At 37.3% G+C, this 288,358-nt stretch overlaps 1 protein-coding gene across 2 annotated transcripts; it reads right to left on the bottom strand.

Moving 5' to 3' along the window:
* Positions 1-93,408: 93,408 nt before the first annotated feature.
* CDH18 (cadherin 18) lies at positions 93,409-250,572 on the bottom strand. Of its 2 annotated transcripts, none has more exons than XM_075052261.1 (11): positions 250,345-250,572; positions 217,353-217,647; positions 209,919-210,038; positions 153,341-153,508; positions 141,386-141,573; positions 136,178-136,431; positions 123,978-124,114; positions 111,965-112,086; positions 105,412-105,529; positions 95,545-95,796; positions 93,409-93,996 (listed from the first exon to the last, which is right to left on the bottom strand). In XM_075052261.1, the coding sequence occupies exons 1-11, from the start codon at positions 250,570-250,572 to the stop codon at positions 93,494-93,496; spliced, it is 2,385 nt and encodes a 794-aa protein (XP_074908362.1). In that variant the 3' UTR covers positions 93,409-93,493. The 2 variants fall into 2 exon arrangements, with proteins under 2 accessions (XP_074908362.1, XP_074908361.1); XM_075052260.1 differs by having other exon boundaries at positions 93,409-93,984.
* Between the last annotated feature and the right edge of the window lie 37,786 nt (positions 250,573-288,358).

The raw sequence follows: 288,358 nt of genomic DNA, 5'->3' as shown, positions 1-288,358 counted from the left end.
CTTTTCCTTTCACCTTTGTAAGATGGCCTTTCTCTGAATGTTCGTACATCTGCTAACTGTGGCGTTCCTAAGAGGCAAAAGGGTGACATCTGATTTATGTCAGATAGCGTTTCAGCTGAACAGAAGTAAATCTTGCAGAATCATTCTGTCTTCTTCTCATTGCTTGCTTAGAAATTCAGGTGTCTTCTGTAGAAGAATATGCATTCACTATAATACAGGATAAATCCTCATCAGTTGCTTGTCGTTAATTAAAGGTTTGGGTTTTTTTAATTAAGCCTGAGTGACATATCTATTTTTTTAAGATGTGCTGAACATCCCAGAACATCCCATCTTACATTTAATTTACCTTCTATTTTAAGTGGACCTAGAAAGTTAGAAGAACTTCATGCATTTGACTCGCATTTTGGGCCAGGTAAGAGACATCTTGCCACCCAGAAGATATGCATATGCATTAAGCTTCACGTGATGAAAATATCCAAAGCATCCTGGAACATTCAGCAGGGACTTCTCCTAAGGACTCTGCTTCCTTGGAGTGGATCCTTCACCTGAAGATATGTTGCTCCTCACGACCATGTCAGAGAGGCTGAAAAACAGTACGTAAAAAGCCTATCAAATGTTAATTGTTTGGGGCTACATGTCTAACAGGTTGACTTTTTTGCAAAATTTTAGTTAAAACAGTTCAGTCATTTCAGACAACAATAATAAGGGAAATCAGAAGAGATTATTTTGTTTTACCTAAGTTTATAATTTTTTTGAAAATTTTTGGGGGAAAAGTCTATTGATATCTGTTCAAGTTAAAAATCACAACCTCAGTAAACATAAAAAAGGGCTCTTGAAGCTAGAAATATAAATTTTCCTCTCAGTCTTGGGCCTACTTCAACTCAGAGCCCAGGTTTGGTTTTGTTTTGATTTTTTTTAATGTCATTGCAAGCTGGTGCTGCAGTTTACAGTGGTTCCAGGATGCTGATCTGAGAGTAAGCATCCATCTTTTCTGTATTGCTCAGGACAACTTTGGGGGCTAAAGCAGAACAAACACAGTATTAGAGAGGAAGGAAGCAGTGAAATAAAAAGGAGGTTTGGATGTGGGTATGGGTTTGAAGGGCATGGAAGGGGAGGAGTGTTTCATGGGGACTTTACCTAGCAAAATCTGTAAAACATGCTTTCTCTAGCTCAGGAAATCCCTGAAGAGCTGACTGCCAGAAATGCAGAAAATAAGAAAGATCACTTTAATAAGCTCCCTCGTTGCACCCTTTCTAAACATCCAATACCGGCTATTCTTAAACAACTGCAGGAGTGAGGTTAGGACTGGTTGGGCAGGGCTTTGTTAGGGTTTTCCTGATCTGGCCCATGGCTGTCCCCAGGTCCTGGCTTTGGCCCCAGCCCTGCTTGGCTGGTCGGAGCATGGTGAGACTGCACCCCACCAGGGAAGGGAAGGACACGTTCCCACCACCCGTGGCCACCCTTGCCTAGTCCTTAGGACAAAATGGGATCACACTTGAAGAGATAAGGCAGAGCATTTGTGTCCAGCAGAGCATAATTCTGTCCAGAAGATGTCCTGCTCTAAATCCTGCTCTTCTTCTCATCAAATTCTGGGAAACCTACCAGGAAAGCATTGCTTTTGGTCCTGCTCTTGTTCTGGTCTCCATAAAAGCTAACCACTTACTTCTGTTATCAGGTACCTTATTAGGCCAAGTAGCAACATTCTGCATGAGGCAAAAGGTTGTAGCATTGCTAATAACCTGTTAAGTATCAATGCAATATTACTAAATGAAAACTGCTTTCTCAGTGTGAGTTTTTAGAAAAAGCTTAGGAAGTTGCACACAAATTGTTAATACTGTAACATTAAGTGCTCAGAAGTTAAGAAATGCAAGATTTAATCTCCTGTGTAATCTTAATTCAGATGCTTAGTACATATGCATCTTGATTCAGTCTTAATTATATGATTGCAATAGTCTGTTCCCCTGTGTTTAATTCTGTGCACTGGCAGGATGATGTTTAGTTAGCGAACAGCTGTTCAATATTTTGTTTTGGCCTTGTGCAGTGTGTTGTTCTATACTGTATTTGCTGCACACTTTTCAATCCCTCTATGAATTTAGAATTATTTATTTACTTCCAGGGTTTTGTATAGCAGTCATCATTACACAGTATTAAAGTGCTTCACATTTATTAAGAATTTTTACAACATCCCCGAGATGAAGGGATAGTATTTATTATCTCATTGTTGCAGGTGGGGACAGATAATTTAAGATAAAAACATCTACTTGTTCCTGGAGACCTGTCTGAGCCTTTGCATATGATCGCCCAAAGTACTTTTCCTTTTTAGAGCACTTTACACATACAAAGCATAGTCCACTGACCTTACTTGGGAGTTCTAGGCTTTTTTATGAAATTCAGGTCAGGCATTTAGAAATGAGGAATCTTTTGCTGTGATATAAACTATTTTAAGTAAATTGCTCAGCAATGCAAAGGAACCCTATGACAGTGTTAGGAAAACAATCTAGTTTCTTAGTGCAAGATACCTCAACAAACTTATCTTGCAGTAAGCTGCTTCTCACTCATTACACACACTCACCTTCTGAAAATGTCCTTTCATTAACCACACTCACCTTCTGAAAATGTCCTTTCATTACACAGATCCACAATTGTCTCCAGAGAATTTGGTTCTGTACAGTGAGTAAAACACTTTCCGTCATCATCTCACCATGGGGTGGGGGGGGTGGGGGGGAATGAGGTTAAATTGTAGCTGTAGGAACAATTTTAATTCCTGAATTTCAGGATTTGGGTGCTCATTGAGGTCCTTAGAATCCTGCATTTCATTATTTTATTTCAGTTTGTGTATGTGGTATCTGCTCATATTTTATATATATCTATATCTAGAAAGATGCATATAGATATTTTAGGTAGACACAAAAAGGACCAGTTTCAAACTGGAGAAACTGACTTGTTTCATTATAGATGAGTTCATGTAATCCAATCTATGAAAGTCTTGAAGGTTAAAAGGCAAATTCCCCTCCTTAGAAACAACTCGCAAGGGATATTGCTACATGAGTTCACTACATGAATTTCAAATTATGGATTTTTCCAGTGAGCACACCTGCCTGCATGGAGATAGAAGATTGGAGACAGGGTTGCAATCACCTGTGAAAGAAGCAAGGGGATCACCATTGCTCCCAAATGCTTAAGAAAACTTTACTGACGAAGGGCAACCTTGTAGAGGCACTCTGGCTTTCTTGTATTTGGAGCATACCTCCCAGATCTGTCCACTCGTCAAACACACTTCACTAGATTAACTCCTACAGGACTTCTACCCCCAGTTGCTTGCCATCCCTAGCTCGCAGGCCCCTCAGATAAGGAATCCATCCACAGTGTTCTCCTTGCCAACTCCTGCCTTACTCTAGTCTGACAACAAGAAATACCATCTTGGGAAAGGTTATTCAAGCAACGTTATTCCACTCTTGTGAGGTATACATAAATACATTCTTCTTGCTTAGGGCAACACTTACTCTCCACTGAGTTAACCTGGGACAGGAAAGGAGGACAGCCAAGGTCACAAAGGTGCCAAGGGATAATAAAAAACCCCCAGACACAAGTTTTGGAGGGAGGAGACAGAGATGTCAGAGAGTAAAGTGAAAAAATAGCAAGGAGAGAATCTTTGACAGTCCTTTAAAAGTACTTTAACAGTATTTAATAGTTTCCTGATGTGATTTAAGAACACACAGAAGAGAAACAGAGAACAGAAAAGTGGTGGTGTGAGGATTTCAAGTTCTTATGCAGGTGATAGGCCAAATTTATGCAGCCTGTGTAGAAATTTCCTGCTGCTGCTTTTGCAATTCTTTCCATATGCTGATAAAGTAAGCACTTTGTGTCTCCAGTTGTTGTCAGGAATGAATGCTCTTCTCCAGAAACAGAGACATAAGTTGCAGTGAAAACCATCTTTATTTTGTTGGTGACAGCTTGGAAGTTTGTGTTTTTGCGACTGATCTCACATCCTTGCTCCACTAGGAGGTAGGAAAGGTGACAACTTATAAGAATTACAATTAAGCATGCCACTGAATCAATCACGATGCTAAAATATGGAAGATGTTACAGTAGATCAGAATGGTGAAGATGCCATTCATGTCTACACGAGCATGTTTCCCCTAAATGCCACCCCTTGTGCCAATAAAAAATTCTTGTTGTTTTCAATAAATTCTTAGTATAGGAATAATTTGTGGTAAAGTATGATCAACGCTATGCGATCTCATTGGAAGATTAAAAAGGATGCTTCATTTTCTCCACTGATTATTATTAAAAATCATAAAAGCATATCATTTTCTGCCTGATCCAATGCCTGATTAAACTATTTGGTGTTATCAGTCTACGCAGCATGAAGACTTTCACCTTACATCACCAAGCACTACCTGAAAGCATTTGAATTCTGTTCCAGATTTTTTCCTCATTTAGTTAGTCAGGACAGAGAGGATTACAGGCCTTTCAAACAAGGTGTCTTGCCCCTCGATTTCATCCAGTCGAGACTTAAAGGATAGCTGAGCAAACAAAAGAAATATCAGGGAACATAAAATGCCACCTAATTTAAGAAATACATGATAAGAAACCAGGAGACAGGCTTATATTTGGAAAAGAAAACAAACTGATAATTAGCAGTTCAATGAAAAAATAAAAAGTGGACAGCCAAAACCTACCCAGATAAAGAGGTTAAATGGAATTACTCAATAGAAAAACAGATTTACAAGTGTAACCAGCAGTACATTGTAGCAAAGATTAAATGAGAGCATAACGATCAAAATGTAAGAAAACCTCAGTGCTGTTTTTATTCCTTCTCAGTCTCATGTATAGATAGGTAGTTGCTACACATGTATGGCAGCAGATGACTATACTATGATGTTAATCTATCAGAATCACTTTATTAGGAGCTCATATCTAATATGTATATAAAAATATATATATATGGATAATGCCTAACCTCAGAATATATTCTGAGTTATAGTTGTGTACTTTGTAGAATTATGCAGTCCATTTCATGAAAAATAAAGTTAACATAGAACTACTCCTGCAGTTTCAAGCAGAAAACTGCACTGAGAGCTGACTTTATCCACAGGAAGAAAAGTATTGGAGAATAAATGGAGCTATCATCAGCCTTGCTCCTACCATAGCCCTTGTGTTACCCAGCAAATTAGGTGACAGCAACTTTCATGTACTACAGCTTGATACAATACCAGGGCTGCAATCCCTACAAGGATTGATAGCATTGTTTCTTTCCCATCATCAAACTGTAATGCTGTCTTCACATTCAGGATATCTATCAGAGTCCTCTTGATTTGATTTGATTTGTTTCGTTTTGTTAATATGTTCAGATCTCATTTAGTCATATATCCAACCCTCCCACCTTTGTGTCATTTTTGTTACACTTCTCCTTCATTTCTGCATTAGCATTCTTGAGGTAGGGGACTCTAAAAATCATCTGGTATTACCCACACTTACACTTATGAGGAAGTGTAATTCATTTCATGCCTTAAACCTTTCATTAGATATAGAGTAGTAGACAGCTTTGTTTCTCTAAACAATGTATCATCTGAGTAAATGTGTATTTAGCCCACCATCTTTTGTCACCTCAGATTTTCCTTCTGATACTTTCTAGACCACTTCTTATTCAATTTCTTTTATTTGTTGCATATATTTCCATCCCCACCAAAGTGCAATGTAAATTGAATGGTATCTGTTGCATTGTGTTGCATACTCAATACCTTTGTCAGCTCACCGTAGTCTCTGAAAATATAAAACTATTTAATTGATCAAGTAAGGCAACCAGCCCTGAAAAAAAGTCACAAAGTTGGATATACATTTGTCCCTTGCATGAGAGAAAACAACAGCAACTGAATTTTGAAGGTATACAAACCATTTTAAAATATGTATTTTACTTTGTTACATAACATCATCAAACTTCAGACAGATAAACATTCATAGCTAGATGCATACTCTTGTTAAATGCTGGCAATATGGCCAGTACCTGAGTTGAGCCCTTAAAGTGACTGAATGTTAGACTAACATTGTGACTGTAATAATGAAATTAGTAGAATATTGCTGGTAATTCAAGTTTTGCATGTGATTAAGTGTGTTTAGATCTACTCCATTTCTTGAAGGATCAGTCCCATAAATAACCATCCTGTCTCAAGAAAAAATCCAAACAAATTTCGCTGTCATAATTGTTGTGCAAGTTTGCAAAGATGAAATTGTTCTAGATAGAGAAAGGATAAGATGCCAGCACATTCAGAAATAATCTGGTTCTGTTCATGGGTTTTATAGGATGTATAAAACTGGTTCTGTTGCATTCCAGGTAGTTTTTTTCCTCTAGTTCTTTACAGACCAGAAAAGGTTTTAAATTCAGATGTTCTAGTCTCCATAGGTTTACTTCTGTGTGTGTCACTTACTTACACTTGTGCTGGTTGCAAAAGCCTGCCAAAAGAGAGTGCTGGTCTTTTATTCACCCTTTTCACAAGTGTATATGACTACAGAAAGTGTATTCCATGATGAAACGGTCCTAGCGTATTTGATGTGACAGTATGGTCCAATATCCTTTCTCCTCATATACCCTGTAGTCACATAGCTCTGTTTTTCACATGTCAAGAGAAGACGCTTATTTCAGTGGAATTGTATGCATACCAAATATGAAGCTCACATTGCAACATCTGAGTCTCAGCGCACTCCTGGCACTAGCAAACTAAAGAAGCGTAACATTTCTTGATGCAAGGCAGGCATTGCATTTTCAGAGAACTGTCATCATCACATTTTTGAAAATACATTAACTTTCAAAAATTACTTAATATTCTCTGAATATTTTGCTACCCTTAGTTAATGTAAAATTGATCACTTTGAACCCAGTCGCATTAAAGATGTTAAGAATTTCAGAAAACAGGATACTGTCTGCAACTGAGAGAACATAAAAAATAACTGTCAGGTAGTAAGAGTCTAGTTTAAAATGGAAATAAAAATAATAACGAATTTAAAAGTGGTCAATTTTATTGAATATTCTTGAAATATCTCTTCCCTGTGAGAACAAGTAGTTTTATGACATCTCAGCAAATAAGTCTCTTGCCCCCCTTTATAAGAAATACATATATGCATATACTTAGATATATATATGGATCTTTTCTTTAGTAGATCTGTATTTTACCAGAGGTAGACATCTTTATCCATAATTTACAGATGGATAAAGTGAGACATGATGACTTGCCTTCTCCAAGACCCATGTCCCAGTCTTTAAATGTATCTGTGAGATAAATTGTTCAACTTGCAAAATTTTTATAAAAACATATTCACTATGCAAATTGCCACAGAAGTAGATACCTGACTTCCAAATCTGTCTGCCTCCAGTCTAGGTTTCTGTAAGAGCATCTATATTAATGGCAGCATCAGATCATTATAGTAAGTACTGAAGGCAAATATATACTTCTAACCTTTTAAGAATACTTTAAATTCCACATCACAAAGACTATAGTTGACATGTTAATTACCTAGATGTATGAAAACTGGGTTATCTTTCAGCCTCTGGCATTTTGTAAGTGCATTAATTTTCTTACCTTGCCTTTCTCTTATGTCTTCTTTTTATTGAGAAACTCTAAATATAGTAAGATCATAAAAAAACTCAGCCCAACAAAGAGCTGAATAAGGAGGAGCATTTACTGAAATGGGATAGAACATTTGATTTTGCATACATATGTTCATTGTTTAGCCATTCGATTCTTTTCCTTTTTTGCAGCTACCTATAGCCAGTCTGAGAATGGCAGACACTACTGTGACTTGATACTTCTCAACAGATAAAAGGCAGGGATTGTAGCAATAAATTATTAAATACACATTTAATAGTCATTAAAGAAAAATAATCATACTTTGAAATATGACCGTATTAGATTTAGATAAGCTAACATCCAACAATTCAGTCAACCAGCAAAGCTATACAACAAAGCCTTTTTCACCACTGCTTTGCCCTTTTTAACAGCCTGCGCTGCTGACCAAGTTGAGAGTGAATCAGAATTAACCAGTTTTCATGAGCATCTTACAAACATTCCACGTTCAAGTCAGTTATTGCATAAAGCATAGCACAAAAGAGCATCCACTCTTAAATATTTTCATTCTCTAGAAATTTCTGAATTAGAGAGTTGTGTAACTCCCTTCTACACTCCTCAGCTCAAATTCCCTTTTACCAGTAGTAAGAAAACACTTATGGGATAATTTGACTTGCTGAGAAGCTATGAAGACTTCAACAGTGAGGAGTTTATACACTGATAAAATTGTGACTGGAGTCTCCTACCTGGTATCTGTGATCCATCTGCACAGCTACATATGAAAAGTATGTGTACTCCTGGTCACAATATAGAAGGGTATTTTTAGAGTAAGTGAACCCATTGGAGGTGCTTCTGCATATGATGTCCTGCGTGACCTTTAACATTTATCTAGGCTGTACCTAGGGCTGTGCTTACAGTCTCAAAGCTTGGATAGCTGCAAGTCTGATCATCTGGGCAGCCTCAGGACACAAACATACTAGCAGAAGCGAGGGTATGCACTTGAACAGAGACATGGCTTGTTCTTCGCCTCCTGACAGAAAGGAAGGCAGCTGTGAGATGAAAGTGCGATGAAACATGTTCAGCAGCTGGCATGGAACTAAAGCCTGCTTGGTGCCAAAAATATTTCTGTTATTAATAATGCATGTCAGTGATGTGTGCATTTACCAATGCCCTGGGAAGTTCTACTACCTGTGTTGACAAATAGAAAGCGTACTCAACAATTTCAGAAATGATATTTTAAGCCATTTTAAAGTTTGCATATTAATCATGTGTAGGAAATGCCAAGTAAGTGTTGCTTTAACCTATGATTTGGTTCAGCTTTTTTAACACTTGGATATAGCTGAGTTTAGGTCTGACCACACATATTGATAAGAGTTGGTTTTCCAGTTGCAGACTCAGCAGCAGGAATATAAACCCTACACATAATATATGCTTTCAAAAGAAGGTTTCAGAGTTAATAAATTAGCAAGCAGGTGAGTACAAACATGAGATTGCCAAAAGACATAATGTGCACTTTTATGCCCCTAGACGGCCTACCAAGTAGTAACATGTCCCACATTAGACTGCCATTATCGGTTTTCAGTATTATTAGGTTAAAATCTGTTCCCTGAAAGATCTCTCAGTTAAATGGCTTTCATGCATCCTGATTAAGTGGAGTCTATATCTGAATTTCTGTCTCTTTTATGATCCTATCATTATAACAGTTCAGCTGCAGCTCAGGGTTAAGATAGGGCATCACACCTGATACTCTCTTATTTCTCTCTCTGTTCATAATAGAACTGACTTGTTTCACTCAAAGGTTTAATTATTTTTATATGTTTATTCATGTGCATAACCTGGTGCTGCACAGACAACTTGCTATAAAATTTAAAGCAATAGCAGATAGATCACAGGAAAACACTGTCCAAGTTATAGCTGTTCTATATACTATACTCAAATATTTACATTAAAATGTTTGATATTGCTTTAACCATTTGTAAAAAGTAACAGTAACTGTACCATAGAGGTGGAGAGAAGAAAAGAACCTGCTTTAACATTCCATAATCTTATCATGCCTTTTGTTGCTACTATAAGACTTAAAACAGATGAGGTCAAATAGTTTCTACAGCTGAGCACATGCAACACTGGGAGGAAGAATCCTTACAAGTTGTGGTTTAATCATACACTAATTAGAAGGACTATTCATTGGTGAGATTTCACAAGGGCTGGAAAGATTAGGAACCCCAGATGCAACAAAGGGTTTTACTGATTCAAGTGGGCCTGAATTGGTATATTAAATTTAAAAAAAATAAATTTAAAAAAAAAAAAAATCCCCTAACACAGTCAAAACACAATTGTATAGTGGTTAAAGTGCCACATGTTGCAAGACTTTTCCGCATGCCTCCTAGGTTGCACTAAGCAAGTCATCTAGTCTATCTGTAAAAAAAAAATACTGTGAACTTATAGAGATGATAACTCCAAAAGGTAGGAAGATTGATTTACATAGAACAGCTGTTTAGTAGCAGAAATTGCTACTGCTGAATCAAGGAACCTTAGGATGTGCCATTTTAGTCCAAAAAGATATTGCCTCTCAATCTATTTGCTCAATAAACTTCTAAATTAAACAAAATTAAGAATGCTAAAACTGCTACTAGAGATAAAATTAAGTTTCTGCATATTTTCTTGTTTTCTGTTCAGACCATGACATTACTGGTGAAGAAGCTAAGTTGGTATTCTGTTTAAATGGACTCTGAGTGTTTAATTTTTGAGCAAATATGCCTTGTTATTAATTATTCATATACACAGATACTTTATATTTCAGTAATTAAAATAATCATTTTAATGGTTATTATTCACATAAAGGTGATGTGACTTTGATGTTGATTGAAGTTCTCTTTTATTTATGTTAAAAATTAATTTATTTTTGAGACAACCTGGAATAGTTTCTGTGGTTTCCCCATTTTTAGCATTTAATGGAAGATTTTTTGTTGACACTTTTAGAGATATATGGCATGGTTTACTGGTAACAGTATTGCTGATGTTTCCAATATGTGAATGTTACATTGATGATTATGAAAAAAGCTACCTGATATTTGTCTGACAGCATGTGTCCACCTTCAGTGACACTTTTTGACAAAATAACCTTTCTTAAGCCTTTTATTTTGGAAATATCATTGGAGTGTATCCAATATCATTGAAATAGCATAACCCGGACCATTGTTATATGCATTCCCCAAGCCAATGAGAAATCTGCTGACAAAGTAAGACTGGCATTAACTAAGTTAGACAATTCACTACATTGTCCTCAGGGAGTAGTATTGATCCAAGCATACACAAGTAGATCATGAAAGAAACTAGTTACAGCAGTAGGCAGAGACCTCCTGAGTCTCAAAACTGAATCAATGTTTTTGCAGTAATGTTTGCCTGCCATAAAGGTCTTCACTTCTGCTCACATTTCACACAAGAACTGTCCACTTAGAGCCATTATTGTAGGGAACGTAGGCAAAATTAAATAGGAATATGCTTGGCATAGGGCCATTTCCTCACAGAGTGATCTGCAGCCAGTAGAAGACAGAGAGAGAGGGAAAAAGCAGTCAGAAGAATAATGATAAAGGCTTTTCTGGAGGTATTATAGCGACCTAATCATTCAAAACCAAGCATATGTGTAGTTGCGTGTGTGCATACATATGTATACATCATCTATATTATCTTAAGAAAAAGGTTGTTTGGGACAGAGATAAACTTGACCATATTTGCCAAACAGTTTGACTCTACCCCAAGTCACCTCCTTCTTAAGATAAGACTAAATTAATGTGACAGTTCTTTTTCAGTTCTTTCTTTTTTTTAGATGAACGTGACCATATGTCCAAGTGTTTCACAGGAATCACTTGATGGAGAAAAAAGGTGGGTTTTTTAACTCCTGCTTCTGTCCAATAGCTCTGAAGTCCTCTCTTCTTGGAGGCTTTTTTCTCCCCCATCGGGAGCAGCAAGGGCAGCCTGCTCGATGGGGAAAAGGGAACCGGGAGCTGAGCTGCAACGCAAGGCTGGTGAGACAGGGCCAGTCTCACGGTCCCTAAGCAGGCTGAGCAGAACCAGTCTGCTCATAGTAGTCAGGTTCACCCAAGAGTCTCGATCACCAGACACGTCCACCACGATGAGGCAGCTTTGAGGTCAGGCCAGGAATGTGAGTCAGCAAGCCAGGGTCAGGATGTGCAGGTCTAGAGGAGCACAACTTTTCACATGGGCGGTGGTGAAGCGCTACTGCTGCCGCTCTGTCTTTGTTTGCCTGTTCTGAACAACAAGATCATGACTCGCAGCTGAAAATAGAAGAAGGTGCCAGGGGAAATGAAACAAAAGAATTAATCTTGGGTCTGCATCTATATTACTTTTTGAGAGCCTCCTCTGGAGTGCACTTACCAAGTCTTCTGCCCAGGTACTATCTCTTTATTTTCAAGCCCCTGAGCAGCAATCTAAGAACCCTGCACTCGAAAGGTAGAGAAAAAGTCTTGTGGATACCCATCTGTTGAGATACTCTCCAGTTTACTGTCTTCACAGTATCTGTTTATGCAGTAGTCTTTGTGTTATCCTGCTCTTAAGCCCCCAGGACGGCAGAATCACATTCTAGCCGTGCAGTGAGTGCACAGGCAGGACTCTGTATCTCCCACTAACAACAGAAGAGCTCTGTCCTGGCAAGTATCAGCTGACAGCAGGAATCCTGTCTTCAGCTTCTGTTATTAGGGAAACCTGCAACATGAACCATCTACTGTCTTGCCACCATAAACACATGAATGAGCTGGCAGACGTCACTTACATTCCCCAGACTGCATGAACTCATTTTTGTTACTAGCATTCAAACAAACAGCATCAAATGCCAACAAGATGATGGCTGGAAGCTTTAACGTATACCTGAACCTTAAGTTTTACAATGTGAGGGAAAGGTAACCTGTTCTGTTTTCCATTTAGGCAGGTCAAGTCTTTGGATCCCAGTGATACCAGCTCCAACCTTTGGAAACCAATAGGCCCTAGAGTAAAGTGGTCTCAGAACTCACTATTGGAAGCTTTTTTGAAGTTCCTCCCCAGTCAAAATTGCCTCCTTTTCCCTGCCTTTTGCTGCCACGTTCTGGGAGATAACAGGGTGAGCCGTACAGTGTCCTGCATACAGTACAGCATCTGACATCCACAGGGCTGGGCTGAGCGGCAGGCAGGCATCGCGGCAAGAGAGAAAATATGGCGAAGGTCTACTTTGGAAAAGGTGTCATGATGCTCCAGGGCACCTCAACCTGAAAGAGTCTGGAGCATGCCAAAGACTCAAAAGCATTCAGTGGGCAGGCCAAGTTCGGATTTGTCCTTTAAAATATTTTCCTCTGGCCAGGGCCACTTCACTACGGGCAGGTTCAGTTACCAGATACACAAATTTACAATCTGAAAGCAATTTATTCTAAATGTGCAGAAGCTGGTTAGATAAAACATGCACTGCTCTTGGATGGTTCACCTTTAGCAATGAACTCACTGTGAACCGGTCAGCCTAGTTTTGCAGCCTTCTGTGATTGGAATAATTGAATAATACACTAGCTGCTTATCTGTGGAATACCAAATCCTTAGAAGTTCACCAAGGTCTGATTCATGATTTAATCCTTGATTACAATTACACTTTAGCAAATCATAGAATATTATTGCATTCTAGCTTAAAGGACTTAGGACTCAGCACTTTACAGTCTGTGATTAGTATACAAGTTTCATTGCTACTATTGAGAAGGAAAAACTATGATTTAAAATACAACAGTACAAAAACTAGAGAAAATGAAAGCATTTTTTCCAAAGGTGTATGATTACAAGATAAATGTACTTTGAGGTTGAAATCATGCAGAGTTTTCTAAAACTTAATTATGTGAAAGTCCAAGTGGTAGAAGAAAACCTGAGTGGATAAATGATCTTTATTTTGCACCCTGCAGTGTTAGCCTACAGTTTCTTAAACATTAGCATTCAGTGTTGGTTTTTGTGCTAAAGAGGTGAAAATGAAGAAACTTCAACAAATCTGCCTTCACTTGTGCAAGTTAACTATATAAAAATTCCATAAAATCAGCTGATTATTCTGTGCAACCACTACTTTTCTGCCATGATTTATTTTCTTAATAAAACATAGCTACTATTCTATATTCTCTATGTGGTGGATTTAAATAACACAAACCGTGCAAAAGAGGTGGGGAAAAAAATGTATTAAAAAGAAGGAAAATGACTTTTCCCTTTAAGTTCTAGGGGTCCATAAGGTTTGCATTTCAATCTCCAATAGGGAAAATTGACTTCCTATCCCTAAGGGAAACAAGAAAATCCATTATTTTGCTAGAAAATAGGAATTGTTTAATCTTTTTCCATTTTAGCCAAGTGGTTCATTCTGATTGCTAAGCAGCACATTGTACAACCCATTGCTCTCTCTTGAAGTTTTCTATCAAGTCTCCAGTTTTGATATTTCATACTGTCAGACTTATGCTAGTGACAGAGCATATGTTTTCTCATTTTCATCTCAAAATGTGCAAATACTAGATAACAGGGTAGTAGCCACAGTTCTGATGGTAAGTCTGGCTGATTAGTTGGTTTGGGCATTGCTAATTTTAAAATCCTTATAATTATACTGTCATCTCCATCTACGTTATCTTGCTATGAATTTGTTTCTCTCTGTAGCCTTTTCTTCTGTTCCCCTTTTTCATTTATTTAATACCAGCCACTGCATCATCCTGTGTTCTTATTATATATTGAATATAACCTAATTTTAAAAGCCTTTTAAAAATACAGACACTGGTCCATTGTGGTTGCTTTTGTTCCTTCTGTACAATTTGTGATATTGAACAAGTGACACATGTAGTTCGAACATATACTCCAATGTACGCCAGATCGTGTTGCATGTCATCAGCAGTCACCAAAAGACATTTCTACTTTGCCTGATCCTCTTGGTGCTGCCTGTGCCCCCAGCTGATGCAGCTAAAATGGAGAGCTCTTCTGCTACCTTTTGGAGGTTCAGGAATGTGCAGAAAAGAACTTGGGGCATTTCATGGGGTGTTCCAGTATAGGGTCAGCACTCGTGAGTGGAGAGGACAGCGGTGTTTTCCAGTTCTCTTCATTTAACACAAGTTAAGATAAATATGCGAATGCAAAATTTTATTAATGGCATCCAAAATAGGCAATACAGTTCTAAATGTTTGGAAAGACATAGGTATAATGACTGAAAAGCTTAACCTAATCTACTTACCATAGGGTCATATATTTAAAGTCTTCCCTTGTCCGTGGAATATGACGGATTTAACAGTTAATTTCTCCTTCCGCATCATTAGTTTATTCTTCCAAACTCTAACTCATTTCATTCTTTCTGTACCTAAGAAGCACCCTGATCACACACCTGACTAGTTTGAAGTCGTTGCCCTTCAACAGCTACATGAAGTCTTTTTGTTACATTAGAAGTCACCTCCTGCTCTTCAATAGCTTGCAAACAATTAATTGTTTCAATGAAGTTTAAAACTCTTGTTGTCTCTTTGGTGCCTGGTTAGCATGTTTTAGTCAGACAAGCATCTTTTGCTGATCATTTTATGTTAATCTGTATATTAAAGTGAGAGCTAATACAAACAACACTACTTTCTAATTGTATGTACGTTACTACAAATCTTGACTGAGATGAGACTTGACAGCAATCAACCACTGGGGTGATAACAGATTTCAGGTGTCAGCTCCCAATCTCTTTCTCTTACACATGTATGACAACAAAACTCACTAGAAAGTTTCCTGTTACGCACATTATAATTATACTTAAAGCCACAGCATCTAGCCAGAGAAACATTTTACTCATTTACCTAAAGAAGTGGAATGTGCCTCAGAATAAAGATCCTAGGCTATAAATCCAAGAATGACATCTACATTCAGAGCACCTGCAGAGAGGTAAGAGGAGGGCAGCAGTGCTGGCCTGTGGTAAACCTCCTGCTCCAGTTCCTTGCTGGCAAAGGACTAAAATGAGGACCTTACTGCTAGTCTGCTCATTTATCACAAGGACCTGGTGATACTCTAGAACAAGTGTATTTTTCCCACCTGTCTTGTTGGGTACAGAGATGTAGCAAATCAAGATCTTCATCCGCTCTTTGTAAAGGAAAAACCACCACGTAAAGCCACCCATCCATGTGTTAGGGAGGACCATCGATGGAATACCCTCCAATGCCCGGTACATACAAATGTATATGAGCAATGTGAAAAAATATGAACAAATACAGCCGAGCATTTTAAGTGAAGTTGTGGGAAGAAGGAACTTGACTGTAGGCCTGCAGTGTTACTGGTTACAACTGTAATATCATGCTTTGACCTTCCAGACAACTCTTCTTATTTGCAATGCAGTAATAACATTATTGAATATAAAGGCTGTACTTCTAGGATGAGGCTATATTCCATCTAGGAAGCAGATGTTCTCTTCCATGCACATACATACAGTACCCATACAGACAAGAAATAACACTATCAGTCATTTGTCAGGTCTGGTAGCTTCTAAATGAAGGAAATTAAAGAATTTATTGAGGTGGAAAAAGAACTCCAAGAAAATCCAGGTCAACAACAGGCCAAGAATAACAGCAGCAGTAACAGGCACTGTTATAAAAGGTTTCCACCAGCAAAGTTAAAAGCATAGGAGAATGTTAAATACAGGATTCTTTTCTCTGATATTCTTATTTCAAATAATTCTTTTACACTGATTTTAGGCATGAGAAGGAAAAATTTCCCTGTGTCTCTGGTATGTCTTTCATGTGGAAATCCACACCACTCCTCTACATTTATGCAGTACTTTTCTTATTACAGTGGATGCATCATATTAGCTAGATTTGTGAGGACTAGAGGAAGAGCATGTCATTATTAATGCAACACTAATGAAATAAACACTTGCCTTAGAACTCACTGAGACCACATTCTTCATTTTCTTTTCTTAAAAGTTAAAAATCCTTCTTATTTTTTCACTGCTGTTCAGTGCCTTAACTTCCTAACAAATCTCACCATTTTCTGTAGTTTATCTTTTCTTCTTCATCTTTTTGTTCTCTGCTTTATATCTATCATCTAATGCTGACCTTCATTTAAAGTCTGTACTGCGTTAGGTCTTTCCCTTACAAATAGCGCTGAGAAGTGGATTTTAGCAAAGTAAAGGATTTCCTTTGCAGCAATCCATTAACTTTTCACAAAGGACACGAAAAGCTGCATACACTAATGAATGTCACTGAAGAGATATAAGGGAAAAGTCCTTTTTTCTTCTGGTTCAGAACATATGTGTAGCTTTGTCATCTCAAGGCCACTAATCAAGTTTCTGTCAGAGATACAAAAAAGGTAGTTGTTCCAACATGAAAATTGACAGGAAAACCTTTCAGAAAGGTGGCCTCTCTAAGGATTTGTATTGGGATACCTGCATGACAATGACTGTGCTAATGAGGTGGTATCATTTAGTATCAAAGGAATTTTATGTGTGTCAAAACTTTCAATCATAGAATCATAGAATCATTTAGGTTGTAAAAGACCTTTAAGAGCATCGTGTCCAATCATAAACCTAACACTGCCAAGCCCACCACTAAACCATGTCCCTAAACACCACATCTACACATCTTTTAAACACCTCCAGGGATGGTGACTCCACCACTTCCCTGGGCAGACTGTTCCAATGCCTGACAACCCTTTCAGTGAAGTCATTTTTCCTAATAGCGCACCAAAACCTCCTCTGGTGCAACTTGAGACCTTTTCCTCTTGTCCTATCGCTTGTTACTTGGGAGAAGAGACCGACCCCCACCTTGCTACAACCTCCTTTCAGGTAGTTGTAGAGAGCGATAAGGTCTTCTTCCAAGTATGAGGAAAATACATGAAATTGTGCTCTTTTGTCTGTCCAACCTGATAAGAGGAAGATTATTAGAAGCTACACACTCAAAATATATAGAAATCCAGTTTAGATTTTCACTTTGCTTATAGATAATAGATAACTGTCAATATAAATATTGGTACAGTGAGGTATATGTGATACACATTATGGAAGGAATTATAAGGACTATTTATTTTTCAGATATGCAAACAGAAATTGCTCTGCAGGAAAAAAAATTCATAAATGTAACGAGTTTGGAGAACAAACACTTATTCATTCTAGAGCTGAAATTTAGTCCTCCAATTTTAGATCTTAATGACCTACCACAAAATGTGTATGAGTATATTAAGATAATAATCGTAAGACAAGAGTAAATAACTCAGGAATACTTAACAGAAACTTTTCTTCAAGTAAATCATTATGTCCTAAGTCACTGAGAACATTTTGTTTTAAGGTGGTCTGGTGTGTCAGTTGTCAGACAAACCTGTGTTATCTTCCAGGTCCTTCATTTCTGAGAGGACTGAAAACAAGGAATGACTTTTTGGGTATGGAGGACATAGAAAAGTATTGATGACCACAGAGGTCACATCATAAGAGAACACAGGGGGTGTTTTTTCCAAAAGCAAAAATCTACATCTGTATCAAGCAGTTCCTAGAGTTCTTACCATCATGAAAAAACTGAGCACAACATACTGTATGCTGCAATTCTTTTTAATGCACTGAGCTCCTAAAACTGCCTTAGGAAAGCCTGCATTGATGCATACTCCAGGGTTCTCAACTTAATACCATCAATTCTGCCATTCATCTATGCTTAAATGTTCAAAACAATTGCCTGAATGGGATAATGAGGACTCTATTTTGATAACAAAATGCTCTATAGAAGTGAAATATTTTCCCAAGGGTGACTGGATAAAGTTAATGAGAAATTATTTGCACTCAAAATATCCACCCAAAAGATAAACCAGGTCACTGTTTGATGAGTGTCTAGCACAGAAAGGCAGATAGCAGCTGGATTTTCTTCTCCCTGAAGATAGATTCTCCCTCTGTTGTCTCCAATGGTATGAAGGCTGCTTTTTTAAAAACAGCTTGGATTTCTCAGGTTAGCTGTTTCTGGATTACTGACAGTTAAGTTGGCAAGTGCCGCGGGACTGATCAATCTTCTAGGTACAGAACACACGCCCAGGACCACCCTTTTCTTGTTCTAGAAGCTGCCCTTTTTCAACAGAGAAAAAACCTTGGCGTTTCTTACAACCCATTGTCCTAGGATATTGCTTAACCATTAAAAATTAAGAGCAATAGTCATTTTACTTTGTGGCTTAGTCATCTAGGTTGTTTTGTTCATCCCAGACATGAGATCCTTGACCTTTGCAGCCACAAAATATGGAGAAACTCAGTCACAGAAAACTTTCCAAGCAAAACATATAATTGTCTTTTCTTTATGAGCTCACTTTCTCTGATGGTGTATGTAGGATTAATTTCTATCATTAAAATTAACTTCTAATCTAAGTCTTTCTGTTCCTTGAATTTACTTTCAATTATGCTGATTTATTTACTAGCTTCAGCAGCAAATGGAATGGGAAATCGTAAGAAGTGCTACATGATGTGTTAATGTAGTCCATTAGCATTATTACTAGAATTTTACCTAAACACCCAGTCTTACTAGAGACATCCTCCTAATCTCACAAATTCAATCTTACTTTATATCCCATGCAGTCTTTTACAAGGAAGCATCTCCCTGATTTCCACAAGATTTCAGATTCATAGACAAGTAGATCTAGGTAAATAATGGAGAAAATATGTAATGTGTTATGGTTTTCATGAAATTAAATAAATTCTTTTTTTATTTTCTTCACCATTGTATCAAAACCTTCCCAGACCTTGAATTTACAAATGTCCCCAATTCAGCAAAGTAAACAAACTAATTCTTAACTTCAGGAAGATCAGTGTACCAACTGGGACAAAACTTGGAAAGCTGTAAAAAAGGCTGTGAAAATTCCATATTTAAAAAAGAAAGATAGATTCAAAATGCAATTTTTCAAGTTTCCAGCTGGAAAATTCTGTCAAAGACTCTGTATTCACTGACCAGAAAAATCTTACTGAAAAATTGATAAATACAGATAAAACTTAGCTGAAGTTGCTTGCTCTATTAGACCTGGTAGTGTCACCTCCCCTATCAGTACTGCAAGAAATTCCTATTGCATTATTAGGATATTTTTAAAAGTCTGAGGGAATTCTATAAGTCACAGAACTTGAAACATACAGGTGATGAAACTGAAGTTACATAACTTTTGACATATGGATTTTGTTAAGAAAACTAATGGCATGTTTCATGAGCTCTAGAAAGAATGGTCTGGTTTTCAATGAAATTATGAAATTGTTAGCTATATTAGCTAGTGCGCCATATGAACTCCAGATGAAAAATCTTTTTTGAGCTCCTGCCTTTCAGATCCTGCTAATATGTCTTAACTCTTTCTGTGTCTCCTAACTGTGCGGGGGAAAAGAGATGGTGAGTATCACAGCTAGTTTTGAGTGGTACAGAAATCATAATTTGATTAGACAGCTACTACACCCATCTTGACTAGACACTTGGCAGGAAAAGCTGAACAGGTAGCTGTTTAAGCCTTAAATTGGATCTTTCCTTTATACCAATCTGTTATTTTCAAAAGAGGTACAGGAACTTCAGATCTTTACGATTTCTAACTATTTGTCAAATCTGTGTTAAATTGATGAGTGGGCTTATAAGTACCAAGAAGTAACTACCAAACACAGAAGGATGAATGGTGGAAATCATATGCACATTAGATGCTTCCTGATGGGAAGTTAGACTGAGACACAGTGCAATGACTTAGACACTTCTTTCTTTTTTTTTTTTAAGAATTATAAGAACTTCTTTATGGATTCTTGTTATAAATTTAAAATATTATAACTCCAAATAACCAGTATTATCTTGAAGAGTAACCTAAAAGCACAGAGCCAATCCATATTCCTTTTCTGCTTAAAAAAGGGAAACAACTGAATTTTTAACAGAATAAAAAAAAAAGTCTGACAGCACTTGTTTTTACCAAATTCTTAGCCTGTGTCTATATTACAGACTGTTCTCTCTCATAGGATGTGCCATGCACTTATCCCTTACTCTAATTTCTTCCAAGGTCTTAGCTGCTGTTACAAACATGTGGGGGTGGGCAAAAATTTTATAGAGACATCCTCAGTTATTACACACTGTACTCTGTGTGTTCTTGACAATGACGCTCATACCACTGAGTTATCCACATGAAGTTTGTATAGAAAGAGGTTACAGATGGAGAATCATCACCATTCTTCGGTTCTGTTGCTCAATTGTCCTATACATGGTACACTAAGAAATGCAGAGGGGACTATGCTAGACCTGCACCGTTACACTAACACAGTGTATAGTTAAAATCCTTAGCTAAACATTTACGATGTTTACTGGCAGGTGCACAGAAAGGCTCTAGTAATAAGACTTTCAGCATCTTTTACTGAGTATAAAGGCACAACTGCATGTATACCACTTACAGTGTAAATCTTTACTAGCAGAAGCGTAGGACAGGGCTGCCTGTGGAAGTGGCACTCAGCTTTACAAGAAAACCGCATCCAACATTTCTCACTAACACTTTAGTTCTGGCCTTTTCCGAATGTCTTTTTGAATACTGAACCAGACAGTGAGAGATAACTTGATTCTCAGAGAACAGAGGAGCAGCAGGGTGTATAATAAAAACTGTGAATCTAGATAAAGTACCTCACTACCTAAGGATGATGTTCAAAAAATGGGTTGAAAAAAGCAGCATGATCCGTACTGAGATGAGACGTTAGCAGGAAGGGAGGCTGTGACTCTTGCTGATGCTGAGACCTGATTGCTTGGTTGTATTGTAGTGCCAGCACCTCTTCTCCACATTTTGTTCTTTCAGGACATGTCCCAGCCTTTCTGTGTCCAAAGTTGGCAGAAGAAGAAGCAGATGCTCTACCAACCCCGTCAGCTACACAAGTGGTCCCTGTTGCTATCATAACTGGATGCAAGCTAAAAATGTTGGAACTTAGTGTGGAACACATTCCTTCTCTACAAGATCCTAAATTTGTTTTGTAGGTACCCATAATAAACCGTATGATAACATATGACCGGTGACCTTCATGCAGACACTGTCTGCTAAGTCCAGCGGCTTTTCTGAAGGTGCTCAGAAAGGATTGGAATGTATTTCCCAATCATTTCCTAAGGATGAAATTACCTCTGTTTTGATGGGACAGGGAAAAGGCTTCCGGATGTTATTCAAATCATCCAGCTAAAGTTGTATTTTGGTTGGGATCGAAGTAAAATGTATTTGATCTCTTGAAGCTATAAATAGACCCCAAATGAGGAAGTAAAGGAGGAAGGGCCTGTGGAACTCCCTAAAGCATCTGTTCTACCATTCGGCTGCAGTTCAGAGGGAGAACACCACCGAAACTCACAGTGGGGGTAGTAATTCCCTACTCTTCTCCTCTATGCCTTCATCTTAAAACTCAGAGGAGAAGGGGAGCTCCAGTACAGCTGAGAGCAAGCCAGAAGTGAATGATTTAGTCACTGGTTTCCACGGGTCCCTACAATCTCTAAACTATTCACAGTCAGCGTCTGGAAAGAATGAGACGGAGAGCAGGTGAAAATATAGAGTGAGCGAGACAGAATAAGCAGCACCTTTGTATTCCTCCCTTACACAGAAGTGAAGACTGAAATTCTTCCTGAGATCCTGACTCTGAGGATTAACAATCAAATCTCACACTTCAGAGCTCCAAGTACTTTTCTGAAAAGGTTGAAAAAAGAATGTTTTTATCCACAGAATCTTAACTGAGCAAGTAAAAGAGGAGAAGCTTTTCACTTTCTCTGGAAATATCAGATGGAGATCTACAGGTAGAAGCAGGACACAGAGGAAGGCAGAACTGTTGTTCTGGTGATGTTCATTAAGTGCTGTTGCTTCATGAGCCAAAATGTTGGAAAACGGATTCAAAGAATACCAATGCATCAAGAACCAGAACTAACATGTTTCCTCTAGGAAATAATTTTTTTTTTTTGAGGGCACTAATAAAGAAAGTAATTTGCAAAAAGGTAGGTTTAAATGGAGTCATGCTTTCAAAATCCCTATACAGTGAAACATCATTGTTGCATCTTTAACGAATTGTGGAAAAAGGTATCAAAGGCATCAGATTCATGTCCATGTTCTGAGAGCTCCTCAGGGATAAGGATAAGTGAGATGGTTTGTGGAGACCAGCTGATGTGTGCTGAACACCATGACATACTCCTAAGGAAGTTTCCACCAAAACTTTAGGGATCAGGCATGCTATATTCAAGGTTGTGAGAAGCAATTCTATCACCAGATGTTTGCCGAGTTCCTATAAATCCCCAAATGTCAACAAATTCTGAAAGATATTAAATAAATAATCTGCATCATGCTAGGCATCTTAGACAAAATAATGAATAAGTACTGGCATCAGTGTTCATGTGTGTCATTTGCACATGCAGTTCTTGCACAGTTAGGGCTTCTCTATTTCAAAATCCTAAGCAGTCTGATAGAAACTACTTTTTTCTGATAATTTTTTATTCCTTCTGCAGGAACAAATTTCCCAAGATACTCAAAGAATGATCCATATAGATGATTTATTTCCATGGAGAGAGAAAGAGAGAGAGAGAGAGAACCTTAATGATTTTCATTTTCCTGGAAATGTTTTTTATTCAATTGGTTTTGTTTTGCTGCCTGATTATATTCTCCTTGTTAATACAACAAAATGGCATGAGTCATTCTCTTTCCAGTGGTAAATTTTTTATTTGGCTAAAGTATGGATCGTTTTCTTATTTTCTTCATTAGAACCTATTTTTTTCCAAGGCAGAACATCAGTCTTTTTTCTTTGTCTCTCTAATAACCACTCCTAGAGCTAATGAGTTTATTTTGTAAGAGGAGCCCAAACTATTCATACCCAAAGGAAATTGAATTTCCTGTGCATTTACAGAAATATATATGTACACAATTCTGGCATTTATTAAAGGTCTAGGGGGATTTTTCCTTGCTGAACATCCACCTGTCTCCTACATTTCCCTCATCTTTTTTTCTAAATTGTCGTGTACTAACTCAAATAAGAATACCAGGAGAATGTAGCGATTATCCTATTTTCATCAAATGACAGATGTTCCAAATGCTCAGCCCTCTCCTGCAGGGGTTGGATCTGGGAAAATGCATCTGTTGCAGTGCAACTGCAGTTAGGCAGCAAAGACGCAGTATAACTTCAGTAGGAAACAAAAAATCTTGCTTCAATTTCTATACTTTCATTTTAATACAACTTCTCTTTGCAGGACTTCTTTTATCACTTTAAACAGGTATTCAGTCGGAACTGTAAGGTCTTACTCATACTTGCTCTTGAGATAGGATACTTAAAAAAATAATTTTGTCCATCTCTCCAGGATTATCTTTTGACGATGTTCAAGGTAAACAACAGTAGTGCCTATAATTCTTGAAAGAAGAGGTATTTGTTTGTCTTGTCAGGAGTAGAACTGTATTGTTAGCTTCTTAAATTTTATATTCTGTGGCTCCACACTGGTAGGGTCGTGTCATTATTGAAATTCCAACTCCAGGCACAGAAAGCATACAGGGAGTTATTCTAGCTCAAAGATACAGTCTGCCACCTTTTTCACGGACGTGAGCTTCCCGCTTCACGCCCTCAGGGAAGAGGCAGATTCCCCCACAGATCTGATGGCTCCTGGGTGGTCTTTCCCAGTAGGACAAAACCACTCATTTATACTGACCACCTGCTAATTTTGTCACAGGAACACAGGCCAATCACCACGAGTCTCATAGTCCTGCAGCAATTTCTCACAGTTCTTTGTGACGCTAGAAGAAATTTCTCACACTTGGATTGGAAAAGGCACCACATAAAGTGGTTCAGCTTACTCCAGGGCAAAGTACCATAGGATATATGCACACAATTGCAGCAGCAGATATATCCCACAGCTCAGCAAAACCATGGATTTCCATATGACTACTTGTATCCAGCCTAGACAAACTTAGTTACCAGAACTGTATGTAAATCACCATGTTTAGGCGCCTTTCGTGTACTCATTGCATTCACAGAGCAATCTAACATAAAACAGATTCATGCATTACAGGCCATTTGTATGAGAATGAACTGGCTGGTAGTTTCGATATTACCTTTACTAGAGTAGTGTGACACAACCAGCTAATTTTTAGAACAAATTTTTAGTCCAGTTCCAGTAACCTGTTTGGGGAACTCCTGTTTTATCAGTATGAAATTTTAATTTATGGCATAAGCAAACATATTAAGCTGTCAAAAAAAAAAAGATATAAAAACTTGGTACCTTCACTTTGGCATTTGTCTCACAAATTCAGCATAGGTTTTTTAAAGATTCTGCAAAGTAATGGTACGTGGGGCCAGCCGGTAAGTTAGAGGTGTCTAACTCATAAATACAGGAAAATTCCTCTGTTAGACTCTACTAGTGGACCAAACAATTATAATGCAAACACTGCTTCTTGTCCTTTACTTTTACTGTACTATTGATGGACATAATTGACTTTCAGTATAATCATCTGTCCTGGTTTTGGTGGGGTAGAGTTAATTGTCTTCCTAGTATCTAGTATAGTGTTATGTTTTGGATTTAGTGTGAGAAGAATGTTGATAACACACTGATGTTTTCAGTTGTTGCTAAGTAGTGTTTAGACTAAGTCAAGAATTTTTAATCTTCTCCTGCCCAGCCAGCAAGAAGGCTGGAGGGGCACAAGGAGTTGGGAGGGGACACAGCCAGGGCAGCTGACCCCAACTGGCCAAAGGGGTATTCCAGACCATGGGATGTCATGCCCAGTATATAAACTGGGGGGAGTTGGGCGGGGGGGATCGCTGTTTGGGAACTAACTGGGCATCGGTCTGCGAGTGGTGAGCAGTTGCAATGTGCATCACTTGTTTTGTATATGCCAATCCTTTTATTATTATTGTCATTTTATTACTGTTATTATTACCATTATTAGTTTCTTCCTTTCTGTTCTATTAAACTGTTCTTATCTCAACCCATGAGTTTTACTTTTTTTTCTGATTCTCTCCCCCATCCCACTGGGTGTGGGGAGTGAGTGAGTGGCTGTGTGGTGCTTAGTTGCTGGCTGGGGTTAAACCAGGACATCATCTTTCAGGGAATAGTACACGGCTAAGTAGGTTTACATATGTTGTTGCCCAGAGAGATTTTCACTCAATGTACTTAGTCTTCTGTGGCATATTTTTCCAATGGATTGTTCTTAAAGGGATAAGATCAGTGTTGGAATTCAGTAAAAATATTTAAGTACCTGATTGTTTTACACAATTAATCCCATGATTTAGCACCTCAGTATCTGCTGGAGGGGCAATGGGACATGGCACAAGCAATCCAGGAGTTTTCTGGAGACTGTCAAAGACAACTGATGATGATTAATGAGCCATGAATTGTTGATTTCTGGGTCAACTAGGAGAGATGCCCCTAGTTGGACTGGTTATTCATAAATGAAGAAGAATGAATGGATGTTGTAAAGGTCAATGGCAGCCTTGACAGCAATAATTATGAGATAGTAGAGTTTAATATTCTGAGAGAAGTGAGCAAGACAAATGGTAAAGTCACAGTCTTGGACTTCAGGAGACCAGATTTGGGCTTGTTCAGGGATCTGCTTGGGGAAACCGATGGGAGAGGTCCTGGAGGGCAACGGGGCCAGGAAAGCTGACCTCCTCAGAGCACAGGAACAGACCATAATTTGGAATCAGACTTTCTGGTATTGATTCTGTTCCTGCATCAGTCCTCTACACAGTTTTCATCACAAGCCCGCACTCTAATCCCATTCTACTTCAGCATTTCTTTTGCCTCCTAAAAAAATTCACTCTTATACATATGTTCACCTTTTTCATTTGAAAGACCTGATGTGAAAAAAAATTATTTAATTTTCAGCCTTTATCTATCTTTCAGTCTTTTCTGTCCTCCACAGTGAGTTTTGCTACTTATCGCACTGAAAGATGCCTTATTTACCTTATGTACTTTTTCCATTTCTTTATTTTCCATCTATGCCTTACAATATTTTCTACACATTCCTACTCTCATTTGGTCACATGCTCAGTCATCCTCTATCACTTATCCTTTCTTCTTTATATGCCTATTTACTAAACTTACTTATAGAATAGAATAGATCAGAACAGAACAGTTCGGTTGGAAGGGACCTACAATGATCATCTAGTCCAACTGCCTGACCACTTCAGGGCTGACCAAATGTTATACCGATACATGAAAGAAGGCTGAGGTCCTCAGTGCTTTTTCTTTGTCTTGCTTTTTACTACCAAGGTCTATTTTTAGTCGTCCCATGTCCCTGAGCCTACTAGCAGATTCTAGGGGTATCAGGCATCTCCCACCACAGGAGAAGACAGAGTTAGATAATATTTAAGTCAGCAGAACACACCTAGGTCCATGAGACCAGGCAGGCTGTAGCTGAGGGTGTTGAAGTTGGCCATTGTCCTGTGAAGCTGTTCTATCTTGTCTTTGAAAGATCCTAGTGGCTGCAGGAGGTTCGTGATGACAGAAAAAGAGCCAAGTTTCACACCTGTCTTCAAGGAGGGAAAGATAGAGTATCTGGGGAACTATGGATGGGTCAGCCTTATCTTGGTGCCCTGGAAAATCGTGGTGCAAATTCTCCTGGAAGCCATTTCCAAGCACACAACTGACAAGAAAGTGGCTGGAAACAGCCAGCAGAGACATGCCAAGGATCATGCCTGATCAAGCTGAGTGTCTTCTAAGATGAGATGACTGATTGTGTGGGTAAGGGGAGAGCAGTGGATGTTGGTCACCTTAACTTTAAGAAGGTTTTTGACACAATCTCTTATATTATCTTTACCACCAGATTGGTAAGATACTGGCTGGAGAGTTGAGCTATGTGGAAAATTGGCTGGACCCCTGGGCTCAAAAAGTTATGACTAGCAGCTGGCAGATGGTTAGTCGTGGCATTCATCAGGGGTTGATACTGGGACTGATACTGTTTAACATCTGTATTAATGGCCTGATGGAAAAGAATGCAACCTCAGTAAATATGAAGGTGAATCCTAGTTGGGGACAGTGGATGATATGCTGGAAAGTAGGGCTGTTATTCAGAAAGACCCTAGAAGCTGAGGGTTGAATGTTAGTGACACAAGCTAACAAACCTTCCAGAGGACAAGAGAATGTTTCACTCATGATGATCTTTTTAGTTTCAATAATTACCAATTTGATTTTTCTTCAACGCCTGGCCAAAACAAAATTCTGAGAGTTATTAATGTCCTCATAATAGTTGTCCTCATAAAGAACTCATTTTACTTCTGTGAGATACAGATTATGTGGTCTGCTTGTGCTTTCTCTGGTAACTTTGAAGCAACTGTCCAATTTCTACCACATTTAGCACAGAAGTAGGGGTCTCACAGCTATTAAGTTCCAACAAGTTTCATGAAAACAGGCATGGGAGTATAAAGGTGATTGCCCCTACTACATGAAAAAAGTCCAGTTTCAGCTCAGCAGTGTTGCCAGGGACATGGAGGATAAAAGCTTGCCTGGAGGAAGAAAAAAGGTAAGGATGAAAGCTAAGCCGCTAGCAGGCAAGGTTGGAGATGAAGTAATGACGGTTTGGGAGATGGCTAGAAAGGATGTGGAATAAATCCACATAAAACTGGCCTTAACAAGTTCTGCTCCTCATAAAATATCTTGGAGTTTGGAGTTTGAAGTTTGAAAATTTAGAGCACAAAGTGAAGATAAGAACCAACACAGCCTAAGCTTATAGGACATGTAAGTAACTGGCAAAACAGAAGCAAAGTATTCTCTCCTGTCCAGAAAGGAAAAATACAAAAACTTTGTCATGTGTCTGGGTATGCCTCCTGACACTTTCCCAGTGGAGTAAAACAGAACAAACTTGAAATATGTGATGACTGAAGGATCCCAACACTGGAAAACTTGTTGGAAGAAGAAATCATTGACATAAGTATGGGGTCTCAATATAATAAAATTGTTTAAAATGAAAGTGGCAAGAGTTATGAAATTAAAATGGCAGTAGCTCTGGGAAATTATTAATGTCCTTTGACTGAGCCAGTATCATCTCTGCCAACTTCTTCTAATGGAAATCTTTGGAGTGAAGGATATTTGATTTAACCATCTTATTTCTCCCCTTAAGAGAGTGAAATTATGATTTATGAAAGAAGAGGGCAGGCAATGTAAAGCTGATGTGTGGGATTACACCTTTTAAGAGATGTTTCTCTTAGAAATAAAAGCCTTCAAAAAAAAAAAAAAAAAGTCAGAGTTCTGAAACCACTTATTATTTTTCCAGCACACACTTCTTTTCATCCTTGACGTGCATCATTTTCCTTTACATGTTCAAATTCTTTACTCCAAAGACAGCAAACTTTCCTGGTTATGGTCTACTAGATATGACCTAGCAGCTATGAAAATTAATTGTAAATATCAGACACTTTTTCTGATGAAATGAAAGGACAGCTTGATTCAAGAAAATCACAGAAGTCTTTAAGCTCTGCCAATTCCAGTATCCTTAGTCCCTGCTAATTTAATTATTGTTCATGAGGAGATTCATCCAGTTTTTTTGAACTAACAGTCTTGGTTCAGTGGGCAATTGCAGGGTTAAAGCTGCATCTACAGCTTCGTTCTGGCAACTGCCTACCCTTGCCGTGCACCCGTAATGAAGCATGTTTATTATTCCACGTTAGAAACACTGCAGCTATCAAGATGAGAGTAGCAGATGTTTTCAGAAGGGCCTGGGGACAAGTAAAATGAGCAAGATAGAATTAGGGACTTTGAAGGAGGAAAGCAGAAGGGAGATCCTGTATTCCTTAAGGTTTTGTTTCAAAATAAATGCCAAGGCCAGTTCTTAACTAAATACTGCAGGGCTTGCCCCTGTCCTCGTGTCCCAAGATATTTAGTATCATCGTACCTGATGAGGTCACCACTACTTGTGATAACAAAATATTTGCAGTGGAGCAGCAGATAAGAATATGATCTGAGACAACAGAATACTTGATTGCCTTTCCTTAAAATGTTCCCAGCTTCCTCCATCTCAGAACTTTTACTGGTTTGAATTTGTTCTCAAAACTGATGTTCGAAGCAGCCTATGTGAAAGGGTAGGAGATGATATATTCAGATGACATAATGAACCACGAGATTCCATTTAAAGCTCCTCTTCATTAGACCAGTGCAGGATTATCAATGTGTAAAATGTCAGGGGAAATTTCCTAATATGAGGCAATCTTAGAAGCATACCTGTCATATTCTCAAACAAGCCTTAGCAAGTCTATCAGGAATACTTCTGTGCTGAATTCAAGCCCTGTCTGCATTAGGAAATTCACACTGGTGCAGTTTACTTGTTATTGCCACCCAGTGAACCTACACTGATATATTTTAAGCTTGCTTACCTAAGGCTTTCAGTCTTTTTTTACTCCCTCAGAAGAGTATCAGAGCAGATTTCCTTAAAGATAATAACAATAAAGGCCATCCTAAGCAGAATAAAATAACAATCAGAAAAAAAAAAGCCAACCACGAAAAAAACCCAAAGAAAACCAGATGTTTACTGAATAAGATACTAAAGCATGCTCATAATTCTGCCTTTTTTCTTCATTGGTCCATTTCCAATGGACCACGGCAACCTTAGTATCCTGCAGAGGGATGTGTTGTCACTCTACAGTAAATGCTCTAATTTTACATGTCCTGAATACTACTCTCTTAGCAATGTACATATGGTCAAGTGCCAGAGAAGAGTCAAGGATGAATGTGGACAGCTCACATAATCTGTTCTATAATGAGGCATCGTAGTCACGCACTTGGGACAGGTCCTATACAGGGTACTGTGAAAACAACTGGCTCTAGAAGAGAGTGAGCTCTGAACTGTGTGGACGCAAATTTCTCCAATTCATTTGGCTTGCAGGCAACAGAAGCACTCAGATAAGTATCTTTTCTAGCACAGACATAATTTATGTCTTTGCTGCATTTGTAGAAGTCTTTGGGGACTGAGATAGCTAACTCAATATCACACTTCATGAAATATTCTTGAAGGCATGGGTTTTTTTATCTTGATGTGGCTAGATGAAGAAAACACCAGATGAGATGAAAACACTGAAGGAAAAACAATTAACTATCTCCAGGGAGATAAAACCAGATATGTTTCCAATAGTGAGTCACAACAAGGTAATTATAGCAACAAATAAATCATATTTGTATTTCCAGTGAATATAATTTTTTTTTTAATTAAAGTTTAGATTCTGAGGAACAAAAGAATAGAAACTCTCTAGAAAAAGATATCAGAAATGGAAGCTGTGGTGAAGCAGTACAATTCAATACCTACTTGAAATCTTATGAATAAGAGGCCCATTAGGGAATGTCAGACAAGCACGCCCTCACTGGCAGATGAGATGTATGACCTCTGGGCAATTTTAGTGGCAATCCTGAGCTCTAAATATTCCCTTCCAACTTAATTGTAAAGATAAATGAATTAGTAGAACAAAACTGTAACATCTTCACCATGTATGCCAAGAGTGAATGGCAAAAAGATTAATTAGTAACTACAGTAATACTGAAAAATGAAAAGTAAATGGCTTTCAATGATGTGTATGACTTTCTGCCCCTCCATTAAGTTGCAAATTATAATCATGTTTTAATATGGTTAAGATATACTAAGAAGTATGATTTTGCAAGGTTTCTAAGTAAAGCATAAGTCAAGGATTTTTCAGTTTCTCATGCCCAGCCAATGAGAAAGCTGGAGGGGCACAAGGAGTTGGCACAGGACACAGCCAGGGCAGCTGACCCAAACTGGCCAAAGGGGTATTCCAGACCATGGGACGTCCCATCTAGTTTAGGAACTGGGAAGTGGGGGCAGGGGGAATCGCCGCTGGGGGGACTGGCTGGGTGTCAGTCGGCGGGTGGTGAGCAATTGCCCTGCGCATCATTTGTACATTCCAATCCTTTTATTACTACTGTTGTCATTTTATTAGTGTTATCATTATCATTATTAGTTTCTTCTTTTCTGGTCTATTAAACTGTTCTTATCTCAACCCATGAGTTTTACTTCTTTTTTCCAATTTTCTCCCCCATCCCACTGGGTTGGGGGGGGAGTGAGTGAGCGGCTGCGTGGTGCTTAGTTGCTGGCTGGGGTTAAACCACTACAAGGACATAGAGTAAACAGGCTAAGGAAACAGGCTTCTAACTTTTAATAGCAAGTTTTTAAATTTAATAGTATGCAATTATCCCCCAGGAAATCCCACCACAGGTTGAAAATTTGGAAGCAGAGCTGGTACTGTTAGGCTGTCTTTTCTACTCAAGAAAAAAAGTAGTGTTTCTTAAACCATTTTAAAAAGCCCCTTCTGATTTTCACACGCTTCTTTCATTTGCTCTGAATGGTCTTGTGCTTGACTTGCAAGAGTCAGTTTACCCCAGGCTTAGTTTCCACACATTGAAATGACTTGCACTGATATTCCCTGACAAGATGACGCAGGTTCTGGAGTCCCTTTTCAGTAAGTAGTGTGCTAGTGCTGGTTTGGCAACAGATGGAAGGACACTTCTTGGCCAGTTGCCTAGCTGCCATCCTATGTTTCTTTGCACACTACACATATTTAAAGAAGCATTTAACCAGGCCTTTTGTCTAAGTGCTCTTTAGTGATGTGAACTCATGTTGCCTAGATATCACCTCCTCATTCAGATGCTGGTCTCAGTCAAATCTGGTCGGTTGACTGTTGGACTCATCCATGGTCCGTATCTATATGACACACTGTGATGCTATACCAGACCAAATACACTCTGTTGAAGCCGTTGAGGGATTGTGAATCTCCTGGTCAGTCTAGGACATTACTGGGAAAAAAAAAAAAAAAAAAAAAAGAGAAAAGCAATACACAAACAAAAAAATCCCAGTCTTCACAACACAGGGTTTTGAAGCATTTGCAAAAGGGAGAAAAATGTGAGAAAATGGAACAGAAAAAGTATCTCTTTCATTGTCACTGGTGTTAATTATCATGAGGGCCCAGTTAAGCACCAGTAACCATAAATAATTGGAAATACCTACTCATTTCATTTCATTAGGTACACTGTAGAGGCATAAATGGAATCTTAGGTACTTAATGTGATCATCACTTTTTGAAGTTACAGGCAGAAAATTGTCATGCAACTCATTCCACAACAGGTAGTTTTGCTTTTGCTTCTAAGAAACTATGCTGTTCCTCCTAAAAAGTATCGTTTGGGTCTTTTTTTGCTTTCTGGTACATGGGAGGTACCCTCAGAGTAAGGGCTTCCAACTGAATATGATCTGAAATTGTATGTTTCAGTTGTTGCATATTTGTGTACCTTAGTTTTGAATTTTAGTTTAATATTTATATATTTTCCATTAAAGCAATATTTATATCCATTTACACTTGGATTTGGGGGGGGGGGAGAAACTAAGAAATAGGCTTATTCATCTATCACAAAAAATGTATAAAAATATAAAATCCAGTATATTAAAAAGCATTTCCAAAGAAGTACAGTCCCAATGAATTATAGCCATTTTAAAATAGGTAAGCTTAGAATTAAATTGTATATACTTACACCATACCAACAGAAGGACTCTAGGACATAAGTACCATACTTTTGAATTGTATATCAATAGTCTTGATATATTTCTTGAAGTTCTCATACAATTGTATGAAACATAACCATATATTCCATGTCACGTGAGTTAAGAAAAGTAGTAAGGGCTGTTATCTTTGGTGCAGGAACACAAGGCATTCAATGATGTTCATTACTATGGGCATTGCCATTTCAAGCAGAATGTCTTTTTGTCCTGCTCATAGCATTGTGAAAACATCTGAAACACTATCATCTCATAAGCACTGATTAAGTTATTTTTCTGGTTTGCAGTTACTGTAAAAAACCCAAAGCACTAAATATTAGCATATAGAGATGCCAGCATATCTAGAAATGCTGCCGCATACTAGCAGAGTTGTTTCCAAAGCAGGTGGTATGCATTATCCTCCTGTCATGACAACTACAGGCAGGGTATCTGTCAATACTGATTTCAAAACTGGTGCAAATACTGCTCAGGAGGGTGAAGGACCAGCAAGGCTGGCACTGAGAAGTTTTTTTTGCATGTACCTCTGCAAAGCACTGCATATTTGACGTTACCTACTCCATAGCACAGAACAACGTTTTGTCCATTCTGGCTGGTAATAGTTATAAATGGAGGCACTTGGCCAAAACAAGAGGAACAACAGGATATTTGGAAAAGAGAAACTTGATGCTTGACCTCTGGTGCCAGAGCAGCTATTGCTTCCAGCTGGCTCCCATTTTTTATCACAAAATCTGCTGCGACAAAAATCCCGCAGCGCATAGAACCAGCGTTAAGGCAAGGAAGATAAAATAACTGCCTGTGAGCCTCATCAAGAGAAAACTTGCTGTGATTTTGAGAGCAGTGTGAGCTGGCTGTCCAAGTGGGCACATTTATGACTCATTTACCAAGTAATGAACCATCACATGATGTGATGAAGCTCCTTCTTCCCATCAATTGTCCACGAAATGAAGAAGCCCTATAAAAGGTTTTGTTTCCTGATTTTTTTTCTTTTCTAAACTTTCTTTACTTTGAAACATTGCCTAGTAAGCAGCACAAGCATCTCCTATGTTAAACATGATTATACTATTCATATAATGAACCTTCCACAGGCTGCTGCCATAGAAGTCATGTATTTGTATTCAAAATTACTGCAATCAGATTGTACTGTGATATTAAATCTGACTGAAGATAGATACATTTTGTTCCTACTTCTCAAAAAGAGAATTCACCACAGAAAAAAAGCTATCATCTCAGTGAATCACCACAATGCTAAATGCACAGGATGAGTAAGATTTTGGAACTAACACACTTAATTTCCCTTCAAAAGCCAATTGCAAATGTTGCTTTCTGTAATGGATATCTGTTTTGCTAGCAGTTAATCTTTCCTGTTAAAGAGCATGGCTGGGCAGAAGAGCACTCCTGTTTTTCTTGTTCTGCCTGCTAACCTCTGCAGCCAGCAGGAACCCTCTAGGGAGCTGGGGGGCGAAATGTCTCTGCAGAGCATGCCTGAGACCGCTCAGATGGGCGACTTTCCTGACATACAGGGGAACGGGCAGCGACTGAAAAAAGGGCAAGAGAAAGTGCGAGAGCATAAGAAAGATTCAGGAGAACAGTGGAACAAATAAATAGACAAATGTCAGAAGTGACAGAATGAAAAAAAACCTGTTAGACATCTGGAAAAAGTGTGTGGCACTTGCTGAAACTCAGAAAAATTGCTGAACTGAATGTAGGACTAGTAAAAAGGACCTTCCTATCAAGAATGCAATTAGTAGACTGAATAGTTATTCTTAACTCATTTTACTGTTAGTCTTCCCACCAACTGATCTAAGTCTCTCTGTTTAGAAAAGTGAAATTCTTCTAGTTTGTTTATCTTTAGCTCTGGAGATGCAGAGTCTTTGTGGTACATTAAATTGCTGGAAAGGTGTATGAAAATTTTCTTCAAAATTCTGGCACACTTCTACAACCATGAACTTCAAAGACACCTATCCCTGACATGTTTAGAAGATTAAGTGATGAGATTATCAAAATCACTTCTTCCTCAAAGGAAAGAGTGGCTGTAAATGCTAATTTTGTTGCTATCGATTAAGTGTACCAGGAATAACTAATTGTTAGTTAACTATTCCATTGTTGCACTGGAATAGTCTCCCTGCCTGCTAGAGAAGACGAGTATCCAATTCATTGCTCACAATTCATTCTCAAAACAAGTAAGGTCTCTGACAGTAATCTGTAGCAGGTGAGTTTAATACTGTGGCTTGCTATTCAGCTCAAAGGTCATAACATTTAACACGCATCAAAATGTAAGAAAAAGTGGTTTATGTAGTCAGCTACAGTCCTAGCCAGGAGAATTTCTTATGATAGCATCTTATAGGTTACCAACACAACTCTCCAATTCAACCTGAGGAAAATGAATGGTAGGATGCTTGTGTACGGTATTGTTTGCCAGACTTTCAGTGCTAGCAAGAACAGAAGGCCAGGCAGTGACACAACATATAGAAAGGTATTTCTGTGTAATTCTTTCCATATTATTTAGTATTCAGGATGTGAAATGCAGAAGTCTCACTCAGGATTGAAAAAAACAAACAAATTTCAGTGCTATTTTAGTTCCAATTATGTTCAATATTTTGAAGCTACTTTTCAGTTCATGGAGTGAATTACAGCAAATACACGCTGGGAAAGTGAATTGAAAATACAGAAGTTTTATTTCATACCATTGCAGCTCACGATATGAGCTCTGAAGGCCTGTCTTTCCACCCCCTGTGCTTCAGCTAAGGTAATGACTGTGGGATCAGCATTGTATAAATACAAACTGAGAAAGTGTTTGAAGGAGGCAGGTGAAAGGTGGGTGACAGATGTCAGAGATTAAATTGGTGGCACAAGTGATTCTGAAATCCTCTGAAATCTCTACTTTTCATTTCCATGCCTTATTCACTAGACCAGACCTCTAAGTCCCCTCTTAATAGTAACCTTTAATAGAAAGTAGCCAAGAAGAATTGTGGGTTTCTGAGGAGCTAAAAAAATATGTATTTTCATCTAATTTGGCTTTCCAGAGAACTGGGAGTCTTCAGCAGCTTCTAGCACCTGGAAAAAAAAAAAAATTAAAAAAAGAAATATACAAATACCAACTAGGGATCATAAATGGGATTAATAGTCCGTGCATCTTGAATTTCAGGTGTTATGTCTGGATACACCACTCAAAACTCAGAGGAAAAACATTTTAAAATTACATATAGACTATACCTTTTTAAAAATAACCAGTAGAAAGTATGCTAAGACAACTAGTTACTTCATCTCTGCAAAGCTGAAGACAAGCTTCTCAAACACTGAAAACTTTCTGTGAAAGTGACTTACATATAGTTAAATAGAGATGATTTTCAATTGAATGACATTACAAGAGCTTTAATGCTTTTAATTATTAAGGCGTAAAGACTATCTTCACAGGTCTTGGACATCATGCTGGTAAAATTCAATGCTGTGTAAAATATGGGTTCCAGTATAACATATAATGAAACATAATGGAATAATAAAAAGTAAATATTACATGCAGGTAAATGGGTTTATAAATAAGATCTGAACTGCTCTAAAAGGTGACACATATTTAAAATGAAACATTTTCCTTTCGTACCTTGTACAACCATTTATGTATAGTACAAAGCAGGTAGCACAGAACCCAAGACATCAGAAGGAGAACTCTGATTATCATCTCAATTCTTTCTGTATCACTGTACTTGAAGACGCAGTTCAATGAGACTCTGAGTTTGGCGGCACATTCACCTGAAGACCTTCCCTTTCTTCCTCAGCTTGCTTATGCTTACCCTTAAAGTGCCCCTCATTTTATCAAAACAACTGTTACAAGGGCTCATCTTCAATCCAGACCACCGAACTGATCTTGGTTAAAAAACAAACTCTGAACAAAGGGTTGGGAAGGGTTAATATTACCATGGGATGCTCACCATAATCTTACTGTTCCCTGGGTATCTGTTTGGCCTCTGCCAAGAGAGGGTAGAGGGGAGGCAAACTGCAACACAGAGACAGGATCGAGACGTGGGAGAGTTTCTTTAGTGGCTGTTACTGCCCAGGCCCACGGCTCATTGAACTGCACCTGGAGACGACAGTCCCGGGATGTTTGTGCTGCGCTTTGTGAAGTCTTGAACCAGGACATCGCTGCTGAAATTCAGTATAATTCACAGTATGGTCGTGTAACACATCTGTTCATCCTGCCCCGCAGTAACTGGTGGCACGAATCAGAGAGAATGGGGGATTATACACCAAAACGTTTAGACTAATTTGAATTTTGTAGGAGGAGAGAATGCTTCATTTCCCTCATTCCATCTTAAACAACCCTCAGCTAAAAAGCTTGATAGTTTTAAGAAGAGCTACTTCAGTCTGATCCGTGATTTCTTCTCAGCCAAACATCTGCACTAATAAAACCCCATATGTATACAGTAATGCTGTGTAACCATGATTAACAGAGTGATTGCTGTCTTTGTTTCTGTACAGAATAAAAATACCAGCACGGGTTTTTTTATATCGCCATACCCATGCAAGGGAAAGGAAGACTATATCACTTGTTTGTATCACAACTCTGTTCAGCTTTCTGACAGCAAACCCAAAGGCCTCAGGATCTCACACCACCTTGTTACATGAGGGAAGTTCTTTTAACTTGCTCTCAACTACTTTTTCTGCCCTCTTGATTAGCAAAGATCTACTTCAGAGTAGCTTGCTTTGCCCCTCTGTTCTTTTCAAAGAGGGTTTGGTGTGACTGGTCTTGGCTACTTGCCTTCAATCCTTTGTCCTGCTGCAGGCAAGTCAGGCTCCAAGCAGACTCCACCAGCTGTTCCACATAGGAAGGTGAATAAATTGGCATTTTACCTGCCTTGAAAGTGGTTATGAGCAGTTAATTGTTCAAGATCCCAAGCATGGAAGGCTCAGGACACGTGTAAATTATTAGTCTAATTGCAGCAACAGAATGGTAAACGGCAATCAGCAATGAGGAAGCTGCTGCATAGATGTCTAATTGCTTGTACGCAACAGCTGTTGTAATTGAAACTGTGACAAGACCCTGGCATTAATGTAATGATTCTAATAACTGGACACACAAATGAAACATAAATGAGGAGTTCCCCCTGGCAGGACAAAATGGAACAAAACCTGCAATTAAAGAACAGACCGAACAGAAGTACCATATGCATGGCACCATAAAAAAGCAAGTTTGTGCTAGCAGCACCCTAAAAGATTAGACTTCTCTTCCTCCTGTCTTTGGAGATTCAGAGCTCCCTCCCATCCTTTTGAATGAGAAGCTATATTCCTCAGTGTTACATCTCTGGCAAAAAATGAAAATCCTAAGTAGAACTCTAGCTTCTTGGACTGTTCTCAGAAGAGGCTGAGTCAAGTGCTAGTTATGTGGGTGCACCTAACCTCACCCCTCTGAATGGAGAGGCGATCAATAGCTCCTTGCTACAAAATGTACTTTCTAGCTAACTTTCAGAACACTCTTACTTTCACTATTTTTTTTTTCTTGTTAGCATTGCTATAATGAGACTTTAGGTTGTTTTGAATAAAAATTCTGGAAGTAATAACTGAATTATAAGTAAAATTAACTGTCTATGCTGCTAATAAATATATATTATCTGAGTTCTCAGATTGTGCTTCTAAATGAATACATGTCTATGGCCATCATATTTGGCACTGTATTTTTTTTAACACAAAAGAAAAGAGGGATTCAATGAAATGCAAATACAGTACCAGTGGAAGTGAATGAGCTGGAGCTTCTTTCCACAGATAACACCTTAATTGCAGTTAATTCATAAAAATGTGAAGTATTATTTGCAATGGATTTCATTAAAAATGTTTGTGATATTCAGTTGCAATTTACTTTGGTGCTTGATTTGCTTCATTGTAACATTTTGCTCTATTTTCAGACAGTGTCAATGCCACAAACTGTATCTTATATGCTTAAAAGAAAACAACAAACCATAATCTCTCAAAAAAAAAAATTCTATGAATACGTAGTTTAACGGTAGCTTCAATATAATATTTTATTTCTAATTTTCTAGGAATTAATATCTATTATGTCACCATTTCCTGTGCAAATGTTTTATGAATACTTATATAATAAAGCTAGCTTTGCCACTGCCTCTGGTAGGAGGGTATGTAGGCACTACCTTGGTGCAGCCTAAGCTGGGCACTCGGTGATGGTGTGGTAATGAAATCAAGCTACCAGCTGGCAGTCCTGCTGCTGCGCCTAGATAGTCAGGAGTCCTGGTTTGTCCAGATCCCCTCTCCAAAGTGCTCTGTCTGCCATCTATTTTCTCATGACAATACAAATCTCACTGCAGCAAATACATTTTTGATTACCTAGCCCGTTTGCCTGCCAGTGAGTAATTAATACTGTTATCACCTAATCAACTGTTGTTTAAATGCAGGATGTAAACTATGTCCTTGGCTTTGTTCTTTTCACTCTGAACACTGGTAACACAATAGGCTCTTCAATAAAGTTTCCCATAGCTCAGGCTCTTGAAATGTCAGTACACAGAGATTAAAAAGAAGAAGCTGTATTGCAAGAATTTACATCCTGCTGTACCTAGAGAATTAAACACTCTAGTAGTCTATATTTTAGACATTTCCAAACTCGTTTTTTTAACACCTGTGTGAGAACATTTTTGTTTCCATAAATATTTTAATTGTTGTTTAAGACTCTTAAAAGAGCCAAAAATATTTCCATAGACAACTCAGGGACCATTCAGCTCTTGCCAGGGGCTGAATTTCCTCTGACATCGCACAGTTAACTTGTAGTTTATGCTACAGTCAGTGGGGTCTTCTCACTTATTTCACAGGACTTCAGTGAGGTCCTAACTGACAGATGAGCCATTCCTGTGCCTTTTCTAGAGCAAAGCTCGGTGCCACACAAAGCCACAGTCACGAGGTCGGGAATAACCGACAGCAGCAGCAGCGCCGGGGAAGCACAGCCCAGACTCCCCACTGGGCTCCAGCAATACCCTCAAAATATCTCATCTGTAGGCTTAAACAGCAGCTATAAGCTGTCCACTCAGCTTGCAGCAACACCAGACTGGTTTTTCACTGTGGATCATTCTCTAAGAAGTTTTTTCCACAGTCCTGACAAAAAAAAATAATTGATAGACAACATAAAGGTGTTCTAACTTTTTTTCTCTTTTTCCCCCTAGAGGTAGAAAGACAATATCCCTACAAGGACTTCTAGGTGGGATGTGGAAGACCCCCAGGGAAGATCATATTCTGAAGTTCTCCCACATTTCAGCTGAGTCTCTTATCTACTGGTCAATGAGAAGCAGGCCATTCTCAATGTCTGATGCTAGAAAAACTAAATAATGAAAGTAACCTCTGTCATCTGATAAATTCTGCAGCAGAACTTATGTCTTCAACAACCACACTGACCAGCAAATCTTTATGCCTAACAGATATTCCGTGTCTCTCTCTCACCTCCATCAATTTCATTCTGCACATTGGAACAAATCTATTCTTATATAGATTGTTTTTTCTTTCTTTTTTTTTTCTTTTCTTTTTTCTCTTTTTTTTTTTTTAACAGAAATCTTGACTATTTCCAACCAAGACTTTTCCAGAGGTATCAAGCCAGGGGTCTTTTAATCATCAAGCATCCAGACGGCTACTGCTGGGAGCCTCAGATCAGATCTCTGTCAGGATTCCTGTGCTGCAGAGGTCTTTGACAGCTTTTCAGAGTAAGATGCACTTTACCTCATGTTCAAAACCCTACCATGTGCTTCAGAACTGGTATCTCAGAAGGTCAGCCACTAGCAACAGGGTAAATTTTATTATGCCTGAACATAGGAGATGACAGTAAGAGCTATACGTGAATGGCACCAAAGCCCAGATTTAGCTGCTTAACTTTATGTAATTAAAATAGTTAAGTTGTTAGATTTTTAGACACCACAGACTTCTTCAGAAAATAGACAGGAGCACATTTCTGTTCTCCTCCATTACTTAAGAGTTTATAGTGAAAAGAGTTTTAATTTAGGTATCCCAGTTAAGTATCTAAAATCAGAAATATAATCCCCATATCTCACTGCTCCTCTGCACAATGCTGTGAGGCAAAAGATACTTTTACTTCCCTATCTTTATAGAAGTAACAAGTAGCCTTCAAAATATTAGAAAAATCAGAACAATTCAAGCACTGCAGACTCCCACCGCTTAAAGCTGTTAGAACAGTATTGACCAAAAGGTCAGTCTTTGAATCTTTCCAGAACCCTAGCTGATATAATTTTCAGTTAATTCACTATTTTTATTGTCAGTTACACGATTAAGAGACTTCTTGGTGTTTTACTATTTTGGGTCCTGAAAGAAACAAAAAATTTTAAAAGACTCATTTCTCTATGCATTTATAAAAGTGTATCAAGTTAAGTTTGAATGAATACATTACAACACAAACATATACATATATCTTGATATTTCTGACACTTTCTGCTTTTCTTAAAGGGTTGGTACATGTTTAGATTCATGTTTCTAGCCCTACAACACTGGAAATTGAAAGTTATTCTTGGTGTTTTATTTGTCTTTATGAAGCAGATTGGAATGACCATTTCTAATACTATGCATTACAAAGATGAAAAAACATTATAGTTAGTAAGTAAGTAAGCTGATGTTATGTGGTATTTGGTAAAATGTAAGTTCTGAAAACCATCCCGGTATCTGTTTTAAAAAAGCATGAATCTCTATAATGACAAATGAAATGAGGCACTAGAATGATGTCATGTAAAACATTTCTTTAAAATGCAGTCTACTCTCCACTAGCTCTTCCCAACATTAGCCTTGCTTTCCTGAAAGAGCTCATCCACAAATAAAGTTATTAATAATGTTTTGCTAATGACAATCCATGACAGCTTAAGATGATCACAGGAACATTGGGGATTTACCCAATTCAGCAGTCTAAGTCAAAACTGCTCCAGGGAAGAAGTGCTATATGCCAGACTCTCACCAGGCTTGACTCTTCCCTTGGTTAGCGTGCTGGGCTGGTTTTGCTGGTGTGTTCGCCAGTGGTTATAGAAACAAGCAGTTCTATGAGTAGCAGGACAGATGAAGCCTGACTTCATTTAGATTTATGGTTCAAAGGATTCTCCTGCACTTACAACATCTCTGGCAGTGCAGGCAGTTTTTGTGGGGACTACCAAAGTCCCCAGGCAGGCCACGGCTTTGCTTGAAACTACCGAAACCACCTGTGTTCTATGTGAGCGTGTTACCTGAGAACAGGGCACACACGTGACGCTGAGTGAACATCTAACTGGAAATTGCTTTCTCAGTGGAAAACAAACCATCGTGGTTCTGAAGAGTCTTCCAAAGCATCTCAGTTTTATTATTCACTCTGGTAAGTCCAGCTTCTTCTCTGTCTAACATAATTGTTCACTGTTACATTACTGAATCTGTAGTGATGTTTCTCAGAATCAGGAAAAAGCTCATCAAAACATCCCTCTGTTTTGATTAACGTTCATTATCTTGTTCTTTAATTTAAAAAACAAACAAACAAACAAAAACCAAACCCAAACCTTTATTGCTTCTTACACCGTGTTTCTTTTTTCTTATTTTCTCTTCCCTCCCCTCCCCCCACCTCTGTTTTTAATATCCTCATTCAGCCTAAAATTTTGAGGGTTTTCCATCTTGCTTCACCAGAATGAGATTGTGGCTTTCACTGCCCAGCAGTGACAAAGCACCTAATGGGATGCACAAATATTACCTTTCTAGAATAATCTTCAAACCTTTCCTTATGATTATATTCAATTTTTAAAAATATATACTGCTTTACCTTGTATATTTTCTTTTGAGGTCTTCTCCAAAGCTTTCAGGGATCTGAAGAAAGGAATAATGAATCCTCCAACTCTCTAAGTCAAAGATTTTTGCACTCTTAAATGGATCAAGTAATATTCTAGTAATTCATTAAGGCAAATTAATACTAAATGTCAGATCTAATAATCTAAGATCTAACTTCCTTATTGTGGCATTCAGAAAGAAAAGCAATTATATTGATTCTCCTGAAGCTGCTTTCTATACCTATTATTATATTGCAAAATAGTGGTTTTCAGCTGAATAATAAAATAGAACACATAGACACTTTTGTCAAGTCTCTCTAACTTAATTACAAATTTAACTAGAAACTTTACAGTGCATACACCCTTAACATTTCATCTGCAAGACACTCTCAGAGACAGAAAAATGAAGGAAACGTTCTTATCAATTTTTCAGGCAAACGTTCAGAGCTAGCTGTTGCTAGCTGTTTAGCCTGTTCTTCATTGTTAGTATGCCAGACTTCAGCTGTCATTTTTTGTCCAAGCTATCCAGATATCTTACTATGCAAAACACAGATTCTGATAGCTTTATGTAGAACATTGACTTACACTGTAAGTCCCATCCATTTCACCAGAATTTATAAGTGAGGTACTATTTGATAGAAATGAATCAAACTCAAGTCCTTTATCCTGAACTTCTCATCTTCTCTAAGAAATAAAAATTGCAATCAAAAATGTTGCCTCAACCATTCTAAAAAATATATATCTGGCTAGGCAGTACGGATTGCTCTGACAGCTTCTGGCACTAAATTACAAACAAAACAAAACAGAACAAAACAACCCCAACTGATTTTAAAACAAAAGTTTCTAAGTAGAACTGGAAATTCCAATTCTGATTCCAATACAGGACTATTTCCAATACTCCCATGACTAACTTGCTTCTAACGTTGTTATTACTCAAGAGTTTTCTGCAGAAGGGACAATCCATTTATATCCCTCTTTCTCTGATTTTTTTTCTTTATATGCTGGTTTTGGGTTCTGCATTTTTTTCCCCTATAAACAGTTCTCTGGGTGAATGTCAGCAATTATCCTCAGTTCTTTAAATGACTTCTTTTACAACAGAATACAAGATAATTTCACATCCTTAGCTTACTTTCATTTCAAAAGCTTCTCAGTCTTTCCTTAGCGGAGAGTATGCAGACAGCTTTGCTGAAGAACTGGAACTTAAAGTTTTATGAAAAATACTACATCCCAAAAGAAATGTTGTAAAACACAATCTTAAGTTTTATTGTGGCAGAGCATAATAAAAACATTAGATTGGGGAATAAGAGATTCACACCACAGTACCTCTTCCAGAGGCAGAATAAGAAAACTGGGTTTTGAAACACTAAGCTATTTGACCAATTAATATTTTTGGCAATATTCCTCTGCATGTGCATACAAGCTCTGCTTTCCATTCCATCCAGTAAGCAGTCAAGAGCAAGAATATATAGCTCATTTAAATTTAAAATGCAGGCACTATTTCTCAATGTCCCTTAACCATTTTTGCCTCATAACAAAGGATGTTGTGAAGTTCAGGAATATAAATGTATCCTAAAATGGACTAGCCACACTCGTGAGGAAAATGGGTAAACTGCCATCTCTTAACAGGGGGGAATTTTTATGTGGGGAGAAGGTGAGACAGAAAAAAATGAGGGGAGAAACAAAGGTTGGGTGGCTTTTCCTACATCTTCTGTTTCCCCTTCCACATGATCCCCTAATAAAGCTAGCTTAGTGTTTCAGACCTATTGTTCTAATTGGTATCATTATTCTTATAAATCCCAATGCAGAATTTTTTAGAATGCTAGAATTTATTTTTAATCATTTGCTTATAAAGTATTATGAAATTTGCACTTCACTTCCTAGAAACATCTGACCTAAGGCTTAAGAGTTATTTGATTTTTGATATATTACGTCTGTTCTAATCTGTATTTCCTCAAGAAAGCTTACGAAGCCAAATTTAACAAGAGTTTAAGTTACTTTATTTCAAGTAATAATTGCAAACTGTTGAGTAAATATTACTCTCTGCTATACAGTCACTCACTTAGCAAAATGTACTCTTACAAAATGTAAAATACTCGAGTTTCATTCCAACAGAAAATTTGGGGGTATTTTACCAAAGCTTTCCAATTTGTGAAAATAGCTTGTTAGTTGTATCTGAAATAACTTCTCTGCTTGTTTAACTACAACCTTTTGCTGTCAGTGACACTGTAAATTTAGAATGAAAGTGCTAAAATAAAAAGAGAAGAAAACAAGTATCTTTTCCCATCTTTTTTTTAACTTTATGCTTACTGAGTACGTATCATGCAAGAGAAGGTATTTGGTCTCACATGTATAGAGAGTATGTGGCAGATGAAAAGCTGTCTGTGATCAGACCAAAAGTGGCATCCAGCCCAATTTTATATCTGTGAAAGTGGACGGTTACAGTTCGTTAAGGAAAGAGATTTCTCCTGCTTTACCCTCCTGACTTCTAGTTTAGGATTTTCTAGAACTTTGCATTTCACCTAGATTTTTATTTGTAATAGTCACTGCTCGATCTCTCCTCCATGTATGTGTTCAGTACCTTTTCAAACTTATTCAGACTAAGCCCCTTAATGTGGAAATAAACTTTACAGGTTGGGTTTGGTGTTTTTTTCTGATGTACTAATAAAGTGTTCCTTACTGATCTCTATGACATTGCATTTTTTTATTAATATCTCACAAATACTCTACATCTACCTTTTCATGCTGAAGAGTCCTAGCCAGTGTAGGCTTTCCTCAAAGAAAAGTTGCTACACATTTTATTAATTTTGTTACTACTTGTTTTTCCGTGCAGAATTACAATGAATACAGGTGAGCGGGGAATTCACATGCAAGTCATCAGCAACACCTTGATTCTCCAGCTGAATCCACTCTGAAGCCAGCAATATTATGAACGGATTCTTGGTTGTTTCTTGCTCTGTCACACCACAACATGCTGCTGTACTGCAGCTCTAGAGGACTTTGTAGGGGCCTACTATTTCACTGTTGTTTTCATTTAATATTGGTACAGTAGTAGCACCAGAAATGTGACAAGAGCTGTCCCTGGAAGACTGTCCTTTCCCCAAAAAGTTTACAAAAATATGAAAGGCAACAGCAGAAATAAATTAGCTAGGAGAAAATGATAGTTGTGATCAGTATAAAGAAATGTTAGAAGTCACAGTTACTTCTTAAATGCTTTTTGTGTTGTGTGGGCATCTTGTCAACAGAAAGACATACTCGTGAGCAAATGGAAGAAGAAAGAAGCTGGCTCACAGACATTTGTATCTGCCAACGTGGGTTTCCTCTTGTCTGCTGGGTGGTATGTAGGAAACTGTAACAGTGCTGTAGAAAAAAAAAAAAACCTTTAAAAATGTTATGGATTGTCTCAAAGATACTGTTAACCCAACATAGCTGGTGATTATTGTGTCTGGTCTCCAGGGTCAGAATAAGCTACGGTCATTTGTCTTGTTTAGCTGTTTGTATGGCATCTGTTTCTTAACTTGTGGAATGATATCCTATGATATTGATTTGATAAATAGAAACACTTCATAAGAACATACACTAAGGGATGTATTGTTTGCTCACTAGGAAGTTTTTAAGTGGTTGTTAAATGGTTGATCAACTTTAAAGCTGTTCTTGCTTTGAATGGGGATTTGGAATGGAGATGTCACTTCCAGGCTAAATTGTTTTGTGAGACTACAGGAGAAGACAACTGTTCTGCCAAACCTGCTTTTGCAAGAATATTTTGCCAGCATTTCCCAAATAAGTCAGGAAGTTGCTAGTTTAGTTAAACATTTCCCCGAACTCTGCTCTGAATGAGTAGGAGTGCATAAATCTGGGAGACTACATCTGCATAGCTGTACGTGAGACAGAAGAGGACTATCATATGTTCTCTCTCCACCAAAATAGTTTTCTCTTAAAACTTGGCTGCTTTCACAGATAAATAACCTAGCAGTTATAGGGTACACGATCCCTGCACAGGTGGACTAGGAATATATCTACACAAATCAAATAAATATTGAAAAGAAGATCTTTCAGATCTGGTCTTGGTATAAACAGGTGAAAACATGGTTTTCTTTCATTTCAGTTTACAACTGTGTTTTTGGATTATAACTTTTACACTCAGCTGTCCAAAAAAGGCTAAAATGCCAGACACCCTTGAAGTCGTTCAGCACATTCTAGCTGCTGCTTCAACCTGTGACAAAACCAACCTTTAAGGGACATAGAGGATATCAGCAGATCAACATTATGTGTAAAAACACAGAAAACTAAGACTGTAAAATACTGTATGCAGACAGATAGTATGGCATGGTGAGAATAACAACTATCTCAAAGGACAAAAGTTGCTAGAGGCTTCTGATGAGACAAAACAATGATAAAAAAAAAAATCAAGAGAAACTGCCAATGCAGATTGGGAATGGGAGTGTTGATAAATGTAATGTTATCAGCAACAACTACATCTTTCAGGGTGCTACAGTGAAAATATATCAATGCAATATACTGCAGGCAACTTGAACTCTTTCTGCTCACATTCACAATGATGGGGGACAAACTCATTCAGATTCTGAATATGATAAGGCACTCATGCTAACATACCTTGCCTCTCAGCAAGATTGCCTTAGATTTAATGCCACTCTACCTGGCTTTTGAAACTCACATGAAGTTTGTTCAGATGTTTTCATAATACAATATTTGGAAATAGTCTTAATATCCTTCTCCTAAGTAAGCTGGAAAGCAAAGAGAAGACCAGTGTTAGCAAGGAGGAGGCTATGGTAAAACAATCAAAGGGAAGAAAAAGCTAAGGAACTTAACATTCTTGATAAGTGATGATGAAATACCAGACATAACACAGAAAAGCCTCTAATGGGATTACACTGGGATTCCATTTCCAGTAGAGGACAGCAGCAGCTGGCGCAGAGGAAAGGGTACAGGTAGGCACTGTAGGTAGGCAGCTAGAGGACAATTTGCCCAAAGAGAGCTTCCCTCAATTGCTAATGGTGAAGTCTCAGCTTACAAGGCCTGTGTGGTTCTTTTTGTTAACATTTGAAAATTTCTTAAAAATGTTATTATATCTGGTGAAGATGTACACCCCTGGAAGCGATTCCTGTCAAACAGTCAGACAAAGGATCTTCACCTGGGATGTAAAACCTTGCTCTTGTCCCTGGAACCTGGCACAGCCCTGTGTCGAGATGAGCAGTGGGCATCTCTTCTGTGTGCTTGCTCCTGCATAAGCCTTCTCCCCTTCCCCTCACTCTCTCCGTTGTACGGTGTTTCTGTTGTACATAGGGTAGGCCAACCGTGGTCTGGGAAGAGGGCTAGTAGTGGTACTTTGGGAGAAAAGAGATTTTGTTGCTTGTGGTGAAGAGGTGAGCTGCAGCCAGGTGGAAAAATTACACAAAAAGGATGGCAAAAAAAAATTGGAGAATGTGGTGTTACTGGAATGACTGCTTAATGCCAGTATTAGTATGAAAAGCCATTGAATTCCACTTGTCCTGGTTGCAGTTCATGGGTACCAAAAGTGCACCAGAACATCACAGTTTGTTGTGCTGAATTGCAAAGTACCATTTTTGGTGACCCAATGTTCTTTGCCTCATGCACAGAGGATCTTCAGAGATCATGCGTGCATCATTGCCCAGCAAGTCCATTCTTCTTCAGAGGATGTAGTCACTGTAATGAGTTAAATAGTCACGATCCGTGGTACTGGCAGGTGGCACTCTGATCTGCAACATTACTGGTAGCAACGTGGGCACATCTTTAGTTTCTCTGCTGTAGAAAGAGTGGAGTATGCCTAGAAGGAGGAACGGTGTTCCTGTCACAATGCCTGTTGAGCATCTTGTACAGGGATCTAGTGATACGTAGCTCCTTCCTTCCCAAGCGTGACCCCATAGCCCTCTCTTCTGTCTTGAACCAAGGCCCCCTTGACACATATTTTGCCAAAGCAGAGACCTGTTGCACCCAAAGCAAGTGGTAATCAATATTTGCTCACCTCAAACCCAGATGAGCGCACTAAAATAGTGTAACTGGCAATAGTATATTAGCTTTTTGTAGCACTGTAGAACCACTAATAGCATTTTGTAAAAATGCTAAGCTTAAATATCGAAATAACAGCCATTGCTGCAAAGGAGCAAATGAAAATTTCTGGTATAGTTGCACAAACAAGGTAAGAGGAAATATGGGCAAAGAGGAAAATCTGTAAGATAAGACCTGAGGGTGTAGAACAGGCCTGCGAAATGTCTCTTTACACCAAAATAAGCCTGTAGAGCAGGCAGAAAAGGAGTCTGATGGAACCAGAATAAACTTTCAGTATAAGTAAGAGACATGCTCGGTGAAAGCAGAGCAAGTCCTCATCCTGAAAGTATGGCAGAAGCAGATAAGATCACCCCCTTTTCTTTTAAGGAGGGTGAGGAACATAAAATACCAACAATGAATGAAAGAAAAAATGAGGAAGATATTTCCAGCTTCCCTCATCAAAGATCTCTTGGTACTTGCCACCTTGGGACCTTGGTGCCTAAAACCATTAAGGACAACAGACATCAGTGATAACTAAACTGCATCTCTTCCTCTCTTTTGTGTGCTTACTCAGATTGAATTTGTTTCTCTCTCTGGCCACGTGAAGGCTATAGGACTTCATATTGGACCCTGTAATATAAAAACTGTTCAGTTTGTGGTTTTTATATTTATCATATCATTTAGTGAGCTCAGACTTAAAAGAAAGAGAGTGTGGAAAATAGCATTCCTGAGTGATTTTGTAAGTCTGTAAATAAGTCTAAACGTAACTAGGTATGGTTGTTCTTTTTCCTGCTAAGCAGGAAGCATGACCAGTATATGTGTATGAATGCTGTGACTATGACTTTTCTGCCGTGTGAAAGATTGGAAGCATTCATAATTTATATTGTGTTATGTTTTAAGCTGTTCTATGAAGCCTTGATGAACTTAAATCAGAAAATGCCACCTAATAATTATCTTCTTCTGATCCCAACACCAATTTCATAAATTGGAGCCATTAGTCAAACTAAAATACTTCCATCTGTAATAAGGTCTTATTTCATTGTAAAAGAGAATCACCATGTTTCTTTCAGAAATATGACAATAATTTCTTTTGAAAGAAGTACCTACAGTTTGCAAGAGGTGATCATGACTTACATAAGTAAGGAGAAGAAGCTATTCCTCCAGCACCTGCTAACAGTCATCACCATGTCACTTTACCATCTCTGGAAAAGAATTTCAGTTCTATTTCATTTTTCAGTTTTGCTTTTGGAATACTGTCAAAGGTTTGGCTTCATCCCAACTGCCAGAGCAGAAACCAAAGACTTTTAAGGAGTTTCCAGGGAAAGAGCTCAACTAGTCCTTCAGGATGTAGTGTGATGAGTAAAACTTAACCTGAAAGTGGTTCTTTGCTATTATGCTGCAATAGAAGGACCCTAAGATTAAGAAGGCATTCCATGTTTAACTTTTTTATGTTATTCTTTCAAATAAATATAATATAGCATAGTAAATGTGAAATTTCAGCATCTTCCCTGCTTTTCTCAGTTTAAAAAGTCTGAGAGAGTTTTCTCACTCTTGCCTTCTTACCTGTTCTATGCTATACACTATATACCACAAGGGCATTCTCCTATTCTATCTTATAATTTTTATTAACATCATTGCATCCAAGTCCCTTCTTAAAATTCAAATTATAAAAAAATGTATAGATTTATACATGAAAACAGCACAGAAGGAGCCTAATTGCATCTTAGCTTTTCCTACAGAGTTAGAAATAGCTTCACTACACTAGCCAAAATACAATATCATGCAGCTGGAAGTTGCACTATAAGGCTTTTTAGAAAGATTGTGAGGAAAAATATTGATAAAACAGGAAAGATAGAGAGCAACAGAATCACTCAGAACATCTCGGGACTCTTGGTTCCTCATCTGGAGTGAAGAAAATGAGTTTGGCCTAAGTTTCCAGCTTATGAGGAAACATAGAGGTATTTGGAAGACATTACCTTCAGACAAATGAACCACGACCTACTGAGAAAAGAATAGGCAAGCTTTCATTTGTGGTGTCAATACTGGTGCCTTATTTACTGTGTTGCCTGCCCATGTGTTAAACTAAGCATAGCTAATCCATGCTCTAGAGGTTTTCTTCTCTACCAGATAAATATAGAGTATCAGTGAAGCCATATTTACTCTGTTGTTGCTGAATCTGTTGCGCAGAACTAGGGGCTTGAATGAGACTTCTTTTTCTTGTTCAAATTACATCATAAGAGTGAGCCTTCATCTACTGTTTCCTATGTTGTATAGCTTTGAGTGTACCATCAATATTTATCAAAGCCCTCCAAAAAGAGTGTTTCAACAGCATATTGCACTTTTATCACTTGGTTTGAAATGTTTGGTGTAAAATTCTTCATTCTTTAGTGCATCTATCTTTTCTGCCCTTACTAGTGTTATCCCTGGGCCTCTAAGCACTGCAAGACAAGGGAATTAAGGAAATAATGATAGTAATGATAATAGACTTTTTTCTTCTTTTTTTGCCCCGATCTTAACATTATGACCAGACAGATCAAATTTGCCTGTTTCTAGCTGATGGCATCTTCTGTGTGAACTTTCTTCACTGATACTCATCCTTATAAAGAAACAGAATCATCATAGGAGAGAAGCAACCTTTCTGCTTTCATTAATTACAGCTAAGCATTCCTCTTTGAAATCCCATGAGGAAAAACATCAGTGTTACAAGGCATACAAAGCATCATATTATTCAGAGAAGCCTTTCTTTCAGCTACTGACTGTTTTTGTTCTAGATTAGCATGAAGAATAAATGAATGAGTACAGAATCTCAAAAGTCTGGAAAAAATTCTAGACTTGTATATATTTATATATATAGTGGAACAGTACAAGGTTCTTCACGTTAATATATTTCATATACTGCTTAATATTTTACTGATAAAAAATTACCAAAAAGCATATTATTCCTATGCACCAAGATATTTCCCATTAGTAAGACACAATATTAAGATTTTCTGCAGTTATTTAGGATTGCATTGAGTGATGCATGACAGTATTTCAGTTTTCTGTGCTAACCTCATTGTAGGTCAAAATAACTGTTTGACCTTCCTGGTAGATTAATAGATAAAATATGATTCTATACATCAGTAGTGTCTCCTGTGAAAAATCCCCTCTCTTCCGACTTTCCTCTGTAACTTTTCTCTCACAATACCCTCAGACTTCTGTCCTTAGCAGTAGGAGGATACAGATTTCCCTTTTTTTGACAAAGCTGCATCCTCTTTCTATCTTGCAATGGCCATATGAGTTACAAGAGTAAGGAAAAAAAAAAACCACAAGAGAATAGCACCTTTTTTACATTACATGCATAGTGCTAATAGTATAGGTACATTCATTAATAGCAATTGCCTTTGTGATTCCACAGTTCAGATATATTTGCTAGTAGTACAAAGTCACAGGATGCTTAGTTTCAACAACTCTGTGGAATTTCTGGTTGTTCTTTTAGGTTGTTAACTTTAAAACAGCAACAGGTTTGATACACACATATTATTTCCTTCAACTCCAGAGATGCAATCCTTAGCTTCCCTGAGTTCAGGTTTGAAAGCATTAAATGGAAGAGTAAAATATGATTTTCAGTGATTGTTATGTCACTGATTTCAGGTTTCAACAATCATCCCTTAAGCAATGGCTAGTTCAGACAGAAGGCAGCTTTAATGTGTTCCCAGTAGAGCACTGACTGCTGATTACTCTGTGATCCATCTACAGCTAAAGCAGACATACTTACTCTTTTCCTTTTCACTCCACAAATCAGCTACCAAAACTGTATGTGTTGCTTTTCATGACACGCATTTAGTGAAGACATCACTTTTCAGAACTTACAAAAAGTATTACAGTTGGATTCCTTGCCTCCTTGCACCATATTTAGGAATTTTACCATTAGTCAGCCTATCTTGGATTCAGTAGGATAATGCTGACATAAAACAGAGACACAAAATTGAGAATCCAGACCATTGCTTGTCAGAATTATTTGTAGCAGAAGGACAGATCTTGATTGCATAGTTTCATTTCAAAAGATTAATTGAGTTATCTGATGTTTCCCCTAGTGGCTTTTTGGAGGAAATGTTTTACAAGCGAGATCATGTAGCAAAACAAAGCTAAAACAGGAATTGCAGATGAAGAACTGATTTGTCAGATAAAGTCATGGTCCCAGGAGGTTAATTTAGATCTGCATAAGTAAGAAGAATCTAGCATGAGAAAGCACTTTCTAATGAAGCAGCCCTTTTTTTTTTTTTAATAGTCCCCTGAACTATGCGCTTATTTTTCTAATGAGAGATGACAGATAGAAAATGCATCACCTACTCATAGCTACTTTTTTATAGCAGAGCCACTGGAGAGAGTCTACCTGGGGCTTCCAGCTTCCAGTGGGAAGTGTAAAATAGTAAGCTGTCTGTGCTAGACAAGTTGGGAAATTAAGATTTAGACCCAACACAGAAATCTAAGTGGGTGGTCTATATACTCATTGACTGCAGAAAGTATTCTGGTTTTCCCCTCTGGAAGACTGTATTTTCTGCAGCTGACAAGAATGAGATGCAGCCACCCAAGAAAACATTGCTGCATATTTTAGCATCAGTTGCAAAAATAATAAGAAAAAATCATACCCTCTTAATACTTTTATTTGCCATGAATTAAACTCATGCCTTATCGCCACTTTCTCTTCCGCCCTTCCAAGTAGTAGAGCCCCAATCATGCAAGCAGCTTCAACTTGGAGACTTTGTCAGCTCCAGGGTGTAACCAGCTGGCATCCTGTGTGAGCCACACAGAAAAGCAACACATCTGCTGATGGGCTACCTCTACTCCTTACAGACTGTGCAGAATAGCATTTGACAGGAACATTCTGAAAGATCAATGAAGTGAAATCCCAGAAGAGCAAAGAGCCACATTCACATTAAACTAAAGATTTTTCTCTGTAGTCTGAACCTTTAGCATCTTTGAATATCTTCTAAATATATAATAATTCACCTTTCTTGGAGAAAGAAATCTCCTTTTATAATAGAGCTACATGACATTTTCTGTGCAGACTAAGAAATCTGCTGCATGAAGGGTAGAATTTCAAGATCCAGGGGCTGGATAAAATAATGTACCGTGAAGAATAATATCTCACACCAAAACCAATGAGACTATTTCATCAAGCTGTTTTTTTAAGTTTGCTTATTTTCAAGATAACTAGTTCCTCTCTTATGCCCTTGCCAGCCTTTCCTTCTGACTATTTAGGACAGCACAGACGATGATCAAGAAAAAAGGAACAAATGTGAATTCTGATTGTAGGAAAAGGTTAATGGTAGCAATAGGGTTGCTTAAATGAATATTATTTGCTTTAACCTATCTTCCCAACTATAATGCAGCTGCTGCTGGAAGTTTCCCACTGAGCTAGCTATACTGAATAAAATAATTCTAGAGACTTTTAAATCACAGAGGAAAGATTTCTTCATTTATATACCTCCAAATGGTGTGGCAAAGCCCTGTATCTTCCTCTACGTCCAGTTATTGTAAAAAGTAAGTGGTATGTTTTTGCTGCTTTCTCATTTGAGATATCATATGTCCCAAGGCAGTCATACATACAGTTCTAAAAATCTACAGATTGCAATTCTATTTGACTGCTATTCACAGGCTTATCTTGATCCTTTTTGCCGGATCATGATACCTGCAGAGTAGCAACCAGAACCTGGGCTGTAATTACTTAGTCACCTGGAGCTGCATAGACAAAACCAAGAAAACCAACACTACTATGCAGCATAGAGTACAGCTGCCTTTGAGTCAAGAAGAATTCACTATGTGGAATCTGGTATACAAAAGGTCAAGTTCAGGAAACTTTACTTATGTACAGCTGGGTCATATGAGTTGGCTTGAGGGTCAGCTATCTTCAAGATGTCATGTTTAACAATACCTGCACTCTTATGTCTATGACCTATCAATAGATCAAAGATAATACATTAACAGCGCTATAAAAATTGTTTATACTTCCATTAAAAACACTAGCAATATTAAGAAGGTCTACTGATTTTTTTGTTTGAATTTTTTCTGTGTTCCTTCTCTGGTGCAGTGAACCTGTTCCCTTTTTCTTTGTATTAACAGATTTTCTGCTTGCTTTGTAACAGTAGTTCATCCTACTGCATAAATTAAGGCATCAGGGAAGCATAACAACCCAACCAATTAATATGCCTAGTGGCTAGTCTGTCTAGGACCTACATATAAACAAGAGAAAGAGAATCACCTAGTGAATTATTTGGGACACATAACTTTGGCTCCTATCTGAAATTAGTCCATGGAGGACCCTCTATGCCTTTCGGCAGTATGTGTGCACACTAGCCTCCAATCTCAAAGTGCTTAAAGCTAGGTGGTATGAAACTCCTCCGTGTTCTAAAGCGATGCAGTCTTAACTCTGCATTTCAATTCCAAAACTTTATTTTCTGATTTTTGATTAGGGACTTCCTAGGTTTAAGAAAGGGACGGGGAATTGTTTTGGGGAATTTTGTACAGCAACTGCTATAGTATGGCCTGGTGGTTAAGTAATGCTGCTAGGCCCAATGGTAACCAAATGCTATCAATCAGCAGTATTACCTCCATGTTAAATTTTGCACAAAACCTCTAGTAGCAAACCCTACATTTCTGTTGACAATATCAAAAGAATTAATTCTGAAGCAGAACTGCACTTAAACTGTTTCTGTGAAGTCTCCACTCACCCACAGACATTTAACCTATGATTACCGGAGCTACTTCTAATGCTCTAAATGCTTGATGAGCTTCAGGTCATGGCTATTTAATTATTGAAGAACTGCTTTGAGCAGTGACAGAGAAATGCTGCCTTCTTCCTTGATGTACTATGGTCATACTATGGCCTCATACAGAAAATGAGAAGGTCCATAGAAGTATTTACATAAGCCAGAGAAAATCATTATGCAATCACAATGCCAATTATTTTTTTTACCCATCTCCTTTTCTTGTTATTGTTGCTGTCATTGTTTTCTGTCTATGCTTTTAGCCCGATCCCTTGATTCTTCTGAATAATTGATTTTATAGTATCATATCATTCCAAGGCCATCCCTATTTCCTGCTTCTCTGATTATATGCATTCTTATTTTTGTTGTTTTCTTTCTAAAAGTCTTTTGCTTACTTGCTTTTTCCTACTGCCTTTAGTACTAACTAAAGAGTATCACCTGTACTGCTCAGGGATGCTGGGGGTAGGAAGAAGAGGGGGAAAAAAAGGTGGGGAGAAAGAGGGGAAAAGTGCATCTTAATTCTCTGGCTCCTGCAAAGTTTTGCTTCTACTGCTCAGATTTAATGCTCCAGAGCCAAATGTGTTCTATTACCAAAATCTCTACAAGTCTTTCCACACACACTGAAGCTTCTGTCAATCACTCCCTAGTGCCTGGCCCTTCCAAACCAGTATGTAAACAACACTTTCATAAATTAAGGTCCTTCTCAGCTTCTTGGACATGTTTTGCAGAGAATGGAAGAATGTATTATTCCATCTTTGCCCCCAGTTGTGGACTTGGTTTATTTTGGACGTGAGTGTTTTGCTGTTACGAAAAATAGGTAAAGAAAACTAAGATAGTGCTGTGCATTTGCGGGTCAGAGCAATTACTTCTACATGTAGTCTTATCATGCAACAATTGTTTTAATGCCTGAGTGCCTCCAGCAGCGCATTAAGCAATGCAAAAACGTCTGCCACATGTTTGCCCCTCAGCTTCAAGAGTCTATCAATTGTAATGTTGCATATTGGGGGAAAGCATAGATTTGATTTTTGTATAGGCGGGATTGATTTGGGGGTTTTGTCTGTTTGTTTGCATTTTTAAGAAAAATTGAAGTGTCTTAAAAATTAAGATATACAGTATTTTACGCTGACTGGATCAGTCAGCCTAAATTTTGTCTACTGCTTGTTTTCTTTATCCTTGCAGGAGTTCATTGAGTTAGTCAAGCAAAACTGTTGGACCTATTTCTCATCTAGGTTTTCTAACTAACATCAGGCCAGGCTAAAGAGAATTTAGATATAACTTGCATATAAAAGTAATTTCCAAGGGAAGTCCACTCAGAGAATATTCAGATTGTATTGTTCATCTTTAAGAAAGGAAATGACACTCGTCTTTTCACCGATTTCTGACGTATACATTGTCATGCGTGCATGTGTTTTGCCCATAGGAGTTCAGAACTTAGCTAATGCTGCCCTAAGCCAGAAAGCTCACAGAAAATATATTGTATATTATTTCATTTTAGAAAATATGTTGTATATTAAATTTTCCTATTTGTAAAGTGGGATGATATCTCTTCAGGAACATGTCATGCAGCTCAAGTGACTCTCTTACGCTCTGCATAACTAATGGAGAATAGTCCAAGTGATTAATTAGTAAACATGTCACAGGCCAATATTTGCAATTCCAGTTAGGCCCCATCTGCATATTTAGGTGCTCTCAGCTACTTAGGCATTTCAAAGTGAGACTTAGACTTCTGTGTCAATTACATGTTTTTTTATAATTTGCCCTAAATATGTTAAAATCCTTTGCCTAGAAACAGTTGTGGAAGTGCAGAGCTGTTATAAAATATATAATTTTTTTACCTTCTGCCTTTATTATTTGAATATATTTGTACAGACATACAAAAAAGAATACTTAATTTCTTTAAAATGTAAATAGTTTATAAGAATTCTCTGTATTCATTACTTAGAAGGAATGTGTAGTCTTATCAGTAATTGCTGACATTTTCCATAATTCATATCCAGCACTGTGGTAAAATAGATTTTATATCATTATTTTTTGTCACGTCTGCTAATTAGGATGAGCATGAATGCTGTTTACTCATTAAAATTAAGAAGAAGTAATATAGTCATGTATCTTCCCTGATCATGATTTCAGTCTATACACTGAGGTTTTAGGTACTCTTCTAAATGAAAGAGTTGTATGGTGTTACAAAATGAACACAGTTTTTTCCATTCAACAGATCAGGTTTTCCTGCTTTGGGAAGAGCAATGGGATACACAGGTATGACACAGGCAGGCTTTTATATTAATTGCAGGATCCCATAAGGTTACTGACAGAAACATGTAGACAGAAACTACATTAATTTATCCAAGGGGAAAAATAGTCTCTGAATTATAAGAAATGTTCATCTGTGATACCTTACTGCTGATTTTGAAAGTGGAAGATGCATATTCACCAAAAGACCCATTCAAGTCTGTAACTAATGAACTTTTTAATGTCTTAAAATAAAATCGTCATTTTTCATCCGTGATAGAATAAGACTGTATCTCTTGCTCTGTCCCACTAAATTCTTTACCTTCACAAGAACAGATTGATAAAAAACAATTACTAGTATTACATAGATTAATACTTAATAACCCTCTAAAGAATTATAACTTTTTTAAAGAAGGATGAAACTTAAAATGAAGGATAAATATTTGAAGTATATATAAAAAAAGAACACAATCTTTCTGAGTTAAAATTTGTAAAGTAAGAAAAAAATGTATTGTTTTACTCATGGTAAATAATCTAGTTGAATCCGGAAAGAAAAAAAAATCACAGAAAATAATTATTATATTTGTTACAAATGCCTACCAAAATAAAGGACTTATAGTCTACAATAGATGAAACTGCCAGAAAGAAAAGAAGAAATTATAGTGGAGCTTTTCCATTTGGAAATCTTCTCAAGAATCTATATAATGCATCAAGTTTCTGAGATGTGAGTTGCATGGTAAAAGGTACGACTGAATTCTGGGACATAGAAACACAGGTATTTGTAGCTACAGCTCTAGAGAGATTTTTTTTGGAGGTTTATACAGTGGTATTGATCTTTCTGGAGCTTCTTCGCCACACGATAGTATTGAAGCACAACATTTTGTGTGAATTTAGATGTAGTATGACACCACAGAAATTTAGTTTCCCAAATCTAGTACTTTCACAGGAAGCCGTATCTCTTTATAAAGAAAAGAAAGGTTCAATTTCCATAGTCAGTACTCATGACAAAATTGAAACACTAAAGGATTTTAGGGTCACCTTAAGCATATTTTTTCTTTGATCCTGTTTGATCTGTCCTATTAGTGCATTAATTTACAGGTGATTATATGATGCAGATGTATCTGTTATGTATCTCATAATAAGAACTTCATGTTTATTTCTATCTTTGGACCTGTGCATGTAACTGACTGAAAACAAGGCAAGTTAGTTCATTTTATCACTTTATCTTCTTTCTTAGAACCAGGACTTGCAAGGCCATGAGAGGTACCCACTAGGTACATACGAATAGCGATGAGAATGTCATTGCTGTCACTTCCAATACTCCTGCAAGGCAAGGACCGCACTTCTGAACAGAGGCTGTGGTCTAGCAGAAAGCCAGGCCAGAAGGAAAGGCAAAATAAAACCCCCACTGCCAGCCAGCACAAAGGTTTTGTTCACATGCTCAGTGTGAGTCAAACCTATTAAATGATAGTACAGTAAATGCAGAAACATTTGGCTAGAACATCGTTATTGTTCTGGATGATACGGTCACCTCTCAGCTGAAGTTCCTCTGGTCAAGTAAGTCTGATAAAGCTGTGACAACCAAGTGAGGCTAAATTCTGAGCCACATCAGTGTTCATCATTAGCAAATCTGTCCATTTTTTCATTACCAGCCACAGCTTATCAGTTTGTATATATTTGGATGTCCTCTGTCTAGAAGTATATGTGACTCTTTGCATATATGTATGTATGTGTATATGTATATAGAATGTGGTATGTATGTACATAGTAAAACAATCTGAAAAAAGACAAAGTTGTTAGTAAAAGCTTAGAAGTACAATGTAGGCAGCAATACCTGGAACCTTTTTTAATAATTAGAGAAAGCACGAGAGACAAGTGTTTCATTTTTTCAGAGCAGCCCTAATAAGATAAAGAATAGAAAATTTTTAAGCAGAGGAATATAGCAAAAGAGAAGAAAAAATAAACTAGAGAAAGAGAAAGGGTAAAGAAGACAATGAGCAAGCATCCTCCGGCACTTTTTAGATACACTTAGAACCAGTGCACAAAGCTTGGAACAGATGGCTTTTAGGATAAAAGCTAAACAAAAATGAAAATTGTAGTCTCAAGTAGGCTATAACCCTAATACCATTTTTGACAGAAATCCTAAGCATCCTAGATACTGCATGTTTCTTTATGTGGAAAACGTCACTTTTGCAAATATCTTGGGTTGTGGGAAGTGTCAAGCTTTGGATCTTTCTCTCAGCAACATAAGAACAGTAAAGACCAGAATGAGAATGCTGCATATTAGACTACATAGGTAAAAATAGGGACTGAGATACTCATGTCTGATTTCTGATAGTTCAGAAAATTAAGGGGGCTAAGGTCAGTTCTGCTAGGCAACTTGGAGGAAGCATTTCACCTCCTCATCCTAGTCCTTTGAGGTTTTCTGGATCTTCAAAACACTAGGTGTAACCTGCATTCTCCTTGGTGTTATGTTCAGAAGTTTGTTATGACCAAAAAGGAAACATATCTCATATACAGAACTATGAATTCACTAGTGATACTGGTGGTGTTATTATGGCTCATATTGATATATGGCAGAAGTCATTACTATTCCAGGTAAAATTCTACCCACACAATACACCAATAATCAAAATTGCTCAACCAAAATAAAAGGGACAGGGAAAGCAATCACGCAATTAAATCATTAATATTCTGCCTTACAGCTGCCACTCTTATCTGAACTTCTTTCTCACTGTTCTGGTCACACATGGTTTCCTGGTCCCTGCCCGTCTCCCTTAGGCAAGTGCAAGGGAATGGTAGCTATAGCTGTCTGTTAACTCAGTGTTTACGGTGGTACCTTCTTCTTCAGGTCCTCCTCAAATTTTTTAAAATTTTTGTAAATTTTTGCGTTTGCCTGGGTCTCTTTTTACGTTATTGTTTGTCTCTATGCTTCTTTTCCATTTGGTCTGCGATTCTATACTTTAAAAAGAGTTTTCTTATCATCGTTTGCTAGACCCTTGATATAAATGATACAGGGAAGTATTACTGTATATGGGCAAGCATTAGCTCAAACAGTTAAGCATTAGATGAAACAATTTAGTAAAACAAGTTTGAACAAGTGCAGAGCTTAATAGCAGTGAACAAGGCCTGTAGTTTAGCAACAACCACCATTTGATTTTGCTAGTAGACTTTAGCCACCTGACTGTTTTACAGCTAGTGCAATAAGCAATTTAAGACAAATCAAGACCAGACCTTGGGCTATATTGAGATCCTGCTGGGCTACAAGGGCTACAACAGAGTGGAGGAACGAAATGAAAGAAAAAAGGTTTCTCAGTGTGTTCATGACAAAGGGAAAGTACAATGGCTGGGGTCTTCCTTCCATGCCAATACTGCTACAAATTCACTCAGTGGAGCAAGAGCAGCAGCTTAGATGAACTTAAAACACAGCCTTCATTTTTACTTGAATGTTTGCCACTTTCCCCTGAGAGTGCAGAGTTACAGGGAAAGGGTTCAGTTTCAGTTCACTTGGACTTTTGTTCCCCTAGTAATACTTGATATTCTGTCCTCAAAATTAAAAACAACTGGATGAAACTGTGTAAACAAATCAACTCCCCCATTGTCTTTGGTGGGAATTAGCATTATAAAGGAACCATTAGTGTTCTGGAAAGTCTCTGCAAATATTTCACTTGGCTGTGATGTATTTTATCCTGGTCTGGACTTTACTAATAATACTATCAAATGAACATTTTTTTAAAAAGGCCACCACCATTTGGTGATTAAGATCGGTTAACAACATAGTGATATGTCTTGTCAAGTGAGCCTTTTCTAAATCAATATCATTTTAGAAGTCCCATCTATTATAAATAACAACCTTTTACTTATTCAGTGTTTTCATTCCCTTGAGTTTGTTGCAACTTTACTTACCATTTCAGCAAACCTGGTCTGACTTTCCTAACATCCTAGCTAGTGCATGCATAATTAACAGTAAACAAACAGTGTCAGTAAAATTAATAGTGACATTCAAAGCACCAAGACCATTTACTCATCTCTTGTCCATACACATCCAGAAATCTTTCTTACAGTCTAACAAACATAGATATAGCATAGTATCTGAGAATCTCATAAAAAGAGAAGTATTTCCAAAAGAAGAAAAATATTGAAAGGACTTAATGGAAAATTTGTCTATGCCTTGGATTTTTCTATACATATTGCAGCTCTGGAATAATTTAAATTTGAACTTGCTAAATATGTTCTTTCTCTGTCTTTCTGGCTCTTAGATGGAAAGTAGCCATTGTCAAGATATGCATTTCTTAATTTGTCTCCAGAAAATCTGAAAATGTATGGAATTTCCACAATTTTTTAAATCTTTTTAAAATATCTTAAGTATCTTTAGTTCAAAAAGCAGTGAAAAGATGGAAGACCAAATAAGGACAAGAAACATTCCCAAAAATCTTAAGCTGCTGCCTAACTGCTTTGAGCTTTGTTATGGAGGTTATAACCCAAACAAGCTTGGTAACAATAGTTCATGTGACAAAATGTATCTGGGTTTTTGGAAAACCGTTCTGTGAAATCCAAGATGACAGACAGCTGATAAGCCATGAAGCACCAGGCATCTAGGGCAGATCAGTAAGCAAGCACACTGGAGGCAGGGAATTTGTAAAGGGACAAGTAATGAAGAAGCAGAAGTGAGAGTGAGAAGTACAAAAGGGTAAAAATACTGTTCTGTTGATGAGCTACCACCTGAGCCTTTTCATTTCTTTTTACATTGAAATGAGCTCCTAAGGAAGGAATGGTGTCAGCAATGTCTGCAGTCCTGTCTCTAGATTCTTATTGCCCACAGGTTCAGGTCATACTTCAGTTAATAATAGCAACATGGGCATGGTCTCATAGGTTAGAACACTAATTTCTACTGAATATATGTAAATTGGTGGTTTTATTTGTATTTTATTATAATTACTGAGCTACAGCAAAGTATTTAAGTTAATGTATTTCACTCACCAGTGCAGTCCTAGGGAAGAAGAGATTCGGAACTTCAACATTTCAGAAGTTTGCTGCATTGTGTGTAAAATTACAATGTTTGTATTCACAAGCAGTTCTTGAAAGTGAAAAGAATGGCATGCCACTATATCCTGTATGCATATATGTGCATATATTTTACATGTGATATTTGTAGCTTTAGAGAACAGTCTGCAAAGGTCTTTTCTATCATGAAGCAGAACAGACAGCAAAGCATTCACAAATACAAACTCTTAAGAGAATTCCTGGGGTAACACCTTTGCATTGAAACCTCCATCTATTCAGGTGGTTTGTTTGTTTATCACTTTTGAAAGATGCAACAAATTTCAGACTTGATTTGGATAGCCAAGTGAACATTTTGAGAATTTCCAGGAAAAATTACTTCTTCCTTCTATATTGCTTTGGAAACTATTACAAGTAGTGTGCATTTATTTTCTAACAACTCTTCTACATAATACATAATTTATAGTATAGATATAACATCTACATCATCTATAAACCCTGTGAGGCATGCTTTACACTTCCATCATTAATTTGACTACATGCTAGGAAAACATCTCTGCTCAATGCAGTATATCAGCCACACGCACAGCCTCCCTTGAGCCAACGACGTTAAAAAAAATGCACTTAGCATAATACAGGAAACTTATTACATGGTCTGCATGTTGCAGGATAACTTATTCATTAGAAATTAGTGCAAATCTCTTGAGTTTAGAAAGAAAGGCATGTATAATATTGAACTGCAACTGAGTACAACTGCTCAGCTCCCAGCTCTGATACAGACTTCAAGTTTGATCAGATGCAAACCCTGCAGAGGTATGTCACAGTGCCCCTGCCTGGCTCCCTGGGGAACAGATGCAGTTTGTAATGTTAAATAAGAAACAGGAAAAAATGGCAGCTCTTGCAGGTGCAACAGGTCTTACTATATAACTGCACTTACTATTTAACATTAATTTTGAGGAAATAGAGGACAGCAAACCAATCCATGGCCAGTGACAGCTGAAGCAGCAGAAGCGTCCGCCAAACAGAGAGAAGTCATGTGGGGAAGGTTAAGGACTGCAAAAGGGTCAGTCAACAAAGTGCCATCAGTCTGCTTGTGGCAATCCAGGAGCAGAAGAGGGAAGATAGCTGGTAGACCACAATGCAGGGTGAGAAGTAGGAGGGGAGGATGCCTTGTCCTGGGGAAAATTGCTTTATCTTTCCTGTGGAGCTCATCAGGTCCCCTTTCTTCTTACTAAAATCTTTTAAGATGTCTTGATCATTCTTGTCTAACAGAGAAACTGTTTCAGCTACACCTCTCTCTTGATACTGTTTTATCCTCTCCATCTCTACCCCCCACACACACCATTTAAATCATGTCTCCGTTGACTGAGTCTGAGATTTAATAACTGTTCACATTATAAAAGAAGCCTTTCAAATTATTTTTTTTTACCTCCTTTTGTTCAAGTGGCTGTGCTGGAAGCTGCACTAAAGGAATGGTTCAATTGATCCATTTTTTTTAAAAGTATCTTTTGTTCTGGTCTGGTCCTGAATGGCAAATCACTATAGCAGAGATGGTTTCTATCATATTGGTAAATAGTCCTAAATCAAGTTTTTAGATAATTGGAGCAAAACTTATTAATGACAATTTAGAAACTGAAGCTTACCAAAATGTAGGCTTGTTAGAGGGACAAGAGTATATATCCTATTTATGAAGATAATGTGTTGATCTCTTTGTGAACTTGGATTTGATTTAGGTTTAAAATATGTGGAGCTTCTTCAAAGAAATATGCTATAAATTTCGTTGTACTCTCTCAGGTGTTAAAGGCCAATGACCCCCAGCAGGGCCACACTGAAGAAAATGAATGAAGTTTTGAATAAATATGGTGTTGTGGATGACATTATCTCTGTCTGGGAATGCTCTCTGTATTTCTCTCATGACTATATAAGATACTGTGTGAAAGGTGAAAAAAAGTATTGAAATGGACTTCAGAAAGAGCTCTGTTGACAAAGGGCTTTGACTGACTCCTAAACTGTCTCTGCAGTCTGACTCACAATTACAATCGATATTTTCCTTTAAAAGAATTACAACTATTGCAAATATCACATGTGTCCTTTGCAATTGCTACTGCTTTCTGGTGAAGGTGTATAATATGAGAAGATCAACTTACCATATAAAGTGATTACAGTGACTGAGTCCTGCTATCAAAGAGGTTCTGTAGCTCCGTTGCCTATTTCAGCTGAAATTACTGAAGTGCCTTACCTGGGTCTAACTAGGTGAGTGAAGATAATTCAGTGGAAAAAGCCACAAAAATTGACTTTAATTCCATCATCATTTCACTAGTGTATGATTTTGTTATGTAAAAAATGCAATGTATTCTTGTAGATATCATTCGTAAATAATGTGCTTTACATTACAGCTTGGGAAACTGCTTGATTTTGGATGTTAGTTTTCATTATTTTGGGTATTCTTAATAGTGCTCTTCCATATTTAAAAAATGTGAATTAGATAAAATATGCAAATTTGCCTGATAATATTTTAGAAGCTTATAAAGAACTTCCAGGACAAAACCAGCTGATATTATTTGAGAAAAGCAGCCTGTTTTGCACCACTTAAAATAATTTGGAAGTCTTTGTCATGCTGGTAATAAAACAAGAGGGGTTATGTAAATTCTATTACTAAATAATCACATTCTCATCATTCAGATTCTGGGAGCACCTGCTCTGCAGTGTGCAGGTTGCTTATTCACAAGGAACAGTATTTGAGACCATCCTCTGCTGATACTCTGTACTATTTCATCCAGATAAGTTTTGACCCCAACCACAAAACTCCATATATTTGGTTTGGTGGCCAGGAGACTGGAAGTTAGGACATAAGCAAGCTAGGGTTTGGGGGTTTTTTTCAGTTTATACAGTTACAGTTATGGATGACATCGTACACAATGTTTTGGTTATTCTTCTAAAGATAAGGCCAAAGGCATAATTAAAGTACTACTTAATGTCTCTGTGTCTCTTTTCCAGTCCTACTTCTTTTAAAATGAAATAAAATTAAACACACAAACAGTGGATGTTTTAAGCATTACCTTTGCATTTTAAGTGTTTGATTACAGGATCACAGATTTTGACACTACATTTATTTATCTGCAAAATGTGTGCTTTTTATGTATTAGTTATAGAGCTCTTCACTTCTGAGAAGAGACATGATCATGATCAATATTTCTATTGACTTCTTTAATTTAACACAAATGCCAAACCTTATATTCTCTCTGTTCAGACCATTTTATGGAAGATGTTTCTGATGCATTTTGCTTTACCTTCACAAAGATATTATGAGTCTTTTATACCCTACAGCAGTACAGAATAAAAAAAGTCTGTGATCATAAGCCAATACAGTTTCAAAATGTAAAAGAACAGGGTGAAGTCCTCATTTTGAGAGCAGCTGTAGATACATTAAGAAATATCTGGAATAGGCAAGATTATCTCTCCATCCATTACCCACAACTTTATTCAGTACTCCATGAATGTTACTCCTGAGCTTTTTATGAATTTGGATGGAAATGTTTCTTATTATCATGTAGCAGTCAGTCAAACTGGTTGTTACAGAAAATTTTGTTAACTAAATATTCTCCTTCCTTTCATTGAAATAATATTTTCCCCCAAGTTTCTAAACAATTATTGTGTGCCTCCATGTTCAAGATTATTTTCTGTTCTGGAAATTTCACTGTATTTATGATATCCCTTCTATAGCCCATTGAAGAAGAATTTGCATCAGGCAGATATCAAACACTTCAACCAATCTCATAACTGGTTTTTAGTAGCATTCTTAAATGACTCTAGAATAATTTTCATCATGATGTCACCAGTTGCTCTCTTTTTACCTGCAGCTCCAGTTTTTCATCACAAATCTCTGGGGAGGAAATAAAAGGAGAAGCAGAATCATATTAAAAAATCATAGAAGCTGCAAGGTCTTGATGGAAAATAAGTAAAGGATGAGAGTTGTCATTATTTTTTTCCACATGTCAAGCAAATGTTCATTATTCAACAAACCTTTCAAGATCAGCCAGCCACCTGGGAAGTTGAGTGAATTAATTGTCCCGCTGTGAGGGAAATGCAAGAGAACTACCTATGCCTGTTTCCCCATGCTCTCCCTCTCCACTGGAGGGTCTGCTTTAAGGAAGAGCTAGCAGGGGTTTTGTTGGGTGTTTGCTCACCGGTTGGGGCTTTCGTTTGAGTTACTAATGCTTGTTTTGCATAACATTGTGCAAAATATCACTTATACATCATTTTGCTCCCCTTTAGCTGATGGTTAAAATAAATAGAAATTAATAGGATAAATAGTATTTATAGAGCACTAATATGGAATCTTGCTTCTTCAGCTCATTTTGCTTTAATAAGATTACCACTAACCAGCAGAGACATGAAATCACTAAAGTTGAAAAGAAGAACGGCATAAGTTTTGATTTTTTTCTGTAACATAAAATGAACAGTCAACTATCAATACCAGCAGCAAAAAAAGGCATTGGCAATGAATTTTGTAAAACAAAAGAGATGAAAGGATGAATGAGATACTACAATGATGTCAGTCACAAGCATTCCTTTGGTTGCACTACAATTATGTAAGTAAGTTTCAAATTAACTAGGACCTGCTACATAAAATATTTCAAGAGATAAATGCAGTACATATTGGTCCTTCAAGACATTTGGTTAACCATGCACTATAGCTTACTAAATATAAAAACTAAGTTTCTCTAAAATATCTAAATCGCTTGTAAAAACCATACTATTCATTCATCCATGCTTAACTGCACCAACACCTAATTTTAGCATCTATAAAAAAATGTGAACTATTAGTTTTTCAGCATTAAAGTTGAAATGAGAATTCTCTGCCTACCTGCATGCAAGATTAAGTATTCAGATAATAATCTGATTTTCAGAAGTGTGACTGCTTTTATGGAAGAGATCTGACCCATCTAATTTGGTAATGTGTTTTTATATAGCTGTTTTTTTGTTCTTTTGGATGCAAACAGAAGTGCCAACAACACAGTGACTGTGGGACTGGATCACTCAAAAGTTTGCTTATGTTCAATCAAGAAGTTCATAGTTTCCTGAACTCTCTATATCTCATCCTGAGCTATAGAATAGCATTAGTATTTTGGATAGATTTATGACTGTAAAATGCATTTACACAGATGTTAATCTGATTCAGGTAGGCACCCTGTAGTAGCATAGGCACCTTCATGGTTTTTTAACAGAAAAGAATAGAAAATAGCTAAAAAAAACCAGTCATACACCAGGAATAAACCTGGCAATCAGCAAAGACTTCAGAAATAATTCTTGATTTTATAACTCACAGAATTACAGCATTAATAATTAAAAATTTAAATATTTGAGTTATGAGATGCCAGCTAGTCTGCTAACTGTCTTGACCTTATCAAGTAAACACCAGTTTTTAATTTTAATCAATTTTTGAAGTTTAAAGAAACTTTTATAAATTGTCTTGGAATCAACCATGGTTAAGATTTTCAGTAATGATTGCCTAGATTTAGTCTCCTATATTCAGTCTCTGAGGAAGCACTGACTTTATAGCATTCTGAACATCCTCTCTATCTGTGTAAAAGAAGCTGGTACTTCAGATATAAAGTTGTCTGTCTCTTCTGGAAGTAAGGGTGGAAATTGGTGTAGATTTTTGAAAAATACAGAAAAAAAAAAAAGGAATAGATAGCAGGGTTACCACTGAAATCATTAAAAAAGTGAGCACTGCTGGAGCAGATGCCTCATCCCCTTTCAATCATGTTTCTTTCCAGGACACCTTAAATTTTAATCTGTATCTTAATAAAATTAAAGTATGAATCCCTGGTCCACTAAGTCAATAGGAAAAATTCAACTGATATAGATTTTTTCATATTAAAATCAGGGATCACATTCTGTTAAAGTGTTCTAAATATATTACAATTTTATATTGTGAATTCAGTTTAATAAAAATGCTATAGGCCTATAAATCTTTAAAAAGCAGTACTCGGCCTTTCATTGCAATGGTCTATAGCAATAAATAGTAGGTCTGCAGCTGTACAATGGGATCTAATGCCATGCTCAAGATACTGGCATGCAAATGGCATAACATAACAGAAAATGACATATCATAAGTTATTACTGGCTCACTGGTTCAAAGAAAGGAAGAGAAGATATTAATTAAAACCAGTGATGGTTTAGAGAGGAGAGCTGCGGGGGAGGGGGGAAGAATACAGATAGATAATGTCCGGAAGAGATCTAACGTTGAAATGATTCCCTTCTGCCTCTAAAGAGAAAATTCGGTCTGTGACAAGGACAGTACATTAACTGATGTGACCTGATTAAGCTTATTAATGCTGCTGGCTGTTTTATTAAGACAAATGAGAGGCAGAGAAGCCAGGACTGTATATGCACCCACCTGGGTGGGTGCTCCAGCTTAATTCTTTTTACACTGCATGAGTAAACCAAATGTCAAAGTTCAAGAGAGCCAGTCAAGCAAATGATGGGATTATAGTTCACTATGAAAAGATGGGGGAGGGTGGGAAGGAATGATGAATGCTCTTTCACCAGAGGAATTATAAACAAATGTAATCTTTCTTGATAAAGTATTTAATTCTTTTCCCTGTCTCAGGTCATTTAACACATACTTACATGGTGAAAAGAAGAAATATTTATCAAAATTACAGTTCTCACCTCATAATTTAAAGTATGTGTCAAAACAATTACTGAGTTTATTACATTTCCCCCAATACATGGAAAAGAATTTTTGTTTTGAAATGAGTTACAGAAATGAGTGGAGGAAAATACAATCTATATTTTTCCATGATAGGAAAGGAAAACAGAATTAGAATGTAGAAAAGCTGTAACTGCTAATTTTTTTTTAATTAATGATGCCCAAACTAAAAACAAATATTCAAAACATAACACAAATATTACATGAATTCTCATAACAATCAAATGAGACTATTGCTTTCTGGCATTTAGAGACAGAAACTTATAAAACAGAAAAAAAAAAAATCACAGAGACCATTGTTGTTAGCTTATTCATCAAAAGCAACAGAGAAGAAACAGTGTATTGGGTTTCTGTTGTAAAGTTTTGATAGCCGGGGGGGCTGCAGGGGTGGTGGCTTCTGTGAGAAGAGACCAGGAGCTGCTGCCATGTCAGACAGAGCCAGTCCCAGCTGCCTCCAAAACAGACCCTCCACTGGCCAAAGGTGAGCCCAATGCTGGCGGCACCTCTTTGATAAATGTGAGAAAGGGTAAAAAAACACTGCACAGCAGCTTTGAGAGAGAGGAGTGAGAACATGTGAGAGAAAGAGCCCTGCAGGCCCCCAGGTCAGTGCAGAAGGAAGAGGAGATGCTCCAGGCACCGGAGCAGAGATTCCCCTGCAGCCCGTGGGGAAGACCCTGGTGAGGCAGGCTGTCCCCCTGCAGCCCAGGGAGGTCCACGGGGGAGCAGATCTCCACCTGCAGCCCGGGGAGTACTCCACACTGGAGCAGGAGGATGCCCGAAGTAGGCTGTGACCCCGTGGGAAGCCCACGCTGGAGCAGGCTCCTGGCAGGACCTGTAGCCCCGCGAGGGACCCACGCTGGAGCAGTCTGTGCCTGAAGGACTGCAGCCCATGGAATGGACCCACATAGGAACAGTTCATGAAGGACTGTACCTTTTGGGAGGGACCCCACACTGGAACAGAGGAAGAGCATGAGGAGGAAGGAGGAGCAGAGAGGACCTGTTCTGAACTGACGGTAACCCCCATTCCCCATCCCCCTGTGCCACTAAGGGGCAGGGAAGGTAGAAGAGTTGGGAATGAAGGAGTGAAGTTGAGCCTTGGAAGAAGGAGGTTGGGGGGAAGATGTTTTTAGTTTTGTTTTTGTTTCTTACTATCCTACTCTATTTTTTAATTGTCAATAAATCAATTCAATTTTCCCCTTCGAGTCTATTTTGCCTGGGTGGTAACTGGTGAGTGATCTCCCTGTCCTTATCTTGACCCACAGGCTTTTCTGTCTTATTTTCTCCCCGTCTTGCCAAGGAGGGAGTGAGAGAGCAGCTTGGTGGACACCCGGCAGCCGGCCAAGGTCAACCCACCACAGTCAGACATAGTGGATACAGACTATAACCTCATCCTATGGAGACTGGTTTACTTAATTGTTTAGGGGTTTCTGTCAAAAAACTTCTGCTTTTTTGCAAATAGATAATCATGGACTAGGACTTATACTTAGTACAGAACCTATTTAGTAAACATTTTAAAGTAAAATGCAGCTGAAAATTTTGAAGGCCATCTCCTGCAGATGTCCAGACTAGAAAGACAGGTGGACATGAAATTACAATGGAAATGAAATGGTTAAATAAATGGTTTTTTTTGGGGGGTGGTGATTATTTTTTTTTGTCATCCCCCTTTTCAAATGCAGCTGCTCCTAAGGCCAGCCCCTAAATCAGTATCTGTACAGATACAGCATTGTAAGCATGTTAAAGAGAGTAACTGCACGTGAAAACAAACCACACAATAACTAAGTTAATTAGAAAAGAGAGAAGATCCTATCATTCCCAAAGATTTTAAAGGTAGCTCTAGGCACAAAAAAGTACTTGCTAAGATCAGGACTCAAGAAGTATACTTTTGCCAAGGACACAATGCAGAAATTGCTATTATGTGTATAAGTATGCACCAGATTTGATGACAAGCATATTCTGAATGAGGACTACTATATGGCTTCTTCACATATAAAAGTGATTGCTTTCTAGTCATATGGATGGCATGCATGAACTCAAGCATCTGGAGGTAGAAATGGCTGTGATTCTGCAGAAATGTGTTTTCCCTGTCCAGCTGAAGTATAGTAGATATATTTCTCATCTAGGTCTAAGTGGACCATTACATCTGCATGATAAAACAGTTGGTAGAAACACGAATTTGGTTAGAGCTGCCTTTGTATATTGCCAGAGTTGTGCTTCTCAGAACTAATTGGCTATGTCCTATCACTGTTATTCTGCTTTTGATTCTAGTATAGCTTCATTGGTATTATTTTGTGGGGTCTTACCACATATTTCTTTCCCTGAGCAGCTTTAAACTTGCCATTTTGTAAGGAAAGGCTCTAAAGGGAACTTTATTTGGGCAAAACAACATGAAAAGGAGTAAATAAATATGGACAAAACCAAAAATATGGGCTAGTACGGACAGGCAGAAAAGGAAAAGAGAATAGATAAATAATGTGAGAATAATCAATATCAGCAAAGTTAAAAACCTAACAGGTAGAGAAAGTGCCTGGAAATGTGTAAGAAATCTAATCATTTGTAGCTCTTGGACCATGATGGACTGTGTCTTGCAGACCATTGCATGTTGCCTTGGAGACTGAGAAGGAAGAACCGTAAACTTGGCTTACTGCTACAAGATTGCAAAGCACAGAGAAATGTGTGTACAAGGAGGTAATGGTGGCCTGGACAAGGACTATCTGCAATGAAGGGTAACAAGAAGAAAGGTAGTAAAGTGGTCCACTCAACTTCTTAGACATGAGCAAACATAAATGTATTGTGAAATAAAAAAGAGGACCTGTACACCTTAATACATAGCCAAAATTATGACCTAAATGGTTCAGCCTCAGACTGGTGGCATAAATCACATGACTGGATTATTTTTTTTAAGAACATCAATTTCTCAGGTTCTTAGGATAGGCAAATGAGACAAAGGGGGTTGTATTTCAGGGGTACATTCTTTTGCATGAAGGTCCAGAATACACAGGCAAATAGACTTCCTGAAAGGTTCTGCGTCATGGTAGATCACATTCCTTCCTCAGAAGGAATGCATCTAGGCTAGAGTGAAAAAATATCAGAAACAACCAACAATTTCTTAAAGAAACTATATTAAAAGCACAGATTCAAAATACCCATTTTGGAAGAAAGATGGGAGTATTCATGAGAGACCAAGATGGCTGTACCATCAGTTTTTTCAGAAACCTCAGATGAATACAGACAACAGAAAAAGTGGATAATGGCATCTACTAGGAATAAATACTGAAGTATAGCATGCGCATCAGGACCAAAAATCAAAGTAACACCTTCATTCCCTTCATTCACCAGAAAATTCACCGACTACTTTTATGCGAAAGGGTCAAAGCTCTCCACAACTAAGTTTTACCCACTAATTTCCATTCGGAAAATTAATGAAAGATATGTAACATCCCAGAAAACTAGAAATATTTTGCCTGTCTGAAACAAACAAACAAAAGACTCAAAATACTATTCCAATTCTCAGCAGAACTTTGAAGCAAATAATCCCACAACCTATTTGTACATATCTTAAAAAGAAGGTGAGTATGAGCCAATGCTTAGCTGGTGAAGATATGTGTCTAATCACATTTCCACCCTCTGCAATGCATTGCCTCTAATGAACAAAGAATAGGTTTCATATACCTATGACACTTAGTAGACACTAAGTAAAGCCTGAGATACTATTATTTCATGTGACATTCCAGGGCAAGTTAGGGAACATAACCTGGATGAAACCTCAATCAAATGGATGCAGAACTGGTCAGGAAACTGTGCAGTGAATAGGAGTTGAAGGTCACAGTCAAAACTGAAAAAAAAATGTTGAGTGCTTTTCTGTGGGAATTTGACCACAAACTTTCACTATTTAGTATTTTCAAGCTCATAATGACGGAATAGCAGGTATATGTACCAAGTATAACTGCACCAAACAAGGAGGTATTGCAAGCTGTGTTGGACAGTATCCATTTTATCTGGTTGTTTACACAGTTGTTGGATGCTTCTAGTGCCATCAATCAGTGCTTTATACACAGCCCTGCTATGGCCAGCAATCTGCAGACCATAACCCCTCTTTTTCCTCTGTGCTTTATTCATCGAATGTTCTTTCCTTGTAAGCACCATACAGATAACCTGTCATTCCGGTTCTGTCTTCAGGAGTGAGCGATATGGCACACTGCAAATCACTGTATGAGCTTTTATTTCAGTAGATACCTTGTTCAGCTTTTTTGCTGGTTCTAAAACTAGCACATAAGCATGTAAAATATATTAAAGTACTAGTATATACATGAGAATTCTGTAGTCATACAAAGGAAAAAGGAACACTGAAACCTTTTAAAAGAGACCAGCATTAATTCTGATTGGGTTTAGTATTTAGTTATTCAAGAACTTGGGTAATTGCCAACAACACAGCAAAAAAAAAATACCCTGGTGACCCTCTAATAAACTCTAAATCCTGAAATCAATGCCAGGCGAAGGGCCACTATCTAATCAAGCCAGCTAAAGGATTTTAAAGCTTTCAGCTACTTTCAAAAGCACAAGAGGCCAGCAAGTGCACGGAAACACAGAGTTTCAACTCTATTGGCATAATGAGCAAAACCACTGTGCCTGTCCTTAGTAAACACATTAGTGAAAAAACAAGGAAATCAAGTGTTGTTTCAGCACAGAAACATGATTTAAGCAGCTGTAACTTTCCATGAGTGTTCTGTCTATCTGACATATAATCAGTTCACAGAACCAAAGATGAATATAGCACGACAGCCATTTTTTCTCAAATTGAGCTGTGCAAATCTGTACAACTAATTATTTTATCAGCTGAATTTGACCTGGTTTTATTCCTTTAAATCAGTGGATTTATGAAAGTGGCTCTGTTTTACAGAATCTGAGATATGACTTTTGTTAGGAAAACTGTCTAAGGAATCAAGCAAGTTGTGAACTTCTGTAGCAGGTTAATTCATTTTTTTTCAACAGGACTAGATGTATAATCAAGGCAATTCTTTCTAATATACTTTTGTCTTTAAACCTGTAGTGGTCTTTTGAACAGAGACGGACAAAGTAGCAAAAAAGAGCAATTAAATTCACACAAAACTAATTACATTCTAAAAGCACAAGTTTTAAATAAACTTGCTCTCATTCAAACCGTAGGTGCACCCTTAACACTTTTAAATTTTGAGTATTACATTGGTATGGTACTTGAACACTTGAGCAGTAAAGAATTTCAGTTTTCCCAGCTGGATACACATAGTTATCCTAATGTCTTGCTATTGAACAGGGCTAGATACCTATTTACCCAGAGACTGTTCACGCACAAAGAATGAGAAAGAACAGAGTATGGGCACCTTCCTTAAAATGCCTAACTGATATGAACTGAACATGTACAATTGCCAGTGTTTTTTCGAGAGCTAACAGAACTACCAGTGCCAACTTGGAAAGACCATCCATAATCTGAACAATTTCATCCCTTTGACAGCTGCAGGAATAGACCTGATTTGATGGCATTCAATAGTTCATTTTAATGAGATCCCAATGATTGGTATTAGTCTTAATTTCCTTATCATTGACAGTCAGCTAAGTGTACGAGGATGAAGTAGGATAAGATTCTGCTGAATTAACTTTAGAGTTAGGGGGAGGAAAAGTGTGCGCATGATAAATGGATGCATCTAGATGTCACATTGCCGTGTCTCAGATATAATGTTCTGAAAGTGGTCTCCTCTAGGGCAGGAGGACAACCGTTTGAGTGATGATTTAAGGTACAGAAAAGCAGCCTACATGTTTGGCTTTTTTATTCAGCACACCTGCATACTAAAATTGAACTGATCCTGACTGAAATACTTATGAATCTAAGTAAACTGGTGCTTTTTTTTTTTTAAAACAAAAGTCAGAGAACTTAACTTGAAATCTGAATTTCATCACTTGTGGAGCCATTTTACTATGCATCGTTGAGCCTTGACAGTGTTAACATATAAAGCCTTCTCCCTTCAGTGCAATACCTGAATTTTATTCAGAGATGATATTTTTTATTTATGAATCTTGTTCAGGGGGAAAAAATGGACTTTTAATTCAAGCTTCAAATGTGCTGCATGACTACTTAGCTAACACAACACATGGGAATAGTAATCTCCATCAAGTGAAGCAAAAATGAGTGAAACTATCTGAAAAGTGTTATAAGAGCTTTTTTGAGAGGCTTGATCACTGCTGTGGAAAATGAGAGGTAAAGGAGGCAATGTTTAAAATAAAGTAAAGAAAAAATTTCTACTTACCTCTAAAAACTGTTTCTTGTTGTCTTGTTCTCTGCACAAAACTATCTGACTTTTACAGATCATTCTAAGCAATTAGATTTAAAGGCACAAGAAAATAGATCCTTTGCCATGCCTGAAATAAAAAGTACATTGTCTTAAGGCAGACACCATTACGAATGGTGATGTCCAGTACCGACTTAGGAAGTAGATCATGTACTATGCCCTGAATATATATTATGTAGTATTCAGCATTTTTTCATCCCCATTACTGCTGCAGTACTGGCCAAACCTTAGGGGGGCATTGTTTCAATACAAAGGTATGCATTTTTTTGTGTGCGTTGTAGCTTTTGTCACGTTAAGTTACATTTTAGAGGCTTCTCTGTTCATTCACACTGAGAAATGGATCACACTTCTGTTGGTGCTTCTTCAGATTCAGTCTGAAGTTTATAGCAGTGGCAAAATCTAGTGCTATGGAGGGAATGCCAAAGATTGTTCAGCTCTGCAGTCCTGTTTGGTAACCAGGCTTTGTTACCGAGCAGAAAACCAGTGAATATATTCTCTGAGCTAGATGTATTAAATCACATCAGCTGCCCTCAAGCTCTATCCAAAGCAACAAAATAAGAATAATTAGGTAAACATTGCATTATCAGAGAGTGCTTGTTGTCTGACCACTAAACATGAGGTGATGATAGTCTTATGTTTACAGAATACAGGTTGGAGGCAGTTTATGCAAAGCCCAGTCCAAAGGGAGGTATCACTCCCATTGGCTTTTACAGAGGTTAGATTGGACAAGCTAGGGCTGAGATTAGGGGCAAAGGAAAACAAACAAACAAAAAAGACTTTTGGAACTCATGCAGGATCCAGTGTAAAAGAAAAATCAGTGAGATGTATTAAAATGATGGCAGAATCACGGCCGTAATGGGTCCAGCTGTCCAGGTTTTGACAGCAAGGCTGGGCTGCAGGGGCGGCGGCCGCTGTGAGGAGAGACTGGGGGCTGCCCCGGGCCAGACCGGCCCCAGCCGGTTCCTGCCGGTTCCCGCCGGCTCCAGCGGCCCCACCGCCGGGCACAGCTGAGCCCCTCAGCCTCGGGGAAAGCCTGGGGAAGAAAGGGCAAAAGGGCTGAGGGAAACGGGGTGAGAAACAGCCCTGCCAGCCCCGAGGGGAGAGCGGGAGGAGGGCAGGAGGTGCTCCAGGCCCCCCTCCCCGGCAGAGATGGCCCTGCGGCCCCGGCAGAGACCCCCCCCCTGCCCCCGCCGCCGGTGGGGCAGGGGAAAAGTGTGAGGAGAAGGGATTGGCAGAGAGGAGCCGCGACGGGCTGACTGGAGCCCTGGTTTTGTCTTTGTTTCTCACCATTCTTTTCCGTTTTTAATTGGCAATACATTAATTTTCCCCAAGCTGAGTCAGTTTTGCCTGTGACAGCAACCGGTCAGCGATCTCCCTGCCCTCACCTTGCCCCACGAGCTCTTCCCTCTCATTTTCTCCCCCTGTCCTGTCGAGGAGGGGGACTGAGAGAGTGGCTGAGCGGGCGTCTGGCAGCCGACCAAGGTCAACCCACCAGAGCAGCCTACCAAGAAGGAAGGACAGACCGGGCAGGCAAACGAACGAATTTAAAGAAGGAACTGGGTAAGTCTGTGAAGAGGAAGACATGATAGAAGTTGATATAACTAGTAATTGACTCACTGATCTAAGAGGGCTCTTCTCTTTCTTAGGATGTTGAGGGCTCCCCGGGTGGGTGATGGCGGGGCCCAGCACCCAGGGCCCGTCCCAGCCCCATATCCACGAGCGGGGCAGCCGGGGGCACCGGGGCAGCCCCAGCCCCGGGTGTCGGGCACCTCCCTGGGGACGGGGTCTGGCAGAGGACAGGACAGGGCCCAGCTCAGCGGGGCCCACGGCCAGGCCGGGCCGGGCTGTGGGGAGGCGGAGAGCGGCCCTGCCGCGGCGTCGCTGGGGCAGGGGCGACCCCGGTGCGTGGTTCTCAAGTTAAATGCACAAGAACGCGTTAACATAAATCATTATCTAATTGTCTGCCCAAACTTGATAGCAGAAATGAATCAAGAGATTTTTTGAGAGCATTTGAGTTGCTAGTGATATTTTCCACTAACTGAAGAACATAAGAAAACCAGAGAAGTTCAGGAAATGTTTTTCTGCTCTAGGTTTCCTATTGTATTTCTGCCATGTCTGAGAGTCAACTCATAGAAAATGCAATAAGTTCAAATGAAATTTATTTACAAATAAAAATCAAATAATAAAACTAGCCATATCGCATAAGGGGAGCCTGGACTTTGTCCCCTGAGTCTTGAGGCCAACAGATGAAATCAAGTCTCCTACTAGACAGAGATCTAAGTGCCAGACAACCTAAATGAGTACTTCAGCTCCCAGAAGTAATGACAGGGAGAAGGCTGCTGAAAGCAGAGCTCCCGATTCCCTCATGCCTAGGTTCCTGCCCTGAAACACGATGAGAAGTTAACAGCCATGACTCCCAAGTGCTGCACTGGGTGACTTCTTTGTAGTCATCATACAAAAAACCCTTTTCTTGTTGTTGCGTGTCTGGCAACAGTGTGACCGCACTGCGGTTGGATGTGTGACTTACAGCAAAAATTCATTTAGAAAGCCCTGCTGGGAAGTAGTTGCTCTCCATCCAGCAATATACGTAAGATAGCTCATCATGCCTAGTAGCACAAAATTTAGCCTTCAGGAGCCGCAATATCCTGATGTAGGTCAGTCTGCCACTGTGTTTCTGCAGGACAGAGGGATAAAATCCATCATTATCTCTTCTAATACCATAGCCTTGATTTATAGGCAGTTACCTGCATTTTGGCTTATATGGAGTGGTTATAATAGGAAATTTTTGAATAAAAGACATTGAATCTCACACATCAGTCATATTTTTCCTATACATAATATTCCATAATGCTCTGTAAGGCCCTTAGGTAATGTAGAGGCATCAGTCATGGCTAAAACATAGATCAGAACTGTGTCTGCCCCAGGCTTTTTGAAACAGAAAAATAAATGCCTCTAGCACATACCACCCACTGTCCTTTCTCTCCTAATATGCCCCCGACATCTTGGAATGCAAAGCAATCTTCCCCCAGGAAGACTATCATGGTAGCATCTTTGAACTGAGAGACAACCTGAGCCTATTTCAAATAGAAGCAGCAGAGCAGGCGGGCCACCCCAGAATGAAGTGGTCCCTTCAGTCCTGCGGTTCGTGCAACAATGCTAAACAACAGACACAGACATGTAAATATAAATACATCATACAGAGATAATCTAGCTCCAGTGCTACCCCAAATGACTAAGAATGAATCCCAGTCGGTAAGTATAGATCACCAAATAGAAAGCTTTTTTTTTTTTTTTTTCAGTTTGATGCAACAAAACCCCTTGGTTCTATCAAATAAACACAATAGCAAAGACGATGTATTGAAGCTTTTCAGTACAAGGATAAAAACTATCTAGTTTTAAAACAAGTGTATGGAATTTGTTGTTTTGCTGTGACTTGCTACTTCTCTCTTTAAAATACTGTTTCTCATCAGTTAAAACTCTTTATTCAAACCAAGTTATTAATTTCACCGTATATCTAAAATGTTTAAAATAAAACAGTATATCAAGGGTGTGTATGTGTGGTGTGAATCTGTGGAAGGTGTGGATCTGCTTTTCTGAGTAAAAGGGGATCTATAAGCAGAACTTTGTAATATAGGAATTATTTTTTTTTCTGGTGTTCCTAGAACACTCTAAATAAAACAGGCAGAGTTGTTTATTATATGAGCAAGATTTTTCTCTTGCATCTTGTGCAGAAGCATGTTAAATGCCCATACCTAACTGGGTTGTATGACTATTATGGCCAGTATATTGGTTTGAGTTCAGCATAAATAATTGAGCTGTTAACCATGGGTGGTAGCTGTCACATTCGCAAATGACATTGACAGAACTAATAAAATGCTCTAAGTTAGATATAAGCTTGTGTATCCTGATGAATTTTAAATACAAGAAACAAATGTTCTGCCTATCAACTAGGAAGGAATACATAGCTCACTGCAATACAATCAGTCCCCCCCCAAATCTTAGCGTGTTATCAATAAACTCTAAGTATGCGTAGAATGCACTCTTCATTCTGCAACAGGAAGGTACGAATTATAAGCTACAATGTATTTACTTTATATGTATGTATTGTTGCACATATGTACACACACAGAAAGACCCTCATAGAGCCATTTATAATCCAAGTCCCATACATATATTTTATTATAATTTATATGATTATACCATGTTCTGTTAAATCACATGTATGACTTTTTTCTTAGTAAGCAGCATTTGGACTTTTTTTATGAAAAGCAGTCTATCTTTACATAGACAGTATAAAAAATTATCAGGTAATATACTTAAGAGTAGTTCCTATACAAAGTTTAGGAACTGGAAAAAAAAGGAGTAATTCTAATAAAGCCACTCACTAATTTACAGGTAAGAAGTAAATGTGTTTTGGTGACATATGCCTTTTCTTATGCATAATATGAATAATTTATTTGCTTATTACATGGGTAATGTAAAATTTATAAGTTTGTATGCTTAAAATATTAATTCCCTTTCTTTCAAATTGTCGCCTTTGTAACAGAAGACGTGATAGTTCAGTGCATTATTCTCAATTACCACTTCCAACAATAGATGCATTTAAGCAGTTGGTTGGGTTTGCTTTGAATTTCTTAAGTTTTAACATATATAGTTGGAATCTTTAATATCAAAGTTTTCTTTGACCTACCCAGATACTGAATAAAGCACATAGCTAAGTTAGTTTCTTACCAGGTATTTTCTCAGCATAATATGAAAGAACCCCATGAATGTAAGAGGTGATGTGATTAATAGTTGAGAAATATAATGGTTCACATTTCTACTTCTCTTTAAAAATGATACTCTGAATATTTTATGTGGTTGCTCCATAATCTCAGCTCTCAGTAATTTAATTAATGACTCACTTCAGAGCATTCTGAATGGGATAATAGATGCCTGTGGACAATATAGGATGAGTAGAGGCCAGCAGTTCTTTGACTTCAGTTTCATAATTCATTGGACTTTAAATGGACATGTGGGTTCATTTTCCTGACTGGCATTATCTAGAGACGAACCAAGTCAGCTTAAGAAGGTTCATGAACTACATCTGTAATGGGGTGACAGACAAATTTGAAAGACACAGGAGGGGATGGAGGTAAGTATTACAGGGCTGGAAATTATTTGATGGTTTCTTTGTATTCCAAACCACTAGGCATGAAACACTGGAACCAGTTTTAACCCTATAGTCATTTGGTCTCATTTTTAGTATCTCTTCCCTTTGCCAGAAGCCAGATTTTTTTTTCCATTGTCTCTAGGCAAAATTTCTTTGAGTTGAAATAGTTTTTAAAAACAACCCCAGGAGGATGGTGCAGGCCAGCAACCCTGTACCTAACAACAAATAGCAGCTGTGTGACTTCCAAAGCTACACCTGGTGTGGAAAAAAGGCTCTATCAGCTCTGTATCCACAACATGACTTTTACCACTCAGTTGCACACCATGTGAAAAAGTATCTACTTTTGTTTATTTTAAATCTGTTAACTAAAAACTCATTTTATGGCTCCTACTTCTATTGTGAAAAACAGTAATTTTCTGTTTATTTCCTGCATGACAGTTCTAATTTTATAATTTATTTTTATAATTTATTAAATATTATTAACATCTGTCATTTCTTTTCCATATTAAAGAGTCCTAATTTTTAAGATCTCCTGAGATGGGTGCTATTCCATATCTTTGAATATTGTTCTTGATTTCTGTGTGACCAGACTGTTTTAGTACGTAGCTGAAATGTGGAATCATTCTGGGTTTTTGAGGTAGCATAATGACATTTTCTAATTGGTTTTCTATAATTGCCTAAGAATTCTTAACACCAGATTTATTTATGTTGGTTTTGATGACTGCTTAGCAGATATTTAGGTAGAAACAGTAACTCAAAATATCCTCTCCGAGTAGTAATAATTTATTCTGAGCTCATGGTGCAGTTGCATTTTGGCTTGGTTTTGCCTTTGTTCATTACCTTGCATTTATTTCAGTTTCATCCACAACTTCAGTACATGCACTAAGTAGCCATTGATTGCTTTGCCAGTCTTCACAGTTTGCTTTTCTAGATTATGTTTGACTCCATCAGACAATGCCAGTCCTAGTATAATGTCTAACAGTACTCTTTATACTGAGAAACCTTACAAAGTAAGTATTCCTGTACTTGGTTTCCTAGTCTTAAATCAGTTTTTAGGATCATGTCATTCCATAATAGGTTTGATGAAGGACCTTGTCAAAAGCTTATTGGAAATCCAAGTGTACTATATCAGTCAGATTATCCTTATTCAAAGGCTTGTCGACACCTTCAAGAAATTCCAGTAGATTAGCCTTCTAAATAAACTAGGTTTACTTTTCCCTCGCATATCCTATGAATTGCTGTGTCCGCTTGATTTTGTTTGTTACAGTTTCTAGAGACTTTTTAAGAATACTTTAAGAATAGAACAGGCAGGTTTTGAATTTTTCTAGCACTTCCAACCCAGGTTTTAAAGCATTTAACAAAAAGGGATTTTCAAAGCTGGATGTTAAAGTTGAGCTCCTAAATCACCTAGCTTTAAGGTTCCAGATTATTAGTAGAAATGATCACCAGGAAGCTTCAACACCTTTCATTTTAGCATCTTCTGTTTAGTGTATATCGATATATGGAGAGAACTGATTTCAGGCAAGCATATTTGAACAGTTGGGACTAAATAGTTACACACTGGAAGAAATATGAGTAAGTTACTTGGTAGTAGGCATATATTTGGGTATTTGCTTAAGGACAGATAGGGAATCAATGGCAGAGAGAGGAAAAGATTATTTGTTTATGGATGCATCAACATTTCTTTTTCATGGAACAGAATTTCACTTTTATTATACTAAGCTCAAGGAATGAGTTTTCTTCTACTATTACTCTTCTTACTAGCAAAATATTTGGCCTTGATTCTACATCATTATACATACAAAGTATTTTCTTATCACTAAGTGAACTAGTTTCGTGTCCATTATTACTGGATCCCATATGGCTATTCCTCTTTCCTGTGTGTATTGCAAAGTTATTTTTTATTGTGTTTCAAAAAAACTGTATCAAGGACTTTTGCTCACCTGTAAATTTTCCATTGTAAATAGCTAGAAATATTAAATCACCCAGAAGCAACAAGTTATTTATCCTATTTCTCTCAGAAATGATTCAATCTTATCTTCCCCTTAGGCTGTCTCTTGGACTTCAATTATAAAAACATCCTTGATTATCCTTTATTTCTATTCATATTGTTTCTGTCATCAGCTGGATGACAGCTTTCCTCAGCCTCCTGTAGACACTAAGGTCCCTGAGGTAGCAAATCTCAGCTGGTGTTTAATCGGTACCCAGAAGTTCAGGTCCTGATCATCCAGAAATTCTTTAGGTGATACTGCAGTACAAATAAATAATTTTCTGGGAATTTCCCATTTAACAAAGCCATTCTTATTTCTGGCCTTTAGAGTACATAAAAGTCCTGTATGCTGAGGGTCCACTAGTATGATTTGTTCAGTTTTTCTACAACAGATCTATAATCATTCTGTAATATCAGTGGCCATTCAGGTGTCACTGAATGGTCCTCTGCTTAGAAAACATTTCTACCATTTGCTCCTTATCCCTTACATGGCTGATATTTTTGTCATCATATCTTTATATTATTTGGCCATTTTCTTTGATTTTTAATTGTGAAATGCCTTGGCTCAGGTTTCACTTTAGAAAAGTGGAAGCAACATTGCTAAACTTTAATTGCATGATGAGAGGAGGTGAGAATTTAAGCTGTATTTTACATAAATCAAACCAGAAAAAAATAGCCATTCTATACCTAGACAGAACAAGTTTACTTTGATGAGTTCTGTAGGAAGATTTATTCAGATTTTGAGAGCTGCCGAGGCATGATGGTGTCCCATTCCAATCTGGAAACACTACTGGTGATGCAGCAAGGATGGAAGCTGGAGATGGAATGCTGTCCTGAATACATCCACAGTGCTATTATTTGAAAATTGGATAGGTCTCTACAGGAATACTTGTCAGATCCTCAAAGTCAAACAAGAAACTTGGAATATAATTAGAAGCAGACAGGAATATAGTGATCACACTGGGTGACTACCTCTTTGGCACTGCCATCATGCAGGTTTTCTGTACTAACACTGAAGTAAGACTACAAGCAAATTTCATGTAAAGAAGCAGTCATTTGGTGCTAATCATGTTTGCAATTCTCATTTTCATTTCAAATATGAACTAGTGACCTTGAACTGAAATGCTCCATATTTCATATTAATTTTTTTAACCAAATAAATTTACCATCATACTTTTATTAAAAAGTCTGTCAAGAATGGGATGCTCCTTAGCAATACCAAGGACCATAGAGACTGCTCCATCAGCAGCAACTGTACAAGATGCAAAGAGACAGACCGCCCATCACAACCTCTCGCATTCAGGATGAATCCTTTCAAGTTGTGATAATGTCTGACATAGAACACCTTGCAAACAAGGAAAAGCTTTTCACTTTCTAAGGGCAAAAGTTTTCCTCAGGAACAAATCATACCAGTGTCTTCTTGGCTGTCAGAATCATGTAAAACTCTACAAGACACCAAGCACCCCTTCTGCACACTTAAATTCGGATGTTTCTATCATCTGACCCATTTTCTCACAAGGCATTCTTTCCTTCTAAAATATAACTTGGCAAGAGGCAGCCTGAATGCAAGTCTAAACTGCTGTCCAAAGTCACTCACTTTTCAATTGACACACTGCAACTGTGTATGTACACATTAAAATTATAATTTCATTGACATGACAGTTGAGAATCCAGTGTAGAAGTTGAAGGTCCAAGCTAGCCAAAGAGTTTGCCCCTTTTCACTTTCTTTGGTAGAGATAGCTTAGACAGTAAATCAGGCAAAAAGTAATAGATTCCTGTAGGTAGACACATGACCATTTTCACCCACAGTCCTCTGTGTAGCTATTGTCACTGTTCTTGCAAAGTGTAATCAGAAAAAAATAAAATTCTGCTTCAGAAGTGAGGAAATTGTAGCAGTTTTTCACTACAAAAGTACAGTCCAAAACCTGCAGAACAAACTAAATATTTTCAAAATCCATATGTAAAACCAGCAAGCCAAAAACCTAAGCATATCAGTGGGAATCTGCATGTACATGACTGACCCAGCACTGTGGGGTATTTACAGTATCAGCAATAGAAATTAGCATTAGCTGAGTAGTGTAAAGAAACACAAATAAATAAATAACTTTTTAATACGCTTTTTCCACTGTAATTTTTTTCTGAATTTCATAGTCTATCCCCATTATATATCACATATAACTTATGTTTTTATTACCTGTAATTGGGACAGTCATAAAATATTGCAGTATTAATTCATAAAACTTTACAATAATAATGTAATACATGACTCAAAAATCTGTCCTGTATCACTAGGTATTTTATTGATTGTATGACTTACCTCTGATCATTTCACCAGTAATTGTATCTGCCTTGTGACATTTGCTGTCTACTACCCTTTCATTGCTCTTCACGCTTCCTACAATCCATTTCCCTCCCTTACAAGTCTTTGCTTTGTAACATTGGATTCAGAAATCTTGCCTTTCAAGCCAGAAATTCCTTAGGCAAATAATGTCATTGTCTATGTGACCTAGGACACTAGGGTCTTGGCCAATATAAATGCTTAATAAAACCAAGATTTTTTAAGCTATCATAGAAGGTGATTTGAATTTCCTATTATTATGCATGGGAAAAAGATAAGAAATTCAGCTGTGATAAAGTCCCATTAAAATGTTCGACCCAGAGTAAAAAACAATTAGTACACTTGGCATCAGATACCACTGATAAGTATTTCCATTTTTCAGAGAGATGTAGATTCCCCTGACATTCTTAAGATAAATTATTGTACTACAGGGCTTCAAGCATCCAGCACAAAAAGAGGGCCAGTGGGGGTAGAAAACAAAGAAAACAACATGAAACAATAAAGGAGGACATAAAGTGAACAATACATAACTCATGTTTTCAGGATCACTCAGCCCCACAGAGCTTGACAGAAAATAAGAATGCTATTTTACCCCCAAGTACTCATTAAGCAATCAGTAAAAATTCGTTGAAATTTGTGATGTGGGATTATAAAAAAGGAATAGTTGAAGTGAGAGATCCCCATCTAATGTCCTGCTCTGAAGCTAATCTTTCACATCCATGATAAAGTGCTTTGACCAGTCAGTTATTGATTAGTCCTTGCAGGTTTTGATGAGAAGTTCTATCCTGGACTTGGTCAAAGAACAGTCCTTCTGATAGACTTTCCATCAAATTCAACAGAATTGACTTCTTAATGTTCTGAGAAAATGAGAAGATTTGTCAAAAAGATTTTAGTGAGTCTTACTGAAACAGTAAAATATTATTGAAAAAGCATGATAAAGATACATGAAATGCTCATTTGGAAAATAAGGACACAACATGAAGTGATTGCTGGAGGGCTTTTTGTTTTCATTTTTAAATAACACTACATAGGATAGAATATGCTTATGAGGTGTTTTTTTCAGATCTGCTTAAAAAGACTAAGCTTGTGTTCCACGTACAAGATTTGAGAGTTTACTTTGCCTTTCATTTCCTTCTCTCTCTCAGAAAACTGGATGATATATTTGCAGTTACAGAACTCAATTAGTTAACAGTTAAAGCATACTTTGGCATCCCTACATCAAAAAAATTCTCTGTATGAAACTATTAAAAAAAAAATCTCAGTCTGGGGATAGACAAAACAGAATTAACAGACCCCTCCATTCACAGGGATGTTCCCTTTATATTTCAGGTTTGAAACATTTTAGAAACATAGAAGAGAACAAATAGCACCACAATTTCTGATTCAATGCTTTATGATAAAAATAAGTAAGAAAGAACAAGAACATTATCATTATTACCAACATCATATACAAGTGACTTGCTTTTCAGAGCTGATAAACCAATTTGTTTCATAAAGTTGTTTTCAATTTTAGGGTTTTTTTTAATAGTTATAGCAGCTAGAGATTAAAAAGATTTTAATCTCTGAATCATTCTCCTCCACACTACCATTTCCCAGTTGAAAACTGGTGTAGTACAAAGCATAGAAACTAACTGGAAAATACAAGTTTGATCAAAAAGAGTAAGTTCAAAGAGGCTGCAAATAGAACAGACTGTGAGCTGGTTTTACTTCTTTTTGAGAAATCCAAATGTGGTCTTCATGACATAATCAGGATGTGTATATTTTCATATACATTTACCCTTCAAGCATAGTTTTAAATCAATAGACCTAAACTGACAAAAAATTAATTTGCTTAGTAAGAGTGAACTTTACTTTTTGTACACAACCAGTATTTGATTTTTGCCCAACCCAAATCCTATCATGAAACTGATTGTTAGATATGTTGTGCTTGAGACTTCAACACAGAGCTCAATTTTACTTATAGGTCCTTTGTCCCCAGATCAATTCCAGAAGATACAGGGAAGAATTACTTTTAAACATGGATCATGGATATTAATTCAGATTTTAAGTAAACAATGTACAATCTTCAGAATAAAGTCAAAAGCAATCTAATTTGTTTCAGAACAGGTAATGTGTCAGGTAGAGGTGTGTGTTAGAACTGCAGCATGCCTCAGCATTTTTTTCATACTGTATGCCTGGGAAATGCATTAAGACTGATCCATTCCTACCCAGGACTCTAGCAGATGTGGCACTTCAGGTATTTGAACAGTTCACTTTCTTACGTGTACCTCTATTGGGCTTTCCATTGAGCTCACCAGCTATCTGGACACTGAACACACATGATGACGAGGTCCAGTATGAAGGTCCCACGGACCCTGAACTGGTTCAGGCTTAGCTAGGTAACTAACACCTTTCAAGCTCTTTGTGCCCTATGATCCTCTAGGAGTCCGAATCCCAATGTCCCTTGTCCCTTTGAAGGTTGCTTGGCTGGATGAGGATGTTTCTGCAGGTACTGACTGCCCACCAGCTATAATATGCTCTATTGCATGTACTTCCAGAACAAACCAAATTTAGAGGCAGCTAGCGTGGAAAGAGTTTGTTGGATCTTCAGGAGTTTCTTATTAATTAAAGGCTGAGGTGTGTCGATGGATTTGTGAGGAGTTACACAACACAAAAATGCTAGACGGAATCATGAAACCCACAGAAAAAGTCTACTAAACTCACAAGCTAAGATTTCTAGCTTTTGAAGACTCTGTAAATAAATATAGCTAACACATTTGCCACTTATAGAAGGAGTAGTATGGACTTCAAGCAACCTAAAATTTAATGTAACAATAATGTAAGAGGATAGTAAGCTTTGCTAAAACAAAAAAAGGTCCAATGAATCTTAGATATGAAAGATGATCTAAAATATTTATAAACATTCTTTAGAAAGTTTAAACACCTCAAATGAAGACCAAACCAAAAACCACAGAACCACTAGTTCCTCTCCTGAACTTGCACTTAGATTCAGCCTGACAATATTTGTCTTGCAAATATTATCTTACCATAATCATTTTTTTTCTGGGGCTGTGCTGAGGCACATGTGGGAATTGCATAGTATGGTGGCAGACAATCTAAATTGGCTTGTAGGCAATAAAGTAGAGCAAGTAGGGTACTATAACAAAATTGTATTTTCACTTCCTGTCAACCTTAGCTTTATTTTTGAATTTTATGTCAGTCTGGGAAAGAAGGTCTTGTATGCAACAAGTTCCTTGTGAGCCATGGGACTGATATTTTCTAAGATGTAATTTGCTGGTAAAGCCCGTTAATTCCTTTGAGAAAGAATGAGTGATTCCCGTGCACTTGCATTGCCTGTGCCTGAGCTTGATCATTGTGAATGTCCTTGCTTGTTTTTTCTCTTCTATTCTGTGTCAGCTTAGGATAATAACCCCGGCTGCTACCACCAATCTGGATTCATAGATGTGCAATTCCCTAACTCATTCATGTGGATAATGTATTCATCCTGTAATGCTGTATTTCAGTTTCAGGACAGTGATGGTTGGAGTGGAATAGTTGCCACAAGTAAAAGCAATGAACCATTTAGCAGCCACACTGCAGTCTGCTGCAAAGTATCTCTTGGTGTGTCTCTCTCTCCCTACCCATCTGTAGCAATAATCATGTACGACAGTCTTTGAAAAACACAACTGAGTGACTATACCAGGCATTAAAATCTAGTTAAAGTTACCATACCGTTTCTGACATTGACCTCATTAATACTGCTGTATCACATCTGAATCTTAAAGACAGAGTGTGTTTAGACAGTTGTATTTCTTTGGTGAGTATAAAATACAGGAGTGAAAAGAAAATAACCCGTTGTAGTTGTGATGAGGAATACAATAACCCATCACCATAGCAAAGAGCATATTTTATTTGAAAAATACGAATAAAAGATTTTGTCCCTTTTGTTTATTAAAAGAAAATGTAACAATTTCTATCAGTAACACTTGCATAAGGAGGTATACTTTACATTACTCTTTTGTTAAAAAAAATATATATATTTTTGGAGACTTTGGAAAAATAAGGATGGCCCAATACTTGCAACACGCTCCTAATGTTCCTTAGAATGCGCTGTGCCATTTACATGTACTGCAAGTACAAGGTCTTAGCACTTTATAATCCACAAAGTAACCCTAGGCAGCATAATTTCATATTCTTCTCTGCATTTAGAATATTTCCTTTGTTACCCTTTGTGTAAGACTAGGAGTTTGGTTAATTCCAGACTGGTCCAATACTTAGATTTTTCTAAAGGATGATTTTACAAAGCCTTAGACCACAGAAATTTTGTAATTCCTTTTAAATACCAGTGAGAGTATTTTCACATAGACATTTTCTTGCAGTATTCACAACTGAAACAACTGCATCAATTAGAATTCAAAACCAAAAATGTTTACAGTTATTTTGGTTTTCTAAGAAGAATGCAAAAAATAAAGTGCATAAGAGAGTGAAATTACTTTCAACTTTTACAGTCTTCTATGCGTATGTGATAAATGGTGACACTGATAAACTAATTTGTTTTCAATGCAGGAATCTTAATCTAATGCTAGTTGAATTCAAGCTCTTCCTTGTCTTTAAAGGGTATTAAATTACATTTTTGACTGGTTTTAGGTTGACAATGTATTTTCACATTTTAAAATACTTAAACAGACCATTTTCTCAGATGACATGTCAAGATTACAGCATACTGAGTGTCCTCACCATTACAAGAAAGAGGGTTTGTTTGAAGGAATGCAACTGATTAATTTGGTGTAAATGTACTATTAGTTGAATAGCTGTTGCAGAAATAAAATTGTAAATCGGAAAGCCCTTAAGCACCGCTTTGTATGTGCCATTTAACTTTACTCAGTATCTTCCAGTTTAAGTAAAACTGGCAGTTTTCAGTGTTTAGCTGTTAAGCGGCAACAGGATTACTATTTAAGCTAATAGGAAAATATCTGAGAATATGAGTACACAAAACATCCATGAAAGCTTTAAGCAAAGTCTATACAATCAGACTTAACCATAAACTAGGAAAGTGTTTCCCACAATACTTTCACTGAATGTATACTTTAAATCAGCAATGCTACAAAATGATCGTGCCCTCCATAGCATACAGTGTTAATTTTCTTGCAGTTTAATCAACGTTAACATAGACATTCTCAAATATAGTTTAAATTCATTTCTAGGACACAAAGGACCAAAGGAAAAATTTGTGGGATCAGGAAAAGAAATCTGTAAACCTGTTCTTTCTGCACCGTGAGGCCTTCTTCTGTGGCCCTGAAGATTTAATATTCTGCTATTTGTCATGCAAACAACACGGCACTGTGATGTGTATTTGAGTAAAAAACAGTAAGCATAGCAAGCATGCAGACGTATCGTGATAGAAAAGCACATTTGGCGATCACTGTGGATAGGACATACCAAACAGGACACACCGCATCACTGAAGCAGCGTCTGAATAACCCTGTAGAGTTTTAAAGGATTCAGAATTCCAGGGGCTGTGGGTATGATGCACGTGCTGTACAGCAGCAAAGAGAGCACCAGGAATGGTGAAAAGGGGATTCTTATTTCTCTGAGATATGACCTCCTTCTCTCATTACCTCAATCAGAACATGAGCATAAGGAGTGATTATTTGCTTATGTCACTGCACTTCTGTTGCTTTAAGCCTGAATGTTCTATGAAGCAAATAAAAAGAAAACAATGGCAGGAACACTGCTTAAAGCACAAAATACAATTGATTTTCCCTGCTTCAGTGTAGGGCCAGAGGGAACAGACATAAAGATAACTAATACCTGGCTCTCAAAACGATAATACAACAATGAATGCAGTTTTCATGCAGATGTGGTACAAAGTATTATGGCCCCTGGTACTACTAATGCTGAAAGATTTTCTTCTTAGCACTCTACTCATACAATATAAAAATTGAGATGTTGGCATAAAGCAAGTGCGATTTAATTCAAAAGAAAATTTCTCCTCATAAAATCCTGCACTCCTAGTTGCTTCATTTGGGATGAAACTGAAACATCCTAACTCTACCCCCAAAAAAGACAATACATGAACCATTCTCAGCTTGAGTGTAAGTCTTACCATATTAAAGCATCTGTTTAACTTTACTCTACAATGAGCATGTCTCCTTAAATGCATTTCTAGAAGACTCTGTATTTGGTAAAAATTAAAAAAACCCAACCAACCAAACCCAAACCCAAAACATTGACAGAAAGGGAAACATTACAATTTTAAAGTTGCAAACAAAACAGTGTAGTAAAAACCAATTCTGGAACTACAGTGCAACTAATACTTTTTAGAGTTTAAAAATTTTCTTACAAAGCTACTTGCCAATTTGCAGTCAACTACATCTCAGGAAGGAGTTAATTTAAAAAAAAAAAAATCCTCGAAGTAGAACTGATCGAAGTTTCAGTCATGTCTCGGACCTACCCAACCATACAGTAAAGAAGGGAAGGCTGAATAGTCTGGTTCACCTGCGTGGCCCACAGTAGGTCAGCAATAAATACAGACCCTTCTCTACTAAGCTGAAGGTAAGTGGCACCTAAAATGTATAGGGAGGAATCTAGTGGAGTGTACAGATCTGTATCGCTCTCCACACCAGCCCAGAGAGTAAAAAACCAGTACACAGCTTCTGCTCTGGGCAGTTTCCCTATCAAATGCATATTGCAAGAAGTCTACTTCCCTAAGTGGAGCTACAGTTTTCTTAGAAGAAGACTAATAGATGGTGAGCCTTATAGGCCATAATCTTTCACGAGATATTATGAGCTCCTGGTACTCTCACAGTATTATCACAAGAAAGACAAACAAAAGGTTAAAGTTTCAAACAAAACAAAGGAAAACATAAGAATCTGCTGAATTAGGTGTTAAGCAGTCTGCAGTGTTAGGCAGAACTGTTTAGCTAAAAAGTTACTAACATAAGAAATCAATTTATTTAATCCATAGGAACAACAATAATGGTACATTGTAACATTTTCTTCCTCCACTGACTTAAAATGTTCCTGTTCCCATGATGCTTGAAATAGGGAGAAACAAAGCTTTCTCTGCTTAGATTGAAATTACTCTAAGAGAAATTAAGTATCAGTAGGTTGAACTAAAAAGAAAAAATCATCATCATCTTATTCTCTTTGTTTCAATTTTCACTATTCCAATATCTTACCAGCAGCTCTATTTTGCTTTTAGTCGAACACAGAAATAGAGAGACATTACGATTAAGAACTCTGTGTTTTACACTGACTGTTGTAGCTCCTGGACTCAGATCAGCAAAAGACTTGAAAAGCTTCATCTATTGACAGAAGTGAAGCACAGTGAACCAAACAACTGCGTAGTTTAATGGTGCTGCCATTGTTGTTTTTATTGAAAGAGCCTATGCTTCATCTGCTTTGCTGCATAAAGAGTACTTTGGACCCGTTCCATTTAAATGAATGATGCTCCTGTGAAAAGACAAAAAGAAAAAGCACGACACTGGAAACAACAGGTCCTCTAGCACATAGTAGCAGAGCAGGTCTGGGGTTATGGGTTAGAGCCGCGTTTGAGCTAACAGCTAACGATGCCCTCCTTCTGTTAGCTGGTTATGGATGAAAAGATTATGAAGGACATAATGAAATGACATCATCTCAATGCAACCTGCTAATTCAGTAAGATTAAATCATCAAAGGACCATTTATTTAAGAGGACAGGTGTGGCTTATCCCTTCTGTAAAGGAAACAGACTGTTAGCACTTCTCACACTGATAGTAAACCCCATTGGCTACCTCACATTGGGATCACAACGCCTAGAGCACAGCTAGAAATGCAACATCACAACCACCTGCAAGAGATTTGCTCCTCCATTAGCTATCTTCCTAAACAGGCATGACCATAAACTTACTGTAGCTTGGAGATGTTAAGCATATTGCAATAAAAATGTCATTGCTTGGCTTTACTTTAGGTATTGTTACAGATACGGTACCACGGACTTTATTGAGCAATTAAAAAATATACACAAGGGACAATAGCTTCTGTTTTCTGTATTTTTCAAAATTTGACTTTCTTCCAATTGGAGAACCCAGTTTCAAATATGAAAAGGGCACTTGTTCTACAGTAACTGCATACAACTTGCTCAGTTCCAAGTACTGTTTTCATTTTTTGTTACCGTTGCTGTCATTGTATCTCCAGCTGTTTAGGAACTTCTCTGTTCTGGGAATTACCACTAGGTTGTTCTTTCTGATTCTACTTCCCCATAGAGTTCAGCTAGCTTCTTGAACTCAGGTCCCCAGTCTCCAAGGTAATTATAATCCTGGTCAGAGTGTGTTGTGGCTGAATCCAGAGAGCTGATAGATCCAGCTTCTGATCTATGACCCTCATAGGCATATGTCTGTAGGGAGTCATACGGGGGCACGCTGGGGTCCAGATCAGCCTCTGCCAGTCTTTGTTTAATGAACTCCTGAACGTCTATACTGTCAAGGCTTGAGGAGGGATGATGTCTGGGCAAAGGCTTCACTTCAGGACGAACATCCCTCCGGTATTTTAGCTCCTCAGCAGCTGATGGATTCCGGAGTGCTGTGATGTCAAATGCTTCTGTGTCTTCTTCTCCACCACCTTCATCATCATACGTCACAACATTTTCCCGGACGTCTTCTTCTGAAATGATCAAGGGCTCCTTCTTGCTACGTCTTAGGGTGATGAAAAGGACCACAATTGCTAGAGAGAAAACTGCAGATATTAGAGTAGGTTTAAAGTTTACATCTGAAGTAAGTAGATATATGCTAAAGAAACAGCAGATACTAAGTCATGAATACAGAGGTGTAATATTTTCAGGCTAATACTGTATTTGGGATCATTACGTCAGGCACATGTCCGTAACAAAGGGTCACCAAACCTGCCCAATCTGAAGAAGAACATACTTATATTTCTCAGTGAGCAATGCCTTTGCTGTGTAAGGTGTTACCTCAAGATAGATTACCATATGCCTGGAAAGCACCCATGAAATCCATACAGCTGTGTTTTGACACAGCAACATGCCAAAATGCAACAGGCTGAGACCACACAATTAAGGGGAAAATTAACAATGATGTACTGAAACTACAAACTTCCAATACAGCCTGGTCTTCCAAAGGGTCAGTAAAGAGCACTCGCACTCTTCTACTGTGTATTTTCTTTGTGGGGATTGCTGGGGTTTCTTGAGCCAATAATGAAATCCGCTAGTCAGATTATTATGGATCTCATGAAGGACATAAAAGGGGATAACATTCTTTCACTTAAATGAGAAATGAGTAACTAAGGCTGACATTTTTCAGAAGCATTATTAAGGGCTTTCAGTGCTTCATTAAACCCAATATTTAGCATATATATTGAATTAAAATGTAAAAGGTTTATTTTTTCTCTTATGAATATTCAATCTTGTATGATAAAATACAAGATTATAAACTACATGTACTACTATACATTTTAAAACAGCTTTCTGACAAGGAAGTTCTAAAGTAAGCTGTGAGGAAAGTAGTCTTTAGAAAATGTAGAGCCTTTGGAAAAAAAGCCTCAAAATCTCCTATGTGCGTCACACTGCAATTCCCATTATTTCTTGCCGACTCTAAAAGACTGCAGAAAGGCACAGAAGTAATACAGAGGTATGCACCCAGCAGGTTATGCCTCTGCCAGAAAAAAAAAAAAAGAATATTAACTAATGGGTAACATTCAAATTGGCCTGGGGGGGAAAAAAAAAAAAAAAAGTCAGGAGAAAATGCACTTGCGATGGCATTTATCTAATGGAGTCATCTTATAGTCTCATATGTCCCTTGCCCCTGTGGATTATGTTGTGCATTGCTACCAGCTTATCCCACAAAGGTAATTAAGAAATGGCTTTTGTACAGTGCTAATGGTGCTTCTTACAGTGTAATGCATTTCAAAAAGCTTTCCTCATCTCTTTTCTATCATTTTTCACACTGTTCTAGTCATGGAATTAGAGTCAGTGGCTTTTTGAAATCTTTCCAATTTACAGAAAAAAGATCTGCAGTGCTAATTACTTGATAACCTCTGAAAAATAATTCTAGTGGATTCTAGATATTCATGAATGTACTTTAAAGGCATTTTTCCCTATTAATTTTAGCTAAACCTTTCCCCTCTAATCACAGCTATGTGTTTCTAATTACCTCCTACTACCAGGCAGCCTCTGGTTCAAAAACATATCATATTAAAAATTTCTGCCCTGTCACATTCAGAGAGCCAGTGGAAGGACAGCATTACTTAATAGCGAAAATGGCTTACCAAGAAGAATGACAACACAGAGCAGGATTGCGATTAAAGCTCCAGTGCTCAAGCCAGCGGAGGAGAGGAAAGCTTCAGCATGGCAGGTTCTCACTCGTCCATCTCTCTCACACGCACAAACCCGTATTGTGAGAGTACTGCTGCTGCTGAGAGGGGGCACTCCACCATCAGAAATCAAAACGGGGAGGTAATAGATATCTTGAGTGGTTCGACTGTACCGCCTTCGTCTTGTGAGGATACTGGCTGTATTATCTACAATATCAAAATCAAAATATCATTTTAATGAAGCAAAAAATGAAAAATGTTATTGACTCTCTGTTTCCTGTCGAGTAGAAAGCATGGGGCATCTTAAAACTAGACAGTCCTTATCTGTGAAAATGCCCAATCTAGAATTAAAATTTGTCAGGAAGCATCTGTGGCCAACGGAGGAAAAAAAGGAGGCAGGGGAAAGTAATTAGCATTACATAAATACAATTAGTGAAGCTCATGTACTTTTCTTGGAGTCTAAATGGACTTTGACAAACATTTTGGGCCCAGTTTGCAAGTGTTTTAATCCCATGTCATGCTGTTGGTGCTACATGGACATCTGTAAATGTGAATACTTGGAATTCTGAGAATATCTGTTGTGGAATTCATCCACAACATAAATTCCTCTTAATTCTCAGAAGAATGTTAAAAGGTCTTCAGTGAAAGTTAAAATAAGACTTTCATTTTCTACTGTTTGTGACAGGTTTTATAGATCAAGTGAGCTTTCAGAAAACATCTGAAAGGACAGTGGCCAAAGACTCATGCTGTGGAGAGGTCAGGAGGAAGAAGGGAAAGGAAGAGGGATGGAGGAATGGAAGGGAAAATAAGGGGAAAAGAACAGATATTACATGTTCTAAATTGGTATAGGATAAAGGCAGAGTAAGCACAGGGGAGATAGTGATGTAAGATTTTGTCACTATTACGTTACCTACAGGTCCATCTGGCATGTATTACAGTCAATGAGAATACTAATGCTTATTACACACACATTGCAAGAGCTTTTATAGGCACTAATGAAGATAGTAAGCTGCCACCCATACCCCTTTAAGTCCAAGAAATTAAGGGGCATAAAGAAAGTGCAGGGGAAGAAATGCTAGGATAATATATAGTTATATCTTATTTTTGTATGTGTAAAATTTAAATAATTTTTTCCCTCAGCACCAATACTGCCACAATAAACTAAAGTCTGAGTGGTCACCTAGAAATCCCACTGAAGTCACTAGAGAAGTGCAACACTCCCATTTGCACTTTTTAGCACATGTACTTATCAACAGAAAGGAATTTCAAAGATGTGACAGTTCGAAGGACAATTATATTTCAAGTTACAACAAATGAGACGATGATAATGACACAACAAAGTTATCCAGAGATAATACCTTAAAAACCTAAGGATATGTTCAAGGACTCAGCTTGAAATGTAGTTCCTTATTGGGTAAGTGACACTATATCCATGAGCTAAGCATTAAGAACTGTCATGTCTCTCATCCCAAAAGAAAAAATTTTCAGATTTTATACTGCTAAATCCAAAAGGTGACAGCACATGTTATTACCAATAGTAAGAACAGTCTTTCATTTCTGCTTAATGTGCTACTTTATTTCTGTTATGGTGTCTACAAGCCCCAGATGCTTCAGTTCAGCTACGTTGTACATATAAGTAAAAAAATCCTACAAAATTTTGTCCATGTGAATCTTCCTGGGCCTATACCCAAAGAAGGCCCAGTGTTCAAATCTGAGCAGGAAAGCAAAACCGCCTCCTTCCATCTTCTGGCATAAATCTAGAAAGAGTGAACGATCCAGTATCACCATACAGCTACAGAAGCAGCAATGAAAATGCAGGCTAAAAAGAAAAAGCATCAGAGACCAAATATAATGAAGAAAAACTGAAGATTCCTGAGCAGGAATCTAGCAGTAATGGCAGGATTTAAGCACAGAGACTATTGGCAAAGATGTTCAGGAAAGAGCATTGAGATGTAAGCATGTATGCTGTAAAGATAACTGTGGACAGATGGGAGAAAAATCATGAGGACAATTAATAAAAAATACGAAAAAAATAAAAAGACCAAAATGACAAAATGGACAAACTAGACAATTCAAATGTTACAGAGAAAAAAATCTGAGAAGAGCTGTAATTAAACCATGCTTCTCTGGGGTGGAAGGTCTTGCCAAACAAGGAACTGACATTTTTAATACCACACAAAATAAACACAAATCAAAAAACAGACATTTTTTCTTTTAATGTTGTATTTGTTCTTTCAACATTAAGTTGTTTTTCTTGTATCATTAATATCATAGAATTAAATATAAGACCAATTTTAGGCAAGGAAGGAGCCAGAATCAAATTTTTAATTTCAAATATTTGCCATCGTGAATTTATGTTTTTTGTATTCTCTTGAGTAATGACTAGAAACAAATGTTACTTGACATATACCCAGGAGAGTCTGTAACATCATACACAATTATGAGTATTCTCAAAGAAACAAGGCAAAGCTTTTCCTTCAATGCAATTTCACAAATTTGTACAGAAATAAAAAGTATGATCACAATCTTTTGGGCACTGGCATGGAAATTTTCTCTTCTCAATATCGTCGGAGGTGTTAATATCATTACTCTCACTATTACAGAGGTATATATAGTAACTCTTAGTGCATGCCTGTGTGTACATATAAATTAAATACTGGAAAGCAACTCAGCTCTCATGTACTATTCTTTCTAATTAAATCTTTTAGAACATTTTACAAATGAGATCTCTAACATTTTTACAGAGAAGGAAACTGTGTCTAAGAACTGATTTTCTGAAAGTCACTGAGAATCAAGGGTAGTAGAAAATGATCAAAGCTAATGATTTTGGCATAATACTGCAGTACCAACTGCAGCATCCTGATCACTATTCTGATGTTCTGAGTTTCCATGCTTTGTTTACATTCCTTATCAAAAACTATTGGAGGACCTGTTGAGAGAAGAGCTAGAAAGACAGCAACTTTTAAGAGAAGGATCTTAGCATGAAAGGAAAAAATCCCACAAACTGTAAAAGCTACAGGCAGCCAAGTATGAAGACAGACGCTGATGACCTAGGAAAGCATTTACTGAGGGGAATAAAATAAAAAGTTATATCAACAAAGCTAGTTTGCAAGGGAGGAGAGAGGTCATCGACTGAGAAATTCCTCTGATACCTGAAAACAGATACAGCAGATAGACAGGGAAGACAAGTGTATGGGATAGCAGCAATAGCACTAGGATGATGAGAACTACAAATCTGATTCTTCTAGGCCTGGAAGGAAAGACCTTTTTATCTCAATAGATTTAAACTGTGAACTTCACCCCTGAGAAGTATGATAAGCACCACGACTTGCTGGAGATGAAAGGGCTGATTGCTAAGGGCTGGGCTAACAACTGCAACACAGGGAAAGAAAGATTTATCTGATTCCTTGTGGTGCACACTGCCCCATTTCATGATCTAAACATTCTCATATTTGGGCTGTGCTTTGCAGACATGGCAATCAGAACTTAAGATTCATCTCAAGTGGGCTTGAGGCTACACATGGGAAATTCTCCATGGTTCTAAGGCAGCAGCTCTTCACACTCTGAAGATGTGGTAGTTTATTAAGCCAGACTGCACACTGTATACAAGGCTGTTATCACATTCCTCTTTCTATCATCTCCGTCCTTTTACACTGAGTTTCTGAACTCAGAAAAGAAAGGAGGGCACAGGAAAATCAAGGAAGCTGAGATACAATGATAACACCATGGAAGGTGACTACTGCAGCACTTTGGAGGATACTCATTTATTATTCACAATTTGAGAATTCCTTTGACACGTTATACATTACAGGCAGACACCAGAGAAATGGAAATAAAAAAATAGAGTAAAAACCTGTTTCTAGCTTAAGGCGTGTTTTAATTTTCAGCTCTGCTGATATCAGCAGTTCAACTTCTATAAATTTTCTGACAAGTCATAACTAATTAAAACTAAAGAAAATATATTAGAATGATTTGCATTTCTTATATTTCTGAAGTTAGAGCAATTAATTTGTTTAGGTGGGACTATATTGATAGCCATTTCTGTTTCATTTCTTTACTGGTAACTCTTGTAAATATTTTTTTCTTTTTGTGCTGGTTTCAAGCTATTGCCAATGGGCAAAAAGCTATTACCAATTTCTAATTCAGTGGGTAGCAAAAATGAAAAGCAACATAGTAGACTTTTGGGGCCTGAAACATAGTTATTTGCTTATGGGTTGGTTTGTGAAACACCAACAGGTAGCAGCACTGAAAAGAAATGTATGAAGAACCTAACCTATACACTATGCACTGTTACCTATCTGAACGATCTTAGATCTAACTTTTTAAAATCAAAATATTATTGAAGATGTTCAGAGGCCTGAGGAAGAAAAGCATCTCGCTCTATGGTAGCTAGTCCTGGCTTTCTGTCCTTTGTACTCGTGTAAGAATTCCTTTTTTACTTTCATATGTTGATTCAGTGATAATACCTGCTCAGGCATTCAACTCATTTACAGTAACAGCACTTCTATGGACTGCACTTATAGTCACCATGTACAATGCTAACTTTGCACCTTCTCAGATATCATTTCTCTCAAGTTACAACTTGTCTTCTTTACAGGATGATATTTCATGGAAGGGCAGTAGTAGTAACTTGCAATACTATATAACCAGAGCAAGCACGCCACTTCAGTGTAAATAGAGGCAGGAACTATGTAGCTGTTTCCCACTGATGTTGGGTTGCAAAGCGGGGGTTTCAGCCTGACCTTTTTTAATGCCACTTCAGACGCACTAGAGGAACTCAGACAAGGTCTGGTATCTGGCATGCTTATTTGCAACGTTAAAGCCGTAAAGTCAGTTTACTGGCCTGCTACAGACATCTTGTGCAATATGGTTTGAGATAAGAGTTTTGCACATAACAGGGAAGAGAGATAAACAGAAACTTCTGCAAGGGAATTCACACTGGGTCGGGATGAATTACATTCTGGAGGTTGCTCTCTTCTGAAGTAACAGCAATGCCAAGAAAAACTGATCTTCTTTTTACTCATTTTTGATCTGTGACACAGGAAAAATGTTAATTTTGCATCATAGGCATGGGTGAATGAACACATTACAATTTTCATTTTATACAGATGCCATTGAACTCATTGTGTTCCAGATCTATAGATAACCAGGTCTCTGCTTCTGTGGGTATTAAAATATCTTGTGGCATGAGACTAAGAAAAAGGAATCTCCAAAGGGGTACTATGAGAAAAATGTCCTTTGTTCCAACTCCAGAATATTCTCCATCACTGGGCAATTTTCAAAAGGCCAGATCTTTGAGAAAACTGGGCAGAGGGGAAAAATAAAACTGCAAATATTTTTGTGAAATGAAACCTTTGTCCTGAAGAAATAAAAGGAGAACAAATGCTAAGCATTCTCTTAGGGAGTTGTACTTCCTTGAAAGTAAAGTAAACTTTGTCTACTTTCAGAAGTCAGCAGTCTCAATTTATTAAAGTAAGAGAATGTACAAATCTTACTGGCAGTGTTGGGTGAGCATGCAGAGTCTCTGCACAAACCCTTACCGTCCAGGAAATTTACAATACCCGCTGGAGCATCCATGGTAGACTGTATATCTTGTGACAAAAAATATCACCAGCAAAACAGTGCTTTACAGTGCATAAAATTCATAAAATGTTCTCTTGCACCTACGTGAACTGTTCTCTGAGGGTTCAATCATTTGCCAGCTCCCTGAAAAGTGCTGTGTAACTTCTGAAAGAGGTCTCTAACAGATAACAAAATAGGCAGAAAGAGGGAATGTATTTTGTAACCTCAGAGAGAGAGGGACAAACTATGCAAATGTGTACATCTATATATTAACAGTTGGGGATATCATAAAAATGACATATGCTCTCATGCATTTTCCATCAAACTAACAAATTTTGACAAATATATCAACCATTCTTTAAGCATCTGGATTAATATTATGATTCTTTCAGGATAAAAAAAGGACTTTTTTAAAATTCAGTACTTAGAAACAGCTCTGTTGTGAGGAATTTCTTTCATCTTTCCTCTGATTCCCCAACAGAAGGTGGTTTTAGTTTCATATTGCCCTGGCAAATTTTTAATGGGACATCCAAAAGCAGGTATTTCTGATTAGGCAAAAAGTGTAAATTTGAGGTATTACATACAAGTGAAAAAAACATTAAAAATTATCTTTGATAGCATCCTAAAAAACCAAAGTGAGAAGAACACAGACAACAATGAACTGAGTTATGTAGCATCTGAACTGCAACATAAAAGCACCTCCTATTTGGCTGCTCAGGTTTTCATAGAAACTGCAACATTATTCTAGACAGAATAAACTGTAAACAGCCCCACTTTCATTAAAAAGTCTTCATAAGTACAATTCCCAAACAAACAAAAAGGCATCTTCCCTAGGTTTGCTTTCTAAAATTGCAGGAAATTATTACAACATAATGTGTTTTCTTTGTATAGCAAAGAAATTCTATTGCAGCTCTTGTTCTGTCTTGCTTACATGTGTACAGATACTGCATCATTTTGTTGGCTGTCCGCTTGTTCATACTCTTAAGCCTTTTTTCTCTCTGATTAGTACTTTGTCAGTATATAAAAAAAGTCACATAGCAACAAAGAAACTACTGTAGCTTCAGAATCCAGTCAGTAGGGAAAAAGGTGTAATATTCTGTCTTTCCCGTGTTTTTCTTTAAAATGAAAACTGTAAACACCAAGAGAATCCAGAAGGTGATCCAAGCAACTCTTAGGTTCTGCTGGACTGCATATGTGCTATAGCCCTGTGGCTGTCTCCTGACCTACATATCCCTGAGGGTTTTAAGCTCTGCCTTATGAGGGTGCATATTCAAAGGCTGCAGCTTTAACACTGTGGATTGTTACTGAGTAAAGGCACAAGTTCAGGCCCAAGAAATAAAAGTTTAACTGGTCATATGATTAATTATCTGGACTGACACTTGAATATCTATTTCCTCTTCTGAAGCCATAGAATATTATTGACCTGAATCACTCACATGCTGAGACTGTATATTGCTGCAGTCTATACAGGTAGGTAGGGACAAACTATGAAATCTTATGCTTGCGCAGGTCCTCTAGATTTCAGTCAAAGTGAATAGATGTAAGTGTTAATATTTAAAGGTCCAATTCACTGCTGTAGTCTTTTGATCTTGTAGCTCTGCTGATGATAATGGAGTAGGGGAACATTCATGCAATAGTGTATTTAGGCTCAAAGAGCAGAATTCTGTTGTTCTGTGTTATGAAAACAAGGGAAGAAAACATCTACTGAGATTTTTGTGAAATGAAACCTCTGTCACGAAGAAATATAAGGAGAGGATGACTGGATCCAAAGATGCCTGCAAGAGAAATATAGCTTTGCAGTGACAGATACAGCTACCACTGACTACTCCTTTCAATGTGACATTGAGATTTGGGGTTATATCATTCCGCAAAACATTACTGAAAACTCTCTTAAGGCAACTGCTGTAGTTTTTTTCTTTAAAAAACATAACAAACAAACAAATAAAACCCTCCAAGAATGCCAGCCTTTATAGAATTATTAAATCCAGAGGTAAAAATAGCAGCTATCTTGTGTTGAGCATTGATTCTTTTTAACAGCTGATGCTCGAAAACATGAGTTTTCAAAAGTGCAAACTTGTCACAGACATAAGAAAAGCCTCTTCTGCCTACCATCACTCAGCTATTTCCTGGAACAGAAAGCAACAGAAATTCTATTTCTGAATAGGAATAGGTGATAAATAGGAAAGTTGTAATCTAGATAACTGGATATTGTGAATGCACTTTATACATGTTTCACTGATATTTTACATACAGATTGTATCACAAAGAAAAGGTCCCAATAAAGGGCAGTATTTATAGTGACAATGCTTTTGTCTTTAAGGTAAATTTCTTGTGATGATTTTAGTTAAGCTGTCATTGTTTGAATTATATGGGCAAATTGGAAATTGCATTTCTGGAGTCTCTATGTATAGAAGTTTTATGCGAGACGCTACAGGAAGTATATTACTTTTTGTATCTCCTTAGGTAAAATAAAAACATAATGCACAACAGGCCTTTACCTTAAAGGACACCTTTTCCAGTTCCTTCCCCTACTTTCCCCTGCCAAATCCAACTTAGAGTAGTCCAAACGCTGCCTTCTGCTGTTGGTGAAGTTACTGCTCACTGCTCTTGGGGAGGTAATAAGAAAGCAGCAAGTACTTACTGCTGCATACTTATATCCAAAGCGTGACACTGCCCCATTAGAGATTGATGAGAAGTTCTCACCGTCTTATAAATCTGTGTAGGTAAATAACTTACGCTGACATGCAGTCCTTAAAGTATAACACAGTATTTTCCTCTGGTAATAAACACATGTAATACTGATTCCGATTAAAATATGTTCAAAACCATAAAACATCTACTTCATCATGAACCACAATTTTAATAGAGTTATTCAAAAGCATGTCTTGATGTATCTTGCACTGAAATGAACATGGCCACGGTCTCCCACATGAGATCACAGTCCAATACTCAATGAGTTTATTTGAATCTTAGACTCAAATACAGAAATACACAACAGTACACTTCCTTTATTTCAGGAACAACCCTCTGGCTTTTGCTATAATGCTCCATCACGATCCGAGTGGAATTGATATACTAATCTGTGAAAGGCTGGAGTCATTACTTAAGGAATATTTTTAATTTATGAATTAGTCCTTCAAATATTATTATTTTTTTAATATTGATAGATGTTGTATTGATCTCTTTTGGAACCAGAATATGAGGGCCATGAATCTAGCTTGAACAAATTGCATGACTTCATTTTTTTTTTTTTTTGCTGTAATTATAGTTAAACATTGGAACAGATTCTTTAGGAAGATTATGCAGTCTCCTTCCCTGAAAGGTTTTACAAGCAGATAAAAAAATATCTGTAAAGAATAGTTTAAACATCACTGTATGTACCGTATGTACCAATGATGGAGTTAATGCTTCTCAGTCATTACAGATGAGTAGTGATCTGTAAGATCTCAGAAGGTGTTCCATGGCACTACTGCAAAAATATAACTGTAAAATAAAGCCACTCCCCCCCCTCAAACAAAACCACATCATACACACATACACAAAAGCTCAAGAGCAAAGCTACAGACAAGCATTTAAAGTTTACTTTCATTTTCATCAGGTTGTAAAACGGAAACCATGAGGCAATACTCAACCAATATTAAGGCTGATTTGGGGTCTTTTTGGAAAGGCTGTATGGTTCTTTGATTCATGAAGTGTTCAGAAACACCTGGCTGGGTGACTCTGAAGGCCCTTTTCCTTCTGGGCCTATTCTGCTATGAATTTCTGATTGTACTTTTTAGGCACACTTTGTTAGGAAGGGCATGAAGCAACACATTATCATCAAGGAAGCACTGAAGGACCTGCTCTTGGTATCATACATGTAAAAGTAAGCATGAATTCAACTTTCTAGGCCCCTTAAATTCTTATTTTCTCCTTTATGCAATTAACCGGCAATAACCTTGACAGTACCCACTCAGTGCTATTCACCTAGAAATAGACTAAATTGCCAACATCTTTTTCATTAATCCGCTTTTTAAAAACATTCCCGAATGTATGAAGTATAAATGCTAAAATAAAATGGAATATAAAAATAAAATGCAGTATCTGATTATTCATAGTTTGCAATACATTGTATACACCATGTCCTTGATATCAGCCAGTTCAGTGATGACAGATTACAGATTTTTCCCTGTCAAGAAACACATCGAAATTGTTCTGTCCAATGAGACATCCCAGACCAAAGAGAGACCCATTTCTTTGAGATTTATGTGTTTGATTTACCTTCATTGTCCCTTAGAGTAAAGTTGGGATTCAAAGAAAGCCCTTCATCAAGGGAAAAATGGAATCTTGCCCCATTTGCAGAGTTATCTTTGTCCGTTGCAGTGATAGTCTGAATTACCTGAAATAAAAATCAACAGTGAATGTGTTGAAATTTTAACTTGGCCCAAAGAGCACCTGACCTCAGTACGATGCTCAAACTTAGCCTATTTTAATTTTCTACTTGACTGCTGCTAAAGTCAACCGATGAAATGACTGGGCCATTAGCTTGATTCCTCTAGCATGAAATATTTTAGGAACCACACTTCAGAGCTAGATAAAAGCATCTAAAGCATCTATACTTTCTGACACTCTGATATGGTGAGGACCTGGTACAAAGATTTTCAGCATCTGCATTGCATCCTAGTGAGTTTCAGAATTATCGTTTACTTAAACATCTGTTTTTATGGAGACAAAATTCAGGCTGAACGAGGATGGTCTATGTGGAGCATCATCTGCTTGCCATCCCAGTAATTAGATGCACTTCAATATTGGCTAGGAAAAAAATGGCAGGTATATCATAATACCAGCTCTCTGTTTAAAATTCCTTTTAAGAATCAGTTTTAAATTGCCGGAGAACAGAACAGGAAGAACAACAGCCACTCCTGGTTTTAGTTTGGTTCACTTGAAAGGAACAGAATTGGACATAGCAACCATGTACGCAGGAAGTATTTTTGAAAGGTAGGACATTTGCCTTCGAAAGCTCTGGTGGTTTTTAAAATTTGCTTTCAACTAAAACTGAGCTAAGCTTTTGGAATGTGTGACCAAGCAATATTTCTACCTCTGCTTTCATTTTCATGCTGGGTCTGGAAGCTCAAGTGCTAAAGTAGAATTTAATAAAAGTTGTTCTTGTGATATAGGCAGTGAAGCCCACACAGACTGCTGCACAGAGCTGATAGATATCCTGAGGGAAACGTAAAAGGAGGAGGGAAAGTGCTCTTTTCATGAGGATTTTTCTGTTCCATGTTCAGCTATAGTCTGTCTGGACTGAACCTGAAGCATAAACAGCGCGGGCTCAAGTGGTTTGGTCTGTTTTAAAACTGAAAGACAGCACACAGTTCTCTACCTCCATTCACATAAGAGAAGCAAAACAAATACATTTTAAAGCCAATAGAGTACAATGCTTATTCCATTGACTATATGCAATATAGTACATTATATTGAGTATACACACCTGAGACAATTAACAATACTGATGAAAATTGCTAAGAATGTTTTAAAAGTCTGCTGAACTGTAGCAGAATAATATCAATCTGAAACATCTATAATCATGCAGTTTATCAAAGTCATGGCAATATCGGTGAAAAAGTTTGGCAAAAGCTAATTGTTCACTATTGAATTTTGCAAAGGTGGTGTATCTGTTATTGAAACAACTACCATGTAAAAACTGAAATATAAGATTACCTTAGCTAGATATATTTAGTTAATAATGTTGAAATGTTATGAGGCGAAGCAAGACAAAAAAACCAGTTGATGGAAGAATATTTTCAAGAGAATCAGTTTCTGTTATTACTCAAATACTAAAACCAGTGTTAAATACCATACATAGCTGTAAACAATTCAGGTAAGACCTTAAAAAAAAGATATGTCCTTGTTTGTAAATCCTCAGTGCTGTTTATCAGTGATATACAAGTCATTTTGCCATGCACCTTCAGCTTTTATTTGACAGCCTAGTAGATAAACTTTTGTCCTGTTGCCCTCTCTTACATAAAATGTTCAGTGACATTTTACAGAATCTTGCTTCAAGAACATGCCATTTTGCAACAAAAATACCTTTGATCAAGGCCTCAGTGCCTCAAGCCTAGTATAAAATTTATTTGTTTTTAAGACTAATTCAACAAAATATACTGTCTACATTCCCTGCTTTCACACATGGAAGATCAAGTATCCCCTGAATTCACCAATGTATGTAAAAAGTATAGCAGCAAATGGTATAGAAATCATGCTTTTCCATGTGGAAAATAGACATTGTATGTGTAATAGGACAGGTCAAAATATTTTTGACAGAACTGTTTTTAAACAGAAAGCTCACACTCTTTCAGAAAAGGCTCCTGCTTTAAAAGGAAAAGATTCCTAGGACATTCATTCAGAGGTGAGGAACAAAAGTGTGTGTCCTCTTGACACCCAATGTGCTGTTAACCCTTTTCTAATTAACAGGTCAACTAATTAATGGCCTATTAGCAGACGTTAACATGCACCTTACCGAAGCTGATTAAAATAAAAATGTAGACACAGAACCTCAGCTGCTCTAGAGCTCAGTTGATAGCACTGAAGCGATGAAAATGAAGGGTTATGCTATTTTTTTTAAAGGCAAGAGTTGGAGAGAAAAGAAAGAATTTCAAGAACGGAGAACTAATTGAAGAGGATAGAGAGCAGGTGCTAAATTCTACTCAGATCCTTTTCAGAACTGAATCAATAAACAAGTAAATATACACATGACAAACTTATAGCAGAGGTGTTCCTTGCCAGCTACATTGATTTCCTTTGGCTATTAGAAATAACAGCATCCAGGGTGAGGTAGCTCATGCTAGCAGCACAATATTTATACACCCTGATTCTGAAAAAGTTGTTTGTGTGTGTGTGTGCATGTGCACATACACACACCTGTGTGTTAATTTACAGTGATGGACAGAGTCAGGGAAATGACATTTCACTACTATCACAACTTTTTCTATTGTTCCTCTGAAAAGCACACAGAAAAAATGTTATCTTTGGAGAGCTATAGCAGATATGACTAGCAGATCTAGTCAGATATTTCAATAGGTTCACACTCTGCCAGGACAAACACTGAACTTGGAAACATTCAGTAAACTGTCAATTGTTCACTTTCCGGAACAAAGCATTTAAACTTTCTTTTACATTGCTATTTGCTCCCATTGTCTTAAAAATAATAAAAGGAAGTTGCATTTGAAGCAGAGGAAAAATTCATTTGTAAATACATGTTGTGGAAGATTGCAAAATTTCATTTTCCTACATTGGCTAAGTTTCACAATCATTCACAAAATCAGTATATTTCTAGAAGTCAGAGTTCTCCAAGACTGGATACCATTTGAGATCAAATCACAGCTGCTTTATCTACTTTAATATTTAATATCTATCAGGCTTCACCTGGAAGCTGTTGGAGATACTTACTTTAGTTTATCTTCTCAACAAGGTGACTGAGTAAAGCTGTCGCTTCAGTGTGGAAATGATCATCTTCTCACAAGCATTTTCTGTTTGACATGCCTTAGGGGGGGTTCATTTAAGCACTTAAGTCCTTAAATTTTATTGGCTTTTTTTTTTTTTAAAGTAAATAAATTGAACTGTGGAGGGAAAAAGAGGCAGGAAACAGAGGCTGTGCAATTAAATGATAGTGTGATTTCTTTCCATAGAAGCCTCTTCTGAAAATAAACAAGCAAACAAAAAATGTCTTCCAATGACAAACTATTGGTTAGTTTATTTTGCACATAATAAATTCAAAATACATGTGCTGAGGAAAGAAATAAGGACTATTACAGGGCAGTGCAGGGCTGAAGCCCAACCTCAAAGCACTAGTCAAGGAGAAGTACCCGGCAGTACATGACAGGATTTCTTCTTTAGTGATAAATCTTATGAATCATTCTCACAAGATCATGGATAACTCAGAGTAAATACTGCCTTTTCAGTGATTCAGAACCATCCAGCTAGGCAACTTTTTAGCATATGGAACACTTGTCTTGTTCTATAATCTTTGTTTATTTGTCCCTCCTTAATATTTGTTGAACACTGTCATTTTCTTGCTTAAACCAGACAGTAAGATCTTCTGAGTAAGAGCCAGGCACTTTTGTGTTTTGTTTTTGCTTTTTGTGCAGTGCAATGGTATCACAATCTTTTCTGAAGCCTTGTGCAATGCAAATAAAAATTAGTACATGTCATGTACGTAATGGAGTCCTGTTTGTTAAGAATACAACAGCATGCTGATCCAGCCTTTCATATTAAACTACTGCTCGTAGAGTCCTTCATGGTAGCATTAATCTTGGGTGTTAAACTGCAATGCTGCAGAGGTCAGGAGTCATTCACGCTTTCAACAGTAGCTCAGAAAGAAATACAGCACTGACCCAAATCAGGAGCAAATGCTATTATAGTAAAACTTATTTTATCCTTTAAACATCTCATAAATTTCCATTTGCAAAGCTACTATTGGAGAGTTAAAACTTTGCTAGTAAGAAACATCAGCTACTCACCACCACCAACAGTCCCAGCAAACAGAGCATTTCTGAGCTAGCTTCCTGCATGCTTTAGCTTATTATTAATTATAAAAATTTAACAATTACTGTTAAATTATATGATTTTAAAAGTAATCAGAATATGTTGAATGCAACTGCAATTAACGCTTAAGAGATTTTATCGTCTGTTTTTTTAAATTAGTCTTTTACAAGTTCTAATTCTTCTATATTTGGCTTTATTTGAGGTTTTCAGAACATTATTTCTACTTTAATAAGCATGTTAGTAAGAGAGATTCAGTTGATAGATAGACCTACTTAGATTATCAAAGGCTTTGAGTGTGGTGTCTCAGTAACAGCACTGAAGCAAACTGGGCAGTCATGGGATAAGAGGGAAGGTCCTTGCACAAATAATTACTCAAAAGACAGGAAACAGGGTCTCTTCTGTAAATTGGCTATTCCACAACGAGAGGAAGTCACAAAGATTTCCTGTTCCATGCAGATTTATGCTGGGCCACTTGTTGGTCAGTGTAATAATAAATGTCTTACAAAGAGTATGAATAATCAGCCCACCAAATCTACTTAATGATACTGAGTTCTTCAAGGAAGAAAAGAGAAAGGGCTGACACTAAAGACCTTCCAATACTCAGTAGCCAGGCAATACAAAGACACGTGAAATTCGTTATACATAAAGTCTTAACTTCACATACATGATGATGATCCCTGAGCTGACCATTACTTCTAATGATATCAGTGTTATGGCAGGCAGTTTTTTGCATTCAATGCTTACTAGTGGTTAAAAAGCAAAGCCACTGTTAGAAATTGCTAGGAAAGGAATAGAGAACAAAGCAGAGATCATCATATACTGTGAAGCATAAACTATGATAAGAATTATAAACCACTGCATACCTGCATCTTGACTCTTGATTCCCCATCTCAAGGTGAATAGAGAGGAATTGGAGAAAGTTTAGAGGAGGACAAGATGAATGATCAAAAGTCTAGAAGGGCTTTATCACAGCTTGTCCAAGTTAAGTAGGACTCTTCAGTCTGGACAAGAGATGGCTGAGGGGCAATGTGCCTGAGATTTATGAATGGCATAGAGATAATAAATAGGGATCAACTGTGCTCGCTCTATCTCTCTCTCAGCACAAGAACTGGTAAATATCGATTGAAGGCAGCATGGGAAGATTAAAAAAGAGAAAAAAAAAAGAAGGTGGTAGGTCTTCCACAAACATGCAATTAAACTGTAAAATTCCTTGCTGCATGAGGTAGAAGATATCAAAAGTTTATGTTTGTTGTAGGAAAAGCTAGACAGATTCATATGAGTTGGTTATTAAAGGATTATTAAAAACACAGAAACCGTATTTGGATCAGGAAATGATCTGCAAATGATCTGACAGCAAGGAAATACATGGGGTAAGTATCATACATGCTTGCTATGTTCTTACACTGGTCTTTAAGTGTCAGCTTTCGGCCACTGTTAGAGTCAAAGTAACTTTAGTTAGCCTATAGTCTGATGAAGTACAGCATTTTTATAGTCTTAACGTTAAAAATAGAACTATGCCATTACGCATTTATGTACACTTTATGTGCGCTTTTAAAGATTTGATGAGAAAACTGTTATTACTAGTAATATATTCCTCAGGAAAGATATGACCTCACAATTGCAACTTGCAACCTGTGTAATAACGCAAAACCAGTATAGAGTGCTGGGTAAAAGCTCAATCTATGCAGAAAAGCAAAGGCACTTGGTAAAATTGTCAAACCACGGACTGCAATGAAGTGCATCGATCACAGGAGCAGTGGCTGGAATGGGATTCAGCTATTCAGTCTCAGTTCTGACCCTCCCCATGCTCATAGCTGTGAAAAACCCTTCAACATCTTTTCCATAATGACCCTGCACAGACGAGGGCAATCAACATGCAAAAAGTGAGGATGGCAGCCATGTTAACCAGCCATTTCACTGAGCTGTATTTGAAACCTTGCTACCATGTGGCACACACTTAGATGACAGATGCTAAATCTGCTTCATCCATTTTGTTCAGGATAGTGGCCTGTCAAATTCCATCACCTACCTGGCAAGATTCAAGTTTTGCCTGTCTTTACTGAAGATAGTTTGGGTATTTCTTTCAGCAACAAGACAGATATATTGAACAAATTCCCAAATCTTCTCCCTTCCACCTAATATAGTTAGGAAGTTGAATCAAATGTGAAATACAAAAATGAAATCAGAAAGAATTATGGCGTGTTCCCCAAATCAAACTTCTTACATAGTGGCATTCACAAATAAATTAATTCTACTTTCTCACTGCGAGAAAGATAACTGTCAGAGTTACCTGACCAGGCTTTACATTCTCACAGACGACTACATCATACTCTCTGGCGAGCTCCGGAGGGTTGTCATTGATGTCCAGGATTCTAATACCAACTGGAACGTGGCTCACTAGCCCAGGATTGTCTGCAAAATACACAAGAGGTTATTAAGCCTTTTGAAATACTCAATATTCTGTGACATCTTCAATTTAAACATGGATTCTTAACAGAATAACTGGATGAGAACTAGATACAGCTGCAGAAATTTAGGCCGCAAGATACTAAAAGATGTTGTTTGCTGTGCTTCATTAACTGTTTTGAAAAATAATCAAAAAAAAAAGTAGAAATTATGGTATGAGTCTTAAGTCACTGTTATAGCAATAAAAATGCAAGTTACTCTGGAACGGAAGTGGGAGAAAGCTGTTGGAGTTACCACATACTCTCACACTACGCTAAGAAATGATCAATTGCTTTGTAATAAATGTGAAAGTGTCATCACAGTGTTGAATAAAATCTAATATGAAAAATATTAAAACCTTTTTCTTTTTCTCAGTCCCTTAAAGAGTTTAGGAGATAAAATACCAAATAATAAGAAAACATGAACGCATAGGCACATATAAATCCTTCCCAAGCTTGAGTTCAGCCTCCTCACAGTTATGCTATTACACAAAGTGGTTAATGAGTCTTGCTTTAGCAGTGACATACCAGTAAGAAAACAATGTTTAAGTAACAGTGCCTTAGGCTATGATGTATACTTCCGTGAAAGCTCACCCTCAAAAAGAGTTCACCCTCAAAAAGCACAATAAATAGAATCCTTTCACTGAGAATACAACTTTCCCTGATAAAATGGGAGAAAAACCTCATTTTTTTGATCCATAATCCCCTTGTTCTTAGTAATAAAATTTTATTTTGTTGCAAGAATTACATATTAAAACTTCTTATAATCAGCTAAAATATAGCTTCTGAAGTCTCTGTATCAATTGGTTAGATGACAAACTTCATTTTACTTTCACCAATTAAATGAAACTATCTGTAACAGACAGCAAAGTCAATCTTTCATCAACCAACAAGACGGAAGAACAGGGCCTTACAGATTGACATTTTAAAAGTGCATGTCCCTGTGTGTGCTCATGAGAAGAAGAAAAGAGAGAAACATTAGTAGTCTAAACCTCATTCGCCTTGGTTATTTTGATCTTAATTAATCCACATCATGTTTCTGTCAAAAAGGGTCATTTGTAAAATGCCTTAGATTTGTCACACCTTTAATGGCCTCTGCTCAGAATTCTGAAAAATATTGATTAGACACATATTTGGCTTCAAAGGCACCAGTAATGTAGCCTCCCAATGAAAGAATATTTGAGAAAGTTCAAGTTTCTTTTGACAAAGTGAGAGATTTATCCTTCTGTTTTCACCTGGGATACTAGTCAAAGAGCCTGGGGTTTAGAAGTTCTCTTCAGTTTTTCACATCTTCTTTTTAACTAATATGTCTATGTTCACCTAATGATTTTAATTCACTTTTGGAACTTAATTATCGCCATAAAACAGGAATAGAAAGGAGATCAAAAAAGTCAACAGAAAAGAAGATTTAACTTACATAATACAGGAACCTCTATTCCCAATTAACATTAGCATTAGAAGTTAGAAGAACACACTCAGAAGACATTTATAGACTTGCAAATTCCATTTTCTTGCTGAAATTTTCCTTGACTGTTGGTATTTTCAGTTTTACCCTGAAACTATGAATATCTTTGTAACAGCTGAACTAAGGGACTAAAAGTAGGCTCTCTCAATTATATTCATGCAAGACTGAGGCTTTCCATTGCTATCTGGAAAACACTTTAATGGAACACTTTGAGGAATGTTAAAATGCTAGGAATATATGAAGTGAAGGTGAGGAAGAATGACACTTGGCTGTTCACTAAGCAATTGGGAGAAAGGAACCATTGATCTACCTTTACTCTTATTACTGAAAGAAGCAATCATCTCTCCAGGAAACCCTTTGCAGTCTGAGTATTAACACAAAAAGATGTTTCGTCCTTCCCTGGAAGTAGGTCATGAGATTGTGCAGAACAGCACAAGCACTAGAGAGTGAATATTTCTTATTGCTCACTGAAATACAGCTTAAAACACACTTAGGTAACTTCCTCTGTCAATATCATCAGACAATCCAATTGCAAAAATCCTGTAAATACAATTACAGAACATAATATCGAGCAATAGATGATCTAGAGATGATCTATGACTCAAAGGAGCTTTGTTCTTGAGGCTTTGTTCAGGAGGCTCTCGCACATAGTTTGTGAGGTATGTGGACCAGAAAGGGGTATAAATTAAAGGAAGGACACAAAGCAGATAAAGAGAGAGCACACAAAAGCATAGAAAGGAGATGGTAGGCAGAGGTGACAGTAAAGGGTTAAGGATGAATAAATCCATTTGGTAGTGGATTCATAAACTACAGTGAAGGAATTGAAGATTTTACTACCATAGAAATCCTGGAGAAGCTTTTGCCAGAAGGCAAAAAAAAGTTGTGATTATCAGATAATCAGAGGATCACTGAAAAATCTTAGTTGAAAGGGACTTCTGGAGGTCAACGGTCCAGTCCCCAGCTCAAAGCAGGGCCATCCTCAAAGCGATAAGGGGGCATAATACATCTACAAGAAAGGGAGCAAAAAAGCAGGAAGAGCACAGGGCAGAGGGTACCAGAGATAGAGAACCGTTCTGTAGGTCTGGCATGTTTGGAATAGTTACTGGGGAAGGAAAATCAAACTTTTTATTCCAATGCGTGGCAAAAAAAAAAAAGGTAAATGCCTTTTTTTTTTTTTTCAGTACAATGTATCAGGCCTCTTTGCCCCATCTTTAATGTGTCCTCTTATATGCCTGTCACTATTACCCAGTGTGGTCTTACACTAGTCTTTTATACTAGCATTATTTTCATAGAGATATAATGGAGATTCAGAGAGTTTACCTTTATTTGTTCTGCAGCTGCTTTGCAGCACAAAGAATTCATAAATACCTTACCAGTTCAAAAGAGTTCTTAAGGCACAAGGTATTATCACTATCTTTCTGGAAGCAGTTACCTCATGGGATCGTTGAGATTTGCAGGCAAATTTCCATGTTGACAGCCTACTCACTACAAAATCCTAACAGGGAAAGTATTAACACCACTTACCAGAACAGTCTTGAAGTTTGTCAGATTGTGTATACTACATAGATGTGCATGCAAGACAACAGCATGATTTACAATGGGAAGAGAGAACGAGAATTAATTAAGAGGGACCTTACAAGCTTTTTTTTTAGTTTTTTTTTTAAAATAAAATAAACTCCAATTTTTTTCAGGTGTACAACTCACCTGCAGTCTCCAAACCACTCTAATAATGGTCCTTGTAGTAGTACATTTTTGTTAATTAGACAAATTTCTTGCAGCACTTTGGCAGATTTCCAGTTTTAAGATAATCAGTGCTGACATATATTTCAGGCCTGTGTATTATAAAACAGCCAGATCCATTCTGTGTCCTATTAGCATTATGCCTCAAGAGTAGATTTTTCAAAGTGAATGCTCACTGGTTTAAGGGGTAACTGAAGCAGAAATATTGCTCTGATTCACCTACGCTAGAGACTTGCTTTCTTATGCTTGAGGCTTTTCCCGGAATAAGTAGTTCTTCTGCCAGAATACTAAATATCAGTAAAGTGAATGAATTCATTGAGTATCAGCCCCTCCACCAGCAAGTCCTCTGCAAGCTTACAGAAGTCCCTATCAACACAAGTCTTGAATCTTCTCTTCCATTAATTTCTGTGGGCAAACTTCAAAACCCCTATTTAAGAAGAAGAAAGCTTGCTAATACAGCTACTACTGTCTGAGACTTCCTTGTCATTTTAAAAAAATTCCCATGGGCTTTATGAAAATAAATGCTACCTGAATGACATTCAGAATAACAGTCCTGACATCAACAGTCTTTTGTGGTTTTGTTTTTTTGCTTGTTTTTATTTTTTTTTCTTTTTTAAAGTTAGACTGGTATAGTTATTGTTATGAAAGACGAGTGAATAATTTAACCCAGAGACAGCCTGAACTATTTTAAAGTGAAGGATTTTACAAAAAAAATGGAATAATTTTACATGTTTTCATGATCTAGAACAAAGATCTTCACCTAGCATAGGATTAGAATGCATCATCAATAGTAAATATTGATCTTAATCAGTACCATAACAACTTTTTTTTCTAATTTTGACATATTTTCAAGACCTTATGAGGCAAGCCAATACCTAGGAAGTTCAACCAACTATGTATTCTGGTACTTTTTTAAAGAGAATTAGAAATCACTCATCACACTTCTCTAATAATGATTAGTTTTGACACATTAGAAGACTAAACATAGATCCAGGAAGGATAAAATGTACTACAGAAACAGAACTAAAATGATGAAAGAATGTCTAGTATGTAAGTGAGAGAGGTAATATTCAGAAAATACTGGGTTTAATTCAGGATGGTGTATATGTAACAAACTAAATTTTCTGGCAAGGAGAAAATTATGCAGAATCTAGTAATAAGTATAATGTTCTATTCTGCTTTTTTAAGGTAGTGGGTACTTTTAAATATTGTTATCTGAAGTTGGCTAGAAAATGTTTTATTTTTTCTTATAGCAAAATTTGACTTTTCACTGACAAATACAAACCTGAAGGCGCTGATCACCTCTCTTGGATCATGCTAGTAGTGGTAGCAGTAGTAGCAACAGGAGCAATAGTAGGAATAATAGCACTGCAGCAGACTTAAAACATTTAGCACTTTCAAGCTGGCAACTCCTTCTGCCTTAATGCAAGCAAAAATCTGCAGCTCATAGACAATGCTGGTGCTCACCTCCTAAGTAGATCAGGGCACCACAAAATATACTGGTTCTGTGGCCAGAAATGTCTGTTTTGAGATTCTGAGACTGATTCACAAAGCCCTGAGCAAGGAAATGCCAAGTGATCCCGAAGACTGCCTCTTCTCTGGGGACCCACCTTAGCAGCCAGGAAGAGCCATACCCTACACCTTCTTCAGATGACAACGTAGGAGTACCTTCATCATACCTTTCCCCAGAGAAACAAAGGAGAAGAAAATCCATCATGCCTAGAAGCCAATGACTAACCCAAGATAAACAGGGAAATAAGCACCGAACTTGGAATTAGAAACATCACTTCTTGAGCAGGATGAAGAACTAGCTGCCTTTCGACAACTGGGTTTTTTTTAATAGTTTTGTATAGGCTTTCCTTATTGCATTGGTAAGCACATTTAAAACAATGGTAGATTCTGCTACAAATCATATTATTGTGATTTTATGGTCCATTAGTAAGCAACTTGCCAAGGCTGAAAATCAACTGTGTATCATTGGAAAGTTTGGACAGGGTACCAGTATTGTGTCTAGCTCTCACCATTAAAAAGATTTCGTATATCCAGTTTGTAATTACTCCGTAAGCAAAAGAGTCTTAAAACTCAGACCTTGTAGTTTTTAAAATCTACTTTCATCTGGTCCACATTTAGGGAAACACTTGTGGCAGATTCTGTCTCTTGGAAAAATAAAGTAATTGTTACCAATACCAAAACTCTTTCTGAAACTGAGCTGGCAGGCAGAATGCAAGTGAGGTCAAAGAGAAAATTTTATATTTAGAGTAAGAAAAAATTCACTTTAAGGCAAATCTAAGACACAAAGCTAGCAACAAACTCATTGGTATTAAACAATCATCCTGCTGTCCACTAGACACAGAGGGTTAGGAGATTATAACACTGTAACAGCACTTTGTTCTGATTTAGAGTACTTTCTTTTAGATCTTGAAAAGGGTTCTTTTTCTAAAAAATAATTATTTGACACAAGGCATTAAAGTTATTCTTGATTATGGGAAAAAGTTCAAAATGAGAAAATAAAATGTCATCAATTCTTGTTCTTTCCTAATTCTTTCAATGCTGTATGCCAGGAAGATATTACTCCATAGACTTACTTCCTTCAGGCAATGCACATGTTGTTTTCATGTCTTTCAAAATAAAGAGAAATGAATTGTGTATTTTTGTCTTTTTTTTTTACTTTTTGTAAAATAAATCTGTGTGCCTCTTAATAGCATTAACAGTTTATTCTGTTTACCTTACATCTCCACTCTATCTTCAGTTCTCATTCTCAGTATGACAGTCTCATTTAGTGCTATCAGAAGTAACATATATTTTAATCTCCTACTGAAATCTTGGGAATGTCTTTTCTGCTGCAATGCAACCATAAAGAATGAAAAAGAACTGGCAAATTCTTCTCATAACTTGCTGTTCACTGATGGCAATATGAGGTGGCAATATCCCTGTGCACCTAAAGAAAAGATATAACTGCACCTCGCTATAATTATATACTTTATCTCTTTATTTAATGTAATTATAGGGCTGTCAATATTCAAAATCTCAAGGGGTTTTATATGTCAGTGCTGGAACTTATTATTTCCCTCAGTGCATCCTGTTTTCCTCTGAATTGTATAACTATCTTTCTGTTATTGTTTCTATTTGTACTAAAAATTACTGATGAAAAAACTGCTTATATTATAATCAGAACATGCACTTTAATGTTTTTACCCTAATTCTTGCAAGGTAACTGTTCCAAACTCTTATTCTTGTGAGCTGTCCTGCTTTTTCATATATTTTAATTCTGAACACAGTTTATTGGCCCTCCATGAAAATATCTCTGAAAGCTATTTCATTGTGTAGTTTTTGTAATCACTGTATTTTCCTGGGATCCTTTCAGTACCACATTACAGGGTATTGCATATTTTGTCAATGAGCTATTGCTCTAACTCAACACTTCAGTATCTTATTCCCTGAAGCTAGTATGAGGAATAGGAATGGAGAAGCAAATATGGAAGACTTATAAACAAAGACAAATATCTTTGGTTTTTTTTCCAACATCTGATTGTGTCTGTTGGCCTTGAAGATTTTTGTTTTGTCTGTAAAATCAATTGCATAATGATGTCTTTTAAGTATTTTGATTTCTAATACACTGTGGTATCAAAGCTCTGTATGTGCAGTATCTTTTCATGTGGTCATTTTTTACTGTCTCTTGCTAGCAGTTCTTAAAGGTTGGGGGATCTGACAGAACCTGGCAGGAACCCTATTATTTCAGTTCTCCTGTTCTCCACAGCCTCTCCACAGCTTTATGGATTAGGAACTCTTTATGGACCCTTCAAAATAAGTTTGCACATTCATTGCATTCAAGTTGGTCCTTCAGGTAAATAGTGGGAAATGATCTGCTTTTCCATTCTCAGCCATGGCAGAGCACTTTGGAGACACTCAGGAACACCACAACTTCATCCCGAAAACATCGATGATCTAGTAAACCCAGAAATCTATTTTACACACTGGTATACTTACCAGCTGCATATGAGAAACGTGAATAATTCCCAATAGAAAGTATCTTCTAGATCTCTGAAATGGAAAGTTTTAGATCTGCCCTGAAAAAGCACTTATCTTGCTTTCAGAAAATCGCATTTCTTATTACAGCCACAGATATTCTTATTATCCATCTAAATGTCCAGTACTTTATGAATCCCAGTAGTCTCTTGATGTTAACATCATCTGAAAGCCATATCTAGAAGCTGGTTTGCTCTGTGCCTATTGAGCAGATACTGAACACAGTCAGTTCACTTGTTAGAATTAGTATCTAGAAGTTTCCTGACACAGCCTTCCTTGCTGTATTTCTAAGTAGAAATTTCTAGTGAAAGCTATAATCCTCACTGTGATTTTCAAATCAAGACATTCTGTGATTCCTTCAATCATCAGTGTTTCTTTTTCCCCACAGCTTTTATTCCTTCTTATTGAGCATAAAGACTTCACGGATACTATTATTTGTCCTATTTGCCTACTGTTTTGAAAACTTTGAAGTACATGTTTATTTTTCTAACTGAAATTGACTCTGGAACTGGCAGAAGTCGATCCATTTATATTTTAGTGCCATCTTTCTCTTGCAGGGGCTGTGATTTGGGGGTTTGCTGTTAATGCTGCCATCGCTTTTGTTATCAGCACTACTACATGCTAGAGAGAACCCTTAATTGAATTGCCCAAAATTATTTTTATGGCCACCTATTTTCTTTGAGAATACACCAGTATTTGTGAGAAATAGTTGCCCTTTTTCTTCTCCCTGTTCAACACACAGATCCCAATGTCACAAAGTCACAGAATGGCTGAGATTGAAAGGCACATCCATAGATCAGCAAGTTCAACTCCCCTGCTCAAAGCTGGGGCCACTAGTGTACATCGCTCTGGGCCATGTCCAGTTGGGTTTTGAGTATCTCCAAGAACGGAGACTCCACAACCTCTCTAGGTGACCTGTCCCAATTTTTGACCAATCCCACAGTAAAAACATTTTTCTTCTTATGTTTGAATGGAATTTTCTGTATTTCAATTTGTGCACATTGCCTCCTGTCATTTCACTGGATACTACTCAGATGAGTCTTTCCTCATCTTTGCTCATCTTTACTCATCTTCTTTACTCCCCCTATCAGGTATTTAAACACACTGATAAGCTCCTTCTGAGCCTTCTTATGTTCAGGCTGAACAGTCCCAGGTCTTTCAACCCTTTGAGCCTGTGATTTCAGACAATTTTCAATCCACTTCACTGTTCATTTATCTAACCCATACTTCCACGTGCCTTGTTCTTACATGAGTTTCTCTCAATCTTCCTTAATTCTCAGCAGCTAGAGCGGTTATTTGGGAATCTGAATCAATTCCTATCATTGTGTGCTATCATTACAAAGAATGCTAACTGACAGATCCTACACCAGTCCTTAAAATAGCTCAGCCTTAACTTCTTCTGCTCCCAAAGGAACAACCATTCACTATGACTGTATTTCTTTCCTCTAAATCAGTCTTTCATCTGTTAGAAAACTTTGTGCACTTGCTCTGTATTTTCCTATTTCCATTACTCTTGTCAAAGACTTGGTCAAAAGCCTTTAATAGAGCCAAGCAAATTCTATCTCCTTCCTCTTTCAAATACTCTTTTATAAACTTTTTCAAAGAATTCTAACAAGCTAATGAAATGTGAATAATTCTATGTGAAACCGTATTTTATAATCCTATCACCATCAATTTGTAGTCCTTCCCCCTGCCCCAAACATAGTCTGTAGATCCTTCAATATAAAATATAGTATTATTTTATCATCTTTCTTATTTCCTAATACCACAAGGAGTTTTCAGGAAGTACTAGTACGGAAACAAAGCAACAGCTTCAGTGCTGTGCCCTGGACACCAAAATCCCACTCTTCCTCACTGCTGCTGTAAAAGAACAGTGCATGTTAAAGAAAAACAGGATTGCCCCATCCATTCTCATGGCAATGAACTCTGGTGTGATTTAGGAAGTATCAGCAAAACCAGAAAAAACCACTGATCATTACATCAACACGGAAAGTGGTAGAACTTCCAGTGATTTCAGAGGGGACATTTAATCAACGCAGAGTGTATGTTACATACTGAGACTAAAAGTGAAAGTAAATGTCTTATGAAAGGTTCAGAAACAATAAGGCTGAGGCATGAGGATATCATACATATGAGGAAACTGAGAAATATGATGTGGATTCTAAATTTCTTTTGCATAGAATAAGCACAGCTATAAATAGCTGCCCAAAGGATGATCAGTAGAAACTGAATTCTGTCAGTGAAGTGTAGCATAAAGTCAAGACAGGAAAACACTTTAAGAAACTAACTATAACTGTAACATTATTTCAGCAGAGCACCTCTTACTGTTGAAGCACTATGATCTCCCTGGGCCTTGCAGATTCTGCTATGTTCCTGGCTAAGCAAATGGTGTCTGAAGCTACAAATGCCTTCCACCATGTCAGATGAACTTGAAGACTGCCACTCACATCTAAATAACATTTTGGTCATAGCCTTCTGCTTATTTTTCAGCTTTAGTCTTAGTTCTGCAATTCCTTGTGCATTGACTTGAAAGTGAATGCCATAAAAGGCTGTAGATATGGGATAGATAACTCTTAACATAAGAGCTTTGGCCTTGACACACTATATGCAACATAAGCTCCTTCTTCCACTGTAGATCCAACTACTGATTTCACAATGGATTTCACTGTTGATTTCACATCAGTGTTGTAATTTTCAAATTGCTGTAGGTAAGAAAATGGCCCAATAAGCAGACACAAGGAAAGGCTGCCCGTCATATAGGCTGCCTGTCAGTCTGCCTGCCATCCGTCTCTTCTCCACTGCTGTTTCTTCCTTTATTCATAACTGAATTGTTTTTCAAACTGACATTATAGATTCACTTATCTTTCCAATCCCAACTTTAACAGTAAGAAAGGCAATGCAAGGGAGGAAAAAAAAAGATCTGTTTTCCTGTAACAAGTTGCACCTGGAATGGAGAATTCTAAGCAGGCTGTCTTAAAAAAAATGGCATTTCATCCTCATTATTCGTTCTATTCTCTTTTACTTACAAACATAATCCTTCTCCATTCTCCATACTACTGGTACACACAGCATGGTATGTGTACTTCATTTGACTATGTGAAATAAATATTGTATACAAGTGCCCTGGTTTCAGCTGGGATAGAGTTAATTGTCTTCCTAGTAGCTGGTACAGTGCTACAACAACAAGCTACATTTAAGTTTAATGCTATTGAGATTTATTTCTGCAAAATAATTACATTTGGATGGCTTCCCAAAACCACTAGTGACTACTACTTTTTTCAGTGTGTCCCAATGTGGCTTTTAAACCTTAATTCAAATTAACACTTACTATGCACCTGCTTATGATTAGGCTTAAATTATATTTTATTTCATGCTGCACTGAAATAACATGTTATATACAGTCAAGCACACTGAAGTGTCAGTGGTTACCTCTTTTAAAAGGCTAATCATAAACATCTAGATTTTACTGTTTACAATAGAAATTTACTTAGTTCAAAATGACAATTTAATTGCAAAAGCAGGTACAATGATAAGAAACCATTTGTTGTCCTTATAAAATATAAGGTGCTGTTAATTCTGTAGCATGTGCTAGTGATGTAGCGGCAGAACAGATTCCATTTTAACCTGGAGACGAAACAGATGAAAGCAGAAGGGGCTCAATAATGTCAGGCACCCGTTACAGGTAAAACCTGTATTGCGTTACCTGGCAATGACCGAATACACCAAAAAAAAAAGGAAAAAAAAAAAGAAAAGGAAAGGAATAGACTTAAAAATAGTTCACAGTTTTGATCAAATTCACTGCCGCTGAAAGACCACATCAAAAAGAGTACTTAGCAGGACTGGATCTATTGATCCAGGTTGGGATATTTTTTTTTTTCATTTGGTGTGTTGAGTTTTTTAACTTTAAAACTTTGACTCTGCCAAAATAAAGACCCTGTAATAAAAAGGTTAACTGAAATGTTCTTTAAACTGTCCTTGCCATGTAAAAATATTTATCTGGGACTACTCAGTCAGACATTTCTTGACTGTTGCACAGCTTATCTGAGGCAAGGGAAATTCATCAGACTTTGAGGCCTTTCAAATGCACAGGCAAGTACTTATTGTACCTTTACTTGGCAATTTGACTATTAAAAGGCCAAAGGTATACCCTGATAATTAGCAACTTCTAGGCACCTGTCAGATATAAATTAATATTGGCATATTTAACATGGAATTTGCTAAAATAGGTTAACAGCAGATACAAGAAGGAAGGATGAATTTTTCAGACAGTACTATATAGTGTTATCTTCTAAGATACATGAAACACAAATGGGACAAGATGTTGATTTTAGGACACTGAATGCTTGGAACTGTTCCTGGGTAAAACTGGCAGCCTTCTATCACATACAGAAAAGCATGGTACATTAACATAGGTGGAATCACACAGGTATGTGGCATTTTGTTTATTTGTTCTGTGGAATTAGGGAATTTACATACACAGGAAAAACTCTCCGTTATCCAAACTGACTAAAAACCCAATGGTGTTAAAAAGAATGTAATATCTCAAGATAGTGTTTCTTAAAATCTGAAAATTATTATTTTCCTTTCTAATTTTTGATTTAATGCTATGTGCCAAATATATTATTTACCTATCTCAGAAGCAGCCACCGTGATGTTGTACCAAGGTGTCTCCTCTCTGTCAAAGATCTTGGCAGTCTTAATGGTCCCAGTACTAGCATCAATGGTGAAATACCTATCTTCTTCTGTGTTATGATCAATGAAATATCTATGAAGAAATAAAACAATAAATATATACTCATTGTAGTACGTATAATCCAAAGTAACAGAAACTACGTAAGATACATTACTTTCAAGCTTTTAAAATCATAGAAATTTTTAAAAAACACCCTAAGAAAAATTCTTTATTATGGAGACACCCAAAATAACCCCATATTTCATTGCTTTCATGATGTTACATTTCTTTTGATACATAACAAGGTTTCCACTGTGAGTTACAAAGATATAAATAGCTAACAGGTGACATTTTACACAGCAGTATACAATCCTGTCAAAGGTAAGATATACATCTATTTTGACTGAAAAGTCATAAAATGGAAAGGCAGAAAAGAAAACAGATATTAAGATATTATTCTTCTGCTTATTTGCTTGTCACTGCAAACCAATGTGCTCAGTCCCGGTACCCGTATTGAAGCATGTCTCTTCTGACGACATGATGACATAAGTCATTTTGAACGTAACCCTTACAGACCAGTCACGGAAAGGGCCGATTCCCAGAGCTGCAACCGACACTAGCCTAGAAGCAGAACTAAGCAGCCCTGCTTAACTCCCTTGGCTTCTGGGCACTTTCCCTAGCTGAGAAAGTAAAAGCCTTGAAGTGGGTAATGGAAGCAGAGGGAGGGAACACAGAAGACGAGATTGACAAGACCTTTTTTTCTTAAAGCCGGAATAATTTACAACAGCTTTTAACAAATGAAGCAATTACAGACCCCTATCAAGCCTTCTTTACTAACTTCAGACTTGATGAAAAACATAAGGAAAAAGATTCTAAGTCTTTTATACACCATAATTGTTTTTCCTGATAATTTGTCAGCCCTGCTTTCATATATAGGTCAAAATGATTTATTTGTCGCATCCAATTGCTCTTATTTCTATATCACCAAAAGTGTAATTGCCAGCTAATAAAAAGTGGTGCACATAAGAGCTGCCAAGCTCAAAAAAAAAACAAACCACTTCAGTTTTATTTCTCCCACAATGTACTTATTTAAACTATTTGTGGGAAGGAAAAACAAACAAGCAAACAAACATTTCATTGAATGATATATTAAAGTAAGATATGACATGTGAAAAAGCAAAAGAAATAAAGCACTAGAGAAGGACGCAGCAATTTCAGTGAGTGATCTTAACTGGTCAAAGAATAGGACATTCAGTGGAAAAGCCAGCTAAGATTTGATGACTTAGGTTAGATCTTCCTTGTTGGAGAGAATCTGAACCCACCTCTCTCACTTGCAAGAAGTATTTTACATCTGCTTTACAATATGCTATTTTGGCTTGTGGCACTCAAGATTTTCTTTTCATGCTTCCAGTATTTTCAGCCATTAAAGAACAGTAGGTCAGGCACTGGAAATCAAAGCAGCCAAAACTAGGCTAGAAAATCATTCCTTCTTGCCCGCTCTCTGTCTTTCCTTTGGACATCACGAAGAGTGAAACAGCTCCCATATGACTGTGGGAGCTGTTGGAGAGACAGCAGACCTCAGTTTCCACCCATTTTATGTTTCTCTGGAATAAGGATTTAACTTGCTGTCTCCATCTGAGCTACAGTCAGAACCTATGTGTGGTTCATTAACTACCAAAGCCTGAGAATACCTCATTCTAAAATACACCAGAAGTGCTCAGTAAGGACACTTTGGATGTGCAAGATGGCAGCTGACGTTGCTTTAACCAAGTAACACACTCAAACTGCCTTCATATCTTTCAGCTAGATACTGGTTGCAACAAAGATTTTAATTTCCTTCCCTTTCTACCCTTCCCTCCAGCTCTACTGAGCTGCTTTTCAATGCCTTTTCTAGACTGCAAAAAGGTATACTGCAAGTTTTGAATTTCAAAGAGTTACTTCAAAAGTGAATTTTCACCTTAATTCAGTTGAATGTTTCTTCTTCCTTAGAATGCATTCATTTAAAAATGAATTTATAATATTCACTGCAGATATTTGTTCAGACATTTACTCACGACAATGCTGTGCGAATTAGCATGCTTTTAACCACTAAATCAGCACATCTGAATTGCATGGCACAGGTTAATAAAGAGACTTAATAACAAGACATGCCTAGATAAACAGCTCTCCATAAACTGTTGACGTCCAAACCAGCAACAGAAACCAATCTTAAAGAAACTACATTAAAAAGGATCATGAATATAGAAAACCTATTAGTCACACTATCTGAAGAGAATCTGAAGGAAATTAAATACCAAAACTCAATCCTGCTAGCACTGAGAAATGCAACATGTGCCACCTTTTTACTAGGAGTCACTCAACAGAAGGGTGTGCCCAGCTTCCACCCATGTCCTTTTTCCTTTTTCTGACCAAAGCAAGCCCCTGGCTCCTGTGACGTTGTTCCTCACTTTCTGTCTTTTAGTGAAGCAATGCTTCAGTGGCGCCAGATATTCCCACCATTTTTACTGAAAACTAAAAGCGTTTGTGTGAATTAGGAACTAAAGAGAAATATATATGCAAGATGGGCCTTAGGCAGAAGGGCATATCAGTTTGTGGTATTAAAGTAGTCAGCCTCTAATAATACAGACTGCTTAAAAATGGAGAAAGTTTTAAAAGGTGCTAAAGGAGTTTAGGAACATTAATGATTTCCAAACCTTCTAGGAGGGCTTCTGAAGCTAAAACCCATAAGCATTTTCAGAATCTCTCTCCCTAAATTCTTCAGTCTTAAGATAATATGAACATCAGTTTGTTACTTGACAGACAAGTGGCATAGTCTGTTACTAGTCCAGTATGTCTCTCTCCAGTTACTGTGTTTTAAGGAAGAGCCTTGAGTTTGAGTTTTTGGTTTGCATTTTTAACTTGTCTTTTTTTTTTCTTTAATCAAGTCTTTAGCTTATCCTTTCATTATCCTGGTTTTATTTATTACCCTATTTACCAACTGCAAAGAAGAAATCTGTTATAAATTTCCACTCTGGCTACAAACCTGCTATTGCTAATGAACTTCCAAAGCCACATGTCAACCAGATATGGATTCACAGGTCACAGTACTTCTTTGGGTTTTCCTATTGAGACACAGGTAGATTGCCAGTTCTCTAATAACAAGTGAGACTGGTTACAAAGAAGTGCTTAAAAAAGGTCATGGGAAGAGGACACATCTTCTGTCAAATGAATTACACCTTCTAAAGACTTATCAATTAGAAATCAAATGCTATTATAAGGAAACTTGTTCAGTTAAAAATTTAAGCAAAGAAACTTTCTCAGAAAGAGATGCTCCAACTCAAAGTACAGAGATATTTTCCTTCTTTTAAAAAATAACTTCGAAAAAGAAGTGTAAGCAACAACCGCACAGGGTGAGGGAGGGAGGTATACCAGGATGAACAGTGAGAGAACTGATCAGCTGCAACTCTCTGTGTTTGGCCAGCTGGAGAGCAACAAGAAATGGCCCAGAGTGGGACATAACACTGGTGCATGCCTTTTATCTTCTCTCTGCCTCCTCACAGCAGCACTCCTCATGAACCTGGGAACCAGCAGCATCCCCTTGAAGCCAAATGAGGCAGTGGGGAGACATTCTGTTGCCATGACTGTCTTGCACTACGCTACCTCCCTTCCAGGGCCAATCCATTTCCCTGCAGTTCAAACAAACTTCTCCAGGAGAGAAAAACAATGGTGAAGTGAGAGTCAGAAGTTGGCTGCCAATACAGCAGGTAACCAATTTTCTCCCTGCAGCGTGTCTGGTAGATTAAGGAGACTTTGGAAGTTCCAGAGCTCCTCAGCAGAAGACTACTACTGAGAACTACAGCCTTCAACTGTGCTTTCCAGTCGTGAAAATGAAATACATTTTAAGAGAGCTTGGAGAAGGTAATCCCTCTGTTTACCTTTCCTTTGCTTTTTTTTCAGACAGGCATAGCATAACTTTGAGAAAAATACTGCTCCTCTCAGAGCATTTGCAGGAACTGGGTTTGATATGCTGTTCCCACTGAGTTAGCTCTGGTGCTGGCTGCCAGCTGACATCCATCAAGCTGATCAGCAGTACCGTGTTGTTTCCCATACGGGACTCCCGCCTCACCTCTCGTACCAAAATCTCAGCTCCGCACAAGTGGCAGCCTTCCCTCTCCTTGTCCCGAAGATGTGAGGTGGCAGATCCCGGGAGGCACGGGGGAGTTGCAAGCAGTGAAGCGCTGCCTCCCAGCACAGCCTCTGAGCGGCAGCCGCTACTGGTTTGCATTTCATGCAGAAGCTGGCTTCCTGCTCTTCTCATTCCCATCCCCTATGCATTGCTAGCTCACTGCTCACCTTGGACACTGGAAAATGGGAATGCTGCTCATTTGAAGGAAATGAGCCATTTCTGTATACACATCTTTTCTAGCTGACAATTTCTGTCTGCATGTGTTAACCACTGATCATCTTTTCTAGCTAATTCTGCCAGTAAATGTAGGCTAAGAACAGCCCACACCCTTAGAGGCATAATTCAGAAGTCAAAGCAAGATAAAGGTTTGTCTTCTTTTCCTGACTTCTCTTCAGAGGATTACAACTGTCCAAATGCATTTCAAGTAGATGTGTTGACGGCAGAGCTGTTATACCGAAGTTGCTTTTTATTCAGAGAGATTAACATTCAGATTCCAATGCTGCTAAGAAATAAAGTGCAGTCAGTGTCACATGAGAATCACTTTTTGTTCCTAAAAGGTTTACCAGCTAAAGAATGGTCTTCTACTTACATATTTTCTTTTTTTTTTTTTTTTCCCTCCTCATACTAAAGACTAAACCAAATAAAACAAAGATTGATAGATTTAGGCCTATTTATTGGAGTTGAATGGCCCTGTCAAAAGATTACACTACAGAGATGTTCAGATATGAAGGCTGACTCCTAAAACCATAAAAGAATTTTAAATACTGGAGGCATTCTGAAGTCAGTGGAAATTATAGAAACATACAGATGATGTCCTGGCATGAAAAATCAGGCTCTCAGAGTCACCATATAAAGATGATTTGTCAGTGTTTTCTCTCACAGCTCTAAGTGAGGGATGGAGGTGGCTCTGGTTGCTGTGAGATTTTGACCACCATCCCGAGCTGGATGCTTCCTACTCAGAACAGCTGTCAGAACAGCTTACCAGTTCCTGCACAGAGAGGTGGACATTTTTGTTAGTGGGAGGTCTGGGACACATAGCTCGACAAGAATCAAAAATAATTTGAGGCCTCAGGGAAAAGTCAGCAACAGATCTCCCACCTCAACACTATAAAGAAATGTTTTAAAATGGTTCCTTCCTGTGAAGACAGACAGAGAATCAGGGAAGAAACTGGAGAAAAATTCCCCTCTGTCTCCAGCCGTTCAAAATAGGGTGTCCTTTTTCCGTTTTGATTTACTGACAATCTTAGAGAAGAATAATACCAGAAGAATACAGAGAGCAAACAAATGAAGGAGGTGAGACGGAGGAGGAGGACACAGCTCCTCTCTGCTAACTGTGAGCCATTGACATACCCTGGTAAGATATTAGTCTGTCTCTGTAGGTGTTGATCACAGGCTTATGACAGCGTCATGCTTTGAGGGTCTGAGAAGAGTGCCGGACAGATCTCTGCCTTTGCCTCCATAAGCGCAGGGTGAGCAAGATCCTGGGGGGATGTTCCCCCACGGGGCATGTGAGGGAGGGACGGTAACTCCGCGATGGCACTGATCTCAGCAGGCTGCCCTAAGTACAGCAAACAAACCATCCTGTGCACAGGATAGCAGAAAACAAATTGACCTTATTCCACTTATATGACACTCAAAGAGCAAGTAAGACAAGCGAGTACAACTAGGTGAAGAGGCTTTTATATTTTCCAGCAGGGGATCAACCTTATCCCTTCTCCCTACTGACAGTAGGGGGGAGCGGGATAGAAACTGATGCTGAGCTCAGAGGACAGGAAGAGAAAAAAAAAAATTAAAAAATACAATTTTCATTTTCAACCTTGCCCCCCTGATCCCCTCGCACAGCTCTCTCCTGCACCTCCCTTCACTTAATATACTGATCTTGTGTGACCAAAATTTGAGTGACTGAGTTTGAATCAGAAGTTCAAGTTTTATTCTACCTCTAGTAAATACAAACTTTACATCAAAAAAATAGTCTACAACCAGAACACAACACAGTGTCTTTATGTCTCCACAACACTTTATGTCTTTAAGGTTCTCAGATAGAACAACAGGAATACATGAAACTCCATGGGTATGTTCTTTCATCTACATACGAGCATGCCTCTTAAAATACCTTTTGCTGAAAATTAACACGACTTTCTAAAGGCTGATGCCAGAAAGTATTGAACTTATTTCTATCTTTTACGACCAATGCAGAAAAAGTTAAATAAGTTTCTCCGCCTGCTGCAGGAATTGAAGAACAATTTCCTACACCACATAAATTGTTATAATCCTATGTACTTGTCATTCATTAATTTTTCAGTATTCGATCTGAAAGAAAGGAAGAAAAGGCTGTCAATTTAAATCAAACTAGGGGAAGGCAACTTCGAATTCATTACAGCTTCTAGATACCAGGTATGGTGTTGGAAAGCACATTTTTGTACTCATTAGTGTAACATGTATCATAACCATTATGATACATCATCCATTATAAGGCAATACCATAAAACCATTAGAAAAGTGAGAAGCCAGAATCAGGGCTGACGTTGTACTTTTATTCTTCACTAACTTAGTACAAACTTAACAGTCTGATATTCACCAAAAAAAAAAAAAAGAAAAAGCAAGAAAAAAAAAGAAAAAGCTTTTTCTGACTTTGTTCTTTTTGTTTGTACTTTGTTTTTATTGTTTTGTTGTTGGTTGGCTGGTTCTGCCTTTCCCAGAAGTAAAACAATTTCTTTCTATAAAAGAAAACCATGTGCACTTTTATGTTTCATATTTATTTCTTCTGCGTTTTACTGCTTTTTTAACAGTAGTGTCGAGAGCACAGTGAAGGAAGAAGTTAATTTTCTAATGACATCAGGAAGGCAGTAGGACAACTTCAGTTTCCTATAGCTAATCGATTTCAGTTCTAGTGAATAAAATTCATTATAGTAAGGTAGATTACAGACTGGTTACGGTCCAACACAAAAATGATTTGAATTCCAATGTATTAATAGAACAAAACCTACTCAACCTTCCAAGGATCCAACAAAATATAAGGTTATTTTTAACCAAGCCACAATAGACATCATTCTGAAAAGGGAAGGTGCTTACATTTCTTATCGTTTGACACTACCATAACATGGAAAGTGCTGATCAGTACCCGCACCCTGTTCACCGGGAGTCTTCTGTTAAATAGCTGGGAAGAGCCCATTCCTGCCCAGAAATGCAAACAACCCAAGTCAAACATAGTAAGTGGGAGTAAAAAATTACCAGAGGGGACAGAGGCCCCATCATTAGTGCTCAAACAGTGATCTGCCTCCTGTACCAGTGCATAACAAAGACTGCACAACAGCAACAAAAGGAGTGGGCTGATGTTAGAGTATTTCTAAAATAGTATGACTTATTTCTCAAAAACTACTCTTACCAGGGTACAATGCTAATAAAGACTTTCAGTTCCTTATAGGACAGTATCAAACTGGGATCGAGCTAATATGAGGGAACTTGCCCATGTCATGCAACTATTTTCACTATTATATGAGAGTTTCAGAAAGTATCATGGTCTTAAAACTATGCCTTTGCTCTTTTCTGAATCACTAACTTGGAGGAGGGTTAGGGAACAGAAGCAACATTGTTTTTCTGAAAACCACTCCACTGAAAACAGACCAGATGCAGTCAGAAAGCTCCAAGGATCATCGGGAGTATGCGTTGTACCTAGATGGCCTCGCCACCCAAAAATCACCTACAGGAAGATGGCAGGGTTTCGGCAGGCACCACCGCAGCCCTGAGGCAGTACTAGCAGCCTAGGGCTGCTCCCAGTGCACAGACGTAACTTGCCAATTAAAAGCTGTTTTCACCCCTTATCTCCAGGAAAGTCTTCTGTGTATGGGTTCAGGAAGAAAAAAGATCATTTCTAAGTAAATATGGAGAGATTTAAAATGAATAATATACTAAAATAAAATTATAATTAGAGCATTTAATAGTCACACTTTCTTTCATATTGTACGGGGAACTTTCAAGACCTGCTTGCGCACTAGGTATTATTATAAGACATGACTTAGCCCTAATCTTTTCAAGCAACAAAAGACTTTAGTATGGAAGCAGACTACTTGACACAATGCAATGAAAGGGGATTAGTTTCTCATAAATGTTCCAACAAGGCAGTAATCCCTGTGAATTAATTACAATTTAGGATGTCTTCCATTGATTTAGAACACATTTTTTAAAGTAAATAGCTGTTTTTCAAACCACTCAAAAAATCTTTATCTTTAGAATTAATACATGATGGAGTTTTAATATCTTTTTTATGCTTTCTATGATTATGTTTGCTTTTCATATTTCAAGAGAATAATAATCTTTTATTTCAAAATATAGTATTTTAAAAAGTTTCCCTGAAAATGCATTTCTATCAATTTGAAGAAAGAAACCCAACAAACCCTTAAAAAGAAAAATCCTTTAGAACAGCCCAAATTGCCAACCAGACAATGTCTGAATAAAAGAAACCTCTAATAGCTACATTTGTTCTTACAGAGGCTCTTTTGTTGGGGTTGAAAAAGTAAAAACACTAGTACAAGCACTGGCACAAAGTCAGTGCCCTCTGAAGACTGTTCAGCTCAGGAACAAGCTGAAATCACTGTGATGAAATTGCAGTGAGGAAATAAGGACAAAAAAGCCTTCAGCTCTCTCTCTACTGATAACAATAGAGGTTCTTATTTATTTTGGGGTTTAGCTCAAATAACTTTTTAAAAAATATTTCCCTTCAGCATTTTAGTTACTGTAACTACTCCTCTAACCACTGTTCTGGTTATAAGAATCATTCCTTCCACCAAAATCAACTGTTACTTAATTGGGCAGTGACCAAATCACAGCACTGTATCTCTCTTAGCAGCTGGACAGTAGAGAAGTGATATGGTTGTAACTGTGTGTGCCTAATGCTTTATCAATCTCACACACAGCAATGAGCGTCCTCATAAAGTGGAAAGGATGCACAAGTGGATTAGGAAAAACTGTTAAGCAAATCGCTGCTCCGTAGCTTGTCCTGTAGACTCACAGCATTTGGAGATGTATCTGAGCCATTTGGCTGCGGAACCATTACTCCATTGCTCCCCACAGATCAGCTGTGCAAGTCCTATCTGTAGCTATCTTCCCCGGAGGCTGTGGGATCTGCGCTTTCTAAAAAAGTGACATTGAATCTTCCTGGTTTATTTTTATAATCGCTATTTTTGTTTTGAATGAACAAGGAATTGTGTGGAAGCGAAGGATAGACGTGATCTCATCACCCTCAGACTACCTTTCAGACGAACAGCGGAGGCGTTTCTTGCAAACCAGCACAGAAGGACGTAAGCCCACCGTGGGCACGCTTCCGAGAAAAACAGCCTCCCCCGAGCCGCTCCCGTGCTCCCCGCTGCGAGCGGAGCGTGGGGCAGGACCCTGCCTCCCGTGGAGCAGCAGCTCAGCCCAGCCGGCCCGGCCCGCTTCTCCGGTCACGCGCCACTTCCAACCCCGAGTTTCCCAAGCCGTGACCCAATCTTGAAACCACACAAAGCCCTTCTGCACCGCGTCAGCGCTCGTGTGCGAAGGGAGGTGAGGGAAGCGGGGGTTAAAGCTGCCCGTTCCCAGAGCAGCCTTTCTCCCCCGGCAGGAGGAAGGTCAAGGAGAACCTAAGGACGCACCAACCCGGTCTGGTGCCTCTTCAGAGACCCAGGCACCGACGTGTTAGTCCAGGCCTCGGAGGATCGGCGTCTTCGTAAAAAGCCCGCCCGCTCACAAATGACATTTGCTGTCAGTTCCACTGACAGGGATAAAGCCTGGCTGGGGGTGGACCTGGTCACACTCTAATGATCTGTCAAGGATACCTGAGCTGCTACTGCCCTCGCCGAACCCCTCCAACATGTAACTGAGGGCTGGCTGCTTTCAGAGCTTTACGATTCGTTATGTTTTGCTAGCACTTTATTTTTTTTTCTCCATTGAAACAGAGAGAGATGGAAGGAACAATGCAAAAAGCAATGTCAATGGTGGGGAAAAGTAGGATAGACAAAGGTAAGGACATAATATGGATATTCAATATTCTGGCCTCAATCACTGGTTACAAATTCCTGTTTGGAAAAAAAAAGGCCAATACAAAAGAAAAATATTTGGAAATATTTTTCCTTCCAATCCCTCCATCTCCAAGTTATTGCCCAATTCACCCAGAAAATCTATTTCTGGCCTTCCCAGCCTTTGTACAAACTGCTGCTGCTTCCCTTTTACAACAGTTGTCTTACCCCTTTCTAGACAAAACTCTTAGGTGCCACAGATAGTTGAATTATGGAGGAACCAGTCAAATCTGTACTCCCAAACTACCATGATGGCTAATCTGTCTGACTGTGTTAGCTGTTGTTTCAGAATTATAGTATTAAAGCTACAGGCACTTGGCAGTTATTTTTAGTGAAATTTTCTCATTTATGTTATGATTTAGACACAAGTACCACAGTGTCAATTTTTCAAGGCAATAACTTGCCATGGAGAAATTGTATATATTGATTGTCTGACACTAAACATTTTGAATCTTAGGCTATTAGCACAGGAGAACCATAAAAATCTGATGCTTTCATTGTTCTGCAAAAATTGTTTCATCTTACCAAGACTATTACACATACCCAGCAGATTTCAACTCAGTCAGGAGACTAAAAATGCCCAATTAGCTTAAGAAACACTGTTTTCCAAGTATATAGTCACATGATTTCCACAAAGGCTGTATCATTATGTCATAAAAAGGAGTAGCATCAAATATGTTTTCACAAAGAATTTTTTTTTCTGAAACATTTTGAATCCACTACCATCTTCAAGAGAAACATTCATGTATTGTTCCACAAAATTCTCACACTGCATTTCCGTTCTGAAAGTAACTCATTCTACAAATGAAGCCAGTAAAAAATGTCACGTGATCTTATCATAGATGAAAACATGTAACTGAAAACTTTACTCTAAACCAGTAATGAATTCAAACCCCAATTCCAGAGTGTCCAAGGTTAAATCCAAATGCTTTTAAATTTGGAAGAAGTCAAATTAACATCCATATATATATATATATATTAGACATTGATGCTTTTTCAAGCTTGTTGTGGGGTTATTTCCAGCTTGACTTCAGTTCCTTAGTTCAGACCATGACCTATTTCCAAGCCAGTTCTGTTAGTATAAGAAGTATTCTGGTCAGAGCAGTAACACAGACATCTTCCCCCCCACCCCCCCCCCTTTTCTTTTTAATGAGAACATTTTCTTTAAGAATGAATTTCATTAAAAAGACTATCAAAATCTTTCCTTCCTAGTATGTTACATATTCATTTAGTTTTCCAATGATGTATCTGATGCTCCAAGTTTTTGTTTCTCAGCACTTCTCTTTGCCCTGGACCTCACAGTTGGAGATGATATGACATATCCCTAGCAACATCAGTGGGGTGCACTATTACAGCCATTCTATTCTTTTGATACCCCACTAAAACTGAAGCATATTATAAAATAATGGCTTCCTCCTCAAACACAATTTTGCAAAAATTATACTGCTTGTCTGTGAGGAAAGGCATACCTAAACGAGTTCATGTCTTGCACAAGCACCTGGGCCAGCTACGGTGGGGCAAGTGTGCAGAGAACCAGCACAATACTGGCACGACAGGGGAAACCAGCATTGTGATCCCCAACAGACTTACCGCTAGTGGCAGGATACTGACTGGCAGCAGGGCAGCGAAGCGCACCATTTCATATGGTGTGGTAACAGATACTGGCCTTGTTCGTGGGCCGTTTGGAGAGGTGCTGTTACAGGAACTAGCACACACAGACCTCTGCTCAGACCAATGGCTAGATGGCAATTTTAGCGCAAACCAACAAAAGGTTGAAGATTACATTATTAAATCTAATCCATACAGACTGATCATGACACTGTTCTGACCTATGTTTCCGTTTATGTACTAAAATAAAAGACATAGTTTCATACATCCCAGATCCCATTAACTCTTTAGTGGCGGAATTCAATCCCGTATAATTTGGACATACCATACCTCACTAAACTGTTGGCAGTGTCAGGATCTTGTGCCGTTACTGTGCCAACAGCAGTCCCGATCTTTGCATTTTCATAAACTTCCATGACATAGGAAGGCATAGTGAAGAGTGGAGGTTCATCCACATCGCCAACAATGATCTTCAACATTGTTACATCTTTGAATGGTCCCAAGTGCGAAAAACGGAAATCAACGTGAGTATTTGCTCCTTCTATATTAAGTGTATATGATTTCTTTTTTTCGTAGTTGAGCGGCTGTTGGCAGAAAAAAAGATTTATCAGTGCCATTCTATGCTTCAGTTTAGTCTGCTAGCATGAAGTTTCCAACAGTCTCAGAACACAGGCATAACACTAAAAGAAGATGCATACGTGTAGAATTTTTTTTTAGAATTTAAATTATTATAACATTATGGGATGGCAGAATTCCACTACAACCAGTAACATTCTGTGTGGATCTGACAGCCTGCCTGAACAGAACTCAGTACAAGTATTCAAGCCTTCGATCAAGGCTAAACTGGTATTTTGTATCACCCCAAAGGGTGGAAAAGTAGTACTTAAGACAAGAGATATGAGGAAGGCAATGTGTGATTTGTCAATGTCAGCGTGTATTTTGTAGATAAAATCTATGGTAAATTTGACTGATGATGTATAAGAAAAATAGATAGTCAGGATTTATATATACTATGTTTCTTTGATTTCTCCTGTGTGTATTGAAGTACAATTAATTCATTCTCTTAACTCTAATAGGATGAGACTTTTTTGTATTTTGCTTTCTCTGTCTCCCTTTCCTGAATGTAAAAATAAAAATTTTAAAGGCATGGAAATTTACCATAGTCTGATAAATCTATTACTATTAAAAAAAAAGAGCTAAGTCACCTACTCAATTAGATCAATTCATAAAGAAATACATGTTTAGTAAATTCTAACTGTTGTTCATTAATTTATGATGTATTTATGTTATGAGCAGGTAAGTATTAAATAGTAATTTGCATTGCTCTGCAGCACATATATTCTAAGATTAAAAAAGTTTACAGAAGGATTGCAAATTGTAACTATTGTGCCTTTTGGAAAAATAAGTTTCTACTGACAATGACTGGATTAGGTTGTATAGGAAGATTAATTTCTCCCAGAAAACACATGAGGAATAACACAAAGTCTTGTTTTCTTTCTTTTGTGTTACTTATTCAGACAATGCCAACACTTTTTTTTTTGTCTAGAAATACAAGAATAATCCATTCAGATAATCAGAAAAAGCTGACATTTCAACCATAGCCAAAGCAGTTTTTTACTTTCATTTTCTTCCTTCTTCTTCCCACAACATCTTTAAATTAAGGAATCAGATACTGGGACATAATAGAAGAAGAGCTTACTCTCCGTCACTGTGATTCATAGAGCTTAAAAAACGCTGTTTTCAATGTTGAGCTATTTTAGACAGAAAAGACACATACCGTACTAAGTTTTACTATTATCAGAAATCATAACTAGTTGTGGTTTGTTTTTTTTTTTTTAAATTTTCCTTGTTCTCTCCTGAGAAGTAAGGAAATTTATAAAGCAAAGCAAGCCCTGCGATATTCCACATCTTTGAACAACTCACAAGTCCAGTTGTTACATCACTTTTCCTTTTCCTTCCTATAAAATATTAAAAAATTGAAATCTGGATGCAATTTGAATTTACAGAACTGTATTTTGCTGGGCTTCCACTTAAACACTGTGCATTTGTTAAAACTAACATTTATCTTACATTTGAAGAACAAATTGGGCCCCCACTTACAGCCTGTCTAATGGTGTGCTAAGAAACTTCTCATAGACTCATCCATTATTTCAGGTAATCTGAGCTGTTTACCAGTAGGAGGTTTTTATCCCCCTCTTTTTTTTTTTAATTTTTTTATTTTATAACCTATTAATCATAACGTTCATCTTAAAATACCTAAGCTATTCTAATTCAGCAAGAGTTTGGGCATAAAAATGATAATGTAAAATAATTTATATTTACAAAGAAAATATTTCAGCCATCCCATCAAATTCACAATAGGACTCATTTAAGTCCAAATAGCCAAACAGAAAGATGTGGCTCTGTCCTGTCTGACCCCTTGCTCTCTCCAAGAGAAGAAAATACACAAATAAATGACTTGTAAAGACATTCACTTGTAATGTGTAAAACCTAAGTTTAAATTCTCCCTCATTTAACTCACAGAGAGGCCTTGAATATCAGTCGCCTGTCTCAGTCATTAGCTGTAGTATTTTCCTGTCTCTCTAGAAATCTAGATTTACTTAAAATTGTCCCAACATAGAAGTTCATTAACTCTTTCCTGAAAAGTAAACAAAACATTTAGATTTTAGATGGACCTAAACAGAATTTTTGTTCATGTTTCCTCTTTTCCCAAAGAACAATGTCTTTCTGATACAATTACCCACATATCTTCAGTGTGTGTTCATTGTTTATTATGATTTTCATGCAAAACTGAAAATACTCCATGTAGCTCAAGTGACCAGTCACAGGGCTTACTGGAAAATACTGCTGTTCATTATAATGAAGTCTGTTTTTTTAATATCCAACTCCCCAAAGGACAGCAGAATTTTATGAAAAGCAAATAGCTGTTTCCTGAACACTTCCAGTCTCATTATACAAAATGGAAGAGATATGGTCTGTTCAGACCATTTTGTCTGGGAAGCCTGAATGATACTTGCTGACTTGAGGTCAGGAAAGTTCTAGCTTCCTTCTCTGAAAATCACAACAAGGGGGGAACATGCTGACCAGTCATTCTCTGAAGGATCCAGACAGTAATGCCTTTCACGGTGCTATTTTGTTTTGGGTTTCTCTAGTCTCCCACTCGAACAAGGAACTGCATGAGGCAAAGGGGAAATCCTTCACGCCAGTTTGCAATCAACCCTTTGTAGCAGATCTTTGCTGCTGAAGGGTGGCTCCACAGGGCTTGTCAATAGAGGAGATAATGAAAGTACCAGATGTTTTGGGTCAGCCCAGAAGAAGACTAGAAAAGATTCCTTCCAGCACTCACAGACTCTGCATGCCTGTTGAACAGCCTAGCACGGAGGCACTGAGAAATTTGATTTTTTGCATCCGAGCCTTAAATAAGAAGTTCCAAACAGTTTGAGAACAACTTCAGATCTTCGGACACAATGATACATTTACTTCTGGCTTTTCCTATGTGCCTACTATACATTCTTCTAGAGACGTATTAGAGGACAAATCATTCTATTTCTTTTTAATAGAAGGTAGTGGCATCTGATATATGAAACCAAACCCATTCCATTCTTAGTGGAGATTATCTGTTTTGTGTAGGCTATCAAACTAATTCAGCTTCAAACCCAATCATCTAAATCAAAAGTAATTACAGCACACAGTATATGAAATACTTGTTAAACTGCATTCAAGATCTGAGTAAAAAAAAGTTTAAAAAATGAGATCACCTTTTTGTACTGTACAAGGGGATACTGTAACTTCTCTGAGGAAAGAATGGAGGTATTCCACACCAATTTATGTAGCTTTAAAAGCTGAATTTCTGCTCAACTGAAATATAACATTACCTAAGCAAAATGTATCCCTTCTTGTCTTGATGGCAAAATGACTCAAATCATTGTCATGTGTATGTGTAAGAACAGGCAACATATGCTTTTGTCACATTCTAAAACATAGTCAAAATTTCTCTGAAGCTATTTTGTCTGCCAAGAAACAGTAAGAAATGTGATTTTACACTTTTTATGTATGGACTCTTTCATTTTGTTGCAAATTCTTCCTTTCTGCTTCATGTTCTCAACAGGCATAAATTTAATAACAATAGTCATGGTGAACTTTTAAATGAGAACAACACTCATTTTGAAGAAGAAATAACAGATTATGGCATTAGCTACATCAAAGCCACCAAGAAATAAGTTCAGTGGTATAAAAAAGATGGAGTTTACTTTTATGTGGCTGAACGAGGTGGGTATTACACAACCTTTATAACAGACTCTGAATTGAAGCTTTTTAAGATACTGGGAGAGATAGGAACCGTTCTTAAAACATCCTGAATTATAAAAATAACATTCCCTTCCATTACAAAATCTTTCTTAAGATGTTAAACAAAAATTTACATACATACATACCTACCTATTCAGATGCAAAAAAGTAACATTCTTTATGACAGTTTTTATGTATTCTCTTTTCCCACATTTTGCTGGGTTTAATTCCTCCTACCGTTAATCAGGCCCAGAATACTTATTACGAAATATGAATACAAATTCACTTTTATTTTTTTAGGCTGTACGGATATAATTGATTCCTGTAAGACTCAAAAACAACAAATCCACATGAGAATTGCTAACTGATGTCTGTTAGTCCAAGTAATAACTGAAATCAAGAAATTATTTCCCTTTGTTGGAAAGGTTTTAAAAAAAATGTTACTTAAATATAATAAACCATCTTTCTGGCTTATTATAAAAGTAAATTTAAATCTAGCCATAGAATATTAGCGTAAGTTGGCAGACACATCAGGAAACATTCACTATGAACTCAGTTCAGAGGACTTAATATGGAGACGAAACTATGGAATTATATTTGTGCATGGAATTCAGTTAAGAATGAAATTAAATTGCAAGAACACTTTATAATTAATAGTCTGAATAGACTGGCATAAATATAGGAAATTCATATATATGATAACTGTGTGATGGCTTGACCATTTACATTTTGACTCTTTATAAGCAAGTCAGTATTTACATTACACAGTGCACAATACTTGACTATTTAGAAGCCAGCTAGCAAGTCAAAGAATAACAGGCTATGAAAACTGAATTATACATTCATTGCCACAGATAAAACTTTCTACTTCAAGATTCATACAGTTTGTACAACTTTCAGCCAAATTTTACTTCTTTGAAAGAAATTAATGTGCAAAACCATCATTCAGAAAAATTAAACCATCATAATAAAAAATTCAGTAAGATTTAGTTTATTATAAATATTAGATATGACCATTCAAAAAGCACAGAAGATTTAAATAACTGGTTTTTTCCCCGAATTTCTTTTCTCCCTGCCTTTCCTGCAAAGATTTAAAGTCTCAGGAGGCGATGTGGAGAAGCTTACACTGCTGAAGTTCATGGTTCAATAGATTTACACAGTAAAATATTTTCATCATGGTATCTGCTTATTCAGCATTCATCATTACATTTTAATTACATACACAGGTAACTTTCAAAGTCTATTGCTTACCTTCTTCAGGGAAAGAATTCCTTCCCTTGTTTCTTTGTCAGTAGATATGGAGAACACCCCAGAGCCATCACCATTTATAATTGTATACTTCATGTCTGCATTTGAACCAGTGTCTGCATCATTTGCTTTGATTTTGCCAACTGCTGATCCAACTTGAGCTGATTCAGGAACATAGAGTTGATAATGTTCTGAAGGGGGGAAAAAAAAAAAACCCACAACAGCTTGGACATTTTCTAGCCAAACTAAATTAGAGAACCGTTATGTGCTCGATGCACTTCTGAGTACGGGAGAGTATTTCATATGCAAAACTGACAAATAAACCTAGGAACTTATTTAAATTCCTGAAAGAATTCAAAAGGGATTTGTATTTTACTTGGGATGCCTTCGTTCCCTATTCAAAATCCAAATTACCTAATGCAGGATTTTAGTTTTCAGTTATTTTTGCTGTTCATCACGTAACACAGGAATTAACTCTGAAGCTTACTTCAAAACAGTATTTTTAAAAGTTTATCTTCTCCATAAGCAAAATATATTTACCTCCACCAACTTACCATCAAATGAGTAGTCAAATGGCTACTCTTGAACTGGAAAAATCTTTGTATCATTTGTTTTTCCGAAATTCAATCAGTTTTGCAACATCACATCAACATTTTTGCAACACTGAATCAGCACATATTTTGCAACATTGAATTAACATGTATTTTTTTCTACAGAAAAATGTAGTAAATCCGAATATTTTACCATTACCACTTTATAGTGTTTTTGTTGCAGCACAAAACACTTTGCACACAAATTTTAACCGGTATCCATGGTAAAGGAAAATGAACATAATGGATACATAAAAGTTTTACACAATTGTGCCCATAAAAAGCACCCATAACAACTATGACCGCCTTTCAGTGTTTTTATAACCTGTTAGGTTAATCACTAGAAAATGAAATATTTTTCTGAAAGGTAGTTTTCTTCACTGTTTCTATCCTCTTGGATTAAATCTCCTAACAGGTGCAAACTTGCCTGGGGGACAAGAAGGTGCCACAAGGAGAAAAAAGTGGCAAACAGACACAATGTGATTACATAAAACTCAGTTTCCGTCTGAAACTAGGCCACAAAAACAGCTCAAAGAAATTTTCTCCTATAATGCTAGTGTTGTAACACAGCAGGGGTGCAGAAACCTACCAGCACTAAAAAGGAGAATACACGTTCAATAGAAGGTGTGCACACTGCAAATCTCTCCCCGTCAACAACCCCCCATCCAAATCCCCCCCCAACAGTCTGCACAATTTACATTACAGGCCAACCACCAATACAGAAAAGAGAGCAAAATAACAACTTCTGTTATTACAGATCTTCTGAAACTCTGCAGACTTTCTTCTATATTCCTCTTGGGCATTCTGTGATAGTGAATGCAATAGTGCAACACTGAGGTGCAGGACAGTGGAACAGAAGATGCTACGTATCAAAGCTAACGTGCTGTTACAGTTTGCTGAGTTTAAACCAGCTAGCATCACTGCAGAGCTGCTCTCGGTAAGCAGGTAGAAAGGCAAAATTTAAATTGAATTCAGAGATAAAACCTGCATTATGGCAGAAAACCACTATTTGTTGGATGGATTGAAGAAATTATGGATCTACAGAAGTTGCAACTGCAGAGGGAATGGATGTTATCACTAAAATACAACTAACTTTAGACACCTGTTAGAAAATCGAAGGTTTTATTACAGATTTCTCCAATTCCTTGCACAATGTTTCCTAAACTTATTTATAGTCTTGAATTGTTTTTGTAATACTAGCCCGTAATACTAATAAACAAATGGTAGTGTGAGAAGGATGGAAGAGTGCACTAAGCTTTGTTAGTCCAAAAGGAAAGAGAGGTTTCCTAGGGAAAAAAAAATGTTACCATGCATTAAAAAAGCTCAAGGGAAACAAGAAATGTCCAGTAGAACAAGAGAAAAAGTATAATTTACCATGTAAAGAAGAAAATACCAACACTGATGTAGCAGGAAAATTGCTTAGTAGTTGATTCAATTAAAACACACCGTTAACTCTTTGACGCAATTCTTTGATATGCATATAAAAGCCACCTTCACAAATTTCCAAATAAATGCTCTGCCATGCATTCTTTTGCAATGCTTCGTGCTTACAGATGATGTCAACTGACAATTTCATATTGCTGGTTGCTTTATTTCATACATAAAATTATAGTGATCAGACAAGATCCATTTTGGAATTTACTTATTGTTAAAGTAAGTGTGAAATGTGGTCTTTTGACACTTTTGCTCTGACTATTGCATTCCAAAAAGGAAAAGGTTGAGACCATAAAGAATATGTTATGTAGAGGCCATAAAGAATGTGTTATATAATCAAGCCACTTCAGGAACTGGAAGTGTTATAACCCATACGATAGGGTGAACTAATTAGAGACTTCCAAATAGTCAAGCTAGCTCAAATATATCCTCATGACACTACACTCTGCTTTATAATCACACCCCAAGTGCTAGCCATCTGTTTCAGAAAATCATTTTACTGATACCAGCTTCAAACATTCTGAAATACTAAAACTTCAAGCAAAACAAATATTTGAAATCGCTTATTAATTATCTGTCAGTATTTGTAGAACTGACGTGTTTCAAAAAAATGGATGGAGTGAAAAGAAAACTGTTAAAAAATAAACCCTCTTAGATTATAAGGTCAGGAATGTCTCCCAACAAGTATTTAACCACTGCTTCAGAGACAGCCTGAAGATGTCTCATACAGACGTGAGCCAAATAGATAATTACAAACAATACTATCTAAACCCAACAAACACATAAGAGGATAAAATTCAGCAACATGGTTAGATAAAATATATTATAGACATTTATTTAGACTAGTGGTGGAAACTGGGAATGTTCTACTAAACACTAAATTGTTGTAAACTTTATTACTGGAAAGTAGAGGAACCAACTAAAGGCTGAACTGAACATTTCCTTGGGCATTGAATAAATTTTGATAGGATGTTAAAAATAATGTGCGATGCACATACTGTCAATTTATGATTCTTGATGGTAAGCTATGAGTCTGTCTCAACCCTCTAAAAATTGGTTGGGAAGTTAGGAGCCCTGAGGAACAGATACCAGTCTGTATTAAAACTGTTTCACCAAATCTGCCCAAGTTGAACAGATTGTTCCTACGGTCCCAGCATCACAGCCTTCCAGGAGTTGTTGAAAAGCAGAAATTTCAAACAGTCTTGGGGATGCTCTGAATTGTTCTAGAGGGGCTGCCCGGTGGCTCACGGATCAAGATTTTGTAGAGGTTGATTTGGTTCTCAATTTTTATATTAACATTCACTCAGATGCACTCACTTAGCTCATGAAATGAGTAAATTAATACTCTTTTCCAGTTAATGTACTGTATAGGATAGTCATATCACTTTGCAGGATTTAATCTATGCTAATTGAAACATCGTTCAAATGCGTACAGGTGATCTTCATCTTTCCTTCAATAAACTATATGGCTTATCTGTCATTATAGTACAGAAACAATTTATTGATCTGTAGAACAATTTACTTCTAATTTCAATAAGCCTACAGGCAACCCATAATGCTGTGTTTTACCTTCCGAAAAGCAATTCCTCTGTCTGAATCTCTCTCAAAAAAAGTATGACAGTATTTAATGCAACTCAATAAGCATGTTACTTTATTTTATTCATTAATCTATTTTGTTGATAGTTTCGACTTACTTTTATAGGTTATAATGTCCTCTTGAACAGCAGGAATTACTTAACAAAGGAAGGGAGGAGAGGCATAATACTGAACGAGTAGAGAAATAAGCAAGTATTTGGCCTGCTTGTTATTTGTTTATCCAAGGTATAGTTTTAGTAACATAAGGATAAATACTGCTTGGTGATGAACCAATGGATGCATTCGTTCACACATCACAGCTCATACGCTGATACCTTTCTCTATCTACTAGCAAACTGATAAACACAGCAACTGATTGCTTTAACACAAATATCACCACATCCTAAATGTATATCAAAGTGCTATGTGAAGAAAGTTTGCTTGAACCCACAACTAGCTAAGTACTCAGTCTTGAGCCGAACTGATAACATACGGAGAATAAATGGACAGTGAGCCAGGCTCAAAGTCTGATTATTCAGACTGGCAGCCGATTAACAATCAAAATTGTGGCCAAAACTATTTAATGTCTTAATTAATAACCTGAATGACAGGGTGCACGTACTTGCAGCAAGTGAGTGGACAGTATCAACCTGGGAAAAAGTGGTCAATGTGCTGGAGGGCAGGACTGCTGTTCAAAGGGACCTGGACAGGCCGGAGAAATGGGCCGACAGGAATCTCACGGTGTTCAATGACAGCGCCGGGGGAGGAATAACGCCATTCACCAGTACTTTCACAGGACTTTCCTGTAGGTATTGAATACCCAAATACACATTTTTTTATGCAAATGGTGTGGGAAAAACAAAATATACACTCCATAATCATCACTAATGAGCAACTTAACAGTTGGGCATGATCTGTAGCAGCCTCTAGAGCTGTGCTGTGTTGAGCATATTCTATGCCATTTAAAGGAGGACCACGGCTACATCAGGCAGCTTGGGTCAGCAGAGAGCAAGAGCAACACCTGAAAAAGGCATGTGCTCCATTTGGACCATGTTTGGTTTTGTTGTTTGTTTGTTTGTTTTTCCCTCGCATTACCACAGCTAGGATTGTGCTCCCAGTGGGGTTTAGGTTTTTATCCTTTAAAAAGAATACGAAAATGAAGGGAAATCTGAAGACTAACCCTTAAAATGGAGTGGTCCTGCTCCCAATTCTCCATCAGTAAACAAACAAAACAAACAAACAACCCCCCTCATTCCCAAAATCATTACTGCCTCTTTCAGAACCCTTACAGATTTTTTTTTATTATTCCAAAATTATTTTGATATGTATGATGTATGTAATGAATAATCTACCTTGCACATAGAAATTCTCATAGACAATACCCAATTAAGTGAAATAAAAACCACTGCTAGACTCCATCCTAGTTAGGAGTAAAGTTGATGCACATAGCTGGCATTAAAGCTCAGTATACAGAACACATGTTTTCTACAAATACTTAGTCAGACTTTGACACAAATATATTTTTGCCCCTCCCAGCTTCCCTTTATATTTGAATTCTGTAAACAATTCTGTGATCAAGTTTTATTGTCATGAATTCTTGGTAAAGAAGATTTTGAATCCAATACTTAAATATTCTGGAGAAGTATTATATTTACTTCCTTCAATTTTTACATAAAAATCTGGTTATGGGAATCACACTTATTCTGCTCAGGAAATAGAATATCATGAGACTTCCTATGCGATCAAATGCCATTAAACAACTTAGGTCAGATTTCAGTAACAAATGAAACAATCTGGTAGCTTTAACTTCAAATTTTATGCAAATAGGAGAGCATATCAATCTTCTCACAAACTAACAGAATAAGAAGACACTTAAACAAATCACTTTACACAGTATTTTCCAGTCTATGGAAGCATGCACTCAAAGATACATATACTTTATTTCTTATCTCTCTCTTTGGTACATAATGAACATCATCATGTCTTAAGTAATGTATTCCTCATCTCACATGTCCATCTCTTTAAGCAGAATTCATAGATGAATGATTGATTCTAGCACATTAGAAAGACACAATATAAGAGAAATTTTAGAAAATCAGTCAGATCACTGAGGCTTGTCCCTTTTACCTCTCTGTTTCCTCAGGACATTATTGCTGCTAGCTGCTTTTTAAACAGCCTGCTTTTTAAACAGTCCTTGTGCAGCAGCCTTGCTAGGCAGGTGATTCTAAATATTTCTTCTGGAGAATCAAAAAAGCACCATATTTCTCTTATGTTTAAGACTAACAGCTGTTGTCTCTTGGCCTGACACATTCAAGTCACACACCTTCATCAGGTAATACAAGTATACAATAGCATTTTTCCCCTTTTAATGCGCTCCCGGCTGTCACAGTCAGAAGGAAACTCAGGTTCTGAAAATTGATAGAAGTGAAAGCTTGCTAGCTCATATTTACCTGCCCCACAGTCAGCTTCTCATGTGACACTTTAGCCATTTCTAAACAAATAACAATTAAGGTCAGGGGGCTTGGAGATTTACCTGTGATGATTCTCTGTAAAGGCAGAAAATCAGTATACTGAACACCAACCATACTCACAAAGGACATGTCACTCACTGGTCATTCACTCTGGAACCTGAGCACACACTTTATAAACACAATTAATTGAAAAAATTCTCTGCCTTTAAGAATATGAGAGAAGCAAAATACTCGTTAGCACCAGAATTATGCTGTGTGGCTATTATGTGAACATGTACTATAACCAATTTTAATAGCTGTTTTCTTTGACAAAGAAACAGCTTCTAAAATGTATACACCCCATGAAATGCATTGCCAGATTTTTACAGCAACCTTTAACACAGTCCTAACAACATTGTCAACAAAAGAAAATCTTGCTACCTTTCTTTCCTTACACAAATAACTAAAACGTGATTTATGTAGATACCATTATAATTTTATAAGTCTATACTGAAATACTGTTTACATTTTATCAGCACTAACACATAGAATTTCTAGGTTACAAGTAATTATTTATATGTCTTTTTTTATATCGAAGTTCCCCTGTTACTTAAGATTTCCCAATAATATACTAAAATGTTCTGGATTAATCTTTATGTCTCAAGTTAGCTGAGATTAGCATGTTGGGCAAGAATTCAATTTTGGAGAATACTCTCAGTATTAACCAGAGGTGTTTTAAGAGCACGGCAAAAAGAATTCTCTTTGAACAGCCCTTAAATTTTCTCATGAGAACCCACCCTTTAAATCTCATTATGTTGACTCAATTTCACAACAGTACTAAGAAGAAGCTACATTTAATTTTTAATACCTGTTTTGGACATAAAAAATATTAAGATAGGCTGCTGTATTTCCTTATCACCTAGAAATATCTAATTTCCTGGCATTTCCCCTGGCATGTGCATTTATGTTACTCATTTCATCTTTTAATGAGATATTAATAATTGCCTTTCAGTAGATTGATCATGCACACCAAGCTCTCCTGCCTACTATTTACACAAAGAGCTGTTTCTGAAGCTGACTTTGTCTAACCACTGGGAAGGAAAAGTGATCCTCCCTAAATCTTGCAGATGGAAAAAACAATCAAATCATATGACTATAATCTACATTTCTTTAGACATCCTGGAACACATATATGATAAAAATTGTTGGTAATATATAAACTATAATTCTAGAAAAGCATATCCTAAATTGTGAACCGCCTGTGGAAACAAACAGTGAATATGGTAGTACAAAAAACTTATTTGTGGAACACAGGAATGAGAAAAATAAGAATAAAATAAAATTTCCAGGATGGTAACTTCACTTTTGAAGAAAAGGAATAAAGTTCTATGCAGGAATATATGTTCTGAAAAACAAAATATTAGGGTTCTGTGCAAATCTGGTTTTAAAACAACTTTCTATGTGTCCCTCTACTCTGATTTAAGGTCTTCCTAAAAGACCTAAGCATCTCTTCAGCAATAACTGATACCTGGGACTACTCAATTGCAATACATTTACCCTTAGTATATTATAGCTAGTAGCTATTGGGAATAGTCACAAAGGTACTAAGTGTCGTAGTGTGAATTATGAAAAAGGCATTCCTCTAAATATAACGAAAAAAAATCTTATTAAATAAGCAACATTTAAATGTAGAACAATTTCTGGAATGAAATGCTTCCTCCTGCTCCCTGGACACTGGATCGTTGCTGGACTTATCATCATCATCACATAAACAACACAATGAACAAGAAACTAGACTACTAGGTATGAACAAAATCTAATTAACAAAGGTGCAGTTGATCAGATTTCAGCAATCTTAAGCCAAACCAGTTATCGAGTCCTTTTCTTGTTTTGTTTTAAATCTGAGTTTCCTGAGGACACACAACTTCTGTAATCATTTTAATTGAAAAGCCTCCTGTAACTTTTAACCCCCGTCCATTTTCACACAAATCTAACAGAAGGGCAGAGGCCTCACATGTTATGATTCTACAAGCTGCTTAACAATTACTGGTTGAATAGAAGAGAAAGACTTGCTAAAAGAAAATCAGAGAAAATTCGGTTTTACTCATCTCATTTGGCAGCAGCCAAGTGGTCAACCAGCAGGCAGATAGCTCTGGACTAGCCGCCACAGGAGGACGGGACAGTCTACAGTGCATGGCACTGGGGAGTGAGAGGGTGCTGATGGTTATGTATGGGCATCATAGGAACTGGATGTACTATGTGCAACTGGGGATATGGAAAGGACCATATTGGAGTATAAATTCCAAAAGAAAATCAACAGCAGATACCTTTGCACTTAATTAGCTAAGAGTTATATTAACAAGGCTGAACACCTTACTAGCACAGAACAGAGTTAATGTCTACTTCTGGGATGTGAGCTTACTTTTTCAGAACTAACTGGAGTATCTTCATACAACATTCCCATTTAAATATGGCTGTGTACTTTTCATACAATGACATTGTAAAAAGTGAAGCCAAACTAATTAGGCATATATGTAATTTCACATTATATCTATATACTGCCATGAAACAACCAAGACTCAACAATCAAGCGTTATAAAAAATGTTTTAAGCCATGACTCGTATTTGAATTCTGCTTTATCCTAAAGAACTGAGCTAGATGTATCGAACGACAAAATCTACAAATGGGGTATCAGGGAAGTAATTTCCTTGTAAAATTAGACTCTACACACAATAAGTACAGATCTCCTACACACTGTCCAGAGTGTAATCGTTAGCACTTGATGTACAAAACATGTCGGTGGAAGCATCTGCCTAGTGTGATGATCTTGATTCAATCAAAATCTATTCATCCTAAACAAAGCAAAACATGCAGAATCTATTCATCCTAAACAAGACCAGAGAGAATTAATGAAAGAAAACTATACAGAAAATTCTGATGTAACTCAAGGCTGATAACAGTGTCAACAGTAGACAAAACATTTTCTATCAGATTACTGAAATAAATTTATGACTATGAAATTAGGGCCCTCAGCCATCAACCAAGTGGATCCATCAGTGGTAAAACTAACAAGAACTGAGAGATGCTGATTATTGAAAAGCAAAAACCTTCCCATGCAGAGCATTGTCTGTCAGTTTACATTAAATAGATAGTTCATTTATAACTGGACTCTCAAAAGAAACAAAATTTGTGGTGATGAAGAAAAATAAATCAGTGTTGTACAAGATGCACTGAAGTAACTGGTAAGCAAAATATTGAACTGGTATCGGGTTGTTCTCCCACTGAATTCACAACCCCTTGCCTACTTCTGAGACATACTACTGTGTTTTGCACACAGAATTCTTCAGCTATGTTTCCTATTCCAGAGATTATTATTACCATGTATTTCAGAACTGCAACCATCAGACTGATAAGATCATGCAGTAATGTTTCCCATTCTTCCTCCTAGACTCTTTGGTATTTTGGAAAACTGTAGCTTTTCTGTTAGTAATTTCTTTGAAAGAAAGTCAGCTATATTTAGAGTGAGTACAGAAAAAAACCACAGCAAATTCATTTAAGCAGATATATTTACAACCTCTATTTCTAAGTTTTAAATATATTTTTAAAGTGTTTCAAGGGGGACAAATCCCTCATAACTTACTCCATATGCATCTCTACTGAACACTGATCTACCAAAGCCAGAAAGGTACGATCTTTTAAATATATACAATAAAGCATATTTCTAAGTAAAACAAATAATAAAAGCATTGATCAGATGTGCTACCCAGCATGTTCGCAAGTAAAGTACTCATACAGTTAGAGTCAGATTCAAAACTCACAAGTATGGTAACGGAGAAAAGGAAACTAACCAAAAGAAAGTCTGCGGTTTAGCTGAGGCTCAGCCTGTCCCAATGGTTATACACTCGATATATGCAGTTTTGGTTAGCACTTCCCTTGAATTCAACTCTGAATGTGACAAGCCTCAGTAAGTCTCATTTAGCATTCAGTCTAATAAGGAAATTGAAGAGAAATTTAACTGAAAATCATGGCATTCAAAGAAAAGAAAAATAAACAGTGAAGTTTATTTCTGTTAGTGCAATACTCATGTATTATTGTAATAGTTCATGATGTTAATATGGCCTGATTTTAGATGGTCTATACTTTTGTTCTGTATTACTTACATATAGCTACCACTCTTTTGCAAAGTGTTTAAATTATACTTGTTGAAAAGGAATAAAAAAGCAATGTTAGAGTCATAACTGTGGTATAGGAATCCTGTGTAAGGAAAGATAAAGCAACTGTTTGTACTCTACAAAATGTGTTCTAGGATTAGTACTTTCTGTTTAAACTGATAATGTTAAAATACATTTTTAATTTTGCTTTGTTAAATAATGAGTTTTCATTAAATGTGAAATGATGTTTTGTCGTTTTCAGTGTTATTTTTTGTAATTATTAGAATCCCTTAGAATGTATAGAATAGAACCTGAACATTTTGTACTTCTTCCATTTCTGAAAAAATATTAATACAGATAAAGAAATGTATGTGACAATGTACAGTTCTGCCTGCTAGCCAGTTTAATATCCAAAACCTTCCATTCAAAATAAAAGAGGCCAATTCTTGAAACCTGATATGTAGGGATCCATTTGTCTCATGAGTTTGCAGGAAACTTAGGACATTTTTTCTACTTTAACTATTTTAGATGTTATATTTGTTCAAAGATATGCCTTACCTTTTGCCTTTCCAATAGTTAGGAAGTATTAAATAGAGTGATGGATGCAATGACAATTCTGTGGAACATAAAACCAAATATACTTTATTTAAGGCTGTGTTTCAAAGGCTTTATGTTTTTATGTGTTTGCGAGGCACAGAAAAAATATTCATTTCTACAACACTTTTAATGAGCCAGAAATACTGCTTGATCAGATTTCACGTAACGTGTATCACCAGGGAGCTTTGTTTTTCCCTGGAGCGTTGTCGTCTCTATTATTGTTTATAAATCTTCTCATTCAAACAGCTTAATGTGTTTCCTGGTGGAGGTACCTATAGCTAACAGTCCATTATGTTCTACAAGGGCTCACGCAATGTCTTGAGTCCAGATTACAATATTCTTACTGGCCTTGAGCCAATCTGCAAAGGAAAGCGGGTTTAGCTATGCAATTGCATTCCAGAAGACTTTTAAATAAATTGTTGACTGAATTCAGAATTCCTACAAGACTCCAGCTGCTGTGTCAGATCAATGTGCACCAAATGAGTTGCATAATAATGAATTTCCTATTAGTGGTCATATTAAGATATTCTAAGAGTATTCTAGCATATACTTTTCATATATGCATGTGAGAACATTCAGTTTGACATCAACATCAACAATTCATTTAACTAGGATAAAGGCAGACTCCACCATAGCTTGACAACAGTGAGAAACAGCTTGGATTTTGACCATCTCTAATGTAAAAAGTGATCTTAAAAGTTTGCATGGGTATAGAGAAAGAAACAGAAGAAAAAAATTGATAGATGTGTATGGAAGCAGCCAAAGGCATGCTGGATTAAATCTTTTAATGTGTTACCTTTTGTTGTGGTCTACCATGGGAACAATGTAATTCACTTGTGGATCACACAGTAATTGAAATATAAATTCAAAAAGGACAGGAAAATAGCCCACATATGACAAGAGTATTGGTTTGTCACCCATCTCACTCTTACTCAGTGTTTAATTGAAAGAAATCTTCACTGGTTTCAATATTCTAGCATATGCCATCTCTGCTTCATCTGAAATCACTGGAGAACTGAAAAATATTGGTGAATTCAAACACTTCTCGAGCTGCCTTCTCCCCACGAATCTGAATACTAACTGGATTTTACTAATAGCTTCTTACTTCACTGAAAATCAACACGATTTTCAAATCAGTTATATGCTGAAATTGTACATACTCTGAGGAAACCTGGGTGGATTGTCGTTGACATCAGTGAGTGTGATATTTACAGTTGTTGACCCTGACAGCCCTCCGACCTGCCCAGCCATATCTTTGGCTTGAATGACAACGGAATAATGCTCTCTGGCTTCCCTGTCCATGTTGTGCAAGGCAGTCCTGATGACTCCTGTGATGGAAAGAAAACAAACAAACAAAAGAAAGATCAAGATTAGCTTGTTTGAGCAAGAAGAAAGGCTGGGTATAACCTTTCTTTTCAGGAAAGGTGGAGAATGGCAAATTTTCTGGAAATGCAAAGCTTTTCTGCAATCAAAATAAGCTGGCTTTAGTTGTTCGTGTCTTATATATATATGTATAAATATGTATATATAAAACAATGCCAGATGCTGCTAGACAATCAACTTGCTTGAGGATGTGAAGAAATTAAAATCATATATTAGAACAATTATTATATTAATAAATAATTAATCCAACTTATATAACATACAACTGTTTAAATAGCTATTTAATAGAAATATTAATGAACGAAAACTCTTATCCCACTGAAGAAGACACAAATTCCTTTTTAAGAAAAGTTAATTTCTGAATTAAAATGTGGCATACCTCTTAAAACTACCCAAAAGCTAAAATTTCTTATTTGACAGATCTCAAACAACTACACTTTCGTATTTGATACACGTCAATCATATACATTTATGTTCGTGTCTTACCTAACACCTAACCATAAAGTGAAAGATAAGCTATTATTGGTTTTACTACAGTAGAGAGAAAAAACCTAAAATTCTATTTATTTCTATCCATCACCGTCAGAAATTTTTTTAACATGTAGCCAATTACACACGCAGAAGCAAAGATTACAACAAAGGAGGAACAGTCAATTCCATGGGCTCAGTTTCAGTTATGGGACATTTTTCACTTACGATGGTGCCTGTGAATTAGGCCCTGCTAATTTCTTTGATCACAGGCTGACAGAAACCTCATGGAGTACAATAAAGGAAAATGTCAAGTCCTGTGCCAGGGAACCAGTACATGCTGTGGACAGACTAGCTGGGAAGCAGCTTTTCAGAAAAGGATCCAGGGGTTCCTCAAGTTGGACAGGAGCCAGCAATGTGCCCTTGCAGCAAACAAGGCCAACAGCATCCCAGGCTTGCATTATGAAAAGCGTTGGCAGCAGGTCAAGGGAGGGGATCCTTCTCCTCTGCTCACCACTGGTGAGGCCACATCTGGAGCGCTGGGTCCAGTTCTGGGCTCACGAGTACATGTAAGACACTGATACACTGGAGTGAGTTACACAGAGATAAAGAAATATGTGAAATGCTAAATTTATCAACATTAAATTTTAAAAAAACTCCGTTTTTAGCATAACTTGGTTTTGGACTCTTAAACTGCGTGGCTGTTATACCTAGTAAGAAAATATACCATAGCATGATCAGATGTTGCTTCTGGGTAAATTCTGAATATATAATAGCCATTAACACAAAGCAACTTCAGAAGAAGAGCCTTGCTCTTCTACACAACCTGCTCTACAGCATGATTCTCAAGATTTTTGATTCCCACAGTCTCAGATGATGCAAAAAGTGACTTCCAGAACACTATTTTTCTTGTACTTTAAGATTACTTTCTTTTGATTTCTTTAGTAAAACCATTTAGCTATATTACACACAAAAAAGAAATTTTCATGTAGCTTATACCATTGTTTCCATTCTGTTCTGAAAACAAATCACACATAAATAGGTAGAACTATCCACAAAGAATAACATTTTAAAGTATCCATGAAGATTCAGAATTATTTTAACACAGTTCTGCGCTGCAAGTTCTGTTTCATCAGAAGCATAGATTCTGGACAACCTGGCTAAAAACAGTATACCAGTCTGGTTTAGGTCATCAGTGTTTTTTTCCTTTAAATGACACAGTTACAAACACACCTTTTTTCACAAATTTCACCATGTTATGCTGAAATTAACCACAATTTGTACATACTATAACAGAAAGGCATTGAGACATTTGGATAAAAGGCACTGATATAACTTAAATATGCAGTTTCATCAAAATCAATATGGTTCACAAAATCCGGTAATATTGTTCTGAAAATTCATTTTACTGAAAAATAGGAAGAGAGAAAAGTAGTAAAATAAAAAATGCCCTGCATTTTTCAAATAAATTGCTTCACTTTTTCACACTGAAATGAAATTTATTGGAATACTTAATGTTTATGTATATGCATGGAAGTAATATCGGATTTTTTTAAAAAAACTTCAATTTCAATTTGAAACAGACCAAATTTCACACAATGGAACATCTGTCTTTGTACAATCCTCATAAATGCACTAGTCACTTACATTTTTAAACTGATTTAAACAAACAGAAATTCCTCTGAATTACAATTACTTTCCTCTTCCTTTTTGCTTCAAGGGGTATGGTAGTGAATCAATGCTGGTAGGCAGTTAATAAGGATTTGTGGATGACTAATCACTTCATATCTCCCACTTGCATCAGATTTCTCTTTTCTGAAAAATGAGTAAATGAAAATGGGCAAGTTTTTAACTCCAAAAACTTGTATCCAAAGTTTAGAATAAGAAAACTGGTTTTAAGCTTAGGGTATGCTGAAGGACAGGAGATAACGGAGGATTTAGTTCTCTCTCTTTTCTCGGTTGCATATACATATATACATCCTAAAATTATATCATTGGTATGAGGTATGTAACTACTGTGAGGACCCTGATGCTCTGTCCTCGTCACTAGCAGCTCTACCAACTGTTCTGGCAGTACAGCACTAAAATCATACATACTTTCAAATTTCTTTAATGAGCCCAAAAGGTGTAAGGAGAACTTTCTTGGTCGCCTTTTCCAATAAGGTAATATGAAATGCTCCAGCAATTCCTTTTCAAGCAGGAGTTGCCCTGAGTATCTTCAGTATACTTGGCAGGGGCTCCTATACATCCCACAAGAAGACAGGAAGTTCACATTAAGGAAGACATCTCCCTGTCTAAAATGGTGCAGAAAGAAACTGAAAAAGAAAACTGTCACAGGCTTTTTAAATTTAAACACAGCCTTAATTTTGCCTCATATTTGTTAGGCAGCACCGCGACCCTGTTAACTGAGTACTTTTCTGCTATGTTTCCAATATTTATTCATCTTTACTAAGAAAGGAAAGGAAAGCAATTAAAAAAAGCAAGGTGTAGACATCATTATGGGGACACCCCACCCTGTTTCTGGTTTTAAGTGAAGAATTTTTACCAAAGTTTGACTGCTATGTCAAAAATTGCATACAACATATGGAGGTTTATATCTACTGGAATGGAGTTCAGAAGGACACGTAGCTCTGGACCTCTGGCCTGCTGAATTTAGTCATACCTATTTCCATCGTAAAATTATGAGAGATGTGTTTTCCCACATGGAAGGCTCTCCCTTTTTTAGAAGAAAAAGAACATGCTTTTTCTTCTAACTTCTTGTCTACATTTATTCATCTCTAAATCACACCAGGTTTTTTTTGTTTGTTTGTTTGTTTCTCTGACAATTTCTACAGTCTTGGAAAGCCCATTTTCCAATTTGAATTTATCTTCCTTGACTGTGGATGACCAGAAATCTACCTACATTCCAGATGAGATTTTATCACCGCCTATTCTAATTACAACTTTTTTTTTATTTTTCAGAATACGTCACACTCGTGATTCACCTATGATTGACTAATATACCCAGGACATGCTCTTCCAATGACACTGACAAATTAACGAGACCAGAGTTACTGCAGACTCACAGAATATCTTGAGTTGGAAGGGACCCATAAGAGCCAACAAGTCCAACGCCCTGTTCCTCAAAGGACTAACTAAAACTAAATTATATGACTAAGAGCATCACCCAGATAGTCTTGTAATTAGTCCTGCAACATGGCCTTTACTATATAATACTATCTAATTTCATCATGTTCTTTTTGCTCTTGCCTTTGAAGACATAAGCTTCTTCCTCTGTACTGACAATTCCTTACAACTTTTTGCAATCAGGAAATTTCTTCATGACGGTCCTGCATTTATCCTCAAAACCTCAGACAAAACTAAGAAGAACATTGAGATGAACAATTGATATGTCTACTACTGTGGGTAGCTCCTTTTCTTTCCTTTTACCCAATGCCTCTGGATTTGAGAAAGCCCTGAAAATAAGTTTATCTTTGGCAAGTTTTACTTCCTTCTCCACTCAGGCTCTCTGAACTCATTCCTGATACTGAACTGCAGTCAATTCCTTTTTTTTTTTTTTTTTTCCCAAGTTTTCGTTAAGATACTTCTATGCTCTGTAGCATCTGACAACGTGCTATGTTGTCTTTTTTAGCATTCGGTGAAGAACCGTTTTACTTGCATGCTTGCATGTAAGAAGAGCTACAACAGAAGGCTCAGCTGTAACTGAGACTGTAAAAATCAAGACTTTTTAATTCAAGTGCAGGCAATTATTAAGAAAATGTCTGCCACAGCCAAGTGCTTAACTATGCATTTACCAAAGTATTTAACTATGTACTTACCTGACAGTCTGGTACACTTGAAGTAATTTATCTTATTACTTCTAAAAACCAAGAACTTATTTTAGATTCAGTAACCACTGCAGAATTTTAGCCAGCTTTATCTTACAGCCTACTCCTGCATGATGTGTGAATAGAACCTTCCCAGAATAAACCATGGTTCATTTTAACATTTTAAGCTCAAAGGTTTTCTATCTAGTGGGAAAAAAAACCAAAACCAAAACAACTCCACTTTAATGACAGACTAGGTTGTCATGGCTAAGTTAATTTTGTTTGAAAAATTTCCATTCTGTTATTGGATCATGAGCCTGGTCACTAGAGATTTTATGAAGGGCCAGTAGGTCATACTAGATCCCCCATATTCTATTTTCTTATATATCTGTCACGATCACAACCACTAAATGGTTCAAATATAATTTTAAGTATTTATTTAATAACTATTGAAATGTGTGATTTTACCAATTACTGAGGGAAGTGAACTGTTGCAGATGGTAATTTCATTAATATTATTTTTACTTTGTGAATAAAAGCTCTATTTTTATCACTGCTCTGCTTTGCTTTAGGATATGTAGTTCGCTTATTTTATTATAACTTAATATTCTGAATATATTGTATATATTAAAATACATCTCAAAATCTAGTATTATTCTACCTCGAAAGAATTAGACACATCCCTTTTAAGAAAAAGAAGTACGTTTTTTGTAGGATTTACATTTTAAGACAAATACTGAGCAAGTGCAAGTCAGTAGATGCATTCCTTTTTTCTTAAAACTTCAAAATAAACTTCGAATTTCAAAATCCCGATAGACTTTGACTTGGATTTGTGATTTAGTTCGAACTATAACTGTAAACAAAATGTGCAATACAGAGATTATGGTCATACTCCACATTCTGAATGCTTCTATGACATATATGTTTTTAATCTAGTCCTTTGAGTCAGATCTGCTTTATATAACTAACATTACACATTTTGTTCCTTTACAGGGACATCACTAGACACTTCATGGCTAAAAGTCAAAGCACTATAGAAATGACAATTAGTGGTCAATTTTCTTCTATAGTCATGATTATTGTACTGAAAGACACTATGCCCTTTCTTAAGGAGAATTATCACTGAAATAAAATACATGAATCCAACATTGAAAGACAAGTGCTGTAATAAAATAGAAATTGCTGAAAAATAAGTATATTTGAAAAAGAAAATAGTAAGAGTTTTTAAATAGTAGGTTAGAATAGTGTTCATTGGGTATTAAAAGAAGGGGGGGATTAACCAGACTGATTATATTACAATGGACACCCCCCCAGGGGAAAAAAAAAAAAATCTATCCAATTTACTAATAGTAAATAAAACCTTCTCAAAAATCTTAATGAGTAACAGCCTGAATTTACAAAATAAAAAAGTCTTGTGCCAAAGCCTCCTGAATTAAGGAATCTGAAGAAAGCTTCACTGACTGAGTGGAAAATACACCCATTTATGTGGCAATTGCATGGATGCCAAATGTAATCATACCACCTTCCACTGTTTTCATAATGCAAAGCATATTCCAATGAATTAAGAATTTGCTGCCATGCTGCTCCCAGAAAGAAGACAAGAAACTCTATCTGCAATATGCAACTGCTGCAAATCAAAGGAATATCTTTTACAGAAACACCATTGCAAATGGCCACCCTATTTGAGCAGGAAGCTGTCATTTTTCCTCTTGCTAAAAGTTAAAGCATACGTATATGGATGGCAGGTTTGCCAGCTCTGTTTCAGTCAGTATGGTTCACAGTTTTTTAAAGTACATTTCTCTCAGCCTCATGTAGCCTGGTTTAATCAGCAGGACATTATTATCAGGGATAGTTTTCCACTGAAGTGTTGTACTTGTCCCATTGTCTTCAGATTGTTGCTACTTCCAAATCACTATGCCATGGAAGAGGTATTTTCTGGATTAAGTGGTAGTGGATTTTTGCTTTACTGCACTGTGATTGTTGTCATTCCTGTAAACATCAACTTTACACTTTGGCCTAGACGTCATCAAACTTTTCAGAAAATTTAGCATTTAAACAAAACTGACTTTTTTTGGTGCAGATCTCACTATCTAAACACAACCCCAACTCTTTTAACAAACCTATGTCTGGTGTGGCTCTATATGGCTGTACAGGTACAGGTGTCTTCTCATTTGTTCTGTTAAGCTGTACAGACACGGTTCTACTGTCTGAGGACCTCTGGGCAGGCTGGACCATAAACCTGAGTTTACATGCACAGAAAGAAGCTGAATAAAGTTGGTCTTACACCAATCCCTGTAGAGCCCCGGTGGAATCTCTTCCTTTCATGATGATTCAGCCTTGATGCCAACTTTTTGCTACCTCCAAGGTAGCCAGTTCATAGCCATTTAATATGTGCTTTGTTGCTTACTACTTACTGCTATTTAACTAGAATGGCATGCGACATGGCAGTTATCTTTTTCAATACGACTTGCCATTGCATAAAACAAAAAAATCAGGTTTCTTTACCATGACCTATTTTCCAGAAAAACACATGGAAAGGCACTATTGCTATTTCTATTTTTTTACTGGCTAAATTCTTTCTCAGCTCCTCTATTTTTCCTTTTTCTTTTTGCCTAAACTTGCCAGCTTCATGTTATAGATTTCCTTTTGCTTGGCCTTTCAGAAAACTGACACACATTTACATTCTGCGAATTTCCTTATTTACTTCTTTATTCAGGGAGATTCTATCACCCTTCCTAGTTTTGGACTGGGCTATAATTATAGTTCTCCATTAATGTAATCTTGTTTCTAGAAGAGTCAACATTTCAGGGTGAAAAATAGGAAAATTCTGCCAATTTTTCTGATGTGCAGATTCTGAAAACAGTTCAGAAAGGGGCTAATTCCTCCATTATCAGAAATTGTTTATCAATATGTTATGTCCTGAAAATGTGCAGGTTGTTTCTTTTGAAGTATAAATTGCATACAAGTTCCTATGAATTTTCAGACAGCAAAATAGAATTAAACGTTCTTTCAAACAAATCCCATATCTGAGTGGTTTTGACCTCTCCTGAAATTGCTTCTCCGTTATTGAAGATTTTATTTTTTTCGACATAAAACTGTTAGAGATGAGATATCGAGGACTAGAAGAAAGCCTTAAGGACAGACTTTGACTTGAATAAAAATATTCTTGTGTCTAGAAGCAACATGCCACTATATACTACTTCTCTGCATAAGTGTGCATGATGAAATAATGCAATTTATAACAGAAGACACTTCAGTGGTTTTGCACTCACTCATGTGATTACCTTGGAACTGAATCTGAATTAGTGGCATTTCTAACTGGTCAGATTCTCCAACCTGAACCATACAGTGGTCAAACTCTGATGTGTTCCTGTTAATGCAGTAGGTATGTGCCTCAGGTAAAGCAGCATGAGGCAAGCCTACTGAATTATGATGCTACTGCTGTGTTGAAAACTTTATTTTTCTTTTTTTGACAATTCAGTTAAAAATGTATTTAAAAACCAAAGAAGAATCTGAACCCTAATTGGGGGGGGGGAAGATAATTGTTTGCTCAAAGCTGGTAACAAGTGATTGCTGGTTGTATAAAGAAATACTTAAAGTATTACGTGCAAGACAGCGATGAAACATATCTGGATACAGATATACAGGACTAACAGATAACTTCATGCTGCTTAGATACTGAGGACCTCTCCATAACAGATTACTTGTCAGGTAGGCAAGCAGAGGAACAAAGCAAATGACGTGAGTGTGAAGATAAGGCAAGGGCAAAGAACACCAGAACGGAGGAAGTTACTCATTAAGTGTGATTTCTTCAGATATAAACTTCTTATAGGTGTATTTAATCCTTGGTGAGAAGGGATAACCTTATGACACGAGACAAACAAATCAATTATGTAAAAAGGGGATACATTCAGTAACCTCTGAACATAGCAGATGGGAATTAAGTAGAGGAATCTTCTCAAAGGAAATCCCATTTGACAAGAAAGAGCTTAAAACTATCTGAAAACTAACTACTTGTATTCACAAGCTTGGAAATACCCCTCTCTTAAAACAGAAATAGTATTGACTGCCAGTATCAAATATTGCTTCTTGTAATGTCACTTACGTTCTGGCCTACATAAAAACGAATTTAATCTATAGCTTGAATGAAAATGACAAAATAATAGACAGCTGAAGGTTAAAGCTGTTAATATTTTGCTCATAATCCAAAGCTCCTTATTACTTCCTTCATAATGGAAAGAAAAATAAAGATGGAGCCACAGACTTGACTTCATATTTCTCATATACTACTATTCAATTAGACTTTCATACAAATCAAACTTTTTGTCTTTAATAAGTATATGATAACATATCTAAATAATTGCAGATAATTAATATAGTTGCCCATTATACTGAATAATATTGTGGTTTCTTTTCAAAGTAGATCACCTTGATAAGAGGGACAAGAAGAAAGACAATGACTACAGGCATGACAAAAAATATTTCAAATAGGGTCAAAACAGTGTCCAACTCATTAAAAAACTGAATGCAACATACAATCTTGAAAAGATTCCACATTTGGACAAAATGTCATGTGCTGACTAATTTAATTACAAGACAGACAAGGTTGAGACATATAATTCAGATTATCTGTTAGTAAGAAAGCTTGGTTAGCCACAGACCAAGCATTTACATGGTTGTTGTGTTCTTTTCTTTTCTCTCTGTGATACATATTCATTACATACCCATGAGCATTCCACTTAACTTCGATGCTTCACTGACCCATGCATAACATGTTAAGGACCTTACAGCAGTATAGCATAATTTGTAATTGTTATAAGTCACTTAAAGAGCAACCTTACTCAGCATTTAAGTATGCTTATTTGTAAAGTGCAAATGAAATACGAGACTGGTGTCAATATGGAAATGTGAAACACTTTCTCCATGTATCCTAAGTACTTGAATTACAATGAAACCATTTCTGCTTGACATGTTATGATAGTGGCCATGCAAGCTAATGTCTGCTCGAAGCAAATCATCAAATTTAAAAATGAGCAAAATACCATCAGCAAAATGTCTTCATTTTGGAATGTGCTTTTGTGCTAGACTTAGTATATCAGAGTGTAAATATATATAAGTTTCTATGTTACAACAACTACCTTACAAATATGATTAATTAGTTTTCTTACAGGTCCTTGAAAGAAAAATCCTAGGAAAAAAGTATTTTTGTAATGTTTTCTGGAAAAAGACCCTTTAACCAACAAAAATTCATAAATTCATTGAAACCTTAGTACTTGTAAAAAATCCCAATCTATTCACACAATGAAGAATATTAGTTCAAAACTCCGCATAGGAGAAAAGATGTCCAAGAACTGCACTCTGGGTAAACAGAATGCTGACTAAGGAACCACAGTAGATACTTTTTGAATGCTGAAAATGTGACCGTGGTAGCATTAAGTGTACCACAGTTTTCACAACTGACGCACACAAAAAAGATGATGATGTTATATAGATAAAATTCAAAGAAATCCTGTAATAAAACTTCTGATATGTGCATTCACAAAGGTTATTTTCTTTCTTAGACCCAACAACCACAAAATCTTTGTCTATTAGGTGACATAATAGGTAGCTATTGACTTCTGTTGAGATTCAATCAGGATTTATTGACCTGAGAGTTAGATATTGATCTAGTCAGAGAAAAGATAAATCTCCACCTAGAGGTACAATAAATCTTACAGTTGGCTGACAACAGAAGTCTGAGTTGTTCCATTGTTACAGGTGGACTGCTATCAAGGAAATGACTACTGAATTAGTGAATTGGTGTAGCTTGTTGAAAAGAGGCTCCCTCACACTATGATAAACTAAAAAGCATCACAATAAGGTCACACAAAACATAAAATATGACCATTCCATAACAGGACACAATTTTATAAAGTTGTTTCTCTTTCTGATTCACTAAATACTTTATTCTGCAGGGTGGTCAGCCTCTGCTGTATGTATTAGCATTGAACACCTCTTGATTTGAAACTGAAGCTTGTCTGCATTTAAAATTATTCTGAATTTAGACAAAGCACAGATTTGAAAATACAAGTGCTGATTCTTAAAAGCTCTTATTGCACAAGACTTAGGAATAACTCCACATATGTTTTGTCATCAGCCCTGGGAAAGCCAGGACTTTGTCACAGCTCCCACACACAGTGAAGAAAGTTACACAACTTTATGAACCAAATTACAAGTAACACAATTTTATACACACCATATATTACAAACTTCTATGCTGGGTTCTGTAAAAAAGGAAAAAAAAAAATATCAAAAGAGCCTCTTGCCTTTTCCTCTTCCTACCTACCATTCTCATCTATAATCACTGAAAAATACAAGAATAGCCTTTGTTTTGTACCTTCAGGCTTCCATTATTTCTCTGAGAAAATAAGGAAACCTATCAACTTACAATTTGATTTCCTTGATCAATCACCAACCAGCTTAATAAACTACAGTAATCTACATGACCCCTTCTGATGAACACAATATTTATATAGTTGCATAAAAAATGTACAAATGCATCTTTTCAAGCTCAGTTTACAAACACACAAATTTGATTAAAGATTAAGTGAGCCTGTGTAACTGGGATCTTTCAAGTGTCTCAGATCCTTATACAATTTGGTTATGCATTGGAAACATAACATACTGTAATATTTCAAACTTGCACTGAACCAACATTAGCTGTTTAAATCCTCTGGAGAATTTTCAAACGGAATTTTTTACTGACTGGAATGACATGCCAAAGTATTTTAGGGTACTATTGAAAGACAGTATTGAAAACCAGCATGACCAAAGATGAAGAGTTGAAATACAGATTTTTTACAGATAAAAATGTTTTGGAAATTTTAGCAAATGAAATAAAAATGCTTGCAAAATTCCACCTACCTTTTTAAAATAAGGTTTGTTTTCCTAAAAATTTTATTTTCGATGAGTTTACTTGTCTGGATAATGAATTTGTGGTCTACATATGGCAAGAAAACAGACCAAGAGCAGTGTCAGAGAGCTTTTTCCTCTCTCTAGAGTTCTATCTAGTGCAAATACTTGCCTCATGACGACTGGAATGAATAAAAAATTGGGACTTCAATACTCTCTGTCCTTTCTCAAGGACATAAAATTTTCTGAAATTATTTCTAATTTCTCCATTTCATATCAAAAACCTTGATTTACAATTTGGTACAAAAAGTCAGTGATTGTTTACCAAATGCATGTTCTAACTAGTGATGTGAAGGTTCATTCAAACTTACTCAAATGAAGCTGTGAGACGATCACTGGAAAATAAACTTTCAATAAAAACAAGCAAGGCCGCCTTCCTTAACATTGTTGACCTTGAATTAGACTATTACTGTACCTTTTGTATATGAATGACAAATAAAAAAGTTATGAACTCTTCTGCTAACATTTAGGAGGAATAAGAATGCTTTTAAAAGTTCCTAAGGAAGTAGGCTGTCTATTTAAAATCCAATCCTTCACTTTGTTTAAGTACCTATCCCAAGGTGAAATTATTATTCTTGACCTTATTGTTCTTGAACACTATTTCACGGGCTATTTAAGAGTATCCCCTCTTTCTAATTGTTATGACAAAATAAAACAAAGATTCAGAGCAGTATACCAGTTTTCACTCTGAATTTCTTTCACTATTTTTCTTAAACCAAATGAAACACAGAAACTTATTTGCCCAGTGTTTTCTTTGTGTATGTCCGTAGGGGAAGTCTTTCCTCCAAATTTAATCTGCAATAGTAAACATTTCTCTGTGTGTGTAGCTCAGTTTTCTAAATCTCCAGAATGAGCTGAGGTAATATGAAACAGTATACCTAAAGCAATTTATATGTACCTACATATACAGTATCTGATATGTAAATAAAAAAGAGCATTTCATCTCATGTACCAGGCAAGAACCTATAAAAATCCATGGTATCAGGAGGCTAGCCATAGGGAATCCTAATCAGAGTGGACAGGAGTTTTCCTTCTGCAGAAAATGCAGCGATTATGGCTTGCCATGTTTGGAACTGTCAAGTGGTTTTCTTGTCCACTCTTCTTAAGATCTTCTTAAAGTACATACATGCTGAAGGTGAGCAGGACCTCACATTGATCTTGATCTGGTATAAATCCACATACTTCAAATCAAGATAATGAAGCTATGCTGATTCACATTGGTAAAGAATCTTATCTTTTATTTTTAGGCAAAAAGCTTCTTACCACGATTAGGGCTAAGTTGTCAATCTAGTAATCTAGTTGATGAGTTTTTGCTCTGAGGGTGTTAATGGCAAGGGGAGCTCATATCAGGGAAGACTGTTTTATACAAGCAAGGTTGATGTTACAGCTCCTGAGAATCTGGCCAATAATTACACTTTGTTTATACCGTAATGTTTCTAAAATCATAGCTGAAGAGTAGAATATATATTTGTGAATCTGTGCTTTAAGGTCAGGAATAGGAAACACAGACTGCATGCCTATTTGGGCTATTCGCTTCCTCTTAGGAACAGGCAATTCAATTAAAATCTCTCTACCTCTACTTCCAATCCTACATTTTCTTTCATGTTTAAATGTTAGACTGTCCGGAGTCTTTTATGATCTTGTCTTACTGGAGAAAGCCCAGTTTACAAGTGAAAACTATTATCTGCTACAGGCACAAAGTGATGCTCCAATATACAACAAGCAATAATTATAGAAAAAGACTTTATAAGCAGTGTATTTCTGCTAACGAAACTCTCATGGAGAAATTCAGAACTGCATCTTCTGAGACAAGCTGTAAGTAAACCAACAGTGGGAGTATAACTGAAATAAAATTTTGGCTCCCTAAAGCTCAGCTATTGTAAATTAACCCAAACATTGAAAATTAAATAGGAATAAGACAGGAAATCCCTACAAAGAACAATGTATTTCCTGGAGCTAGTACAGTTATTTGCAAAACTTAGTTGTTGTAACTCTCAGGAAAGTGAAAATGAAAATAAAGCATGCATATTTTAAAGTTTTTCATATCTGAATAAATGGTATGGTTATTTTCTGCTGTATTTGAGTAGCTCTGCTGGTGATGTTAGAAAACATAACTTCCAATATATAATTGACCAGAAAGTGGCAATGGTAGCTGCTTTAGCGCCAGTACAGGTTGCCCATTTATGTCAACAGTATCTTCTTAATTTTGATTAGAACTTCTTGTACACTTGTAAAACTCACTTTTAGTGAGGAACATTTTCCTGTATATAGGACAATTGCCAGCTTGACCTCAGAGGATATACTAACCTAATAAATTCTTTTCAATACTTTCAAAGAGTTAGTAAAAAGTTGTATTCTGATTGTTAGGAGTCTGAAGAGTAAACCTTAAAAACGGATTTTGACATGCATAAAACTTGCACTTGATCCATTACAGTAATACAGTATCATTTAGGTTTTTTTATGAACTGTGTTGCAGAAGCCATTTACAGAAAGATTGGAGAACAGACTTTTAATACTCTTTACAAAAGATGTCATTTATCAAATGGACAATGACACATATATCCTCAAAATCTTAAGATAATTTAATGGTTTACACATATATAGTTTGCAAAGGACATGGCTATATCACTCTGCTTTGAACAAATTATTATTTTTTTTTATAACAAGATATTAGAAGTTTCTAAAAGCTGTCTCAAAGCATTAAATCTTCTATTTTTGGTCTCATTCTGGGAAAAAAAAATACAAAACCCTAGCAAAATAGTTTTCTTTACACGATAGCAAGACAATATAGATGAAAGGTGTAATTTTCAAGCATAAATGCCTGAAAACAGTCATTTTAAAACATGGCCTGCAATTAAGCGTGCCCACTTATCCCTGAGAAATCACACCTAGCACTGGGCAATAATATTTCAAAATACGGACTTCATCATTAGTTTATTGTATTTAAAAACCTGATTTTCAGAAGAATACAAGGGCCACGTTTAAAGATTCAGTCTTGCTGTGTAAAACAGCGGAAGTGATTAGCCTTGCTAAACCCTACAGTAGAAAATGGGAGAAACAGGGGTTCCATCATTTATTATGTCGTATCTTGGATAATGTTACCATTTATTAAGTATTGATAATTTATGACTGCATGAATAACATTCACCAAATGGTTAGCAGAACATTCAGGGCCACAGTCCAAACAGACCAGCGGTGACCTACTATTTGGCAGTCAGTCCATCTTCCCCAGCGGTGCCAGATGAGAATCATGAACTGGGACTCCCCTGTCGTGGGGACGGAATGGATGCCCATGACAGACCTGGTGCTTCACAGAGCACTAGAGGAATGGACTAATCGCTGCACATGCTTCTGCCCCAGACCTCCTTCCAATTTTTACGTGCAGTACAATGATGATGCTCAGCAAATACTTAGTGATAATTAGAAAGCAGCCCTGGCCAGCTGACTTCAGAGCAACCCCTTTCACCCACAGCTCTTCTTCCTTTGCATTTTCAAGCTCTAGAAAGGTGCTGTTCAGAGTGTGACTGCTGCAGTTCATACATAGAATACCATCACATCTTGATTTCAAGCAAAGTGTTGCACTTTAGAGTCCAGAGATACACAATGTCTTCCCTTGCAAAATCTGTGGTTGTAACTGTGCATTTTACAAGTTCTCACTATTCATTTGAGCTTTATACATCTAACACAGAAGGAACTTTTTTAGTGTCGTGCTTATTCCACATAAGTGTTCCTGGAGACATTTTTGAAAGCTATTTCTAGCAAAGGACTGAAGACATGTCTGTGTATGACAGTCCTGCATAAACAACAAAAATTCTCATGAAACTGTTAAAGTGGAATTTTTCATTTTCTGTTGTTAAGACTATTGTTATTATAAAGGCATATAAAAAGACTGACTTGTCAGCACCTGGGATTTATCAATTAAATCCATATTCTATAATGGCACAAAGAGCATCTTGGTAATTACAGAGACTCAAATCTGAAGTAGAAGAACGTTTCCTAACTACCTGCAAATGCATGGCTATCAGCTTCCAAAAAAGTCAAAGTTACACACACAAATTATTCTACCAGTACTCCTCTGTAACCACTGGCCCAAACTGCCAGTTATGCTTTCAAAAATATTTCAGATTCCTGGTGAATCATCCCATTAAACTATTTCCAGCCATATCAACCAAATGATGCTGTCTGGCATTCTAGAAGTGCTTATGCAAATGCCTAAGAATTTCTACCAACTTGTGATGTTGGTGGAAGCCTTCAGCTTTACTCTGAGCAATTCTAAATAATAGAGGGTCACTTGTGAGCAGCTTATTCAGGAACACAGCTCATCTCAAGAAATCCACTGAAATATTCTGAAACACTTTACTATAGATTTTTCTTCATGTAAGAACTCATATTTAGATTACTTAAACACTGCACCAGGTCAACAACTGTGAATATTTCTGCATTGTTAAAAGGACCACTTGTTCTTCTTGTTTGTTTTCTTCTGTGGTTACCTATCTTAGTTTGCAGCATGGTGATGTTCCCACTTCCCTGCTTATGAACATTAAAATGAGCTTAATACAATGAGCTGCTTTGAGCAACAGGAATACTGGATATAGCATATAATGCAGGAGTTGTCAATAACTCATCCAAAAAGGACTCATCCAAAAAACCAGGAAGAGGGCAAGAAAATACAAGCATATTCTATGCTCCTTTCATGCTGTGTATGCACATGTGTGTGTGCCTATTTTCAATTCCTTCCTCCCTCCTTTTGAATTGTGGAAAGAAGGGTCATGAAAGGAACACATCATACAATATTCTAGCCTCCAATTTTCAAATTAACATAAATCAGAATCTTACACTGAAAACACTGCTGCAAGACTAAACCAAAAACTTATTAAAAAAAGGAAAAGAGTTCTCACCAGGGCTGCTATCCATCCTGGTTTTTTTTCCAGGTATATTCGGCATACCTGTCTGAAATTTTATCCAGACAGGCTTTAAGAATTCTCAGGTTTTCCAGATACACATAAAATCTAACCTAGCTGATGCTTCCAATGGGATGTCCCATACATCGTGCTTTGGATTTATTACAGATGTGTACTACACAGAGGATAAGCAACTACACAGGCAGTTTCATGCATCCAGGGAGTAAAGAGATCTTCCACTGTAAATTACATCTTTACATGCTCCATAGTTTAGTGCATCCTGAAAGTAATGAACTTACTGACCACGCTCAGGGCAACTACAGTTTGTGTATGTAGGTGCCTGACACAGATGAATATATATTTCTGGAAATGTCAGATGGAAACATGAGACCCCTTCCTCCACTGAGTGAACTCAGTGTTTCCTGTCTCCTAGTGTTTCTATGTTTTCTTCTTTACCTAGTTTTCCCAGCAATCCATTCAGCCCATTCATCCAAAGACAGCTCAGGAACAAGCATGTTCATTCCGGGCTAGACTAATCCTGCATCTCAAGAGAATACTCATTCAGTCACCTCAATAGGTCTGGGTTATTTTTTGTCTGCTATGTAACAGATTTAAAAAATATAAAAGTTCGAATTTCACATTTTTTTAAAAACAGAATATATTTTCCAGGAAAAAAAAAAGTAGTTTCATTTTTCTTGTGAGCTAAGGAGTGTGTATTCCACCACATAAATCACTGTGGCAGCAATTAAAATAAAACAGTCTCTATTACCCCTCCTCCAACACATTTACCAGCCTGAATTATTCTTTAATCTCTATGTGGACACAATCTACAAGAATATCAGTTTCAAACACCAAGTCTTACTGCCACAAATGGATCTGCCCAAGTATAAAGTAAAAAAAAAAAATCACAGAGAAACAACTGTTCCTGTCCTAAGGAAGGATAAACTATATTTGAAATATTATTGACACATGTTGGTCTAACACGTTTTAAAGACATCTGTTAAGAAAGTTGGCATTTCTTAACTCGGCAACCTATTCCACTCCTTTAACAATCCTATTATAATTTTCCCTAATGACTAGCCTGAATCTTTCTAGCTACAGTACAAATTCATTGTTTCTGGTTCTATTTTCCTTAAAACTGAAATTTAGTGAGAAACAGATGGGCCAGAACACACATCACTGACTATATATTTTTTTGTTTTCATCTATTTATTTATTTATATATTATTTAAGCAGAGATTCTATCAGATCATTTCTAATCAGAACCCAAGTTTAAGAGAAATACCTTAATAAGAAATTTATGTACAGACATGCGATCACAGGATACTACTATCTTTTTTTTTTTTAACGATTTAATGAGAAGAGAGGCTAATTTGATATCTTATTTTGCAGTCTGCCAGCTATAACTATATTTCACCCTTTTCACAGTGGTGTTAACTGACAAGAGTTTACTGTACCACACACTACATTCTCACATACAGCTGTTGAGCAACACTGAAATAATTTTCCAGACCATTAGGTGCATTCCCCACCTAAAAGACTGAGATGCTGATAATAACGCAGAGATAATTCAAACAAGTACACACAGGTGCAAACCTGTCAAATGGCAAAACACTGCAAGGATAATGGGTTTTCAGTCATCGCTTATAATCCTCTACTTGAATGCAATGTTTGTGCTTGGTATATATTTCTCCTGTGCAGCTGGCATATTCTTGCCCCACAATAACAGGGTATTTGCAGAGCCAAAAGAATGATACCAAATTCTGGTTAAATAAACTGACTTCATCAAGGAATTCTGGAGGGAAGGGAAGAAGGAGTCACCACATTTTTGAAAGCTAAATGGTATGGTTTCCCTGGTATAAACCATATGAATATGTTTACATGTATAAATGAATAAGGAACTCAACTAGAAATGACAATCATTTGTTTCATGCACAATAATGGCTTTGTGCCATTACCTCAATTCCTGCCTGCAGTGATTCAAAACATGTAGAGGAAATACAATGTATTGAAATTTACACGTATGAAAAAAACAAAGCAGCAGAGCTCAACTTTGGGTATGCTTGAGATTAGTAAGAAACGCCCAAAGGCATAACTCCTCTGAAGCGTTCTCAGAGAAAGTACCTACTCAAGTCTTTAAAACTGAGGGAAATACAGATTCCCCCAAATTTCTGAAGATTTTCATAATTCATGTGCAAAACATTATAATCATTATTTTGCAACAGATACCACAGCAAGTGAAATACTGAAAATGTTATGCAGAAGCCTTAGTTTGAGACTTCCAAAACAATCCCTCCAATGTGTAAATGTAAAAAAATTTAATTGTTTTGAATGACTGCAGCCGTAACACCCTTGTCTCGTACTATGGTTTCCACTGCCAGGCGGAAAAGGACCTGCGGGTGCTGGTCGACAGCCGGCTGAATATGAGCCAGCAGTGTGCCCAGGTGGCCAAGAAGGCCAACGGCATCCTGGCCTGTATCAGAAATAGTGTGGCCAGCAGGAGCAGGGAAGGGATCATCCCCTGTACTGGGCACTGGTGAGGCTGCACGTCAAGTCCTGTGTTCAGTTTTGGGCCCCTCACTACAAGAAAGACACTGAGGTGCTGGAGCGTGTCCAGAGAAGGGCAACGAAGCTGGTGAGGGGTCTGGAGCACGAGTCTCATGAGGAGCGGCTGAGGGAACTGGGGTTGTTCAGTCTGGAGAAGAGGAGGCTGAGGGGAGACCTGATCGCTCTCTACAACTACCTGAAAGGAGGGCGCAGCGAGGTGGGGGTCGGTCTCTTCTCCCAAGTAACAAGTGATAGGACAAGAGGAAACAGCCTCAATTTGTGCCAGGGGAGGTTTAGATTGGATATTACGAAAAATGTCATCACCGATAGGGTTGTCAGGCTTTGGAACAGGCTGCCCAGGGAAGTGGTTGAGTCACCATCTCTGGAGGTATTTAACAGACGTGCAGATGTGGCGCTTACGGACATGGCTTAGTGGTGGACTTGGCAGTGTTAGATTTACAGTTGGACTCCAGGATCTTAAAGGTCTTTTCCAACCTAAATGATTCTACGTATATTGCCATTTTGTTAAACTCTGTGCTATTTACAAGAAGCACAGCTAAGCAGTGCTACAAAAGAAGAGAGCTGGGTATCAGTTCAACGCTGCAGTTCCTAAACTCGTCTTGCATCCATCACATCAGTTTACTATTCTTTCTAAGCTTCACGTTTAGATCATACAATTTTGAACCACAACAGAACTTGGTTACAATTTCAGCGTAGTCCCTCACAAACAGTAGCTTAGTTCTGTCCAGTTTGAAAGTATTCTGTATTTTCCAAAGAAAAGATGATCTACTTATTGTAGGAAAGAAGCCAAGGAACTGCAATTTGTCTCAACATACAGGACAAAAAATCCCTCTTCTCCATAACAGTTTGTGCTCTGAACTGGCAAGCTGATACTGTGCATCTTAAAAGTGAAAACACTTCAGTTACAAATATTTTTCATTACAATTAAACATTGACTGGGTTGAGAAAATGTAAAATAATATAAAAGTTTCTGAAAACTAAAATAAGCAGTGAAGTTGCTCATTTTGACCAGACGGATTACTCCTACTAAGTAAGTGGTTTTTAATTTGTGGGTACACATATGATTTGTCAGGCATTTTATCTTTCCCGATTTCATGTATTATCTTACATGAAATCGGGAAAGATAAAATCCTGGTGAATAAATCTGAAGAAATGTATTCAAAATCTCTGAGTCAAGGAGGAAAAAAGTAGAAAACAAAGTCATCCAGCCAGGGATGTTCTACACTGAATTGGCATTATACAGGTCCAAGGACTTGTCCATCTCTAACAATTTATCCATAAAATGTTTCAAAAAATAATGGCCTATTTCCAGGGAATATTGTAAAGCTTAAAGCTACAACGAAAAAAAAAAAAAGAATTAAATTCTAAAATGCCCAGTCTTATGCTTTATATAGTATGTGCTGCAATAAAATTTCTGGCAATTTATTAATGGGAAAGGACAGCCTTAACCAGTGAAGTTTTATGTTCATCTTTGATGTAAATGTGTATGAATTGTGCATCATATTACTATAATGTATTTAAAATCTGATGGGAAACAACTCATGATATATGACTTAAATATATGATTTTTAAGTCACAGGTTTCTGTTGATAATGTTCAATTACAAATCCTACTTTTTTGTTAAAATATAACACACTTTGGTGCCCTGTAGTTCTGGATTTTACTCTCTCAAAGAGAATCCGTTGCTAGTTTCAGATATGATCTCCAACTTGTTTTGCATTTGAACAGACGTCCATGTGAAACATGCTATTATTTCTCAATAGCTTTTCACAACTATGACCACAGCTCTCCCTCAGGAAATAAGAAATTAATTCCTGTTCCTTAAATGATAATCGCAAAATACAAGTGGAGCTGTCTTGTCTTCTGTCCAATTTCATTATCTTCTCTCAGTAGAAAAACTAAAGTTTGCTCCCAGACATGGAGGCGAGTCAATCTCCCTTTCTCTTAAAACCATCAAATTTGTTCTCAACTATGGAAGTATGTTTGCATGATGTTATTAGCTAGGTATGTTGAAAGTTGTGAAAACAAATTTATTGCTAAAACACAGTATCACTTACAGTTATTTACTCCTTAAGAGTACTTCCGTTCCTGATACTATTCCTTCATGGACACTGAAGGGACATTGACAAAAAGTGTGTTGACTATGACTCTTGACATTATTACTGACATATCTCAAGTATATTTTCAACATTTTTTTCTTTGTGTAAGTTTGAAATAGCAAAATATTTCCCCATTCACAGTCAGGATGAAAGTAAGACAACATCAGGAATCTTTACGAAAAAAGATTCTAAAGGTCACTAATATTGAAGATGTTTATTTTAGTAATGCTAAGTTCTTTTATTTTGAGTTGAATTCCCACTTATAAAAATAAAATGTATTTCAAAAACCTTTTTAAAAAAATAAAACTGACTCATCTGTATGAAGTGTTCGAATTTCAGTTATCCAGGCTTTTCCAACAAGAATATATTTTCTAACAGAATCATTGTCGGCTGTCATGGAAAACTGTGGATGTTCAAAAGCATGAGGGGCATTTTTTTCAGTCACAAAATTTGTATTTTTATATCTTGATGACTTTGTGAGAAAAACATGCATGCGTGTAACTAAAATGCTTGAGTATTGCAATTTCCTGCCAGAGGTGGCTGTTGGCAGCTTTACAGTAGTTTTTATAGCTAGTACAGAATATAGCATGCTGGCTTGAAAAACTGTTCAATCATCATCCCTGTCTGTCAGGCTGGCTGCCTAGAAGGTGGTAGATTAACTTTATATTGTTAAAGTTATTTTTTGTTAAAAGCCTTTGATAGCATAGCCCCTAGCTATCTGTCAGACTTCCTTCTTGAGTCTTGTCCTGCGAAGTGACTATGCTTATATAAACTTGCTCTTTACAGATCATAGCTAAATCTCCTACTTTAAAACAATAGATGATTTTATCTGTGCTGTCACATTTGCTTAGATTTATCACTCCTATCACTTCCATTTCCACTCACCCTTCCCCATCTTATAATAATTTTCCTTATCGACCACAGTATTTCTTAATAAGCCTCTGACACTGAAGTGTCCTGATTGCCAGTTTTGCTTGGCTTTTAAACTTTTTGGTAAAACAGTAGAATCATAGAATCATAGAATGGTTTGAGTTGGAAGGGACCTTTAAAAGCCATCTAGTCCAACCCCCCTTGCAATGCACAAGGACATCTTCAACTAGATCAGGTTGCTCAGAGCCCCGTCCAATCTGACCGTGAATGTTTCCAGGGATGGGGCATCTACCACCTCTGGGCAACCTGTGCCAGTGCTTCACCACCCTCATTGTAAAAAATTTCTTCCTTAAATCTAATCTGAATCTACTCTCTTTTACTTTAAAACTGTTAGCCCTTGTCTTATCACTGCAGGCCCTGCTAAAAAGTCTGTCCCCATCTTTCTTATAATCCCCTTTAAGTACTGAAAGGCCACAGTAAGGTCTCCCTGGAGCCTTCTCTCCTTCAGGCTAAACAACCCCAACTCTCCCAGCCTGTCCTCACAGCAGAGGTGGTCCAGCCCTCTGACCATCTTTGTGTCCCTCCTCTGGACCCGCTGCACCAGGTCCATGTCTCTCCCGTGCTGAGGACCCCAGAGCTGGACGCAGAACTGCAGGTGGGTCTCACCCGATGGGAGCAGAGGGGCACAATCCCCTCCCTTGACCTGCTGCCCACGCTGCTTTCGGTGCAGCCCAGGACAGGGTTGGCGTTCTGGGCTGTGAGCACACATTGCCAGCTCACGTCCAGCTTTGCATCCACCAGTACGCCCAAGTAAAGATAAGTTGTCAATAAAAAGTATTGTTCTTACTAAAGATCAGATAAAATACAAATTGCATTGGAACATGCAATATTGGAGAAATATCAATATATAACCAGAACTTAGTTTTGCAGCTAGATCCTATTACTGTCTCTGGTAACAAATACACTTTAAAGCCAGAGGTGCAAGACACAGTTAAAGCCAAAGTTTGTGCAATACCCTTCACAGTGACTCTTATCAGGAATAAATTCAGTATAAGTGCACATACTTACAGCTATGTAAGTCTGGAAAGAATGAAACAAAATAAAATTCAAGGACTGCATAAGCTTACTACTGCACAACTGGCCACGAAGTGCATTAGAAATGCAGAACACGACTCTTCTCTGATCAACTTAAATACAGTCTGCGGAAACTAAACCATGTACGGGTTTGAAGTGCGAGGGAACAGACTTGCAAAGCCATCTTATCTTGATTATTCCATTATATAATGATTAGTTTCAGCAACATTTGGCTTTATTTTAACTTTCCTTGCTAATGTATGTGTAGTTGGTAGGAACCATCAGGATTTTCTTTCTTTTAATAGTGATTGGCCCATGTTATTTATTAGAAACTGGAGGAACACTAACAAGGAAATTAATGTGGGTTTTTTTCCCCACCTCTCTTATGAGAACTCTATCTACAGAACATTTTTTTTTTCCTTTCAATATAGGGGCAGGGACAAAGGGACTATACGTATTGGCTAAATGTCACAACACACAGCAAGAGAAGGCTTTCTTTAAAACCCGCTAGAAATAAGCCACCCCTGGTTCCCCAAGGATCACATCATAGCACTGCCCTCAGTACAGTGTAGTTAACTGTGCATGTTCGTGAGAGAAAAGGAGAGAAGGGAAAGGGGGCTGATGTAGTGAGTTTATTCATTCTCCACTGGACCTCAAGTTGCTGAGACTGAATTCCTGGGCAAGAAAAATTTGGTATTTGTTTACAGAATATATAACATCTTAAACAGATGTTGGATCTTATATGAGTTATTACATGTATCATTTGGATAATACGTGATATCAGCTACTGGTTGATAAACAATGCTTACGCTAACACTGCTCAGAAAACAAACTGGTTTTCATTTTGTAATACCTCAGTGCTAGTTTCCAACTAACCCTTTACACTGAAGAGTATTTTTATTTACTCTTCTCTCCCTCTCTCATCTACACTCTGTTTTTCCTCCTAGGACAATAATGCACTTACTCTAAAATCCAGTAAGTTAACCAAAGGCAGACACTGGCTGATACATTCATCATACTAATTATGTGTTGCATGGAATGTTTCTCCCATCAAGTGCCTCCTACATACTTGATAGAAACCTTTCAAATCAAAAAGAAGAAAAACGAAAACAAGTCTCAAAGCCAAGCTGTGTGATTGAGAGAATCACTTATCCTAGTGTCACTGAACTACAAAATCAATTAATGTCTTCTATCATCTTCAGAAAGTGCTATCTAACAGGCAGCCTGCAACAAATTACACCAGATATTCCAAAAAGCAATTTCTTCTTCCATTTAGGATTAGAATGTAAGTAAATTGACCCTTTCTCTACATGTTCACAGTGTAAGGGAACAGGTCACTTTCCTTCTGCAAGCCTTTCAAAAAGATTTTGAATGACTTGCTAGGACAAACCAAGGTGTAATTGAAATTCTGGTTGAAGGACTTAAAAAGGAATATTTAACTGAGGTGTAATTTCTATGTAAAGTAACTTTCCCTAGATGCATTAGTGCTTCATATAATTTAAACAGTGGAATTGACCTTGCCTCTAAATGGATTTAAAGAGAAAGTCAACCCACACAGTGTCTTTTCAAGTAAACAAATTTGCACAGCTATTCCATTACCATGTTCAGTATCTCTGTTTTCTCCGTTTTGGTTTCCCAAATGTGAGTAATCAGCATCAAGTAGATGTCTGATTCCTTTTTCTCTTTCACTGGACAGTGTATGCAAGTTTCACAGTCCAGACCACACTGTAACAATAAACCCTTTTCCCTTTCCTCTGTCAGTTTGGAAAATAGTGTTTTTCAGAGTAAGTGGAAAAGGATTGGTGTTATGTCTGGGTAAAAACCTGCCTAAAAGGCAGGAAAGTCCTTTTCCTGCTGTATTACTGGTCTCTCACCGTAGGCTTGTATCAGATTCTTAGACACAACTTCCTTCTGAACACGAGGGTACTTCTATTTACCTTTCAATTTTGTCAGAAGGTTTTGTTTCTCACCTGCTTCTGAATGGAAATCAAGCAGTCTGGTTTTAGCTGTAACTCCTCACAACACAGGTACTGACAGTCTTAAAGAACACCTTGGTTTCATTCACCATTTCAGTTAGCCAAATGATCTAAGATAGCATTCACTAATTTGAATGAACATCTGGAGTTTAAAGCTGGCACTTTTCAGCAGAAGATCTTTGACTGAAAACTGCATGAACCAAATGCAGCTTTGCTGATGCATATAAAATGCTGCAATGCCTCTTTACATAAACTTCCCTTGTGTGATAACTGATCTATGACACTGATTTCTTGTTTACGCTGTGCAGACCAGTATCATATTGTGTGGAAGGGGAAATAAGAAATCTGAGCACTGACTTCTTTGCCTTCCTTTCTTCCTAACAGGGCCCACGCTTTTCCTTCTTGCCAGAAGCCATTTTCCTGAAGTCAGTCTATATCGTAACACTTCTGAGATTGTCATCAACAGGTTTCATGGGCGATGTTCTTCAACCTTCACTCTATCTTAAATAAACAGAAAGAAATACCACTCCTTCATTTCTTATTTTGGTAGTCAGGGCAAAGGATAGAATTAAAATCCATTTCTTCTGCTGGGTCCCTAAGTACTTGACTTGAGGCTAGCTTTAATGTACGATCCACTCATGTTTTGTATGTTTAAATTCAAAGCATAATTTCATTATTGAATAAGGAAGTAAACCAGTCCACCTTTGACTGACTATTTTCAAAAGGACAGCTACCTGACCTGCATTGTCTAAACTATGAACAACAAAGGTATTTCACATCTAAATATCCTGATATGGCTCAAAAATACATCGCATCCAAACAGTTACAAATTTAGCAGATGGAAAAACACAGAAAAGACAGCGGATTTCAGGAGCCTTTGTATTATCTTCATTTTGAATATGTTATTTGTGCATTTGGTGTAGTTTCCCCCTGTGCAGATGGTACATTACTACCCCAGTAATGGAATCTCTTCAGAGCCAAAACACAAATTAAAAATTCTGGCAACATTAGATAGTCTTAAAAAATATCACAGGGGAAAAAAAAAGGACAGTATCCAAAGGAAGTGTAAGTGTGCCATTTTTGGCTCACTTCAAAAATAAGCAATGGTTTATGGAAGTCTTTAATTCTCCCTTCATTCTCCTTCCTTCTATCCCAGAGGCCACATATGACTGTAACCATCCTCCCAGCTAAAAGAGCTTGGATAAAACTTCAGGTGTCTGCCAGAAAAGGATGCTTCTGAATGACACACAGTATTCCCAAGCTTCAAGGGTACATTTGGTTTTCCTGCAGTAGTGAATATTTATATAAAGGGGTTTTGCTGCAGTGGAACAGGGAGGAGAGAAATACTGGTACGGCTTTTTTGTGGATTTTTATATTCTGTCAAAAATGATGTTCATTATTCTGAAAGAAGTAGTAAAACAAATAATGCATTTCAATTTATACATAAGCTCTGTTCATTCACTTTAGTACCAATCACTCTTGCATGCAAATCCTGTAATTCCATTCTATTTAGAGCCACTGTATCTATTCTTTATATACATATATACACAAGCTGTACCATCCTTTTTTTTCTTTCCTTTTCATGCTTTTAAGAAGTACCCTACGTAAACCTTTACCTAAGCACAGAAGTGTGAAATGGTAACTGTGAAAAACTATAATAGGATTAAAATTCTTAATTCTTTTGTGCTTTCTATGTGAACATCTGCAGGTATGCAAAGGAAAAGCATATGAAAAGTCTATGGGATTGATTGTTTAACTGTGAAGTGGATGCCACCCACGTCAACAGTTGCCAGTAACTCTATTCTTACTACAAATAGCATGCAAGTCACATTTATGTCAGGCTGTTTCTTGGGCAGGCAAGCGCTGTACCGCGTTGATCTTCTTGTTTACAGAGAACTAATGCCCCTCAGGTTTTTTTTGTTGTTGTTTTTATTTTCCTTTTTTTTTTTTTCCTTTAATTTTCTAAGCTAGGATAAGATATGAACTGACACAGTGAGAAACTTTATCTTAATAAAACACTCTTCCAAGTCAGTTGAGGCTCAATCTTTTTAAGAACTGACTGCTTGACACATTCATGGCCAGGAATGAATTCTTTACACACAGGGATGTCCACTTGAAAAAGCAGGCAATAAATCTGAATCTAAATGCTCTCCTTTGATGCACAGAAGCAACAACTCACATATTAAAATACTAGGTTGTTCTTTGCTTTTGTGTTGTTATGACTGGCAAATAGATACATCTTGGATATATAAGCTGAAAAGGACAGTACACCTTACTGGTCCTATTCTTTTTGTTAATGAAGGTCTGTTCTCTAGTAGATAATCAGCAAATTGACAATCTCATGGTGAAAGAGTACTTTCACCATTATCATTTTCACCAAGATCATTTCATGGATCTTTCATTTTTTGATCATGCTGATGGTAAATTAGTTTTTTACAGTGAACACAAAACATTACTGAGTAAGCTGAAACAAACATAGATTTATGAACTATTTTTAAAATGCTTATTATTAGAATAAACTGATTTTTCTTAGAAGCCATCTATCCAAACATGTACGCAGCCATACTGTAGAACTGAAATAAAAATGCAGTCTATAGAGCATAAACAATATTAGTTTTCCCCTCGTATCCTGCCTTTACTGCTATATCAACATGGTAAGGTGTGTAACACCGTAGGCTGACGAGCTTCAGAGTCTGTGCAGTAACAAACTTAGGCTTTTGCAAATCTTCAGAAAACCCCACTGTACAGTGACATCACTCATACTGTGTTGAAATGCTTATTCACGGTAAATATTCCGTACATTCCTTATGACAGCTTGGATAAGGCTGGAGGAGCTATGGTACACTGTGGGCATGACACATATGAGTAGCCTGTTTCTGATTTCCAGTGCTGCTATTTCATGTGTCGCTTCATCATTGAAAAAAAAGCACCTCTATCAACAAGGCTCAAGCAAACTGCATACAACAAATAAAGTATTTGCTGAATTAAATTAATTGACTAACGTAGTTGCTATTCTATTCTCAGTGATTTCTTTTAGAATTGTAAAATGTTATCCTATATTTTGTTCATGAACTTTGTTCTTAGTCTTGCTTTTCTATTCATGCTGCCATTACTGTCATATTCATTGATTAATTTAAACAATTTTATCCAAATATCAGTCGAAAATACTGCCATAAAGAGCATGCCCCTTTCAGCACAAGACAGACATACATAAAGTCTCTTCATAGTTTTCCCACTGAGGCTCTTATATTTCTCACATTTGGAGCACAGTGCCTCCTAGCTACTCCTTTATTCTCCAGGCACTAGGTGGCTTGCTCTGCGGTTCCCCCACTAGCATCACTTTGAGCTTGGACTAACAGAGCAGATGAAGGTTCAACTTCCATGCTGGAAGCAGCCCTGCCACAGGGGGGGCTCAGTCTTCCCAGTTGCAGCCTCAAACTCCAGCCCTCTCCCTCTTTCTCCCTCCCTCCCTTGCTCCTTCTCCTCACGCCACCACACACCTGTAAGGTCCCATCTCCCCACGTGCAAATTCAAGAACCTCACATCAAGCATTCTTACTGGATGTTATTTAACCTGATTTTAGAACCTCCAGTGGTAAGAGGTTCCAAACCCTCTTGGATAACCTATTCCAGTATGTAAGTGTTCGGCTGATAGGATTTCCGCTCCCCCCCGTAAAACCTAAGGTGTTGGGGTTTTTTGGGTGGGTTTTGGTTGTTTATTTTTTTTAAATTTAAATAAAAGATGGCATTATATGAAATCTGGCAATCTAAACTAATTAACACTTTCATCTGCAACAGACACAGAAAAGAATTCTTTTCCTTTTGCTACAGTCCTTTTTGTGATATTTGAGGACTCATAATTTTCCCAGTCACTTTTTTTTCCTTCTGACCAAGCAAAGACAATGGTTTCAATGTTTCTTTTCAGAAAATTTTTCCCAAAGTCCTTATCATTCTTGTTAGCTTTTCTGGATTCTTCCAAACAGTCTGTATCATATTTTGAGTACCAAGAACCTGACACAACACTCAAGCTGAGGAAACACCAAGGTCAAATAAAGCAGAAAGATTATATCATGTGTCTTATAGCAACTTAATGAAAGATTTTGGTAGGCGAACTTTTCCTATGTATCACTTCCAACAGTGTCCTAGCTATCCTTCAATCACCATTATATTCTAAATTTCTACTCTATGAATGTTATTCAAACTCTGTATTATACATAGTACTGATTATACATTTTTTTTGTTTTAAACAATAACTTTCAATTATTAATAAAATGTAGCATCTTGGAAGATATTTATACAGATGTGATAAGAGGTAACTTCTGTGTCTCATTCAGATATGTAAGTCATACAGCCTTTTAAACAATAAAATATCTTTTCAACTGATTAAGATAACTGCATACTTCTAGGATGCTTTAGACTTTCTGATGAGATAAGAAGTGACAGAAGTACCCAGTTCCCTCAACAAACCATAAAAGGAGACTGACTAGCACAGACACAGAAGGGTCTATTTAAATAGATTGACATACATGAGTAACACAATTTCAGAAGACAAAACTTTCTAGGACAGTAGGAAAAAAGCAATTCAGAGTAAAAAATGTAAGCTATGCTAAAAGACTTATGTTTTTAAGGATTTGGATGTTCCACTGATGTATCCACTTGGGCATAAAACAGAACAGATTTTAGGCTTTTAAACTTTTTTTCCCTTGGCATTGCTAATGGGCATTTTCTAAAGCCTTTCAAAAGATGACACTCTCCTAAGTAAAACAAGCAAATGTGGAATAGGCAAGGAGCTCTCATAGCAAAATTATTAAATTAAATCTTTTAATTTTGTAATCATCTAGGTCATGTTAGAATTTGTAAAACTGAAGAAAGTTGAGCTGTACAGTTCTAGAAAAGCCACAGAAAAAAGAATGTATGAGCTTCATTTGCTAAAACACAGTTTATTAACAGCAGCAGGCTGGAGATCAATGTTACTCATTCCATCCTTGAGATCCAGTAAAAAGTAATCTATAAGGAAATAATACATTCAATTTTTAATTATTTTTTTTTTAAACAGAGCTCATTAAAGACTACTAAAGGAAAAAGTACAGCATTATGGCCTAATAGCTATCGCCAAGATTGTCTTTATAAAGAGGGTTTTAATTTCTTCAGGAAATTCTGAAGTGATAAATATACATCTGCTATTCAAGTAAAAATACACCTGCTATCCAAACAAGGCATGGACCAGTGCATACTAAAGCCAATGGTAATTCCTCTTTCCATATTAATTGGATATTTGTGTGCTCTTCTGATTTAACTTTAAATATGTGCAATAACTAAGCTTGAGCTGGTTGTCTAGATCTTCCTTCTAACCAACTAAGAGAACTAGATTATTTCTAGGATGCTTTAGAAGTTTCAATGACATGAGTAGTCACAGAAATTCCCATTTCCCTCAATAAACCATAAAAGAGTTTGAAGTTGACTAGCACAGACACAGAAAGGTGTATTTGAACAGATGAAGCCCAACCTCACCAATGAGGTTAACTAAGTACCAGTAACTAATAGAGCATAAAAGTTGGTAGCAAATATTAGGAAGTCTAAAATACAAATGTGATGCTCGTCTTTATAATCAGTTGTATTTTAGCCTATGCCAATTTCTCAAATGCTCCAGATCACTCTGTGTCATGGTTTATCCTCTCCATCCTTTCCCACTTAGTTTGTCAATATTAAGTGATATTCAGTAGTGATTACACAATTTCTTCAGTCTACTGATAAATTTTTATTAATGTACTGCAGGTAGATTATATAAAGATCCACTACCACAATGATGATTATTTGACAACACCTCTTTTACTATTCTACCTCCCTGCAACTGCCAAAAAAATCTGAAACATCAATAGCTGAGATCTACAGGAATACCATAGAACAATTTCTCTTCCACAGCAAAAGTGGACAAAAGTTCTTGCCACAGACTACAGGAGTCTCAACAAAGGAGGGCACCTAGCTGAGAAAAAGGGATCTAACCCATTGGTTGAGACCTGCCTTGACTCTGAAATTGCTTTGCTCTCTTGCAGGATGCTCCAAGAACACTCCCACCACACAGAGGAACTTCAAAGATGGAGACAAGCAGATGGTGGCAGTGGAAAGATTTAACTATTAGACACATAGGTAATTAAGTTTGTGACATTTGAGAGGACACAGATTAGCTTGTCTCCTAGCTGTAAAGCTTACATAGGTCTCCTAATATGTCTAGAGAGCTGGGAGGTGCAGGGGAGGACTCAGTAGGCATACTTCATGTTGCTATCAGTGACGTAGAAAAGTGCAGGAGGGATGGTCTGGGGGTTGACTCATGCCTTCAGGGGCAGGAGACTCAAGTCCAGCATCTCCATGGAAAACTGCCAGGTTCATATATAAAACCTGAGATGCAGGTAGAGATTTACAGTCTCACTACATGGATGAGAGTATGGTGTAGAGAGGAAGAATTTTGGCAAAGCTGGAACCAGGGAACCTTTCAAGACAAGGGAAACCTGGACAGAACCGTCAGGCTACACTTTAACAATAATGGAGCCAGGCTGCTGGCACTGAAAACTAAAAAGGTCACAGAAGAGTATTTAAACTAGGAGTGGGAAGAAAGCTGACAGATACAGAAAAGTACCCTATTCAGTCTGATGCAAGTCACGGGAGAAACAGCTATCATTTATTGTGCCTCTGGAAAGGCCAAGAGGGAAATAATCAGCACAATAACAGTAAATATCAGAAAGACAACTCAAACCACCTACAACACCAACACCATCTCCTTTAAATTCTTTAAGAAGATCAAAACACTGGCCAGAAAGGTAAAGATGAGCTTAAGTGTACAGAAATGTAAAGGGAAAAATTACCCCACCTATGCATACAGGCAGTTACAAATAAGTAAAACAAAGTTTTTAGTTACTGCTGGCAGTTCTAGATCACAGGAATAATGGCCACTACAAAATCCAACAAAATGTTGGGCACATTGGAAAAGGTATGAAGAACAGGACAGAGGATGACTTTGTGCCACTCATTAAAACTTAATGTGCCCACATCTTGAGTACTGAAAGGAGTTCTGGCCTTAGAGTGTAAGAACACGTGTCTTAAGGTTCAAGCAGAGTTAAGTAAGGTACAGAAACGAACAAGTAAATTGATTGTTTGGTGCAGGTGCTTTATGAGGAGGGACTAGAGAGGCTAACATTCTTCGATCTACTGACTGAGAACTGCAGGAAGACATGCTCAAGGTTTACAGAATCAGGAAGGTAATGCATTTTGCTGCAGGAAAAGCAGGATTGCTACATCACATTACTTTTGTAGTTTAATTTGTACTATTATTCAGTATTCCTGTCAAAGACAAAGGAGTATTAAGTGAAATCTCAAAAGTCAGTAGATGACAGTAAGCTCTTCTGGGCAATGAAATGCAAGATAAGATAAACACAAAACTATTATTCACCAAATCCAACAACACCAGAATTGAAGACAACTGATGAAACTCATAAGAGAGGCTGGTTTAAAACAGATAGAAAGTACTTCTTTAAAATGCAGGTAGTGAACTTTTGGAACTTGTTACCACAGGATAGTACCAGCAGGTTCAGAAGAGGATAAACTCATGGACAACAGATTCATAAATGGATAGTGTAAAGGACTAGGCAAGGTGCCACCGCCTTACAACCCTAATGCAACAGTTGTGCATGCTGTCAAGTGGTAGGGCAGCAGACTACAGAAAGTGCCCAGGCTAATGTGTTCTCCCTAAACAGCATCCCCCCACTGACATTGTCAGAGGCAGGATACTGGGCTAGATGGACCACTACTCTGACTCAGACCCTGATTTCTTAAGACTTCTTTGTTCAATAGTGTTTATTAGAAGTCATGTGGATTTTCTATTTTCCATCTTCTCAATCAAGACTGAATTATTCATGTCCTCATTCAAGTAAAATAAAAAAAAAATACATCTAATAAAATACAGGTCTGAAAGGAAAGTTCAGTTCTAAGAGAAGATGGCAACATGAGCCAAAGGCAAGAGTTGCACACATTCTGAATTGCATTCACTCAGGAATCCAAAATACTGTGATGTTTTACAGTAATGTTAATAATACTAACAGGCTATGAGATTAAGGAACACACACACACACGAAGAGACAACAACTAAAGATTTGTATGTCACACACGGGGAAACAAAGGACAGAGTACTAGAAACAGAGGACAGTCTGTAGACCCAATGTGATCTAACCATTTCCCTTGGGCAGCTACTACTCATGAAATGATAAGCCAGGAACATTGCTTTCCAGAAGCAGCAGCAGCTGGTACAGGAGTAGCTGAGAATAAAAACGCAGCACAAAATTACAATAAACACAGCAGGGTTATTAAACAGGACTTAAACGCAGCAGAGAGGTATGAATTTTGTTAAAGGGATTAGCTCATTTTGTTCACTTGTATTTAAGTCTTCACTCTGTCAATAATCAACTCAAAAGGCAGCAACCAGTGTAGTCAGAAAGAAATGAATTTGGCTGGAGGTGAAAGTCAGGGTGTGAAAGGATATTAAATTGGAGAAAAATAAATAAATTGTACTTCCTCTTCTATCCACATTTTTCTATTTACATTAATTAGTACAATAAAATCCTATTATTAGAGACTGGATTTTCAAAACTGTGTTTTCGTAAAGTTGTTTCCCTTTGATACTGGGGACAACTAAAAGCATAACTTGAAGCAGCAATCCATCTTTTCATGCAGCAAAGGTTTCCTCTCATTCTACAGTCCAGAAAATGGGTTAACGACACAAGTTAAGAAATACTGCAAACTGCGTATGTCAGCTTATGACTGTATTAGAAAGAATAAACACTAGTTTATGATGATTTATTTACTAGTTATTTACTAGTTTATGATGATTATGACGAGTTTATGGAGTACTGCATCCAGCTATGGAGGTCTCAGTACAAGAACGACACGGACCTGTTGGAGCAGGTCCAGAGGAGGGCCACAAAAATGATCAGAGGGATGGTACTCCTCTCCTATAGGGAAAAGCTGAGAGAGTTGAGGTTGTTTAGCCTGGAAAGGAGAAGGCTCCGGGGAGACCTGAGTGTGGCCTTTCAATACTTAAAGGGGGCTTATAAGAAAGGTGGGGACAGACTTTTTAGCAGGGCCTGTTGCGACAGGACAGGGGGTAATGGTTTTAAACCAGAAGAGGGTAGATTCAGACTAGATAGAAGGAAGAAATTTTTTACCATTAGGGTGGTTAAACACTGTAACAGGTTGCCCAGAGATGTTGTAGATGCCCCATCACTGGCAGTGTGCAAAGTCAGCTTGGGCAGGGTTTTGAGCAACCTGATCTAGTTGAAGATGTCCCTGCTCACTGCAGAGGGGTGGTCTACATGACCTTTAAAGGTCCGTTCCAACCCAAACCATTCTGTGATTCTATGCTTCTATGATTTCAAGTGTTGTAGTTCTTCATCAGGGTAAAAGACCCTATTACACTTTTAAAATATTGTCAGTACTTCTTAAACATGCTACAAAAGGGCTGTTTTACTCCAAAATTGCAGATCTCCTTTCTCCCTTTTACTTCACTGGTTCTCACAGGTAGCCGTATTGGATTGGGAGTCAGTTGCTTATTCAGACATTGGTGTAGCTATCCTGATTCCCATCAGCTGAGTATCTGGGGATTACCATTAACAAGAATTTTCTTTTCCAGGGAAAATACCCAACATGTTCTCTCCGGATGTATTTGTTGTTTTTCTTTTTTTTCCTCTCCTTTTTTTTTTATAACACAAGGATTTATGTTATCATGCATTTGTTTTACAGCCTGAGCTCTGTTCTCCTTTACCTTATAACACAGCCACAACACACAATTGCAGAGTATTTGTGTACCTGCCGAACTAGACATTGTAATCACCAATAAACCACTCAAAAAATTGACTCCGTACTGCAGGTACGAAATCATTGTAAATGCAAAGCTTCACATTCCTTTATTAAACCGCACACTTATCTAAACGTCGTTAGCCCATCCTAGGTACAGAATCTGGCATTTCGACTTGTTGACTTTCATCCCATTAATCACTGCCCAATGCTCCAATCTATCTAGATCCCTCTGCAAGGCATCTTGTCCCTCAACAAAGCCAACAGCACCTGCCAGTTTGGTATCATCAGCCAACTTGCATTCAACTCCTGCACCCATATCATTGATAAATATATTGAACAGAACTGGCCCTAGAATTGAGCCCTGAGGAACACCACTGGTGACTGGTCACCAGCCAGATGTAGCTCCGTTCACTACAACCCTTTGAGCTCTGCTCTTCAGCCAGTTCTTCACCCAGCACACCGTGAACCCCCTCATCTCACAGGTGGACAACTTGTCCAGAAGGATGCTGTGAGGGACAGTATCAAAAGCCTTACTAAAATCCAGAAAAAATACATCCACTGCCTTCCCTTTGTCCACCAGCTGGGTGACCCTATTATAGAAAGATATCAAATTAGTGGAACAGGACTTTCCCTTTGTGAACCCATGTTGACTGTGCCTGATGATGACATTGTCCTTGAAATGCCTTTCAACAGTACCCAGTATAATCTTCTCCATAATCTTTCTAGCAGCTGAGGTCAGACTGACAGGTTTGTAGTTCCCTGGGTCTTCCCTCATGCCCTTCTTGTAAGTTTGAGTAACACTGGCTACCTTCCAGTCAGCAGGGACCTCCCCAGACTCCCCAGACCTTTGGTAGATGATAGAGAGGGGTCCTGCCATAACATCCACTAGCTCCTTCAGAACTGCGGGATGAATTCCATCCATCAGGCCCCATGGACTTGTGAACACTCAGCTGATACAGCTGGTCCCTTACAATTTCAGTGTCCACAAATGGAAAAGTCACTGCTCCCACACTCATGGTCCTCCGACTCAGGGGATCAGGCAGCCTAAGGTCTATCAGCATTATTAAAGGCTGGGGCAAAAAAAGCATTGAATGCCTCTGCTTTTTCTTCACCTCTATTAGTCACATGACCATCTTCAACAAGTATTGGTCCAATGTTTTCTTGCTATTACCTCCTTTTGCTATTCACGCACTTAAAAAAAGCCCTTCTTGTTATCTGCAACAACACTGGCCAGTTTCAACTCTAATTGAGCTTTGGCCTTTTGTGTCTTCTCCCTGCATAAACAAACCACAGCTCTCTACTCTTCCTGCAAAGCCTGACCTTGTTTCTAGAGATCATACAATTTCTTCTTGCTCTTGAGCTCCATGAGGAGTTCCCTGTTCAGCCAAGCTGCTCTCCTGCCCTGCTTGCCTGACCTAAGACACAGCGGAATTGCCTGCTCCTGTGCTTCTCAAAGGTGCTTCTTAGAGACTGACTGACTAGTAGACTCCTAAGCCCTTAACAGCAGACTCCCAAGTTACCGGGCTGTATGCGAATTACTGTTTTCTTGTACCTTGCCTTTGAGTTCTCTATTTAATTCAAATGAGCAAACAAACTGCAGTTCTGCAGTGGTATGTGTTAAAAGCATTATGAAGGTAACATGAATAGAAATAACCTTGGAGTCCCCTCTTTTCCATAGTATTCTTTATAGTCTGTGCCCCTGCCTTCTTCCTTTGAATGCCCACATTCTACCCTTTACCTTCAGTAGATTTCATGCCCCCACTTCCCCAAATGTCTGTTTTTGTTTTACACAGTCTACCTGGGGAGGGTAACTTTTCAGAAGAAATGTTTTATCTAAGGATATATTTTCAAGGAAAAATACTCTGAAGTTACAAGTGTTACCCATTTGAAAACAATTCCATTAAGGATACAAAGCAAATGTAGTTCCCAAACAAAGAGAAGAACATTTTCAGATGAAAGACTTTAAAAATAATAAATACATTTGCAGTTCCATGTCACAGTATTTATGTTTGGGTTTTTTTTAACTTGTGTAAAAAAATTAGTTTTCCAATTTGCTGTATTATTATTGTGGTAAGTGTCAAATAAATTATTGATACCTCACCACTTGTTTCAGTGCTGTTTTCAGTAATTTAAAATATTTCCATCAAGCTGTTAATTTTAAATGCAAATATTATCAATTTAATTAATATTAGATGATTGGCTACTCTTTCTGAATATAAAAAATATGGCATAAACCCACTGTAATAATAATAAAAAGTTCCAGAATGAGAACAGGTTTCCTGCTGAACTATTCTGTGTCTCACCTTTCTTTTTTCGCCATGTGAGACCACACTGCTACAGCCTGAGATAAGGAAGGTATAAAAATACGAAATCAAGCCCTATATGTGGCAGTAAAAAAGAATCTTTAAAGAACGCTAATAATATTGGAAACTACATATTCAAAATGGCCATATAAATTGAAGAACATGATTAATATATCAAAGATAACAACAATTTCTCAGTTTTTAGCATAGAAATATACCAAAGCTTTGACAATAATAAGCAACAGTGTTCATGAACTGTTTGAACAAATACAGATGCCTGCAATTACCTGTAAGAAATGCAGGAGAAATGTAAAAATTGCATACAATGAATGCACTAAATTCTGCTTCAAGGCATATTGTCATGAATTTGAATTAATGTCAAGAAAGCCAGTAACAATTTCTAGCATTTAATTTTTCCCAGTGTAGTTTACTATAGCCTTCCAGTTTTGTACTTCCAGGAATCACTGCTCAGATTTTTTCTTCCTCATTTTTACCTCAATGTGTTTATGATTTTTTTTTTTTTTCAGTATCATTAAATAATCATCTGGAACAAGCACAAATACTATCAATAAGTATTATTAGATGAAAAAAATAATTGGATCCCAAAGATTTATCTAAGAGAATATATGCTTTAATTTCCCCTGAATGAGCTCAGTAAAAATGACAATAGTAACAAGTAATTGTGCATGTTTTATAAACTTTCCCACATGTTTTGAATGAAACGGATACATTTCTGAACTAGAAATTGCCATTTCTGTATTGGGTGAGACTGTCTAGAAAAAGCATTCTTGATCCTGTCATTTTGCGTAAGTGAGAAGGGATTGTAAACACTAACAGCTAATGAGAAAAAAAACCAAAGAACAAAAACAAAACTAGAAGTATCTTCCCCCCAAAAAGCAGTAACATTTTATTCTGAACTCTAATTTCAATTTAAATGGCATTTCCCAAGGAAGTCTTAAGCACTAAATTGTCAGCAATGTCTACATAAGTAATATTTTAAACTTTTTTTCCCATGCATTGCTACAGAATACCTGAAGGTAACTTCATTTTTTTATACACAAACACCACATTCTAAGCAAGCAAACAAAACCCTGCCTTTGAATGGTTTACAGATTATGACAATGAAAGGTTCATACAGGAAAGCACCAGCATTTTTCAGAAAATCTGAGGATTTTCCAAGCTGTAATACTACAGTAATATCATCTGGAATAGCAAAGAGCCACAGAGGCGCTGATCCAATCACCTCCTGTACTCAGATTCATCTATATACAGAAACATGTGAATCTGCTACACTTAAGAGGAAAATAAAAAAAAGAAAAAAGACGAGAAAAAAAAAAAGGTAAGTGCTATTCCACTCTCCAACAGCAGGAGAAAGAACAGTTCTCTGGAAAACACCTGTAGCCACAATACTGTATTTGGTATTTGCACAGGATTTCAAAAGTGAGGTGAGTTCATGGCTGAGAGAGAAGGTTTGATTCAGCTCTGATTTGTACTGGTGCAATACTTGCTATTTAACACATAAGCTGAAGTTTTTTCAGTATGATAACCCCCTCCCACCCCTTGCCCGGTATGCACATCTCAAAATAATGAGGTTTCTTCAACATGCAATGATAGCAGGCAAGATCAACTGAGGAACAAAGTGCTCCACAGCAGAGGGGGAGATTTTTGTCATGTTAGAGGTATCAATACCAAACGTATCCTCTATTTTGAAAAAACAATTTGGCAAAAATTCAAACACAACACATTTACATCTTTATGTTAGTGAGATAAGAATTAACAAACTGGCAAGCTAAAGGCACATGTATCTCCATATTAAACTACAAAAAAACCCTGAAAATGCAGGTTGTTAATTTTTTTCATTGTTCTCATTAGATTTATAAGACTAACAGACATTCACCAGTCTCATTAAGAAGAGTCTGAAGGTGACATGACCCACTATTAACATAAAACATGAATGATAAAGATGACAGCTGACACAAGGATTTACTGGAACATACGTACCATGAAAAATTGAGAGTAAATACTGTAAAATCTGAATAGTCAGACTCTGCTTATGATATATTAGCATGACTCCATTGGCTTTATTAGTAATGTGGGTTTTTTTCCTATTTGTCCATGTGAAAAGGAAACCAAGTCAACTATTTTTAGTGCAAGAATAATAAAACCATTTTGTACTTGACACAAAAAACCACAAAATTGATAGTAAGTGAGAACAATGATGTGCAAACACGTTTTCCAAGTCGTCAATAGTCAGCACATTTTTAAAATGTCAGACAAAGTCTCTACCTGGTTAAGATATCATTTATGTAATCTACTGTATCAGCCAACCATACTGAAACATTTCATGACCTTCTGAGATGTGACAAAGTATGTAAGTGTTCATCACCAAAGAAACATTACAGATGAATGTTATGTGCAACTAAGACCAATTCTGGAGATATAATATTTGAATTATTATTAACAGAAAAGGGAAGAATTTATATAACTTGCTCAACAAAAATTGTACTGGAATTGTCAACAATAATGCAGAAGGTGTCTCCATTAAAATGATGGATGGATGCATGGGCCAACCCATGTTACACAACCAACACAACAGTATCCACTCACACAGCAGCAATGAAAAAGGAATGCCTGGATTTTAGCTATGTATTAAATGTACTTCCAGTCAACAGAGAATAAGAGTTTGTCAGAAAATATGATACCAGAACATTTGGTTTGATCCATAGCCCACTTCATGCCCCTAAGTGAGGAAACCCAGAAACAGGGACAACAACATTTTTGGCTCCAGAGATTTTTTTCTTTTGCACTAGATCTAATTGGTTATTTTCAGCTAAAACTATAAGGATAATAAAAACCCTCCATAATGACCCTTTAAATATGTTATCGTGTGATATTTTAAAAGAGTTTTTTTTAAAATTACTTTCTACTTCAAATAGACTTGATTTTTTTTTCTATCTGTTGGTATTTCTAATGGGAAAAAGAAGACAGCTTGAAACAAAGAAAACAAACCTCACATAAAGACAATAAGTACAGTTAGAGACTGTGCTGTTGTCTTAATTTGTGATTCAGTACTGAAAGGCTAGACTTCAGGAGCTAAATACAAATTTCACTGAATAGTAAAAGAAAACCTCTTTGAAATGAACAGAGTTCAATCACATTTTCTAAAACTGACTTGTATTATCTCTAAGTCACTTAGGTAGCCCATCACTGTGCAATGAAAAAGTAGCAATGCCATCATATTACATTCTGGACGGCACTATGGTCTACTGTGGTCCACCAAGCCATTCTCTCAGAACAGAAACACTATATATATATATATATTGCTGTGCTTGTAAAATTAAATCTATATGAAACCAATTTGGAGTGGAAGATCAGAAGCACTTCCTATGAAACCAGATGACATTACAATGTCACACAGGCACCACGATGGTTGCCACCAGATAGGAAATCTTTTTCGCCATGAATTTGAGGACTGGTGATCCTCAGATAGACTTCCCTGCCATTTGACATATGGGTGTTTCAGTGTCCATGTTACAAGGAAATGCTACCATAGAATCACAGAATCATTCAGGCTGGAAAAGACATTTAAGATCACTGAACGTGTCTGTCTCTTTCCACTTTGACTAGTCAAACAGAGAAATGCCAACAAAGCCTTTTTCTATTCTTCTGTCCACTATGTACCAGGCAGGGTCTAGGAGCAGAGCACATCTGCAGCAGCCCACAGCTGCAGGAAACACCAGTTCAAAGGCTGGCTGCTCCCTTCATGAGTCCCAGCAATGTTTGGGATGGCAGAGCTGCCCTCAGCCCCTGCTTGCTCCTGAGGACGGGAAGCACGCACGCAGGCAGGGGACACCAATGGGTTAGAATACACTGGAGTGTCCTTCTGCACAAGTGAACCGGGCAAGTCCTGGAGAAGACCCCAGATATGAAGTGAATTGAGCTAACTATGGCAATACAGAGGCAGATGCTCAAATATCCTCATGAGCCACAGGCAGCTTGCAGCACAGCCAACATCATGGGCTGGCTTTTACAAGTACAACAAAAGCTGCAGGTACCAAAAAACCATCCGGCTGGATATTCTTCTGAGTCCTACCTCCTGTAATAGAAAATTATTTTCCTCTATATGTTTGCGTCAATGAGCGTTTCAATTCATGTGTTCTACAGGGAGGAGTTATTTGTCATACAACAAATGGTGCAAAATTCTTAATTACAGATAAAAAGAGATAGTAATGCAAGGAAAAGGTAAGGTGGATTAAAAAATCCTAGCACCTAACATGAGTTTAAAAGCACTGCTCCTTTTTCACCTATTACTTCTTATACTCTTCCTGTGTGGTACAGCCCTAGTAAAAATGAAATTTTCAGTAATAATTTAGAATATTTTAAGTAAAATAGCTGACTTGACAGAAAATGTAAAGCACTTTGGTTTTGATTTGCTATTCTGCTTCTGCCTAGGAATATGTGTCAGGAGCTACATGAATCATTTTTAATTTCAAGGCCCTGAAATTCACCCTCAGGACTCCTGTCAGAAAGAAAGGATCTTCAGAGTCAAAAGAAGAAAATATTAAAAACACAGCAACATTGTGGCTGTCATCTGGCAACGGCTCTTAGTTGTATTATTAATCGAAAATGAATCAAGAAGAAAAAAATCTTATTAGATTTTGACAAGCGGCCTAATGCCATGCTCGGTGAATGTAGTAGATACCCCACAACTAAGGTTTGCAGAGGTTAGAGTGTTCCTAAAGTCTTGCCAAGGAGTCTCTGTTCAAAGAAGGACAAAATTCCTACAAAGTCAGATTAAACCACGTTCAAATGAAAGATATCTGTGGGACTTTCCTGTCTTGTATGGTTAGCTGATCAAGACAAATACAGTCAATTCCATTTATTTCAGTGTTTGTTCCAACTGAAGGTAGGTGGTAACAGGTATCTAACATAGAAGCCAATGAAAAATTATTATCCCTGGAGGCCACTCCTATGAAAAACAAGACATTAATTGTTCCTTGTATCTTTAAAGAACAATACATCCTGAGAGAAGCATATGGGGGGTAAGTATGTATCACCCTTTCTTCAAGCCATACCAAAAAGTTACAGCCTAATCATCTCCGTTTAAATTTGCATTTTTTTTAAGATTTCATTTTGCATCTGCTCCTCTCTGAAAAGAAGCAACTCCAGAAATGGATGTTTCAAAAGTTTTTAAAATTATCAGATGTTGACTTTATGTTCATTTGCTTCATTTGTTTCAGCAGTCCAGATTAAAAAAAAATCCACTTGCAAGATCTTTATCATGGAAATAATACCACGGAAAAAGACGGTTCTACCTGAAAAGAAGTGGAAAGACAGAATTTACAAGAATGATGAATATCTAAAAGTTATGTCAAGAAACAGTATTTTAAAAACAATTACACAAGCCAAATTCAATTGTACTACACATGTACCTTATATCACGCTGCACTTGCTCGTAGTTTCCTGACTTAATAGGGTATTAACTGAACAAGGAGATGGTGGCTTAAAGTAAACAAATCTACATGTTGAATATGAAATGAATGTTTTCTGTACTTTGATGTATAACTGTTAAAATTATTAACAATAGCTAGTGTAAGAGTAGGCTATCATATTTGGAAAAAATTGTATATTTCCAGTAATTTGTTTTTACCTTCTTTCATCTTCTGTGACAGTTTACAGATAAGATTTTTACATTAACAATTTATATATTGTCATGGTTTAACCCCAGCCAGCAACTAAGCACCACGCAGCCTCTCACTCACTCCCTGCCCCCACGGTGGGATGGGTGAGAATTGGAAGGAAAAAGGTAAAACTCGTGCATTGAGACAAGAACAGTTTAATAGAACAGAAAGGAAGAAACTAATAATGATTATAATAACAATAACAAAATGACAACAATAATAAAAGGATTGGAATATACAAAACAAGTGATGCACAATGCAACTGCTCACCACTTGCCAACTGATGCCCAGTTAGGTCCCGAGCAGCGATCTTCCCCCAGGCCGACTCCCCCCAGTTTATCTACTGGGCATGACATCCCATTGTATGGAAAACCCCTTTGGCCAGTTTGGGTCAGCTGTCCTGGCTGTGTCCCCTCCCAACTCCTTGTGCCCCTCCAGCCTTCTTGCTGGCTGGGCAGGAGAAGCTGAAAACCCCTTGGCTTAGGATAAACACTGCTTAGCAACAACTGAAAACATCAGTGTGTTATCAACATTCTTCTCATACTGAATCCAAGGCATAACACTATACCAGCTACTAGAAAGAGAATTAACTCTATTCCAGCTGAAATCAGGACATATATATCTATAATTAATCATCTGTCAAGGCAGTGTTTACACAAAATAATTTGCAGATATACCTTATAGCATTTTGTAATGCATTGTATTATTTTTATTATCTCAGTATACCTTGCAACTGTTGTTTTACTAGAGCATTCCGAAACTCTTGCAGAACGTGCTACACTACACAACTTTGAGGTTAGAAGCAAAATTTTTGGCATAATTTAAAAAAAAATTATGTAGTACTTTATGTCAATTTTTTCAGAATCAGAAGGTGCAATTGTTGACATATATTGTCAACACCGCTGAGAATCCCGTGGAGATAGTATCACACCTGAACTAAATCTGATCTATTGAATAAAACAGAAGCTTATAAAAAATATCCAGAAAGGTCATTTTATGTGAGTAGAAAGTTCTGTAAAAAAACAACAGGATGAGTTTTGTCTGCTTTTCCTAATTTAAAGCAGTTTTTCTTTTCTCTTCTTCCAAAGTACAAAGTAAGCTAGATATTTACCACAAAGACATTCACTTTGAAGACGGAGGCTTCCTCTCTACAGCACAGAAGGGTACTACATTTAAGCAAATGCAAAGGATTAGACAAGTAAACATACTCGTATGTTCTTTCAGTGATTCAGTTACTTTTACAGAACATTATGGCTCAGATGATTAATCCATTTCACTATGACACTAACTTTTTAACAGAACTGATTACAAATGGATTAAAGCCAAGAGTCAGGAAATGCATTCAAGCGAAAGGACCTGCATTGTGTTATGAGTCCTTGCCATTTCATATTGAAGACAAAAACCAAGAGAAAATCTCACCATAAGGAGAGATTTCTCAGGAAGAAATGGCTTTAGCTGATAAGTCCCTCATTTTATTTTCATCCTCTACTCAAGTAAAGTGAAGCCTGACTCACATGGTGGTTAGATACACAGGGAATTGTTGCATTTTCTGCCCCAACACTTCTAGATGCAATCTATTGATCTAAAATATATTTCTTGAAAGAACAGTTCAGGAGAGAGAAAAACCTCATTTAATCTACCCTCTTCCCTCAGGACAGCTCCCATGATGGCTATATCTGCTTCTGGGACTTCAATTGCTTTACTAAATTCCAGGAAGGCTTCCACTCTTGCACCTTCCCCAATGTTACAGATGGAATTGAATTTTTCCTTGCAAACAGCATAAGCATGCTCTCAAAATAGTATGTAACAGAAATACTGAGAATTTTATGGACCAGGTAAGGAAAAAGAAGAGGAACAGCATCTTTAGAATATTTTAATATTGTAGTCATGACCATAAATAATACAAAAAATTTAATGCTTTACTCCTGAAATGTGTTCCAAGACAAAAACGAGACAAAACTATGTGAAAAGAAAACAAAAGACTTCCTTAGGAACCTAAATTGCAGACTGCAGACTGGGCTGCACTCCTCTGCAATGGGTAGCAAACAGAGCTCCAATTCTCCATCTTCTAGTGTGACAATTTTCAACAACAGGGGCTTAATCTAATGTTTAAAATATTGCAGAAGGTACGCAGTGGCTGGGAATTTGAAAACGTTTTTTTGCCTGAGGGATGGGTTTTGCTCATGGGTTTGAAGATGTGAAGAAAAACATCCACCTTACAGACCTCTGTTGACAACACCACTTGCAACACTGTCAGGGCACTGTAGGGGTTGGCAGCTCCCTGCGGCCAGGTGCCCGGGGGCTCCCCGGGTGGGTGATGGCAGGGCCCGGCCCACCCCCAGCCAGGAGCAGGGCAGCCGGGGGCACCGGGACAGCCCCAGCCCTGGGGATGGGGATCTGGCTTGGCGAAGCCCACCGCTGGGCAGGGCAGGGCTGTAGGGAGCCCGAGACCGGCCCTGCTGCGGGGTCACTGGGGCAGGGGCTGGTGGCCCTGGGGGGGTGACATGGGGCCGTGGGCAGGGCAAGGGGCGCCCCGGGGGGCTGGCCTGGCATCCTGGGCCCCAGCCAGGGTGGGGGGGTCCTGTTAGTGGACTCCGGACCCTGACAAGCAGAATGGCAAGTCCATTTGTTCTTTCCAAATTTCCATATAAAGCCAGAGCCTTTGATTTGGTAACATAGCTGTGTGCTTTTGTCACGTAAACATTCCAGTTCCAGATATGGTGGTGGACAAACGCTGACTGATCTGACGTCAGGCAAAAAGACTTAACTCCTACTATCATGCACCAGTTCAGTCACAGAACACATGTGCAAGCAATGACAATTAAAAAGAAACGAGTACTGAACAGTATCTTCTCCTGGAAGTAAAGTTACAGAGTCTCAGGAAGTCTGGTTATAGTCTCTCCTAAATTTTGAATTTACAAATATGCTGGCAAATCATAAAGACAGTTACAAAGACATGAGGTAAAGTTGTTGGTTACTGTGAACAGAGCCTATCTGCAGTGTTAAAGACCAGACAAACCCCACTGTACTGCTTCTGCTGCTGCTTTTGGGCTTGACAAAGTCTGCAAGGAAAAAAAACCAAAACACTCTGGGGCAAGTTCAGAAAAGATGGACACTACCTAAGGGAAACCGGGAAACCTTATTGTCATGCTTTGTGTTCCCCATTCACACAGGCAGTGACGGTGTGCAGGCTGCAAAGTCAAATATTGAAGGGAGGACAAATGCTGACATACAGCTGGTAAAGGTCAAATTCCCTGAACAGATCACAAGTTTGTTGGTGGTTTCCACAGGCAGTTTCTTTTTCCCTTCCTATTCAGATAAGAATTGAATTATAGAGGTTCCCCAAATGTCATCTTTGTTGTTATCATATTTAAAACTGGTATAAAATTGGTTCATAAATACCTTGTGCTTGTTTGTTTTTTTTAAGTAGCTGGTCAATAGATATGGAGCTTGTGTTAATTTTATAAAGCTTTTGTTCAATTTTTCTTCGGAAGTATCTCAACTGCAGTTGAATTGGTTTTGCTGGACAATAGCTCTTGAGAAGCATTGTCTTGATGCATAATCTTTGGAAAAGCATCACCTTTGTACTAGGTTTGTTGTTCTGTATGGTTTATTACAAGACAAGATGTTATCAGGCACATTTTTTCAGATTGTAACTGAAAATGTATGCATTGTTCTAAAAAATGAAGACTGATGGGAAACCGGATGCATGCATATTTATTGATCTAATGTAGATGATGCGTTAATTCTGAGAGTAGCTATGTTTTTAAAGCACAGGATTTGTGTGCATTATAAAAATCTCCATTTATATGCAACTACTAAAGGAAACAGTATCCTCAATCAATTCTATATGCATTTCCTTTTCACAAGTCTACCACAACTGGTCTTTTCCCCGCCTCCAGTGTGAATTAAATGTAATTTCTCAAAATGTGAAAGGCAAAAATGTGAACTTACTCCAACTTATTATTAAAACAATAGCATTATTAACACAATATATTTGTAAAAATACTCATAAAACAGAGACACAAGAAGTTAAGCCATTTAACAAATATATAACCAGTGTGTCTCCAACCATAAGCAGGCATCTTAGCATTACCGAACTGGCAGATAATGTATCTCCTGGAATAGTACCTCAATATTGCTCCCTCTCATTTTCATTGCCACTGCAAAGTTTCATTGCCACACTCTAACTGCATTTCTGAAATTATTATCCTCAACAATACCAATACCCACAACAGCTTGTGAAAGGGAAAATGAAATCGGAAAAGGGAAATGTGGATCAAGAAGCAGAGCTGTGTATGAATTAGGGCACCTCTACAAATTTTGACTTAATGCTTTGCTCTATATCTTCATTTCAGTCCACCAGCCACAAATTTAAGGGGGGAGAAAAAAAACCAAAAAAGATTCAATGTGCCAGTAATTTTTTCTTGTAGAACTAGAGATGCCAATAATAACCTATTGTCTAGAAAAAGGACACCTGTTAGCTCAATTAAAGGCAATAAAGTCACTGCTTATTTCCACAACAATAAAGACTGATCTGTAAAAGTATTGCTAGCATGTGGACTGGTCCTTAGGGGCAGAGTCTTTAAAGAGTCTAGTGCATTAATCTTCTGAGTCAGTGTCCTGGCTCTCATCCCAGTTGAGCTAAAAATTACAGTAATGTATTTGTGGCTTTAGGGTGAAATCTTATTCATTCCCTTTCCCTGAAGTTAAACACATTTTATCACACATGCAATTTCCACACTTTGTTTGGCTGGAACATTAGCCTTCCTTGTTTAAAAACAGAGAACTCACAATTAATCGTTCATATATTCCTTGTGAAAAGTTCAAAGACACAGAGAGAAACACCTGTTCATAGAAGTAATTCTACTCTGGAAAAATGGACATTTTACAGACACTTGCAATGGAATGCTTTTCTCACACCAAGATCTTTAGCTTCTGTAATAGATACAGCATGGTATTTTAGACTTTCACAAAACAGCAGGCCTTTTACTATCCTCAATACATCTGAAAAGATGCAGATGTCTAGATGGGTGGAAAACCAAGCTTAAACAACATTAACGTCAGGAACCTTTTCCAATGTCCCATACAAGGTAAAAGCAAAACCTGGCAATGGTGAGCAGGTAGCAATTTTGTACCTCAGGGAAAGACTAAAGGATGTGGCAACAGATCCAAACATGATCATGTATGTCTCACTGCTTTTACATCAGGACTTTAAATCTGGTTGAACAAATAAAATACAGTGCTTCACCAGTGTACTGGCCTTGGCTGGGACAGAGTTAATATTCTTCATAGAAGCTCACATGATGCTATGTTTTGGATTTGTGCTGGAAACTGTGCTGATAACACAGAGATGTTTTTGTTACTGCTGAACAGTGTTTACACAGAGTCAAAGTCTTTCCTGCTTCTCACCCCACCCCAGCAGCGAGGAGGCTGGGGGGGCACAAGGAGTTGGGAGGGGACACAGCCGGGACAGCTGACCCCAACTGACCCAAGGGGTATTCCAGATGACAGGATGTCATGCTCACCATATAAACCTGGGGGAAGAAGGAGGAAGGGGGAGTGTTCAGAGTTATGCTGTTTGTCTTCCCAAGTAACCATTACGTGTCATGGAGCCCTGCTTTCCTGGAGATGGCTGAACACCTGCCTGCTGATGGGAAGTGGGGAATAAATTCCTCGTTTTGCTTGGCTTGTGTGTGTGGCTTTTGCTTTCCCTATTAAACTGTCTTTGTCTCAACCCACCAGTTTTCTCACTTTTATCCCTCCCATTCTCTTCTCCATCCTATTGTGGGGGGAGTAAGCAAGCAGCTGTGCTGGGGCTTAGCTGCCTACTGGGGTTAGCCCACAATAACCAGGCATTATGTTGTAAGTGTAAAAATATATCTGTGTATTTACAGATGAAAAGTTAAAAGAATAATAAAGAAAGTCTAACAACAAAAGGAATGCAGTTACCATATTGCAGGAGTTCTAGTTAGGAAGCCAAGACGATAACATGATCTGGGAACTTGCCAATTGCCAGTTAGTGGTTACAGAAGCATGCGCCAATTGTTTTTTTATTTTTCTTTAAGGATAACTTGTGGCTGGACAACACAGATTGTCCACAGTAGTTGTTCACAACACCAGATGATGAAGGAATAACAAACACAGAAACAAACAAGAGCGCAACAACCAAGGAATAGTTTCTTCCCTATTTCTGAAATCAACCTCCAATACACATGGTCCAACTCATAAGAGAGGACGAAGAAGGTTAGAAGATCAGGCAATCTTTTTGCCCTCGCTTTTCTGCCTCCTACGCCCCTCCTTTTTAACTATATGACTGATGCTGGAAGAGAGAGTGGTGGTAGGTAACCAGCAAAGAAAGTACACTGCCAGAACACTGGTCCTGACAAGGGATCAACCCATCTCCTGCTCCAGCAGCCAGACCACAAAATGTCCTGGGGGTGGATGGCAAAAATTGCATCAGGATACACAGGCAAGAGGATGGCCTAGCAAATATCAGTCACTATTAGAAACACTGAACTAGGTTGTACAGACTTTTGCTCCGAAGCAGTGCTGCTGCTTTGGTATTACCCTTATTACGCATTTGCAGCTTACCATTTTGCCCCTCCTCTTTGTACACTTTTGATTAGCAAGGACCCTTCCATGCAGTTTCCATGCTAGTGGAAAACAAGGCCTAAACAACAAGTTTTCACTTGTACCAATGCCCTCCTAAAATCTTCAACTGTACCAAAACAGAAAATGAAAAGAAACAGTGGAGTGTTCAGCTGCTCATACCTCTCTGCCCATCTGTCTCGTGGCCCGAGTTATCCTTTGAATAACTCTAGGGAAAACTGTAATAGTGTATCAATATTTTGAACACACAAGAAAACTGTGAGAATTGAGTCCATTGTTTAGAGTTTATCTTAAAAGTGTGAAAACTGTAGGTGTAGAAAATTCAATATTTCCTTAAAATTGAAAGCAAAGGACATTACAATATTTACATTACTCTTAGCTGAGAGCTAGCAGATGACACTCTCAAACAAGTATTCATGACAATATTTTTAGATGGACCACGTATTTCTGTTCCTTCAGGAATGGAGGACTGCATTGTACAGTACCTGGTAGAATCAGAAGAACAAGGTAAGAGTTTCAAATTTTGAGTTTGAATTTCTAGTGATTCTCTTGACAACAAACCGTAGACTTTGGCAATGATATACGCTAGCAATGTTATTTCTGTTACAACATTTCAGAAATTTCTTGAGGGAAACTACATGTATGAAAACCTGAATATGGAATGTAGTTCTTACAACTTCAAGATAAAATTACAGTACCCATACACAAAATAGATTTATTTTAATCCTACACAGTGTTAGAAAGATGTGTCACTAATAAAAATAACTTTCAGACTGATTCTTCACTGTGACCTCATCTTGATACTAAGTAGAAACCAATCACATATAATTAAGTTGGAGTTTTTACTAATAGCTTTAAATAAGTGGACTGCAACGCAAGCGCAAGTGAGATTTTTAAGGTTCACCATAGGTATTTCCTTACCTAACTCAAACAGAATGTGTCCTTAGCAAAATGTTATGATTAATGCAATCATCCTGACTGGTTTTAGGAGATTTAATTATTGAACAATAACAGTTTAAGAGCCCATGTGCAAAAACTGTGACAGAGGAGGTTAAGTTTACTTTAAGGCCACTACAGGAACCTGGGCATCAGCTGTGGTGCCTTAGTTGTGGAGTTAGGGGGATGTCATAAAGTATTCCTTTATAGTAGAAACATTCAGGTTATGCAAGATACTTCTATAGCCCTGTAAGGTCATTAAAATTATATTGGAGCCTCTCAGCATGAAGCAAACAAGAGTTAAACATAGGACTTTCCTGTTTCAGTTAGCACTTTAATATGAACCAACCTGCATATCAGCCAGGGATCATTAACCCCAGTAAGCATGCTTATTTTAAACAGATGTCACTAAGAAAGGTATTTCAACTAAAAAAAGAGTATGAATTCTTAATATAAAAAATAAGGATGCTCATTCAAATAAGTGGCAGAATTCGGTTTCTGAAATTATTTTACTAACTAGTATGATCTCATATTTATGGCAGACATAGGGTCATGAAATACCTTATCATTACTCAAATTAGTGCAGTAGATCCTTATCTGGGATACCACGACAGACTGTTCTACTAAACCATGCAGCGAGTGCTCTTCCTTTTTGTACTGGGAAGTCTATGGAACATCTCTTTATGCCAATTTAAGTTATTTTCTCTAAAATAAGGAAACGAGGTAGACCAAAATCCATTAAATCCATAATTATTACCTCAGTATTTAAAGAACTCATTTTAATAGATTCCATTAATTAATGGGGGGGGTTTAATTATCAGTATTTATTTAGCAGTACCAAATCTGTGAATAACTTGATAAGCAATCAATATTTTTTTTTCTCATTTTGCAGAGGAATACACATGCAACTTTAAAATTACACTCTACATACTATAATGCCACAAAAGCTGCCATTCCCATATGAACTATGGCCAAGAACTTTTAGAAAAAGGATAAGAATAATAGTTACAGATGAGGACAAAAGCCTTGAACTTCAGGGGCTGCTCATTTGGTGTTTGTGAGTGCATCTCTATATTTGGAAGCATCTATTCAGCCATTGACTATGTTTATTATTTGTATTGTGCTCTCAGTCAGGAACCAAACTAAATAACTAGTGAATAGGTCATTTCTTATAGGGATGCTTGAAGCCATTGTTCATACTATTGTGAAGACAGAAAGCAGAGGAGGCTGACACTTTCCTCACACTTCATAATTAGTCTGTACTAATTTGCAATGAAGTTCTTTCATAAATAGGCATACATATTTCTTTACTGTTTAATATCTTCAAGTAAAAAAAACCCAGACAAGTTGATCCATCTTTCTAATATTGCTGCTGTAACAGATCATTATAAATACAAATATCTAATGTTTTTTCACATTCAATTCAATGATAAATGTGTTTCTCTCCCATCCCACCAATGTCTACATTTCAATTCAAAACTGCCATGAATGAAGGTTTTAATCTCTTATTTCATCACAGTTACAGCCAGAACTGCTGATTTGAAAGGACAAATGCCCCACAGATTAATTCACGCTGTATGTTTTGTTCAGAAAGATTGATGCATCAGCAAAGAGTTGTGCGTAGCTAACATCCTCCAGATACGGGTTTACGGTGTAAGCAGTAGAATTGCACTACGGGTTTCACTTTTATTCCCAAAGCATGTGGCAACTGAAAGGGGGCTGCTATTGCTTCTAGAAAAAGCATACAGTCTAATTTGCGTTTCCTCAGAAAAAAATGAGCTTCTGGGGTTGGGTTACCAGTCAAATATTGACTGTTGATGAGCCACACTTGACATAAGGGAAGAACAAGCAGGGACAGATCCTACATGAAGTTCATAGATCAAAAAACCTCACAGTTTGGGAAAGGTGGGGTATTACATTTGTAACTTAAACTCCCAGGAAAAGTTTTCATGTATATTTGGGCATTTCAAAAGATATTCAAAGTACTACAGGGAGGGGAGAGGAGGAAGGGGAAACCACATTGAAGTACTAAGTATATTAATAAATTATTTGCTCTACTCTTCACTAGTAACTTAACTTTTTACTTTATTTTTACAATGAGGTTAATGGTACCCTAAAAGGCCAAGCAACTCATGTTTTCTGGGGTTCCCTGAATATTTTGATTAAAAAAATCATATAATCCTATACACCCAATGTTTGCAAATACACCTAGGATCTAGACATTGACTTCTCTCCCTTTCATCAACATTATTAATACATACTTATTTATAAAAATTCAGCAGTATATTTTGCTGCAATTGGGGAGGAAAGCAAACAGGAACCAGCGCAGGCTGTCACAACTAATTACTAATTACATAGCTAATTACTAAAAATAATTAATAAACACAAATACAAAACAATTCCTAGAAAGTCATTCAAATTCAAAGGATTTTGAAAATCTTTCATTTTATGTTATGCATAGACAGTAGTTCTGACATTCACAGTCATAACAACATAGTTGCAGCAAATTTTTACACACAGTTTACAATTCTTCCTTCCCAGGGGGAAAAAACAAAACAAAACATAACAAAACACAGGCCCTAGAGCCAATCAACTGAAAAACTAAAGATTGTTGGGAGCTGCCAAATCTGGTAGCCTGATGGCGATGAGGTTTCTGCAGCTCCCTGGTTTTAATCCACGATTTAGAAGCAGTAGTGAGGCCAAGCATGTGTTCCCAAGAGGCAAACACACACAGATGCAACACATACACGCAGCGGGTGACACACAGGTAGAAACACTCAGCACACAAACACAAATGGCACAAACAGCCTCATCCTTCTCCAGCTCATCAGGAGGAAGGATGGCTTATAGTTGGAAATATATGGACATACTCAACATGGGTCCCTCCTGCAACTTGCCTTAGACACTCAGTCTATCCAGTAGCTGGCACCTGGGTGCCCAGCCTTCACACTTGCTGCCACCCGGACATACAAGTGCGAGGCCTGCAGCTCCCCTCCAGCTGCAAGCACAGACCCCCTTCTAATCCTGGACACACTCACACATCCATCTGGACCTCATGGCCACTACAACAGCTGACTTGTGAGACCTCTGGTCTCTCCAGTATCTGGCCCAGACTTTTGGCCACATGGACACCTGGCACCCAAGCCACTCATCTGACTCACTGGCTACTCCAGCCTGAGACTCTGACGTAGGCACCCATGCAATACGCGCACACTCTGCACTCTCCAGTTTACCAGCACCACAGACACGCAGGCCCCTCTGACGCATGGTCCAGCTCCAGTTGCTGGCACTTAAATCTCCACACACACATGCACACTGATAGAGAGCCCCTTTACTCAGGAAAATAGTTAGAAGTGGAGCACAGTAAGATACAGGACAGACCATGCTGATCAAGCACAGGGCATAACTAGACAATGGTGCTGAGCAAGAGCCTGTTTATACATGACTGGCCCCTTTTATCCCCTTAGCCTTCTATTTTTCCCTTGTTTTTTTCCTCCCTAATCCATCTCAATCCCTCCTTTTCCCTGCCTATGGTCCTTCCTCTAAACATCCAAGAATAAGTCTAGCACAATACCATAAAGCTCCTCCCTGCATCCCATAATGTGTCCCACTCCCCTGTAGGCAGGAGCTCCCTCAGCCTGAAGGGTGATCAGGGTAGCATCTCCCGTTGACTCATCATGATGGGTTTCAGCTCTCCTGGGATAGCCCTGGGAGAAGTCCAGGCTCAAGTCTCTAATTAGGGCAGCGAGGTTACTCTTCCAGCACTGCACCTCCTCTCCTTTGGCTGCGTGAAGACAAGCTTTTATCAGATAAGTGAACAAAGATGTTCTTTTGCTAAAACCACAGGTTTTTTTACTTCAAAGTTTGTAATTTGGTGCTGGCCCACTATTATGTTTTAGATGTACGAGTTGTAAAATCCTATTTAAACTATCCCAAACTAAGCTCCTAAAAATCCCTAACTTTTAAGTCTTCAGATAGTAAGTTGTTTAAAACCAAGTTCAGGCAGCACTAAGCTAGAAGCAGAAGACTTCTTAAGGTGAGTAGTCACACTAGAGCTATGAACAGCTTGATATCTGCATCTGATAGCTCCAAGAAGCTTTACTGATAGCCATAAAAGATCCCTAGGCTTCACAAACATTACATTCAGTCATGAATGTTGGGACTTTTCTCTTTCTCTTTTTCCCCGTTTTGGCCCTTCTTTTTTGTAAAGGGAGTTTGTGCATGTCAGTGTAAATTCAGAGAACTTCCAGATAAAATATAATTAAGATGGAATTGAACAATTGAAGCCTTAGGAAAAATGGGTCACTGAAATGCTTGCAAATTCAGAAGAGTGATGTTTTTAGAAAATGAGTCTTAAAACCCAGAAATTCAAAGTGAAATTTCATAGTGAAACACTCTATTCTTCAAGACTTTCCCATCATTTCCAATATTCTACTTCTTCCCATTATATCATGCCAAATTAAATTAACTGCTATTCTGCAATTATAAAAAGACAACTTATCAAATCAAAAAGCTTTCTCCCGTTTTTTCACTCTTTCACTGTCTACTTACCTCGTAAGGTATTTTATTCTTTTGCTATTTTAATAGACTAAGGTATCAGAAGAATTTTCATATTCTATACACATATTAAGAACAGTTTAAGTTCATAAAGTGTTATTAAACCACTGTCAAAGCCTAAGGCTTGGGGAGTGAAAGTACACTCCCATCTGCTTTCTTTATAACATACAAACAGCGATACAACAGTAGTATTTTCTTTCGTGATACAGACGCAATACTGAGAACATCCATTATGATTCTTCATTGACTGAAATGCAGCTCCAGACTACAAGTTCCATACCATTATAAAAACAAAAAATATAGGCCATTGCCTCGGAGTGCTAAAACAGAAATAGAAATGTAGACCAGGGTTGTATTTCTAAGTAAAAACAAGGGCAGAGAGAGCTTGAGCACTGTACCACTAATCTTCCATACCTCTTAGTTGTTAACATGTACCCCAGAGTGGTTTTAGCCTGTGCCAGCCAGTACTCTGCTAGGCTCTATTCCCACACAGCTGGGTAAGGTGTGTGCCAGCAGATGTTCCCAAAACACAGTATGTATGAACAGGCTTGCATCAGGTTTGCCTCCCAGCGCCTTATGTAGTCCTCCAACATGATCCTGTCAGGCTTTGCATTCTTAGACCTTTCTAATATGAGCTCACAAAATTATAGAATAATTTAGGTTGAGCAACACCTCTGGAGGTCATCAAGTCTAGCCTCCTACTCAAAGCAAACCTCAAAGCTAGCTGAGATGGCACAGATACACTTCTCTTGTAATGAAACAAGTGTATACCTCCAAGTTTCACAGAGATTAATGTACACAAAGACACTTAAATGTAAAAATACGACAATGAAAACTATTTACACTATACTTACTTCACTTCAGCACATTTTAAAAATCATTATTCTTCCCTATAGTTAAGTGTAGAGATCACTAAATTTCTTTCCTTCCTCTCAGTATTAAAGCTTTGATATAGATAGGGAAAACCAGTTACAAAATTCAGATGAAGAAAGTACTTTCTTAAACTGTATTTCCTCATTATGAAGGTCTATAAATGCATACTAAAAATATATCTTCATATTAATATTTAAGATAAAGCTCTTCAGAAAATCCAAAACTAGTAACAACCCCCTCTCCCAAAAGAGATTTCTTCTCTCTTTAAAGAAACCAATTTGGATTCATTATACATAACTTACACTTTGTAGAAAAAAAGGAGAGGGCAACGCATAGAGCTTAAGCATAAATATTTCAGCTCATTCTACTTCTTGAATCATAGAACAAATTTTCAGTGAAATGGCAATACATCAGTTTTATAAATACAAGAATGATATTCATTTATTATGGTATATGTGTTGAAGCACACATTCAATAATCCTCCCAAGCCTATCCTTCAGGCAAAACAAAGCATTTAAAATCATAACGTATTAAACACACTTGATTCACTTCCTAAACAAGAGGCTTGAAAAGATGAAAAAACCGCTATTCCAGTTTGGCTGAATGGCTCATATCATGGCATGATGCAGAATTAATTCTGTACACAGCAGGCTCATTTTAGTACTCAGCGAAACACAGCAACTCCTAAATTTCATAGTGTTAAACCAAGTAGGATATAATAGGAATTTAAAAAAAAAATCCTACCCACCTGCATTTTGCACATTGGATTTCATCTACCAGACTTAGTTAACTGCAACACATTAGCCAAATCACATTGACAGGAATATAAAATACACACCTGTTTTAGGGTCAACAGAGAAATATGGCTGTCCCTGAAGAATACTGTACACTACCCTGGCGCTGTTTCCATATGTAGGGTCATCTGCATCTGTGGCTGTCACCTGTAGAACAGATGTACCTGTACATACAGGAAAAGAAAGGTTAATTGATAATAAATATAATTTTTGGACAAATATTTTTAGACGCATTTTTGAAACCTCTACAGTCCCCACATTCTGCAATTGTGGGATTAATAACATTTTCTCTATGTGTTATTATCCTATCATATTTTTAAAGTAAACTATAGTCATTTGAAAAAACCTTTTCTCTTTCCCTCTCTATCTATATATGTAACTTCATTACATATATATATAAAAACAGAAATAGTAACTACATAGCATGCATATTTATGCATGTTCATGCATACAGGCCCCAAACTTGGATACTGCTTAGACTTCCGAACAACTCATATTTATGGACTTCAGGATTATCTTCATCCACAATACAAATTAATGTTGAAGTGCATATTTAAAATAATTCGCATAAACACCCCCATATCAATAAAAGATACTAAAGGAATCAAAAAATCTAGCTATTGGAAGCCTTCAAAGATCTGAAAATGAAATAATACTAGAACCTTGTTGGGATTCCAATGATGGATCCAAATTAGAAGGAAAAGGAGTTCAAATGACAAATATTCGTATGCTGTTAATAAATACCATTAGAAAAATAACATCAGTTTCTAGCATGTCAGTAAGTAGGATAACTTATGAGTAACACTTTGTAGAAAATAAAATGCATAAGTACTTCACAGATAGAATAGAGACAAGTGATTTTACATTTTACTGTATTTTTCAAGACATTTAATGATGAATCTTTTTTGCTATCATTGCCCAACACTTCACATAAGAAATGAGTAAATGAAAGATTGGCAAGTTTATAAAGGTTCAGTCTTCATCCCACTTGTTTATCCTTCTACAGACACTGCTTTCAACAGACTCCTTTGGCCTACTATTAGAACACAGCGGTAATAATAACAGAACAGGCTGCTCTCATGTAATTCTGCATTTGAAAGTGGCTTCTCAGTTAAATTAACCACTGAGGCATCACCTACACTCTGGGGTGTTCAATTTCACATCTTGGCTGTAAGGAGAAGTATGCCTTTGAATTGATTCCCTTGATCTCCCCCACTTAACGTACTTTGATTTGCGTCATGGAACAGTTTCAGAGCATGCTAACTAGACTCCTTTGGATGAAGCTAAACCAGATGTGCTTTAGGAGCACATGTGATTTTTTCTGACTGCTAATGGGCATTTAGTCTCAGAGACCAGACAACAGCTAATCTGAAATAAGACTTCCCAAAAACATATGGTGTGGACATCAGATCCTCAGTTCCAACTGATTAACTTCATAGATAGGTTTCCATTGCACAGAACTGTTTGTTACTGTGCACACCCTCAGTGTACACTGGCAACAGAAATACCTAAAATCATGGAGTCTCACTTCAAGTACAGTAAAGTAAGCACGCAAATCTTCACAGATTTGCATTCTTTACTGTTTGAGAAACTATTCATTCACTTGTGCCACACTAAATTGGACACCAAAAGTTGCTTTTTGTATCTCTACTGGTGATTTAGTAAAAGGTGCAGCCAGCGTGTCTGCATACTTAAATAGAGTGTTTCCTGGTCTCTAAACAGGCCAAATACATACAGTCTCATACACAGATATATTCACGCAGCAGATATAAGGACATCTTGATGAATTTGAATATTGTAATAAAATCAAGCCGGAGCCAGTAATCTATTCATAGTTATTCAAGAGTTAATGGTAAAACTGACTAAATTACTGTATTTGAGTTTATGTGGCAAGGTAAACAAATATGAATTAAAGATAGTGTAATTTTCTTAATATGTTCTAGGAATCTATTCAGTCATATTTATTTGCTATCTAAACTTAGAAGAAGAGTTCCTGCAAACCACATCAGGTCACTTCAAAGAACAGAAAATGCATTTTTTCCCCTCTTCTACAGTCTAAATACTGTAATGATATATTTCTGTAGTCCAGGCAACAAATTCTAACTTGAAGTGGAAAAGCTGTGACCTTTCTGTCTTCTAGTTAAGCTTGTATTCAAGGGTGAAGGCCTGTCCACACTAATTTGTTGTTTTTCCTTTATTCATAGCTTCATTATTTTATGCTAGAATCTTGTGGAATCATTAAATATTAATAGGTTACTCATACACAATGATTTCATTTTTTTTAATTGCATACAACAAAAACATATCTGTCCAAGCAGTATAGTCACCTACCAGAGTTTGCTACCCAGACTGCTGGGCAACTTCTGTACCTTTTCATCTATAGATTTTCCTGCTTCCAGGCAAAAAGTTACCAACAGTTGCCTACTCATCTAACAGGTTGAGTTCCCATTTGCACTTCTTCCCAGGGTTCTAGAAAATCAAAGTAGGTTATGGAATGGATGAACAGATTTTGGCTATTTCAGAAGAAAATACCAGAAATACTGAGATTTCATGGTTCTCCCATTCTTCAGACTTCCTTCTCACTGCTCCTTATTTTAAAAGGTAGGGGATAGAATACGAGTGTTTGTATGGTTCATTGATGTGGGACAAAGAAATGGGGCTAGTGAAAGGTGGTATCTCACATAAGCAGCGGACAGGTCATTTAAGCATGAATGGAATGCTATTATACCTTAAAATGCACCACAGTGATTTTCTAACACATCTGTGTGTCTCTCCTAAGAAACACCAGATAATAGTAATTTGGTATTGAATAGCGGCAAAGTGTTCTCTTTTCATCTAAAAGAACACTTAGAATCACAAGTTTTAACTCAATCCCCCACCCCACCTCTCAAAACCTCATTCAGTGCAATGTAGCTCATCAGATGCTTAATTTTTCACTGTATTACACAAGCATGCTCAGCATCTTATAAGATACACCCATACTGGCCTTTTGCCAAACTCTTGCACGATTTGCTGAGCGCAGAGGAAAGGCAGCTTGTGAAAGCTGTGGGTTGGAACGCCTTCTGAGAGAAAAGGTAAAGAGGCTACCCTTACCTTCCAATTATTCCTTCCAAGTTAGCATCATTCAGCTCATCAACATGACAGACAAATCACAATTCCAAATATATTTGTACCATTCAGATGCAGCATCAGTTTTTGCTGTTGAGCTATGTGTAATGAAGGATTTAGATGGAAAAGTATACGGTACAGCTGCCTTGCTGTTTTTAATGTTAACAATTCTGAAGAAAATAATCTAATAAAAAAATAAGGATCTAATTTCCCTGGAGACCTCAGAACAGATATGAACATTGGACCCAGAGGCATATCTTCCATACATTCTCCACTCACCTACTGTGAAAGTGCCTGTCAAGAAAAACTCAAAGTTTTGCTATGAAAGCATTTTGACACTCCAGTTAGGCAATAAAAAAGACTTTTTTCCCCCGAAGTGGAGGTTCTGCTTATTCAGAGTACAAGTACCATTCCACATGATTTCCCACTACAGTTTAGAGATTACATATTGGGAATTCTGTTTTCTTAGCTAATGCTTTATACAGAGCTGGAAAATATGTCTGTATGCTCTGAACACCACCCTCTAAGCCTTGCCTTTTTTCTGCTATCAAAAATAAGGATCATTTCATTTGGGAAACCAAATTGTAGTTTTATTTCAAAATCTCTTCTTTTGTTTTTCTCTTTTTTTAAATATATGTTTACAATAAAAATTTTGTAAAGTTATGTATCAAAGAAAAGCTGAAGGGAAATACTTCAATCTGTCTCTCTGAAGACAAACTTTTAATGTTTAATGAGGCAGTTCAATAAAACATGTCTGTTGAGAATGCAAATCTGTATGCATGACTTTCCATAGTTTGCTGCACTGTTAGAATCTCAAATGGATCAATATTGAACAAAAAGTAAAACAAGTGAAAAAAAGGTGAAGTTTAATGAACACAGGGATTTCCTGCTTAACTAAACTAATTCTTACAATTGTCTTAAAACACTAAGTCAACACAACGTGTTTTAGTTTCATTCTACATTAGAAAACAGTGATTTCACCAGGAAATCAACACTTCAAGTCCACTGACTGTAATACTGATCCAAGTCCTCACTGTAGAAAATTTCAATTTTTTTTTTTTGTCAGCTATCTTCATTAGAAGATAAAAATCAAACAACACAGGAACATAAATAGGCATTTCTCATACAAATCATATTTATGAAGACCATGAATATTGTCTTGCAGATTATCTGAAATTATGACTACCTCATATTATAATACCCTGGAAAGAAGTTCAGGGAAGTCCAGTGTGACTACTAATTTCCTAGTAGAATTTATCAGGAATACTCTTCTTATGCATGACCTCACACTAGAAAATTTAATATGCAGTATTTCACTCATTTTGAAGCTATCTGAAAATGAGCAGATATGGAAGACTTTTACTGATTGAAGATGCTTTTATTTCCTTGTACATTTAGATAATGATGACTCTTTCATAAACCTTAAAACAGAGCATAGTTATAGCGCTCAATGAAACTGAGTTTTTTACACTGCAGAAGAAATCATTTCAGGTATAAACCTTGGTTCCTGAGCCGACTTTTAGGAAAAAGGTTCAATGAAGGCAAGGAATAGGTGTTTTCTTTCAGCTCTTTCAGCATAGTACATAAAGCATAAACAGTATGTTCACTTTGTGCCACAGTGAACACTGTGATCTAGTATTTTTGGCATATAATTTAACCAAACTTACCTGTACTTTCTTGTCAGTGAGCTAAAAAAAGAAAAGCCATAAAGGTCCTACGAGCTTTTACAAGTAGATCAAGAAAGATTCAACTTGTGGGAAAAATACCAGCTAACTTCTTGAGGAGACAGACAGGAACCTGCTGCTGACACTGAACAGCATAGCAGAGATCAAAAATACCACCTGCCACTAGGCATGAGGGCTGTTACAGAGAGAGAGTAACATTGAAAGTTCTTTAAATGACCATGTAAAAAAGCAAAAGAAATTTCTGAAGTAGTGAAGTAGCCTTAGGAATTCATAAAATAACAACAAGAAGTTCAGTTATGTATAGACTCCGCAGCTAAATGTAAAAAAATGTGCTAATTACAGAACTAATAAAAATGGCATAGGGAGCTCCATTATTTGACAGAAAGAATGTATCCTGTGGAAGCAATAATAGAATTAGTCTTCCTGAGACTGCAGACAATAAAATGCTTTCAGTATTCAACAAATACAAACAAATCAATAAGGGAAAAAGAAAATAATCACCATAAATTTGCGATGAAAATATAATGTACGCCTACAGCAGACTGCCTATACGGTGGGATATGAAAATTCAATTTTATTCACACAACAGGAAAGCTTTGTGGAATAGATATAGATATGTGGAATAGACTCAGGTACAACCAGTAAAGTATTTCATTTATAGAACATATGCATTACTGCTTTATTTTATCACTAAAACTTCCTTGTTTTGCCATAATCTACTCTGTTTTATAACCCAAAATGCCATCCCAGACTAACTATTCAAATTTTTCTTTGGAAAACAGTAACTTGTATAATGTAGTTGTACAGTAATACCAAGATTCACACTACTACAGAATTATGACTAATTTCTATGTAAGAATACTACATTTTGAGAGGATGAAAAAAAAGAGAACTTTCATAAATGGAATGAGCAAATAAAAATTAATTATATTGGCTTCCTTTGACTTTGAGGATAACATTGATTTCCTTTCCACTGTCTTTCTTATGCAGAAAATAAAAGGCTTCCACAGGGGAAGGAAATAATCAATTAACTAAAATGGTCTCCATTAAAGACAAAGGAAACTGAAGAAAGAGGAACAGTTATGCATTTTTGGAGACAGTTGATAACAGAAACAAATTTCACATCAAGACAGTCTGTGGTGTGACGAGAGACAATTGAGATAAGAACTTAGATGCTACTGAAATGAACTGCAACTCTAACAGTAAAGCTTTGTGCCACAGTGAATTATCAAAGACAACTGAACAGGTTTTATATAGGCCCACAATATTCCTACTGGGAGCTCTATCCCCTCACTGTACTTCCCACAAAGGTGTATTTCTTAAATAGTCCTGGTGTTATGACATTACTCACAGAAATACCGCCCTTCCGTACTTCCATAAATTTCTCTTGGGAATGATATTGGCAATAGTATGCTTAGATGGTTAAAATAGGGAATTCTACGTTAAAAACATGTCCTGTTATACGCACTAGCATCGCTGTGTAGATGGAATGGAGGTCTACATGTTCATAGCTCTGAGAAGTAAAAGATGAGATCAAGGAAGTCAGTATTTGAGAGGAAGCTATGGTTTAAGAGAACATGAACAATTTCCAAATTATTTTAAGGAATGAAAATATATTTGACCTATAATCTGAAAATCTTTAGTAGCTAGATACTAACCAAACAAGAATGGCTAATAAAGATTGTTCTTCTGGTAGAGACCCAGAACAGGCTATTAGAAATAATAATGTTAATAAATAATGATATTAAAATATGGGAGGACAGAGAAATAAAAATTACAAGCAAAGATGAGGTAGCAATTCCCCATTAGAGGGAAACAGACTGTGGAAAGAAGAAAATTCGTAAAAGGGAAGCTGAAGGGCAATACGTGAACAATGACCTATGAAACAAGAGAGAAGTGAAAACTGTGTGCTCATGAGGTAAATACCTGTACTGTCCATTCAGTAACAAAAGACAGCAGACATATTTCACAAAGACCAGTTATGACAGTCAAGCTTTCTTAAAAAATATCTAGCACAGAAGTAGTATTTCCATCTGCCTATCCTAGACTAGTTATGTAGTTTTGATGTTGTGTTATTAGAGGAAAGTTACAAACTAATTTCAACACCAGAGAAGCAATAAAGAAAACTGATTGCATAACATAGCACCCCAAAGAATAAGAATATCTGAACTACATGTCTAACAGGGAAAACCAAAGATCAGTACTTTTTTGAACTTCGATTCACTTTTTAAGAAACTTAATAAAGGTAAATAAACATATGACACCATGGTCTAAAATAATCTAGAAAACTACTGTTCCCTTGTATTTGTTTAATTCTGTCAATTGCATAGACTACTCATGCAGGCATAAGAGAAGGCCATAAAGTGTGTAGTTGAATGAGGATATATGAATACTTCTTGTTGCTAGAGTGCAAAGTACCATTTGCCTAGGAATGTCTGTTAAGGCATTCAAGAATAAGAGTGACTCTCTTCTACAGTTCGTGTGTGTGTGTGTGTTCTGTTTTCTTAATATGAATGTCGCAAGTAACATACAAGGTTGCATTTGATGTCTTCTTATCATCTCTTCTCAATTGTTAATATCTTACATACAATCAGCAATGCAATAATGTGTCACAACTTTGTCAAACAGTATGTGGCATTTTCACTTGTTAAAAGACTGTTGAATAGAACAATTTGTTTTCCTTACCCATTTCAGACATCTCTGGAACAGTAACAATGTATGGTCCATCTGTAAATTTTGGTGCATTGTCGTTGATATCCTGCACTTTGATAATAAATTCAGATTCAGGCTCGAGTGGCTTGTTTGTCCGTCTATCAATAGCTTGGGCATGAAGCACATAGTGTGTCTTCTGCTCTCGATCTAGGCTTTTGGTTGAATGGATGTCGCCAGTCGTGTCATCAATAATAAATATAGTCCCCGCCCCTTCTCCAGTAAGAATGTATTTGACTGATCCATCACCTTTGTCGGAATTGGAGTGAAGCTGTAGAATATATACACATAAAATCATATAAAATGACATATTAAACTTCATAAAAGGTTACTGCACGTAAAATATAAAAACTACAATATTACTGTTAGCACAATTCTACTTAGTTTTTAACCTTCCCACCTCTTGCCGTAATTCCTCATATGCTATTTCTAGCAAGTCAATCGTTCTGTTCAGGGTCATTTCCACCCAGCATAGTTAATTTTTTAAGCTGGGACTTCTTGGGTTCTACGTCCATTCTAGAAAACTTCCCTAGATTGAGAATACTTCAGTAACTGGGGTGGGTTTGGTTTTAGTCCTTCTAGTAGTTATCTTACAGCACTCATTGCTAGAAATTCTGCCTTAAGCACTAAGCCTGAAGCAGTCACACTGAGGACTGTCTGCTTCAATGATTGTAGTTCAGTCCCACCACCTATGTTATCTTCTGTGGCCCCAAAGACAGCATCATTTACTGTAAAAGGAAACTGCGCAGTATGGCAGTGACAGACGTCTGTCCAGGATTACTCCATCCCTCAAGAAAACAAAGCCATTTTCTCTGGGTTTTGTTTGCTTTAATTAGAAAGTCATCTAATTTGCTTGTATTTAAATTACTAATAATGAAGTAATGAATTTTGATACTGCCATCATTTTCATTGTTCCTAACACACTTTGTGCTGTAAAATACATGTTAAGTATGTTATACCCCTCCTTGAGTAGAATAAATCTTATATTTAGGCGGGGGGGGGGGTGGTGGGGTGGAGGAAAAGTCACTAAGTACCCTGTTGTATTAAGAGATAACATGAAACAGCTACCCATTAAATCTCAGTGCTTCTAAATTGACTTTAACGAATTGCCTGTTTAGATTAAAAATGAACATGTGTTCTCTGAGAAGGAGGGGTGATTTCTTGACAGATTAAGAGGCTTTCTGGTTTTTTTTCTTTAAAACAACTTTGAGAACAGAATGTATTTATTGAGGTGCATAATGAGAACAAAGTGATAATGCAGAAATGAACAGCCTCAGGTATTGCACAGTTATATTGTGATGTTAAATCAGAAGGGAAACTTTCTAATTTTAAGAACTCATTCTTATCCCACTGCCCTGACTATCTCAACATCTGCAATGTGGCATTACCAAGTTTCTATACAGAATCTGAGCAAAGCAGAAGCAGAATGCCAGATATTATTTTTTATTAACGGAACACAAGGTGTCAGTTTCCAGACTACTTTCCATTCTCAGTTTAAAAACCATTTGGGTTGGATAGAAAGTAAGACTTTTGGAGGTACAAATCATCTTTTTTCTGACTTAAGTCATAAGATACAGAGGTGCTGCTATTTTCTCACTCTCTCCTTGTACCCTTTTTGCCAAGTCTTTTTCTTGCCTTTAAAATGATCTAGCTTGCTGTTTGTAAGAGGAGCAAGCATATGGGGCTTGGTAACATTTTTCATCTCGTGTATTAAATCTATGAAATTATGGTGTTGCACATAATTTATGTCTTGTCCAGTAGGGGGGTTTGGGAGGGGGAAGTCTAATAAAATTAAGATTGTCATCTCATATAAATTTCAGCGTGACTTCGTTCAATGCACCATATGCTTATCTGAGCCACAAGAAGATCTGACTGAATAACCCAAACAAAACTGGATCATCGCTGTGGACCCATTTTTTTTTTTACTTTGAAAATAGAAGAAAGAAAGTAGCAGAGAAAGGGTCTGTTTTCTTGGCTTTGCCTTTATAGGCCTGCAGGACAGCCTTATACCTTTGCTTTAGAGTAGTGATGGGCAAAATTCTGGTTACATCTCTTGTTATCCTCAGAATAGTACTGTATTCTATTAACAAAGGAGTAATTCACTCGATGTAAAAATGCCAGGCATCCAAACTTCCTATAAAGTCAAAATGTTCTCTGAAGTGATTTATTCCTACAACCAAGAATAGTAGGTATTCTGGTATTCTAACCCTGGTTTGCTGGTATTCCAATTTTTCAGAAACAATCAGAACGGTTTTTCTCTTGCTGCAGGTTCCTTTTTTGATAAAATGATTCCTAAGTGTTAGTGTTTGCAAATGTTAACATTTGCTTCGGAAGGATAGTCTCTAATTTATGGGGAAAAACCCCCATGAAACCCAGGAGAAAATTTGTATGCCCAGGAAAATGACAAATTTGCTAACTTTATGATGCTATAAGGAACTCAAGGTAACACTATCCCAAACTGAAGAAGATCACAAGAATCTCCATCCTCATTCTCTCCTTTTAACTCTGCATGTGTGTATGTAAAAGCATATTCAGGTATACCATATAGACATCCCAGCAAAAATCACTGCATTCATAAGTGGAATTATGAAATTATGAAGCAATTAAGAAATTGCTTACATAGATGGGTAAGAAATCAACAGAGTAAGGAACTGCTGTAGAATTTAAGAAGTAAGCTTTCCTCAAAAACCCCAAATATCATCACAGACATGGTGTTCCAATACCATACTGCAGAAGGGCACATTCAGAAATTCACTGTGATAGCAGAAAATGCATGGAACATTTTGAAAAGTTATTAACATTAGATATTTTTGTTGTGAAGAAACAACTATTTGTACTTGTCATCAGTGAAGAAAATCCAGGTACATTTTGAGTCAGAGGGCTTTTACATCTAACAAGTGACAAAAGTTGAGAAACACAAAAGATGCCTAACTGATTGCACAGCCATCTGTTATTCCTCCTAAACATCATGTTACCCAACAAACTTCAACTGAAAAATGCAGGCAGGAGTGTCACTAGAAGAAAATTATCTGAGTGTTAATAAATACTGAAAGCCTTCAACTTGCAACTGGGTCTTTTACACTGCAGTTGTAAGGCAACAACTGAAAACAAGAGAAAGCTACGAGAAGTTCCTGCTTCCTTACTTCCTAGTACTTCTTATATTGTTTGAAATATAACACTTTGATTTACACCTTTTAATTTCTAATGCTGAATTTTAAATTCACATAGGATTTTTCATAGCATTTCTACTGCATAATAAAAGGGCCTTTCCTTTGTCAGCTGGTTTATATTTCAGTTTTTCTGTAAAGTAAAGATTAAATGACTGTTTGTCTTCTTTAATACTTCCATCTCAGTACAAATTGGCCCAAGTAGAAAAATATCAAGGCTTCTCTCAAACACTTATTTGCAGTATGTGTTGTGCTGAAGAGAGCCCCTGGGAATCCCTGCTTAAGACAATGCCTACCAGATTAATGAGAGATTCATGTCCCTGAGCATGGCGTGCTTCTTTCTTTTTCCCTGCGTACTATGAAATCATCTCCACAACAGGTGGTTTATTCCACAAAAGCATTTCTAATTAGAATAAATGCGATTCACCATTTAGGTTACAAACATATGGTTTGGGAGACTATTTCTGCAGCTATGTCCATAATGACTTACAAAAGACAGCGAGGAAGCAAAATGTAGCTGGACAAGAGTGGACTCTCTCTCTACTTCGGACTGCTGTAACTATTTCTCTTTCAGATTAATTTGACAGAGAGGGGGATGCCACTAAGCAATGCAGACTCAAGCCAACCCATGTTCTGTTCACCAGTTCAGACCTAACTTGTGTGACCTGGAGAAGTCTTCTCAACCCAGATCCCACAAAAGGGTGTAGACATTTCATTTCAATGAGATGCCACCACCTCTGCCAATGACTACTGTGAGAACATGTATACACTAGAGGATGAGACATTCACATGCTGTAGTAATGTGAATAAATAGCTTAGATAAACACAAAATATGGTGTTATTTTTTCCCCTGCTGTGCCAGTCAGAGACTGAAAGTTGGAACATTGCAGGAGTCCCTTAATCTAAAAAGAAATACAAACGCACTGCAAACTGAAACATGATTATTCATAATGTTAAGATGAGTAACGAGCACTGAAAAGAAATACAAGGGAAATATGCCAAACATTATAACATAGCGCTCTGATTTCTGTATCAGAGGTTTTCACTATGACTATGAAAACACTACTGAAAATGTCTCTCAGTAGGTCTTAGTTTCTATGATAGTCCACCTCATCTGATGATTATATATTGATTTGTGATATTAACTTTTTAACTGCTACTTAAAGCTTTTTTCTTCCTTCTTAAATTGTTTCAACATGCTTCCCTAAGCAATCTCACCTTAGACCCAAACGCCTATTTTAAAAACGACTTTGCAGACCAAGAGTTTGCCTTGTTAACCATTAGAGACTAATACCACTTGCACTCACCACTTAGCCCTCCCCAGCCCCCCAGGACTCCCCCCGTCCTGCCCACGGCTCAGTGCACTGCAGCCCGCCGGGGCCACCAGCCCCTGCCCCAGCGATGCCGCAGCCCTGCCTGGCCTGGCCATGGGCCCCACCAAGCCGGGTCCCCCCTCAGCCTGGCCCCATCCCCAGGGAGGTGTCCGATGCCCGGGGCTGCCCCAGTAGCCCCTGGCTGGCCCTGCCATCACCCACCTGGGGGAGCCACCAGTGGCCCAAGCCCCAGGGAGCTGCCTCACTCTACTGCTCCCCGACAGCAATGTCTCCAATTTCCCAACTTCCAGCCAGTGCAGTCTTCTGAATTCCTTGTACAAATGCGATGGGCTGGCTTCTGAAAACATTACTGATCACTGCTGATTTGGTTATGCTCCTAACAACATATCTGTTAAATATTCTGAATCTGTCCACAACCAGAAGCCACCAGAAAGGATTTAATTTTCATCCCTTGTTGCACATTATTCCTGTCTTTATTTCTCCGAATTTTTAGGAAAAGAAGAAACTGAAAATAATAGCTGAAGAGCATATCTGGAATGTCACCTTTATCAACCCAGTGGGCACCACTTCTTGACATATTTAATAACAGGTTGGATTCAGGATGATTTATAACAGTTCCTCAATCTTTAAGTAGCCCATATCAGCAGTGTATGACTGATTTTGCAGAATAGCAACCAAGGTGTCCTTGTTTTGCTAAGACTTAAACATTTTTCTTCCATCAGTCCATTTAAATGCTTACCTTTCTTTTAGTATTCCTGCAGAAACTGTAGAAGGGCTACATTTTCTAAGGGCATGATTTGAAGAGGTATACCAAACATTTCAGTTAATGAGTTTTCTTTATATTCTTATATTAATTTTGATACTATGAGTCTTTAAATACTCATAATTTGATGTATCAGCATATTAACTGCTGTAAAATGAATGCATAGATTGTAGGCTTAATGCCCAGCTAATACAGTATTGTTAGTGCTAGTAACTGCAAAGCTATCGGGTAGCTAAAGCCTTATCGCAAAACCAAATGGTCACACGGCTGCTGCTTAGCTACTGGCCTTATTCACTAGCCTTCATCTTCGTACATCTTGTACTTAATTGTTTTACCTAGTGCTTAGCTGCATCATACATCCAAACATTTAAGCATACATACTCATCAAGCAAATGAGCACAAATAGCAGAAATTACTGGACAGTATAGAAGTGGGGACCAACGGGAAAGAAGCACGCTAATAAGTACTATAAAACCAATCAAAAAAATTGAGGAGGAAGCCAACATCCTGCTCCTGCTGGGAATGTGGGATGCTAACAACTCACAGCGATCACCACGCTCCCCTGAGCTTGCCTAAGGAAGATGAGCCGCTACCAGGAAACCATGCGTGACAGAAGAATGAGAAAGAAGCCTGGATAAGAGGGGCAGCTCTAAAGTAGAAGAGTTGACTATTAGTGATTTAATTGTGTGACTGCTTCCCCCTGTTTGCTTTAATTGAACACTTTGGATTCTTGGTGTGTTGTGTGGGTGGCATTTTAAGTGGACTACTAATGAGTTTTACAATATTTTAATTGGACTACCAATAAATTCTTGGATCTGGATATAAGGTACGTGCTGTTCTGCTGAAAAAAAAAATAATTTCAGTAAGAGATTCCCATGCATGTGCTAAATTCAAATCCGAGGCTGATTTGAAAAAAATCAAGACCTGTTGCACTAACCTAATGAATTTAATGAGAGTAGAAGTAGCTATGTACATATAGACCTAAATTATTTTGAAATAACTGCAGAGAATTAACTTAAAACTTGTTGACAAATAATAAACAATAAAAATAATACGCACAGAATTCCAAAAGCAAAACTTAAGTTCTGGTAGTGATACTACCATTATGCCTTTTGAATAAAGTATTGTCTTCTGTTTGGGGAACAGCACGTTCTTTCAAGGAGAGCAGCAGCACCTCCTCTTCTCAATTCTGTTGTCATTCCCAACCAGTTTAACCAGACGAGAGGGCCCCAGCACAACACTACCACAGGGAAGTCTACCAATGAGTGCCCAACCTAGAGGAATGACAAAACTATTCCCAACAACATGAGCTATGAGCTTTAGTAAAGCATAGGAGAACATATTAAAAAAGAATGTATGCATGTTACTTTACTTTTGTTACAGAGAACTGTTTAATGCTTCACTAAAAACATCAAAATGTAGATACATACAAAGAATTAATGGTACCACACTAAAACACTGAGTAAAAAATATTTTAATCTTCTCTCTAATAAGAACTGCAATCATGTTGACTTCCTTTGATGTTTATGTAGACACAACATGTAATTTAAAAGAAAGGATACAATAATTTAGTAGTTGTAAAAACCACATATAAAATTATTCTGAATGGTACACACTGCAAAATCAGAGCCTAGCTGATACTACTGAAATGTTCATTGTGCCTATGCAGTAAAAACATCCTCAGATTTGTTGCAGACTTGATTCCTTTGGTCTGAGCTATAAAATACGTTTTAATGAAATATACTGCTCAGGGCAATGTCACACCTTTTGATGGAATTCTCAGAGGGAATCATTAGCCCAGGAGATAACTGTATTATCCATAGCAGTGTCCACAACTCGAGAAGAAGCTGTTCCCCACCCTTGTCAAACAGAGGAAGAAAATACAGAATTGCAATTGCCCCCATCTGCTGAATAGGTTTTCCGAGATAGAAAAAAAATAATTGGATTGCAATCATCCAGGAAAAACACAACTGAAACAATATTAACTTCACAGTATAACACTACAGCATACAAACATCTGCTCTTGCAAGATGTGCTTATCTGAAGTCCGCTTCTTTGCTGCTGCTTTTGGGGAGACTGGGTAATGGCAGAAGCATGCAGGTGCATAAGCAATCACATCTGAAATACCATCAGGTGTACTAAAGCTGACACAAGTGGTCAACATTAGCTTCTATTTTCTCTCTGTACAAAAGGAGGACTCCAGTGAATGACAAGAAAATAGAAAATGGAATCCTAAACCACCACAATAATTGTTTATGTATAAAACTGTTGTTTTGTTTTCAAAGAACACTATATATTTTAAAGAAAAATAGAATCCAAAATTATACCTTCAGTGTACTATGTGTCTAAATCAATATAGAAGAAAAATACTTCCACTCTGCTGAAATTTTCATATGAACTCACTTCACAGCAGTAAGCTTTCATTCCAGACATCTTTTACTTGGGCAAATGCTATGATGGACATAGAAACTATTTTTTTTTTCTTTTTAAAGAAAGTAGGATTTACACAGCATATTTGTCTTACAGGTTTTAAAGAGCTGGACAGGCATCCTGTTGCAGAACATGCTAACCAAAGTCTTCTAAAAGTATAGTTATGTGAATATACTTGTTTGCAGGTCTCAGGGCTACAGCTGTGACTACAGCTCATTGAACCATTACTCTAAAACATGCCTGAAATTAAGTTGGTCTTTTTGTTTGGGTCTTATTTGGAAAAAAAAAAAAAAAGTTACTTTTAAACAGAAAACAAACCAAGACTCCTCATTTCCCTCCTCATTTCCCAGGGCTGCTCTATAGCCAGGAGAGTTGTTTCAGAATGGAAGCACACTGCCTTTAACCCATGAAATGCTCATATGCAATGATAACTTACACAGAACGGCCACAAGATAGTAGTGTAAGATAAGTGCTTGACTCCGTCGTATCATATCGCCTTTAATTCCGACTAAGTAAGGAAAATAATAAAAAGGTCTTAGTTACAGAGCTTCTATTTTTTTAGCTCTTGCAGTCTCCTTAAAGGGCAAGTTTCATTACCTCTCTTTCAAAAAGGAGTAATCTGAGTTTCACAGACTTGAATTACCAAATTTACCCAGAAATAAGAAAACAATTCAGATTTTAAAAGCCCCGAACCAGACTCTGGTCCATCCAGTTGTGATATCGTTAGACAATGCTGAACTCTGCAATTCCCAGAGAAAGTGGGAGGGAATGGATTCCTGAAGCTATAAAAAAAAAAAATATTCCCGGAGGGTTACAGAATTTCAGAATATTTAGAAACTCATCTTTTCCATGCCATCAGAAAACACCATAAATAGGGAAAAAAAAAAAAAAACCACACAAAAAATGGTAAATTAAACTATGAGAGGTGAAAGTTAGACTTTAAATGAATGCTTCATTGTTACATTCAGCCAAATAATTCTCAAGATCTAGGCCAGATTTCTACTAGGTTTGTTTGTATGGTAGTCAGAAGTCTGGCTTCAATGTGTATGAACAAGTAATTAATGCATGGGTCAATGTTATATTACTTCACAGCATTCTGCTCTGGCAATAGATGACTCCTTTCTCCCCTCTGAGGTCGTATATTACTAAGCTAATGTGCAGAAAACTACTTCATGCTCTCTAGGCAAATTTATAAAATTGAGTGGTCTTCAGTTTTCAGCATCTCCTCACAATCACTGTCACCAAAAACTCACTTCATAATTAATAAATCTGTAATTGTGGTAATAACTTAGATTCCTAGATCCATGTAAAAGGACCATAAATTTGACTTAAGTTTGAATCCACATGCCCTGATGACACACTCTTACTAAAAGAAGTCCTGGCCACACTACATCACCATCAGAAGAAGAATATGTGGTTTCACTCTGTGTTGTTTCTAAATTACAGTCAGGAGGTGCTATGCCAATATAAACCACCTCTAAAAATCATGCCTTTCCTATAAATAGGCACAAGCATACAATAAAAGTGCTTCAGTTCATGGTACTACTCTCTGGCACAGGCCTTGCAAACTTCTAATTTGCTTACACCACTGAAGCACCGCTTTGTTTGTAAATGCTGTTTCTGTAGACTTTCTACCGATGCTCTTGACCTTCATTTCTGGTGCTTGCTCAGTCAAGCTACTCTCATTGCAGGGTGGTGTTTTTATGTGCACAGAGACTCAAACTCTGCTTTTCTTTTCCATTTGCAGTATAGAGGGGAAAAAAGGGAATACATCCATTGTAGCAGGGTCTTCCAGAAAGAAAATACATACCTGCCCTTACTAACAAGAATGCCAACCTAAGGATTATTTCAGATTTTTGCAAACAAGAAAGAACTATTAGTTCTCTAAAACCCTGATCAACAAATTCCACATTATGTGTGATCTCCATGTATATAGCTTCTCCTGATATTAACAGGAGTGATAAAAATAGCTCACTGGAGCACAGAGCTGTAAGTGCAATAGTACTCAAACTCTTATGGAAAGTATGATTTATTTGTTTGGTCGCTTATTTGTTGGACAGTGCTACAGCAAATACTGTTTACTCTATGAAAGATCTTAAAACAGCATATTCATTTTTAAGCTCTGGAAAAACAAATCTGCAGTGTACCCACGTGATACTCTAAATTACTTCTTTCTCCTTTGCTCTTCCTAAATAATATTATGAAGATAAAAATAAATGTGTGATTTTCTGATGTAGTATTTGTGAGCCATGTAAAGTCAACAAGAGAAAATTTTATGCCAGGGACTCGATTACTTACTCAATTACAGAGTTTGATTAGGAAAAAAATATTATGTGGAAAAGTTCAAGGAGAGATAATTAATTTACCAGCTTCTTTTTATCCCATCCTTCCAAAAATCTTTCACACATTTTTGGTTTTGATGTCTTTGAAGCAAATTTGTTGAGAAATTTATAAGACTGTGGAAAGAGAACAGGTTAGCTACTGTCCAATGGCTTCCATTTCAGGTGAAGAAGTTGTTTCATTCTGAAGAAACTGAAAAGAATGCACTACCACGCTTTATCAAGAACTGCAGAGATCACTGTTTCAAAAGGATTTAATCTCCGTATTTTTGTGAGCTCCTTATCAACCCATGTTAATGCACATTTTCAGGTAAAACAAATGCATGTTTTCATTATGGGGGGGTGGGGTGTCATTTTATTCCTTAACAGTTCTTACATACTTTTTAAATATTAGAAAGTGGTATGACAATATTGAATATCAGAATGTCGATTTATCAGGGTATTGATTCACTGCTTCTACGGTATGTAACATTTGAAAGCATGTTTTGGTTTTGCGTCTGGAATGCCATTTCATCTCTTTTACATGGCCTACAGCTTGTCTTCCTGTCGGGTGAAATTTAGATTTGTAAAAAAAATGCTTCTATATAGAGTTTCCATTACAAGTCTCACAAGTGATCACTCTTCTTCTGCATCTCCCTGAGAAGAGAATATGATTTTTTTTCTATCAAAGATACTTTTCTTCTTCCTATAGTGTAGTACTCTTGCTGTTTGCTAGAAGCAAAAAGTACTACATGACACAGGAAAAGAGCCCTGCATCATCATGATGAGGAAATGTTTCCACAAATTTCTTTAAAAGATCACTAGTGCCTCAAAATCCATTGATAATGGAGAACGCCAACTATGCTACTTTCAACATGTTTGTTAAGTCAGAAAATCCATGTTCACAGCAGAAGCTTATCAATAGCCCCCTCCAGAGAAATGTCATGTAATGACTGCAGTAAAAAAGTGACAACGTGGTCACAACTGTTACACTGATGACTCTGCTTTTACAAGTAGGAATAAAGAAATGGGAACATATCAGTTCCAGTGAATGGGCATGTAAACAACTGTCCTTAACTTTAGCATGCTTTTTAAGAACTGTTACAAAAGCTTTCTGGATCGTATGGATGTAAACTGGCGAATTTTAAGAATATTTTTCGTTTATTTCCCTACTTCACATATGCATCATCAAGTAGTAGTACAATTTCTGAGCTCAAGGTTTTTTGATCAGGTAATTCTTACCAATGAGCATGCTACTGCTTCTGTATTCTTCTCAGAGTCATCAGGACCCCCACCTGTCCATAAACATCTGTACTGCCATCACTGCACAGCTTTGATTGTGAGATACAGTAAACCCCCCATTATTTACATTTAGTTCAGTACAACTTCTGGACAAGTAAAACATAAGTTCTGAAAATGTTTACAACCAATGTTATATCACAATTTACGACTGACTGGCATTTTGAGTGAACAGCATTCCTATAGAGGCCTTATGTAACATGTAATCTTATGCTACTTTTTCCACCTGACAATGTAATTGCAAGTCCTGCATTATATCTTTTCAGCACAGTACAGATCATTTCCATCCTTTCACGGACAACAACCATTCTTCATTGTGACTGACAACACACATTCTAATAATGATGAAAAGAAATTACATTAGACTTTTGAAATAGCAACCAAAAAGACCAAGCCCTCCAATTTTCCAGAAAGCCACATTTAAATTCCAAATATGCTTAATTGTTCCTGTGTTGAATCCATGAAATACCTGTTTCTAAAAGCAGCTCTGGTATATTTTTGTATAACAGGATATACAAGAAGAATCTATGTCCATGAATCGGGTATCTGCAGACGAAATTGTGACGTAAAATTGTGTAACATTTGATATTCTTTCTAAGCAATAATTTTTACATTAGAATTCTCCCATATGTTGAAAAACATGGAAAGTGTGCTGAATTTGTCTTATGTAGCTTTAGATATATGGCTATTTAAAAATTAATTAAAACCTTCTCCTCAAAGTTCTAAATTTCTCACTGAAAAAATACTGAAGTTCTTTGCTGTCCATTGTAAATCACATATGTTTCATACTTTAACTTGTTTTCATTTGTCTGCAGGACAGACATATCCTGACCACGGAATTATCTCGAATTTAGCACAAGAAAAAGCTAGTTGAGAACCAGTTTCTTCAATAGTTACCCTTTGATGGTGTTTAGAAGGAAGTATTTCAAGAAAGCAACTCAGAGCCTCATCAATTTACTAAACCAAACAGTAATATATCTGCATGTTACATTTAACACTAAATTTATGTTTCTCATTAAGCACTGTCCTATATTCATCATCATCTAATTCAAGAGGGAACACTAATGTTCTCTTTCTGTACATGTAAGGAATCCCAGACATGCTGTTCCATTCACTGCTATCACTTGTTAGAATAAATGATAAAAAAAAGCCTGTTAAATTTTGACCTTTCTCCAGAACCAGTATTCCAAGTACATTAAATGCCATAAATAAACTATTCACACTTTGAGGCAATGTATTCCTCTCCTTCGTGTTTCTTACGTGTATGCTGACATATCAATACAGTTGTCATTTATCATGAACATTTCAGTGATTTTCCTTCCCAGAGACTCTCTGACACCTTCTGTCCTCTCAAAAAAACGTTCAGGCAGAATAGGATTACAATCTCTAAAGCTAATGGCTGCCAAAAAATGGTTAGGTGGAAATGATGCTTTAAAACAATATGTATAACACGACAGGGAAATTAATATAACAATAGTTCATTTCAGGAAGTAATTAAAATGACCATTAATATATCTATTACTAGATATTCTTGCTAGTAGTGCAAGAAGGAGTCAATATAAAGTATCCTATCCTTTGGATGTACAGTTAATACATTAACACATTTTCCATAACAGACTGTCTCCTTTACATTTAAGAAGCCCAGGAGGAAGTGCCCATATGGTCTAGCAGAAGACCTGGGGGTCTGATTCTGATCTCCCAGTGCCTTTTTTCTAACTTAATATCACCAATACTAGGAAGTTCAAAAATATTTTTTCTTTGTCAGGAAAAAATAAAAATATATAGCTTGGTACTTCAAACACCCACTGAATACAAGCTTTCACTCAGTCATCCTAAAGTGAGTAAATATTACTCATATTACTAAAATCTGATTTATTCCACAGAAGTAGTAATCTAGTAGGTTACTATGTTCACTGGTGCAGTATAGCTCTAACACTAGAGATCATGGTAACAAAGCAGACTGCTGGTTAGGCAGCAGAAATACAAATTTTATTTTGATAAAAGATCAATTATTTTTTTTCCTCAAATGATAATTTTTAACATGATTCCATCAGCTGGGAATATGTTCCTTCTGACCCTAACAATTTTGTACTATCAGAACTAAAGAAAACTGAGACAAATGTCAGAAATGTAGTAAATACCACATTTGCTAAAGGTGTGCTCAAGAAAACTCTGGAGAAAACCAGAAATGCCTCCTGCCTCCCATCCCTTCTGTTAATATAAATAAAACCTTTGTTCAGGCAAAATCCACACGGCGGAGAATTTCCTGTGTGTGCATGAGGAGCAAATCTACAGAATAAGTATTCAGCATCACAACAGATGCTGATGGGAGAAGTTAAACAAGAAAGATTGTATCAGAACTACTCCTCTGTAAATGCCAATGTAACACATTTTGTCTTACATAAGAAGGATAAACTCCTGAGTTGATCTAACTTGTAGGAAAAAAAAAAACAACCCTACATTCTGAAGAACAGGCACTAATAATTTCCATTAGACTTTGGTAACACTAGCACTGAATCAGTTTTGTTTTATTTTAGAGTGACTTTTTATCTGTCTTACAACTACTTCCAAAAGAAGTAATATTAAAAATGTTACAAATGTCTTACATCACTTGTTGTAATGTGCGGGAAATGCCCTTCAAAACTAAATTTTCTAACTTTCATTATTTAATGCCTGACTTTTCCTATAGATGCATAAAATTAGAAAAAGGGAAGAATGACTGTATTTTAAATATCTTTATTTTTATTTAATCATCAAATGGTTGCTCTTAAAAAAAAAAAAAATCATACTAAGTACTTTTCCTTCCAAATATCCTGTAGTCTGAATTCCACAGGACCTTATGATTTATGTAAGGGAGAAGTATTCAATTCTTTGGAGTGGGCTCATAATTGCTGCTTATCACTTTCACTGACACTTGTCCTTTCTTTTGAATTATGAAATGCAGAACATGAAGGAAACCTCACTGATGCCAGTGGACTTTGGATCAGACCATTAATGCTGGTAGATAAAACTAAGGAAAATACTTATTGTTTCAATAATAAACATTAATTTCAAAGATGTTTGCTTTGATTTATAGTGCACATATTACATATTTTATAAATATATATAATGCATGACAAGATATAAATCTTAAAATAAACCTAGGTAACGTCATAAAGGGAGAAAATTGTGATTTCAGACTTTCAGAACTGAAGGCGGGGGGAGGGGGAGAAAGGTGTGGTGGAATAATCCCCTATATCTGCAGTTAGATGACCTGGAAGAGAGCACTAAATTATTTCATTCTTTGATTATATTTTCAAGAATATGATTGTTTTACTGCCTCTGAAGTATCTGGCATTTATGGGAACCAACCACATTGACATGGGTATGCAACATTTTGCCATGTCAAAATAACACTACTCAGATACCGTTAAAGTAATGGCAAGCTATTGCCTGGACACAGACATTAAAAAAAAAAAAAAAAAAAAAAGTTGCTCCCTCTTCAGACCTAGGACTAAATTCAAAGTGAATGAAAAAGGAACAAAAGGAGATAATGTGTCCTATTCAGAGGATGAGGGCCTATTGAGCTAACAAATTATAATCCTTTCGCTGTCAGCAACATCTGCAGACGTTACATAGCCAAAATACGACTTAGGCACTAAGTACTACAAGTCTCCGTAGTGTTAATTCACACTGGGTCATGAACGGCAGGATAAGATGGTTCTCAGAACATTAGGTATGGCTATTACCTTATTAATTGCTTGCTCAGGCCCAGCTGTCTGCGTAATCAAGGTCAGGGCAGGAGCAGAGACGTCTCAACCAAGCTGAATTCTGAGCTGCAGAGTACTTGGTGGTATGGGAGATCAAAGGGAGAACTTTCCTGAAGTGAAGAGTTCCCACAGAGTTTTCACAGTGGAATAACCTTCCCCCCCAACCCCTAGAAGCTGCAGGTGCCTTGTTGTACTGAACCTTTACTCCAAAAGGACAGAAGTCCCACTCAGCCCAGGATATCACATCCCCATCTGATCAAACTCTCCCCTAAAGTCTTTCAGGCTATCTCACAAATCTCTATGTTTCAAAAACTGCCTCTTCACTTTCAGTTTTCCCTTCTTCACCCTGTGTTCTCCTATGCATCCTAGCCTGTAACACTCATCTGTACGCTCCACATGCACTACAGTTCCTAAAAGCCCACCTCCAAGTGCATTCACATTGAATGCGCTGATAAACTGTGATGCCAAGGACACATGAAAATTTAAACATCAGCCTCTGGTGTTTAAAATTTTTGCTAAAATTTTGGGAGGATGATTGGGTGCAAAAATCTGCAGTGAATAGAGTGAATATATGGCAAAAAAAGTGTACATTTGTAGCGATATATAAATATGCATTAATAATTATAATAATTCATGCACTTATCACTCCTGTACAATTAAACGGGAAATTTTCTAATAGAAAAAAACCAACCCACAAAACTGTTTGCTTTTAGAATTAAGGTAGCCAATGTGGAATGTTCATTGAAGTAAATAATCCAAAGTTAAGGAGGTCTCCGTCTCAGGACCATCTGTGTTTCAGCCTTTCCTTAACACATCTAAAGGCTCCACGGGCAGGCAACAAATACATTTTCAGTTTAAAAACATGCCCTGCCCCTCCCCACCAAAATATCCATATTTAATTCTGTGAAGGCAGATGCACACCTGTGTGCATATATAGCACACAGGCAATCTTGATCAAGTTGAGAAAGACAGCTTAGAAATACAAATATTTTAGAATTAGAAATACAAATATTTTAGTACACTGAACTCCCATTTTGCCTTTTCTTTTGAACAGAGCATTAATGCAATTTTCACAATTCTACATGTATTTCTAATGTAAAGAACAAAGCTTCCGGCAGTCAGCTCAAAGCACATGATATGGCTGTGATAACAGCTTTGCAGAAAGACACCAAGGACACAGATATACAGTGCAGTATGAGTTTGCATGCTATTTATTTCCTCCCTGGAAGTAGTGCTTTCAGTATCATGCTGTTATTCAGAAAATTAGCATTTGAAGGGAATACTTGCTTGTGAAATTCTCAAAATGCTCAAGGAGAGGTGAAGCCTTGTGAAAGCAGAAATTAATTAATGATAAAAATTCAGAAAATAGTTTCATAGCCCACAATACATTGGGATTAGCACACCTAGTTACAGATTAATTCCATTTGTGTCTTACAGTAGTAATGCTACAGCTTTACCTCTGTCTGTGTAATTTTACTTCTTATATTACACACACATCCCCCCTCATGTTATGTTTTGTGAGTTCTGCAATTTTTTTCTCCTCATTTAAAATAATTATTTTTCAAGTTTCATTTGGTCTTAAAAATGTCCTTGGTAAAAATGAAAGCCTGTGAAATAGAAACAAAACACTACCTGACAATAAACCAGCTCATTTCTTCTTCGTGAATATGAATTTTTCATACCTACCCCTGACCAGCAGAAAGCATGGCTTACTGTATATGAATACATCCAACAAATGATTTTCAGCTAGCTTTCAACTTCAGTTCCAGTGTCTGTTCAGTAACCAATAGAAGATTTTTGCCAAACTAGTCTGGTCATGAAAAATATTCTTCTCACTCCTGTTCTGGACCATCATCTCCAATAATGATATTAACATTTTTGTTAATATTATCCAACTGTCAATAGCAGGGAGTGGAACAATGTTTCTGTTCCACTGTTAAAAAAGCTTGTTAAAAAATCAACTTGTTATTGCAATAACCTATAAAGGTATCCTACATGACACCTTCCTCCTCCTCCTCCCCAGCCTGAAGTGCTTCCTTTAGTTGTTCACTTCTTTAGACAATAAAAAACTAATACTTCATGGTAGAGGAACAAATTATTTTCATGGTTGTGCTCCCCTGCCTCATGCAAAAGAAGAAAAGAAAGGTCATATTTCAAAACCTTAGCTGGTGAGGTAACTGGACCCAATTATCAGAAATACTACCTACTAACCCAAGATCTGAAATAGCTTTTTTCTAATAGCCTACGTATGTGCTCTCCAAGGAGCCTCTGCGTGAAAGAGGTACCTCTCTCTGCAAAAGCTGCATCGGCTCAGGGACTCCAGAAAACAATCAACTGGGCCCTGGAATGGCCAGCAGGGACCCTACCACACATGAGACTCAGGACATTTTCTGATGTCCTATGCACTTACTATGTACTTAACAATCATGCTAAGCTAGACAAACATTTCTAGCTAATTAGTTCTGGATATGACTTCATTTTAGTTTGTGATGATTATAGTTATTTCCCTCCAACATCCCCAACTTGTGCATGTAGTTTCAGTAGTTAACATACAAGTAACTCTGACACGTGGACAAACATCTTAGACCCAAAAAAAAAGAAAAAAATGACAGCAGGAGAGAAAATGAATGAGTGAATGAATGAGTGAATGATGGAGATAATGCAAAAGAGTACCGATTAAATGAGACAGAGTAGACAAAAATCTGTTAGGAAAGGTTTAGTCATAGCTAGTCCCATAGCGGGCTCTAGTTATGGAACAGATGATCTCTTGAGGTTTCTTCCCAGCCTACAATTCTGTGGCCTTTTAAAAAAGCATTTTAGCTATTTCACGTATAAATAATCTCCTAATCTGTGATCCTGCCTTGAATAAGGATAGGTAAACTAGTCCAATTCTATGATAAATCAGACTCTTAACATTCAAAAGTAGCATTTATGAAGGGTCTCACTTTTTCAGGGAATTATTATTTCATTGTACGTCAGCAACACTTAATTTATCTTACAGGCTGGAGTGCTGGAATACTACCACAACACATTTTTCTTGAGCAAAACAAAATCTGCAAAAAGACAAGCATCTTCTAAGAGAGGTTGTTCTAGCTCAAATTTCTTAAGAGGTGTAAGGTTTGACAAATAATAGATTTATCCATTTTATTATGTTTCTTAAAAGACCTATTTATATTTACATTTAGGATTAGCCGCCATAAGAATATCCTTACATACAAAAATAATGTGTGATCATACCACTAATGCTAGTATTTAGATCATTTATCATGTGTTAATTACTCTTCTTTTTTAATACATACATACAACAGGACAATATTCTGCTGTATTCTGCACACATACTTTATGCACAACACAAGCTCACCAAAACAACTTCATCACTTTTGAAAACAGAAGTTTTTACTGAAATGAGGTTTAATTATGGAGGAACATTTAAAGAAAAGAACATATTTTGAACTCACAGGGCTACATACTTTTTTTGTTATATGTGTCCTTTTATCTCTTGCCCATCATTCCAACAGAGTGGTGAGATGTCCCCAAATGCCTGGGGATCCTCCAGTTAAGAGGGGTTCATTTTTTCCTCATTTTTAAGCAGAGCTTGACAAAAGTTTCTCCCTTCCCTTTTGCAGCTATCAGGCAGGAGAGAAAGGAACAATGCTAATGCTTTTAGGCATCTGTACACTGATGGATACCCTAAAAATAGTATTTTAATTTTTTATTATTTTTAAAAGGGCAATGTTAAAACTGTGAAAGATAATGTCAGTCAGTAGAATTACACAACTCATAGATACTATCAAAAATGTAACAGTACTGACTCTTATTTAAGTAATACTCCTTTCCACTGTTCTGGCAATCTGAAGATCTGAGAGAGGTGATAGTGCAATTTAAATTGGGATCATTCATTCTGGTTCACTGTTTCAGCTGGTAATTTAATGGCAAATAAACGGTGACACCAAAACTGATTTGAAGCTTTACCCTCCTTTCACAGTTCTCATGCTTCCAGCTCTGGCTGTCAGTCCCATCTCGTCAAGTTCTCTTGCGCATAATTGTGCCTCATCCTTTCTCCCTGCTCCATGCATGGTCCTTCTCGCTGTCCTGAGCTATGAGAGAATGCACCACTTGCACTGCACCTCACAGGAGACTGAGACCTAACAGTATGCTGGAGCAGGCAAAAAACCCACTGTTGTCAGTGAAGGGAGTACCCTTCAGCAGTGCTCTCTGCTGTTCCACCTCCTGACTCCAGATGCTGTCTCCCCCGGCTACCACCCTGCCCTCAGAACACTATCCAATTCCTCAAGGCGGAGCATCACCTTCCCCTCCTTTTCAAGAAAAAAATTAATAGCCAGTTTAACTTATTTTAACATGATAAGTATTTGTGAAAGCGAAACAGGAAAACAAAAATTAGTAAGCAGCTCCAGCTTAAAGACATTAACACAGAGAATAAAGCAGCTCTACAGAAGATAATATTCAGCTCCAATGTAAAAAATATCACATGAGAATCTGACCCAGAAAAATATTCTTGACATCTCTGACAAAACAAGCATTAAAAAGGAACAGTGACATTTATACAAAATATAACACTGGTCTTCTTGTTGTGCAGTTCTAATTAGTTTAAGCAGGAAAAGAATAACTCTTCTCCTACTATGCACATTTTATTTTCCAGTCATATACTTAAATTCCGAGTTGAACTGGGAATAATTTCTTCTCTCTCATCTGGAGGTTCATAAATACGTACAAACAAATGTCTTTGGTGCTCAATTTCCCTCCTTGTCAGGAAACTAAATTCACTATAAAAGGCCATAAATCAAGACACTCACAACTCACCTAATCAACAAACATGATGGTTAATTAATTAATCAAGTTGTACTTGTTGTACATCTCACACGCATGATTAATCCAGCCACACAGCTTCTAAGTGTGTCCTCTGATAGGCATCCCAGCTCTGGAGGATGGGGGAGAATTGTCCCTTTACACTCTTTGAAATTCCCAGTGGATGAGTAACACCGATTCTTTTACCCATTACCTCACCCAGGTCCTGCTGCCTCCACATAACAAAAACCTATCAAACAAAAGTCAATTCCAAATTTAGCTTCTGCTTGTCAGCTGAATGTTAATAAAAAACATAAAACATTGCTGCAATGCTCAGGAACCTCTGAGGTCAGTCAGGGTTCTGCAAAACTCCCAGAAAGTAGAAATACTGATTATGATGAAGCCCAAAGGTTCTGTAGTTTAATTTCATGTTTCAGAACTATATCAAACATTTAAGATTTGCACTTTCTGTTGCTACTATAACCTGTGTTCTGTATTTCCCACACACTTTTGCTCCACATGACATTTTTCCAACGAGTGACAGAAGAGAAACCAAGTTCTTCGCGCATCATCTTAGATCCACAGGTGCCTCCCAAAACATCTTACTACACAAAGCTGATTCATGATCTCCCCCCCCCCCGGGAGAGCTTCACAGACTAAACTCGTAACTGGTTTCTGTCAGAAATTCTTCAGAGGGTACATGAAATAAACAGCACCTAGGACACAGAACTCAACATGCAATTACGTTGTATACCATTCTCCTTGATTCTCTAGAAATGTGGCAAGATCTTCAAATACAATTTAGAGAACAAATCCAATGATTTGCCATTTACATCAGCTGAGAAGGCCAGTCTGTGAAATTCAGATTATTGTCACATTAGCATGGTTTGCTAGAGTTGTTCAGAAACTCAGTATAACCACATAAACCTCTTTAATATGTTAATATGATATTAGATGTTACTAATTACCATATGAGATGCTACACCTACCATCTAGTAAGCTGCAGATTACCAACACTTTAGTGCTTATGTTCTGCTAAATCAAGACAGTAGAGATACAGATTTCTCTCTGCACGATATCTGCACATAGAAGAAGAAAACAAGGAAATGGTAGGTGCAGAGCCCTCTTTTACACTGCATGACTACCTGTTAATTATAGGCTTCAGTGGAGTGATGAACATTTCAGAGTACAACACTGCTTGTTAATTCCCTTGTTTTGTGTTCTTGGATTATGCCTTCAGCCTTATTTCAGTAGATACAAGTAACAAGTCTGCATCTGTTTCACGTAAAAGCATTTGCCTGTTGTGGTGCTAAGAGCCAGGAAAACTGCCTGCCACTCCATGTGTACTCAGGGGGTATATATTACAGCAAGAGGTTTGGAAAGATGCAACTCAACTGAATCAAAGTTGAGGAATAAACTTTGAAATTACTTTTTTCTTTTTTCTATTTTTTTTTAAATAAATGCTGGGATGGGAAGAATGGGCTTCTTGTCATGTACTCTTTGGGAACCCAGTTTACTTCCCAATGCCTCAGTTGAACTCATAAAACTAAGTTTCAGAAGCATGCTGTGAAGGTAAATTAACTAATATCTCTCCAGAATCTTTGGACCCTAGACTGTAGGCAATACAAACCAAAATCATTCACATTTTTTCTATCTTACTTCCCCTTCGCAGTTCATGTAGCTGTAATATATTAATGTAATACATAGTCTTGAAACATATCTTCCTATTTACTATGTTTCAAAATGAGAAAGTTTGAAGAAAAGTGCATCAAACAGCTTTCATTTACCTTCTAGTGCCCACATACATCCACTATTCTGTTCACACTTTAATATGATCTTTCATCAGCTGCCACATGGAGCTGAGGTAATATGAAGACTGAATCACCATTTAGCCTCCAAAGGATCCACATGAGGTCAGAGCAAGGTGATCTTTCAGAGTCACAGGAACAACACCACAAAGAAAGATCAGAAGTAGCAAATCCAATCACGAATTGCTGGAAACTGGGAACTACAATCCTAGAAATTTCAATAAGTGAATGGAATCCAGTTGAATAATGAAGAGTGAGGAGAAAGCATTTCTGCAGAATCTGAACAGATTTTAAAAAGTTTGTCTGCACTTCTTTAATAGCACTGCTGATGGGGGAGGCATGAGGGTTTTAGAAAACACTGTAACTATTGATTGGAAACAACTCAGCAGAACGGAATAGCATGAGAAATGAGAAGCATTTCAAATGAAGATTATTCAAGGTAAAACAGAAGGTCTGACAACCTGGAGCACTCTTGCTCTCCCACCTGTAAACCGACACACTGAGAAGATTCCTTTTCTGCACTTACTTGGTATTGAATAGACTGAAACATCGCAGACAATTTTTCTTGGAGAAGAGTATTGTCATTTAGATGTTTCCAGTTTAATAAATCAATATTGCACCTACAGGTGTATTTAGAGATTACACTGATGAAGACAGCTCCTGAACACCAGTGAGTTTTAAATTCTCAGTTTTTTTGTGGGGGAAGAATATTGGTTTTAGACATCAGAAATGGTTCTAGCAATTTTGAAGAAACTTTAAGTTACAACTTACCACTCAGTAACTACTGAGCCAGAAGGGAAACTTTTACATTCTCCCTAGGGTAGCTATGTGGTTTAATACTTGTATCACATTTCCACCTAGGGATTGTTTTCATTATGTTTTGCTACAAAAGGTTGCCAGAGAAAAAAAAAATTTCTCCCATAGAAAATAAAATCAACACAAATAAATGCTAATATCCTATAGCTCAGAACACTTCCGAGACATGGAGCAGAATGTCTCTTTACTGTGTAAGTGGTCAGTACAAGACTTGTGAACTACTTAACTTCTGCTGAAATAGCAGTTTCGGAGATAAGAATTACTTATATTACTGTAGGACATCATTGGTCCCATTTTTTCAGATACTATACACAATACATAGTAAGATCATGTCTCTTCTCCAAAAGTTACATCTAAGTAGATAAAAAGTCATCATAGTAAAGTTACTGTGCATTAATACTGGCGTTGTGCATTGCTACTTAATATTATGTCTCTTTTGTGAAAGAACCAGGAATATTACTCTCACTTTTGATTTCCAGTCAAGTACATTTGTATATGCTAATTAGGTGATATGCATTCTTTTTGCTACTATTAACCACTATAATAACTGTCAATATCCATAGTGAAGTCAAAGAAGTCATTACATTTGAGGGACACAGAAGTGTCTCTAATAAAAACTATTGCTTTCTGCAGTGGATTCAGGAAGAGGAAAATGATACATAATAGATAAAAGACAGCATAGCTGAAGGTAAAGGTTAATAGCTGTATTAGTAAGAAAGTGGCCACAACTAAGAGCAATTACAGAATTTTCACATCTAGCAATGCTTTTTTTAAACTAAGATACAGGAGGAAGAGAACGCTGGGTATCGCTGGTTTAGGGTTCATACACGGAGGCTTCTCAGTGGGATCTGATTTTCTGTAAGTACCAAATATCTACTCCCTGAAGTCAAAACTGGAAAGAAACCAATCAAACAAGTCGACAACATTATTCAATTCCTAAACAGTGCACTAAATTGGAGCCACTGGAAGGTTTTTTTTAGGTTTGGGTTTTTTTCTCCACAAACAGTGGTTAATGTTATAAGCGATACTACCATGCATGTATTTCAGCTTTTACTTGGAATCTACATCCCGATTTTACGTGATCCTTATGATTAATGATTTAAATAAACAAACCTTGAATGAGTCACTTTAAATTGCCAGTTTGCTTTAAGTATGAAAACTATCTATAACGAATATATTCCTTGTGCTCTGAAAGAAATGTGTCACAATGATTTCATACAATATAGAGGAAAAATGGAGAAACTACTTCCTCCAAATAAAATGTAAAATAAGATTTGCTCATGCTATTAGAAACGTAGAGGAAAATTTATCTAAGAAAGGAAGATGGACTGGAAATGCTGAGTTCATCAGTAATAGCCTCTGACACAATCAAGTTTGGAATAATATTTAATATGACAACAAATCCCTGTGATATAGGTGTGCGACAGGCAAAACTGATTTTTGTTAACATTTATTTAAGCTAAATAAAGCTCAGCTATCTGTATTTATGGACATGCAGCTCTGACTTCTTGAATGCATAGATTTTCTGTCAAACTGTGGCTTACTCTTAATTTCTACGTGCTATAGTTTTTACCTGCTGAACCTCAATTCATTATTGAGAGACTAAATAGGAACAGTGCTGTGGCATTAAACATCAAAGCATCCTATACTAAGCAGTTTTACCAATTTCATACATGAAGAACTGTGTTGTTTTCTTTACTTCTAGTCTGTTGTGCTATTTTTTTGGAAGAATCCTACTGCTTGTGGGAGGAAGGAAAGGAAAGTGAAAAATCATTCCTGATTCACATTCCTCACACAACAGGCAGTAGTGGCAGGTGCTCTGAGGATCTCTTCCTACTAAAGCATGTTCTGCACAGTTTCACTTGTCACATCCTTCTAGATGAAAAAAGGAGAAAATACCCAACTGTGGTGATATGCATTCTATTTGCCTAATTATCATGTTTGACTTCCTGGACTTTTTTTAATCTTTGTAGCTTGATATACAGTAAATAGGATTATTTAATCTAGAGTTTCAATCATTCAATAGAAGTGTTCCTGTCATTGTATAAACAAGTTAAGCAGAAGTCCAGCTAACATTTCCTTTCATAAATACGTCTTGAATGAGTTGATAAAATATACTGAACAGCCAAATGATGCAGCGGCATCTTTAAAAAGACAACAAGGCATGTGGGCATGAAAAGTTACACAGGCAATGAACGTGAACGAGCACCTCTCTTAAAACAAGGTTGAGAAGGTACTTGAGAAGTAATGGACATGTTAATACACACTTGAGTTTGTTAGCATATCTTCAGCTTCATCACCTACTGGTTTAAGATTAACTGGTAAGTATCCTTAAAAACGAAGTTACCAAGTTCAAGATAAATATAAAAGGATGCAGAATTGTCTTTGTTTCCTCACTGCCACATCTTATGAATGTAACTAACACACCATGTCTTTGGGTTTTTTTTTAAATACAGAAACTAAGTATTTTGGCATTTTATATAATTTTGATATAATGATTGACAGAAGCTATGCATACAGAGTATACCCTAAGTTAAAGATGCAATTACAGAGAAGGCAGTTTTACCACACCAACTTCAGGGCGGGTCAGCCTTGACCAGCTGCTAGAACCTCACCCAGCTGCTCTCTCCCTCCCCTCCTCAACGGGGGACGGGGGGGAGAAAATAAGATTAAAAAAAAAGTTCACGGGTCAAGATAAAGACAGGGAGATCACTGACCAATTACTGCGATGGGCAAAACAGACTAGAGTTGAGGAAAAGTAATTTTAACTTATTGCCAATTAAAATAGACTTGAGGGGGGAGAAACAAAGACAGAAAGCTAAAACAATTCCCCCCCACACCCCCCCTCCTTCTTCCCAGGCTCACCTTCCCTCCTTCGCTCCGGACTCCACCTCCTCTCCCCCGCGGGGCGCAGGGGGACGGGGCAGGGTTCCCTGTGCCCAGCCCGTGGCGGCTCCCCGCTGCCGCTCCTGCCTCCTCAGGCTGTTCCCTGCTCCAGCCTGGGGCCTTCCTTCCCCGGGGCTGCAGGGAAACCCCTGCCCCACCGGGGGTCTCTCTCTGCCGGGGAGGGGGGCCTGGAGCACCTCCTGCCCTCCTCCCGCTCTCCCCTCGGGGCTGGCAGGGCTGTTTCTCACCCCGTTTCCCTCAGCCCTTTTGCCCTTTCTTCCCCAGGCTTTCCCCGAGGCTGAGGGGCTCAGCTGTGCCCGGCGGTGGGGCCGCTGGAGCCGGCGGGAACCGGCGGGAACCGGCTGGGGCCGGTCTGGCCCGGGGCAGCCCCCAGTCTCTCCTCACAGAGGCGGCTCCTGCAGCCTGGCCCCCGCCAGCACCTCGCCCTGTAAAACCAATAACATCACCAAAATGGAAAACAAGGTAAAGGAAGGAACAAGGCTAGCTAGGTACAAGGCTGGCTTCCCCCAGCTATTATACTATTATAAGTAAAAAAAATTACTGCTAAAACATTCAAGTGAGAAATGGCAGTTCTACCGAAAAGACATTTTCATCAACATAGTCGTTCAGTGTAAAGATCATGTAAAAGCCACAGAACTTCAGCTGCTGGTGTGTCGAAATCACAAAAGGGTAAAAAATAAAAAGAGAAAGAGGTCAAGTTTTGCACAGACTTTTTCAGTCTGTAAGAATCTTGGGGAAGATCAGATCACCTTGACAAAATTATTTTGAACCGTTAATTGAAATAACAGTCTCCACATAGCAAACTGATGTTTTGCAATATAGAACTGACAGACTGTATAAAGCTTCCTCACAGAAAGTTATTACTTTGACATATTAGACTCAATGTTGCTGTTTTGACATAAAAGACCAAACTTCTTCTTGGTGCAATTCCACGTTGACTTAAATGAAGTTAAACCAGGTAAACACTTTATCCCGTGTCTTTGCACTAGGACTGAACTTCAATATGTTCATGCTTTTCTTTTTGTTCATTTGGTCTGTGAAGTCAAAATGCCCTTCTCAGTCTGTATATAGCCATTTTCTATCAAAGGACTGCAGTGCAAGAGCTATGCTTCAGGAAACCTCAGATATGGCTGAACACACTGGAAGAAAGTCAGATTGATCAGGCTGATGAAAGCACTCTCTTCCCTTGAGTTTGATTTTTCCCCAAATAACTTTTGAATGTTTAGAGATTCCACTTCAAAAATAATAAATAAAACCTAAAGGTCCACAGCATTCTATGACTTGTAGAATTTGAGTAATGTGCACGCAACCTCTCAAAAAGAAACCAACAGCTGTTGCATAAAGGTAGGGTTACTATTAGCATCAAGGCAGCAAAGGGGGCTGTCTGTGCCAACAGAACTCAAAAAAATAAAGCAAGTACACATGTGCACATTTTTATTTTGAAAACCTTTTGGGTTGGCACAGTCTTGAGTTAGCTTTTTGTAAAAATACAGTAGAAAATGAGATGGCTAACATGATATAGGACCATATAATGTTGCACAATACTGACCTCAGATTTGATGACAGCAGTTAAGATGGAGAGGGCATGTTTCCTGTTTCTTGGTAAGGCTGCTCCCTGAGCAACAGTGGGAGACAGATGGGAGAATAAAGAAATAGGCACTGTCCTATATGATCAGTGTTGGCTTTCCATCAACTCCAATGGCACTGAATCAAAATGTTATTTAGCAACAGTAAGGGTGACAAGAATTAGGACCTGAGTAATCAGAGAGCAGAAAAGCATAAAAATCAAATAGATAAAAAGTACTGTAATATCTGAGGTTAGTGACCTAATGCAATGAAAATGCTGTAACAGGGAAGAAGATGATTTTGAGTAATGAAAGAGCAGAAAACCATAAAGACTGAAGTAAACAGAAAGTAGTATAAAATCTGAGGTTAGTGACCTATGGAGAAACTGTAACAGGGAAGATTTTTTTTAATTAAAAGGACTCTATTAAAAATACAAACCTCTACTACTTCAGTGCAGTTACGGATGCAAAATAAGTGCAAAAATCTATAATCTCAATCTTTCACAGATTTCCTGAGGTCCTTTGGAAGAAGCTGGAGACATTTCAGTCTTGAACTGAATTAAACATTGTGAAGCTAAAAACTTTGCTCAAATATTAAGTGTACTCATTCGGTGTTGGTCTTCCCCCCAAGAGCCCTGGAAGAATTAAAAATTTAATCTCTTTCACAGTAGACACATGAAATATGTGATTTTAAAGCTTGCTGAGCCAAAATCCCTCTCCTTTTCTTTTTCCTTTATTTTCTATATAGGTCTATTCTAGTATAAAATTTTAAAGAAGCAACCAAAGTCCATAACAGAACAGAAAAATCTGTGGTTGCATATTTAGGTTGTTATTGCTACCACGTTTTTACTAGTTATAGAGGGAAATTATTTTATCTAAATATATCTTTTGTGAAACTAGCAACCTAAAAGGGAGAAAATGAGATGCACATTATTGTAGATGCTGATTATGTAACTTGCATGCCTTTTTACAAAGGTATGAAAATGGCGAAAAAGCCTTGTGCAAAATCTCTAGACTGTAATATCTACACTTTTGTTTTCTTTATCATAAAAGAAAAACACTTTTTTATCAGAATAAATTTTGGAACTCTTTGCTTATGTTTAAAATGCTGAAACATCTGATATGCCTTATTTTATGTAAACCTCTAACATCGAATAGAAGAATTTTAATTGTTAAACTCCACTTTTATTATAAAGTATACGTATTTTCCCCTTATTGTTATTAAATCTGAGATGTGAAATTGCCTTGATATGATCAGGGAAGATTAGATTCACTCTCCTGTATTAGAACTGATTTATTGCAATGACATGTCACTGTGTTTCTTTGAAAAAGAGTTTTGAATGACAAGACTGTTATGCTGTATTTCTGTTTTCAAGAGTAAAATAACAAATTAATAGAATTGCTACCTTGAAAATCCAGTATAACACCTGGTATTTCATTCCTAATCTAACTTTCAGTACAATCATTTCAGGACATTTTATAAGCTGTTACTTTCCTCTTCCCTCTCCTGTGTTCACAGTCATTTCTTACTGTTCCATACTTCCTTATCTCCCCCATCAACACAAACTGAAAGTGTTTTTGAATTACAGGTAAAAAGTAACAACTAAGTAAGGTGTCACTCCCCTTACCCCCCAAATTTGGGAAGAAAAATGCAGTTGAAAAACACGACAGAGTTGAATACCTGAAAAGCCATTCCTATTTACCCTTGAGAGGACATCTGAAGTGGATTAAGAGGTATACACTTGGTATTTCAGAGATCCAAAGGGTCACAGAGAAATCAAGCGTCAGTCTTTTTCATTAAATTCCTCTCCTATTCCCTCTAATAGCATGACTCACTCAGCTTCAAACCAACACTGATCTTCCCTTTACCACTGCACATTTACTTCTCTCTTCAAAGTATAAAGGACAGTGAATGTGTAGTTATGACCTGTTTCCAGTGCAATTCACTTTTAAGAAATATCAGAAGGAGCAGACCTTCTGGAGACAAAGCAGTGTGAAGGTTCAAAATGAAGACTGTTATGGGCTGAAACATGTACTCTGTTTCTCTTCTTTCCTGAAATTCTTTATTTGTTATTTGTTTTCCATATCCTGACACATGAATTATCTAACCTGGAAGCATGCAGAAAATACGAGAGAAGTGTAAACTGTTATCAGCCATGGTGACTGAGAAACGTTAAAGCTTGCAGCCCTACAGCGCAAGTTTTTCTAGATTTCCCCAGGAGAATCTTCATTCCTCTGAGCTGGTGCAGTCAGTACCCTACTCCTCACCAGGCCATGGTGCATTCACTAGCCTGCCCCTTTCAGTGCTCACAGCTATGTTTTCATGAGAATAGTTCTCATCAGAGAGATGCAAAAGTCAAGAAGTCTCATGTAGCTGAAAGCTGAGTTCCGTGGATTCAAGCTGCTTATTTGAGACAAGCATATTTATTCCCACTTAATCAAATTTCCACAGTTTCTCCATCACACACACACACACACACTTACTTGCACCCACAGATGAGCAGTCTGTCAGAACTAACATTATCAGATAGTATTGATAATTTGGAAGTTTTCGAGAAACCCTCCCCAAATAATTCATCATTTTAGAAAAAGAAGTCACTGTGGTTTTAAATTCTTTAAAGATACCTTTTTTAATACAAAACTGTTTTTGGAGTTGTTTGTTCAGGAAAACATACCCTGAAACATTGAAGACTTACCCCAAGTGCAACAGCAGGGAACTAGTTCAATAATCCCAGAACCACAGAAAATACTTAACATCTGTGAAAGGATCATTTCTCATTTCTACCACAACCTCATTTTTCCAGAACTGTGTTTTGCCATGTTTGTATAAAAACCTTCTGAGTATGGCTAATATGGATTAATTTTATACAGATTTCCAGTCTCCAAATGACATTTTTTCAGAGAAAAGAAATAATGATTGAGGAATGGAGATATGCTTGATATTAAAATATAATGATGACTTGTTGTCCTAGCGCTTGCTGTATAACAGATGATGGCAGTAAATTAATCCATCCTCTTGACAGTCATTTCACGATAAGAATGAGAAACCTTACCATTTTCATTGCAGGCCTACCCTATTCTTGTACTCAGTGTGCATTTCCATGACAATGACTGTAATCTTTATAACAGCATTGTACATAATGACTCTGCTTTCTGTGATGTTACTCCCAAACTGGGTGTGAAAAATGTGAAAGGACAGATCTCAAATGGCAAAACTCTCACCAGTGAAGCAGAGTAGTCTACAGAATTAATAATTGACAGAATTGATAGCGTGCTGCCACCGAACAGAAGCCTGGAATTAAAGGGCACCAGTCACATAGCCTTGCTTCATAAACTGAGGTGCTTTGCATGAAAAACTCTTGTTAAATTAAAGGCACGTAGAATAAGACCTTGATGAGGTGTGTACAATTAAATGCAACATCAGTAAACCTTCTATTTTTCAAAATGAAAAGGAACTCTTGCACAATGACCACTACTGAAATTTTGCTAAAATTATGACAGTCTCAGCCTGGCTTTCCTTTTTTCTGAATTAAAAATACATGCCTGAGCTAATGTGATTGATCTTTGCAGTAAATCAGGTCATCAGAGCCATCACAACAAATGGAAAATAGAGTACAGATGCTTCTAAGTCTCACAAAGCTTCTGCAAAGATGAGCTTACTAATGTTGTGAAGTACTCGGAGTAGAAAAAGATGAATACCACAGGGAATTCTTTGAGGAAAAGGGGAGAAAAATTGGTAAGTACAGAGGAAGAAATGTCCTCAAACAGGGCATGTAGTCACATTCTGACCACAAAGGATTAAAAGAAATCCTATTCATTGATCTCTGTAAATGTAGCATTAATAGAGTGGCCAGAGGATGAAAGAAAATATATAATGCTATCATAGGAACATAAAATTGAAAGGGACCATCCTTTAGCTCACTGAGACCAGGACTCTGTTCTTGAATGCAATCATGTCTATAAATGCCTTCATAAAGACAAGCACACTTTACTTTGAAATCCCTTTAGGTTTGTTTCTATTCTTCCTATTAGTAGACTCTTCCAGAATCTCACTTGTGTTCTTATTTCCATTCTAATTTAACTCATGGCCTCCAAAACCTCATTTTTTCAAGTAAAAGCTGAATCAACTTAAACAGCAATTCTCTTTCCCTTGTGGTTTCTTCTGAAGTGTATTTATAGAATAATACATGCTCTCCACTATTATTTGTGGGAGTAATTAAACAAACATTTTATTCTCCACCACCCCCCCAACCATAGTGTTCGATTTTCTCTGCATAGCTTCATATATAAATTCATTTTTCTTGGCCAAAAGTAATCATAGCAGTAAACAGGTTAACATTATTTTTCACAATGGCTTCAATACCATTTTGTCTCTGTTTTGATTATCTCAGCTTTTGCAGCTTAGTATCATATTTACCTTCTTTAAGGTATGACAGTAGAGGCAATAATTGATCTGGTGACCAGATCTTTCTCTTCCTCTGTCACTTACACCTGAAAAACCAGTAGTGTATAACAGAAATTCATGATGATGTTCTGTAAGAGCCTTATCACGTTGTGGTCCTGAGCTTTACTCTGTATCTCCATATGCAAATCTTATTCATGTTACCTAGCTCTTTCCAGACAATGTTTTGACTCTCCTGCATAGCTTTGCAACAGGAACATGTTTGTAAAATGTTTCTTCTATTCCAAAATCATTCATGAAAATGATAATCAGCCTAAGATGGGTCTGGAAGCATACCTCCTCATCCCCTTACTCATTTTAAAAGCTTCTCTTTCAATGCAACCATCTCCACTTAGAAAGGTCCTTCCCCAGTTTACATTTCCTGCACAAATCTCCACAATTTTCTGTATGCTAAAATACTTGGTATTTTACTAAGGTTGGCATAACTAAATTTTTTTTTTTTGGTCTTTGTGTTAACAGTATCTTAAATACAGATGCTCCACTTGCTGTTTTTAGTTAAGACGATACTGTTCAAATTTGAATGCCCTTGCTACCAGACATCTGTGATTTCAGAAGCTACTGGTTTCCTTGGATATTTTTCATAGTCTAAGATATACTGCTCAGGATTCCCAATTTGAAGGCAAATTAAAATGAAATAATTCCTCTTCCATGACCTCGTCTCTGTTAACCATCTTCCTTCACCCCTCATAGTCAACATCTTTCTCCATTTTCATTAAGGAAATTAAGATCCATCTAGATTACATAATAAAAAATTGTATCATAATGCTGAAAGGCAGTATTCAGGGGGAGAAAAGCTCCATCTGTCACACATCTTGCAATAAAGCTATATATACAGTTTTGTGTTATTTTAATGCAAATTTAAAACCCAAGCTATACAGACAACTTTACACACGATAAACCAGACTTCAGTTGGCCAGCCTACAACTGCATCAGCATGAACCTTATGTCTGAAGCTCACTATATATGTCAAAACATAAATGCAGGGCTTGTTCTCACAGGCTTCTGAGGAACTGTAACAAGTAACACGCCTCCTGCCTCTTTTTATGAAGAAAGTCACAGTAGATTTCCCTTTGGAGCAGTCCTTTCCCACCCTACCCTTAGAGTGGAATGAATACCCTATGGACCCTGGGCTGCGCTTATTCCCTGAAGTAGAACCGAATCTTACTCTGAAATAGTCTGGAAAAGTCTTTAGCAGTGATGTATTTAAGCCCCATGCATTTGGGGTTCTAGAATCTGATGTAAGAGGATCAGTTACACTCACGCTGTGTTTAGCTGAGCTCAGAAGAAATGCTATTTTATCATATTTTAATATCTTCATCCTATTTACTTTTATTTATCTTTTTTCTTTATAATAAACACTGAAAGTATACATAGACAACTGGCAAGTTCACTGTGCATGTATGTAGCAATCCAAGAGTCATCCTTTAAAAAAGGTGCTGCCGTCTAAGGAGATACCTGGTTGTCCTCTATCAATGCCACATTTCAGAGGATGGGAAAACCAAAACCAAAACCAAAACCAAAAAGAAGACAACGAATAGCCTTACCTTTCCTACATATTGAGGATCTGGTCCCATGTGTTCTTCTAAAACAAAGAACTGATTCCACACCCATCCACGCTTGGGACGATGATGCACTTCTGTTTCACCTTCTGCGTGTTTGGTTTGATTTCTAGTCACCTTGATGGAGCCATGGTGAGCAGCTCCATAACACCTCTGCACAAAACAGAGACAAACTAGGACTGGGCAGATACAAGATGTACTTGTAATTCTCATTGTAGGATAAGCTTCCTGTTCAAGGTTTTCTTTCTCTTGTCTTTTTCAGCTGTAATCCTTTAATAAGTTCCCGAGACAGAAGGTGAAGCCTGGTTCAGAAATACAGTCCAAAATGGGTTTTTCTGCTTGCTCATGGTTTAGCTGCCCATTTGGGAAAGCTCAAATTATATTTACATTATGAAAAGCTGACTGGAAAAATTGATATTTCTTCTGAGCTCTTCACGATAGAGTTCCACAGCCGACCATTTTCTATCTAATAGGGAAAGAAAAGAAAGCCACTTACTCATCACTAAAACCAGCAATTTTCAGGTTTCTGACCTTAGATTACACTCACAGCTGTACTAACCAGTCCCTCAAAGACTCTCATTGTAACTAAAATTTCTTTTCAGTCCTTCCTGTAAAAGTGTTTTATGATTGTTTTTATTAAAATACCTTAAGGATTAGCATGGCTCGTCCAAGCTATGAAAACAGTCACATTATTAAAAACTGGATTCAGGACAGTTCCTTTGGCCTTTACCTGCAAATCACTGACCTGGTCTGGCAGTAAAATAAAATCACTGCTACAGTGTCATTTGATAGATACTGATTAGTAATTCATTTCATACGCGTTCTTGATCTTCTGTACACCACACAGAGATCCAACATGGTGAAAAATACCAAGGCTATGATGGGTTTCAAAAGAAAGCCTCCAAATTGGGCTTTGAGGGATTCTGAGTTAATATTAGAGCATACTACAGGAACTTTCAGTCAAAATGTGCACTTTTACACTGTGTGCTTTACATAAATTCCAACCAATATCATACTGGAACCTCACAAAATTATTTCATACTGACAGAAAGTTCAGGTACTGTTGTTTAGATGATCAGTATTATTTTTATAAAAGCATCTAAGTTCTCAGTGAGCATATTTTGTCAACTTCAAAAAGGAAAACATAACCTTTTCTAGTACAATAGTAAAATGTGAAAATGCGCATGGAGGTTGATGTAGCGCTTAAACCAAAGTACCTCGAAAGAAATGAAATAACTCTTCAAACTCAGATAAACAGTCACCCTAAGGTAACCATTCAGTTATCTGAAGATATCAAAGATGAGTCAAGCAGGAGTCTCAAAACATGCAATAAAATCTAAAAAAATTAGAACTGTTTTCCAATATTGGCTTTGTTTGAGTATCATAAAGCCATTACAAGTTATGTAATCAGAAGCACAATGAAACTAATTTTGTTTCTAAGTTTCATGGGAACCCAGCAGAACAAATTCAAAATCTCTAAAGAAGTACCAAACAAGAAATTAGAACTCAGATGGAAAAATACTGCAGTGGAAGGAAGCTCATCAACTGTCTTTTGGCTGCAGATTTTTTTCCCTTATGCTTCTTTCAAATCCATAATAATACTGGAAGTCCAACCATACATTCTTCTGTATTCATCTAAGTACAGTTTCTCATCAGAATGATGGAAGAATACTTCAGAACTGCTGTACATTAGAAAAACCCAGAAAAGACATGTTTTCCATAGCTATTACTCAGTTCAGGACAGTGGGTTATGCTGAAGGAAGAACTCCAGTCTATTGCAGCTGGGCTGGAGTTCAAAAAGAAACTCTGTATAGTATTTTCCACGGATGAAAGAAATTTTTAGACATTTAGTATTACCCTGCTTCTTATTTCCATATCAATGTAATCTCCCCTCAACCCCTACAAAGACCAAGCCACTGGTCTCTTAAAAGCCTCACATCCCACCTCAGAACAGATTCATACAACATGATGTATTATTACCTCCTTTAAGTAAAAATGTAATTTAAAAGGAGTTTTTCACAGTTAAATGTTGTCTGAAGTCTAAGTTATACCAGGGACAAAATCTAGACATTCTGGGTCTCACATTTCTTTCTAACTATATATTCTTCTTATTTTTCCCTGCCTTTCTGCATTCTTTCCTGATTCTTGCTAGAAATCAGTTTTTGCCTTGAGGCATGCAATTTCCTTCTAAAGATTTCTATATTTACAGATGAGCTATTTAAATAGATTAGTCATTGTTATACTTCAGATGCATGTTAAAATTAAGCAGTACCTCACAAAATGGTAAGGCTGCAGTTTTATCCATTCAAGTATTATTTTTCTTCCCCTTGTTTCCATCTTGGGAAATGCCTGGGAGCAGTTCATAAGACTATAAGCAGCACATAATAAGTTAAAAATGGTATATAAGTGCATTGAGATTTCTAAGAATGGCACATTTAAAAAGTATTTGAAATCGTTACTACTGAACTTTCCTTTATAAAAACTGTGGGGATGATGGTGGTGGAAAATTCTTGCCTTATAAAAGAGTAAATATAAATGAGTGCAGAAGATACCAACAAATCAAGATTTACTATACAGAACTTGTTTCTCCCCCTTCTCAGAAGTCACCCATAGAAAAAAAATAAAAAAATACCAAAATGGAGCCTGTAAACAGTGTTGTTTTACAGTCTGGCTCATATATGACTTAGAATAAATATGAGAAAAAAGCGGCAAACTATGAAGGGCTTCTTCATCTCAAAAATATCTGTTCTTCTTAGCATTAACATTAACTAGGACATGTTGCCATAACCACTATGTTATTTAACTCAATTCAGAGATTAACTGTTAAGCATCTGCCCCCAAAATTAAAGTTTTAAAATTCTTTATTCTGAACAAATAAAAAGAGAGATTGCAACGGCATCTACTTCCTGTTATAATCACGTTCTGGCCTCAGCTGTTCCTGCATTGTGTGTGAAGCCTAGGACAAATTCAGCACCCTCCTACTAAAGGTCTAGCATAAACACTCATTAAAAACCTGCCCCACCCACCTCAACTCTGCCCTGAAGACAATAAAGTTTGCCTACAGGGGAAGTACAGATGGAAAGACCTTGAATGGTTAACACAGAAGAGGCAGTAAGCAAAGAACAGACAAACTTGAACTGTAAGTGACTAAAAAAAAAGGACGGGACTTTCGGAAATCCCTTCAATTGTTGCCTTAAGCTAACATACTGAGATGCTGACTGCTCAGTGCTCTTGTCTGCAGCTTCAGATTAAGTGTCCTGCTTTATGGTTTTTGTTATAATGATGTATGCAACTGCAGAGTAGACTTGTGTTATTGCTGTCTCCTGGGAGCGTTCATGAAACTGAGTTGTGCATCTCAAGAGACTGTCAGAGCGAGTTAAAATTAAAATAAATAATTAAATAAGATGAGGTGGGAAAAGTTCCACCAGCATTGCTGGAAATCATTACAGCAGAGTAGTTACTGCTTAGTGTGGCAGCAAGTCACTATAATGAATTCCCAGGAAACGAGTACGAGCACAGTGATGCAAAAATGTGTATGCTTTACCATCATGAGAAGATGCATCCTTAGTAGCGAAGACTTGTCCTGAATCTCAGTGTCCCCCATCTTCCATAATCAAATTGACCACATATTTGAATGCATCTGAATGATTCAATTTTGCAGATGCACATTCAGAATAGCTCTACACACCTTTTGCCACATCCCTGGGGGACCCTTTTCAGTCCCATGGTGACAGAGTGGCAATTAGTTACGGAACTTGTAATAAATTGCATTTCTCGTATACTTTCTGACTTCTCCCTCTGCACTCTGCCCTCTAGGCTTCCTCCCTGTAAGAAGAAATTCTTCCATTATCAAAATCCAACCAGCTTCACATCAACATCATTATTTAGATATAAATAATTAGGCAGGGGAATGTTTCTTCCTTCCTGCGTTGCCTGTGCTTAGTCTATTGCCAATGCTATATCCTTCAGCCCTGCAGAAATAATGGTGTATTGACCTGGAGACCAAAGACAAAATAATGGGCTAGTATCAGAAGGAAAAATTGGATGTTGTTTTTTGTTCTATCCTTCTGAAGAGGAGGTTGATAGATTGCCAAAAGAATATACAGTACTCCTGTGGACCTCTGGTAATTGGCAGAAAAAAGTGGAATTTCTAGGTAGATGAAGGGAAATGGTTCATCTATAGTTGACCTCTATTCTCTTTTCCCAAGGCTGGTAGAGCTGAGCTATGGGACTCTACATGAAAAAATGAGGCACCGAGTTTTTCTCATCCTATGCGATACAGACACAATATAAAATCATCAGTGCTTTCTAACAAACAGTGCCTTCTGCACATGCTAGTCAATCTGACAGAAGTAGTGTCAAAACTGTTTTGGAAAGCATTTAAAAACTGTATTACATGTTGTTGTCTTGCCCCTTTGTTGTAAAGTTGTAGCTATGTGTATGAGACTAAAAACTAGGAAAAAAATTAATTAAATAAAATGTTCTTAATAGTTTAATAGTAACTTCAATAACTACAAATTGTTATTGTTCTATATTGACAGATCTTCTAGAAATGCGAAACTGGACTACTTTTCTACTTCAATAGCATAAGGAAATTTTCTTTAATTTGTAAGATAACTGCATGAGATATTGAACTCCTAAATTATTGCTGAATTTATGTGTAAGTATATTCTGGAAGCTAATCTTTATTATTCTGGAACTCAAACAGTTTCCTAAAGAAACAGAGAGAAAAGAGCATTGGGTATCTCCGTCCTCACCTCTTTAAGCCAACAAACCCAGCTGATGGCTGTACAGTGTCAAGAGGTGTTATTTCTTGTACCACTCTTTCACACTTACACACAGTCTTCTGGTAAAGACCATGTCCAATCACCAAAAAGTGTCTATGCTAATCTAGAAGTGACTTCTATTTCACCTAGTAAATTACTTTACATAAACTCCCTTTTACAAAATAAATAGAAATAACCACAAAACAAAGCCTCCATGAAAAATAAAGATTGTTCTTCCATATAAGGCAACAGAAATTCTGTTGTGGGGAGAAAGGTGTGGGGAGGAAAAAGTGAGAAAATAAAAGGGATCTAAAACTGACAAGCAATCAGACATTATAAAAAGATAAATAACAGAAGAAAATTTAGAATAAGATACAACAAAGACAATGAAAAATCTCTGGGAAAAAATCAAGATAGAGAAGCAAATTGGAAAGTTCAAGTGGAAACAGCTGAAGCTGTGCAAGCTAATATGTGAAGCTATCAGAGATGATTTTTCTCCCAGCTCTGCAAGCACGTGTGTGTAAAAAATGTATTACAATTTCTGTGAAATGTAAGAAGTCCAGTTAATATAGCTCAAGCTAGCAGGTCCTCTGGAAAGTAACTTCTTCTATTACATAACAAAAAGACAATCTGACAGCACAGATATGGGCTTTACATGCCCTAATGTTGTAACCAGATACCCCAAATTAGTCATTGCCCAGGAACTAATAAATTACTCTTCCCACTTGATTTTTTAAAGGTAACAGTAGCGTTTAGCTGCAGAGTTAGCATCAGATAATTTTAAATTCATAAAATCATTTCAGATAGTAATGTGTGATTAATTTTTCAATAGTATCCTGACTGACAGACATACATCAAACAATTCCTACTTATGAGGCTCCATTCCTCCTACTGGCTTGGAATTCCACAGAGACAATATCAGAAGCCTCCATTAACTCTACAGTTTGTATCGTATAGGATTTCTTCCTAAGTGCTGATAATCCACGCTACTTTTTAAATCTAAGAATGTCTCTTTTTCTCTCTTCAATTCTTCAGCCATCCAAGGCAGATATTATTTCCAAATATTCCTTTTACCCTCAGTGATATACTTCATGAGGTTTATTGCTAATTTTGATTAATTAAAATTTGTTTTACTGACTCAAATCTCTAAAATTTCAGTAGTTTCTAAGTCATAGAAAACAATATACTATTATTCTTCCATGTAGATGGCAAAAAATACAACTTAGCCATCCCTCTGGGTTAATAACTGCTGAATATCTTCTTAATTTTAAATTAATTTGGATTTCAGAGGCTTAACTGAAACAGTTTGTGGTTTTGTTGTATTTGCATTATAGGTTTGATTTTAGACAGTTTGTACCTAAACCTTCAACACAGCACAAGTATGGACTCTTCTTTATTTCTAGCACAACGGATTAGTCTCATCTTTTCCTTTGTAAATGATATTAAATTATGTTAATAATATCTTGAGACCAAAAAAAAAAGACGCTAAGGCCAGAGATGACTTTTCATCCAGCATTAACATGCTGACATTTCTAGTTTTCTTTTTTTGGTTCTATTTTGTGGAGATGGAATAAAAAATTTCAAAAAAATCCTGACTTCAGCCCTAACAATTAGCCAGCATTGGTTTGATTCAAGTTCTAAATAAAAGTTCATTTTCGTTTTTCCTTGACTTTTATCTCCAGTATTGAAGCAGTTCGTAATCCAGACTCCCTGTTAGCTTAACAGGCCTTAAAAAGTTACAGTGCTGGCTAGAATATGTTGCATCATATAAACTAGCTGGGGTCATAAAATGGAACAGACATGGTATGAATAAAAGCTATTGAGATTATTTATAGAAGAGGCCCCACGTTCCTTACAGAAGGCAGCATATGAACTGGAATTCAGATTTTGTTATGATGAAAGTTGGAAGGAAAGCCTAGCAGCACCTGCAATTAAAACAGAACAGAAATGCTGAGCTAGTGCAAGCAGCCCTGGGCAGAGCTCCTTCCCGATAACACCTAGGTTGAAGTAGATTAGTCATGTGTTATATCTAGATGGGCTTCCCCAGTGGACAAAACCCCACTGGAACCCTACCTAACAGCACCATGAGGATGAACGGAGAACGTGAAAAGCTGAAACAGCCTTAGGAGATAAATAGTCACAAGAAACATTCAAAAGGTTTTAATGTTCCTTGTGGCAAAAGAAACTCCTGAATAGTTACTGGGCTGGCATCTGCTTTATCATTGCTTTTTCTTAATAAACAAGGCTGTCAAGACTGTCTTGTACCGAGGTCTTAAAATATCGCCTTTACTAGGAGTTCAAGGAATTTATAAAAAGCAATGTGGACTAGTGATCCAAGGTACTCTCTTCTGGTCCTATGTGTAGCTTATCACTAAACACAAGATTTAATGGATTTCTTAATGGATAGCATCAACTGAAGCACCACTCACAAAGAGTAAAAATTAGCTACATTACAGCTAGGCAACTAATCCAGCACATTATATGGCAAAGGAGATTGACACCACATGGCCCAAATAAAGGATTCCAGGCACGCTGACACCCAACATGATATTAAAGTAAAGATAACCTCTTTAACTATTTTAAAAAAATGCTTTTCAAAGAGGAATAATTTGCTTTTCATCAACAACAACAATAAAATTTTAAAAGATTGGGGGGTGTCCAGTCCTTTATATAGAAAAAAATTCCATTTTACATAAAAACCATCAATGCCCTTGAAATTCCCATCAGAAAAGGGGTTTTCATTGCCAGAATACAAATAGGCAGGTAACATAAGGTCCTCACCTGCACTGTTACACTGGAAATACATTAGAACCACTATGGAATTCAAGTCTTATTGTCATAACAGGATTTTTAAAAGGGTATCTAATTGATGCTTTGGTTAGATGATGTGCAAGATGAGCTGTGATCTGCTATGCTGCCTTTAGCAATAAATGACTCCAGTGAGTGGTCAACTTTAGAGATGATTTAAAAGACCCATTGATTTTAGAAAATATGTTGAAGAGGGTTATTACAAGGCATTCTTATATTCATGAATGGGTACAGGAAACTATTAAACACTACAAACCAATGGATTTGTTACCCCATTGAGCAAATACATTTTATGAAAGAGAGTGCAAATGAGTAAAGAAATATATGATCTTCCTTGAACAAAGGGAGATCTGCAAAGTTTGCAAACAAAACAGAAAAAGTACTTAATTTGCAAACAGCACTGCACGTAGACAGGCAATTAACACTACAACGAACAGTTAGTGAAAATATGACATTAAAACAAGATTAAAGGATTCAATACCTGTCCTCAGTTGGCACACAAAACTAATTTGTGCATGATAAGCAGGCACGTAGCAACTTCAGGATAGCAGAAGTGCTCTGCCACAGTCAACGACTGAAGAAATGTTTTTTGCAACTCTACCTATATGATTTGCACAGAGAGTGACCGTCAGAACCACGACACAGTAACAACACAATTAGTCAGGTAAAATCCAGCCACTGTTTCTATAACTATAATTGCACACACAGTCATGCTAGCCATTACCTGCTGTGAAAGGAACAACTGTGAAACACACGGAGATGACTCATGAATCTGACTCACGTCTTTCTCTCTTCCTCAACCAGAGACCAATCCATCTACATTTATATCTGGAGTCCACGTAACTAGTCAAGGATAATATAGATATGCAAGATGGCACAAAGGTCCTTTTACATTCCCAAAGCAGCAGAGGCTTTTTTTCTGTGCTGTTCTCCCAAGGAACTTGCTAGCAGAAAATAACTTTCAGTGATTTCTTGAGTCATTCCTCCCATTTATAAAGGTCAGGTCACCCAATCAGGGAACAAAGCAAATACATGAGACTCTGATGAGCAATTATCCAGTTTAAATAGGAAGAACTTGCAACAGCCCACTTGTGTATAATCCACAGGTACTGTTTGTCCTAACAAATTATTTCTCAAAAATGAATAGCAAGAGCTACACTGAGCAGTATGGTAGCATCCCAAATGACTGGTAAAAAACAAAGAATGGGAAGGGAGGTGCAAAGTAGACATTAGATACTTAAGAAAGAGGTAAAGACATTTACCTCCTAAGTTCAGCACTGTACTTGAAACTCCTTAAAATCATACAAATTATTCATTATATTATTGTTATAGGTATTTTGGCAATACATAATATATAGTATAAATTAAGTAACTTCTTGACTGAAATTTCCCTATAAACTCTTCATTTAATGCATTCAACTTACAGATTTTTTTCCTCAAATAGTAATCATGTTAACTTTTATTCATCACTGTCCATCACGATGATGACTGACTGAGCTCACTTTCTGTATGCTGGATTCAAATGACAAAACTCCAACTCCTACTAGGTGAATTACAAAATTCCAAGTTTGGCAAAAGTAACCTTTTACTAAAAAGTTCAGTGGCACTCAGCATCAATTGCTTTCCTCTGTAAGAGAGCACCTTGCTTTTCTTTTAATTTTTTAAATCTCTATTAATGTGGTTTTGAGTTATAAATGTTCTAGGAGTAAAAACCCACAATAAAAGTACTAAAAAAATCCTTCATTACAGCAATATACAAAAAGGGGTATTTATGAAAAAATAATTCAGTGTTCAGAATGCCTTTTGTGGACTTCAGTTTTTAAGAAATCAGCATTAAGAGGTCAAATAGTGCCCAACTTTTGACAGGTAAGACCATCTCTTTGGGTCAGTTACTGGCAAAATAATAAAAAATGTAAAGGTTTTTTTCTTGTTCTTTGCAAAGAAGCAACAGTAACCTGAATTCTATTTTGAGTTTGATTTTGAGCACTACATGAAACCAAAGCAAATTGCTCCTGGCTTCAGTGAAAGTGGCATGAAGGCTTTATCTACCTATTTTACAACATCCTGACACCATGTGTGTAATGTCGCAGAATCCTCCACAGGTTGGGGGAGAACCTTTGGGCACCACCTAGTCCAACGCCCTGCTCAAAGCAGGGTCAGCTTCTGGGCTGGACGCGACTGTTTACCTGCAGAGAAGCTTGTGGGAAAGAGGATGCATGAACTGGCCTGGGGTTAAGCTAACTGGACAGGAGGTCAGAAACCATCAGATATGACTAAACTTGCTGGACGCAACAGATAACAATGTAAGAAGTTCCAGACAGAGCCGCGAGGTAGGGCTGGATTTCACAGAGACTGAAGTGAGAAGCAGCTGCACTTCACAGACCATTCCAGAAGAATACGGGAGCTCTTCTGGAGAGTCAAGTCTTGCAAGATCCACACTGCCTGGGTAACTATCTCAGTAATACTTTTTAAAGTTGAGACTACCTAGGAAACACGACCAGAAATACTGAGTTTGGGTGTTCTTGTAGAAAATCTAAGATAAACAAGGAAAAGGTAATTATGAGCAAGTTGTTTATTTGGGAGGGGACAAGAAAATGGTAAAATGGAAGAACCTGAAAGAGGAAATGGGGAGGAGGAATATAAAAGGCAGCCAATCATGTGATCAATGTTATTTGGAGATCGCTGTAGAGCAGCCCCGTGCCTGACCACTGCCATTTGGAGCAGGGCAGTAACACTGCAACGATGGGGTTTGCGCTGTATTAGTGTCTGACTTGCTTCTGCAGTCAGACAGAGAGGACCTATCTTCCCTGGAGCTGCTGAGGGATGGCTGGCAGCTCTTCTCCTTGGAATGATGGAGGAACCCCTGGAGGGTACCACCTAACAACTTTTCCCTCTCAGGTCTCCTGTAACACACACCAGGGGCCCTCTCTTCATTTTAGACCTCCGTAGATTCTGTTAGAGTTTCTGCAGGCCTAGATTAATTTTTTTTTATTACAAATATATTTCATGAAGCCTATAATTAAGTGATACTGGTTCAGTTAATCCTTACTCATTGTTTCATAGGTGTACAAAGTGAATCAACTCCTGCAACAATCCAGGTCGTTCCTTGGATCTATACCCTTCAGTTCAAATAAAAAAGGAATCATGGAAGTCACAAAAACCCCAATAAAAGAAAATCCTCTTCAGAAGTAAAACTATTACCCAGGAATCCAACACTAAAGAAAAGGAATAATTTTAAACGGCACAATGGTGAATGAGAGCTCTGTTCAATGGTCACTGGCAGTTCCAGGATTTCTCTTATGCAGCTATAGAAATAAATATAAGTGAAGAGAAAAGGAGACATCCATCTAAGTTGAGTCTAAATTTGAAGTCTGTATTTAAAAACATGCCTTTTCTCATCACACTTTAACTGAGATCTCCTTAAGTCTTTGATTTCTCCTGTGATATTACTTCTGCCAAACGTACCATAATCACTGTCAACCACACAGCATTACTGCTAGCATGTTCTTTTCTTACCATTTCCCTAAAAATGTTTTTCTTCTACACAGTACCAACTAGATTTGTCTTTGGCTGCACTCATCCCTTCATTATATTTAGCTTTCTCTACTCTCTTGAAATGTACATACAGAGCATAACTTTTTCCCCACCCTCCCCCCAAAATCTTATCTTCCTGTCTTCTTTTCTCACTCTTCCAGCTCAGCCAGTATTAAACCATCAGGCTTCTCAATTTATCACTTCCAACAATAAATGTATTTGGTTCCGTTTTAGACTGAGTTATGCATAATTCTTCAAATGGAATGTCACAGCTTCTTCATAGATATCTATAGTAAAATATGTTATCTGTTAAATGCAAACAATATAACTTAGCAACTCATTTTGCAAAGTATTCACAAGTCAGAATTGATGTACAAAACAGTCACATAACTTGCAAAGGCAGCTTTGCCCAGATGGATGAACGAGGAGGATACAGATAAACATGCATGTGTTTGTGGGTACATAAACAGGAAGTGTCTGCCTATACGTAACAAACAAATACAAAAGAAAATTAGTGTAATTTAGTGTTGCAATTTTCTATGGATAATTACTGTTGCAAATACAGAAATATCTGAGACACCTACTTTTGTTATCTTGGCAAGAAAGGAATCTCTAATAATTAGAAAAATACCAAATGTCATACAGAAGGCTGTCTGAACAGACAGTAAATACAACTCTGCATGTCACATTTTAAATGTTCTTTTACTTTGAAAGAAATCACAGCTTTGTTTGTAGCAGTATTTTTATTGTCACTTTGTAGTAAAAATGAACACAAGCATCAAGCATTTACTCGTACTTTTCACCCTAGGGGTAAGCTAGACTAGCGGAATGGATTTTTTCTGAATATCTTATTTTTTACGTTCTTTCTTATGTTGGAGGATTCCCAAAATCCAGATAACTATGTTTTCTATCATGGGACATCAACATGAACATGCAATGATTTCTACTATATAAGAAATAATTTCTGTATCTTCCACCAGTGCAGTCACTACCAATATTGAAAATTTCCAAAATAACCCAAGAAAACATTTTCATAAGTTTTCTAGCTTTCTGTATTGCAAATTCAGAAAGGAATGATGTAGTAAATTCAGGTGAAACCTAAACAGAAGAGTTAAATGAAAAAGATCTCAAAATGAGTTTTGAAAAGACATGGAAATGACTGTGGTATTTTACATGAATTCTTAGGAGAGTGTCTTTAAATAGTTATGCATGGCTACATCAGAAATGCATCAGTGTCTTCCAATTAATATTATATTATCAGAATTATCCTTTCTGCTATTATAATAGCAAAATATCTTTAACATCTGCTTAGATACTTTGAAGTACTCTTACTGTGATCATTCTTTCTTTATTAATTGAGTAAATCTATCCCATATTTTTCAGAACTTTACACTAAAGCATAATCCAGGACCAAATAATCTGTAAGTAAAAAATTCTACAAATCCACCGAAATCAACAGGAAAACAGTGACTTTAAGAAAAGGCAACCAATTTAGGTCTTTGCCACTAATATTTCTGTAGTTCTGAAGTTCATTTTTTCTAATTAAACACTAGAATCTATAGCTATAAAAAGATCAAGGAAATATTTTTTTCCATTTAAAAACACTCTGATTTTTGAAGGCTGTGTAAACACACAAACACCCTCCACACAGATCTGTATGTGTATGTGTGTACCTTTGTGAACAAAATCTCCACAAGCTCCGATTTTTCAGTAGTTGCATTGGTCTGTTACAATTTCTAACTAAAAGTTCCCCCACAAATTCATTTTTACTCACTTTTCCATTTCCATTGCTCTAAGTTATGAAAAAAAACCCCACAAAACCATTCATTAAAAACTCTTTATAGGCATGATTAATGAATTTCAGTTCAACAACTGAACTCATTATAACTGAGAACTACTTTAATCTTGCATTTTTTCTAACAGAAAGTAAAAATATTCTTATATGTATGCTTATTTGCATTTCAGATATATACGCATTTTCTTCCTTTCCTTTCTTTAGGGAAGGGGAATGGGTACCAAGAATGAGTGGACCTTTTTTCTGTCTTGAGAAAGCTTGTGTTACATAGCATGGTATTTGAAAAACAGGTAAAAAATACATAAAAATAACAGTGTACTTTGGTAAATAACTATGTCCAACTACCAGTGGAAGTCAATACTGACATAAAGAAGACAGTAACATGTTTTTTCGTTGTTGAGACTATCTAATACCTTGGTTTTTTCAACAGTTACTCATATTATCACTACTTTCTTTTTCAGAAAAGCAAAACAGTTGTTTGTCACAAAAAGACACCAAAACAGAAGAAAAAATCCAACTCTTTCAATCCTGATGCATGTATTGGTATCTTTGAACACACAGTATTTCATTAAATTCATTGATGAATGAATGCATATAAAAGTAATTTTTAAAAAATGAATTGTGTGCTAATACTGAAACACACAAAGTCACCTTCATTCTCACTCATCTTTTCAGAACAGGAAGACATATTTCCACGCTTTTATCTCAGACTGTTCTTTATTGTTCTTCCTAAGCTTCTCTTCTGAGGAAGAGATCCTGTCCTTCATTTCAACCAAGGTAGTCTTTTGTAACTTTTATGTTATTCCTCCATTATTTTTGTCTAGATATAAATCACTTCAATGTTCTTCCTTGAATAGCTGTTCATTATTCTAGAAATGTGAGTGTATATGATTTTTTTTTATTTGAACTGAAGTTAAACACATCATGAAAACGTTACTAATGGTCTTAAGATAACTTCAGGTTTTATACAGCTGACAATTTTCATATACTACTTTGTATTAAGGTTTAAATAGCAAAATATGTTAAATACACTAATCCCACTGAACTGCCATAGACTTTGTATATGCAACTTTACGGCATTCTTGTGAAAATTTTAGATTCCATTCTTGTCCAAGCAACTTTCCAGAACAGATAAACAGGTAAATAAATTGAGATTTAATGTTCAAGCCATAACACCAGCAAATCCTCAGAAACAGAAGGGGAAGGAGAATCAAGGTTAATCAGTAGGATCACGTCTTAGGTTCTGATTGTTCAAACAAAAAAAGACTGACTTAACTTTAGGCCTATTAATGAAAAGCTCATTCACATTAATGGGATTGTCTGCTTAAAACTAAGCTTAAAACTGAACTTTTTAAAGATCGGGTCATTGGTGTTTTAATGGAGGAGCTGGAAGAACAGCTTCTGTAGACAAATAACATTATATACTTAACCCACCAGGAAAATTTAAGAATGCAGCATTCAGTTTCAAAATATGTTGGTCTTCCATTAATAATAGTCTAACGGCAAGTGAAACATTCTAAGACTGTTTTCATATTGTTCATAAATAAGAGGCATGGTATGTGATACTAGGCTTTCTAGTGTGGGTTGAAGGTCTTCAAGAAATCATTCACAGTATGCTTAAGAGAAAAAAAAAAAAAAAAAAAAAAAAAAAGGATTCTCTGCACCCAGAGGGCACCTCAAACTGTAACTTACATGTTTTCTGAGCTTAGCTTTGTTTCTGTAAGTGGGCAGAATGAGGGCTTTGCACTCATCCAGCATCATTAAAAGAGCACCACAGTCAGGACTGAACAGCCAGAAAAATCACATTCTCACTCGAAGAGGGAAAGCATTTCATAGGAAAGATCAGTTTCTGAGCAAAACCTCGTATCTCAGTCTCATTTTGAGCCTTCTTCGACAGTGCTTACAACTACACTGTTCCCAGAGTACTCTATTCAAGTCATGAAAAGTGGTAGACTGAGGTACCTAACTGCAACATGTAAAGTATCTGCTGATAAGTTGCAATAAGTTATATCCCATTTATGAAAGCAGTCATTCAACAGAGCTTGTAGGGAGAGCATAATTTAATGAAAAAGAAATTTAAAAGTGTAACAGCTTCCAGATTTTTTTTTATGAGGCCTGGAATACCTGCTATGAAAACAATCACGAGAAATAATAACTCGAAATTGTGTACCTGTAATTTCATCTCTAACCAACCAATCAAAGTGAGATTCAAGCTTTTCACTGGTGGTGACTCTCTCACATTTCAGTGTTTCATGTTTCTCACACAGGTTATCTGCTACTTTTTATGAAAGTAAATTGGTATTTCATTGATAAGGATACATAAATTTCCATATATTCTAGCATAAATTTACTATAACTACTATAAGTAGAAAGGGATTGGGCTGTTAATGAGGCTACTAGCAAACCCTCATCACCCTTTCAGAATTAAAAGAAGTACACAGTTATCAAAATGAACTGCCACAAGCTTCACAATGGAACAGCAGTATCAAGAAAATAAATAACCCACAGTGATTAGAAAAGCTTAAAAAGCTGATAGAAGTTCGTGATCCCGATCTAATGCAGATATAATAGCATTAAGGAAGCTTCAGGCCTCTTCCTTCTTGATAGAGAAATTGTTTGCACAGGAGGCTAAAGCAACTTAGCAAATAGGAGACTAAGGAGCTACTCTGACAGGTCTGTCGTGAGCATCTTTAATCGCCAGGTAAAGGCTGATGGAGTAAGAGCTAGCACAGCACCCAAGCTCCATCCCAAACCCCACTCTAGACTGAAGAAACTACAGGGAAATGTTTTGCTAGTTTGTTTGTTTGTTTGTCTTCTGAGCAGACCCCTCTCTTAAAGGAGCAGAACAAAGCGGGGTTTTTTTCATGACTAGGAAGTCATCTCCTACACATCATCATGCAGCATGCTGTAATTTTAAAACCTGAATATTAGTTTTCTTTCTAAAACTCTGAACTGTGAGGTGCTGACATTGCTGGAATTATACATGCCTTGAGACTGAACAGAGTCTGTAAAAGATACTTATGTCAGATTTAAGCAAAACTGACTGGTGTTTAACACTTGTACATGCCCCTTGCATGAAGATGAACAGCTCTTATGTGATTATTCTAATAATGCAGATTTCTTATGCATGAAAAGGTAAACAGACACAAAAAAGATACACATACACACATAGATGTAAGTATCCAGTAAAGAATGTCACATTCAGTGCTTAATCCAAAGGTTATAAAAATAAATAGGATTCTTGTAGAATTAACAGAGTTCTGAATCAACACTGATGATCTAAAAGTAATAATATTTTACAGTATTTTCCCTAAACAAGAGTAAAAAATGACACTCATCTGTTCTACTTTTCCGAAGAGTTAAATACTCCTTTTTCCCCTCTAGAGAGCCTTCTATTATAAGGCATGAAGTTTAGAAAATTGTAATTCTAAGTTTTATAGTATTACATGAGCTTTTGTAACAATTTACCTAATACTTTCTACAACATTTTATGAAAACAGATATTCTTCACCTCAGTTAATTAAATCAATAGAGAGGAAATAATAAAGAGGAGTTCAATATTAGATTATACTATAAATATTGCTCTTGGAAAACACTGGGGAAAGGATTTAAAGGAGAATTATTCATTAAACTGCAGTGTTACCTTCTACAAACGTTTTCATAATTAATTGTGTTGGTCAGTTTGGAATCTAAGCTTGGTTATTTTTTAGATGTTATCTTTCAAAATCTGAATTTATATTTACTTTAAAACCAAATGAGAAACAGTTGAATTGAATAAGATGTATATAATTAAAAAAAAAAAAAAAAAAGAGGAAAAAAGGAAACAGGAACCCAAAATGCTTCTAGGATAGCTGCTTCCTTCATGCTCACATTTCCAGTTCTTCTGTCTGTAAATGGGGAATACACATCAGAGCAGTTACTTTTTGTAAACAGCAGCTCTCCAGCTCTGACAGCAAAGGACTCAGTTTGGGCTGTACAACATGACCAGGCATCTGGGTTAAAATGCAAATCGCTGCCTGCACTGTGCTCAGACACTGCGTGTACACTGATACACATGTAAGCTAATTTTCTTAGAGCTCATTTAGCTGTATCTGCAGTATACCAGAGACATTGCCAATCAGTGACATCTACCTCTGTAAAAAAGGTCAAGAACAGACCAACGCATTATTAAGTGACAGAGTTCAACCCTATTTATTTCAGCATATATTCAAACAAGTGTCTGAAAAATCTGGCATGCTATGACAATACAAGAGTTTTAATGCATGAACAAGGGCATTTGCTACATGATTCTCCTATTGAAAACTCAATTATTAAAGGATAAATATATACACTGTAAGATAAACTTGATAACTTGGATAGCAAATCATTCAAATATGCAATCTCCATATCCTACCAAAAGCAACAATTAATTTACCTTAGCTAATAGATAAAAACATGCAAAGCATTGATCCATCTCAATAACATTAGGTCCATAACACTGTCTAGCCATACTTTTTTCTAGCATACATCCTATTCCCTATTCACTTTGCCATGCCCTTTAGGTCTCCTGCCTTACACACATAAGAGAAAACTAATCCACTTCTGCCAATAAGTAAATTTTGCCAAAAACAATTATATAGCTAAACAGAAAAATCTTGTGGGGTTTTGGCGTTTTTTTCCCCCCTTTCATCCTTTACCCTTCACTATATTTATTGTGTGGACTGTAACTGATCAAAATCATATCGTTTTTATGTAATTAAGTTATATACATACACTATCTTATTCTAAACACAAGCATTCTAAATACAGGGAAATCTCTCAATTTCTGCATTTCTAAAATCCACTTTCTACTGGATATCTATCTTCCATTGATAGCAAAGATAAAAATCACTTCTTCATAACCAAGGTCACATCCAATAATTTAGAATAAGGAAGACATAGACAGATGGAGTTCCATCTCATCCACTACTGCTGCTTTAGTAATAGCATTATGGAAGTAATGCACCAGAGACCACACTTTTTTCTTATTCATTTTTTTAGTGCATTTTCACCAGGGAGCAAGGAAATGGGACTCCAGGGGAGCTGACTACACACGCTAGTAGTGAGACATAGCCCACAAGGCATCAATCCTTTGATACGTACCAAAATAAATGACTGAAAGCAAACAATTTATGAGACAGTTGTACTTCTATTTCAACACTCAAGCATAAAATCCAATGTGTCAAAAATACACATGCCAGAATAACATCAACACACAATAACAACAGCTCATCTTCATTTATCAGTATTTCTTAAATAAACAGTGACAGTCATGTACTAGTGGTGTCAATATACTCCCACTCTGCACAATTACAGACCATCAGAACAAGTATTCATCACTCATTTAACACTCTCAGAAACCATGAACCTTCTCATATGCATAGACAAGGCCCCAGATAGCTGATGTCAAAGTAATCTTCTGCTCACTCAAATGTGTTGTGGTTCTGTCCTGAAAAAGAGCGTTTCTGGAAATACAAGAGGAAACATCCTACAGACCCACACCACAGGTACTTCCTCCCATCTCTTCCATTAAAGTCTTTAACAAGAGAATAATTAGTGCCAAATGTGTAGAAAAATCATTAGGCAGCAACTCTTCTGATCCTGCTGGACTAAGCAGGATTTGTACCAGTAACCTAAGATCAGAATCTCTGTTTCTGACAGTAAGGTCAGCAGCTATCTTATTCCCCCAAAATTCAGGCAAAGAGTTCAGAAGTCTTATCATCTTCACCATTCTTTCTAATATTTTATTGAAAGCTTTCATTTTTACGTCTATCATTCTTACAACTCAATGATTGCTGTCTACCGCACAGCCTTGGCATTGATTTCTAAAGCAGTAATGCAACTATATCCCCATGGCAACTTGTTTTCAGATAACTTCTCAAGCCATACATCTACCAACCACAGGAGATGGCCTATATTATTACAGTCATTCCTAAAATACATAACCATTCTTCTATTATCAGCCTACAACCCTTATAATTTGTGTAATTTATCACTGCTCTCACTTTCTCAGTTCCTTCTTTCCTTTCTAGCAAACCATCATTCATTACTCAGCAGTTGAAGTTAGCTTCCACCCAAAGCCCAAGGAGATGGCAGGAGAAGGTGTGCAGTCCCTCAGAGACAGAGCTAGTGAATCTACAGCTCATGGATGGAGGAAGGTTGTGGCTAGGCAACACAGATGATTTCCTCCAGCACTCCAGAGCTATCGAAATACGCAGTCCCCTTCCTCTGCTTTTCTTCTCAGCTCCTTCAACCTAGCTCACTTAATGGACAGAAAACCCTTCAGCTTTTTAGTTGCATTAGTCTTTCTCTGGTTACTGTGCTGCAACTGGCTTCCCAAGGGACCGAATGAGCATCAGACACAGTACCACAAAGGAGAGAGGAACACAGCTGGGAGCCATGCATCTGGTAGCAATGAGCAAGCAGACTGGTTTGACTGGGTCCAATCTGCATCCCAGTTATATCCACACAAAAAAATACTCCATGCTCCTTCCAGCTAGTCCTACTCCACTAAAACACAACACAGTTCCTTTGCTTCCCAAGCCTCCTGTTTGTTGCTCTAAAAGGATCAAGATTCTGTGTATTCAAAAAGCTGCGGAGAGCCACTTGTCCCAGAGTCAGGGAGATCTTATGGCATTCTCGTTCCCTGCACTTGTGTATAAACAAAAGACACTACAATATATTAAAGCCATGTTCGTAATTCCTAAGCTAATGTAACTACAACCTAGTACTATGAACTTCTGCCTCAGCTGCTTTCATATTTTCAATTCTAAGAAAAGCAAAAATTTCGTTTTTAAACTAACTTGCTGAAGTAGTGAAGGTTTTAAAGATATTGTATATTAGGTGCAGAGTTTAAATATTTTTCCTGTGTGACTGTCCTCAAACAACAGCATAAGTGCTTAATACACTTGCAAATATGTCCAAAGATTTCTAAGTCCAAGCTTCATCCATTAGTGTTCGAGTTTAGGGTCTCACATCCAAATCTACCCTGTAAGATTCATTATTATATATTGCTTTCTGCTGGAGAGATATTTTCTCCTGGGGAGAAATAGAAAGCAGCTAACACCTGCATTTTGAAAAAGAAATTTTAATCTGACATGATTCAAAAAAGCATTTGAATTAACAGACAAGCATGCTGCAAATAAAGCTGACAGTCATTTGTAGTACAAAACACAGTAGCATTTTTAGTAGCGTGCAAATAGAGCTGACAGGCATGTCTTTATTCAATTAGTTCCTAGTTTCCAAGGGCAGAGTTGTGTGCACACATCCAAACTGCACCCTCTAATTTTAGAGACTTTCTATATTGAATATTTAAAACTACTTAGTATCCAAATCAATTTAACAGAATGTCACTTAATGTACTTCTCAGTTTTGGCTTTCAATAATTTACTCTGTATACCTCAACACTGCTCATGACCTGATCCATAATTACATCCAAGCAGATCTCTTGGCCTTTTTTTTAATGTATTTCAGTTTCAGAATAGTTAGACTTCCATGTGTGCACATTTTTCTATGCTTCTCTGTATTATAAAAGTTTCATACCAATCCATCTGCGTATCCTACTTACTTCTGCAGCTAAAATAGCAGGTAAAACAGGCACTTACTGTTCAGTGGTTACAGGGCTCTCCGCTCCTCCTTTTCCAAATGACTTGCCAAATCAAACCTACTGCCTCTTTAGCTGCTGGGAAACAAAAACAAAAAAACCCCACACATGTCAGTATTCAAGGAACTATGGAAGAGGGTATTTTACTAAAAAAATATCTTTCAGAGGAAGTAAAAAGCAGTGTAACAGATAACAGCTAATAATCTCTGAACATGAAATCCCTTTACAAGAATACTGTTGCACGGCATACAGTTACCATCTGTAGACAAGAAGAAAGAAAAAAACCTATCAGAAGCAGTGATATTAAAAATATATAAATAAATATAAAAGAAGCAAATCTATCATGTCCAAATATGTTGCCCCCTCAATACAGAAATAAACTTTGAAGAAGCTTTTGATTTCTTACTTTTTTTTTAATTCAAAAGCTGCAAATGTCCATTGGAAAAAATACAATTGAAAAAAAAGGCAGCCGTAAGAAACTTATATTTTCTTAAGTATATGATAGCTGCTGATTACTTAACATTCCCCAAAGGTATCAGTATCAGCAAGCAATGTGGTGCTAGCGCTGGCCATTCAACAGAGTTATTAATAATTGCAATGCTAGCACAAGTCAGATGTGCTGGAATTATTCCTATAAAACTAGCATGATGAGGCATCTATGATTTACAGTAAGCCTCATTCACATGACACCAGATAGCATCTTAGAAAATTAGTTTAAACAGTCATTTCAGACCCAATGTATGTTAGAGATGTCACCGTGTTAAACGCAGTTCTGTTTCACAAAGCACAAAACTCACGACAACTAAAACGTGAAGCAAGAACATTTTGCTTTCTGAAAGGAAAGTCAGCGGCATTCTCATACCTCTTGTCAATACCAGACACAGCTCTTAAGTGACCACCGCCAGTTACAAAATTTCTGTCTATTCCTGGCAGTGGGTGGTGATGCTGACAGACTACGTGAGGAGCCCTGTTGCGCTGTGCACGCCCACTCCTTACACACTGCTAGGAGACAGCCCCTGTGCTGCCTAGGTGAAAATGCGTTAAAAATGTATTTTTGAAGAGAAACATTCTCTGAATGAAAACAGCCGTTATCTCCATCTTACAAACAGAAAAATGAGGCGTGCCAAATGTCATGGGGTAAAACCTACTTGAAAGCAGCGCTCAGATAAAACGAGGTCTGAACATCTGCCCACTCCACTAGCGTCGGTACGCGCCGGAGAGAAGCGCGGATGAACTGCTACGGACTTCACATCCTCGCAACGCCTTCGGGGCAGGAGTCTAGAAGGCAGCAGCCGAGCGGCTTAACAACCGCTTTTTGGCTTTAGATGTGGAGAAAGTCAAAGAGACCGGCCGGGGGCGATGGGATCAGCGAGGCCCCTGCTAACCACCGGCGGGGGAACGGGGCTGCCCAGCGCGAAGCTGCCGGCACCGGCCGGCCTCTCCCGCGAGCCCGCAGTGGTGGCCGTGACCGTGAGCCGGGGCACCGCGGGTTCGACCGAAAATGCACGTCTATCGCACCCGCCCCAGCGCACCCTGCCCCAGCTGGCCTCTGGCAACAGCCAGCCAACGCAGAAATAACAAGCTGTGTCAGTCAGCAGCGTGGTTCTCTTCTTGCAGCTGCCCACAGAGTCCCCGTGACACCAACCAACATGGAGAAGTACCGCGAGACAGCTGTAGCAGAACATGAACTATGATTTTCTACTATCCAGTGTGTTCCAAGTACCTCAGCCACCGATTTACTTCCCAGAGGTTCTTCTTTATTTTCACAGAAAAATATTCCTTAGTATTATTTCTGAACTTACCAATGCTACAATTAAAATTTTATCATGAAAATAACTTTTTATTTACTTTTCTTAGCGAATAATATTTTTTTTAAATTTGTGTTAATGTCATTTATATTCTCACCCTGCAGGAAACCTCCGGTTAGAGATAAGAGATCCTGTAACAAAAAATAACCTTTCTTTTCTGAAGACAGAGTACTTTATCAAGTGCTTAAATAATCTCCCTTCCACACCTATTTCAAATTAATTTCATCTTTCCCATCTCCAGAATGACACCTGCTAGTGCAGCTGCTCCGCTAGGCATTTCTGTGTGCGCTCAAGTCCTGCAGAATGAAAACAGAGTCGGCGTCAGGGGACAATGTTGGGGGGGCACAAACCAGGACACCGGCGTGGTGGTTCCACTGCTCTGGTTCCCAAGGCTAATCCACGAAAAATAAAATATTACCACTACAAACTTTGCAGAAGAGACCTGGGAAGAAAGGTCAAGGAATAGAAAGGGCAAAACACTTCTCTATCTTCTTTTTTAGAACTGAGAGAGAGATAAAGGGGAAGGAGATTGCAAACCACGAAGAGAAAAGCAGAAGAGGCAAAGCAAGGCCATGCAGCTACCAACCGGTTCTGCCATTAGATCACAGGGAAAAGCACAAGTGAGAGCTGCTATGAGACCCTTTTCTTCCACAGAAACATCAAGCAGTACCTGCTCGAACGGCTGCCTGCCTCAAATTCTTCCCTTGCTCACTTTCCCCTGCTGGTTTGATCCAAATTATTTCATGTCAACTCTTAAATACGGGGTGTATTTAAATTTTTTTATGGGAAAAGTGCAGTATGGAACTATGCAAGGTAAGGTAAAAAGGCTGCAGTGAGTTAAACTTGTATATTAAATGTTTTTCATTGAAAAATATTTTAAAAATATATTAATAATGCCTTTTGAAGACTATTTGAATGATTACATATGAAGCTGGAGACAATACTCAGAACTGATTACTCTGCAAAACAGGATAATAAAGATTAAAAAATCTCAGCAATAAAATTAGAAACGTACAGTTTGAAGTACCATACTGTTAGCATCCCGAGCTGTACAGTCCCAGTGCTTTTGCAGAGTTCCAACTGCTAAGTGCATTAATTAGAAAAGAGAAATCCCAACCCCCTTTTTCTAGACAGAAAGAATGTCAAAACTCCATATTTTATTTACTAGCAGATTCAAAGCTAACCAGATTTTACTTGCTATATATAAAAAGGTAAACTTCCCCCGCAGGTTTTGATTTCCCCTATCCCTTTGCAAAGGGTTACAATGGAATATCTTTTGGAGAAGAAAAGTTGTTGCTTCTTATTTAGTTCTCCTTTGCATCCCACAAAACCAATTGCACCAGTGAATTTTCATCTAAAGATAAATAGAAAAGGGAAATGAGTACATTTGCCAATACTTAATAAAATAAAAAAATTAAATAACTGTTAATAAATAAGAAATTATTTTTCTCCTTTCTGGATTGCAGTGTAAGAACCAGACAAAAACCACAGTCATATATAGAAATCAGATGCTGTTTTCAAAACAGTAAAAACCAGTTTACTACCACTGTTCTTATTTTTAGTCTTGTTATTTCTCCTTGAAATTATAGGTGGGATCAATATTACACAGACCTATTTTCTTACTGGTATCCCAATAAGATTCTAGAGGAACTAGAACACAATGGATGCTATATATATATTGCTATGCAAATTTTGTAGTAAAGGTTTCTAAACCTCCCAAAACCTATAGTTTGAAGCAATACCGTTACGGCAACTAAAGCAGTGAACTTCCTCATACTTACGTATTTAACAAACTGAGTTTGAGACATATTGAATAAAGATCTTTCTTCAGAAAAGTGATGGGCTGCAAGAAATGTTGGTGACTGTTCAGTGTGATCGCTGTGGGAGTAACTGCTTAGCATAAGGAAACAGCTACGGAACTGGTCAGGGAATGAAAAAAATGAGTTATCAAGGACACCCATAGCACCTGGAGCAGTAAGAAGTTAGGTCAGCTCAATGGATTTAGGAGCCCAAGACAAATTGGCTGAATACTAGATTGTCAAAAGACAATCTGAAAAGGCTCTATTCATCATTTTGGTATTTTCTGCTTGCTTTTCATCACTAAATGATGAAAACAGAGTGGGCTAAACAATCTACCCGATAGTACCAAGACCTTAACACTCAATCTGTAATGGCTGGAACTCAGCCACCTACATGTCTGTTACCTTCTATAGTCCAAACAGTGTCGTGTATCTTTTGCATTAAAAGGCCCTGAATGAATATTTTTAAACAATTTTCAAACTACGTAACCTGCTCTTCCTTCAGCAGTTCAATACAACATACCATAAGTTGTATTCGGAAATTTATTTTTTTTAAAACTTATCTAAAATTGGAAAGAAAAAAAAAATAGAAAGAATGTATTTATGTTCTTGAGCTCTAGCAAAATAAAGCACAAGAAATTCCATCAGAGTTACTGCAACTACACCCATTTAAATCAAACAGGAACGTTCCAACTACTCACAGTGACAGCAAGAGATATGAGTTCATAACTCTGTTTATAAACATCAGGGCAATTCCTGCAGGTTTTTTGGGTTGAGGTCTGGGATTTATCTGTTCTTTCTAAAATGAAAATATGCTCCACAACTTCTAGTAGACACTGTTGTAATACCAAATGTAGTGTGTCTATTTATCATACCAACTCATTAACTTCGCTTATTCCTCTCAGTTCTCAAGCTTGCCTTTCTCATCCTGCATCCTTTCTTTGTTGGGTAAGAGTTTTACTGCTATTATTATAATTAAGACTAGAAATTCAAACTGAAGAAATGGCTTAGTTTTACCAGTGTCAATTTTATTCTCAGGCAGAAATAAAGAGCCTGTTAAATGATTTCAGAAACCAGTTACTTTATTTCAAACCATCCATGTATAGTATCTCTTAGAAGCTGCTGAATGTTCTGGATTCCTACAGATGTCCTTCATAATGTTACAATTCAGGTAGTTCTTAATGAAGAATATAGTTGGTATGAACTAACCATCTGCTTTGTATCATTATTAATATATTTGCAATTCTTCTGTAGGAAATTACAGTGTAGCATCACAAGTCCAATTACAATACACATAATGATAATTTCTGCTAACAGAATGGCCCTAGATGATCCTCTGGAAATCTAAAATATTTATAAAATGTGGGCACAGTAAAAAAGAATACATTTCAATTAACAGAAGCATCTTCTGTACTTGCTAAGGAAAGGCTACTTTTATATTCATCAGTCCTGACAGTGACTGACAGAGCAAACCTTTTGGAAACAACTTCTGGGAATCAAATTGAAGTGCTGAAATGCTGGTTCTGAAATGGTTATTTAAATTATTTCTAAAGTCACCTCTGCCACTGTACAGTAGTTATTACCAGGGAGGAACAAACACTGTATGTGGTTATTCCTTTCACTTGTGATTAAATGGAAAAAAAAAAAAAGAAAAAGAAAAAGTGTCCGAAACAATGTAGTACATCTTTTGACCAAGCATTAGACAAAATGGAGAGTGTGTAATCAAAGCCTTTACTTGAACTGTGTGAGGAGGCTTCATCCCTTGTGTGGCTCCAGTAATTGCAGCGGGCTTACAGCAGGAACAGACCAAGGCTCATTGTATAGAGCAGAACACACAGCACTATGTTTTGTAAACTGCTACACGCTTCTGATCAGAGCAAGCAGTTATGTTTTAACTCATTTTCCAACTGTGTCAACAGAAAAGCTCCCGGCAGATTAAGCAAAGAAGTAAAGTTCAGCACTTCCTTCTATGTCTTCAAGCAAATACAACATACAGATAGCAATTTAAAATAATAGGACAGATATTATCAATTAAGTTTGAAGTGAGCAAGGCTGGTTTTTTGCTTTTCTCTAATTCTTGCCTGAGATGCAGCAGAGTAAGGTCACTAAGATCATTTGCCATTAGCAAAGCTTAAGGTTGGAAGCTTTCAGGTCTCTGTTAGGTGCATGCATTCCCCAGTGTGCTGTTCTTGTTTCTATACTTAGCTGGAATCCCACTGAGCAAATGGATTGCATGTGCAAGAGCAGAACGAAATAAGGCTTTTAGTGTGACAACTTTTCTCCCTACACTGGCTGCGGAGAAAGAAAGAACATTTAAAGAATAAATAAAAGAATAAATATAAATCATTTCAGGGAATCTATTTACTAAGCAAATGTGTAACAGGTTTTAGAAAACTGTAACTGAGGTCTACATGTAACCAACATTAACTAAATACTTATGCCACAACATATAATTGTTAAAGTGCAAGAAGTAGGCAAAATAAATTGGCTGATAAGCCACTCAACTCTCTTTTCAGCAGCGTTCGGTCACCATGAAAACAGAGCAAACAAAATTAGCTCAATAATGAGAACTAGCTCCCACCTGATATCAATATTTCTAAACTCTCAGATCCAGTAAAAAAACAGGGAAAATGCCCTATAACCTCCAGGCTGTGTTTGCATTCCACATACAGAAGCTCAAGAATCCTGAAACTCAACGGTACTTTGGTGTCTCCTGCTATGACACTGAGGCATGAACACATGGTGTAGGCAGACTCCCAACTCCACGGATATAAAGTCCACAGGGTCTGGAAAGACTCTTGATCTACAACACCCTAACTTGAATTGAGGCAAAGGTCTACAAAAACTGTCTACCAAATGAATCAAGCCAAACATGTTTCTGATTAAGTGTTTGGACTTGAAGTACTCAATGCCTTCTTCACCTCAAGTCTTTATTGGAAAGACTGGTCTTCAGGAATCCTTAGGTCAGTGGCAGAGTCTGGAGTAAGGAAGACACCCTTGGTGGAGAAGAAGCAGGCTAGGGAACTTCTAAACAATCTGGACATACATAAGTCCATGAAGCCTGAGAGGAAGCACCCAGGAGTACTGAGGGAGCTGACTGATGTCATTGTGAGGCCCCTCAATTACCTTTGAAAACTTGTGGCAACCAGGAGAGACAGTTCCTGAAGACTGGAAGAAAGCAAATGTCACTCCTATCTTCAAGAAGGACAAGAAGAAGGATCCAGGAAACTACAGGTTGGTCAACCTCACCTCAATCAGTGGGACGGTGATAGAGCATCTGGTCCTGGAAACTCTCTTCAACACATGAAGGACCAGAAAATGATCAGGAGTAGTCAGCATGGATTTATGAAAGGGAAATCATGGTTAACCAACCTGACTGCCTTCAATAATGAGGCGATTAGCTTGGTGGATGAGGGGGGAGCAGTGGACATTGTTTGCCTCAGCTCTAGGGAGGCTTTTGACACTGTCTCCTGTAACGTCCTCAAAGACAAGCTGAAGTATGGGTTAGGTAAGTGCAGTGAGGTGGACTGAAAACTGGCTGAATGGCCAGGCAGAGAGGGTTGTGATAAGCAGTACAAAGTCCAGCTGGAGGCCAGTGCTGTACCCCAAACGTCCATATCAGGGCCAGTACTATATACATCTTCGTTAATGACCTGGAAAATGGGATGGAGTGCACTCTCAGAAATTCTGCAGATGATATAAAACTGGGGGCAGGGAGAGTGACTGATGCACTAGATGGTGTGCTGCCGCTCAGGGGGCCCTCAACAGGCTGGAGAAAAGGGCAGAGAGGAGTCTCAGCAAGTTCAACAAGACCCAAACCTCCTCCAGCCTCTCTGGAGCTGCAGCGGAGGACGGCCATGGGAAGTTGATCCTACAGGGCCAATGGAAGCAGGACCGTCTCCTGGTGACTGCTGGGACCTTGAGGGATCTCTGGGACACAGTAAGATTTTTCAGGTACACACTTAAACCTCTGGCTTTACAGGAATATAACTGTGATGGATTTCGCACTGACGTTGACGTTTGGCTGTTTTATAGTATACAATAGAATGAAACTATGCAACTTCACAGTAATTGGACTGAGCACAAACTATTATTTCTTGGGATTTCTACCGTTATGTGATTCAGGGATGTTTGCCTGTTCCTTTCAGGGTATAAATATTTTTTCAAAGCTCTAACATCCTTCCCTAGGAGTTATTCAGTGTGCTTTTGCAGCAAGAGTTGCTATCATCAGATCCACACACTGAACGCAAACAACCCTTAGAACCTTTGTAAATTTCTGAAGTTTTGTTTCCCACATATACAAATATTTTGTTTGGTTCTGAACACATCTGAACTGAAAACTCAAAGTGAAAACATAGCTTCACTTGAAATGGAACACATTAACTTCAGTGTTGTACAAAGAGAACTGAACAAGGTTATAGCCTGAAACAATCCCAACAGATAAATTCATGACTATCTAACCTGCCCTGCTTTTGCAAGTAAGGGGTGAAAGCACCCATAGCATTAAAACTTTAAAAAATATATTTTTTTTTCTTGCAATATTAATGCCTATAATACAATAATGTAAGGATTTAGCAAAGACCTATTCTTAACAATATGGGACTTTTTTCTAAGCTATGATTTTTGTCTTGCCTGTAAGTGTCTTTGAGGAAAGTGATTTATAGCAACAATAATAACTACTTTAGAAAATCCAAATTTAAGTATCTTTGCTAATCTTCTATTTACATGGCAAAAGGATTTTTCTGATGCTGATTCCTACTTCTTCTTTCCAAATAAAACCAATTCATTCCTGTATATAATTTGGGGTAAAAGCTAGTGCTGCAGATTATTAAGTGGATCAAAACATTTTCCCTTTTATATTCCTCAGAAAGCATCTTTCATCAATAATTTTGAAATCCTAGTGGGAAAAAGAAAATCATCATGCCAGCAAGACTCCTTCAATATATATTCTAAAAAGGTCTGCTGCCAACAAGGTTTAGGGATATATCGTGCCTTTGGTCACTAGTCTGAACAAGGAACGACTCCGCTTACAATGTCACAGAGACATGCTAGCTCAAAACCACCATCCAAAACTTATTTCCCTCTTTCTCCAGGGTCAGCATGTATGTGCAAAGTACAGCCAAATCCTTTCCACTCTTCTCTGCCACACAGCTTCCTTGGTGTACATAAAGTCTGAATAAGCCCAAAGAATGGCACAAGTGGGGCAGACCTAGAAACAAAGTGACAGCAGGAATCCTGTAAGGTTATGAGGGACTCACATACACGTGTAACCTAGAAGTGTGAATTTGCCACTGTTTTTCTGACCTGAGCTTTAATAAAACATCCAGAAGCGAGGAGTAATCAACACCAGGAAAAAGAGAAGGCTATGCTTTAAAATGTTAAGATGATAATTAAAATTCCTCTCTGCAAAAATTTCTGAAGATTTTAAGAAAACAGTTGAAGCAATTTTGACAAAAACGTTTATTTGTTCCCTTCTACTTTTTCCTCTTATAGGAGAAGAATGTGCTAACTGATGTGCCATTAGTTAATAACATTCAAGAATATTTTTGTGTTAACAAATACATCTGGGGTGCCAAGTGCTACCTTTCTAAAAATAATCTTTGCAAAGGTACAAGTCTCTACTGCAGATAAAATTATCAGGGAACAGACTTAAGCATAATGGTTTTAAATAGCTCTCTTATTTTGAAATCAATTTATTCACTTTATGGGGATATTTGCTGAGGCATGAAAGGCACTTTTCTTTTAATGGAAGATTCAACACAATCAGCCATTCTGTTGGACTTTCTAGTTCTTCTGAAAAATCTGAGATTCTCCTGAACGCCAAGAAACATCCAAGACAATTAAACTGGAAGATGGAGGGATGGAGGGGGGAAAAAAAAAAAAAAAGGATACAACAAAAAGCTTTGAATGCTAGAGATGAAGACAATGTAGATGCAAGAAAACTATTTTATTCGTAAAAGGAGCTTCTTTCAAAACTTCATCTAATGTATCAGTCACTTGCAGGTTGTTTTTTACTAATCATTCCCCAGCTGGAAAACTAGCTCAAGGACAGTATTTTGTTTTTGTTACAGAGGGAAAGAATTGGAAGAATTATATTCTATGGCCTTCTAAGTGTAAGTGCAAAGTCAGGCAAGTGTGTTTTGCCTTTGGACTAGCAGAAGGTGGCAAGATACTTCCTGAACTTTAATTTTTAGAAAAACTAATTTTTTGGATTTGTCTTGGTTCTTTCCTGTATAGATCATGTTCATCGATGCAGTGATCATTCAATTTTTCATTAGACTAAGAAAGGTCAATAACTGTAGGTAGACAGTGGATAAACTGGAATTTTTAAGGATGCTGAGGCCTTTTATTGGAGGAACCTAAACCTCTTGGGAACATTTTGCCAAGATATTATTTATGTCAAACTATAGCTTCTCAAGTCTGTATTTTGATAACTAAACCCCTGGTTTGATTTTCAGGTGTTATGCACACAGTAGTTCCCAGTGAAATATCAGGAGAGACCCCCAAAATGCATAAGGATTTAGCCATAGACATTCCTGGCCTTCTGTTAAGAGAACTTTGCTCTCTCATTACAAATGATAAAATCTTTCTTCTCCCTTCTCCCCCTCATCATTTTGAGCAACATTTGAATAGGGGTGGATAAATAAAAAAAATAATTAGTGTCTCAGAAATTAGAGATACTATCCTGGGATAAGGAAAATTTCTGTTTCCTTCCCACCTCAGCAACAGACTTGTGGGTTTTTTTCCATCTGTAATAGCCCTCTCTTACCTCAAAGAGCTATGAATATGATATCCATAAAAGACTGAGAGGTAAATTGATAATAAAGGGGTACAATCTATATGTATAAGTAAATTATTACCAACAGAAGAGCACATACCATTTTCAAGTAAAAGTTATAAAAAATCTAAGGATTCACACCAAAATATGCTTAGAGTTGATCATATCCAATACTAATCCATGAGTCATTTACAAACAATTTGCAAATATAGAAACACATGGCCTGAATAAGGTATTCATAAGATAACTTGTTTAAATGGCTGCAGAGATTTGACTAAACTGTATAGATTATTTTTTTACCTTAATCTCTACTTTCCTTAGAAGAAGATCTGCTTTACTTCAAAGAATTCAGAAAACAGTGAGCAAAGACTTATTAACACACACAGTCAAAGCTGGCTTTCTAAACTTCTTCCAATCTCAAATGCACGATCGTTCTGTTGAGACAAGTATTTTGTACAAAAATGTTGATCTGATACCTGGAAATGAAATATGATCACTTTCGTCTATATAGCAGGAAAAAGTCTTTTTAAAAAAAATTCTTCAACTGTCTGAAGTTTTCAAAGAACTGCTTTGTGTAAATCCACAAATTGTACACCACAAATCTCAAAATTCTTACATTCAAATTTCATATACAAAGACTGCAATGCAGAAAGAAAGGACTATTCACATCAATTCAGGCTTGAAAAATTAGAGGACAGGCTTTGAAATAATTCAAGATTATGTTAATAAAGATTACTTAGATAATGACTGAATGACATTTCATAAACTAAAGCTAAAGAAGTGCTTGCCTGCTTACTAGTAAAGAACATCTGCAAGGATAGTTAACTGGCAAGGGTAGTTAACTGGGATAGTTAACTCAGTCATTAAAGAGGTTAAGTTCTCTGAGTGCTGCTTTCATTTTTATTTTTTTTCTTGTTAGTTCATACTATTGGCGATTTGACCATCAAACTGTAATTTCCATTCATTGTTTAGTGTTTTCCACACAGTCCTAAAATCACATGAAAAATAAGGATCAGCAAGGCAAGATGGTTCAGTGACTTGACATAGCATTCTTCAATGACTGCTAGTATTCTAATCCCACTGATGTGGAAATGTAGAAGCTCTCATTTTAGCGGTAGGGAACTGCTGTTTCAAAGAGCAGAAGAGACTCCTCATATATTCATTGTATCAATTCTCTTTTCTTTGTCACGGACATGCCACATCCTGTTCTTATTTAAACAGTGTACAAGTCAGGAGGAGGAACTGTGACAAAAATGTTTTCTTTTTACCTGGACATACAGTTGCAATTGGGATGCAAATGGGATTTCAGTTTGAATCTGCTCCCTTGGAGTTAACCTGTCCTCCCTCCCAGGATATGTTCTAATGCAGCAACAGCCTTCAGAAAGAGCACATGAGTGTACTGCTATTGCTTAAGAGGTTTCCTGAAAAATGGTCTTAAGTTATTACATAGACAATTTCTGACCAAGAAGAAGGGACAAGATGTTGACCAAAGACCTGAAGAACCACTAAGGAGATGTGTTAGAAAAAATACACAAAAAAAGAAAATAGTTGCTTTTCCCAATGCAACTTTTGTGGTGCTTAGAAGAGACATATCTACATAGATACCCCTGATAATTAATGCACATTGGTTAAAAAAAAAAAAGGGGGGGGGGGGAGAAAACAATATAAAACCTACCCTGCAAAATGTATTAATTTTCTAATCCTTTATATTCAGTAGCAATGCACAATTGGTTTGCTGATTTGTAAGTTACAGGCAGGAACTGTTATTTCTCTTCAGAGTCTTTAAACTCTACCAACAGTTTACCCCCAAGCCTGAACAAAATGACACACACAGAGCTTGATCCAGCTTCTCTCGCAGTCTGGGTGGGTCTTTCTATAAAGATCACTGAAAATCATCATATGTTCTATGTCAAGTCTCAGGGTTTAGCCTTATAGCTCAAGAGAATAAACAAACTTTAATCTAATTTCCCACATAGGGCAGATTCTAAAGGCAGGCATTCTCCCTTTCCACCAGAAATGTAATTCTCTCTGATCCAGAAAACCATTCCTTTCTCCCAGCTTACATCCAACGTCAGAGCCGGACATACCCACTTCTCAGTATAACTTAAAGATAATTGCCCTGGATTCATACAGCCGAATTTTTGCATCTGTGACTGATATTGCTCAGCAAAAGAATTTCACATTCTTCTTGCAAAAGTCACAGAGGCTACCGGTTCGCACAGGATGTAACCATCTTAGCACAGTAAGACAATCACCTGCCAAGCTCAAAATCCTCCCAGCAATCAACTAACTCCCCCCAGCCCCTGATGATTACTGCAAAGTAGTTGAGTCAATCAATCAAGTTTAGTATTTGTGAAACAACCACTTTATAAGAAGCTATTAGAGGAGTCTCAGGTATACCGCACCCTGACTGTCATGTCTGAAAGTCATTCGCTTGCAAACGCTTTAAAGAAAGTAGTGCAAACTGACAGTTGCAGAATATGGAAGAATAAAAGTGTAAAAAATGATTATCACATGCTGCTTAATGTCAGACTAGCCCTTTAATATGTATAATTACAAGACTTTTTCTTGTTTCATCTATGTTTAAATTATACTCATCCCATGGAGGGTATGTTCTAAGAAAAATTCCATTCACTCATGGAACTAAGTTTCATGGGCTTCAAAGTATTTATTTTCTCTCCACTGTGTCATTACTTTCATGTAACTGTCAACTGAATATGCTCAAATATGTAATTTTAGGCCCTTTTATAAAGAAATCTGTGAATAGGACATCTTCCCAACAGATTTCCAACTGACAGCTAATGGGAAGTAAAATTATAGCTACAGTCTGATCCTCTGTCCTGCAGCAAAGTCTTACAATAAATCCCACAGAAGGGTTACCTCCTTCAGTTCATCTCTAGGTAGAAAACAACAACAACACAACTATCAATGTGTCCGTGGCTATAATTTTGACAGTCAGGCCCCGTAAGGTTTATCAGGATGCTGTTGATGTTGCAGTTAACAACGTATAAAACTTTGTGTCTCCGCTACTTTAGTATCAAGAATTATCAATAAAGTTCTACAAATACTTCTTTCTCTTAGCTGGCATAAATAATGTTTATACTCCTTTACCAACACAATGTAAGTATGTAACACTGCTCATGTACTTCAGGCACATTAAAAGAAAATAAGTTTAATTTGCATAACTGTGAAGGCCAGGAGACTAAGTACAGTATAATCACTACAGTTAAACAAAGATGTTCACAACATTTACAGTAGGCATTTTGCTCTTCACAGTGATATAAACCTCTGGTTCGTAGTTATGTATTTCCTCAGAGCCCAGAATTCTTGGCAAATTAACAGAATTGGAATATTTTGTCCAGATGAGAGCACATTTCTCAGTTCAATGGATTTTAAAAAAAGCCCAAACCAAACCAACCAAAAAACCCAACCCCTCTTCTAAAATCCAAGTCAGCCTTAATTACCACTGGGAGTTTATTTATATCCTCAGATATTCAGGTATTTCTACTAGAAGCAGAATATGCTTCTACTGCTAGAAATATTAATGACTAAGAATGCTTACTGCAGGCTTGCTTTCAGGTTAACCAGGGATGTTTTTGTGGATTTTTTTCTTTCTGTTTAAATAGTGCAGTGAAATAACAAAGCAATAATAAGGTCCTGGCTCTACTTCCAATAAAGGCATGAATACTTTTAATAAAAGTGCAGAAAACAGTTTTCACTGAACAATGTTCTTACATAACAAAAATATTTGTCATACAAAAAGCTCTACTAATCTTTTAGCAATCGTGTGAAAAACCAAAAACCGCTCACAAACCCAGCACTGTGTAATTGTTCTTGCTTCCATTTATTTGTGGAACTCGTCATAAATAAGGAACAAATCTTGATTTTTTTTGACAGTAGAGTTCAATTCAGATAAAGTCAGAAGCATCTCCAATGCTTGCCCATGACACTTTTGAATACAGCATTTCTGGAAGTGAGAAGGGAAGACTCAGGAGCTCCTAACAAGAGCTTTCCCATATGCCTTTCGCCATTTCTGCCAAAAATAAAGCAGCAATGCTGCATTTCAGAGTTTCTATCTAGTTGCTCAGAAATACAACAAAGCTATACATTCAAGCAATAAAGGAAACATTAAGATTAAAAGTGAAGTACTGTAAATATTTATACTCACACCACTTTTTTTTTTTTTAAATGATCTAAATTATTTTAAGCAGTTATAATAGAACTGTAGAATTACTTAGGCTGGATGGAACCTCTGCTCAAACCAGGCACAGTGAGATCAGGTTATTCAGGGACTTGTCCAGTCAAGTTTAGCGTATCTTCAAGGTGGAGATTCCACATGACACTGGGAAACCTGTTCCAGTATTTGATTGCTCTCATTATTTTTTTCAGACCAAAATTTCTCATGTTTCAGCTTGTGCCCATTGCATTTTGCTTTATTGTCATGCATCACTAGGAATTAATCTTCATCTTCTTCGTATTCTCTCATTAAGTAGCTGAAGACAGCAGTAAGACCTCCCTGTGGCCTTATCTTCTCAGGGCTAAACAAACACAGCTCTCTCAACCTCTCCTCATGCATCATGTACTCCTGTCCCCTGACCATCTCAGCAGCTCCTTGAGTTCGCTTCACTACATCAATGTCTTTCCTGTCACGGGGTGCTCAGACTGGACACAATACTCCATATGCAGTCTCACAAGTGCTTAATAAAGGGGAAAAATTACTCCCTTCAACTTGCTGCTGATTTCTTACCAATACACTGCAGAATGCAGTTGGCTTTCTTTGCATGGCTTTCTTTACCAGGACCTGCCCATTGCCTTTTCTGCAAAGATGCTTTCTGTCCTGCTGGCACCAAGCCTGTACTGCTGCATGGTAAATTATTCCCACCTAGATGCAAGGCTTGGCATTTGCCTTTGTTGAATTTCATGAAGCTTCTGTCAGCTCATTTGTCCTGTCTGTCAAGGTTCCTCTGCAATCATCCTGAGAGTGTAGTACGCCCCATTTTCCAGGTCATTAATACAGACATGAAAACAGTGCTTCCTCTATCTGCAATCCTTGAGGGATATCACTACTCACTGTCCCCCAACTGCATTTTGCACCACTGATCACAACCCTCTGATCTTGGTGGTACAGACAATTTCCACCTTACAGCCAATATCTGCAGTCAGTATCTCAACAAATCAGGCTATAGGAATAATATGGGAGACAGCACTGGAAGTGTTGCTAAAATCAAGGTAAAGAGCATCCATTCCCATTGTCTTCAGAGCCAGCCATCACAGAGGACAGTTAGGTTGGTCAGCCATGGTTTGCCCTTGGTAAATCTATGCCAATTGCTCCCAATCACTTTGTTGTCCCCTTCATGTGCTTACATACGGCTTCTAAACTCCCTAACTTTCCCAGGAACTGAGGTTAGGCTGACCAACCCCAAGTTAACCTGGATCCTTCTTGAAGATGGGTGTGGTGGTGGTGGTGGCCTTTTTCCAGCCACCAGGAATCTTCCCCTGATCACCACAACCTTTCCAAGACAAGGAGAGCAGCCTCACTGCAACAGTGGTCAACGCCCTCAGCACCCTCAGGCAGATACAGCCCACTTGGTCCCACAGACTGGGCTATGTTCAGTTGGCTTCAGATTACCTAGCTCTGTCCAGCCCTGTGGAGGCCAAGACCTGACGCCCCAGTCTCTGCTGGTAGGCTCAGGAGCCTGGGAGGTCTGAAAGAACAGAACTGAGTAGTAAAAAGCAAGGCAAAAAAAGGCACTGAGGACCTTGGCCTTTTCCAGGTCCTTTGTCATTAGATCCTCTGCCCCACTGAGCAGTGGGCCCAGTTTCCCTAGGCTGCCTTTTGCTGCCAATGTACTTACAAAACCCAGCTTGTTTCTTTTACAGTCCTTGATCCAACTGAGCTCTGGCTTTCCTAACCTCACCTCTACACGCTTGGGCAATGCCTCTGCAGGAAGAAACCAGGAAGCCCATCCTAGCTTCCACCTTCTGTGTACCTTCTGGTTTTGCTTATCTTCAGTCAAGATTCTCCTGTTCATCCATGATGCTCTTCTGCCCTATCTGTGGGAAATTTTAAGTAATTCTTAGAGAAGCTTAATACTGATAACCCCAAGCATTAAATTACCAGAGGTCAGTTTTGGGGAGGGGGGAAATTAACATAATGAATTGTGACTTCTTTTAATTTGCTCTCTGATCCTGGAGGGTACAGGGAGATCATGTTTTAAATCTTTCTTACATGCCAAAGGAAGCGAATCCTGATGATTTTCTTTTTAAATTGAAGCTGGAATTCTAAAATAAATTGCTTGGTTCCAGAAACCGCAGCTTAAGCAAGCACATATAAAAGGAGAAAAAGGCATTGATGGAATGCTGTTCTCTCACACACTTTTAGGAGGAGCTGACTAGCCTATAGGCCAAATGATTATTCCCAAGAAGGTCTTTTAAAATAATAGCAAGAGGAACTGAGTGACAGCATGGAAAAAGGCTGTCAAAGAGAAAAAAAGCTTACATGAAGTGTATAAACACATCGTTTCCTCCTCTTTCTCCTCACGATTGCCCCGCACTTAATTTGCTCTTCATTCATCTGTGCAGGCTGGAACATACAGTCTCTGTCTTTGCTATTTGTTTGTATTCTGCCTTGGACAAGCAAGACCCTCTGTGTACAGATCTGCAACCTCCTGCCATACAACTGGTCTCTGAACTGGACTTTACAACTGGAGTGAAGGCAGTGAGTGCGGCCGCAGTTTTAACTGCACCCAAAATGCATGTTTAGAACAGACAAGTCTACTCTGAATTCTAAATACTTAACAGGTGAACTGCGTAGAGATCCTCTCTGGGAACGTCCAATACCTCCAGGGGCATCATTAGTGGATGAGAAGGATGAAGATCACAGCTGAGGAAGCTGGATTGTTTGAGCGGAAAGTGTGAATTAAGGAAAGAAGGGTCACTACAAGTTACTCAAATAAAGCTGGCAGTGTAGCCAAGAATAAAAGAGAAATTATTTTCCATGTTCCTCAGTGCCCTTTTTTTACTGTATCTGCTAAAGACAGGGCCACAAGCAAAACACCTCAGTCACTTTATTAAGAGTCCACAGATCATC

Source organism: Buteo buteo, chromosome 20 (genome assembly GCF_964188355.1).
Source record: "Buteo buteo chromosome 20, bButBut1.hap1.1, whole genome shotgun sequence".
NCBI lineage: Eukaryota > Metazoa > Chordata > Aves > Accipitriformes > Accipitridae > Buteo > Buteo buteo.
This window is presented reverse-complemented; position numbering and strand designations above follow the sequence as displayed.

Excerpts from the sequence above, each read along its gene's own strand:
- CDH18 (XM_075052261.1), bottom strand. The coding sequence starts at position 250,572 with ATGAGAATTACAAGTACATCTTGTATCTGCCCAGTCCTAGTTTGTCTC. Across the intron at positions 141,574-153,340 it reads TCCACCCAGGTTTCCTCAGA|AACATTATCAACTCTATGTT; the intron begins GTATGTACAATT and ends TCCCCCCTTCAG. Across the intron at positions 93,997-95,544 it reads CTGTGTTGTCATTCTTCTTG|TTTTCTCTCTAGCAATTGTG; the intron begins GTAAGCCATTTT and ends TAATATCTGCAG.